The 272,263-nt window shown below is 44.2% G+C and overlaps 1 protein-coding gene across 1 annotated transcript; it reads right to left on the reverse strand.

The window, feature by feature from the left end:
- Nucleotides 1-43,543: 43,543 nt before the first annotated feature.
- Nucleotides 43,544-225,118, reverse strand: PTPRC (protein tyrosine phosphatase receptor type C). Its single transcript, XM_075002512.1, has 34 exons — nt 225,088-225,118; nt 224,886-225,003; nt 161,970-161,996; nt 154,839-154,976; nt 152,692-152,832; nt 144,313-144,450; nt 138,700-138,828; nt 135,543-135,575; nt 131,660-131,887; nt 125,846-125,956; nt 119,667-119,810; nt 114,980-115,093; nt 103,942-104,043; nt 95,672-95,818; nt 80,895-81,088; nt 75,483-75,543; nt 70,623-70,731; nt 69,484-69,518; nt 67,889-67,998; nt 66,944-67,034; nt 66,748-66,824; nt 66,434-66,470; nt 65,525-65,622; nt 64,092-64,217; nt 59,702-59,859; nt 59,142-59,277; nt 57,188-57,337; nt 55,295-55,385; nt 50,425-50,558; nt 49,305-49,439; nt 48,399-48,521; nt 47,355-47,533; nt 45,928-46,063; nt 43,544-45,107 (listed from the first exon to the last, which is right to left on the reverse strand). The coding sequence occupies exons 2-34, from the start codon at nt 224,956-224,958 to the stop codon at nt 44,826-44,828; spliced, it is 3,987 nt and encodes a 1,328-aa protein (XP_074858613.1). The 5' UTR covers nt 224,959-225,003; nt 225,088-225,118; the 3' UTR covers nt 43,544-44,825.
- Nucleotides 225,119-272,263: the final 47,145 nt, after the last annotated feature.

A 272,263-nucleotide genomic window follows, 5' to 3' on the forward strand; every position in this document is an offset into this window, starting at 1 on the left:
CTCTTCTTTCACCCCCTCCTTCAGTCCTATGTACTTAATTTGTCAGTTTTTGTTTGGACCTCTCTACTTAAAGATGTCAGTCTGTATTGCAAATGAGATTGATCTTACGCAGTGGGTCTGTCCCATGAAAGCTCATCATCGAATAAATCATTTTGTCAAAGTGCTACATTTCTGCTGGCCAACACGGTGCGGGGCACAAAAGAAGCTGTTGCCCCAAAGCATGATGGTTCGAAAGGAACCAGGACTCCCAGCCACCACCAGGTTGCAGTGGGGGTGGCCACAGAGGAGCTGCACAGTTTACTCTAAGTGGTGCTGATGGTTGGCTGCACCAACCGCAACCCTTCTGCAAGTGCTAAGTGTGCCCCTCCCTCACCTTAACCAGTGGTCCTCCAAGTCTGTTGGCCCCACTGGTAATCAGAAGTTTTGATAGAAGTGCTTCAAATACCTGTGTACAGGAAGATTTAGTAGATGTTGGTTTTCTGAATGTACAGTTCCTCTGAGTTACTCTCCAGGTGCACCAATCTTCTCTTTGTTAGAAGAGAATCTTTTATGGGACCCACAAGCTTGTGTGCAATATTTATTCTGCTCACCTAACTGAAGTTACTACTATGCACCTACAGTTAATGGTTAGGTCCCCAATGTTACCACAGATCATATAAAGGGATGTGAAATCTAGTCCTGCTGAGAAAGGCTGCTGTCATCAACTCTTCTGAACATTGTTTACTGAAGTACGGCTTTGCTTTATCACAAAAGCAAGTTCCCTTTTAAGACAACCTAAAACATCATTAATTTTGAATATTTCCATCTATTGCAATTTCGGGGATCACTATAGGATTGGGCCATTGACTTGCACATTACCCTAAAATACAATTGTGAAAGTTGTATTATGGGACAGTGAACAGTAACAGGGTTTTTGTTGTTTTTTAAAATCTATACTAGAGATTAAATTCTACAGTTTGATCCAGAGAGGTTTCAAACATTTGGCTCTGTATAGGCCGAGTAGCCAGACCACTTCCTTCATTTGCTTTCCCTGCCCCTATTCCTAAGTTTTGGGAGTTTTGGTACCTTGTAACTTTTTGTTGAGAAAGTGAGACGTTATAGGGTTAAAATGTCTTTTCACACCTATATAGATGTCAACTTCAAGTCAAAGTTAGAAAGTCAAGGTCTTGTGGGTAAGATATGGACTGAGAAACTTGGTTTCTGTTCCTGCTATGACAGACAGCAGAGAGACTTTAAACAGTGGTCATAAGTTTTGGACACCAAAGTCGCCATCTATAACATGGAAATCATAATACATTCCTGACTCACACGGGTAACTAGTGTTTACACATGGAGTGGAATTACAGCCATGTAGGCAGTAGAAAAGCATCTAAAACAAACAGAAGATAGCCTCGGTAAAAGGGAAGAAGAGGTTGGTGCATTGTCTATGTAGCAGGTATAAGGAATAGAGCTATTTAAAGACACTTGTTTAAAGGCACTCATCCAGCAAATAATCCACCCTAACCTCTGCTCCACTCAGAGTACAAGGGATTAAGTCAAGTCCGTCAAGCCCAGCAAACAAGTAGCCTCATTCAAGAGGCCCATGAATGCATCAAGCCCCTGTAACCTAAGTGAACACCCTAAGTAGTCAGAGAGTGAGTGAGTGAGTGAGTGATTGTGTGAGAGATGTGTTTTTAATACACTTGTCTACTGTATACAGGCTTCCCACCATGCAATCAGCTCCTGTAGGATCAGTCTCAGATTGATCAATAAAGATAAAACTAAGCCAATTTTAAAGATACCCATGTGGAAAAATCTTTCCTTTTTACGGAAAACTTTGTCCCTACTGAAAATCTTTGTAAAGCATCACTGGAGAGAAAAAAAATGCTAAAAGCAACTAAAAAGCATTCTGTATATTCCAGAATTTAAAGGTATTTCACTGATTGTTATGAGAAAGGCAAAAAGGAGCAATAAGGGGAAGGAGGTGATCACTGCAAACTTTGTACAATCTTAAAAAAAATGGAGGTGACCCGAGACTGGCCATAGTGAGAGACATGGAGAAGGCATGCTGCCTGAGCAGCAAGAGGCCAAACCTGGAGAAGGAGCTCATGAGTTTGTACAGCAGAAATCTGCATGGCCAGGGGATTTTGCACACAGAAACATTCTATTGGGAATGGATGATGGGGGCTGAAGAAGAGCCTGGAGTACAGAGAATGAGGAAAGGGATGAGTGGCTGATCATGGACAACATCTGAATCTAAGTCATGAAAGAGTTGACCAAGAGTAGGAAGAGTTGAAGGGGGCAGACAGATGAACATGATGGAGGTGGCATGATCAGGGAGAGGGTATTCAGTAAAAACAGGAAGGAGGCAGTGTTTAATGAAGACAAATATCAAGTGAACTGTAGTTTTGCAGGGCAGGAAAACCAAACTAGAAATCAAGTTCCAAAGGTAAAGGTGCAGAAGCAAAAAAGAGGTTGAGGAGGAAATGGGACACATGGGGCATTGAACCCCACGAAGGAACAAAGATGTAGACTGATCTTTGAAGATCTCTTTTCCTGCTCACTATAGAATGGGAGATAAGAGGAAATTGCTCAGTTGAAGCTGACCTCATTCATGGGACACAAGAGATGTAATCCTCTCTCTGGCTACGTCTACACGTGAACCCTACATCGAAATAGCTTATTTCGATGTAGCAACATCAAAATAGTCTATTTCGATGAATAGCGTCTACACGTCCTCCAGGGCTGGCAACGTCGATGTTCAACTTCGACGTTGTGCAGCACCACATCGAAATAGGCGCTGCAAGGGAACGTCTACACGCCAAAGTAGCACATGTCGAAATAGGGATGCTAGGCACAGCTGCAGACAGGGTCACAGGGCAAACTAGTGCTTCCGGGCCAACAGCTAGCTGCTCCCTTAAAGGGCCCCTCCCAGACACTCAGCCTGTACAGCACACAGTCTGAGGAGCCATAGGCACACAGACCCCAGGCAACACAGGCATGGACCCCCAGCAGCAGCAGCATGCAGAGGTCCACCCAGCCCTCCCGGCAGGAGCAGGGCTCGCCCTGATCCATGCCATGCGGGAGGCAGCTGAGCACCGCCTTGCTACACCGGAGGAGGAGCTGCCCCCAGGGCAGCAGGGCTCAACCCCCAACCCTGCAGCACCCCACCCCCCCCCGCCTCGCACGCCGGCGGCTGTGGAGCTACCCCACCAGCACCGACTGGTGGGAGCGGCTGGTGCTTGAGGAGTGGGACAACGACCGCTGACTCAGGAACTTCAGGATGAGCCGGCAGACATTTATGGAGCTGTGCCAGTGGCTCACCCCTGCACTCAGGCACCAGGACACTGCCATGCAGCGTGCCCTCCCTGTGGAGAAATGGGTCGGCATCGCTGTCTGGAAGCTGGCCACTCCAGATAGCTACTGATCCGTGGGACAGCAGTTTGGTGTCGGCAAGGCCACCGTTGGGGCTGTCCTCATGGAGGTAAGAGGACCCACGGGGGGAGGGCAGGGCAGGGGAGGGCAGGGCCATGCACACCCTGCTCACCCCTCATTGGTGCTCTCATGTGCTTTCCCTGCAGGTTGTGCGTGCCATCAACGCCATGTTCCTGCACAGGCTCATGAGGCAGGGGGACCCAGATGCCACCATCACGGGCTTTGCCACCCTGGGCTTCCCCAATTGCTTCGGGGCTCTGGATGGGACTCTCATCCCCATCCGTGCCCCGCATCACAGTGGAGGACACTACATCAATCACAAGGGCTACCATTCTGTGGTCCTCCAGGCCTTGGTGGACAGCTGGGGCCATTTCCAGGACATTTACATGGGCTGGCCTGGCAGCACCCACAACGCCCGAGTTTTCCGGAACTCGGGCCTGTGCCACCGGCTGGAGGTGGGGACCTACATCCCCCAGCAGGAGATCCCTCTGGGGAACACCACCATGCCCCTCTGCGTCATCGCAGATGCAGCATACCCCCTCCAGCCCTGGCTCATGCACCTGTACACAGGCCCTCTCTCCACTAGCCAGGAGCGCTTCAACCAGCACCTGAACCACGCGCGCCAGGTGGTGGAGCACTCATTTGGCCGCCTGAAGGGATGCTGGAGATGTCTCCTGACCTGCCTGGATGCGGACCCCAACAACATCCCCCTGATTGTGGGTGCCTGCTGCGCCCTGCACAATTTGGTGGAGAGCAAGGGGGAGGCCTTTTTTCAGGGCTGGGCTGTGGAGGCCAGCAGGGCCGACCTGCAGCCACCTGCTGCCCCCAGTTGCCAGGTGGACCCCGAAGGGACCCAGGTCTGGGATGCCCTGCGGGCCCACTTCGATGATGAGGCCGCGGGGTGAACTCTGCCAGGCCCCCCACTGCCCACCCCTTCCTCCACAACACTCCCTGCCCCAAAGCCCACACCATGGAGCACCCAACCACACCCCTCCCCTCCCCCCCACTTTTCCTGGACAAATGAAAGCACGCACTTGTGGCTGAACTTAAACTGGTTTTTCTTTGAGAACTTTCTTTTTTTGGAACTAGAATTAAAACAAGAACAAACTATATACAAGATGTAACAAAAGTAATGTGTACAAAGAACAATAGTAATAAAAAAGTTTGTTCACTAAAAAGAAAACCAGGGATGATAAAGGGGAGAACATTTACATGGGGGGGACGGGGCAAAGGGGGGCACACAAAAAAAACGAAAACTACTACAACTGTCCATCATAGTCCTTTTTTAAACAAACATCAACTATATACACAAGTGGGGGGGGCCACGTCCCGGGCCCCACGCCCCTAAAGTCCAGCACTGGGGGGGTGGGCGGTCAGGAGCCCCGCCGCGGCCACAGCCCTGTCCGGAGCTGGCTGGGGGCGGGGCAGACTGGAAGATATGCCTGGCGAGTCTCAGCTGGCTCCAGAGGTCCCTCAGCAGTCCGGCCCTTGCTGGTGGATGGCAGGGCGATGGTGGACGGGACGGCGACGAGCGGAGCAGCAGGTGGTGCGGCGGGTGGAGCAGTCAGGGCAGGCACTGCGGCAGCCGGCGTGGCATGGGGGGCCAGGTAGTCCACAAGGCGGTTGAAAGTGTCCATGTAGGCCCCCCATGCCTCTTGGCACTAGGCCAGCACCTGCTCCTGCAGTTCGAGGCAGCATTGCTCCACCCGCAGGCGCTGCTCCACCACCTCCAGCTGCCCACAGTGGATGGCCAGCAGCTGGGGGTCCATCGCCGTCGGCTGGTGGTGGTGCAGGGTCCGCCATCTAGCCCACCGTGGGGCCGGTCGGTCCTCAGCCGAGGGGCTTGCCTGGAGCGATGGCCCCGGAGGGGTCTCCGGGACCACTGATGCCTTGCCGGCGCTCTTATGGCCCTTCTGATGGTGCAGCTGCGGGACACGGGGCCGGGGGAGGGGGGGGGCGGGAAGAAGAATGGAGACAGGTGTTAGTGTGGGCCCTGAGCCGTGGCCTTTGTCCCGCCCAGCCCTGTGCTGCAGGTTCCCCATCCCCGTCCCTGGGAGATGCTGCTGTGATGGATGGGGTTCAGGGGTCCCCCTGCACTGCACCCCATCCCCTGGTGGGAGCGACTCACTTCACTCCGCAGGGAGTGACAGGAGAGGTTTCTTAGGCCACAGATGCCTGGTTTCTCCCAGGAGTGACAGCACCAGCTGTCAGAAGAGACAGTCCTTCCAACCCTTCCTGGGGAGAAGGCCCGAAGGGGTGCCCCTCTGGGATGTAGCTTTCCCCCTCCTCAGGCTGGCTGCCTTCCAGCTCTCCCTTCCCCTATCCTCTACTTGCGGCCCCCGCCTGCCCCGCCTCCCCCCCCCCCAGATTCAAAGCCAGCTCGGCTCCTCCCTCCTCTTTGTTCAGGGCAGAGGTGTCACCTGCCAGCTGTAGCCCCAGGATCATCCTTTGCCCCGGGAGCTATTCGGCTCTTGTTGCTCATATCTAGCCTGAGTCTCCCTTTTGCACTCCCCCCACTCCATCACATGCTGCTGCGGGGTGTCCCACCCCCTCCTCCCGGGGGCCCCTCGAGGTTCCGCTCCCCCCTGCCCCGGGGATGGGGCATGGCACTGTCATGCGGGGTGTGGGGGGGCAGGGGCTGATGCACTGCTGTGAGGGCCATGGCCCTGCTGTCCTTGGGGCCATGGCCATGTGAGCATGTGGGGGGCCCTGGACACATATCTATTACCCCCGCTCCTCAAGCCCAGGGGTGTACACCAGAGGGGGGTACATACCTGTCGGTCCACTCCCACGGTCCGGAGATCCCCGGGGGGCGGAGGCCCGGCTGCTGCTCCAGGATGGCAGGAGGAGGATCTGCAGCCCGGATTCTGTGGAGGAGGAGCCCCCCTACTCCTCCTCCTGCGATGGCCCAGGGGTGGGCTCCGGGGGGGGGCCCCCCCAGGGTGCGGGGCTTACCTCCGGCTGAAGGGCCTGCTGGGGCTTGTCGGCCGAAGTATCAAGGGTGGCCAGAGGGGAGGAGGTGTGCCGGGGGCCCAGGATGTCCCTGAGCTCCCTGTAAAAGGGGCAAGTGACGGGGGCGGCGCCAGATCGTCCGGCCACATCCCGGGCCCGGGCGTAACCCTGCCGCAGCTCCTTCACCTTACTCCTGACGTGATCAGGAGTGCAGGCAGGGTGACCCCGGGCGGCCAGGCCCTCGGCCAGCTGAGCGAACACATCCGCGTTCCGCCTCTTGCTCCCCATTACCTGGAGCACCTCCTCCTCGCTCCAGAGCCCCAGCAGGTCCCGCAGCTCGGCCTCCATCCAGGAGGTGCCCTGCTGCCGCTTGCCAGCCCGGCTGCCCGCCTGGCTGGGCTTGCTGCCCTGGCTCCCCTGGGGGGGGGGTCCCCTGGGGGGGCTGCCGGGCAGCCATTGAGGGTCCTGTGGCTGCTGAGGGACATGCAGGCTGGCCACGTGTCTGAGCTGCTGCCTGCACGTTCCCTCAGCTTCCTGCACAGGAAGGGAGGGGGAGGGGACCTTTAAGGGGCCGCTCCACGCGGCCACCATTGAGCTGAGGGGCTGGAGAGAGTGTCTCTCAACCCCTCAGCTGATGGCCGCCATGGAGGACCCCGCAATTTCAACGTTGCGGGACACGCAACGACTACACGGTCCCTACTTCGACGTTAAACGAAGAAGTAGGGCACTATTCCTGTCTCCTGATGAGGATAGCGGCTTTGACGTCTCGCCGCCTAACGTCGCTGTTAACATCGAAATAGCGCCCGACACGTGTAGCCATGACGGGCACTATTTTGAAGTTAGTGCCGCTACTTCAAAGTAGCGTGCACATGTAGACACTGCTTCTGAAGCAGAAATCTTGCCTTCCTACTGTACTACTCAGATGGCACTGAGACCTCATCTGGGGTGAGTGAGGTCTCTGCTCTACAGCCTAGGTGAGAGCCAGCTGGCCTTTAGCTCATGTGGTAGAGTGCAGGACTTTAGACCCTATGCTTGCAGGTTCTATCCCTTGGGGCGGCAACCCAGGTCTGTCAGCGTCACACTACCAACTGAGCCTCCTGCGCAGAGATTAACAGGCCCTTTTAATAACCAGTCACTTCAATTGCTAAAACACTGACTGCTCTCTCAGTGGAACAATAGAATAACTATGCATTGACTGCTCATGACCTCCAGGCTCCATGTACATGCATGCAGCTGCAGAGGACCAGACACCACTTTCTCTAGACTCCCAGCCTGGAGTCCTCTGCAGCTGGAAATTAACAGGCAATCTCAGCTGTCTAACAGACGAGATAAGGGAGCAAAGGTACATCTAGGTAGCTCACAGATCTTTTAGGACATGAGTGCATCCACATGGGCTGTGTCACTTCCAGACAGTATCCTTAACATATGAAAAAAGCTTTAGCATGCAGCACAAAATTTCTTTGGGAAACAACTAAGCACAGTTTAGCAAGTCGGGAAGGAGGAATGAAAGACACCTAATTTATAAATCTTGCTCACACAAAAATGCTCTATTTTTATCTGGAGGGCACTTTGAAATTGAGGAAGTTACTTGGGTTGGAGAGAATTAATAGCCCTGAAGCACAGTTTTGATCCTAGCAAATATACAAGCATCCATTGTCTGTTCAAGGACAGGACCAAGCTCTTAACTTGAGTAATATTGTGTTCTGTTTTTCCAGGAGATAAAAGTTAGGGCCTTAATTCCATACATGCAGATAGACAAGTAAATCCAAACAGAGCCCAAGTGACTCAGCAGGACTCATCTCTGATAAGCAATCCACTCAGACACCTAAAGTTACAGGATAACATCTTCCGTTATTTTGTTACTATCTTCATTGCAGTTTATTAGGATTCTGTTTCTCTCATTTAGAAAAGCATAACTGTCTTGTATTTACAAACTGAATAATTGCAAAGTTTTACACAGATAAATCAAAGGAAAGAACAGTTATAGGAGAAGCCTTTTATTTATATAAGAGAAGGCTGCATTTAGCCAAGAAATGCACCCTGTGAGATCGTACTGGCTTCAGAGCACAAAAGTCACATCAGTAATTTGCCAAGTCCTTTTCACATCTTGAAATACCATTTTGAAATGATTGTTTCCGTGATACCACAAATATTTTAGAGGCGCCAGTTGTGGCTTTTTTTGGGTAAAAAAAAAGAGAATATGGAAATGTAGGGAAAACACACAAGTACAATGTTCTCACCATCAGTAAACAAAGTTTTCCCAAGAGAATTCTTTTCCGATTTCATTTTTCCCCCCCTCGCAAAGGAAAAAAATATTTTTCGGACGGTTGGAGTTCATAGAAAGATGTTGGGCTTCCAGCAAACGTGTTCTCTGTTTACCTAGAAAGGTACAAACATGCAGAGCAAAACCCACAGTGCTCACTGATGCAAGAAGACAGGACACTACCACCATTTCCAGATTTACAAAATTCAGTACTTTAACCACAGCAGCTGCCTTCTCAACCTGTGCACATCTTCAGCTATTATGTGCTAATATAGAGCAGTATTTCTCAACATTTTTAAATAAAGTACTCCTTTTTAAAAAAAATTAAGTATCCCCAGATTTCTCTTGTGTACTCCTATGGGTACACATACCACCAGTTGAGAAACATGGTCCTAAGGTAAACTGGGATCTTGAAACAAGTACCATTCAACCTTTCCAGATTACTAGACCCTTTTTAGGAATCAGATTTGTTCTGCATACAACCAAGTTACACCTCACTTTACTACTTACTTACAAGAATATCATAGAAGAGTACTGAAAACTTGCTGACTTTCTACCCATTTTATCATCAAATAAATGAGCAAAATAGAAATACTGTCCTTACATTTCAGGGCAAAGCATATGAAGCAGGAGAAACAAGTCATTGCCTGGATGAACTTTGATTGTACTGACTTTACTAGTGGTTTTATTTCACCTCTTGTAAAACTAAGCAAATATCTAGATGAGTTGGACCCTGAGAAGACCTTGGTGTACCCCCAAGGGTACACATAACCCTGGTTGAGAAACACTGATAGCACATCAGTTCTGTGCTTCCTTTAATAGATACCAGTTATAAAGCACACAAATATTTCTCTACTCCACATATAGTCAACCAGTACAACTCCTTGCCAGAGCATGTTGTGAAGACCAGAACTTTAATAGCTTTAAAAAGCTAGCTGTATGAATTCATGGAGGATAGATGCATCAATGGCTAATACACAGGATGTGTAGGAATGGTGTCCCAAGCCTCTGTCAGAAGCTGGGAATGGATGTCAGAAGAGGTATCACTTGATTACCAGTTCTGCTTGCTTCAGCAATGGCCACTGTTGAAAGACAGGATATTGGGCTAGATGGACCTTTGATCTGACTCAGTGTGGCCATTCTTATGTATGTGGAATCAAAGGTGCTCCTTTAACTGCAGAATGAATACTGACTGTCACCAAAAGGCTTCCCAGAATTAGAGTTATTTTTGTTGATGTGAGTGGTACAAGCACCTTTTTTCCTGTTAAAAATCCAAGTGAAGTGAAAATTCAATTATACCTGTTTTATGGGGAGGAAGGGAAGGAGGCTCAGGACTCATACCTGAGCTCTTGTATGAAGACTTTCATGATATATTGAGGTGGTTAACTGGGTTTCTTGGGGCGACAGTTGGAGAATAAATTTTGCAAGAGGAGATAGGAAGTGGCCAAGGATACCTCCCATAATAAACTCAAGCAACACTGCTTCCATCTCCAACAGATGTTTTCAGCTGCCCATTGCCCTCCTTCACATGCTCTTCTGCAAGTCTGTGTTTTGCCACCTTAAGAAGGTCCTAGCTGCTACTGGACCAGCACTGGGACTGTTACCCTCTTCCGCATCCTTTCTAAAGAAAAAGGAGAGGGTGCACAGCTGCTCATTGTTGTCTGGCACCACAGAAGATTGGGCTGGTTGATTTTACTCAGTTTGAGAAGGGAGGGATGGAGATCTTCCAACTGTGAAGAGTCCTGCTGCTCATGGCCAGTTCCTGTGTTTGCATGGAACTAATAGTTGGCTTATCTCCCAGGACAATGGGTTATGATAAGTTAGGATTCAACATAATGTTGATTGGAACTAGATGCCTAAAATCCCCATTTGGTTTCTGCAATGATTGCATTTGCACAGATAACACTGATTTTCACTGACTTTAAAACTTGTGCCATCATTTCAATCCAAAGCACCAACTATTTTCCTGCTACCAGAGGTATTACTGTGGGTTTTTGCAACTTGGCAACAGATTAGGTCCTGTACAAGGGGCCTGTGTTCACCAGCTGAGCTGTTCACATTTAGTTATAAAGACAATAAATTTTCTCCAAATTCACTCCAAAGCTGTTACCCTCACTCAAGAGCAGAAAATGAAATTGGGTCAGTAGGCATTCCTTCCCTACTACTTGTGGAAAAGGGATGGGTTGTGCTGAATCGTATTCAGCTTTATGTTCCTTAGAAAGGATTTCTTAATATGTAAAAAACCCCAGATGTATGACCTGGAAGAATACTGAGAAGAGAAACCTGAGTGGTAGATCCATTTGCATGACCAAGTGGATATTGAAACCAAGAGGCACAACTGTCACAGGCAATTGGTTTCCCTTACCTAACAAAAGGCTGAAAATATCATGGTATTACCAAGGCAAAAAAAAGTCCCATGAAATTTTAATGTAGTCCACAAGGACTAAAACAGAAGTAGCGTTACTTTTCACATCAGCTGAAAGCCAGGTGCACAGCAAGTGACAGAAGTGGCATTTAAAACCCATTGGGGTGAGGGCTTTCAACATGTCTCGAATAATGTGTGCATTTCTTACTTACATAGAATCTCATGGGTTCTCTGAAGCCACACAAAAACTTATACCAAAAGCTGGCCCTAAATCTTTGAAACAAAAAACAGATTTTTTTTGGCAGCAAAAATTGTGTTCTGTATAAGTGAGCATATCTACACTGGCTTCAATTGAGCTATATAAAAGTTTACACCAGCTGGACATCTGACCCTTAAACTAGATATTGCTGTAAGCCACAGAGTAAACACTTGGCATCTGGGGAAGCGTTGGTCTCAAGTTTTGCACAGGGGCCCCTCTTTCTCAAACTTAAACAACCTATTGAACTTGCAAGAAAAAAAAAAGTCATACACCACTGATGTCCCATCACAAAGGGTAACTTTAGAAAAGCATAGATTAATAGATACAGAACATTGCTAGAAAGTGACATCCTTTATTACACATCATTGCTTCTAGGTATGACAGAAGAGAGGTGTGTATTCACATAGCATTAAAGAACCCCAGGAGTGTGAGTCAGTAACATTACTCCTATTTGCACAGAATTTAGTTGGACAACTCAGACTACAACATAATATTGTGCCAGTATTTGATTTGGCATAGCCACAGGAAGTCTCCCAGCTCTAACTACAATTTCACAACAAACCTGAGTTACATATAAGACACGCCTGCATTGAAAATGAAGCAGACATGTTAAAAAGCAGCACTGTTCATTCAAAATTTAGTCAGTTTCCAAAGCTGAGCCATTGTTTCAGTTACTACACCTGCATCTGAGCCATCCCTGGCAGTCTGACTAAAGTTAATTTCTTTGAGCCCCACCCCTCCACAAAACGTTTCCCTGCCTGGTTGCTTTATGAAAGGCCAGATCAGGTAGACTTTACCCAGCGATGACTAAGGAAACCACCATCTTAAAAAAATGTGTCTTCAATCTGCCAGTTACAAGTAAACAACTAAAGTCACTAACATTAGAAAGTAAACAAAATTCAGATAAATCAGATTTAAGTTGACAATGTCCATTTAATAAGATTTGCTCAAAGCTCCCTAGAGTGCAGGAAATAAAACTACAGTGTTGGAGACTACCAAGACTAATAATCACTACTCCATGTTCCTCCTAAAATTACATTATGGCACTATAGCTTGTCTGTTTGCTTCATCATTTCCCTACCTGCCAAGGCAGTTTAGAAAAACTGATCCCACCAGGACATAGCTGGCAACAATGACCATATTCTATTTAGAATTATAGATTTCTAAAGGATATAGATAGGTCAGATTTTTTTTTTTTTTAAAACTAATTATGTCATCCAGCCCTAACATAGGCTTTAAGTAAGAATGCTAACATTTCATGAACTTGTGTCAGCCAGAAGTTTGTAACATTCCTTTAAATGTTTATTCAAAAAACCCACACCCCTCACAGTTTGCTCATACTTCAGGCATGCGAAATGATCGAGGAAGCACCAAGTAACTGAAATGCACAAGAGATATTACATTTGTATTATTTTGTTGAAAACTTTGGGGTTGTTAAGCAAAAGATGGGGGGTCCCATTTCCAAGTCAGTCTTCTCAATAACTTACAGATACAGCAACTGTTATTGCATATTACAAATTGGAAGCCCTCAAACCTCAAAGCACTCAACATTGCATTTCAAAAACTGGGATGGAAGTAATCAGTTCCCACCATGGGGCCTGCTTTTTTCCTGAAAACTACTTTAAATTATGAGATTTTTCAGAAAGTCTGACAACTGAAAACACACAACAAGCAGTCAGAATATTTGAAGTGGTCACCAATTCATGTATTTTTATGAATATTTGTTACAGCAGGAAATATTAGTCATGCATTCTACACTTCAAATTGTCTTTGGTTTCTTCTTCTAGATCCATGTAGTATATATTATCTGAAGAGGAATGTTACTAACAAGAATGTCTAAAAATTACTAGAGTTAGCTGCACTGCAAAGCTACCATTATCAACCTTAAGCCGCGTCTACATGTGCACGCTACTTCGAAGTAGCGGCGCCAACTTTGAAATAGCGCCCGTCACAGCTACACATGTTGGGCGCTATTTCAAAGTTAACTTCAACGTTAGGTGGCGAGACGTTGAAGTCCCTAACCCCATGAGGGGATGGGAATAGCGCCCTACTTAGATGTTCAACCTCAAAGTAGGTAACGTGTAGATGATCCGCGTCCCGCAACATCGAAATAGCGGGGTCCTCCATGGCGGCCATCAGCTGAGGGGTTGAGAGATGCTCTCTCTCCAGCCCCTGGGGGCTCTATGGTCACCCTGTGCAGCAGCCCTTAGCCCAGGGCTTCTGACTGCTGCTGCTGAAGCTGGGGATCCATGCTGCAGGCACAGGGTCTGCAACTAGTTGTTGGCTCCGTGGATCTTGTGCTGTTTAGTGCAAGTGTGTCTGGGAGGGGCCCTTTAAGGGAGCAGCTTGCTGTTGAGTCCACCCTGTGACCCTGTCTGCAGCTGTTCCTGGCACCCTTATTTCGATGTGTGCTACTTTGGTGTGTAGACGTTCCCTCGCAGCGCCTATTTCGATATGGTGCTGCCCAACGTCGACGTTGAACGTCGACGGCACCAGCCCTGGAGGATGTGTAAACGCTATTCATCGAAATAGCTTATTTCGATGTCGCTACATCGAAATAAGCTATTTCGATGTAACACTAAGGCTACGTCTACACGTGCACACTACATCTCCATCAGAAAAAAAAAACCACACATGAAACAGATTAGTGAGCCCACCTATAAATATCAGAACATGGAAAGCCTGGTATGAAAGTAAAACTAGTTGCTGTAACTGCATTTGTCGTCACACACCCTTGAAGCCATATTTAGTTGAGGAATATTCTTGTTTAGTTGCACTGAGTTAAACTGTCCATCTCTCCATGTCACAAGCTTCTAGTCAAACCAGCAAAATTCTGAGCTACTCTTCTTATTAAAAAACCAAATAAGAAGCAAAGATATCTTCATCCAGCTTAAGGGACTGACAAGATCACCCTGGAGAAACTTCTTAATTGTTTCATACATAGGCTATGTCTACACAAGAGAGACATCAACTGCAGATATGCAGTTTTAACTATGCCAATTGCATAGCTAAAATCTGATCCGTAATCAACTTCCATGTCTGTCCACATGGGGGAAGGTCAACAGGAGCATTCCTCCCTTCGACCTCCCTTATTCTTCAGCTCTCACAAGGAGTTCAGGGGTTGACTTTGACCCCCTGAGAACATCATTTTACACATGCCTGGAATTAAACCTTGGAAGAGTGACCCTGAGCAAATCCATCTTACACAGTAGTATAGAGGTAGCCTCAAATTATTGGCAATCAAGCTCAGCAACAGGCCTTTCATTCCTTATTTGTTTCTACTAAAGAGCCAAAAATTACAGTAGCATCTCATTTGTACTGTATGCTTAGATAAGCTGTAGGAAAATGCTAGTGGGCAGTCATAGGCAGAGACTGCAGATCCACAAACTAGACCTTTCTATTTCTTAGAGACTGCATTTAGGAGAGGTGCCACCCATTTCACCTGATATTGATTAGTCATCCTTTAAACAATCATATAAGCAAGCTAATCAGCACTGCTGGTGTTCATGAATTTTAAATTTTTTGGGATACTTCAAAGCAAGGGTGAGCAAACTGTTTTACATTGGGCCCCACATTTTGGCCCTGTAGTTCGCTGGATCCACCCAACCCCCACCCTGTAAGGAAGACCACAGGAAGCCATGCTTCCTGAGTGCACACCCCCCAAGCATCCCACTTGCAGAGAAGAGGGTTTGGGGGGGCGGGGTCTACAGGAGGTGCCCCAAAGTGGGAGGACTACTCAGAAGGATATGTGGGGGACTCCAGGAGACTCACAGCTGTGCCATGTTGAAGAGCAGCAGTGTCACCAGGCTGAAGACCACAACAGTAAAGGATTCAGCCCTCTCTCAAATAGGCTTTTTCTTATTGCCTTTTGTTTTATGTCTTCAGACAAGGAAAAGAGGGCATTAAAGATGGGCCATACAAGACTATTTTTAAAGTCCCTGTCCTGCAAAGACTTTTGCTTAAATGTATACACAACAAATATTCCCATTAATTTATTTTAACTCACACTTCAGTGTTTGCAGGTTAAGGACTCATACAATTTTTTTCCATGCATACGTAACTCTCCCTTTTTCTTCCTTGGCTACTTGGGAGCTAGCAACACTCAACTGTATGACTGGGTGCCTGAAATTCTTGATATTAAAAGGAGAACCTGAGCAACCCCATGGTGATGTTGGATAAATGGGCATCTTCTATCCACACCTCTACTGTAATCCTTATTTCTAAAGCAATTCAAAATTAGCAGTGCTTCCACCTGGCTGGCCCCCATATGCACTCAATGGTGTGCCTTGAAAGCCTCCAGGAATAAGCCCATTTTAATAATAATCCACGGCATGAATCTAACTTCAAAATAATAATGATAAATATATATCTAGGGTGCATCTACACTAGCATTCCTCTGTCTGAAGTCTCGGTCAAAGCGGTGATGTGTCGTGCAATTGGGGAAACTGAGGCACGACAATTTTGTAAAAATAAAATTTTTCAAATGGTACTGCTTCAGGGCACCCCATTATGGCCAATGAAGGTGTTAAGTGAGTGCCCCCAGAGTTTTACCCCACCACTCTGGCCGGTGTCTACAGTGGCCAATCGCAATGGGGTTTACAGTTGTGTGATCTGGTGCTGTGTAGCAGAGGTCTCCCCCGAAAGAAAAAAAGACTAAGGCTTTTTAAAGGTGAAACACAAAAGATTTATTGAAGTTGCACTAGGCAGTCAAACAGCTAATGAGCTGGCTGCTCTAAATTACTACAGACTAAGATATCTCCTTCACACTTCTAGCTTTAGCACAAGGTTTCTTATTTAAAAATTAGAGCCTTTAAGCTTGGAAAGATGCAACGAGCAGCAACACTGCAACCGGCACTATCTTAAACTAAACCCTTCTACTTACGGAGAACTCCCAGATTCTCATGGTATCTTCCTTGAATGCTCCTCTGTCCCGCTCTGTGTCCAGGTGCTGGGCCTGCAGGTCTCTTGGCACAGCAGCTAGGAAAGGATGGCCAGCACAGGCGCACTTTTATGGCACCGCGCAAGGCTTGACAGAAAGAGAAGACAGGAGGAAAAAAGGCCGACGTGGTACATAAAAAACCTCCTGTGGCAAAACGGCCTATTGTTCCCCTCACCGGCCACTGGCTATGGTCAATGAGGGGAAGGGCAGGACCGCTGCTGAGATTTGTCCCTGTGCAGGGCACGCGCTTGTGAGGTGGTGTCACCTGCCAGGACAAACCCTCCAGTAAAAAGCACCGGAGCCTTCAAGGCTGGTGACAAACAGGAGCTGTTCCGCGTGTCCTCTTCTGATCTTCGGCGTCCCACGACAGCTGGGGAGCAATGATTGACACGACGCTTGTCACCTTCTTTCTTCTGTCTTGTCTTCAGTGATTTCAGCTCTTCTTAGTCTGCTCCAGTCCGCTGCTCCGGCGCAACTGAACTGACCCAGGGGTCTGCTCTCAAATTTATAGAGCTAGTCCGGACCTGTTTGAAAACCTGTCAGCTCAGGTCCACATGTAACATTCTTTTACATATTTATGAAGCATCCTAAGTCTGCCAATCAGCTTATAGAATTTTAAACCCGAACTCATTAATATTAATGTCTCAAATATTCATATTAACTGACCTTTCAAATGGTCACACCTACATACTTTGTATTACCTATCCCTATACAGTGTTTTAAAACAAGTTTTTGAAGTACATTTTTATGAATCCTATTTAATTTTAGTGGGGTTTGATAGGGAATAAAGTCACCACTGGTAACAGTGTAGATTTTTATTTTAAATGCTTGGTTCCTAAGGCTATTTGGTTAAGATGCGGGGAGAGCCACACAGACACCGCAGCCCATGGCCAGGAACATATCACCTCAGGATGAGGATTTTTCAACATAAAATAGTATTCAACTGAGGCATAAATTTGCATATTTGGTATCTCTTTTGCATGTTCTAATTTGGAAAGAGCTTCTTTCAAAAGGAGAGCCACTGTAGACATTGCTCTTCTGAAAGTAAACCCCATCTTTGAAAGAATCCCTCTTCCCATTAAATAAAGGGTTAGGGCATCTGAAGAAGTGAGTTTACTCACGAAAGCTCATGCTCTAAACTTTTCTGTTAGTCTATAAGGTGCCACAGGACCCTTCGTTGCTCTACAGATCCAGACTAACACGGCTACCCCTCTGATACTTCTTTTGAAAGAAGCTCTTTCCAAATTAGAATATGCAAAAGATGCCAAATATGCAAATTTATACCTCATTTGCATACTTTTGAAAGAGGAATGCAAGTGTAGACACACCCCTAGTATATTTAGATTAGAGTCAACACCCCTTTACATAACTGAAGCACAGGGTTTAACAAAATAAAATGAAATATCACTCCTAAATTAAATCCAGCATATAGTTAAATCAAGGCAATCATGCAGAAGTTCCATCCCTTTCTATGTACTTAACTGGCATTTACACTGCCACCTTTATCCCACCCCAGAGTGCACACGCCTTTGGATTTCAAAGCTGCAGGTGCTTGTGCGCTTGAAGACTGGCAGCTAGAGTGGAGATAGCATGGTGCAAGTTTTGGGTGTCTGTCAAGCCAAGGCAGCAAGCTGCAAGACCCCTCACACTGGAGCTGGCCCCACCAAATGCCAACAGCTCAGAGTCCTGGTTCACTGAACAGATGGCTCTGCCTCTCCTCAGGCTCAGACCCTCTGCAGTGCTTCTTCCCTTGCAAGCACTTTCCTATACAGCAGTCACACTTACTCCTGCCCTTCAGGCCCTTCTTGGTCAGCTCCAGGCACAGCACGAGTTTCTCCCTTCAGGGAAGAGTCACCAACAGCCTGTGATGCCCCCTAGCAAAGCCCCAGTAGAGCTTATCTTCCAGCAGCCACTCCTGGTCTGGAAATAGCACCACAGCCACAATCTGGTTCCTCTCTCCAAAATGGAGCGCACCACCTGCTCTCTCTGCCCAGGGCACTCTGGCAAAGCAGCATTTGCCCCCAGACGTAAGTGGGCTTATAGTCTGATAGAGATTGCCTCAGCCTCAAGGCAAACCACATGATTATTATTGTGCCTATGAATACTTTGCAAGCAAATGCACAGCAGTATTTAAAACATGATTTTCTAGTTAAAGGGAAACTTGTATTGTAGATTAGACTTAAGAGGCCACTTCTGGAAATGCCCTATCTCCAGAGCAAGGCTTCTGCTTGCGCATACCCCATCACACAAATGCATACATTTCCAATTAGACTGTCTCCTCTCCTTTTTCCATAGTCTTGTTTACTGTTTCTACTGTGCTGCTGTCTGCAGCTTTCCCCAAGTAGAAAGCAAAACCCACTGTTTTTGCGTTCAACTCAACCTACAACATTTAAGTGTTTCAAATTGATCATACCTAGTAGATTATCAACAGCTGAGGCACGCATCAAGTTCTAATTAAAACAAGAACACCCCCCCAAGGCTAAACACTGACATGAGAGCAGTTTGGGTTTGATACATCCTAAAATAGGAGCTATTAATACAAACCACTTAGTTTTATTTGTTCTTTTCAAACATATGTAGAATTTGTTGGCAAACAATGCATGTCTGCAACAGGCAGAATTCAAAATCAGGTTTTCTCCAGGCTTAGATGCCTCATGTATTGTTTCTACCCCACCCCCATAATCAGTTATACAAGCATCTTTTTGTTCTCAGATACCTCTGTTACTAGTACTATAGTTGCTGGGAAACAGTGAGACAGCAATGCTAGCACATGGCTGAGAATTCATTTCCTAACCCCCACTTCTCCTATCTGAGGCACAAGATAGGATCAAAACATAGGTGGAAGTTTTAGTTGGGATGGAACAACTATCAGAAGTGAGGACATTGATACTGCTATGAAAGATCCAGTTGTTTCTATACTACTATGACTTAGGGAATCAGATGGTTAGAGTTTTGCAAAACCTTTGGCTATATTCAGCTTATTGGGGCTTGCAGCAATGAGTAAGAGTTTATTAAGACATCCAGTGGAAAAAGGCTACTTTACATAATTAAACTGATTCCTTCTGAGGCCTTAGCACTCCCTCTGCTTCCCCTCTAGAGACAGAGCTCATCCACTGAAGAATGCATTTTTCCATCCCTACATGCACTCCCCATTAAAACCATCTGATTTCAGAAGCACTTCTTGTATTGGAAGGTCTCCCTTTTCCAAGCTTATACCTTCAGTAAGAACAGATATTACACACACACACACACACGTGCCAATAGGCTGTAAACCTAGAACACCACAACAAGGGCTCTCTTTTCAAAGCTCCCTATTACACATATTGCCATTAAGATAGTACTTCAGAAAAACTAAATCTAGCAGCTTTTGTTTTTTGCATACATTCCAGAGCTCCCAACTACAACAATCTGATATTTTTATTATTCAGCTAATACTAGTCACAGAATTAAGCTCTAACAATGTAAAGGTGAACATGGAAGATCTAGAAATTAGGACAAATGAAACCAGCATGTCACAGACTAATAGCTTTTATTATTAAAAAAACCTTTGATAAAGTTCATATTTATTTCAATCTTTTGAGATGATCCACAGCAATGATCACTTCAAGAAACTAGCCTGTCTTTTTACATAGCAAAGCAAAGATTGCCTCAGAATAGTACCAGATACTCTCCTTGTTAGGATAGCACATACACAACAAAATCTTCTAAAACAACAGGCTAATTACACAGAAAGCTTAAGCCTATACCTACCTGAACACAGGAGGCTTCTCTAAGTCTCTTCCCTTTCACAGCTTTGCCTGTATTATTTTCTTTCTGGAACAAAGACCAACCTTATATATCTTCTGATGAGGATAATGAAACCCACCTGTTCCAAGTAACTGGGTCAGAAACACAGCTGTCTTCCCGTTGCCCAAACAAGTTAGGAAGCAAAGAGCAGATGCCTTTTCATGACCACTGTCAGAATTCAGGACCTTTTCTGCAGCTACTTGTTTATTTCCTAGGGGATAATATAAGGACCCAGATAACTCTCCCAAAGGACTTGTAAACTCTCTCATTATCAGCTTCAGTAAATATATGTGAAACAAAACCATTTAACTATTATACTGAAGTCAAAGCTCGTATATCACATATATTATTTTTGCTGAATAGTAACAGAGAGGAAGCCGTACTAGTCTATACACTATCAAAACAAAAAGCAGTTAAGTAGCACTTTAAAGACTAGCAAAATGGTTTATTAGGTGAGCTTTCGTGGGACAGACCCACTTCTTCAGACCATAGACAGACCAGAACAGACTCAATATTTAAGGCACAGAGAACCAAAAACAGTAAGCAAGGAGGACAAATCAGAAAAAGATAATCAAGGTGAGCAAATCAGAGAGTGGAGGGGTGGGGGGAGGTCAAGAATTAGACTGAGCCAAGTATGCAGACAGGCCCCTATAGTGACTCAGAAAGTTCCCATCACGATTTAAACCATGTGTTAATGTGCCGAATTTGAATATAAAAGCCAGCTTGGCTGTTTCCCTTTCCAAAAAGGTGCGATAATTCCTTTTCAGTAACACAGATACCTTTAGGTCATTGACAGAATGCCCCATTCCATTAAAATGTTGACTAACTGGTTTGTGGATTTGGAGTGTTTTGATGTCTGTTTTGTGCCCGTTGACCCTTTGTCTAAGGGAGTTAGAAGTCTGTCCAATATACAAAGCATCTGGGCATTGTTGGCACATGATGGCATATATGATGTTAGTAGAGGAGCATGAGAAAGTGCCCGTGATTCTGTGAGTAACCTGGTTAGGTTCAGTGATGGTATTTCCGGAGAAGATATGTGGACAAAGCTGGCAGCGGGCTTTGTTGCAGGGAAAGGTTCCAGGACTGGTATTCCTGGGGTATAGACTGTGGCTGTTAGTGAGGATCCTCATGAGGTTGGGAGGTTGTCTGTAAGAGAGAACAGGCATGTCACCCAGGGCCTTCCGGAGTGTGGCATCCTGATTAAGGATAGGTTGTAGGTCTTTAATAATTCGTTGCAGTGATCTGAGTTGGGGGCTGTAGGTGATGACCAGTGGTGTTCTGTTCTTGGCTTTTTTGGGCCGATCTTGGAGTAGCTGGTCTCTGGGTATTCGTCTGGCCTTGTCGATTTGTTTTTTTACTTCTCCTGGTGGGTAATTCAGGTTTGTGAATATTTGGTAAAGTTCTTGTAGTTTTTGGTCTCTGTCAGTTGGATCAGAGCAAATGCGATTGTACCTAAGAGCTTGACTGTAAACAATGGATCTAGTCACGTGTGCAGGATGGAAACCAGAAGGGTGTAGATAAGTATAGCGATCAGTAGGTTTTCGGTACAGTGTGGTACTGATCAGGCCAGCCTTGATTAGTACTGTAGTGTCCAGGAAATGTATCTCTTGCATGTTGTAATCGAGGCATAAGTTGATGGTGGGGTGTAGATTGTTAAAGTCTCTGTGGAATTCCTCTAGAGCCTCTGTACCATGGGTCCAAATCACAAAGATGTCATCAATGTATCTTAAGTAGAGGAGTGGTAATAGGGTATGAGAGCTGAGGAATCGTTGTTCCAGGTCAGCCATAAATATATTAGCATATCGTGGGGCCATGCGGGTGCCCATAGCAGTTCCACTGATCTGGAGGTATAAATTGTCCCCAAAACAGAAATGATTGTGTGTGAGAACAAAGTTACAGAGGTCAGACACCAGATTGGCTGTGGTGGCATCAGGGATGGTATTCCTGATTGCTTGTAATTCATCTTTATGTGGAATATTAGGGTACAGAGCCTCTACATCCATTGTGGCAAGGATGGCGTTATCAGGAACTTTTCCAATGTTTTGTAATTTCCTCAGGAAGTCGGTGGTATCTCGGATATAGCTCAGAGCGTTGGTGGCATAGGGTTTGAGGAGGGAGTCCATGTAACTGGATAGTCTGGTGGTAAGGGTGCCAATACCTGAAATGACAGGGCATCCAGGGTTTCCAGGTTTGTGGATTTGGGGAAGTAAATAGAATAATCCAGGCTGCAGCTCAGATGGTGTGTCTGAGTTAATGAGGTCCCAAGTAGCAGCAGGGAGTTCCTTCAGTAGTTGTTGTAATTTCCTTTGGAATTCCAAAGTGGGATCAGCGGAGAGAGGTCTGTAAAATGTGGTGTTGGAGAGTTGTCTGGCTGCCTCCTGTTCATAGGCTGACCTGTTCAGGATGACAACAGCAACCCCTTTGTCAGCTGGTTTGATTATGATGTCTGGGTTATTTTTGAGACTCTGGACACCATGGCGTTCAGCATAGTTCAGATTATATCTCATTTGGCATTGTTTGTGTAGAATGTCAGCCTGAGCACGGTTGTGGAAGCACTGTACGTCGAAGTCCGGACTTTCACTACGACCCTCAGGAGGAGTCCACATAGAGTTCTTCTTCTTTTGTTGTTGGTGGGGGGTGTCGAGAGAGTCAGACTGTTGTTCATAGGTGTGCTGGAAAAATTCCTTTAGACGGAGGGTGCGAAAGAAGGCTTCAGGGTCACCACAGAATTGTATTAAGTTCGTGGAGGAGGTAGGGCAGAAGAAAAGACCCCAGGATAAGAGAGACTCCTCTGGTGGGCTGAGTTGGTAGTTTGAAAGGTTAACAATGTTGTTGGTCGAGCTACTGTTATTGTGGTTGAAGTATCCTGAGGAATGAAGTAATGAAGAAAATTTATTCTCTTTTCTTTTTTGTAGAAAGAGGGAGTGTGTTTTATAAATATCTTGTCTGCCACTGGTAAAGCCTCGTACTGTGGGGTCTTGCATGGATGCCTGTTAGTTGATGATAATTTCAAGTTCAGAGAGTTCATTTTTTATCATCTTTTGTTTATTGTAAAGGATTTTGATAAAGTGGTTCCTCAGTTTCTTAGAGAGCGTGTTGCATAGATGTTCACTGTAGTCAGTGTAGTATGTTGATTGTCATGGGTTTTTCTCGGTCAGTCCCTTGGGTACAATGTCCATTTACTTCAACGAATTATTAAAGACCTACAACCTATCCTTAATCAGGATGCCACACTCCGGAAGGCCCTGGGTGACATGCCTGTTCTCTCCTACAGACAACCTCCCAACCTCATGAGGATCCAGACTAACAGCCACAGTCTATACCCCAGGAATACCAGTCCTGGAACCTTTCCCTGCAACAAAGCCCGCTGCCAGCTTTGTCCACATATCTTCTCCGGAAATACCATCACTGGACCTAACCAGGTTACTCACAGAATCACAGGCACTTTCTCATGCTCCTCTACTAACATCATATATGCCATCATGTGCCAACAATGCCCAGATGCTTTGTATATTGGACAGACTTCTAACTCCCTTAGACAAAGGGTCAACGGGCACAAAACAGACATCAAAACACTCCAAATCCACAAACCAGTTAGTCAACATTTTAATGGAATGGGGCATTCTGTCAATGATCTAAAGGTATGTGTGTTACTGAAAAGGAATTATTGCACCTTTTTGGAAAGGGAAACAGCCGAGCTGGCTTTTATATTCAAATTCGGCACATTAACACATGGTTTAAATCATGATGGGAACTTTCTGAGTCACTACAGGGGCTTGTCTACATACTTGGCTCAGTCTAATTCTTGACCTACCCCCCACGCCTCCACTCTCTGATTTGCTCACCTTGATTATCTTTTTCTGATTTGTCCTCCTTGCTTACTGTTTTTGGTTCTCTGTGCCTTAAATATTGAGTCTGTTCTGGTCTGTCTATGGTCTGAAGAAGTGGGTCTGTCCCATGAAAGCTCACCCAATAAACCATTTTGCTAGTCTTTAAAGTGCTACTTGACTGCTTTTTGTTTTGAGGTAAATCAGTTATCAAAAGCAGTAATTGCCTTGACCTCCAGGGCACTAGTATGGCCTCCCCCAGTCTGCAAATTGAGTGATGGGAGTTTCTATGGCACAGTGGTGCTGGTGAAACACCGAGGGACAGACTCCAAACAACAAAATTTTCTGACACAACCTGGCTGACCATCTCACTACTGCAAGCCTGATATACATGCCATCAAACATGCCAAAGACCTCATTCTCTTGCAAACCACAGACACCGAAAGCATTACAACTATCTCAGAAAATTGATTTTGGGTCTTGTCTGTCTATAAATGTATGGTTCACCCTATTCCCAGCATATGTCAGCCTGGAGGCATAGATTGAAGGTTGGTTGGTTTGTTTAATAATTGTGGCATTTATTTTAAGAAGATACAAATAGAGCTGAGAACATAAGATATTATGGAGTTTACTGGGTCACTGAGCTTCTAGTTAGGGAAAGGTTAGACTGAGTCACCTTTTATGTGCAAATTCAGGAACAGACGCTCATCTCCTCCTATATCCCCTTTGCATCTCTGACTTAAAAAAATAGCTCCTGGGCTTTTACCTTTTGTAGTGGACTCAGAGTACTGTGGCATAGCCAGCCCTTACAATGGCTACTCCTGGCATACCCCTCTCTCTTCCACCTTCACAATAACGTGCCCCTTCACCACCAATGCACTGGAATGGGCTATAGTACAATGTAGTGTTGTGGTCCTCATCATTGTAGTGCTTCCTTGTGGCATCTTATCCAGTATCGTAACTTGGCCAACCCCAACCCATTTCACTAGTGGATCTAGCATTGCTGTGTATTGTACTGGTTGAGAAACACTAATACACATATCCCTAACTCTGTATGGACCAAAAATGGATTTCATAAAATCATGATGTATATTAGCAGGACTATCCTGAATTCAAGTGCTCAGCACAGACTAGGAGCTGAACAGAGAGGAAATCATTCTCCATCATGAAGAGTTCACAGTTTATGACCCTGATCCTGCATCAAGCCACACATGGGTACAGAGCTTTTCTTGTGCAGATCTCACTACAGGCTCAGGACTTAAACTACAGAAGAGATGGGAAGCAGTTGGACACTCCAAACAAAATGTTATGTGCTGTTAGATACCCTTCTTCCTATTTTCATGGGTTATAGTTACATACCTGATATGCACTGATGGATAAAGTAAACCTACATTCTGACTCATGTGTCCTTGCTGTCATGTGTTCCATACAATGGCCATCTTGCATGCCACACCAGAAATTTAAGATTGAGTGACACAGAAAGACACAAAGTTAAACCCTGAAGAGAAAGTTGCATATATTCAAAGGTGAGAGCAAGTCACTTCAGCAATCTCTGGCTAGTTAACCTTCCAGCAAATAGAAGCTTCCACCATTGAAATGCCGTGAGGCCTGAAAGAAGAGAATGACAGGAGTTGGCCACAGATTCTAGCTGCAGAGCTAGTCATAAGACTAGCCAGAACTTCAGCAGGACATCTGGCATGTGTACATGTGGGGCCTTGTGAGCGAGGGGAGAGAGCAGCAGAAGCCCAAAAGACTCCACAGAAGGTTCACAATAATAATAGCATATAAGATTCTGCATGTTTAGTACAGACAAAACTTGAGCGGCACAGCTCATCCAGACATGAATATATTCCAGACTATTGGGGTGTCACAAATTATGCCTCAAAGAATAAGTCAGTCTAAGTTATGTTATGGTTCTTGCAAACACACGTAGGGCTCCATTATTTCAGTGTCTGAGCCCATCACAATCTTTAATGGCTTTATCTTCACAGCAATACCCTAGCGGATGGGCTCTGGATTGCTCTGAAAGCAATACCAAATGGGCTCAGGGAGCATAAATGTCAGAATTTTTAAATATGTATTCTTAAATACGCAAAGCTGGGGGCTAACCAAACTAACTCTCTAGGTTTTGACAACACACTAATAGCTCAGTCTTGTACCACTAAACTTAATGGTGCAGCACCTATTACTTTTCTAAAGCACTTTAATATCTGTCTTATTTTAAAACATTTTGGGTATTGGGACTTAGGTTTCAGCTTGGTGCTTTTGACAATTTTATCTCTAATGGAGATTTGAAAATATAAAACAAGACAAAACAAGACTGGGTGCCTAACATGAGACTTTTCTTACCAATAGTTAAATTCAGCTAAACCCAGGAGGCCGGGAATTCACTAGTGTTTGCAGTAAGTTCTCCAGATTCAGAACAACTAAATGACTTGCTTTTATGGACACAGAAAAAAGATCTGTTTGTGTCACTAGTACAATGTTGTTAGTTTTAACTGGGGTGCAAATGTTGGTGACTATGAGCGCTCATAAAACTGAGAGATTACTCCTGTCTGGAGTGAGGAACAGCGCTGGCCAGCAGCTGTGTGTAAACTCCCACACACATCTCCATCCAGGCACTTCAGTTGCGAATAGCAGCAATATATGGCTGCAGTCCCAGTCTTGGCGCTGTCCCGAGCAAATGGTGCCAAGTGTGTTTAAATGTGCAATGGGGGTTTTGTGAGTATAACTAAGACCACCACCAAAACGGCACATTTAATTACTTTCCATTTCTTAACACTTGGGCTGCAGCAGGCATGAGTATAGCAGGGTAAGGACGCACATCATTGGCCGCATGGGAAGCCAATAAAAAGACAGAAGATGTTAAACATCAAACAATGGTCATTTTTGGTCAACTGGATTTGATTTCAATACGCTGGAAACCACTTCAAGGGACAATTCCCACCTCTCCTTCTTTAGCCCTTTTTCCAGAGAGACTGATGTAATTCTGCTTTGATGAGAGAGATTGGATTTGGGGGGACAAGTAGATGCAAAACTCCCAGATCTCTGAGAGCTGTACTACTGTAACCCATTCCCTGCTAGCTGAAGTATGCAACAATAACAGCTTATTGTTATTCCCATGATAGTCATGATGTCAGGGGTCCTGTCACTAAACTGTGTATTAGCAAAAGGGCTTGCTTTCAGACAACCTTCCAAATGCTGACCAGCGTAATAAAGATGTGCACACTCAGATAAGATTTCAGAAGGACTCTTTGTTTTGGTTTTAGACAAACTGAATAGGTATACATTAAAATACACACAACTCTAACTTACACCATTCTATTGTATGCAATATTTCTTGTGAAACAGAAGTAAGGTTACATTGTTTCATTGACTCACGGCAACACAAGAACAGATCTTGTACTGGTGACGTGTCTTTACAAAGTTAATTTTGTAGGCTGGGGAAAGAGTTCCTCGCTGGCTGGAAATGTCATCTGGCAGCATAAATGTTTGCAGTATTCCAAGTATTTCACTGACAATTGCTGCACACTGTTAAGGTGCAATGTACTGCACCATGCATTCAAGGAAACGACTCCTACTGACTTCAGTGGCATGAGATAGGCCTTGACTCCTAAGAGATGATTGATAGGCCTGGCATCATGAGAAATTTTTAAGAAACACTACAGAAGCAATTTGGGTGGACAACCTAATCCCTTAGGTTTAAAACATGTCCCATATATGGAAACCTTTTACAAGGAAATCACAGGGTAAGGTCACAAACACCACCACTGTGAGACACCATTGAAGCAGGAGCCAAGGGGAATTCTGTACAGGCGTTTGTTGAAAGAATAGGAGGGCAGTTCTTCAGCCTTCCATTCCTTTTTCAGTTATTGTGCTGTCAGGGAACCCACCCTGGGCAGCCAGTTGCATGTAATGGTTAGAATTCATCAAAAGACTGCAGTTGAAGCAGCATTACCTTCCTCTTTGAAAGCCCTCTGAACTGCCTGCCATCACCCATTGAATTCAGGGAGATGGAATGATGCAGCTTGCACCCAGTTCTCCTTTCCATTCAGGCACTTTTGGAGGATACTTCAATAAGACCATCTTCTCAGTACCCTCATGCCAATGGAAAGGTTCAGTCCTCCCTTTCTGACACACTTTACTCTCCTCGTGGCATCATTTTCTGAAGGTTCTGCACAGCCACAGCAACAATAGCCGTAAGACTTACATCTGCCCTTGGCACTTAGAATGTCTGGTGCAGCATGGATCAAATGGAGTGCCACCTTCTAGAGTACATGGACCTTCACACCACAAGGCACTGTGTTCCCAACAAATATATCAAAGAGCTAAAATAGCGTGCCTGCCCACCACACTCTCCTGTTGGTTTTGCATTCAAGATGATTCAGGAACTCTACATTTATCTACCTTTTTGCTAAAATGCTGCCATACAAACAAATGGCTATAACCGCTTTGCTGTTTAATCTGGCCCACGGATTTCCTATATACATGTCCAGCAGCAGAACACCTGCACACATTTCTTGTGTTAACCCATTTCACTAAACTGAAGACACATCCTGTTCTTGCATCTGTGCTGCATTACTCATGCTACGTTATGAGGGCCATGCATATGTGGTCTCTGCCTCCAAACCACTTGACAGGAGCCTCAGCTGCACATACTCTGGCTGTTTGGAGCAGCTGCCATCACATGGTTGTTCAGTCTGTTTGTTATGTCTCTGAGCCAAGACGTGTCAGACTGCCAGGTAAAGATACTCAGCCTGGACACCTAATGAAGGTTCAACGATTGCCAAAGACATTAGAATAAATGGTATAAAAATATTATTCCCCCTTCATATTTACCTTAGGTTGTGAAGTTACAGCTATTTAGTTTATCATACTTGATTTAATGTAATTATTTACTTTGGGCCCTTTTGTATTTGGTGACTTTTGAGCAAAGAAGCAGCTAATTCCAAACATCAGTTGAGAGGAGAAATAATTCAGCCCCAGGAATTAAAGTAGGCAGTTCTGAGTTTATTGTATTTTTAGCTAAATGCTAAAGCTTGAGGTTGAGCAGTTGAAATATGAGGTGCAATTTTTAAAAAATGGCAACATATAAAAGCAATCCAAAGCAAGAGAGAAAATTCTATAGCCATAGGGGAACGATGTACACACTGGACATTTTATTTCCTAAAACAATATTGATGAAATGCTCAGGAGCGTGCCAGGCCAAAAATCCTGAGAAGCTCTGTGTAGATATGCACACAATGGGGCAGTATACCTACAAGCTTTCTCCCCACCCTCACATGCCTTTCACAACAACTACCTTGTCCTGGTGAGACCACCTTCAGATTCAGATTCAGTTCGGTCTACGTGTCCATTCAGTCCTCCATCAAGAAGGATGACAACTGTGCTGTGGGCAGTGTTCAGAGCTCAATGTGTGTAAAGAGCAGCACTGAGAAAGTCAGTTGCATTATACAAGTTTTACTGGTTTTATAAATCCCAGGAACTAAGCAATGTGCACTTGAGCACCATCTAGTGGCATTTTGTCTTAATCATACGTGAATACCACTGTGTCATTAATTGATTGCTGATGTAACAGACTTCCCCATTAGGAACTGGACAGATGCCACCAAATTCCTTTCACAAAGATCAAAGAGTAATCAGATACTCATGCCTTTCCACTATTCTTAGGTTTGTATTGTAACTGGTGCTATGATATTGAGGGCTCTAAATCCCAGATACTTAAATAAATCACAGGAACATAAATATCACTTGCACATGTCCCTCGGAGGAGTAGCTGTTTTAGCTGAGGAAGTGGGTTAAGGAAATCTCCAGTTCCTGAGCTAGGTGAAAATGGGGAATAAAAGTAGTATAGGAAATCTCTCAGCTCCCACTCTTCTCAGCTGACCAACGAGCCCACCACACCACCACATACATAAGCATGTACATACACACACATTCCCTCCACTTCTGTTTCTTCACTAGCTGGTCTTCATTAGGTCTGACACCACCCAATGGGAGAGGACCTGTCCAAGCTGGTAAACTGCTGACTGATGCCCTTCCGTGGAAAGATATATATTTCCTCCGTGGCTGTAGGAGGCAGTGAGGGAAGGAGGAAGAATCTGGTGTCTCCAGTTATCCTATCTCCATGGAGAAAAAGGAGGCTCTCTGAACCCCAACTGTAATGCAGGGAAATCATGCTTCTCCTGTAAGTACTTTCTCCCTTCTTGCTTATTTATGGATGGATATGAAGGTGTTGAGAGGATAGAGAGATGGCTGCGGCAGGGCACAAAGGTATGCAGTTCCACTTTCTGTATCTCTACAAAAACGTGCACAACTTTTGATTTGCTATACACCTGTTTGGGGACAAAGACACCTTTAAAATATATTTATTTCCATGTCCCATCAAATAAGATATTGCAATGCTGCATCATAACATAAATCATAATAAAACATACATAACCACTGGAATTGGTGAGTTCCCCCTCTATTTTGATATACTTTAACCATTGCTGATGAAGTGAAGAGCCTCACTGTCACAGAAACACCGGAGCAGTGCTACACCTGCAGCTTGGGACAGTGTGTTGAAGGAACCCTGCTTGATGTTCTAGACCTACAAGGGGTTCCTTCAGGGTATGCCAGGCAGCCTCTCCACCCTTGAAAACGGGTCATGTGGGGCTTCTGAAGACCTTCACACCATATTCTCTATTCAGTGAGTTGCAGTGAAATTAACTCCTGGTGGAGATTTACTCTTCAGGCTTAAAACACCTCAACAAGTACGCACAGTGACACTCGGGCATTTTCTGAACATAGCAGGGATTAATAGTCAACTGGAACACAGCACTGGCAGCCCATTGCTCTGTGCTGAGGTCAGAATGTTAAGCTTAGTTCATTCTGATCAGCCCACAGCACCCGCCAAGGTGCAGTCAACCTCATTCTCAAACACTGTCTTTCTCAGACTTCCTTTCTTAGCTCCCGGGAGAGAAAGCACAGACTCCTTGGGGGAGCCAGCACTTCAGTTCCCTCACCTCACACCTGAAGGTCTTTTGTTCTGAAGTTGGAGTTTCTGATTAGCTTCCTTTCTGAGAAGCAGTGAACTCTATAAGTCTTTGGGACTTGCATTGTCTCTCTGCACCCCTCCCCCCTGCCCGTGTTAATCTGGGCTTGTTCCAAGTACTTCCTTAGCTACTCTTTGTTCCACCCAGACAGGATGCTCACACACACCCTGTGTCTCAGTTTGTCCTAAGAGCAAACAATCCTTCTCAGCCCCTGCTGCTCCACCCACTCGACAGTGATACAACCTACAGGGGAAGTTGGAGCATCCATAGAACTCAAATACCCCAGAGAAATCCCCATTTCATCACACTCACAGGATCTATACCTCAGCTTCAAGCTTGTAAACCTGAGCAGAGTCTGACCTCAGAAAAGTCTTTATCTAACAAACAGCAAACAAAATACAGGTCAGTGATACTACAGGTTTGTTTTCTTCTGAGACCAGAAAAGTGAAAAAGAAGAAATCAGGGAAAAACTGAGATGCTTCATTGGTGACAGTAACCTATAATTTACTTAAGGGAGGGGGGACAATTCTTGTAATCAGCTTGTGCTGGAGATGGTCAGAAAACAGAATTTCCATTTCATGGAAAAGTCCAGCATTCCATTTTTTCATTACAAAATTAAGTGGAAAAATTGAAATAAAAATGTTACAATTTTTAAGTGTTTCAGTCAAAATATTTCATTGTGGTCAGATAAAATGTTACAATACAGAATATAAAATATAAATACATTAAAACTAAAATATACATGAAATAAAATAAAGGTGATACTTTTTCTTCGGACATAAATCACTGATATCAAAATGAAATGAGAAATTTCTAATTTCGTCTTTCTCCCATCAAAATATCATGAAAATTGAAATGTTCCCATGACGCATTCCATTTTGACTAAATTGTATTTTTCCAGCAGAAAATGTTGGTAGCATTTTTCAACCATCTCTATGTTTATGTTGTTGGAGAGCTCAATAACTGAGTGTACTTGGGTTGGGGGATAGTTGATTAACAGCTGTGTACTGGGAAGTGGTGACGGTGTTGCTTTTTTGTGTGGGGGGAGTGAATATCTAAGTTGTGTGTGTGTGTGTGTGTGTGTTTACATACAGCAGCTCACTTGTAATTTTGCAGCAGATAAATTTACTTTAGAAGAAAAATACCAGGAAAGTTCATTCCCCATATAAGGCAATATTATGTTAACTGTCTAGGACTGATGGACAAAACACAGGTTAATAAACATTGCTGCTTTCATAAGTAGCTACCCAATAAACAAGGCTGTTCTACATCGACTGCAGCTAGATTAGGGTTCTATGGTGCTTCTATACACACTGAAGCAAAGCATATTCTTAGAAGCATACCCATACAGTGCAAAGGTCATGTGTGTTACCTTTGAAGAGTAGCACATTAGGGAAAGGCAATAAACTAATAAATCCAGAATTATCAATAGTATTTTAAAACCATTGTATTTAATGTTTCAGCACAGCCTGGTGGACAAACAATATCAATGCAATGAAACCAATACAAATAAATGTATACAACTTGCAGTATTAATGGTTATGCAATTTGGGTGCGGCCCTCAGAGTCCAAGAAAATTGGCAATGAGGTCTCTGGTGGAGGTGGTCTGAAATTTTGTGACTAAACACTTTCCCAGCAAAAGCAAAAACAAAACCCAACAAACAAACAAAAAACACCCCCAAACGTGTCTTTTCTCCCCAAACAGAATTTTCTTTCTACAATTTTTTTTAATATCCTTTCTTGCATTTTTTCCTGATTTAGGACTCTCTGCCATCCCCCTTCAAAAAAATCTAAATGTTTATGGGAGGGAAATTTTATTTTCTACTCAACTGTGGCCCATTGTGTCTCAAAGTTTGGGCTTAGAAGAACATTGACTGTTGAACTGGTCCTGGTTCTCATTTGAGTTTGAGTTCATCTTTCCAAATGTTTCTATCCCACATCCCTGCATCTCTGAGATCAATGTGTTCAGCACTGCAATTCCAGATCAAATCCACTTCATTTTTACCTGAGGTATCTGTACTTCTTAAATATTCCTCTTTTTGAAGACTGTCAATCATTTTACTCCCAACGTTACTATGGTCAACAAAAACTGTGATCTCTGCTCACTTTTATGGTGGAACTAAAGAACTATACTCCATTAAGTCAGTGCAAGAAATGAATATTTAAAGTTATGGCTCGATAATCTTAATGGCCATTGCTGGACAATATATAAAATGTCATTCAAATGTCATGTGTTGGGGTCCTATGAGACTCAAAACAAGTTTCATCTGCCTATTTCACACCCTATAGCACATGATGTGACGTGGACAGACTGGCCAATTTAGGTATGACCCATAAAAATTTAACAACAATTATTAAAATATAATCCAGACTATCTACTTGTAAAGTGAATTTCAAAGAGCTGTATTGGAGCAGAAATGGTTAACCTATTTATTTGTAGTAACAGAAATCCAGCGTAGAAGCCAAGTGTACTTGTCTGTTTTTACCTATACCTGGTTAAAAGTTTATTATATAACCAGATTAGTTCATAGATGCTAATTCCCTTTCATGTCTTAACTGTTATGTGAGCAGATGGTTTAGTTAACTTTTAAATCAAATATGGAAGATACTGTAGGAAACTAAAACATATATATTGCCTTCCACTTAATTATCTATACTATAACAAGGTACTGGCTAATTGCCTTATAGGAGTGAAGGCATCTAGTTTACCTGTATATGCATAGGAAATAGAAGATTAGCTTCAAAGCGACAATCTGCGCTGACTATTCTTCCTTGGCCAAGATGCTGCTGTGCCAAGAGGCTCCTTAAATCACTAGAGAATGACAAAGGAAGCTATAGGCCTGATCCTTTTTACCTCTAGTCTTCCTAAACTTTGAACAGAGAAAGTATAGGTTCAGAGACTGTTTTGTTACTGACTTGGTGATTCTTTCATATACTAAAGGGACAGTTTTGGGGATTGTCTCCCCTATTACCTGCAGTCTGCACTGACTATAGTGTTCTGGACCATTCACTTTCCTTTCCAAGCAACAGACCTTGGCCCCTATAACAGATTACTCTTCTGTATAGACCAATTATCTGACTCTCTCAGTGCTTTTTTTGGGCTGGTGCTTGCTGGTACTGAATATACCTCGCAGCCCCAGCCATGGGACTGGCTGAGGGTGAAGTACAGGGAGCCAGCTGAGTACCAGTCCTTTTTCGGTTTGTTTGTTTTTTTTTAAATATAATAAAAGCACTGGACTCACTCAAGCAACTGCTATTTCATTCCAAGGCTTGGTTGTGCTGTCCAAACTCAGCAATCCTGTCTTTTACTGATTTGTGTTTTATCTTAAAACTGTTTCCTATTTATACTTAGTTTTAATAATATTAGTAGTTAATGCTAGTTTTTATATACTTTAATATTAATTAAAACCCAAAGGATCAATTATCTTTCTGTGGCAAGAAAGAACACTACACGCAAAGTAGTTTACAGTAGAAACCAAGCAGATGCTTGAATGTAATTGCAGGTGTGAATTAGACAGGACTGTGAATATCTTTGCAGGACAGCCTGCTGTGCTCTTTCGCAATACATATATCAAAGCCCGAAAAGAACCACATCGCCCATAGAGAGCAGTTTAAGCAAGAAGTATTCTCCATTCTTTCCGGAATGTAAAGGGACAGGGGGTCTCAATTTTCAGATGTTGTAAATGAATGGAGATGTTCTGCTGTAAGTCAGTGTAACATTTGGCTGCAAAGCCCTGAGTCTCAAAAGGTGTTTTAGCTTTTGAAACCAATGCTAAGAGTGTAAATACCTGCTGAGAATCACACCCGAGCCAAATGTTCATCTCTGTTTTGTACATACATTCCTGGGCCCCAGGTCTTTGTTCAGTTGCCATTCCCACAGCCTGGGGCCTGCTTGTCCTCGTTGGGGTTTGGGCGTCAATCCCTGGATGTGAAGGTCAGTGGGTAGGAGCCCCTGGTTTGATCAGACCAAGTACCCAGCCCCTCCCACCATCAGCCTTCAGCTGAACCCTGCATTTACCAGAGGCAGGAAGCCCCATTCACTCCCCGTGGGAGCTGCCCACCTCCCCTGCTGTCTCTGATGTTGCCATACTTTGTCTTTGCCACACTCCAACTTTCTCTTTGAATCTCCTCACTCCTTTCCAGTGTCCACTCTCTCCCTGCCTCCCTCCTGGGTGAAGACTTTTAAAAGGCCCATAACAGCCTGGAGTGGGACTCGCTGGCTCTAACGGATTTATCGCAGCCTCTTACCCCACTGCTCCCACTCTGCCTGTTTGCCAGGGCTGTTTCTGCTTTTCGGAGGTGCTTTCCCCCTTGTAAGTTACTCCACTGGCCTCACCCTGTCACAATAACGTCATTATCGCTCTTGGGCTGTGTTGACACTAGCAAGTTCTTTTGAGAAAAAAATCTTTTTCAAAATACCCACAGAGCGTCTACACACAAAATGTGCTCTTTCAAAAGTAAATCAAAAGAACGTGGCACCTCTTTCAGACGCACCCTTCTGCTCCTGGATCAGGAGGAGCACCTTCTCGCACAGGAATTTTTCCAAAAAAAAAAAGCACATGTAGATGCTCTGGGGACCCTTCTTTCAAAAGAGAAGTCCTCCATGGCACTGGCCACCTGGAGCTCGATGGTGCCCTGGCCAGTGCCATTGGCACTCTATGCTCCCGTGCCCAGCTGTTTTTAAAACCGTAGGGATCCAGAAACCATGTGGCAGGAAGCTGAAAGTGGGGCTAGAGCAGGGACACAGGCTGCTGTCAGACACACCCTCACAGCAATCCCTGGAGTGGATATTTTCATTTATACGCCACTGTGGCCCACAGCGGGCAGGCCTGGGCCCCACAGGGAGCCCCCAGGGAACCAGCCAAGCAGTCAAAGGAGCCCACCTGGGCCGGCAGAAGGAGTGTCCCTTCGTGGACTGAGCAGGAGCTCTGTGTTTTCCTCAGGCTCTGGCACAATGAGGAGGTGTTCAGGAAGACAACAGGCAAGAGGCAGAATGCCCCCATCTTTGCCCAGCTGGCCTGTGCCTTGGCAGCCTGAAGATACCATACCCAGAGCCAGGAGCAGGTACACCCCAAAGTAAAGGAGCTCAGGCAGAGGTACGTCATCCAGGCCAGGGACACGGCCGGACAATCGGGGCAGGACCTGCCAGCAGTCCCTTTTACTGGGAGCTTGACAGCCTCCTTGGGGCCAAGGAGATCCTCCACCCCCCACCCCCCCAAGGTCCTGGATGGCACAGGAAACGAGCTGGAGCCCCAGGAATAAGTGGAGGAGCAGCCAGGAACCTCCACCCAGACCATCATCCTGGAACCAAAACTGGAGCTGTTCTCAGACAAGGAGGGATCCAGTGACAGGGCACTGGTGATCACTGTACCCTTGGGTTCTGCCAGCCAAGCACCCTTGAGCTGGGCCTCCCTGGACTTTCTTGAGGGACCTTCCAGTTGGTATCAGGCACATCACACACCCTGGGGTGGGGGCGCCAACCTCCACCACAGCTGGAAGTAGGCCAGTCACTTGGCCACCAGCCCCAGTCTGGACACACTCCAGTTGGCCGTGCCGTCCAGCCAGACAAATGGCTGTTGACTACACTCAACACCCACTCCCACAAACAGCACCATAAGCAGACTGCACCCCGCACATGCCCCACACATACAGAACCCCTCAGTGCTTGGGATCCCAGGGCCACTGGGCCATTGAACAAGGAGGCAAGGGCCTGCTGCCCATGCAGGGTGGGGGGCATGGCCCTCAGGGCTGGACTGTGGGACTGATATGATGTCTCGCTCTCTCCCCCGCACCTTACATCCTTACAGCTGTGCTGTCTGAGGGCCCTACAAGCCCTGTCCAGTTCCAGGAGCCAGGGAGTCCACCAGCTGCAGCAGAGGGCCTGGGGCACCCCAACAGTCATGCCCAGGCAGGCCTGTGGCTGAAGGGCATGTCACCGTGGGCAGAACGACAACGCTGCTGCCTACACGGCTGCCCCATGCTGGCAAAATGCCTTCTTTAAGGCATGGCCACAGGCTGACCTAGTCTGGTGGCAGTGATTTCACTGGCCGGCTGACCTATCCTCCTGCCCCTCCCACTGCCCCACCTGCTGCACCACCCACCCCCGCTCCTACCTGACCTCCTCCCTGCTGCCTTATGGGGACTTAGCCACTGACTCCAGGCCACGGAAGGCCCCACTGAGCCAGCCCCCCACCATCTCCCATTCTCCATGACCCCCACTGGACCCAAGCCTGTGCCTGTTGCACCCCTCCCATGCTCTACCTTTCTGTGGTCCCAAGCTCATCCCATCCCAACTGGGGGCCTGCCTGCAAGTTCTGGTGCCCTCACCCCTGTCCCAGGAGCACCCAGTGTATACAGTTCCCCCCTGTAAATAGTTGTAAGATTGGTTTTCTTGTTTTCCACAAGTTTTAGTTTCTTTGAGTAAATTGTTTATTTGTTCCACAGCTCCATGTCTCTTGTTATTGGTGGGGAAGGAATGAGTGGTGGATGGGCAGGAGGGATCAGGGTGCGGGAACTGTTGGGAGGGGCATGTGGGGAAAGTCTGGGGGAACATCACTGGGGCCCACAGGTGAAACTTTTGTGGAGGGCCTCTCTGATCCACACCACATCACAGTGGGCCTGGTGGCTCAGGGTGCAGCTGGCTGTTCATAGCTGGGGCCAGCCTGAGCCACCAACCCCTGGAGATATATCTACCTCATAGAACTGGAAGGGACCTTGAGAGGTCATTGAGTCCAGTCCCCTGCACTCACAGCAGGACCAAGCATCATCCCTGACATATCTTTTTATTTTTAAATATTTATCCCAGATACCTAAATGGCCCTCTCAAGGGCTGAACTCACAACCCTGGGTTTAGCAGGCTGATGCTCAAACCACTATGTCTCCTCGCCAAGGAAGGCCTCACCCTTTCTCTCCACAACATTTTGGAGGGCACAGCATGCCCCCATCCCCTGGAGGACATTATGCAGCCCAACCTCCACATTCATGAGAACGCACATGAAATGGCCCTTCAGAGACCTGAATGTGGACTCTCCTGATTAAGCCAGCTGTTAATCAGCTCCTGTGTGGGGTCTGGGTGGCTGGTGTAAGGCGCATGAGCCAGGGCTGCAGCAGGGAAGCTACATGCGCCACCAAGTGCAGGGACATGGTGATGTCCCCAACTGGGAGCTCCCACTAGGAGATGTAGGACTGCACCTCCATCATCTGTCAGAGGTTGGAGTTATGGAATAGCCACACATCATGGGCTGACAAGCAAGTGGGATTCAGGAAACACGGAAGTACCGTACAGCAGATATTGGCACTAAGATTGGTAGTAGAGAAAGCTCGATGACAGAACAAGAACATCGACAATTGCTTTGTTGATTTTCAGAAGAAATTTGACATTAGAGCTCAGAAGGTGACAGGGCAGTGTTGGAGTCATACAGAATGGATAGCAGACTGATGTGGTTGCTGAAGGATATCAACAACAATGTGGAGACAGTGGTCAGAATGTGCAGAGAGTTGGGAAGTTGGTTTAGAATGCGTCGAGGTACAAGGTAAGGATATCCAATATTGCTGATTATCTTCAATACACACCTAGAGAGAGTGATGGACAAGATCAAGGAAGGGGTAGAAGGGATATCTGTGCACCTACTGCAGAAGGTTATATAATGCAGGTTACAGCTATTTGGGTATATCTGCAGAATGAGCAATGAAAGAAAAATCAAGACCCTGGTATTTGGCATAATGGATGGTCTGAATAGGAGAGGTAGACCCCACAGTGAAAGTTGGAAATAGTGAGGGAGACATCAGACATGAGTGGGTGCTGAACCCATGGTTGTTGTCAAAGATGATGAATCTCCACTACATTGCATCTGATGAAGTGGGTCTTTGCCCACAAAAGCTAAGGCTCCAAAATATCTGTTAATCTGTAAGGTGCCGCAGGACTTCTCATTGTTTTTCCCTCATGGGATATTCACATTTTTCCCCCCAAAAAAGTCTCAAATTTTTGCCTCTGAAAGTACATAAGTAAGTTGCAGGTCTTCATCCCTCGACCTGTCCCCACATTTGCAATTCTGCAATGTTGCTCTCCTCAAAATACGCAAACAGGTTTGGTGTCCTAAGTCTTTTATTGATCTGGACCATGTTTTGCATAATCTCCCTGACTACAAGTGCTCTTGTCTCCTGAAAGGGTTCCTCAGCCAATCCAGATTTGGCTGAGAAGGAATTGCACGCAAGGGTGGTCCCATTGTTCAGGCATTCTTGCTGCTGTTTCCATGAAAGGAACTGCCGAGTAGGTGCTTATTTATCTAGGGAGAGAATGGATGAAACAGCTGATTTAGAAAAACTGGAAATTAAGTTAATCCATTTAAGCCATGCCTACACTAGACTGCCGTGTCGAACTAGCAGACACAACGCCAAAGTAGCACGTGTCGTGTCTACACATGCCGTGCACTACTTAGACATTGAAATCAACATTATGCACGTAGATGTCAAAAGCACTATCCCAATGAGAAAATGGGATTAGCACACTACTTCAATGTCTAACGGCAAAAAAGGACATGTGTAGATGCTCCATGCCTCACTACTTCAAAATAGTGGGTTCCACCATGGTGGCAATCAGCTGGAATGCAGAGCCTTGCTGTCCAGCCCCTGTGGGGTTCTATGGTCTGTGTGTGCAGCAGCTCTTAATGCCGCATGAACCAGGAAACCCTGAGGCAGGAAGCTGAGAGCATGCAGGCAGCAGTCCCAACACGTGCTGTCGCTGCATGCCTTGGCACAACCCCCCAGCACAGCTGAGAGCAGCATGGCCAGCACCCGGGCAGGTCAGGAACCCCAAAGCTCCCGCTCAGAGCTTGCCCAGAGCTCACAAGGTTCCAGCCAGGGTGGGGGAGAAGCGGGGCTCCTCCTGGACTGATGCTGAGCTCCATGACCTGCTGGGGCTCTGGGGCAAGAAGGAGGTGCGATGCATAATGTGGAGCAAGTGGCAGACCACAGCTGCATTTGCCCAGGTGGCCGAGGGCCTGACCGCTTGGGGTCACCCTGCCCACACTCCTGACCATGTCAGGAGTAACGTAAAGAAGTTGCAGCAGGGTTGCGCCTGGGCTCAAGGCTTGGCCAGCCGGTGAAGGGCTGCCCCATCACTTCCCCCTATTACCGGGAGCTGAGGGCCATCCTGGGTCCCTGGGACACCTCCTTCCCTCCAGCCATCCTCAACAACATGTCTAAGGAGCCCCAGCAGGTCACAGAGCTGGACTTAGGACCAGAGGCCAGCCTCACACTCCCATAGCCAGAGCTGGACCCAGGCACTGAGGCAGTGGGGTGGTCCAGGGAGGAGGGGGAGCTGGTCATCAACTGCCCCTCCTGCACCTCCAGCTGGGCATCTGCCCAATGGGCAGCCCCCAACCTCGGCAGTGGACCCTCAGGTATGTAACCCACAGGGCACATGCCCCTGGGTCAGGGTGTGGGGCATCATACACAACCGAGGGTCCCCAACACCCCTAGCAGACCCCAGCCCACCAGGACCCAACCGGACCACAGCCCTGACACAGTGGCACGGCTGCCAATGTCCATCAACACCCACTCTCATGGACAGCAGCGCAGCCCACCTCTGGGGGGTGGGGGGGGGCAAATGGGCCACTGAACCCATGGATGGGGGACAGGGGATGGGGACCCCACCACCCACAGGGGAATGGGGGGCGTGGGCCGTGGGGCAGGGGTTGGTAATCATCACCTTTTTCTTCCATCCCTCTGTTTCTGCAGCTGCACTATCTGAGGGCCAGGGGAGTCTTGATGTGTCCGTGGTCCCAGATAGCCCCCCGGAGGCATCAGAAAGTGGCCACCAGGAGGAACCACTAGAGCTGGGCTGGGCCTGCTCTCGGTGGAGCCAGCGGTGGCCATCCGAGGACTCCCATATCGCCGCCTCCATCTGGCGCCAGGTGGAAGTGGTGGAGCAGGACCTCCAATATGAGGAGGGGGAGGCCGCCTGGCACCAGGCAGCATGAGGGGACTTCATGGCCACCTTCTGTGACCTGGGAGCCTCATACTTGGAGCTGGTGGCCCACCTGCCCCTCCCTCCCCTCCTCCTGCTTCCCCTCCCACCATGGCCTCACCTGCCTGCCCCCTGGGAGAGGGGCCCACTGGGCCAGACCTCCGGGCCAAGGCCAATCCCTAGCTATATCTCCCTGTGATCGCTGCTGGGGACCCCGGAGAAAGGGGGGGCATGTGGGAGCCAGTGTGGGCAAGGGTTGCACCCCTCTATTCCTGCCCTGGAGTAACGGGCCAACAGCCAGGCCATCCAAGTGTCCCCTCTCCTGTAAATAGTTGATCCCACTCCTGTACATAGTTTTCTGTACTGTTGTTGGTTACAAGTATGTTTTATTCCAAGGTGCTCATGTTCACTTTATATATATATAGATATATAGATATATAGATATAGCGTGCAGGGAGTGGGGGATAGCATATGGGGGTTGGGAGAGAGTGTGCGGGGGGCCACTGGGGTGGCCAAGGAAACACTCACTGGGGCCCATGCTTGACGTACCACTGCAGGGCCTCCCAGATGTGGACCTCTGCCTGGTTGGCCTGGCAGCTAGGGGTGGCAAGTGGCTGGGGATAGCTCGTGTTGGCCTTGACCTCCCACCCCTGCACAAAGGCCTCCCCCATACTCTCCACACTGTTGTGGAGTGTGCAGCAGGAGCCCACAACCTGTGGGACATTGAGGATGCCCACATGCAGGATGGTGAGGAGGCAGCGCCACCGCCCCTTCAGATGGCCAAAGATGCGCTCAACCACATGGCAGGAATGGTTGAACTGGCCATTGAAGTGCTCCTGGCTGGTGGTGAGGTGGCCCATATACGACCAAATGACCCTGGGCTGAAGCAGGTATGCCGTGTCAGCCACCAGGCAAAAGGGCATGGTGGAGTCCCCCTCCTTGGGATCTCCCTCTGGGGGATGTAGGTTCCTGCCTCCAGCCAGCAGCACAGGCCCAAGTTGCAGAAGACCCGCACATTGTGGGTGCAGCTAGGCCAGCCCACATATATGTCCTGGAACCAGTCCTGGCTGTCCACCATGGCCTGCAGGACCACAGAAAGGTAGCCCTTCTGGTTGATGTACTGTCTCCTGCTGTGCTCTGGGGCACAGATGGGGATGTGGGTCCCATCGAGCACCCTGAAACAATTGTGAACTGCAGTGCAGCGAAGGCCATGATGGCTGCATCCAGGTCCCTGGTGCTGACGACAGTCTGCAGAAGCAGGGCATTCAGGGGGTGGACCGTCTGTGGGGAGGGGACACAGACACCCTGAAGGTGTGAGGCATGTGCCCGGCCTATCTCTGGTCCCCTCCCTGCCCCCCCAGTGGGTGTGTGCCCAGGCCTTCTTACCTCCATGACAACAACCCCAACTGTGGCCTTGTGCACACCAAATTGGTGTTCCATGGAGTGGCAGCTGTCTGGAGTGCCCAGCTTCCACAGAGCTGTCGCAACCCTCTTCTCAACAGGGAGGATGCACTGTATCTGGGTGTCCTGGTGTCTCCGGGTGGCTCCAGTAGCTCCAGGAAAGTCTGCCACCTCACCCAGAAATTCTGGAGCTAATGGTCGTTGTCCCACTCCCCGATGATGAGTCGCTTCCAACACTTGGAGCTGGTGGGGTGGCTCCAGAGCCAGCAGGGCACCCAGGGGGGTGGGGCAGGAGGATCTGATGGCCAGGGGAATCCTCTTTTGCCCCTGGCTGCCTGAAGGGGTGGTGGCACTGCCTCTCCGCCCACCTGGATGTGGGCTAGCAGAGTGCCTGCTCCGCGGTGGTGGCTAGCAGGAGATCGAGCTGCTCCTGCTGCTGCTCTGTGTCCATTCCTGCAGGCACTATGTCTGCAGGGCTTGTGGCAACTCCACAGGCCTCGTGCTATGCAAGCCGAGTGTGCTTGGGAGGGGCCCTTTAAGGGCACGGCTTGTTGTGGCCCTGGAAGGGCTTGTTTGCCCTGCCACCCCATCCACAGCCTTTCCTGGTTCCTTATTTTGAAAGGGGCCACCTGCATGTGTGGACGCTCCCTTTCCGCATCTGGGATGGCCTCTTTTGGTGTGCTGCATCACTATTTCAACATTGCACGTTGATGGCACCAGCCCTGGCTCATGTGTAGATGCTACGTGTCCAAGTAGTGACTTTTGATGTCCCTACTTCAAAAGATGCTACTTCAAAGTAGCACTCCAGGGTAGAAGTAGACAAACTTTCATTCTTTGGCTGTCAGGTGGATGAATCACTTTTTGGCAGCTTTCATATTCAATATTTTTAATCATGTGCACAGGTAGCCTATTGGTCTGACTCTGCAAAGGTGCTGGTAAGAATGTGTGGTCCGAATAATAGTGCCTTGGAGTGGAAGTTAGAAGTTCTAGCTCTTGTACCTGTTACATGACCTTGCACGAGTCATATCACTTCTGCATTATGTCCATGTTACATATAAGGAAACTAAGGCTTACCTCCCTTTGTAAAATATCTCAGCTTTTCAGATGATGTGATTGATATAAGAATTAAATACTACTATCGAGCCTGTGAAGATACAGCAAACAACAGAACCATGCACTGTGTGTAAAGAAAAACAAACTAATTTGCATAGTCTACAAACAGCACATGCATTTTAAGTCACTTAATTCCTTGACATATAAGTAACCTTACACAGTGTTTTATGTTTCAGAATAATTCCCAGTGTGCAATTTATTGAAAATCCTTTTTATTTTTCTTTAAAAGATTAGGCTAAAATCCAATAGGCACTAATAAAATAATCCAAACTGTAACACACAGACCATCATATTATGAAACTACTAATAAAATCTATAACGTTATAGAAGTAGCATGTACTATCAGTAATCTAAAATTTTGTAATACTGAATATGCATACGTATGACAGTTTTGCAGAAATATACTCTTTAAATTAGAAAAAAATTAACACAGAAGCATTTGTGGTAACACTTGGGGTTTCTGGACTTGTGAATCCTCAGATGCATTTGTGTGAAGCAACGAGGACATCTTGAGGCCAATTAGAAAAATGCAAAGCTTACATTCTTGATACATATGGATGTGTGGAACTAGTTACTCAGTTGATGTAAATCCCCATAGACTGCAATGGACCTGTAAGATATGGCCCAAATGGTTGCTTTGCAAAACAAGCACAACCCTAACTAAAGTCAATAGGAATTGAATAGCAGAAATTCAGGCCCATACTCCTTACCCACTAAGTCAATTTAAAGTTAGTAAAGTTACAAGAAAACTTATAGGTGACTGATGGTACCACTCAGGAGTTCCACTGTCCTCCCTGCCAAAAAAGTTTAATTGCTAAATGGGGTGTCCCCACATGCCCTCCCAATCCACCAACAAAGGTGGGGAAAGGGGCCAGTTACCCTGAGCTTCTTTGAAATGCCACAGCGGTAGTACTCTGTGCAACTGGGGGTTGGGAGGGCAACATTGACTGCCCTAGGTCCCACCCTCTCTGGGGACAAAGAGCCTGGTCCCCTTCCCACCTTGCCATAGGGCCCATGATGGCTGTTTACCCTGCTGCCCCTGCCTACCCCTCTGGGTGGCCCTCCGTGAACTCTCTCCTCCCACAGGCACCAGCTGCCCCTGAGAAAACTCTCATTTGCCATATTTCTAACTTTATATTTATGACTGTACATAATTAGAGATTTTGGTTCTGGCTACTTACTTTCTTACAACAAAAAATAAGGTTGATAAATGGTAACATGACTTTTTCTTTCTACTCTTCAATGCCACACTGTAATTAAAATAATCATTATACTATACAGATTTGTAAAAAGATCAAAAATAATTCACATAATTTGAAAGGAAAAGATTTTGAAATCTACACAAAATTTCAATTTTCACAGTGCATTATATTGTCAACAAATTTCAAGTATTTTTTCCATTCAGTACCTCTGAAAAATTAAGTCAAGATTAAATCTCTATTACTTATTCTGTTTAAGATTCCTTTATACATCCAAATATATACCGCATTTCATATATTTTTCTATGCACTCTCAGTTAAAACTGGAGTCTTGGGTCCATTTGTAGAACTTTCTGTTGCCTGAGAGTCATCTGCACATTTGGACTCTTCACACACTTCTATATTCTTACTGGCCTCTGACTCTAGTGAGTTGATATCAATAGTAACCAAATTAGCTTCCTGTTTTGTTTTTTCTACTTCATTGTCAATTTCAAACGTATCTTCCTGCTTGCTGTTCTTCTTTACTCCTCCATTCTGCGCAGGGTAGATGCTGGCAATAGTATCATACAGGAACTGGTATTGTTCCTAATACAAAAAAAAGAAGGAATTTGTGTAAATGAAAAGCCATGTAATTGAGATAGGATGGCTGATTATTTTTCTTTTATCTTAAGGGCTGACATTGCAGTGCTTTCTATCACACTGAAACATTCAGCGTAAGGCAATCTCCATAGCTCTTGGCCCACAGAAAGTCGAAGCACCTCCTTGCAATGCTCCGTTCTGAGTTCATGGTGACATGGCATTGAGGACATCCCATTCCCAAAGCCATGTCACAGAATCTAGGACTCTTGAGTCACATGGCAAACTGTCAAAAGTGTTTTTAAAGGGAAATCAAGCAGGGGAATGAAAAGTATAATCGTGACTGCTGCTTAGTATTCTAATGGACAACAGCAGAGTTAGCAAATCTAGATGATTTAGAAGATGGTGTCAGGGAGAAGAATGCGTATCGCATGCAAGCAGGAAGGCAGCTCCTTCGATGTACTCTTCAGAAAATAAGGAGGGCATTTTCTAACCTGTCGAAGGGAATTAGGCCTCTGACTACCATGGAATTCAATGGAAGATCTGCTCCAAACTCCCTTAGGTAGCTGCCGATGTCCACGCCTCAAAAATTAATGATTTACTATGTGTACCATTGACCTTTTTAGGTTCAAGAAAATGATTATTATGGCTGTGGACAGGTTGTAGACTAGTTCCTTGTCAACAATAGCTAATTGACAAGTGCTGATGGATAATTAAGGATGCGATCCCTATAATACATGTATATACATGCCAGTGGTTACGAGGACATTCAAGATTAAAGATAAGCAAATTTATTGCATTGTTTGTGTAACTCAGTGAATTTACTTACAAAAGAGGGGACCATTCCAGTCCTGGCACGTCGAAGAGCTTTCACCACTTGGAAGACATCGATCACATCTTCTGTTTCTGCACTTTCCAAGAGTGTCAGTAAGGCACAAAACATACCCGTTTGTTCAGATCCATCACTAGAAGGTACACATTAATGGAAATGAAAAATCAATACAATCTATCACTAGCAATCAGATTTACTTTAAAGATTATTGCATCGATAACAGTCACAAAGATTCCCACCTCTGAAATATTTCTAACTGGAAGGACATTCTATAAGCAAGAATACTATATGTTGTAAACAGGATATTGGATTTTACTGTGCTAAATTCTATCTAGCCCTTATATAGCCATTCAGGAAACGGGGAAACGAAGCCTCTTCTTCCTTTTTGTATGTCAGTATCAGTCAGATTTAGCTCCTACCCTTGGGAACTGCAGGGCTCCCACCATGATGTGACTCAGAAAGTTCCCATCAGTCGTCTGCATACTTGGCTCAATCTAATTCTTGACCTTCCCCCCACCCCTCCACTCTCTGATTTGCTCACCTTGATTATCTTTTTCTGATTTGTCCTCCTTGCTTACTGTTTTTGGTTCTCTGTGCCTTAAATATTGAGTCTGTTCTGGTCTGGCTATGGTCTGAAGAAGTGGGTCCGTCCCACGAAAGCTCACCTAATAAACTATTTTGCTAGTCTTTAAAGTGCTACTTGACTGCTTTTTGTTTTGATAGTGTCTAGACTAGCATGGCTTCCTCTCTGTTACTATACCCCATAATATGTTCTCTGTGGCCAGACCTTCAAATAGGTCTTACAAGATGGGTACACTGTCTCCAACTGCAACAAAGAGCCCCAAAGAGACATCGTGGCACATTATTGGTGCTTCACGTCATTCACAACTCAGAGTACATAAGAGGTGGACCATACTGATGTTAACAGCTAGCCATTGGAGAGGTATAAATGTCAGCAAAGAACCAAATCCATATCCACCTCCCTATTCTAGGTTTGGTGAAATTTACACCTCCCTGCACAAGGCTGGTCTTTCCAGCTGGTTGGTGCAGGCTTACAGTCCAACGTGAACTTTGTAAGGACCCCTGCTGATGGAATGCTGTAAGAATGTGATGAGCTGACTTTCCCCTGGCCATGCCTTTGCACTGGCCAGTGGCAGCTAGTTTTCAGATAGTCCTCATCTTCTCCCTTCACTCATGGCTCAGTGGAGGGAAGGTTGTGGCCATTGTGCAATGTTGTATGATACACAGGTGAACAATCCATCATGGAGCCCTCTACTGGAAGAACCTGGCATACAATGTAAAGTAAATTTAGTCCCCAGGCTTTTGGAAAGCTTTCAAGCAAAGCTAAGATTTATGAAACTGCTATTGTCAAGTATAACCAAACCCTAGAAGAGTGCTATAATATCTGCAGCATCCACACCTACCAACAGTGAATGACAATTGGATTGGTCTGTCTGAATCTGCTGTCCTCAGTGATAGTTTTAGCTGGAAGTTTTTGTTTGAGGTTCAGAATCATAGTGATTAAGTCTTTGGGGTTTTCAGGAAGGTCTAAACCATTCCACTTGTGGTACTGGTACTGATACACTTTTCGAGTTTCTTTCCTCTGCAAAACAGAGATAACCACGTGGTAGTAAAAAACAAGGAGTAACATAATGATCGACGCTGTGTTTATTCCACATGTATTTAAAACCAAAATCCCTACAATCACTTAGAACTAGACTGTGACTTGAACCCTGCCTGCGCAGGAGATAATGCTGTGGGTACTAAGACCCTGTGCACTCATTACTTTCCACTTAGCAGGTGGATTGGGCATGTTTGGAGACTTGCCTGAGGCCTGGTCTGCATTAGGAAACAAAGTCAATCCCAGATATGCAATTCTAGATGTGCCATTAGTGTAGCTAGAATCTACATATCAAATCGACTTTCTGCCCTAGTATATATCAGGGTTATTTGGGCTTGTGCTGATGTGCCTTACTCCAGGCAATAGCGTTGAGTACCAGGGTCAGTGGCCAAGCCCAAGAGATCAGTTTTGCTGCGCCTTCAGACCCAAAGCAAAACTAAACTCCGAAAGATTGATAGCAGCACATCGAATGCCTGGTAAGTACAGACATACCCTGAATTACCTTGAGGTGTGTAATAATTTGCTGTGGGACCAGGCCAGCAATAAATTACAGTCCACTAGTGTAAGAGAAGGGCAGCATGGGAGCTGTGCCATGAGGAGGCCTCTATCTTCATTTTACCTATGTCTGACTTTATAATTCAATGTGCAACTGTAAGTTACATTTTAATGACTATTAAAACATTTAAATATTTAAAGACAGGAACTAAGAAGACATCAGCTATCAAAACATAAACAGCTTTGTTCTTAACTTTTGGTAGTTCTTTATTTTGCTTGCTTTTACAAAAGGCTAAGTTTAAAACAGAAAAACAAATGTGAAATTCCCATCTGTCATTTTTTCATTTTTTACCTTAACATGTGTTACATCAAATGCACGGATGGTGTAGCTAGAAGACTGGTTGACATCTTTCATTTCAATTTCTATGCCTTCATATGTTTGTTTACCTTCTCCCCAATATTGTGCCCAGAGTTCCTGGAAGTGAAGTGAGTATAAATTACTTTAACATTTTCATCATTCCTTTTGCCTGTCTTTCCAAATCAATTTGTAGGCTGCATATATAATAAATACTCAATTTTATAGTACAGTACTCCCTCAAGTTACGTGAAGGTTGTGTTCCCACGCACCCTCACATAATGCAAATTTTGCGTAAGTCAGGGGTGCGGGGGCAGCTTTTTTCCCTGGAAGAACACACATTTTGCAGCTGGGGAAGCAGCAGGAGCACCTGGACCTCCTTTTGAAGGGTAAATCCTTGGGTTGGGGAGGGTCAGTTGGGGAGGGTTAAGCTTGGGGTGGATTAGGGCTGTGTGGGATGGGGGTGAGTCCAGGCTGTACAGCCCTTTAGGGGATTGAGCTAGAGTCAGACATGGGGGTGGGGATGAGCTGGAGCTGGGCAGGGTGGGGGTGAACCGGGGCAGGAGATGTTTGAACCAGGGCCACATGGTGAGGGGTGAGCTGAAGCCGCGCATATGGGGGGTTTGAACCAGGGCCAGGGGGTTGATCCAGGGCCAGGGGGAGCAGGATTTTGAGTTGCATTTCAAGGTTTTACTGTATTATAAAATAAATCACAATTTAAAATATAAAACAAACATATATCTTATTGTAAACAGAATAGTTGACAGGTTGAGGCACTTTCTTACAGATTCACATTTTGATTCAGAATTTAGAACGTGATTGCAATTTTGAGATTAGAATTCTGTTCTTTTCTCTTCAAAGAGTATCACATCATCCACTTTACATTGAAGATGATAGACTAACCTTGTCTCCTTCCTTGGGGTCTGTCAACATGACAATAAGTTTGACTTTTCTTTGAAAGACCATTTGCCAGAAGTCATTGATCGTATCTGGTAGTGGTGCTTGTGTTGCAATCATTTCCTTTGGACCCCAGTATCCCTAAAAAAGACCATTTGAATGTATAATTTATTTTTACTAATTTGTGAGAAAGGCAGGTGTCATATGTAAAGAAGTATTTGCCATCTAAAGGAAGTTTGGTAGTCTACATGAAATGAGTTAAAGGTTTTAGTATAGTTTCTAGGGGACAAGTATCCATTTTACAAAAAACATCAACACATCTGTCAATAGTTCACAATCTCACCTGAAAGCATGGATGTGCACATGACTGACCTTCCCTAACTAGTTGAGACACATTTGCACAGCCATTTGTGAAAACTTAAGACTAGCAATATCTGAGGCTACATGCGTTTGGGCGTTAAAGGAAGGCTCAGTCTCTACAGTAGACATTAGAAAATCACACTAAGTGAAATATGGTGCAAAATCACAGTATTGGTAAGCAATTCAATTGCTGCTGACACTATATCTATTCATAAACGTACATTTAAATTCAGTCAATACGCTAACTCTATTTTTGTCTCCAGAATCCAGACAAATCCAATTCACTGCATAATCTTGTCAACAGTTCTACCCATTGGTGTCCAGCAACTGCCCTCCAAAGATGGCATCTTTTAGATGTGCATGTAACATTAAACGCTTGCTTTTCAGTGCTGTTCTTGGTTTTCACTAAGTCAAATTTGTACCCACAAAAACTGCACAAAATTCACTTTAAGGACAGTTAATACATATAAAGTACCTGTGTGTGCCCAGAATTCATACATATGGGAGTCTCTTTATATATATACTGGAGAAAATATAGGCAGCACTGAAAAGCCTGGCTGAAAGTGTAAGGTAAGAGCTCTTTTTCTCCCATGGGACAGCAAATAGTACAAGAGTTTTGTGATTTAGTCTCTGAATGAGCATCCAATGAAACCAATAAAACCACCGGAGAGGGTAATCTGAGCAGAAATTGGAACATAACTATTGTAATGGGAATGTCAGTGGAAAGTACATTAGATACAAGTAGGTTTATCCTTTAAGTACATACAGTTATGAATGATGCATTGATGTATCTGCTTGCTTCCTCACAATCGCTGTCCTCATCAGATGATTCCTCTGAATCATGTTCACTATCTTTACTTTTCTCTTCTTCCTGTTTAACTGTTACTCTGTTAAAGTCATCTGGGGGGAAAAAAGTGTCCATTGTTACAATGGAAAGGGAAAGCAGAAAAAGTGCAGTTCTTTAGTTGTCATGCAATAGCATAGAGACTGCAGACGTAACACAATGGCAATTTGAAAAAAACAGTCAAGGACTCCTTACAGTTCATATTGTAACAAAACATTCACTCTTTACACTTTCCAAATTGGATTACTTAAACATAAATACTTATCAATATGGTAATTTACTGACCTGTAGTACCTATAGGGGTGTATGGGGTGTCCAGGGAGGGGTAGCACCTCTGGTGTGGGCACTTGTCATGTCTCTTCAGGGGCAGTTTGTGCGCCTTTGGTCCCCACCTGGCACCCAGCTCTCATATGTGGCTCCAAGAAGCTGTAGCATGCAGCAGCCACACCCTGATAAACTGCTTCAACAGGCAGGCTAAACCGGATGAGGGTAGCTGGCAGGTCTGAAACCTGTGGTGAGATAGGGAATTGCCTATCCCAGCATGCAAAGTCAGTCCTGGTGGATTGGACAGATGAGATCAACAGCCAGATCCAATGACCAGGAAGGCGGTTCTGCAACACTCTGTGGAGAGCATAGGTCATGACAAGGCAGCAAAAACGGCATGGCCATCCACTGCAGCCTAGGAAATCCCAGCTGTGGTGACTTTTTGTACCACTCAAACCAGGCTTCTGAGGTACAGAGAGTGGAACTGCCCCTGTGCAATGGCATTTCCACTTTAAACATTCTTCTGCACAGGTTCTTTGCACATTCTCATCACTTCTGTCTACCTCAAAGTCCTGCAGCAATGGTGGAGGGGCGAAGGGACAGGTGGAGGTAACCACTGGGAGTCATAGCTCCAAACCTGCACATAAGTGGCCTGTGGACTTTGGTTGCTCGACTCTGACCCTGGGACGACAGAGGAGTTCAGCATCATCCCAGGCAACTGAGCAGGCCTTTTTAGGAACAGCACTGCTCACCTTCAAAATGAGGGAGAAGACTAGAAAAGGTGTCCCAAAAATTGCTTGTCCCAATCAAAATGGCCAGCATGCTGCAGCCGGCAGTTTTACCTTCACAGCAGTCGAAAACAGTGAAAAGAAAGATGGTATTTGCAGCATGGAACATTTGCACCCTCTTTGACAGGGAGAATGCTATGAGGCCTGAGAGAAGAATGGCCCTCATAGCAAGAGAACTGGCACGTTATAAAATTGACATAGCCACCCTGAGCAAGTCAAGACTGGCAGAGGAAGGATCCATCTGTGAACCAAAAGGAGGTTACACCTCCTTCTGGAAAGGCAGGTCAGAAAATGAAGACAGAATCCACAGAGTGGGACTTGCCATAAGACATCACTTCTGCACCAGCTTCCTGACCTACCAACTTGCATCAGTGAGCATCTGATCAAGCTCTGCTTCCCCCTCAACACCTCTTGCCATGTTACAGTCATCAGCACTTATGCCCCCACACTGACTAGCAGCGACAAAGTAAACAAAGTTTCTGTGAGGAACTTGACTATCTTGTGAAAGCAACTCCTCCTAGTGACAAGCTTCTCCTGTTGGGTGACTTCAACACCAGGATTGGCAAGGACTGTAGGACTTGGAAAGGGGTGCTGGGGCATCATGGTGTTGGTAACATGAATGCCAATGGCCGCCTTCTGCTGAGCTTGTGTGCAGAAAACGACCTGACAATTACCAAAACTCTCTTCAGGCAAGCCAATAAATACAAGATCACATGGGTGCACCCGAGATCAAAATGTCATTAGTTGCAGGTGGGACATTCGAGATGTTAAGATCACCAGGGCCATATGGGGAGCTGAGTGCTGGACTGATCATAGACTCGTCAGATCAGTCCTTATGCTGCACATCACACCACTGAACTGCAAGAAGCTCAAGGTTGTCAGACCCTCCTTCAACTTCAGGAAGCTGCAACATACTGGTCATCATGAGAAATTCGCAGCCTGCCTTGATGAAGTGCTGACATCCCATGGACCTCTGGCTGGAGACCCAACACAAAAGTGGGACCAGTTCAAAACCCTGGTGACAGAGTCAGACATGTCAACACTAGGAATGAAAAAGATTGTTCCTCAAGACTGGTTTGATGAAAATGACTAGGCCATCATGAAGATCTTAGAGGAAAAACAGAACGCATTTCTGCTATGGCAAAACAATCAGTCCTCAATCTCCAAATATGATCATTTCAAACACCTTCAGAGCAAGGTGCAAACGGCACTTCGCAAAGTGCAAGATGACTGGTGGGAGAGTAAAGCTAATGAAGTCCAATACTACGCTGACACCAAGAACTCCAAGATGTTCTTCAGTGCTATCAGAGCTATATATGGACCTTCAAAGCCAAGTGCGACACCTCTCCTGTCTGCAGATGGCATGACCTTTCTGAGGGAGAAGAACAGCATCAACAATAGGTGGACAGAGCACTTCAGCAACCTTCTCAATGGACCCTCCATTGTTTCCCCGTGGCCCTAGACCAGATCCCTTAGAAACCCACAATAGATAGTCTTGACCTGCCCCCTACAATGGATGAGGTCAAAAAGGCAATCAGCCAGACCACCTCTGGCAAAGCCCCTGGAATGGACAGTATAGCCGCGTCTACACGTGCCGGCTACTTCGAAGTAGCCGTGCCAACTTCAAAATAGCGCCCGCCACGTCTACACGTGGCGAGTGGTATTTTGAAGTTGAAATCGACATAAGGCAGTGAGACGTCGAAGTCGCTATCCTCATGAGGAGAGGGGAATAGCGCCCTACTCCTCTGTTGAACGTCGAAGTAGGGCACGTGTAGACGATCCGCGTCCCGCAACATCGAAATAGTGGGGTCTGCCATGGCGGCCATCAGCAGAGGGGTTGAGAGACACTCTCTCCAGCCCCTGCAGGGCTCTATGGTCACCATGTGCAGCAGCCCTTAGCCCAGGGCTTCTGGCTGCTGCTGCTGCAGCTGGGGATCCATGCTGCATGCACAGGGTCTGCAACCAGTTGTCGGCTCTGTGGATCTTGTGCTGTTTAGTGCAAGTGTGTCTGGGAGGGGCCCTTTAAGGGAGCGGCTTGCTGTTGAGTCTGCCCTGTGACCCTGTCTGCAGCTGTTCCTGGCACCCTTATTTCGATGTGGGCCGCTTTGGTGTGTAGACGCTCCCCTGCAGCGCCTACTTCAATGTAGTGCTGCCCAACGTCGATGTTGAACGTCGACGGCACCAGCCCTGGAGGAAGTGTAGATGTTATTCATCGAAATAGCTTATTTCAATGTCGCTACATCGAAATAAGCTATTTTGATGTAGCATTCACGTGTAGACGTAGCTCATCCCTGCTGAAATTTTCAAAGCGGCAAGACCAGTGTCACTTGAAGCCTTTCACAACATCTTGATCAGCATCTTGGAAGAAGACATGGCTGCCTGAGAAGATTCGTTAATCTCATACGCCTGTTCCACGATGACGTGACTGGCTTTGTTCTTTCAAATGGCGAGTCCTCAGATCCATTTGAGATATCCAATGGCATGAAGCAAGGGTGCGTGCCGGCCCCAGTGTTATTCAACCTCTTTTTCACATGCATCCTCAGCCACACAGTTAGGGACCTGGACCATAGAGTCTACATAAAATACATACTCGATGGGTCACTTTTTGACTTTCATTGTCTGAATGCTAAACCAAGATGCTTGAGAGGCTCATTCTTGAAGCCCTGTTTGCTGACGACTGTGCACTTATGGCACACAAGGAATCTGATCTCCAGCTCATCGTCAACAAGTTTGCTGATGCTACTCGCCTCTTTGGTTTGACCCTCAGCCTAGGAAAGACTGAGGTACTGTTTCAACCTGCTCCAGGATCTGCTGTTCTCCCTGCTTCAATCTTTATTGAAGGAACAGAGTTAAAAACAGTAGAGGAGTTCAAGTACCTTGGCAGTGTGATAGCCAGTGATGGCTCCCTTGACAAAGAAATCAATGCCCGAATCTGCCAGGCCAGCCGGGCACTAGGACATCTGAGAGCGCAAGTGTTGAATCAGCACAATATCCGACAGTCCACTAAACTGAAAGTGTACAAGGCTGTAGTCCTGACCGGTCTCCTGTATGGCTGCGAATCCTGGATCTTGTACAGAAAACATATAAAACTGCTGGAGCGCTTCCACACATGCAGCCTGAGGTCAATACTGCACATTCAATGGGAGGACAGAGTTACGAACCTGGAAGTCCTGTACAGAGCGGGAACCACGAGCATTGAAGCCATGATTCTGAAAGCCCAGCTTCACTGGACAGGGCACGTCATGTAATGGAGGAATCAAGAATCCCTAAGCAACTCCTCTATGGTGAGCTCTCCCAGGGCAAAAGGAATCAAGGTAGGCCTCGCAAGAGATATAAAGACTGAGTGAAGGCCAACATTGCTCATGCTGGTTTAAAACCAGATCAGCTAGAGCAGCATGCAAAAGCCTGAACAGGCTGGCATGCTCTCGTACGACACGCATATGACAACTTTGAAGAGCAGAGATGTGTACACCTCATTGATGCTCATGACAGGAAGAAAGCAACAGCAGTAGCTGCACCAACAGAGCCAGGACAATTCCCTTGCCCCCACTGTGAACGCCTATGCCGTTCAAAGCTTGGTCTCCTTAGGCACATGCGAGTCCACAACTGATGAGCCCATGCAAGCTCAAGACATCATCGTCGGACACGACAGACTACCTACACACATGTATCTATAATTCCTTGAAAGAAGCTTCATACAAATAGAATAATTTGACTGCAGAATCAGTGCAAATACTTACATGGAATGATTTTGGAATTCCGGTTTTTACTTTTATTTTCCTGTCGATTGCCAGTGTTCTGTGTCCGCCACCCCCTGTAGGATGGTAGCCTCTAAGGAAAGAAAAATATACAAGGTCACACCATATACTCAACAATGGTTTGCTAGCTTAATAAATTAGTGGTACTCTGAGAGATGCATCGCCTCTCTTAATACTTCAGTACCCCATTTGCTTCATATCATTCTGTAGAAGTGTGGGGACCACAGTTTACAAACACTTGAACCTATCTAGTGCACTACCACAAAAATCATGTAGATGGAAACTATTTAAAAAGATTGTGCTGCTATTTTTAATAAATAATGTTAATATATAGTAGGGAATGGAATTGCTATTTTAATGATATTTCACAAATTTAAATATTTTTACATAAATACAAAACAGGTTTATTAGTTTGCTAAGCTAATTATGGTAGTGCCACAATATATATGTCACAGAAAATACATCTGTATAATGATCTACCAACTATGGTACCCATTCTTCATGGGCATCGTAAGCAAACCAATTGCTTTTCAATGGCATGAATTGCTAATAGTAATTTGCACCCTCAAATCCACATTGACACAAGGACATTATTGCTACAAATAAATTGACATGCCTAGGTTCAATTATTTTAAAACCTTTTACACCTTCCATAGGTCCTGATCTTACAAGCTATTCTACTCAGGTTTTGTCTACACTGACTATTGAGTGACAAAATTTTCTTTTTAAATAAGTCCTGTAGCATCTTATAGACTAAGTCCAGGTCTACACCAGACCTTAAAGTTGATTGTAGATACACAATTCCAGCTACAACAATTGTGAAGCTGGCATCGACGTATCCACAAGCAACTTATCTGGCCACCCTATATGAGGGAGACCTCATTATTCCTTGCAAGATTGAGGAGTACAGGGGTCGACTGTTGACTGCTGATCGTTTGATTTCATGCATCCCCACTGAATGAACTCAAACTCTGGAAGATCAGGTCTGACTGGGTGATCTCCCAGGTAGTGTAGATGTACAGATTTATTAGGGCATAAGCTTTTGTGGGTAAAACCAACTACATCAGAAGAACTGGGGAAGTGATGAACCAGAGGAGTGCCCAGAAGTCACCCACCTCAGGACAAGCCCAAAAAGGAAAATGAGCTTTTGTTATTCATGTGTACTTAAATGACCCCACTTCCTTCAGACCTCCCCTCTCCCCACAACCTCCAAGACATAAGCTTTATTCTGGCAAGTGCTATTGTAAATACTGCTTTGTCTACAGGCTTAATCTCCCTATTGTGAATAAAAGCTGTAGACAAAGACCTAGGCAGTTGCTTGTTCTGCATCCACAGGGAAAAGCTTGAAGGATCAGAGCCTAATTCTTTAATTTTATACACAGTCCTGGTTCGACCACATGCAATTATATATCTGTCCATTATATTTCATCTCTAGTTTCTTATAAGAAAAATTAAATAAAGCTATTGAAGAAATAAAAAAAAAACAAATCACATTTTTAGGATCATAAAAAAATTAAAAATACAAAATATCAATTTACAACTGGAAAAACTGGAAAAGATAAATCTCAGTATGAATGCTCCTAGGATCAGATTCCCATAAACTGGCCTAGCTCAGCTGAAGACATTGTAACTATGCTTGTTTATACAGATGCATATCTGGCCCTATCTCTCTTCTGCATCAACTAAATGAAGGATCTAATTTGAGCAGTTTCTTAGTCTGCTGATTTCATTTAAAATTCATAAAATATACCAGCTTACTTGAAAGAATGTGGCTCTGAATTATTGGTTTATTTAAATCCATATTACTACATGTCATTTTGTTTCTTACAATCAGAATACAGAGTGGCATAAACAAGAATGTACTGTTTTATTTACCTGGAATTCTGCTTCCAGAAGAGATGGATCACTGGGAGGATCTCTTTTCTTCAGAGTATTCAGGTAGGTGTGTAGTTCAGAGAGATTGACCTCTGTTTCACCAAACTGATTGTATTCCACCAAGGCTTGATGGATCAGGATGTATTGTGACTAGTGTTCCCCGATAGAAGGTTGAGGTGGATTTCCAAAAAATCGCAAGTAATAATTAAAAAGAAAAGTTTTTTTTAAAACTGCTCTTGCTATGCAAAACACACAATAGTATACACATATTCTTATTACTGTTGCTATTTGAAATGAGCAGTAGATGCACTATGCTAATTAAACAAAGTTAGCTGTGATAGTGCAATATTTCATACTTTTAATCAAAAGTCCTATATAAATAAAATATAGTGTAACTTTAAGTTATACAATAAAGAATTTGGGTTTGGATTTTCAAAGACACCCACATATGTGAGAATCACAGACTCATAGGGTTGGAAGACAACTCAGGAGGTCATCAAGTCCAACCTCCTGCTGAAACCAGGACTAGTCCAAACTAAATCATCCCAGCCAGGGCTTTGTCCAGCCAGGATTTAAAAATCTCTAGGGATGGAGATTCCACCATGTCTCTTGGTAATGCATTCCAGTGCTTCACCACTCTCAACAATTTTTCCAACCTAGATTTCTCCCTCCACAACTTGGGACCATTGCTCCTTGTTTTATCATCTGTCACCATTGAGAACAGCCTCACTCCACCCTCCTTGGAACTCCCCTTCAGGGAGTTGAAGGCTGATATCAAATCTCCCCCATCCCCCCTGTGTAGACTAACTGAACCAAATCCCTCAGTTTCTCCTCATAACACATGTTGTCCAGCCCCAACATCATTTTTGTCTTTCTCCACTGGACTCTGTCCTCCCCAGTGCCAAATAATGGGGAATAATCACCTCCTTAGATATGTTAGCAATGCTCCTACTAATGCATCCTAGCATCCCAGCATGCTATTAACTTTCTTAGCTAAAATGGTACATATTGACTCATATCCAGCTTCTCATCAGCTGTAATCTCCAGGTCCTTTTCTGCAGCACTGCTGCTTAGCCAGTTGTTCCATAGCCTATAGCAGTGCTTGGGATTTCTGTGTCCTGAGTTCAGGATTCTGAACTTCTCTTTGATGAACCTCATCAGATTTCTTTTGTCTCAATCCTCCAGTATGTCTAGGTCTCCCTGGACCTTCTCCCTATGCTCCAGCATATCAACTTCTCTCTCTAGTTGAATGTCACCTGCGAATATGCTCAGGGTGCTATCCATCCTCTCATTCAGTTCATTAATAAAGATGTGGAATAAAACTGGAACCAGAACTGGCCCTTTGGGTACTCCACTTGATACCAACTGGCAACCACAGAACCATTGATCACTATCTGTTGAGCCCAACCATCTAGCTAGCTTCCTATCCACCTTACAGTCCATTCATTCAAGCCATACTTCTTTAACTTGCTTGCAAAGATACTGTGGGAGACTGTATCAAAAGCTTTGCTGAATTCAAGGTATATTGAGTTAGGAACTCAAGTCCCATCAGTCTTTTTAAATGGAATTTGTGCTCCTAAGCACTTTTTTAAAATCCTCACTAAAGAACCGAAAAAGGTTATATTTTCAGGTTGCATATCCATAGTTAATCTGGCCCAAAAATGTACATACTTGGATATCAAATGATAGGCTCCTACATATTTTTGTCCCCTGCCCTTTTTTGTTGCAATACTAACTTTTTTAAAAAAGCTGAAATGTCAAAATATGGAAAATTCTGACCAATCTGACTTCACAGATGGTTTTCTTCCTCTGTTTTTTCATAATTTTATATTTCCTTGGACAGTTGCAACAGAAAATCATGATCAGCTTTACCTAGGGTTGAGCTAGCAGGACACAGCTTTCCCTGAGCGATATTAATAAATGAAAAACAAAGCAGTGAACTCTAGAAACATACCTCTACTTGAACCATGAGGCATCGCTGTCTCCGGAGCTTTACAATATAACCATAAACATCCACTCTGCCTTCTACCTCTAGCCCCTCCAGCATAGCATCAATCCCAATGTAGGTTCCTGTACGTCCAACACCAGCACTAAGTACAAAGCAATAGTTATTGAGAGGGGAAGGGAGCGATCAATGATATTCTCATAGGTGACACAAAGGGCAGGGTGTACAGTCCAAACAATGTGTCTGATTGCAAATTAATCCACAGTTCAGAAGTCTGGTAAATTTGCATTTTAAATATCTTTTAAATAAATAAGGACAATATTTTCAAACTAAGCAAGCAAGCATCATCCAGTGATCAGAGTGGGAGTTGTAGGCTTTTATTACCTTTGAAAATCAGACCTCTTTTTTAGGTTTGTAAACATAGAATTAGGTGCCTTACTTGAAAGCAATCAACTTTGCAAATTTTGACATAGCAGCTATTGCTAACCTTCCCTAACTTCCCTAATTTGCTTTTCTGCGTAGCTTGAGCGGGCATTGGTTTACTATCAGAGAATTGTTGTAATATTTACCTGCAATGAATCACAATTGGGCCACTAAAAAAGTTGCTTAAAGCATTAACTCTCCGGCGTAATTTGAGGAGAAGATGTGGATCTTCAGGTACTCCATGGTCTGGCCAGCTAGTAAACTGAATATGAGTCACGTCTCTCCCAGGTGTCTTCTCCTTTCTCTGGAGGAGGTGAGATTGTTTCATTATCATCATGCCAAAATCAAATGTAAATATGCAAAATATAGAATAAATCAGAAGAAAATAGATATAGTAGTCATGTAATATTGCAATAGCGGTTCCAGACACTACACAGTTACATGGTCTTTCCAAGGTTTCAGAAGCAGAATATTTTTCATATACGGTTTTAATAACAAAAGTGGTCAAAAATAAGAGCTATACATGTGGAATATGCCCTAACTTGAAGAAAGGATATAATGACAGTCCAGGAAGGTTAAGTCCAATAGGCCTATCATTACAAAACTGTTTTGTAATTATGTAGTACGTAGCATGTATTCTCCTCTGCACTTGCAAATAACTCAGGAAGACAGCATCCAGGCCTATATCCTGCCATGCATACTCATTGTTTATTTTACATACTTATAACTGCATGCTAACATCGCATAGGCCCACAGAGGAATGAAGAAAATTTAAAAACTGCAAATCAGAATAGACAGAAAGGGACAATCAAGTCTGTGACAATCACTGAGGAAGCTCATGATTTCTAGTCATTGTATTCAGTGTGCAAAGTATATCAGATCCCACAAGATCACAGACCATACTTTGGTATGTTGTTGACAGAATCCAGCATGGAGAGGGGAAAATACACATTTTGGTAGCTGGAGAACTATGACAGTGAGCCTAAATTAAAAACAAAAATGTTATAATCTGGTGCACTTCATCACTAACTACATGATGGAGTTGAGTTACAAAGACTAAACAACAATACATCTTGACTGTTTCCATTCTCTTGTTATGAGTGGAGAGTTGGGAATAGAGACTTAACAGGACAAAAACAATATAACACACACTATTTTCTCTCAGGAAACATTCCACAGTCCATGGACTATATTATCATAGTGGCAGTCTAAATGTACCATGGGAGATGTTCTCAGCTTGTGCTTGGTTAGAAGATAACCTCAAGCCATGCCTGGTTAGCATATGATATACTGAAATGGCATTATCTAACCCAGGCAGAATACTTGGATTGATAACTGTATGCTTATCTCACATTCAGGAAATACTCTGTACTCTCACTAACTGGAGCTGGAATTATATAATGATAATCTCTTTTTTCCACAGTAACTATTCAATAGGGCCGTGGCTACACTAGCCCCCTCCTTTCAGAAGGGCATTGTAATGAGTCACTTTGGCAGATGCTAATGAGGCGCTGCCATGAACATACAGCGCCTCATTAGCATAATGGTGGTTGTGCACATTTTGAAAGTGCTGCTTTCAAAATGCACACCACCTGTATAGACTTTCCAGAGGACCCCCTATTTCAAAAGCCCCTTCTTCCCATTTGGCTTTGGGAAGAAGGGGCTTTCAAAGTCCAGAGGATCCTTTTGAAAGGCCCCTGTCTACATGGGAGTTGTGCATTTCGAAAGCAGCACTTTTGAAAGGCATGAGGCTGCCTTTATGCTACTGAGGTGCTGCATATTCGTGGCAGAGCCTTATTAGCATCTGCCAAAGTGGCTCATTACAATGCCCCTTCCGAAAAGAGGGGGCTAGTGTAGCCACAACCTAGGTGAATTTACAAAAGACAACTGACCGAGAGTCCAGGATAGCCAATCCCTGCATATAATATGCAAAATTGTTGTATGGTTGCTCAATAACTAACTGCTAGTTTAAGAGCTTTAATAATGCGCGTCTGGAAGTTTCATAAGGGTGTGTGAGTTGTTGTTTTTTGCCCATTCTTACCAACATAAAAGTTAACTGATATTTTACAGTACTTTAAATGATAACCAGCTGTGGCAGCAGTCAGTATATATTTAACTTTATTTTTTGTTAATACAGCCAAGCAAGCAAGCTCCAAACAAAGTGTTACATATAAAAATCAATACACATTACTTCTGACCAGCACACACTTGAGATATTGTAATTTGGAGTCTCTCCTATGCATGATGCCACAGAGTTATATTAACACTTAAGGGGTTGGTATGGCCATGTTACTCACAGTAAGTGGTAATTTGGTCTATGTCTAGATTATACAGATTTGTTGACAGAAGTTTTTTGTCAGAAGATACCTTCTGACAAAACTTCTGTCAACAGATCGCGGCCAAACGACCAAGTGGATTACAAGAGTGATCCACTCTGTAAACAGAGAGAAGCCGGACTTCCCAACCATTCTCTTGGCAAAACAGCCAACCAGAAGCACAGCAGACAGGGCTGCCCAGTGTCCCAGAAGCCGTGTCTGTTGACAGAGGGCCCTCTAGAATGTCCTGACAGGCTTATTGTGCACACATCTTTGTTTTATCCTTGAAGATTTTTGATATTGTATCAAGTCCTTTTATTAGATATATATTGTATAAGTCCCTGTTATATAGAATTTTTCTATTTTTCATTTAGAATGTAAAAAAAATTGTATTGTCTTTTTATATAGAAATCTTGTATTTTTCCATTTAGAATGTAGAAACTCTGTATTAAGACTTTTCTTTGTGTGTGTCTTGTAGAATAGTACCTAGGAATAAGTAAGGCAAAGAAAATCTCTGTACCCTTTATTTTTGGATTGCTTAATTGATTGCCCTGTTGAGTGAATGATATGTGACTGGATAAGGTGTGGAAGACAAGCACCTCCAGGTACTTGCAAAGGTTGGAGAAGGGATGAAAGCTGGATCCAGGACCAATGAGAACCACGGAAACTGTGAAGTGGGCCCAGTGAAAGAAGACTGGACATATGGACAACTTGGGAGTCATTAGCAAGTGCCTACTTTCAGAAGCACCCTCCACTCTCTGATGGTGAAGAAAACACCACCCAGGAGAAGGTGCCACAGATGCCCAAATGCATATTCATAAGATTGCTCTCCCAGATTACGCATATGCATGAAACAGCTAACTGGTGGTAACCTGCATGAGAGAGATGACACTATAAATGGAAGGCAGACTGCACAGGGTCCCCAGGTTTTGTCTTGTCAGTACTGGAGCACCTATCTGGGTCAGCAGAAGCCTGGCTCCACCCCTTCCCCATCTAACTCATCTGGACAGTGCAGTTGTGCGGAGCAACTTTTGGTAACAGCAGCAAGATGGAGTGTATGTGTGTGTGTGTGTGTGTGTGTGTGTGTGCTTGTGTGCGTGTGTGTGTGTGAAAGAGAATATTATATAGATGCATATGATAAGTATTGATTATTATACCGTGTACCAATAAATGTGGCGTTTTGCCTTTTCCCCCTGAAAAGATCCTGTGCAGTACTTTTCAGTACAACATTATGCCTGACGGGGAGCAGGATACGGCTGTTGACAAAAGTGCTTCATTCTGTCAATTTACTGTCAACAGAACTCCTTGGGAATCTCGATGTTCCTTGGGTTTTGTTGACACAATGCCAGCTTTGTTGACAAAACCCTCTAGTGTAGTCATAGCCTAAGAGTTTTGTGGAACTAGTCACAACATACGCTTCTACTCAGCGTAAGGAAAAGTAGAATCAGGGTCTAACATTAGAGAAAAATGGATCTGGACTGGTGCTGTATTATTTATGTCTTATGTTGACCTGAACTTTCAGCACATTCACTCTTTAAATCTAATGCAACAAATTGTACTGGGGGGACAGGAAAAGGGCCAAAAGGGTTAATTCTGCAGTCAGTAACATTAACATCTAGTGGTGTTTCACTGGTGTAATTGAGATCAGTAATTGGTATTGAACACTGTCTGCTCAGAAACATAAGTTGATAAATAAAACAGAAGTTACAGGAAATTATTATTGTTCCTTCCCCACACAGTTAAGACAAAGACAGGCTCTACAGTTCTAAAAGCCATATTTTGAGTGAATTTACTAGGGGAAAATATTTAATGTGGTGGCCTCCGTGAGAATTTAAACATACATTTTCTACATTAATAAACCAGTAACAAGTTTTCTTAATTTACAAAGGGTAGTCTCTGATAAAACCACAATATATTGCATACAATTTATCCAGCCATGTCAACAGGCTTATAGCAGAGAAAGTTACTGGTGTTCATCTTGAGAATACAGGGCCCACAGTAATGAGAGATATCTTAGCATTGACATTAATTTCCACTTCATATTTACTCTATGAAATTACATGCCATCAACTCAGTGTTGTCTCAAGTTATATTTTACTTGGTAGAAACAAGGGAAAATACTAACTGCCACTATTGTCCTGGAAGAATCTCTAATAAGAGTCTCTCTATGTCAACTACACAGACCAACTCAAATTATTTTCCCATTAATAAGCCAACTCACATTTGCAATGTGCAATTTCTGTATAATGTAGTCAGGACACATTTTAATTTCATTGCTCTTCACAACAATGTCCCCAAAAGTTGCAGTGCTATCCTCCGTTGTTGGCCAGTATTGGGCACATTTGTTCTATGAAAATGCAAAGTATATTGATTAGCAACATGACGTCAAGGTGACAGTGAAATTAGGTTCTGAAGAAAGCTTGAAATAAAATAACATGAACATCCATTTAGTGGAGACATTCCCAAGACGTTAGGATAGGATGGGCAGGAGGGAAGTGTCAAATACAGAACATCCTCTCTTACACTGAGAGTTGGGATAAGTCCCCTAGGACGTGGGAGATGGAGACAGATTTTAGTGCAACTCAGCAAATTCTAACTCAGGGAGTTTGAGGATAAGTTATACCTTCTTACAGGTTTATCTGCAGAAAAGTGAAATGTACCTCTCTATTCCACAGAGCCATGTGTCAGATGGTATTACTGAGAATTCTGCTCATCAAATAGTCTAAAAGGCCATATAGGCTTGTTAGTATTATTCAATTTCTGGAATTCTATTACAAATACAGAGTGAAAGAAAGAAAGAATATGGATTCAGAACTAATATTTGAATGCAGAGAAAATATTTAAAGGAAAAAGAAAAGCATAATTCACCAGAGCAGGGCTACCATGTATATGTGAATTCAGAGCTGTTCTTACCCATATGCAGAATATGCAGCCATGTAGGGCACCTGAAGAACATACATTGGGTCTTAATGTCCACCCACCCACCTCTTCCTATCCTTGTTCTGTGGCTCTCCTTCCCCTGGAGAGGATCTAGTTAGTTTAAAAGTGAAAAATCCTACCATACCTATTACAATACCCATAGAAGAGCCATTCAAGTGGTAATGAAGCCACCTAACAGGCATCTTTAAAGTCCTGCCAACTTCTGAATTTTCTACAGGAACTTCCTTTAAAATTTGTTTTAAAATTATTCCTTAGCGTGTTCCTGAAGATTATAAAATCACATCTCTGAAAAATCATCATTGTACCTCTCCCACAGCTGCCATTGGGACTGGGGCACTTGTTTAACAGTTCTGCATAGGGCCCCATAAATCCTAAAAAATTGTGTGTTTTAGTGTTAGGCTACATCTACACTCACCCAGAAAGTTGACAGCTGATATGCAATTTTAGGTACACCAGTTGCGTACCAAAGATCGACTATTCAGCTGTCAACTTTTGTCCCTGTCCTTATGACAGAATGTTGACAATAGTGCTCCTCCCATCAACTTTCCTTAATTCTTTCACCTCATGAGGAGTTCTAGGATCAGAACGTTCCATTTCACACATGCTTGAGATGGCACCCCCCAAAAATTGACCTGGAGCATTTGATCCTCCATGGCCAGTATAGATGTAGCCTCAGAGAGAGACAGAGGGAGAGAGAATGTGATTGATCCTCACCCTATTGTTTTCTTCACAACGAGTCACCATAACAATAATTGTTGCCTTCTGTTCCCAGATCATTCTCCAGAAATCATCAGTGGTTTCATCCTTAGGGCCTAGCAGATAAGATATTTGATAAGACAGAGGTGACCAAACTTTTTACATCGGGCCCCACTTTTCATCCCTGCAGTTAGCAGTCCTCCCCACTCCATCTATCAAATGTAATTCAAACTGATGGAAATTTCAGTGACATTGATATAAAAAAATTCTTTTGTCGTGTATAAGAAAATAGCATATGTAGATGTAAAACCTTTACTAATGGGTATATAAATGTGAATACACATACATTAAAACAGTAACACATTTCAGCATTTTTAATGAGATGGAGGAGCTGAGACCCATCAGCCAATCGTGCTGAGTCCCCTTATGAAAGTTCACACCCCGAACAAGGGGGCCCACCCTCTACTTCATGCAACTCTGTGATAAGAGACACTTTGCAACAATTACGAAATAGAGAGGCTCAGAGCCATATTATGGCTCAGAAGCCATTGAAAAGTCATGCGATGTCAGCTATGGATTGTACAATTTCATTATGATTCTGTCATCTCAGTCTACATAATTCTAAAACTGTATATGTGTGTGACTGAGAAGGGCAAAAATTCTCTAATGTACAAATAAAGTAATTACTTGCAGCCAAAATTTACGGAGCCTGATTTGAAAAGAATTCCCTTCTGCACTCCTCAAATTCCTTTCTGTGGCTGGTCATAAGCCCACAAATCCAAAGTGTCTATCGATCCTTTATTGATTAAATTCCACACATGCTGGTCATCCAATTTTTTCTTCAAATATATTAATACTGTTTAACTCCAGCATTTTGATTAGAGAATAATTGGGTAAATAATTAAATAAAAATAAAAAAAACTGTACCTTGTGCAGCAATATACTTTCTTGGTTCTTTAAAACCCTGTTTTTAAAACATACACCATTACTAAGCATTTAAAGATAGCAGGGAAAATTCCAAAAGGATTTGTGTTTTCATATATTTATATATATAATACATGCATGATAATAAGGATACCAATCCAATAGTACCAAACAGAGCATAAAGATAGGAAGAACTACAAAAGTGGAAAAAATCAGTTCTAGAAGAGTCAATCAAATGCATGTGGTGCCCAAAATGAAACAAGTATAAACCATTTTTCATTTGTGCATCAAAACTTTCATCAAAAGAAGTCACTCACATCAATATGGCTTGCATTTATATAGTCTGATCCTGGGTCTCCATTTATCTCTGAGAGTACAACTCGGTTATAATCATCTGTTTAGATAATTTAAAACAAAGTAATGGAAATATTAACCAAGTTACTTCAATATACTGATATAGGCAAAAACAATGAGATATTTACACCATGTATTCAATTTCCGTTCAGTACTTACAAGGAAGAATATCAATGTAACGGTTTTTGTTTTGGTTGTAGGATTTACGTGCTTCCTTTATTGGGAACTTCGAGAAAACTCTGGGAATGCTCTGTAAATATAATGCTTCTGTTATTCATTTTAACACATTTTAAATCACTTCAACTCACAACAAAATTTGCATGGTTGTTAATCAGTTCTTAAGGACAGTTGGAAGATAACATTCTGTTATGCACACTATTATGATTCATGCTGTTTAGCTTTGCAAACAAGCATTAAATTAAATAAAAATTAATGTATTTTTCCATATAATCGAACCATTCCTCTTTCTCTATTAAAAGACTTATAAAGAACCTCTGTTTTGGATTCTAGTCAAAACAGAAATTAATAAATACTGCTGTGAAATCTAGGATGAAGTGTCCCTGCTACATGAAAGATGCTCCGGTAATTGGCCACAAAACAAGCAAACTAATAATAATAATAATAATAATAATAATAATAATACGCTTTTAACATCAACTCAGAAATTAAAATGTTTAAAAACTGAGGGGGCCTAAAGACCACAGCAGTTGTGATCCCCTTGGCTCAGCTTAAAATTGTGTTTATGCGTTGAGCTGGAGGTAAAATTTGAGCTTGAGGAAACATACCTGAACTAGTACTGGTCAAGCCTGTAGACTGAAAATACAATGTAGCCATGGCAGTAGAAGAGGATAGATGTCCTGAGCACATACCATATGAAATGCTAGGCACGTACTGGATCTGCCTGATTCACAGCAGGGTCTCTCAGATCTCAGGAAAATGCCTTATCTACCAGCCTATTGGCTATTCTGAGATTAAGGTGAGGGGATCTTACTCTGAGATGTGTGGTAACACAACATAAAAGAGGTTGGGTATTGATTTAATACAATGACATGTTCTGTAATATTTGGTTTGGGATCTGTGTTATGTTTCTGACTAGGCACAAACCTGAAATTCATCCAGGAAAAGTCTTCCTTCATCAGCAATCTTTCTCTTGTAGGTTTCCAACAACATTTCTGCAGGAATTGGCTCCACATTCATCAGTTGCTTTTCATCATCTTTAAATAGAGAAATATATTCTTATATTTATTGTATTGTTTTTCAAAAAATGTAAATAAAATCTGAATAAATACATGTACTGAACAGTAAGATAAACTAATCAGAAGAGGTACATTCACTCAGACTAAATTATTTATTTTTATCACACCAATTCCTACACTTTCATATGAGAATAAGCAGAGCCCCCAAAGCAAATGAATATATACAGTTAGAAAACAACGAGGAACAGGTCAAAAAAACAGGTCAAAAACTGTAAAAAAAACCCAGGTCAAAGAACCAGGTCAAAACTGTATCTGTTTCTGGGTACTGCACTTTAGGAAAGGTGTGGACAAACTGGATTTGGTGATTTCCTGATGATGGGGTGATAAGATGATTTCTCAAATTTTACTCCCTCCCAGACCTTTGTTTCTGCTATTCTGAGATGTCTCTGTGTGCAAAGAAGTAGCACACTGAGTGCACAGAGGTGACTTGGGTAGTTGGTGAGTGTGATCAGCAGGGCCAGAGCAACATCTGAGCCTAGAACATTACACTTCAACCCAAACAGACACAATAGCCATATTGTGTTGCCACTAACATTAGATTACCCATTAACCATTTATTAGCTGTAATAAAATATAGTAGTGTGTTGTGCACAGTACCGTTATAATACTGTGTTATGCACACTAACTCAGGGTGTTAGAGCTGAAGGAAACAGGAGGAGCCAGGAGTGTGAAAAATGGGCAGCCTTGTCAAGTTTCCCTTTGTACATTAAAAATAGAATTGAAACCAATAGTTCATGGTAGAAATTTCCCCAAATTCATCATAGATAATCCCAGTCAACACAGACAAACTACTTTTCACTATCTAACAAAAACAGCTTTGTATACTAAATGGAGCCATCTCCTGACATATCTGTTTTTAAATTCTTTCACCCAGGGACACAAACTATTTGTTTCCAGTGAATTAATTTGAGATCAGTTGGCACTGTCTGCCAAACCAATGACTGGTTTTTCCTTTCCCATTTTTGGGGGATCAGGAATGACCAGTAGTCTCAGGGTATACAAGGTAATAGGCATAGGTCATCTAGAAAGGCTTTTTATAATTAAGCATAGATTTGAGGCCCCTCTTGTTTATACTCAGTTCTTGGCTCATATGAAGACCTACTTGGGGTGAGTTCACTTCAGAGGAATTGCATGAGGTATTCTGAAGCCCCCGTCTATACTCACCCTGTTATAGCCGTTGTTTGAGACACTGGAATAGTTTTACTTACAAGATAATATAGATTTTTCAAGTTTTCTCAACATTTAATAAAGTAACAGTCATATAATTAATATAGAGAGGGTATTCACTGACCTCTACATTTGGCCTGGGCCGGGTTTGACTGTGTTAATATCTAATCTCTACTGTATGTAAATTATTTAGATTTTGACTCCTATGAGCTGGAATAAGACATTTAGCTAATAACTCATTTCCACTAATTAAACATATATAGAAAACGCACTTACCCCTCTTAATCAGTGAAAAATCTTCATCCACATTGCTGTAAAAAACATAAGCGTTTGTTAAGGCTTTCCTTGACTAACGTATCTATGACAATGAATTAAAGGCTATGATTAATTAAATAATGGGGGAGTCTTATAGGATTATGAGGACTGGGGAGGAGTACCAAGAGATCATCACACCAGGTTAAATTCAGTTTATGGCATTTTGTTGTTTAACAGACGCAGTCAGGGATCAGAGGTGGTAGAAGAGCAAATCATAACTACAATTCTCCTCCATCTTTAGCCAAGCTGAAACTGAGCTTGTAAACCACTACAGCCATTTCCTAACTGCAGTTCTGGCCAGTGCCCTTTGATTTTCCATTAAGTATCTGGTGTCACATTTCTGAAGGAGACCCCAGATCTTTCACAATGTTCTGAAATATTCTGTTTTAGCAGACACCTGGAAGATGTCTTCATAGCTCCTTGATTACTGTACACCTAAAGAAAGCCAGATACAACCTAATTTTCATAAATGAACAAAATATTAATGATGGATGTTAATTTCATATGGTTTGGTAATTATTCTCCTTGTAGAAAACCTTAATAGATTCATAGCTCTAAAGACCAGAAAACATCTTTAGATCATCTAGTCTGACCTCCAGTATAATGGGGCCTATAGAATTGAATCCAGTAATCCCTATAATAATGAGTCCAGTAACTTGTGTTTAGGGAATTCAGAGTTACTCATCTTCATTCATGAGCACTACTTACACAGAGTTAATGTGCTGGTCAGATGTGTTGACTATCTGATTCAGGGACAGAATGGAGCTGTTGATACCAGCTGTACAAACAGCAGAACTGGGGCTGCCATTGAACGTATTTATTTGTGAATTATCTGACTAGTTCTTTAGTAACTTGAATAAGATTAAATCATAGATATTCTGGTGTCATATTAAACGCTCACATTATGCTTGCTAACATGCAAAGCCATGTAAAAATATCCATACTTTCATTTGTCTTTTCTTAAAAGCAGAGGCATTTCTCTTTCAAATGTCAAATGAAATCACTAACTCTTATATTTAAAACATTACTTTCTTTGATAAAATCTTCAAAATGATTTTTCTACATTTGAAAAAAAGGAGATGAAGATGGGTAGAACTCACCTTAATTTCTCTTTGTGGAGATCATAGATTTTATACAGGACGACAAATAATGCAATTGATGTCACAATAATCAAGAATGCCAGGAATATAATCAGGGCTTGAGAATTGTCTAATCAGCAAAAGATCATGGAGTATGTACATTAATAAGGTTAAACAAACAATTAAAATATCAATTTTACTCATTTATATTATATTTATGTGTGTTTAGAAGCTCTGTATGGAATTTGGAATGTATTTGTGTGAAATATAACTTATTTTTTATTTTTAATTTTAAAAAATTGGCCATACAAGTTTCTGCTGGAAAGAGGAGAGAGAGCATGGGAAAGGACAGAGAAAAACATCTGAAAACAAAACACATTTCTCAAATAAAAGTTTTCACTCTGTTTTGAAATTTTCCTAAAAAAGAACATTGACCAAAATGAAAAAAAATCTTGGAAACATGTTCAACAAAATGAGAAATATTGCTACAAATTTTAAAAAATAAAAAGTGACCAGCGATTGTATTTGTGTGTCTGTCTGGCTACACTCCTTTTCCCTGGCCATATTTCCTATGACACCTTGAGGCTTCATACTCCCAGAACAGCACAAAGAACTTTTCCTCTAAAAATGATTAACCCCAGAAGTATGCCAGCACTCCCTTTTTGGGTACAAGTCCACCCCAATTAAATACGCAGTTTTTTATTTCTGAAAAGTATCTAATCTTTCACCTCATCCACTCATTCCCCATTGCTTTTCTTCCTTGGATGTCCCATTGCCAATGTAAGTCTCTGACAATTTTATTTGGATAACATATAACTTCATATTTCTATGGATTTTCTGATACTCTTATTGCTATGCACCTGACTGTCTCGTTCTTGTCAACTCTTGCCCATGCATTCTACTACTGAATGCTTCAAAGACAAAAAGCTAGTGAGTCTGCAAAATTCCATTTAATGTAGACTTTGCTTCAGCTTGAACATTTTCAGCCTGAATATTTTTATCACCAGAATGGATGGAGACTAGATTAAATGATTAGCCTAGAGTACCTGCTACTGTCTCAAAGTGCACAGGTGGCCTTCTCAAATCTTTCACAATACACTGTTTCCTAAAAGTATATCACAAACTGTGGCAAAGATTCTCATAGGACGTTGCAAGTTAAATGATTTATAACAGTGCTGGTGTGTACATAGGAAAAACCTGAAAGAGTTCTTAACATAATTCAGCTGAATTAGTGTGAACACACTGAACAATTAGTGCTTGAACCAGTCTCATACAACAGGATGCAATTAAATATGGTTTACTTACTTAGTGTAGACAAGACCACAATGTCTTGGCCACATTTCAACTTAAGTAGTTGCATTCTACCTAACTAAATTCCTACTCCAGTTTAATTTGTGTAAGCTACTTCTCAGTTACTTATTTAATAAAAGGGGTGACAGATCTGAAACAAAGCCCAAATTCAAACACACCTGAATGTTGTGGAATTTTGGATTCAGTACTAAATTTTCTACCTTGAACCTATCTCTAAATAAAACAGTAGTGTTATACTGAAGGTGAAGGAGTGTTACTGAATTCCATCACACCAGGGGCCACCATGATTCCACACCATACACATAAAATAAATAATTTTTCATTAGCTCATCTGAATTTCTCTGTGAAGGTTGATAAAGTACATATAAAAACACTTTGCACTGTTGTAAGACCAGAATATTTCACACTGTCATACTAGTAAACAGGATCAGATAATGGGAAGTTCTGGGAGGACGATCTCCAGGTGAAGGAGGAGAGATTATGTAACCCATGTAGTAAATTTGTGGTCTGTAATGTATTAATCTATATTTGTGGTGTGCTTGCTGCTCAACTGAAATAGACCTTGTGGCCTGTTTGTTTAGGGGGAATATGTGCTGAGCCTCATAGTCTGCTAGGCAAAGCTGAGCATTTCTTAATGAAGCTTTGAGCCCCAAGCTTTTTAGCACTCACCAACTCTTACCCAAGGGGCGGAGCTACTCAGGAAGACCAGGGCTATAAAAAGCCAACCCCTAAGCAACCTGAGAATCTAAGGAAGAAGAGCAGCTAAGGGGAGTTTTGTGATGGTGTTCTCCAGGTGAAGGAGGAGCCATTACATGACCTTTGAAGGAGTTTGTTGTCTGTAGCAGAGGTGGTGAGTTTATATAATTTGGTAGCTGCGAAGGCTGTAGGATGGGGCCAGGGGTGAGGGTTCATGGTGCAGGAAGAGGCTCAGGGTAGAGGAGAGTTTGGAATGCAGAGTTCTGAGCTCTAGGTGGGGGGTGAGAGGCTTGGAGTGTGGGAGGGACTCAGGGCCATAGGCAAGGGTTGAGAGCAGCAGGGTGAGGGTTCTGGGTGGGGATGCAGAGCCTGAGGCTGGAGATCAGGAGTTCAAACTTCTGGGTGCAGCAGACAGGATTCTCTGGGGCTGGGGTCAGAAAGGAGGACCCTTCACAACTGTCCTCCTGCTGGCTGAGGATGAGTGGCGTGGGAGGGGCTCAGGGCTGGCACAGAGGTTTGGGGTCTGGGAGCTGAGTGCTCCGGCTGGGTACATGAGCTCTGGGGCTACAGAGGAAGAGTTCAAATGCTGTGACACAGCAGACTAGCTGCTCCAGAGCTAGTGCTGGAGAGAAGAGTTCCCCAATCCCTTCTTCCCCCATCATCTCTCTCATTCCCAAAGCTCTCCCTCTCTTTTTCTCCCCCCGACCCCTGCACACATTCATCTGTCTGTCTCCCAGCATGCGTCTGGCGCTCACCCACACCAATATAACTTTCTTCCCATGGTGTGTAGTGGGAGGATGTTTGTTTGTGGTGTGCTTGCTGCATGACTGAAATATACCATGTGGTGTATTTAGGGGACTGTGCTGGGCCTAGCAGCCTCCTCTGCAAAGTGAGCTTCTTAATGAGGCTTTGAGCCTCAAGCATTTTAGCACTCTACAACCCTGAACTGAGGAGTGGAGCAGGAAGACAAAAGCTAAAAAAAGGCCTGTATGATTACCTGCCCAAAAGGCATGTGGCATATGTGTGCATTTAATTCAAGATGCTCCTGGCTCTCAGAGACTGTACAGTCTTTGTAGACAAAGTAGCTCATAGAAACAGAGAGGTACACAGACGAGAATTTCTGGTACACCGTAGAATGTAATTTCAGGAAGTGGAACTACACAAATGTGAGGAGGTTAGTTAGAAATTAAGAGATATAATGCCAAATCTGAAATGCTGAAATGCTTGAAAGCTGCATAGAAACTTTTTAAAGACACCATAATGGAAGCTCAGCTTAAACATATCCCCCAAATTAAAAAAAAAATTGCCTCTGTGGCTAAACAACCAAGTTAAAGAAGGTATGAGAGGCAAGGAGCCACCGTTTAGGAAGTGAAAGTTAAATCTTCGTGAGGTAAATAGAAATGATCATACACTCTGGCAAATTAAATGTAAAAAAATAATTAGGAAGACCAAAAAAGAATACAAGAAAACAACTAGCCAAAGACTTGAAATGTAAAACCAAAAAAAAAAAAAATTAAGTACATCAGGAACAGGATGCCTGCTACACAACCAGTGAGGCCTTCGGACTATCAAGAGGCTAAAGGAGCATTCAAGAACAATAAGGTAATTTTGCAGAAACTGATGCAAAGAATAGATTTTTAGTCTTCACAGCTGAGGATGTGAGGGAAATTCCCAAATTGAAGGCTTTTGTTTTAGATGACAAATCTGAGGAACTGTCCCAGACTGAGGTGTCATTAGGAAAGGTTTTGAAATAAATTGACAAATGAATGATTAATAAGTCACCAGGACCAGATGGTATTCATCCAAGATTTCTCAAGGAACTCAAATGTGCAAGAGCAGAACTATTAACTGTCATATGTCATTTAAATCAGCTTTGCAGCCAAATAACTGGAAGATAGCAAATCTGATGCCAAATTTTTAAAAAGGGCTCCAGAGGTGATCCTAGCAATTATAGGCCAGTTAGCCTGACTACAGTGTTAGGCAAATTGGTTGTAAGTATAATAAAGACCAATCTTGTCAGACATATAGATAAACATAATTTATTAGGGAAGAGTGAACATGGTTTTTGGGAAAGGAAGTCATGCCTCACCAAAATCTACTTTCCATCATGTGAACAAGGGGGATCCTGTGAACACAGTGTACTTAGATTTTCAGAAAGACTATGGCAAGGTTCCTCATAGGCTGTTTAGCAAAGTAAACTGACATGGGATAAGAGGGAAGGTCTTCTAAGGGACTGATAATAAGTTAAAAGATAGGAAAGAAAGGGTAGGTGTAAATGATCAGTTTCCAGAATACAGAGTTACATAGTGGTGTCTCCCAGAGGTCTGTTCTGAGCCCAATCCTTTTCAGCATATTCATAAAAGAACTGAAATAGGGGTAAACAATGAGATGGCAAAATTTACAGATGATACAAAACTAATCAAGATAGTTAAGTCCCTGGGAGACTGCAAAGAGCTACAAAAGGATTTCTTAAAATAGGGGCACTGAGCAACAAAATGATAGATTAAAATTAAATTTAAATTCGATAAATGAAAAGTTTATTTAGTGTAAAACCTAATTCCAAATGTATCATATATTTGAGGGCAAAAGAAGTTAGGAAAAGGTCTCTAGTGTATTAGTAATTTACACCAAGGTATGCTAAAGATAAGCAAAGTCTTGCATGCATTCAGTAATAAGTTAGACTAAGTGTTTTGCAAATACTTACTCACATGATTAGTTAATGCAACTTTTTAAATGACTAAGAACTAGTCGCATAAATCTTATACTTATGAGAATGCCAGAATTTGAAAGGCACAGTAGCATTGTGTGACATCTCAATTTCACTTAAACAAATCTGTAAATAATATTATTGATCCATTGAAAATATTTACTTACATGATGTTTTCATATGGCCTTCAACAGGATCTCCTATAAATTCTCCATTGTTCACGTAAATCTGAATGGTGGGAAATGAAGGTATTCATCAAATTAATTTATACTAAACAAAAGTGCATCCCACAAACTAATATAATGATTTCCACAAAGATATGCAGATTTATGCTAGCTAAGGGTATGTTTCCCAATCTTTTTCAGCTCTTAAATAAGGCTCAACCAAACCTAAGCAGTGCATTGCAATACAAACTATTATTTGAAAACTTTTTGTTTAGGTGTCAATAGTATTAGGCTACTAAATCTGTGAAAAAACAGATAAAAATAACCAGTCATAATAAGAGCACATTTTTATGGACACACACGTGTGTGTGTGCACGTGCAATGTATAATGGAATGGTATATCTTATTTAGTTATTCAGTAAATATGACAAATATATTTTATGAAATGAATCATCATCCAACAAAGAATATAAAATTTTAATTCAGTTTTATATACATAAAGTAATATTAAAAGCCATTTGGAAACTCTTCATGTGTTCTTACAGAAAATTCCAAAAATGCAACTTCCACATAGGATTCACGGTGAAAAATTTTCTGCATAGTCCCCAACTTACATGTGGGTTGTGTTCTAAAAATCCATTTAGAAGTTAGTTGTTTGGAACTTGGAATGCATTTTTATAAATGGGGTGTTAGGTTCCCAAGCTAGCCCACAAAAGCCTATTTAATCCGTAACGTAGTAAAAGTAGTATATACTTGCAATCATAAATAGTAGAAAATAATAGTTTTGAAATATAAACAGAAGAGGAAAAAATAAAATTTACTAAGAAATGAATTTTTTTTATTTAACATTGAATGCTGGTGCTTGTGGAAAGGCAGGTCTGATGAGAGGAAGACGAAGCAGTAGATGGAGATTCTGAGGGGGACTTCTAGGTGCCTGCAGCTATTAGAATTTGTTGGTCCCCCTAGGTTCTAGCATGGGGCCTAAAAGTGAGGGGTTCAGAGTGCTGGAGCCAGCTATGAGTTGAACCAGGGGGCTGCAGCCAGGTAGGGGTGATGGTACTAATTGGGGGTGTGGGGCTCTGGGTGGGGTTGAAGCATCTGGGGTTCAGGAGGCAACTCCTGGCTGGGACTCAGGGGTTTGGAGTGTGGGAGAGAGCTCAGGGAAGGAGGTGGGGTTAAAGTGTGGGGTCTGTGTGCAGGATGGCATGTGGGAAGGGGCTCAGAGCTGAGGCAGAGGTGTGGGGGATAGGGTACTTACCTGGGACGGCTCCCCTTTGGTGGCACAGGCCTGTGGGAGGGAGGGAGAGGCAGGTGGCTCTGCTTGCTGCCCTGCAATCACCTGCAGGCACTGCCCTCTGCAGCTCCCATTCTCCCTAATTCTTGGTCAATGGGAGGTGCACGGGCTGAACCTGCATGCGAGGGAAGTGGGGGAGCATCCTAGTCCTTGAAGCTCCATCCCCTTGAGGAAGGAGCAGTGGCAGAATGTGGAGCCAGGTCACCTCCCTGCTAAGTGGTTCTGGAAAACAGAGGCTTTAATGGATGTAGCCCAAGCTCCTGAGCTAAGTGGACCCTGCCAAAATCTGTGGTGGCCTAGAGAACTTCTTGAGCTCCCTTAGCCTAGGGCCCTGGGATACAACTCTAAAGCCCCATTCTGAATCCAGTACTCCCCAGCCAAGCCCCACTCTCCCATGGCTCCTACAGTCAGACCCATCTCATGGCAGCCTCCTCATCACTGGCTAGGGCAGCCCCATCCCCATCACTCCAGCAGTCTGCCCATCTATGGGCTCAGCACAGGCTCCAGCTACCTCCTGTCCGACACCCTGATAGCCCCTTGTGCCCCAACTGCAGGCTTAGCATGGGCTCCAGCTGCCTCCTCCATCCCTCCAGCAGCATCCCCTGCCCATGGGCTCAGTGCCAGCTTTGGTCATCCCCTTTCCCCAGCTGCCCCATCCCATACTTGTGGGCTCAGGACTTGCTCCAGCCCCTCTCAGTCCCATCACTCTGCCACCTGCAGGCACCATCGCAGAACTTTCATTGTCACAAGGGTTTGGTGCCCAGTCTCTGCTCACTGCAAGGTGGTGACGGTCATGATCATAGGCTGGAGGACTCCAGATAGAGGACAGCGGCATAGCCAGTGCATTTTCCCTTTCACTTTTGGAGCTCTCTGGCCCAGCTCACACTGCTTACCACCTCCTGATTAGCAGGGGCTGAGCCCACGCCAGGTGTGAGCCCACTGCGTAGGGTCTGCTCCCTAGGCGATGGGGATGGTGGCTGCTGGAGCCTGTACTATGCCTGGGGTGGGGCAGGGGCTGAGGTTTTGCTGGAGTCCATACTGAATTCACAGGCAGGGAAAAGTCAGCTGCAGTCCTTCAGACCTTGCTCATGCTGCTTACCACCATCTGCACTTCTGGCTTGTTCCCTTGCAGGTGAGCATTTGTACGTGCACAAAAGAGAAGTCTTGGGCACCTTATAAACAAACAGATTTATTGGAGCATAAGCATTTGTGGGCAAAGACCCTCTTCATCAGTTACATCTGATGAAGTGGGTCTTTGCCCATGAAAGCTTATGCTCCAATAAATCTGTTAGTCTATAAGGTGCCACAAGACCTTTCATTGTTTTTGCAGATACAGACTAACAGTGCAGATGTTCACCTCATAACTCAGTGAGTGCCTGTGCACAACTTCTCTCATATTTATACACTGAGTTAAAAAGCAATATGCACATCTAATTTTGAAATACTACATCTTTCAACATTTCCTGTTGCATTGTCTGATTTTAAGGCATTCTCATGCAACGTAATACAAAGCTTTAATTTTGCAAAATATAATTGGTTTACCTAAACCTGTAGCGTCTCCCATCACAGAAGCCCAAATCCGTTTATAAACATTATTCATTAATTTAGGCTCATGCTAGCTTTAGGAATTAAGCACTCAAACTCCTCAGAAACTAGTGACCTCAATGGGAGCTGAGTGTTCAGCACATTATAGGATGAGATCCTAAGTAAGCATTCTTCCCATTTTACAAATAGAAAAAGTGTGCGATAAGGAGATTTAGTAATTAGCCTGGAGCCATAAAAATCTGTGGCAGAGCCAGCAATTTCATTGGATAAGATCCTAATTGACACTGGTGGTTGCTGACAGTAAATGCCATCCTCTATGTGCCTTCATACCAGGCCCCAGCACAGAATTTTTCCTCTTGCAGGAAGTAGCACTTTTCATTCTTGTATGAGTATGCCTTGCGTGGATCAATAGGAGTGTTGTAAGCAAGACATGTGAAGTAATTCTTCCATGCTAATCAGCACTTATAAGGTTCAGCTGGAGTACAGTACTGCATCCCATTCTGGGCACCACATTTCAGGGAAGATGTGGACAAACTAGACAAAGCCCAGAGGAGAGCATCACAATTGATTAAAGATCTGCAAACCACGGCTTCTGAAGCAAGACTGATGTGTTTGCTTAGTCTGGAGAAGAGAAGACTGAGTGGGATAAGGTAAGTTTTCAAATATTCAGGTTGTTATAAAGCAGGGATGGGGATACTATGGCCCAAAGTCTAAATCGAGCCTGCATGGCCTGGGGCTCCCCACCCCCCACAAAGCAGCGTGAGCCAGCACTGGTGCTCCAGCCATGCACTTCCCACTGTAGAAGTGGGGAGCCCTGTGCTTCATGGGCCCAATCAAGCCAGGGCTGGATGCAGACTAAGGGCTGTACCTGGCCCTGGGGAGCAAGTGGCTCTGCGCAGTGCAGGGAAGCACCTCCCCTGCACAGAGCTGCACAAAACCACATGCACCCCACTGCGCCAGGTAGGCACCCAACTCCTTTGTCCTCTCTTAACTTCTCTCTCCCATCCCACTCCTGTACCCCCAACCCAGACCCTACAACTCCCTCCCTCTCAGATCTTGCATCCTACCTCCTGCCTGACTCTCTACACTCCTACCCCTCTCCTGTACCCCACTCCCTTCCAGACCCCCCCAGCACCCTCCTTCCCACCCTGACTCTGCACCCCAATCCCAGCCCACTCTTGCATCCCACCTCCCATACAGACCCCACACTCTCAATCCCTACTACTCCTACACTCTGCTTCTCACTCAGACCCCAGAGCCCAACCCACGCCTGCTCCTGCACTCCCCTCCCTTCCAGACCCTAACCCCAACCCCAGCCTGCTCCTTCACCCTACCTCCTTCCCAGACTCCCCATCCGTACCCCACATCTCCCCGGCAGCCCCCTTCATACACACTGAACTCCTCATTTTGGCCCTATCTCAGAGCCTGGGGGTTTCTCAGAAAAATCTTATTTTGGAATAACAACTCTGGAATAAACTATTCCAGAATAACTCTGTAGTATAGACATATTCTAAATTTGCTTCTCATTAGCAAGGCAAAAGGAAGCCAGGACAGGCGTAAAGAAAATAGACAAATCCTGGTTTCTGAAAAGAAGCCAAGCTCTAAGCATCTTACTAGGTATCTTCTTAGTTCAGGTGGGTCTGGAAATGCTCCAGAGAAGTGGCACACATACAGTACGTATTTAAGGAGAGTAACAAACGCTGCAAAGATAAAATGCCAGGATGGAATCTCCATCCTACCTATACTGGAAGGAAAGCATGTGATGGATGGAAGTGAAGAAGGGCATTCAGGAGAAAGAAAACTTCATCTGTAAGAGAGAGCTTGGAAAGATAATGGTTTCAACAGCAAGAAGAATGTTCCTCTGAAAGGTGAGGAGACTATGAAGAGGTGTGAAGAGTTTGTTCCTTGGTGTGGTGGGGCTAGAGTCTTATGTTCTGAGCGGACTTTAATCTCTGAGTCATATTAATCAACTCAAGAGTGAAACACATATCAGAATAGACCTTGGGTATCTCAACAATTCACAGTGAAAAATTAATATAGAATCTAAAAGCATGCGTTTGCTATCTATACAACCTAAATTCAGAGTTTAATTTATTCTGGGGCTTGCTGAGGCTCCACCCTTGCTCTTCGTTTCATGCTGCGCTGCAGGCTCAGAACCTTTTGTCAGTGGCATGCAAGACATAACCTTGCATGTGAGGGGCATGCAAGGTCAAGCTATATGAATAACACTTATGGGTTTTTTTGAGCCCAAGCATCTCCATTACAAATCAAGCACTGCCAAAGTTCTGACTCACACTTGCACTTTTCAGTCTCTCACAATTTTGATAATCATGAAACTTACGTTAGATGATACTCAGTCTAAAATGTAAAATAACCTGTGAAGTTCAGTTGCTAATTGTCGTCAGTAATCATTACATTTTAAAATATTTAAAACTATATAATATTAATTCTACTAAGAAAATAATGTACAACAGCAGAAAAAGATTGATAAGAGCATGAAAAATACAATAAAAATTGCAGCTACCAATACTTTTATGGTGAAATGAACTCTTTCTCCCTTTAAATATATAACTTACCTGAAAACTGTAGGTTTGCAGATAATTAAGATCTTCTTTTTCAAAGGCACATGTGTTTTTTTCAGTTTCATTCTTTCCCTCCCATTCCAGAAGGAATTTTTTGTCTGGGCCATTTACATCTGTCACGTCACACTGAATATGGATAGCATTATTGGATTTCAAACGTACTTGAGTAATTTTAACTTTGCCTGGTTCTGTTTATAGAAGAAATTATACAATGTTATAATATTTTGAAACCAAACATTTTAATCATTATAGTGTCCTGCATACTTTTCACTCATGACTACATCTCTGTCATTGACAGGTTTGGTTTATTTCACCATCTGGAAGACTTCCACTCCTGATTCAGCAGAGTCAATAATTAGAACCCCATAAATCTGCTGATATCTACTTTATATCCATGAGTATCTGCATCTGCTGACGTTGATGCAGATATCTCCTTTTTCGACATATGGGTGCAGGTGCAGGTGCAGATACAAATTTTGTATCTAGTACTATGCAAATTTGTGGGTATCTGCTTTATATCCATGGCCGCAGATGTCAATGCAGGTATCTGCGGCTCATTTTTGTAGACGTGGATATACATTTTGTACTTACACAGTACAGCTCTGTCAATAACACTTTAAGACTATGTCTAGACTGCAGACTTCTGTTGACAGGGGCTTTTATCAGAAGATACCTTCTGACAAAAACCTCTTTTGACAGAGTGCACCCAGACACCAAGGTGCATCAAAAGAGTAATCCACTCTCCTGACAGAGAGCAGCCAGACAGATGGGACGCTCTCTGTCAGCAAAACAGCCACCTGGAACCATTGCAGACAGGGTTGCAGGTCACCAGTTCAATACAAGAGATGGTGCTGTAGTCCTGTGGAGATGCGCTTAAAGGGACTTCTCCAGACAGCAGTTCCCTGCCCCTGCTATGGGCTTGTGTAGGGTGCGAGAAGACTTTGTAATGGTCGAGAGTGCAGTCCGACCCCTCTGTGAATCCTCAGGAGAATTCCAAACAGAACAGTCTGTGCAAGGTAAAAAGCTGCAAAACAACTAACCCTGGCCATGGCAACAACTGCAAGCAAAGCACGCTTGCCAAAACTTCAAGGCTACACTGGCAGTAGGCCACAAGAGATAGTGATAAGAAATGCATAGGCAATTTTAGGCAATCTTATGTTAATGAGTTGCACTCAGCTAGTGTTAGCAGGCCTGTTACAGAGCCTCTCCCCGAGCGAAGCTCTGACGTGTTGGGTTTTCCCCCACTGGTGACTGGTGTCTCCAGGGCTCCTGTCGCGGGTGTCACGCACTTTCAATAAACCGAATATAGCACTCGCCTTCTGGGTGCAGCCTTGTTTCTGGGGAACCCGAGCCTGGTTGGTTACAATTGGTGCAGTGAGCAGGGTTCTCCAGGTATGATGCCTTTTTGGTCGAAAGTAGGGGAGGCAGGGAAGCCGGCGCTGTCCCTGCAGTGCATACCAGGATGGCCCTCGACGGAGCGATGGGGGCCGGTAGCGCAGATGGTGGCCTGTTGGGCAGCCCCGGCAGACTGGCCGGAGTTGCAGGAGGTGGCAGGCGTGACGCCGGTACAGGTAGAAGGGGCATTGCATCGGCTGCGGCTGAGCCACCGGCCAGGGATGGAAAAAAGGGCAGTGGGAGAGGTAGCATGGTTTTTCCTAACTGCCCTCCGGGCCCTGGATGCTGAGCTTCTCCCCCTGCAGAAGGCGCTGGCGGGGAAGGAGCAGGAATGTCACAATATGGCGGATGCGCAGGCAATAGCGCAGGAGGTGGTTACCTCGCAGTCCGAAAGGACGCAAGAGTTAACCCATCGTTGTGAGATGTTGGCGGCGAGAGTTGCGAATCGGCGGCGCATGAAACTAGGGAAAGAACTGGTGTCAATGGCCCAAGTGCCTGCAGTCCTTGCGCTAGCCACTTGGGACCCTGAGACCTGGGATGGGAACATCTGGAGCTCTTTCTCATCTGAGGAGGAGGAGGAGGTGAATGGGGAGGCTGTGCAAACCGACCCGAGACAGGTGCGCCCCATTCGGGAGTTGAGGGCAACGGAGGTCGCTGCAATGAGGTCTGGCGGACATTTAAAACAAGTGAGTTGCAGGAGATGGTGAAGAGTTTTAAGCAGGAGCCAGGGGAAGGCCTGGTGGCCTGGATAGTGCGTGTATGGGACAACACAGGCAACACTGTGTTGCTGCTGCTTGCAGAACTCCACCAGATGGGTGTGTTGTCCCAGGATTCACAGGTCAGACAGGCGCTGCAGACTATGCAAGGTATTACTGATGCACAGGGAAACGCCATGGAAGTGCCATCCCTGTACCGCTGGTTGACCGTGGCGGTGGACCAGGTCTACCCCTCCCCGGGGGAACTGGAAGCACTGGTGAGGCCCTGGCTTACGATCCCAGAAGGGGTGAGTGCGCTGCAGCAGCTGGGCATGGCGTGGGCTGTGGCTTTCATTGACATGGGCCCGGACGATGTAGGGGTCCATAAATCCATCAAGGTCACTCTGTTACGCCTTGCCCCCCTCGAGCTGAAGGCCTCCCTTATGGCCATGGTCATGGCAGCGGGCGGGAGTGTAGGTGACATGGTTGGAATGTTGATGCACTTAGAAACTGTCGTAGGTGCGAAAGCGGTCTGCGCCACAAAAGGAAAAGGTGATCAGGCGGGAGCCCCTGGACAGGAGAAAGGGCATGCTCGGGTGACCCGGAGAACCATGTGGACGGACTTGCTGAAGGCAGGAGTCCCCCATGAGGAAATCAATGGTTTGCCAACACCAAACTTGTACAAGCATTGGTTACAACTGCCGCCTACCCAGCGGAGTGAGGATGTGGGTGCCTCCAAGACGGCAGGCAAGACCCAGACACCACAGAAAGGTACAGGAGCTGGGGGGAGGACAGAGCCCAGTGCCCCCGTCGACTTGACCCTTCCCCCTAGGAAGTGACGGGGAGGCAGGTCCCCTGTGGTATGGGGTGTGGCTGTGCGACAGGTAGCAGGGGACTGGCGCCCATTTGTCCCGGTAACCATCAAGTGGCCCCGGGGAGGGGAGCAGCATGTGTTAGCTCTGTTACACACTGGAGCCAAGGTGACCATTCTGCATTCTACCCAGACTGCAGGTCACGCGGTGGTTGTGCAGGGCCTCGGAGGAGCGGAGACCACCGCTTATTCGATGGAGGTCACCCTCACGCTGGGGAAAGCCCCTCCCTTTCGGGCAACTGTGCTGGCTGCACCTTTGGGTGAATACATCATTGGCATGGATGTCTTGCGTGGCTGGTGTGTGGATACACAGTATGGGCTGTTTGCCTTTGGGCACCCCCGATACATTCAGGCAATCAGAACTGTGAAGCCCCTACTGCGGGGGACATCCCAAATGGGACCCTGTGCGCCTGCCGGTCCCCCAGACCCCGGTGTCAGTCAAGCAGTACCTTATTCCTGGTGGAGAGCACGAGATCAGAGACACTATTGCTGCAGGCGGAGATTATTCACCCCACGCTGAGCACCTTCAACAGCCCCATCTGGCCAGTGAAGAAGCCGGATGGATCGTGGCTCATGACAGTGGACTATCGAGAACTCAATAAGGTAACCCTGGAGCTAACGGCCGTAGTTCCGGACATGGTTACCATCCTGGAGCGTACCACTGTGGCGGCCTTGCTGTGGCATGCCATCATAGACCTGGCCAATGCATTTTTCTCTATTGACATTCATCCCGAGAGTCAAGAGCAGTTTGCCTTCACGTGTCTAACAAAGCAGTACACGTTTACTGTGTTGCCACAGGGCTTTAAGCACTCCCTGACGATCTGCCATCAGCTAGTGCACGCCGATCTGGAACATCTGAACCTCCCTGACCAGACGCCCTGCTACCACTATGTCGATGACGTTATGATCTCGGGACCAGATGAACCGACTGTTCAAGCTGCCCTAGACACCGTTGTAACAGGTTTGCAGGAATGGGGGTGGTCTATTAACCCCAAGAAAGTGCAGGGGCCAGCCACCAGTATGGTCTGCTTGGGTGTACTGTGGATGGGTACAGACAAATGCATTCTGCTGAAAATGTGGCATACCATCCAGGCATTTCCCGACACCCTTGTCTAAACAGCAGTTGCAAACCTTTCTGGGCCTCCTCGGTTTCTGGCATGCTTTTATTCCACACCTTGCTTTTCTTATGCATCCTTTACAGGAGCTTGTGTGCAAAGCCACCCAGTGGAAGTGGACAGAGAAGCACCAACGAGCTTTCGACCTCTGCAAAGAGGCGGTGGTGGCACACGCCCGCCTCACTGCACTGCTGCAGGGCCAACCATTTGAACTGGAGGTAACAATCATCTGTGATGTGGCGTCCTGGGCTCTGTGGCAGCAGGAGCGAAAAGAACCCATCGGCTTCTGGTCACGAACCCTCCACAGAGCCGAAAGCGGGTATACCCCCCCCTGGAAAAGCAGATCCTAGCAGTGGTGTGGGCTTTGCAGGACACTGGGCGGGTCACAGGCATTGCCCCTGTTACTGTACAGACCCCAATCCCCTTAATGGGGTGGGTCACAGGTATCTCTGGACTGCTGTAGCAACGGCTTCAGAGTGGGACCCACGTAGCAGTGACAGCTCCAACATATGGGTAACGTTGGCACAAACTGCCATCAATGCCTCTGCCTTTTGTCTGCCCCACAGTATGGCCATGGGACAGCTCATGGACACACGCTTTATAGGTGTCAGTGCTACTCCTGCTCTCTTGCAAAACTATACCCTTTTGTGTAACTTTGCTTTCACTGCTCTCATATGCTGTTGTCAAGTCTGTTCCACAGGTGCATGCTGTGTTGCCAGAAGAGCATCAACCACCTCACTTGATTCCTACTAGCCTCGGAATTCACAAAGGGGTCTCAGGGAGGAGTGTAGGGTGCAAGAAGACATTGTAACTGTCAAGAGTGCAGTCTGGCCCCTCTGTGAATCCTCAGGAGAATTCCAAACAGACCAGTCTGTGCAAGGTAAAAAGCTGCAAAACAACTAACCCTGCCATGGCAACAACTACAAGCAAAGCACGCTTGCCAAAACTTCAAGGCTACACTGGCAGTAGGCCACAAGCGATAGTGATTAAGGAATGCATAGGCAATTTTAGGCAATCTTATCTTAATGAGTTGAGCTTTATCAGCTAGTGTTAGAAGGCGTTTTACGGAGCCTCTCCCCGAGCGAAGCTCCGACGCATCAGGTTTTCCCCTACTGGTGACTGTGGCGTCTCCGGGGCTCCCGCCGCAAGTGTCATGTGCTTTCAATAAACCAAATATAGCCCTCACCTTCTGTGTGCAGCCTTGTTTCTGGGGAACCCAAGCCTGGTTGGTTACAGCTTGCCTACACCTTCAAGGCACAGTATCTACTGTGCTTGCCCTGCATTTGTGGGTGACACAGATAGCCCCTGGGTGTCATACCACCCGAGCTCCCCCTGGGTTTGTGATGGCCTGACACAAATATGCTGTGACTTATGCTGCACTTTCTGGCAGCTGCCTTCCTGTTCCTCAGCAAGGTCAACCCCAAGATCATCTTTGGGACCATCATCCTGGAGGCAGGAGCTACACACTTGCAACTGCCCTCTTCCCCCGGCCCCCCACCAGGTCGACAGGCCATTCTGGAGGCACTACATGAGTTTGGACTGGTGGGACCAGCTGATCATGGAGTGGTGCGATGACCAGCAGTGGCTCCAGAACTTCCACATGCGGAAGGCCACCTCCCTGAAACTCCGTGCCTGACTCTCTCCTGCCCTCAGGAGATGCCAGGCAGCTGTGGCCCACCATCCCCCTTGAGAAGTGGGTTGCAATCACCCTCTGGAAGCTTGCCACCCCGATAGCTACAACTAGTTTGACCTGGGGAGGTCCACCATTAGGGACCTCCTCATGGAGGTAACACACTTTCATGCTTCAGTCCCTCCATGGGTGGGAGGGTGGACCTGCTAAAGGGGGACCCTCAGGCAGGGGGTTGGTGTGTATGAGGGGGTGGAGTGGGGGTCGGGGAGAAGCCCTGTTCATGCCATCCCACCCTCACTTGGCTCTGCTGCTTGGAGGGCAGCCTCACAGGGGACCGGGGAGGGGCTCCTGGAGAGGTCAGCAGGGAGGTGATGAGAGGCAGGCGGGAACCTTTCAAGGGCCCAGGTACTCCCTCCCTCAGTCCCTGTCACATAAATTAGTTTGTCTCCTTCTGCAAGTCATGAAGGTCATCAACTTGATCCTGTTGCAGAGCGTAATCCATCTGGGAGAGCTTCACCAGATTGTTGCCAGATTCACTGCCCAGGGGTTCCTGAACTGTGCCAGAGCCATTGATGGGATCCACATCTCAATCTGTGCCCTGGAGCATCACATGGCCAAGTTCATTAACAGGAAGGGCAACTTCTCCAGGGTGCTGCAGGCCCTGGTTGACCACTGTGGACAGTTCACTGGCATTTACATCAGGTGATTAGGCAGGGTGCATGCCTCCTGCATGTTCCACAATTCCAGCCTGTGCTGGAAGCTGGTGATGGATACATTCATCCTCTGCCATGAGCTGTAGGTTAGAGATGTGCAGATGCCAGTCTGTATCATGGGAGGTGTGGCCTACCCCCTCATGCTGTGGCTGATGAAGCAGTATACCAGACAGCTGAACCCCAGCAGGGAACAATTCAATGAGTGCCTAAACTGCACCAGGATGCAGGCTGAATGTGCCTTCAGCTGTGGCTTTAAGAGGGTCCAGAGGCAGAAACCTTAGAGTGCTGATCACTGTGAACAGGGTGTCCACTGGGACACCTGTTTGGCATCCCAGAGGCCTTTTCTGTTGACAGAAGGCCCTTCATTTATGTCCACACCCGCCTTTTGTCAACAAATCTCTTTTGACAGGGGAGTTCTTCCTCATGGCAAATGGACTATGGTGTCGACAAAACCTCTCCATTCCGTTGATTTACTGTTGACAGTATGTGCTTTGCAATCAGGCTGTGTCCTGGGTTTTGTTGACATAATGGCTGTTTTGTCGACAAAACCCTGCAGTCCAGATGTAGCCTAAGTTAAGCGTGTACTTATGTCCTTTTCCAAACTGCTAGATTTATAATCTGGAAAGGGACACTGTGTGATAGGAAAGCTCTACTTACTAGTTGTTAGCTGTTCCATAAAAGACTTCAACAAAGATAAAAGCAATGAGAATTGAGACACTCTAAAAAGGAGGGTCCTAATCCACAAAGTCTGACAACAGAGGTTTGTAGTTATTGGTCCTGCTGCTCATAAGTTCTCAGTCTATAAGATCCTTATCTATAAAGTCCTTAGTCAGTAAAAATCCTTCCTGGTGTATTCTCCATCCAGACTTCCAAAGCGTCAGGAGAATCAGAACTGGTGTGTACCACAGCCCAGTGGAGAAGTTTGCTTCTTGGAGAAAAAGTTAGTATATTTAGATTGCAGTGAGGGAAGCTACACCTGGCGAATTTGGAGTGGGGTGAGTGTAAATAATCTTCAAGGAAAAGACTGTCCAATTTTTCCCATTTTATCATGAAAATGAACGTACTTTGACCTGGAATATGTCTAGATATAAAATAAGACTAATTATATAGAGATTTTTAAGTTTTTGAAAATATTATTTTTTACAGAAAACATAGTGAGCTGAGTGTGACATCAGTCTCTCCTGGTTTTGAACCCTTTCTCCATTGGGGAAGTCAAGTGTCTAAACAGGTTATATATCAGTGGGGCTGCCACCTCAGCTTCCTTACCCCTCAAAGGCCAGGTTTTACTACTAGAATCAAAGAGTTTGCCTACACTGCATTAAAAGGCCTTTGCTGGCCTGTGCCAGCTGGCGTGAGTTCATGGGGCTCAGACTGCAGAGTTGTTTAACTGTGGTATAAACATTTTGGCTCAGGCTGCAGTCAAGGTCTTAGGACACTTGCAGGGTTCTAGAGTCTGGGCTTCAGTTCAAACCCAAATGCCCTCTGAGCTTGAGTCAATTATAAATGTTTTAGAATTGCAGTGTGGACATATCCAAAGTGTCAAGGCATTGGGCTATACTTTAAAATCTTTTTTCTGATCTCCATATGTTAATATTTAATGATTTTCTTGCCCAATACTGTCCCCATTTTATTCTGATTCTTTGTGGGAATGCCTGGATGCTCTTCAGTTCTAAACGGCTGGTTTAATTATTTGACAAGACTTCTAATGTTCAAATAGATCCTGCAACAAACGCAGTATCTGAAGAAGGAAACATTGAGGAAATTTTTGAACTTCACCCTTGCAAGTCTAGAGATGAGTTGTTTAGCTCTAGACACAAACTAAAGGCTTTACTAGATAAACTGAACACAATGCCTGGATAACAAAAAAGTGTGGGGCATGCAGAAGAATACTTTACCTGTATTTTATTGCCTAGTGGTGGTAATATTGATTGTATCATTACCCCATAAGTAACGGTCCTTCCACAGGGGCTTCTTTATATTTTCTTGCCCAGACAGCAACCACCAACCTTTCATCCCTTAGAAACAAGAGGAAGACCAAGGACAGGGTAGGGCCATTGCTCAGTGAGGAGGGAGAAACAGTAATGGGGAACTTGGAAATGGCAGAGATGCTTAATGACTTCTTTGTTTCGGTCTTCACAGAGAAGTCTGAAGGAATGCCTGACATAGAGAATGCTGGTGGAAAAGGGGTAGAGTTAGTTTTTGAAATAAAAAAAGAACAAGTTAAAAACCATTTGGAAAAATTAGATGTCTGCAAGTCACCAGGGCCTGATGAAATGCATCCTAGAATCCTCAAGGAGTTGATAGAAGAGGTAGCTGAGCCATTAGCTCTCATTTTTGGAAAGTCATGGGAGACAGGAGAGATTCCAGAAGACTGGAAGAGGGCAAATATAGTGCCCATCTATAAAAAGGAGAATAAGAACAACCCAGGAAATTACAGGCCAGTAAGCATTACTTCTGTGCCAGGAAAGATAATGGAGCAGGTAGTTAAGGAAGTCATCTGCAAGCACTTGGAAGGTAGTAAAGTGATAGGGAACAGCCAGCATGGTTTTGTAAAAAACAAATCATGTCAAACCAACCTGATAGCTTTTTTTGACACGATAACGAGACTCGTAGATAAGGGAGAAGCAGTGGATGTGGTATACCTAGACTTTAGTAAAGCATTTGATACAGTCTCGCATAATATTCTTATCGACAAACTAGGCAAGTTCAACTTAAATCGCGCTGCAATAAGGTGGGTGCATAACTGGCTGCATAATCGCACCCAGAGAGTAGTTGTTAATGGTGCTCAATCCAGCTGGAAAAGCATAACAAGTGGGGTTCCACAGGGGTCTGTTTTGGGACCAGTTCTGTTCAATATCTTCATTAATGATTTGGATATTGGCATAGAAAGTACGCTTATTAAGTTTGCAGATGATACCAAGCTGGGAGGGGTTGCAACTACCTTGGAGGATAGGGTCATAATTCAGAATGATCTAGATAAATTAGAGAAATGGTCTGAAGTAAACAGGATGAAGTTTAATAAAGATAAATGTAAGGTGCTGCACTTAGGAAGGAATAATCAGTGTCACACATACAGAATGGGAAAAGACTGTCTAGGAAGGAGTACAGCAGAAAGGGACCTAGGGGTTCTAGTAGATCACAAGTTAAATATGAGTCAACAGTGTGATGCTGTGTGTGCTGTTGCAAAAAAAGCAAACATGATTCTGGGATGCATTAGCAGGTGTGTTGTGAACAAGACACGAGAAATCATTCTACCGCTCTACTCTGTGCTGGTTAGACCTCAGCTGGAATATTGTGTCCAGTTCTGGGCACCCCAATTCAAGAAAGATGTGGAGAAATTAGAGAAGGTCCAGAGAAGAGCAACTAGAATGATAAAAGGTCTGGAGAACATGACTTATGAAGAAAGGCTGAAAGAATTGGGCTTGTTTAGCTTGGAAAAAAGAAGATTGAGGGGGGACATGATAGCGGTTTTCAGATATCTTAAAGGGTGTCATAAGGAGGAGGGAGAAAACTTGTTCTTCTTGGCCTCTGAGGAGACAACAAGAGGCAATGGACTTAAACTGCAGCAAGGGAAGTTTAGGTTGGACATTAGGAAAAAGTTCCTAACTGTCAGGGTGGTCAAATACTGGAATAAGTTGCCAAGGGAGGTTGTGGAATCTCCCTCACTGGAGATATTTAAGAACAGATTAGATAGATGTCTATCAGGGATGGTGTAGATAGTGGTCGGTCCTGCCGTCGGGGCAGGGGACTGGACTCGATGGCCTCTCGAGGCCCCTTCCGGTCCTAGTGTTCTATGATTCTATGATTGTGAATGATGTGCCCTTTTTAGAGAGAGTTATAATTCGGATGGCTTAGGATATTTTAATTATCCTTTAAGAACAGCATTATTATAAAAGGCTAAAATGGATATATTACAAGCTGAACTTCCCTGCTCCGGGACCTTCGGGGCTTGACCAGTTCCAAACCTTGGAATTTGCTGGATCAGTGGAGGGCACTGCCAATCCCTCTGCTGCTGGCGGCTGTGGGGCTCTGCTCTAGTGCAGGGGTGCAGCAAAAAGGGAGGTGTGAAATTTTGTAAGGGGAGCATAGTGTGATTGGGCTGCCCTCCCTGACAGCACAGCCTCCATTGCTTTCCCACTGCTGCTGTGCTGATCTCTGCTAGGAGCTGTCTCCTGCTTGCTTTTTTTTTTTTTTTCCTTTTCCTACCAGCAACAGCAGCTCACTCCAGGTGTCACTCTGTGGAGGAGGCTGTGGCCTTGCAACAGGAGAGTAGCTTCATTAATGAATCCATGACCCTCCAGCAGGGGAAGGAGTGAGGCTGAGTGTTCAGGGGAACTCAAGCCAACCATCCCACTGTGCACACACAGCCCACTTCACATAGTTGTATGAAAGGCTTTGCTTGCAGCTACCAGCACAAGAGGCTGGGGGACAGTGTGGTCAGCAAAGAAAGCAGGCTTCAGATAACTGCCTACAGGCAGGCCGGAACCTGGAACCTCTAAAGCTTAGTACAGATGCTGCTACAGCTTGAGCTAAGGCCAGCCAGCTCTCTCACCTTCGGCTGTAGAGTACTTTTTCTTTCTCTGTGATGTGGTCTTGCTACCACTACACGGGATAGTTAACCACACATAGGTGTGTGGGTTACACTCTATGAAGACTAGACAGCATGTTTCCCAGGCCAGACCAGATCAGCAACTCCCAGCTACTCACTCCCTGCTCCCACCAGTCAGGGCCCTCAAGAAAAGTAAATCTCCCTTCAACAGTGTGCTGAGATCTCCCGAACACTGGCTCTGGGCTCAAGGTCCACCAGTGGTATGCTTTACAAACACTAATTCTATTTTATAAGTCATGTTCAGACTTAATTCCTTCAGGCACCCTGGGCTGAGCTTGCTTTGAAGCTCTGAGAGTCTGTTACAAAGAGAGAGGAACACAATTTGTTTAAAATTGAATCTCTTGCAGTAAGAAGCAGTGTAAGTTACAACTCTAACACAATTACTGTCAATATTTCTGTTTAGTGCCAGGGTCAGAGGAATGATCCCACTGGTCCAATCAATAAAAAAGGAGATTTATAAAAATTTTTGCTGGTTTCTCTTCCTTGAATGAACAAAAAATGAAAGCCAAGTTTTTCAAAGAGAAAGTGGCATTCAGAAAGCTGATTTATCCACTGCTTCTCCCTCTCACTCCTGCAGCCTCTGACACCACCATTTATAAGGGAGCACAGCGTGTCACTTCCAGTAGACCACCACTCACTTCCAGGGCCATCAAGGGTGGCAGAGGGGTTCCTGCTAAACTACAGGGACGAAAAGTGAGGCCTGATGTCGGAAGTTTGCTCACCCCTGCTCCAGTGGCAGTGTAATCCGTATACCTAATAGGGAGATATCTCTTTCAGAGGCCCAGGGGGGAAGAGGGGACGTAGGAGTGAGTTATGTCTGGGTCATTGTTGCTAGGCAGATTTAGCACTCTATACTCCAAAGCTTCTGGAATAATTTGAGGTTAACTTCAACAGGCTCCCTCTTTGTTGTGAGGTCAGACACGAGGGCAAGTAGTCAAGGGCAAGCAGTCAAGGCAGCTGCTTTTCTAAGGGCTATGTGCCCTCTGTGATCTGGGAGAAGCTGACCCTCTCACTCTGAAGCCCTTGGGAGCAAGTTAGTGCTATTGCTAACCCTCTGACAGAGAAATATAGGCAATGTTAATTGTAGCAAGCAGAAATTGGGAGGGAATAATAACTTCTGTTTTAATTGTGTGCTTTGTCTGTTGTTTTGATTTTAGTTAAACTGTTCTAGTTAACTTTCTCAACTAGTGTGATTCACCAACCGTTTTTCAAACATTTATATTTTGTTATTTTCAGTTTATGTATTTTCTTGTAACTGGGTTACATTAAATCTATATGATGGTGAATTAAGTGAGTGCCCGGCTAATCACTTAGCTGACTGTCTAGCAGTGATCCAAAGCAGAGAAAGAATCTGCCTGGATTGCAACTGAAGATTCCTACAAGCAAGTGGAGGGCAGGTGTTTCAGAGCCAGCAAGTTGTGCGGATTTTTTATGATTAAAGACACTTACTGAGACTGAGGTGAACTAAAACTAAGCTTCTTCTTACTGTGTTCTGTGTGTTCTGACCTGTTCAAATTTTAACTATGTGTCTCTCTTTATGTTAATTGTAACTGTGAAGATGTCTGTGGGTTATAAATAGCTGCAATGCCGAAAAATTAGACTATTATTTGTCTCTTCATCATCATGTAGTACCCAGAGGTACTGAGACCTCATCTGAGGTGAGTGAAGTCTCTGCTCTACAGCCCCAACTGGCCCTTAGCTTATGTGGTAGAGTACAGGGCTTTAGCCTTCCTGCTTACGGGTTCTATTCCTGGGGCCAGTGACCTAGGTCTACCAGTGTTACAACTGGTGCATTGTCTGGAAAAAACTGCTGGAAGGTCTCAAAAGCTAGCTGTGCTACATGAAGGTACTGAGATCTGAGGAAAGTGAAGTTTCTGTTCTACAGTGTTAGTTGAAAGCTACCTGGCCTTTAGCTCAGGTGGTAGAATGCAGGGCTTTAGACCCTCTGCTTGCAGGTTCTATCCCTGGGGCTGGCAATAGGAGTTTGTCAGCATTACAATAAGATCATATTAAGATATTTAATTTAAATTAATTTCTTTAGTTTTTTCGGGACTTGAAGGTGTACAATATTTAATAACTGAACTCTGGGTTTCCAGCTACTTTTCTATGTAAGTTGGGGTTTTATTAAGGCCCTGGAGAACGGTAATGAAGTGAAACCTGGCCCACACAGGGTTACAGCAGCAGAGGGCTAGCACTGAGCAGGGACAAGGTGATTCTTGGTGGAAGAGGCAGGGCAGCTGCTGATCCCCATGACAAGGGGCCAAAGTTGTGGAGCTTAGTGGCTGCCAGCCATGGAGCTGTGCTCCTAACCCTCAGTTCCTGGCCATGCAGACTCCCCAGCTACCCTGCCTCTTCCCTGAGCACCCTCCATCTCTCCTCCTCCTGCTTCCTTCCCTGAGCTTGAATGCCACAGACCAGCTATTTTCAGTGTTCTGGAAGCTCTCGGAGGGCAGTTGCTAAGTTCAGGTGCCCCATGTTTTTCCCATGAGTCCAGGATGAAACACGTGTAAGGAGACTGTTAGCCCTTTACTAAAACTCAGGGGCGGTTTTTGGTTGGCTAGTTCCCAGTACTAAAAGGGGAGGAGTCCATGAGAAACTAGAGCCCTGAGACTGACAGTCCCTAGGGACAAGGGAAAGAGGCCAACACTCCAGGTCAGTCAGATTGACAGGTTGGACAGGCCAATGAGGGATTTAAGAGGCCAGATCCTGTCCTCCATGTAAGCTGGATTTTGGCTGGGTCTCTCTAAGAAGAGAGGGCGCTAAGAGGAGAAGTGAGGAATGCTGCTGTACTGAGAGGCGGAGCTGCTGTGATAGAGCCAGAGGCCCATGCAGCCAAAGAGCACTGATCCTGTGCTAAGAAGCAGACCTGCATGACCAGAGAGCCAAAGGGATCAGAGAAGCAATGCAAGGAGCTGGAGGCTGGCAAAGCAACATAGTCTGCAGCTGGGACCAGCAAGAGGGGAGAGGTTGGCGGGGGAGAGGCTTTGGGCAGGGAGACACCACAGCCAGGAGGCCTTGCAGGCCAGACCTGGGGAGGGATTGTAACTCCAATTGGGAGAAGGGCCCTGCCACTCAGAGCCTGAAGTCCTGAGATCACTGCCTGAGCAAGCATGTTCAACTTGCAGCCCCACCCCTGCAGCACAGACAGGGCCTGAGAGCAAGCCCTGGTACTTATGAGGAACAGACTACTGAACTGTGCTTACACTCAGCAGACTCCTGTTTGCGATGCCCCTGTGCCACTGAGCAGGGCTGTATGTTCTCTTTTAACCTTTCTCATTTTTCCTTATTCTTTTCCTTTTAATCAGTTGCTGTGTAATAAATTGTATTTGCTTTGAACAGTATAAGGAGATCAGTGGGTCAGGAAAACATCCAGTGTGAAGAGGGAGCACCCTAGGCCCTGCCCTAAGTGACCACGAGGTGTGGGGTTCAGCACCAGGAAACGTGGGGCCAACCTTTTTGGGATTTCAAGGATGCTGCTACTCAGGAGAGTGGAAGGGGAGCCCTCAGGGTCAGGGAGACCATTGGGTAAAGGAAGTGGGAGTGAGGACTCAGTTCCTTTCGCTGGCCCACTTCACAACGATAGTATAGAAGCCAGGAAGTTCCCCACGACAGCAGGACCACTGGCCTGCTTATATACTGTTGCCAGACTACAGCTGTTACCAGACAAGAAAAGTCTAGATTATAGACAGTCAACATGTAGTTCTTTTGAATTTTCATTAAGGTAAGTAAATACATAAACTTACTTGTTGCATTTGTTCTCCAATTTTTAGTTGCAGCCTCCCCAAAAAATCTGCTTTGTGAATGTTTGCTTTTTATATATGCCTGTACTGACACCGTATAGTTTTGGTAAACCTGTAATCCAGAGAAGTAAGCGGAGGCACAAGTGAAACCTGTAAAACAAACAAATAAACAAACTGGAAGTTTAAGTTAAGACTTCATAATAGTAATATGGGAATTGCTCTACTGGATCAGGAGAGAGATCCATCCTCATTAATTTCCCTATATCTAACAAAGGTCCAGTGTTAGATTAATGGTCATCACTTGCTCCGAACCATTGGTTTACATCATGCTAGTCTAGTAATTGGGTTGCATGAGTAACCCTTCTTCATCTTAGTGGGCCACAAGATTCTCAGAACCAAGACAGTCTCCCAAGATAAGATAGTTTTGATAACTGCACTTGTGTAGCATTTTTGTGGTGTGCTCATTGAACCTTAGCAGCACTTTGATTGGATGCTCCCGTAATCAGTGTTGTGTACAGTCAGCACTCACCACATTTCACGTGTCCTTGCTTTACGTGCACGTCACTTTTGTAATAGCAGCAGGAAAATATTTATGCAGGCAAAAACCAGAAGAATCTGGCATGGGCAATGGTAAGGTAAATGTCTCATGGACCACACGCATAAAACCCCAATATGCTGCATGTGTTTCTCGGTCTGCAGGTTGCCCACCACTGGCCTACATGCTTTATAGATGGTTTTATTTTGTGTAAGATAACTATGAATATTATTCAAAGTTTGCACCCAAATTTGGCCAAACTATAAACTTCTGAAAAATAAAATCTCAGTTTGCATATGCTCAGCAGTTCACTGGAGACTTTATTAGAGTGTATTAGCTAAATCTAAGTAAGATCCACACTGAGCCTGTTTCAGCCTCTCGTAGCTCCTATGTGTAGACTGCAGTGTACAATCCCCAGACAGTGATTGACCATATTCCCGCTCAGGGCTTCAGTGGTCAAGCAATTGCTGCTCCTGGCTGCTGGGCTCAGTAACTTAAGGCAGGGAACTTATCTCTACGCACGTACACACTGGGACCAGGCAAAGTAAAGGAAATAAGGAAGCTACCTGACTCCAGAACAAAAGGAAAAGAGCAGGGAGAGAGAGGGGATCTATGCATGGTACCAGGGACGGATGCAGGAACTCCAGAATAAGATGGAATAGGAGCCTGGGGGTGATGGGATAAAGGAGCAGGAGCCAGACAGGGGAAGAGGAAAAAAATTAAGGGGAGAAAGGGGCAGGAGCTATGGAGTAGAGATAGGGTGACCAGATTTTCCTATGATGAATACAGGACACCTGGTAAAATTGCTCAGATTCAGGCGAGTTCTATGATTCTGTAGTTCTGATTGATTGCAATTGAACACTAGAACTGGAAGGGACCTCGAGAGGTCATCAAGTCCAGTTCCCTGCCCTCTCAGCAGGACCAAAAGCCATCTAGACCATCCACAATAGGTATCTATCTAACCAGCTCTTAAAAATCAGTGATGGGAGATTCCACAACCTCCCTAGCTAATTTATTCCCATGTTTAACCACCCTTACAGTTAGGGAGTTTTTCCTAATGTCTAAACTAAACCTCCCTTGCTGCAGTTTAAGCCCTTTGCTCCTTGTTCTATCCTCAGAGGCCAAGGAGAACAATTTTTCTTCCTCCTCCTTGTAACTTTCTTTTAGGTACACTCATCCCTTGCTATACGAGCACAATTGGTTCCCAGCATTCCGCTCATAGGCGAAAACTCATAAGAGGGACATTAAATTACCATTAAAACACATGTAAAAGTGTCTGATTGGTTCTTAATGCTCCAAACTCAGCAAAGGAGTGGCAGCAGGTGGTTGGAAAGGTAAGTGAGCCTTGGGTTGTGGGGGGTTTGGAGAAGGTTAAAGGTGGGGGCAGTTTGCGGCCATGAGTGGAAGGGAGGGTTAAAACCTGTCGGTGGCTCTGGTGGAGGAGGTAGTGGTTTGTTCCTCCCAGCTGCAGCAGAGGTATGGGGGAAGGGGTGCAGCGGGCAGGGAGGTTCAGAAGGAGAATGGTTGGGTGTTGGAAGTGGACTCGGGGGGGACGGAAATGCATGGGGAGATGTGGGCTGGGAGAATGTTGGGACCAGGCGGGGTGGGGGGGAAGCATGGAGAGTTGTTTTAAGGGGAGTGTTGGGAGCAGGCTGGGCAGGGCTGAGGATCCCCTGGTGCCCCGGCCAGGGACCCCCACAGCCAGCTCAGCTCCAGCTGTGGGGCTGCAGGTCTCCCCGTGCCCCTGGCCAGGGACCCCGCAGTCGGCTCGGCTCTGGCTGCGGGTCAGCCTGCGCCCCGGGCCACAGACCCCGTGGCCGGCTTGCCTCCAGCCATGGGGCTGTGGGTCTCCCTACGCCCCGCAGCCAGCTCAGCTCCAGCCGCGGGGCTCCAGGTCAGCCCGTGCCCATGGCCAGCTCATATGAGAAGGGGAAGTTCACTCAGATAGCAAACAGTGGTAAGTAGCTGCATCTCTCGTTTTAGTGATTACTCATAAGTAAAGTACTCATTAAACAAGGGATGAGTGAACTTGAAAACCCCTATCACGTCCCCTCTAAGTCTTCCCTTTTCTAAATTAAACAAGCCTGATTTTTTTCAGTCTTCCCTCATAGCTCACGTTCTCTAGACCTTTAATCATTTTTGTTGCTTCTTTGGACCTTCTCCAATTTCTCCACATTTCTTGAAATGTGGTGCCCAGAACTGGTCACAGTACTCCAATTGAGGCCTAATCAGTGCAGAGTAGATCATAAGAAAGAATGACCTCTCATGTCTTCCTCATGATACTCCTGTTAATGCATCCCAGAATCTTGTTTGCTTTTTTTTTTTTTTTTTTTGCAACAGTATCACACAATCTGACTATGTGGTACCCTCCCCCAACTATGGCCAAAAGGTGACGGGGAGGTGAAGCGCCATTTGACCTTGACCTCAAGCTCAAAGGGGACCTCAGATTCAGACATTTCTTAATTCTTTTTAGAAAATGGATATACTAGAAAAACATTTATTAAATTAAAGAAGTATTCCAGGTTGGTCTCACTCTTTTTTTGGAACCTTATTTTGTTTTCGGGCCTTGTCTTTTTTCATTATTTGTATTATGATGAGGGCCATCAAAAGCTGGGAGTGTCCGGGGCCTCTCTGGACCTGTGAGAGGCCCTGCTCCCAACATGCTTTAAAGAGTCTGGGTCCAGGGCCACAAGGGTCTGGGCTGAGTGGGGGCGGGGGTGTCAGGTATAGGTGTAGTATGACTTCTGTTTTGGGGCAGGGCCCAGCAGGCTCAAGCCAGCTCCATATGGCAGGACCAGGAAGGCAGTGCCCCTCCATCCCATTCACACCAGCAGGCCACCCAGCCTGGCTTGGATGTGGTTGGGAGGATACTCAGCTCAAAAAGTTTGAAAAAGCTCAGGGGGAAGGGAGAGGTAGCTCAGGGTATGGAAAGAGGAGTGGCCCAGGGCTGTGTGTGGGCAGCAGCCAGCTAAGGGCTATGTGCAGGCAGTGCTGGGGGCAGGGAAGGATAGCTAGGGGCTGTGTGTGTATAGGCAGCTAGCTTGGGGTGCAGGCAGGAGATAGCTCAGGGGACAGACAGGGTAGCTTTTAGGGAGGGGGTCGTTAGAAGCAGTGTGTAGACAAGGGGTAGTTCATGATGCAGGGATGGGATAACTAGGGGCTGTGTGGGAGGCAGTGGGTAGCTCACGATGCAGAGGAGGGATAGTTGGAGCTGTTTGCAGGCAGTGGATAGCTCAAGGTGCAGGCAGGAGGCAGCTAGGGGTTGTGGGCAGGCAGGCATAGCTAAAAGTCATGTGAGGGCAGGGGATAGCTGTGGGGAAGGAAGGAGGTAATTAGAGCCTGTATGCCAGGAAGGCTCCCCTGAAGCCCTTCTCTCTGAGGGCTCTGCCAGCTAGGGAGCTGGGTCCCTACGCCCCCACAGCTGTTGCTGGCTATGAGAGAAAAGGGGGCGGTGATTTGGCCAGAGGCAGGGAGAGAGGGAGGAATGGAGGTCTGTCCCGGGCACTGCACTGCACTTTGACTTAAGTGCTTTTGTTTTGTTGTTTTTTGGGTGGGGGGAAAACACAGGGGTCACCAGAGCTCAGGAATTCAGTCCCACAACCCCTGGCTTCATTAGCAGGAGAGAGGGGGAACAAGAGGGATCAGGGCTTCAGCCTAAGGGGAGGAGCAGGCTGGGAACTGTGGGGTCTAGCCTGTGGGGTGAGGAGGAATGGTGCACTGGGGAGAAGGTCTTCAGCCTGTGGAGGCAAGCACAAAAAGATCAGGGCTTCAGCTCTCAGTTCCTGTCCTCAACCCTGTGGGGTCACCAGCTCGGTCCTTCAGCTCTGCAGCTTTCAGCTTCAATGGGGGGAAGGGATGCCAAGGACTGGGGCTTCAGCCCCACAGTCTGAAAAGGCTGACAGACTCCACCCCCCCTTGAGAAATGCTTTAGGGTGCACAGAGGGATGGGTGACACCCCACCCCACACCCTCACCCTCTGTCACACACAGGCTGCCTCTCCTCTGACTGGTTTGAAACAAAAAAGCAGTCAAGTAGCACTTTAGAGACTAACAAAATAATATATTAGGTGAGCTTTTGTTGGACAGACCCACTTCTTCAGACCATAGCCAAAAAGAGTAATCAAGGTGGACAAATCAGAAAAAAATTCACACCACTCTTAAAAGAGAGACTGCCGAACCATCTTTTATATTCAAATTCAACACATTAACACACGGTTTGAACTGGGATGGGAATTTTCTGAGTCACTATAGGGGCTCATTTGCATACTTGGCTTAATCTAATTCTTGACCCCGCCCCCTTCTACTCTCTGATTTGCTCACCTTGATCAATTTTTTCCTGATTTGTCCACCTTGATTACTGTTTTTGGTTCTCTGTGCCTTAAATATTGAGTCTGTTCTGGTATGGCTATGGTCTGAGGAAGTGGGTCTGTCCCTCGAAAGCTCATCACCTAATAAATTATTTTGTTAGTCTCTTAAGTGCCACTTGACTGCTTTTTTGTTTTGATGGTATATGGACTAGCAGGGATCCCGCTCTGTTCCTATCTGACTGGTTTGACAGTACCACCTGCTTGCCACTGTTTGCCGGCGTTCTGCTGCCAGCCACAAACAGGAGACTGCTGCAGGTGCACTGACTGCAGCTGCCCAGCAGGGGTAGAGCTGAAGCTGAAAATATGGGACGATTGAAAAAAAAAATCAGGACAATTGCCTTAAATACAGGAATGTCTTGGCGAGAACAGGAGGGATGGTCACCCGAAGTAAAGAGGAGGAGCAGGTAAGATGGGAGAACATGGGCAAGACTCGAAAGGGAGAGGAACAGTGGCTGGGAAGGGCAGTGACAAGGGTTGAGTACTCTTAGGGGGAATGGGAAAAGAGTTGCCCAAAGAGGGACAAGCACAAGTTGAGTGGTGGGTGGGACATCAGGAAAGAGGACTCATGGGCAGGACCTGGGTGGGAAGATAAAAATGAAAGGGGATAGGGCACAAGCATGGAGCACTCTCCATTCCAGAACCAGGAATCAAACCTCTTCTTATGGAATCTCAACATTTCTTGGCTGTCTAGCAAATAGCTGAAAAACCCACTGGAAAAAATAGCTGTAAAATGCACTGTCTTCGTCTCTAGCTAGGGTCTGTAGTTAAGATAGCTGCCTGATAATGCTGCTACAGTAAACCCTCAATTTTACGGACCCCAATTTAGCAGACTTGGTGAACAACGGACCCCATTGTTCCCAAAGTCCACTTAACTGGGGCCCATAAAATCCTAAATCATCCCCATTCCTCTCCTGCAAAAGTATGTCAGGGACGTAACACTTCCAGCTGCTGTGACCTGAAGGAGCTGCCGCCTTTTCTGCAGGAGCCACCACACATGCTTCCCGCCGGGGGGGAGGAGTGTACGTGGACAGATGGCACAAATGTACGCTCCCCACCCTGGTGGGAGGAGTGTGTAGCAGCTCTGGAGATGGCAGCGGCGGTGGCAGCTCTTCCAAGCCAAAGTGGGGCCCTTGCTGGCACATGTGGTGTAGCCCACAGCTGCAGCTAGTCCCTTGCCCTTTTTTACATCCTGCTCAGCCTATGGACTCAGCATTTTATGACAACAAACTCCATATGTCAATACTTAATTTATTTTAATTTATAAGTAAATTATCAATAATTCCAGCCCTGGGATTCTATGGCTATTGTCCAAAAAAATGTAAAAAACAAAGCTGGAAAAACTCCCTCTTTTTAGTGGCTTTAAATTACTTATCTTTCAACTTTATTTGCTTGTGTTGTATTTTGGAGGGGGAAGAAGAATGCCTGATTTATCTTCATTATCCATTATTTTGTATAACTATTATATCCTTTCTTATCTCCTCTTTTTGTTCTAACACGTTCATTCTTTCTTCACAATGAAATCTCTCCATGCCTCCAACTGTTTTCATTACTCAGCTAGGAAGCTATTCTGTGTCTTTTCGGAGATAGGATGATCAGAAATGAACACAGCATTTCAAATGAGCATGCCCTCTTAGTTTGTATAATGGCATTATATAGCTACCCTGGAAACCTAGAAGACAAGGAGCAGCTCTGACTCTGAGGCAGCCCACCCATAGCTACAGGCTCTGGGAACCTGAGCTGAGAAGGAGTCATGAGTCTGGCAGCTCTGGAGTCAAAATTTGTGAACTGGAAAATGGCAATATTCCAAATTCAGCTTTTCAAAAACTGAGTGCAGAAGTGTGTGATGGGAAGAGAGGAGGGAGGAAGGGAACCAAAGCAGCCATCAGAAATCTACCACAATGACACTCAGGGTTTCAGCATTGGCCTGCTAAATCTGGGGTTGAGAGTTCAATCCTGTAGGAGGCCATTTAGGAATGGGGGCAAAGAGATGCTAGGGATGGTGCTTGGTCCTGCCAAAAGGGCAGGGGACTGGACTAGATGACCTCCCAAGGTCCCTTCCAGTTCAAGAATGTGTGTGTGAGATTTGAAAGGTAAAGGGTGATGAGTGTGTTCACATGAATGTGTATTCAAAATGATCCATCCTACCTTTTTGCCCTCTTCCCCCAAATTCAGTAATTCTCCCATATGCCCATCACGTGATCCATGTGCCCCATGTTGGCTCAGAAGCCACATGGTTAACAAACTAACTGCCTGTTTGCCCAGCCATAGCTCATTTGTAACCCCACAGCAGCTCTGAGGACAACAAGGCTGCAAGCTAAGAGAGAGAAAACTGCAGACAAAGGATCCCTCAAGTGCACCAGTGTGATTCTGTCTGACAAACCAGCCAGCCAAAGACAGAGAAGCAGGGGAAGAAGCTGAACAAGGCTGCAGAGGTGGGATGCATCTCAGGGAATAGCATGCAGTTGAAGAGGACAAGTTCTGTTTGTGAAGAACATGACACCTGAGCTGGTACTCAACGGAGCAGGAAGAGCTGTGATCTGCCAGCCCAGCCAACAACTGATAGAGTAAAGGTCTGAAACTGAGGAGAACTCGGGCTGTGTAGCTACTCTTGGAATCATGGAACTTCTGCTTCCCCAGTATCCTAACTGTAACAGTCTACTGAAGATTCCACCAAGAGGGGCGAGTCCTTGAGAAGAGCTCAACAAATAGTTGAGTGTGACAGAGGATGGAGCCAGGTTGGCCAGGCTCACAGTTCTGCTGCAAAGGCATGCTACCAGATACAAAACCTATTACTCTTACTCCAGCATCAAGAATTCATTCCTGCACCTTTTAATGGTTGTCGTGCAACTCACTGCTAAATTACTTGTCTAAAATATGAAATGACTGATAATCTTAACCCAGAGAGTTAAAATATTAAAACCCTATAATAGAAAACCAAATAAATGACATGACTGCACAGAAGTAAACTTTGAAGAAAAAAACCTTAATACGGAAATGACTGCTGCTAAACTGTGTTACAAGATGAAAGTCTATGAATTGCATCTATACAACAGAATAGAAGAGTAAAGCAGAAAATGATTGAGAACTTGAAAACTGGATAGTAACAGACTGGGAAGCCCAGTGATGACTGAACCTGGTGATCTGGTACACAATAAAGAGCTCTCAACCATACTTGGAGATGTTTCCATTTCTTCCCATGTTTTAGAAGACATATAGGCTTCAGAGTGACACAGACAATCTTAGAATGACATATATTAGTTGTATTACAGTAATGCCAGTGATCCAGTGGGATCAAGTTTCCCTTGTGCTAACAATGCTACATAAATATGTACCAATCCATCTCAGAAGTTAATATATATTATAAACACTTACCTTCAATGGGAGCACAGTCACACATAAGATCTTTTTGTATACCATTTTGTGCACTCCTGTTAAAATATACATTCTTGTGTTCAATTTCCTGGCCTGATGGTCCTGTTTAGAAAATTGGGAGAGAAAAAGAGATAGAGAGGGAATAACCCTGTTTAATCAAGAAAAAATTATTTTTCAAGTGACAATTAGTCTTTAATTAAGGAAAAAATCTGCAATAAAATGCCTAATATACTTCTGTTTTTCAAAAGGAATCTGATTAGGATTTCATTGGTAATTGATATAAGAACCTATCTGGCGATACAATTGTAATTGTACTACACACTGTCAATCAAATTCTAACTCACTTTTCACAAATACTAATACAGTGAAAACAAAAAGTGTCAAAAGTGAATCGTTTCACGCACAACCTGTAAAGTCTACTGATGGGTAGGACTGGTAACACTGTCTATTACTGAGGCTGACTGACACCTCTCATCGTAAGACCCAGTTATCAGTTGCTTGCATCTTTGTCAGACTTTCACCTTTTGAGCAAAAATTTTCTATGCTGGGTTTCTGCCTCGTGCTAATTTTAAAAAAATGGTCAAAACAGTTTTGCCATTTCTGAGAATGAGGCTACAGAAAAAGATCTTATTCTGTCCATATTAAAAATTTCTGGTGATGTCTTCTTTGACCACCCCTACTGCCCTTTCCTTTGGAGAAAAGGCTTTCTGGATAATATCACTGTATATATCCCAGAGGAAATCAGTGGTGACATAGGGATTTTTGCCACAGAGGCATTGACTCCAGGGGTGCTCTGGGGGCTGGACCACCCCCAGGGAAACACTGGTGTGTGAAAAACAAACCCTCTGTCAGCTCCCTCCCTTCCTCTCCCCAGTGCCTCCAGCCCACCAGCAGGCCCCATGGATCAGCACTTCCTCCTCCGACCCTGCACCTCCCCGCCTGCCACAGTCAGCAGTTTCATGGTGATCAGAAAGGGAAGAGAGGATCAGAGTGAGGATTTGACATTTGCAGGGAGGGGGTGGAACTGGGTGAGAAGTTGGGGGTCAGGAAGAGACAGGGAAGGGACGGGGCCTTGAGGAAGGGGATGGAGAGGCGGAGGGTCTGGGACAGAACGGGTGGTTGAGCACACCCCCTGGCACTTTTTAAAATTGGCTCCTGTGTTTTGCCGTATTCTGTCACCAAAAAACAAGGAATTGGACTGTGAGGTTGCTGCTAGACTTAAAATCCAAACTCTTGCTTCAGGAGGGAGGACACTATCAGCCATGAGAGTGAGGGAAAAAACATAGGATCCCAGAGATGTTAAAAAGAAAGGAGACTTTTTTGGCCATCGGCTTCATCTGGTGAGGCCGTTGCTTCGCACTGTAGCATAAAGGGTTAAAACAGCCCTAGGAGAGGGCTCATCTCACGAGCCAATCAGGAGAGAGATTGAGGCAGCTAATCAGTGCTTGGCTAGGCCTTATTGAAAGGGATGCATGGTAGAGGGAATTCGGTTTCTCTTCAGGTTGGGTCCTACTAGAAAATAGTAATATTCCAAATGCAGTTTTTCAAGGACTGAGTGCAGAAGTGTGTGTTGGGAGAAGAGGAGGGAGGAAGAGATGCAAGCTGGGACAGATAGACTATGAGCAAGCCGCAGAAATCAGACTCAATGACAGAAATTGGAAAGGTAAAGGGTGATGAGTGCATTTGATGCATATCCAAAATGATCCATCCAATACTTTTGCTCTCTTCTCCAAATTGAGTAATTCTCCTGTGTGCCCATCATGTGGTCTGTGTGCCCCCTGTTGGCTTAGCAGCTGCATGGTTAATAAACTGCCTGTTTGCCCAGCCATAGCTCATTTCTAACTGCACAACATCTCGGAGGATAACAAGGTTGCAAGCTAAGAGAGGGGGAACTGCAGAGAGAGCATCCTTCAAGTGCACCAGTGTGATGCTGCCTGACAAATCAGCCCACCCAAAGAGGGAGAAGCAGGGGAAGAAGCTGACGAAGGCTGCAGAGGGGGGATGCAGCTCAGGGAATAGCATGCAGTTGAAGAGGACCAGTTCTGATCGTTCAAAACATGAGGCCTGAGCTGGTACTCAGTGGAGCAGGAAGAGCTGTGTTCTTCTACCCACCCAGCCAGCAACTGATAGAGAAGAGGTCTGAAACTGAGGAGAACTAGGGCTGTGTAGCTACTCTTGGAATCATGGAACTTCTGCTTCCCCAGTATCCTAAATGGGACAGTCTACTGAAGATTCCACCAAGAGGAGTGGGTCCTTGATAAGTACTCAACAAATAGTTGAGTGTGACAGAGGATGGAGCCAGGTTGGCCAGGCTCATAGTACTGCTGCACGGGCATGCTAACAGATACAAAAACCTATTACTTTTATCCCAGCATCAAGAACCCATTCCTTGACACTGCCAACATTATTTCTCTCTGACACACAGTTGGAATTGGGGATTAGACAGGCTTCCCAGTTTTCCATTCAATGTGTGGCATTGCCATTATATTTTGCAATTCACTTTGGGAAGAGATTGGTGGTGCAGAAACTCCCATATATCTGTCAGACTGTTGGGGTCAAGAAGAAGTTCCCAGCAGAAGATACTACATGAGAAAAGGCACCGCACATGCTTGTGGTAGCAGAGGAATGGAATACTAAACTGTATTATGCTGTTCAACAGCGTGCCATGAACCTCAGCCAAATCTGCAGAAGGGGGTATCATGTAGGATATCATCATGCATGTCCCCCTGGATTTCTGCAAGCAATGAGCTGCACTTGCAGAGATTGCTCTGCTCAGCCTGCTGGGGAGAAAGGCAAGGCTGCCATTCAGCCCTCTGCCCCCAACTTTCTACTATATCAGGACTCTGTCTCCTGCCTCCCCTTGTTAGCCTAGAGCAATAGGAATGCAGGAGCCTCTTACTTCTCCCTCCCTTGCTGCACCAGAGTGGAGGAATGCATGCTCACCAAACAGAACAGAAGGCCCAGGCCATTGAAACTCTTGCTCAGCTCCTGGCTGAAATCAGCCCCTTCCACAGTTGGGGAGGGTCCCCACTGGCAGGGCAGCATCCCCATTCCTGGTACATGGAAACATGAAGAAACTGGAGTGCTGCCCTGCCAGGCAGCAGTCCCATTCCCAGCACCTGGAGATGTGGAGCAGCCGGAAGCCTCAGCCACCCCCCACAGCCAGGGAGTGCCCCACCTCCCACTCATGCAGAGTGGCAGCCTCCACATGGCAGCCACTGCTGGAGCCAGGGAGCATCCCTGAAGCATTCCTAGAGACCAGCAGTATGGGGCAGCCAGAGAACCCTGCACTCTTTCTGCGGGGCACCTGTCCTGCCCCTGCAACTGGGGAGCCCTTCTCTGCCTTGGCAGCCCTGTTCTGATGCCCTGTAGCATGGGGCAGCCAGGGAGCTGCACTTGCTTGGCAGCCGCAGCTAGGGAGTTCCCCACCCCTACCTCGTAGTCCCATATTTGGTATAAGGAAATATGGTCACCCAACCTATCCCTGTTCTGTGGCTCTGCTTCTTCTGAAGAGGATTTACTTAGCTTAAAAGTGAAAAAAGACCGAGAACATATGATAGAGCAGTTATGAAGCCATTTAACAGGCATTTGCCAACCCCCCGTATATACTGTCCATATCTGAATTTACTGTGTTAGTCTACAGGACATTAGCTTAAAATTTGCTTTAAAATTACTTCATTTATGTCTTGCTGCAGGATTTGTGGTGCAAGAGGGGATACTGGGCTGAAACAGAGGGTTGGGGAACAGAGCCCCTCTGGTGCCTACCATAGATCCCAGGAAGCAACCACCAGATCTCCACAGCCTTTGGGTGCATAGGCAGCCAGGGAGGCTCCACACACTGCCCTCGGGCATTGCCCTCAAATCTCCCATTGCTTTTGATTCCTGGCCAGTCTGAGTTGCCAAGGTAGTACTTGAATGGGGGAAAATGCATGGAGCCTTCTTGCACCTAGGGGCCAAAAATACCTGGTGGATATTTCCAGGAGCAGTTCAGAGCTCAGGCAGGCAGGAAGCCTGCCTGCTACACTGCCGACTCAACTTCTAATAGCCTGGCATGTGGTGCCAAGTGGAGAGTCCAATGACCATTTTTGAGCAAGCATTCTGCTCACAAACTGGATCCATAGTGACCATAAGCCCTGTCTGTATCTAGTAGAGAAGAAAATGACAGGCAGCAGCAAATTTCAGGACAAACAATGGCAACAATGCAGAGCTGCAGCTGAGTTTTTGAGACTATGTGGCAATGAGGAATAACGGCCTTTTCTGGGCTCCTGCTGGCAATTTACAAGGAAGCCTCTCCACCTTCCTAGGCTGAATCCAGGATTAGGAGCACACCAGATAGCCAGCCAGCCAGTCAGAGAAGCTAGTTCACTGGGCGTGTGCCTAGTTGTGTGGTGGCCAAATACAAGCTTGGAGAGAATGAGAGGGTTGTCAAAGGAGTAGAGGAACACAATAACATTTGCCACTTTTGCTTCCAAAATCTGTAACCTCGTACAAGAGGAAAAAATTGTCAGTTCAGAGCTGGATTAAAGCATAGGGATGTTAGGCCCATGCCTAGGGTGTGACAGCTGAGGTAATACAATCACATCAGAATCTATTTCCATTTAAAAATAAATGTTTCTAGCTCTTGTGTTTATTGAAAATGTTTCTAGCTCTTGAAAACATGGTCCAAGTGTAACTGACACAGAAACATCTACCTGAGTGTGCAGACAGCTTGAACTAATACATCTGAGAGGAGTGAACTGCTCATTTGAGCTGCAGCTGTGGCAGAAAGAGGAGAGTACAGTTGGCCTGGCTCAGACATCCAAACACTTACATCCCAGCTACTGAGGTAAACCCTGAGGCCTCCTGCTGTGACTCCTGACTAAGAGAAGGAAGCCCCTTGCTGCTATTCCTTCCCTATGGGGTAAGGAAGTGAGAGGACTAAAACACTTGTCACTACCTGTTTCTCTTGAGGGTTGTCTTCTGTTCTCTGGACGGACAAAAGCGTCCATGACTACCTTGATTCGGGGCGGGCTGGAAAGCAGGACCATAACTGGAGGGGAGGTGTCTGTTACTGTCAACACCATCCTCCATAAAATCTGTTTTATTATGCAGGTTGGATTAAGAGAATAGCAAAGAGTTGTTAACAGTTTCCTGACTGTTCTCCCTTACTTTCCAATGAAATCTCTTTTTCGTAAGGGAAGAGTTCCTCTTCCCCCATTTTTTAAATTATATTTAAGATTCAGACAAGAACCACTAGAAATAAATCACTCGAGAGACTTAATTACTTGGCTCTCTAACACACTTTCTGATGGTGGAAGACACTCTGCTCATCCAGGAGACTGTTGCAAGTGCACTGACTACAGCTGCCCAGCCGAGGGAGAGCTGGAGCTGAAAATATGGGACGATTGTATTAAAAAAAAAAATCGGGACAATTGCCTTAAAGACAGGAATGTCTTGGTGAGAAAAGGAGGGATGGTCACCCGAAGTAAAGAGGAGGGGCAGGTAAGATGGGAGAACATTGGCGAGACTATAAAGGGAGAGGAACAATGGCTGGGAAAGGCAGTGTGCTTAACTGTTTGAATCTGTTTGAATTTGAACTGCCATTTTGATTTCAGGTGGGTCAGTTTCAGTTTCTGTGGCAGCTGGGACTGCCTGCCTGACCTTTGTTCACCCTGATTGGCCTTCCCCTGTGTGACTCACAGGGAGAGGATCTGACCCAGGTCAGGAGGCTTTAAAAGCCAGAGGCAAGGGCGACCAGGGGAGCGAAGCAGACAGGGAGCTGCAGACAGGGGAGTTTAAGAGGGAGTTTGACAGAGGGAGGCCTATGATGGTTAGGAAGACCTGCAACACCTGTGCCAGCACTACTGCTGTCTCCTCCACCAGTGCCTGTAGCCAGACAGACTGCCTGACCATGGATGCCTCTACCCAGATCCTGGCGTGGCTTTGCAGGGACTGTAGCTTGCAATTCCCACTCACTGATATCCAGGCTGGGGGGAACCATCCAGTGTGGAAGGTGCCTGCTGGTGGAATCTCTCAGGTGACAGGTGGAGGAGCTACAGGAGGAGGTGGCCAGGTTGAGGGGTATCTGACTCCATGAGCAGTTCCTGAATAGTATTCATGTAGAGACAGCTGAGGTAACTGTCCCAGTACACAGGACAGCTGATAAACCACTGGTGGAGGAGGAGATAGATCAGGGTGGACACTGGCAGCTTGTTACTTCTGGCAGCAGGCAGTGTTCCACCCATGCTGAGAACCCTCCCACTGTGGTGCTGGGAAACTGTTATGCTGTACTTGATACAGGAGACAAAGAATTGCCCCGTACAGCAGAGGAGAAGCCTTGTATCCCCAAGGCTGGGAAGTCTGCCTCCACCACTTTGAGGAGGAAACGTAGAGTAGTGGTGGTTGGGGACTCTTTTCTGAGGGGGACAGAGGCGCTCATCTGTCACCCTGACATTTCATCTCAGGAGGTATGCTACCTGCCTGGGGCCTGTATCCGAGACATTATGGAGGCATTGTCGAGGATCATCAGGCCCTCTGACTACTATCCCATGCTTCTCATCCATGTGGGTACTAATGATACTGTAAGGTATGATGCTGAGCAGGTCAAGAGTGACTTCAGGGCTCTGGGGGCACAGCTGAAGGAGTTTGGGGTGCAGGTGGTATTCTCCTCAATCCTGCCTGTCAGTGGTAGGGGCCCAGGCAGAGACAGGTGCATCCTAGAGGTGAATGCCTGGCTTTGAAGATGGTGTCGCCAGGAAGGCTTTGGCTTCCTTGACCATGGGATGCTATTGCAGGAAGGACTGATGGGCAGAGATGGTGTTCACCTTTCGAGGAGGGGAAAGACCGTATTTGGACACAGACTGGCTAACCTAGTGAGGAGGGCTTTAAACTAGGTTCGACGGGGGGCAGGGGAGCAAAGCCCACAGGTAATTGGAGAACATGGAAACCTGGGTGAAGGGTCAGAAATGGGAGGCAGCATGGGCAACAATGTCAGAGTAAAAAGAGGGTCAGGGCAAAATAGGGAGGCAAGATCAAATCAATACCTTAGATGCCTGTATACAAATGCAAGAAGTATGGGTAATAAGCAGGAAGAACTGGAAGTGCTAATAAATAAATATAACTATGACATTGTTGGTATCACAGAAACTTGGTGGGATAATACACATGATTGGAATGTTGGTATTGAAGGGTACAGCCTGCTTAGGAAGGATAGACAGGGAAGAAAGGGGGGAGGTGTTGCCTTATATATTAAAAATGTACACACTTGGACTGAGGTGGAGATGGACGTAGGAGATGGATGTGTTGAGTGTCTCTGGGTTAGACTAAGAGGGGTAAAAAACAAGGGTGATGTCCTGCTAGGTGTCTACTACAGGCCGCCTAGCCAGGTGGAAGAGGTGGATGAGGCTTTTTTTAAACAACTAACAAAGTCAAGCAGGGCCACAGATTTGGTGGCGATGGGGGACTTCAACTGTCCAGATATATGTTGGGAAACTAATACAGCAGGGCACAGACTATCCAGTAAGTTCTTGGATTGTATTGGAGACAATTTTTTATTCCAAAAGGTTGGAAAAGCTACCGGGGGGAAGCTGTTTTAGATTTGATTTTAACAAATAGGGAGGAATTGGTAGAGAACTTGAAGGTGGAAGGCAGCTTGGGTGAAAGTGATCATGAAATCATAGAGTTCACAATCCTAAGGAAGGGTAGAACAGAAAACAGCAAAATAGAGATAATGGATTTCAGGAGGGCAGATTTTGGTAAACTCAGAGAGCTGGTAGGTAAGGTCCCATGGGAGGCAAAACTGAGGGGAAAAACAGCTGAGGAGAGTTGGCAGTTTTTCAAAGGGACATTATTAAGGGCCCAAAAGCAAGCTATCCCGCTGTGTAGGATAGATAGAAAATACAGAAAAAGACCGCCTTGGCTTAACCAGGAGATCTGGCACGATCTCAAAATAAAAAAGGAATTGTATAAAAAATGGAAACAAGGAAAAGTTACAAAGGATGAATATAGGCAAACAACACAAGAATGCAGGAGAAAGATTAGAAAGGCTAAGTCACAAAATGAGCTTAAACTAGCTACAGGCATAAAGGGAAACAAGAAAGCTTTTTATAAATATATTAGAAACAAGAGGAAGACCAGGGACAGGGTAGGCCATTGCTCAGTGAGGAGGGAGAAACAGTAATAGGGAACTTGGAAGTGGCAGACATGCTTAATGTCTTCTTTGTTTCGGTCTTCACTGAGAAGTCTGATGAAGGAATGCTCAACGTAGTGAATGCTAGTGGGAAAGGGGGAGGGTTAGAAGTTGAAATAAAGAACAAGTTAAAAATCACTTAGGAAAATTAGATGTCTGCAAGTCACCAGGGCCTGATGAGATGCACCCTAGAATACTCAAGGAGCTGATAGAGGAGGTATCTGAGCCTTTATCTATCATCTTTGGAAAATTATGGGAGACAGGAGAGATTCCAGAAGACTAGAAAAGGGCAAATATAGTGCCCATCTATAAAAAGGGGAATAAGAATAATCCAGGAAACTACAGGCCAGTCAGCGCAACTTCAGTGCCAGGAAAGATAATGGAGCAGGTAAGTAAAGAAATCATCTGCAAGCATTGGAAGGTGGTAAGGTAATAGGAAACAGCCAGCATGGGTTCGTAAAGAATAAAGCTTGTCAAACTAATCTGATAGCTTCCTTTGATAGGATAATGAGCCTTGTGGATAGGGGAGAAGCGGTAGATGTGGTATACCTGGACTTTAGTAAAGCATTTGATACGGTCTCTCATGATATTCTTATGAAAAAACTAGACAAATACAATTTAGAAGAGGCTACTATAAGGTGGGTGCATAACTGGCTGCATAATCGTACCCAGAGAGTAGTTCTTAATGGTTCTCAATCCTGCTGGAAAAGTATAACAAGTGGGGTTCCACAGGAGTCTGTGTTAGGACCGGTTCTGTTCAATGTCTTCATCAATGATTTAGATATTGGCATAGAAAGTACACTTATTAAGTTTGCAGATGATACCAAGCTGGGAGGGGTTGCAACAGCTTTGGAGGATAGGGTCATAATTCAAAATGATCTGGATAAATTGGAGAAATGGTCTGACGTAAACAGGATAAAGTTTAATAAGGACAAATGCAAAGTGCTCCACTTGGGAAGGAACAATCAGTTTCACACATACAGAATGGGGAGAGACTGTCTAGGAACGACTACAGCAGAAAGGGATCTAGGGGTTATAGTGCACCACAAGCTAAATATGAGTCAACAGTGTGATGCTGTTGCAAAAAAAGCAAACATGATTCTGGGATGCATTAACAGGTGTGTTGTGAACAAGACATGAGAAGTCATTCTTCCGTTCTACTCTGCGTTGGTTAGGCCTCAGCTGGAGTATTGTGTCCAGTTCGGGGCACTGCAGTTCAAAAAAGATGTGGAGAAACTAGAGAGGGTCCAGAGAAGAGCAACAAGAATGATTAAAGGTCTAGAGAATGCAACCTATGAAAAAAGGTTGAAAGAATTGGGCTTGTTTAGTTTGGAAAAGAGAAGATTGAGAGGAGACATGATAGCGGTTTTCAGGTATCTAAAAGGGAGTCATAAGGAGGAAGGAGAAAACTTGTTCTTCTTGGCCTCTGAGGATAGAACAAGAGGCAATGGACTTAAACTGCAGCAAGGGAGGTTTAGGTTGGATATTAGGAAAAAGTTCCTAACTGTCAGGGTTGTCAAACAGTGGAATAAATTGCCAAGGGAGGTTGTGGAATCTCCATCGTTGGAGATATTTAAGAACAGGTTAGATAGATTTCTATCAGGGATTGTTTAGATAGTACTTGGTCCTGCCATTGGGGCAGGGGGCTGGACTCGATGGCCTCTCGAGGTCCCTTCCAGTCCTAGTGTTCTATGATTCTACCTGAGTGTGCAGACAGCTTGAACTAATACATCTGAGAGGAGTGAGCTGCTCATCTGAGCTGCAGCTGTTGCATGAAGAGGAGAGTACAGTTGGCTTGGCTCAGACATCCAAACACTTATATCCTAGCTACTGAGGTAAATCCTGAGACCTCCTGCTGTGACTCCTGACTAAGAGAAGGAAGCCACTTGCTCCTACTCCTTCCCTATGGCGTAAGGAAGTGAGAGGACTAAAACACTTGTCACCACCTGTTTCTCTTGAGGGTTGGCTTCTGTTCTCTGAACGGACAAAAGGGTCCATGACTACCTTGATTCGGGGCGGGCTGGAAAGCAGGACCATAACTGGAGGGGAGGTGCCTGTTACTGTCTTAACCCCATCCTCCATAAAATCTGTTTTATTATGCGGGCTGGATTAAGAGAATAGCAAAGAGTTGTTAACAATTTCCTAACTGTTCTCCCTTACCTTCCAATGAAATCTCTTTTTCATCAGGGAAGGGTTCCTCTTCCCCCATTTTTTTAAATTATATTTAAGATTCAGACAAGAACCACTGGAAAGAAATCACTCAAGACTTCATTACTTGGCTCTCTAATACATTTTCTGATGGTGGAAAACACTCTGCTCATCCAGGCTGTGCACCTATTAATGGAGATCTTGCATCTCACTACTAAATTAGTTGTTTAAAATATGAAATGACTGATAATCTTAACTCAGAGTTAAAATATTAAAACCCTATAATAGAAAACCAGATAAATGGCATGACTGCACAGAAGTAAACTTTCAGGGAAAAAAAATCTTAATAGTGAAATGACTGTTGCTAAACTACTGTGTTACGAGATGAAAGTCTATGAATTGCATCTATGCAACAAAATAGAAGAGTAAAGCAGAAAATGATTGAGAACTTGAAAACTGGACAGTAACAGACTGGGAAGCCAAGTGATGACTGAACCCGGTGATCTGATGCACAATAAAGAGCTCTCAACCTTGCTTGGAGATGTTTCAGTCTCTTTACATGTTTCAATAGATATGTAGGCTTCAGAGACAATCTTGAAATTACACAGATTATTGGTATTCTATAACACCAGTGACACAGTGGGATCAAGGTTCCTATGTGCTAACAATGCTACATAAACATGTACCAATCCATCTCTGAAGTTAATATATATTAACACTTACCTCGAATTTTAACCTCATAGCCAGTGATAGGCCCATTATCATTGCTTGTAGTCCAATTAAAACATATACGTGAGGAATCAATAAAGGAGAGTGATATGTTGGGTTTCTGTGGTACTGTTTAGAAAATTGGGAGAGAAAAAAGAGAGAGAGAGAGAGGGAATAACCCTGTTTAATGAAGAAAATGTTATTTTTCAAGTGATAATTAGTTCTTTAAGGAGAAAATATGTGATAAAAAGCCCAATATACTTCTGTTTTTCAAAAGGAATCTGATTAAGATTTCCTTGGAAACTGATATAAGAATCCCTCTGAAGATAAAATTATAATTGTACTACATTCTGGCCGCATCTACACGTGCATGCTACTTCGAAGTAGCGGCATCAACTTCGAAATTGCACCCGTCACGGCTACACGTGTTGGGCGCTATTTCGAAGTTGAAATCGACGTTAGGCGGCGAGATGTCGAAGTCGCTAACCCCATGAGGGGATGGAAATAGCGCCCTACTTCGAAGTTGAACATCGAAGTAGGGCACGTGTAGACGATCTGCGTCCCGCAACATCGAAATAGCGGGGTCCGCCATGGCGGCCATCAGCTGAGGGGTTGAGAGACGCTCTCTCTCCAGCCCCTGCAGGGCTCTATGGTCACCGTGTGCAGCAGCCCTTAACCCAGGGCTTCTGGCTGCTGCTGCTGCTGCAGCTGGGGATCCATGCTGCATGCACAGGGTCTGCAACCAGTTGTTGGCTCTGTGGATCTTGTGTTGTTTAGTGCAACTGTGTCTGGGAGGGGCCCTTTAAGGGAGCAGCTTGCTGTTGAGTCCGCCCTGTGACCCTGTCTGCAGCTGTTCCTGGCACCCTTATTTCGATGTGTGCTACTTTGGCGTGTAGACATTCCCTCGCAGCACCTATTTCGATGTGGTGCTGCCCAACGTCGAAGTTGAACGTCGACGTTGCCAGCCCTGGAGGACGTGTAGATGTTATTCATCGAAATAGACTATTTCGATGTCGCTACATCGAAATAAGCTATGTGGATGTAGCGTGCACGTGAAGACGTAGCCTCTGTTAATCAAATTCTAACTCACTTTTCACAAACACTCATAGTGAAACCAAAAAGTGTAGAAAGTGAATAGTTTAACACACAACCTGTAAAGGCTACTGATGGGTAGGACTGGTAACACCGTCTATTACTGAAGCTGACTGACACTTCTCCTTATAAGACCCAGGTATCAGTTACTTGCACTTTTGTCAGACTTTCACCTTCTGAGCAAAAATTTTCTATGCTGGGTTTCTGCCTCATGCTAATTTCAAACAAATGGTCAAATAGTTTCTGCCATTTCTGAGAATGAGGCTACAGATAAAGATCTTGTTCTGTCCATGTTAAAAAATTCTGGTGATGTTTTCTTTGACCAGCTCTACTGCCTTTTGCTTTGGAGAAAAAGCTTTCTGGGTAGTATTACTGTATGTATCCCAGAGGAAATCAGTGGTGCCATTGGGATTTTGCCACATAGGCATTGACTCCAGGGGTTCTCTGAGGGCTGGAGCACCCACAGGGAGACACTGGTTTGTGCAAAGAAGCCCCTCTATCAGCTCCCTCCTTCCTCTCCCCAGTGCCTCCAGCCCACCAGCAGGCCCCATGGATCAGCACTTCCTCCTCCGACCCTGCACCTCCACCTCCCACAGTCAGCAGTGTCCTGGTGATCAGGAAGGGAGGAGAGGATTAGAGTGAGGATTTGACATCTGCAGGGAGGGGGTGGAACTGGGTGAGAAGCAGAGGGTGTGGGGTCACAAAGAGGTGAGGCAGGGCAGGGGTGGGGCCTTGAGGAAGGGGAAGGAGAGGAGGCAGGGTCTGGGATAGGACTGGCGATTGAGCACACCCGCAGGCACTTTTCAAAGTTGACACCTGTGTTTTGCCATATTCTAAGAGCAAAAAACCAAGGAGTTTGATTGCTGGATGAGGCAACATGCCATGCAACAGTGTTGGACTTTGAGGCTGCTGCTAAACTTCAAATCCAAGCTCTCGCTTCAGGAGGGAGGACGCTATCAGCCATGACAGTGAAGAAACAACAAAGGATCCCAGAGATGTTAAAAAAGAAAGGAGCCCTTTTTGGCCACAGGTTTCATCTAGTTGGGCTGTTGCCTCGCACTGTAGCATAAAGGGTTAAAACAGCCCTAGGAGAGGGCGATCTCATAAACCAACCAGGAGAGGGATTGAGATTGCTAATCAGTGCTGGGTTAGGCCTTATTAAAAGGGCTGCACAGCAGAGGGAATTCAGTTTCTCTCCAGGTTGTGACAAGAGAAGAACCTGCTGCCTGTACAGATAGGGATACCTTGCACAGAGCAGTGCTGAGGAAGGGAAGGAGGAGCTGGGAAGCTGCAGGCTGGTGAATTCCCAGGCTTAGGCTAGATCTACATTAAGCTAGAAAGTTGATTTGAGATATGCAATTGTAGCTACACCATTATCCTAGCTAGAACTGATGCATCGGAATCGACTTTCTTACCTAGTATAGTCATGGCCTCTTTAGCCTCACGCCAACGTTCCTTATTACACGTGACAGCATGGAGTACAGGAGTCAATGGCTGAGCACAGAGGTAAATTTTGCCACCTCTATACCAGACACGCAAAATCGAACTCTAGATCAATCCTCCCTCATCTATCATCTGGTAATTATAGCTTCACCCTAAAGCTTTGTTGCAGTGCTAGAAAGGGGCGGCTGGCATAGGCAGCAGGTTTACGCCCCTTAGTAATAAGTGTGGCCACGTATGACTGTGGTTTGTCCTGACAGAAGTGGTTAGAGGAAGGTTGGCAGTTGGTCACTAAGGCAAATAGTGACCTTAGGAGTAATTGGGTTCCCTGAGAGGAAAGAACTCCAGAACATGGGTTCTACAGCAGAGCAGTACCTAAGGAAAGAGGCTGCCATGGCCTGATAGAGTTCTGTGGTGGAGATCAGGAGAGGTAGGTAATGGCATGTGAGACATTGCTTGGAGGAGGGCAGTCTAGAGCTGGAAGAGCTAATTCTTGGACTGACCAGCAGGAAGTGCCATGGCAGTGAGTGAAAGCATGTTACAGGTCAGCTGTGGTACCCAGGAAATCTGGAGGTAGAAAAACTGTTACATGATGACATAGTGAATGCAACAGCTATCCTGGGTCCACTGCACTGGGCTCTAGCCAGACATCTGTACACAGACAGCTGATATATCTTGAAATTTGGCAGCAGATGGGGAAGTATCTGCCTATAGGCTGTATCTGTGGGGACACCCAACTTTATCCCACATTCAGAATTAAGTTAGCCATGCCCTGATCTCCTAAAGATATTACTAGACATTTAGGCTGGGTCTATGCTATAGTTTTGTCAACAGCATTATCCCTCAAATTTGAGGCATAACAATCTCTGGACCGAGTACTGTCAACAAAAGTGCAGTGTAGACACTTCTATCAACAGAGAGGACTTCCGGCTGCTGGGCAGTCCTGTTTGCAGAGCTGCCATTCCGCTTTCTGTCACCACAGGCCAGTGCAGTCTGGCAGTTCTCTGTCGACAGAGCAAGTTGCGTGTAGCAGCAATCTGACAGAGGTTCTGTCGAGATTTCTCTGTCTAGTCTTTCCATGTCTACGTCTTTCTAGTGTAGACATAGCCTTGTTCTGGTGGTGGTAGGCTAGGATTCTTTGATGGAGGCAGCCTGGATGGGCTCAGAGGCAACTGCCAATATCTGGGCTAATATTCTGAGGTGTAGTAATGTGACAAAATCAAGTAAGATAGAGGAGATACCTGTCCCACTTTTCTTGGCACTGGTAAAGCCTCAGTTGGAATACCATGTCCAGTTTTGAGTTTTACACTTTAAGAAATATGTGGACAAACTGGAGAGTCCAGAGGAAAGCTACAAAATTATAAAAGGGTCATAAAACATGATTTATAAGGAAAGGTTGAAAACTGGGGTTGTTTAGTAATTAAACAAGATGTCTGAGAGGGAATCTGATGTCTTCAAATATATTAGATCTATTATAAGACAACGATGGTCAATTTAATTTCATGTCCATCAATATTATGGCAAAAAGAAATTATTTTAATTTATAGCAAGGTAGATTTAGGTTAACATATTAAGAAAAGTGTTTTAGCTCTAAGGGTAGCTAAGTATTAGAACAGGTTATCAAGGGAGGTTATGGTGTCCCCAGCATGAGAGATTTTCAAGAATAGGTTGGACAAACAAATGTAAAGTCCTTGGTCCTGCCACCATGCAGAGTGATTATACAGCTTCTTTATGACTCTTTCAATCCTATATTCCTATGACTCTAGACATTTATTTCTCTTACTTGGAACTCTCAAGCACATCTTTAACATTAACTAAATATAAATAGAGCATTCCCCACCCAGTTGTCAGTTACTTCTAAATATATAATTTTATATTCAAATCTGTTTCAAATTTTATGTTCAAACCTTCAACATCAATATCTTTGCTTTCTTCAACCCCTGCCTGTAAACATTTTGTCCTCTTCCACTACCACTTCCAACCTTTCAACACCATGCTCTCCACTTTCTTTTCTAATCTATGGGATTAAAGCCATGTGAATATCGTGGAATTTTAGTATCCTTCATATCTTCCCCACACATCCTTTCTGCATGCCAGGAAATACAATTGCTGTGAATAAGAAAGGATCTGTACCAGAAACTTTAGAAAACAAACAACAAATTATACTTACTTCCATAATCTGTTGATATATTGATGGTTTTCCGCACAACTTCATTCTCAAAATAAAATACATTCCCAGTGCATATGTAATTTGTATTGGGTTGTAAACCTGTCACTGAGGACTGATTTTTGTTAAAGTTTGATGCATTTATCCCTGTGTTAAAAATACAAAGTTTCATAAGCACATTTCATAGACCCAAAAATTCTAGTTATCATTTTAGGTGGAATTTTTAAAAGAGCACAAACTGACCTAATTTGACATTGAAGGGTGACTTCAGGAGTAATGCTATACTAATGCTAAATGCTTTTGAAAAGCTCACCATGGAAAATGTTAATGTCTCGCATTCATAATCTGTTCATTTTATCTTGGTAGATGAAAAACTTGTGATTGGTTTTCAAAAAGAGAGCTAACTATACAAATTGCACCATTTATCATACCGGACCTCTTTCGTTTAAGATTTGGCCCTCCAGTATAAAAAGGATGTGGATGTACTAAAGCAGGTTCAGCGGAGGGCAACAAAAGTGATTAAGGGGATGGAGCCCAAGACCTATGAGGATAGGCTGAGGGATTTGGGCTTGTTTAGTTTACAGAAGAGAAGATTTAGGGGTGATTTAATAGCAGCCTTCAACTTCCTGAAGGGAAGCTCTAAAGAGGAGGGTGAGAAACTGTTCTCATTGGTGTCAGTTGGCAGAACAAGGAGTAATGGTCTGAAGTTGAAGAAGGAGAGGTGTAGGTTAGATATTACGAAAAACTACTTCACCAGGAGGGTGGTGAAGCACTGGAATGTGTTGTCTAGACAGGTGGTGGATTCTCCATCCCTCGAGGTTATTAAGCCCTGGCTTGACAAGGTCCTGGCCGGGATGACTTAGTGGGGGTTGATCCTGCTTGAAGCAAGGGGCTGGACTAGATGACCTTCTGAGGTCCCTTCCAGTGCTATGATTCTATAAAGGCTCTTTCTAGGCTGTGGTGTTTTACGCGCTTACAATTTTCCATCATGCATCTCCCCTGACTCTGGTGGGGCATGTTCTTTTCAATGTAACTTGCTCAAAAATGATCAAGATACACAGCCACGTGTACACAAATTCCTTGGTAAAGAAAGTCTAGACATTATGAATGTGAACCAGGATTTCAAGTTCAACCAATTATCTTCAAATGTGACTTCCTAGGTTGTTTCTTGTTTCTTTAACTTAACATTGTAATTTAATTGACTAAAGTGATAAAATGTAATATAAATTGTACATGTAAAAATCGTTTTCTCAATTGTCTAAAAATTTTGTCCAAAGCTTGAACAACATACAATTATAAGTTCAAATTCTGGCTTTATTGACAACAGTAGGAGTTTTGCCATTGACCTCAATAGAAGTTGGATTACACCCATAGTGTTCCATTAAAATAAATGAAAACAATACAACAAAGATTCCCTTTAAAATTGTTTAGTTAATATCAAGTAAAATCAAAGTGAAATATACTATTCAAAGTTTGGAAGTGTAAACTTTACTAGAGGATTTTTCTCACTTCTTCTTTCCGTTTCAAGCATTATAATTTAATCTGCATAACAGCTTTATTTTAGAATCAGAGAGATGGGGGTTGGTAGAGACCTCAGGAGCTTATGCAGTCCAAACAATCTGCGCAAAACAGGACCAACCACAGCTAAATCTTTCCGGGCAGGGCTTTGTGAAGCCTAGCATTACAGACCTCTAAGGGTGGAGATTCTGCCAACTCATACCAGTGCTTCACCACCCTCCCCAGTGAACTAGTTTTTTCTTTCCCTAATATCCAGCCCTAGACCTCCCACACTACAACTTAGGACCACCACTTCTTGTTCTGTCATCTTTCAACACTGAGAATAGCCTGGCTCCATCCTTTTTGGAACACCCCTTCAGGTAGTTGAAGACTGCTGTCAGATTCTTACCCTGCCCCACCCACCATTCTTCTCTTTTGCAGATTAAATAAAACCAGTTCCCTCAGCTTTGCCTCATAAATCATATGCCCAAGGGCTTAATCATTTTTGTTGCTCTCCACTGAACCTTCTCCAATTGGTCCACATCATTTCTGTAGTGGTGGGCCCAAAACTGGATGCAGAACTTCAGAGCTGGGCTCACCAGTGCCAATAACAGAGCGAACTAATCACTAAACTTCTTGGCAACAAAGATACACTATTTACTCATATCCAGCGTCTTGTCTACTGTAATGCCCAAGTCCTTTTCTGCAGAACTGCCACTTAGCCAATTGGTCCCTAGCCTGTAGGGTTACAGCTACTTTACAGAGAATTCAAAATAACAGTCATTATTTTTAAATAACTTTGCTATCATCTAGACTACGCGTGCTATTTTGAAATAAAATGAAAATAGCGTATGTGTTATATCAAAATTGGTAACCTTCAATGCAGGAGGAATAATGCCTATTTTGAAATTGCTATTTCAAAACAGGCACTATTAAGACATGGAATAGCGCAGTTTCAAAATAAGCCATAGTGGCTCCAATGACACTATTTTTAAATAGCTCTATGTGTCTGGAAATGCTATTTCAACAGAGCTGGGCACTATTTAAAAATATATTATGGGTGCATCTACACTAAGAATGTCTTTTGAAATATCCCGTGAGGCATCTGCACACAATGCATTCTTTGGAAAGGAGTTATGAAAGAACGTGGCCTGCCTTTCAAAGCACTCTTCCATTCCAGTTGCAGGAAAAGTGCCCCCTTTCAAAAGATTCTTTCGAAATCAAATGTGTGTAGATGCTTAGCAGGCGACTCAGTCAAAAGAGCAGTCCTCTGCTTTATGATCTCTGCATCTGGCCATGTTTAAAGACATAGGGACCCAGAAACCCCATGGCAGGAAGCTGAGAGTATGCTAGCAGCAGGGAGGACACAAGCCTCCTGCAGCATGCCCTCCTGCTGATGCTCCAGTGCAGCCATCCACTGCACCACACTCATGGGTCACTACCATGCCCCCTGAAGAGTCGCCCTTCAAGTCTGCCCAGGGCTCCAAGGAGCCTCACCAGGGCCCGAAAAAAGAGAGCCCTATCATGGACCAGGGTGCAGCTGAAGGACCTCCTTGGACTCTGAGGGATGAGGAGGTCCTGCTCCAGACCCCCAGCTGGCACAGGAATGCTGCAGCTGTCAGCTGGCTGTCCATTGGCCTGAGCACATAGGAGCACCCCACCCGCACACTGGATCAAGTAAGATTCAAAGTTAAAGAACTGCAGCAAGTGTACTGCCACACCCAAGATGCAGGCAACTGTTTGGGAGCAGTACCCACAAGCCATCCCCAGGACTCTCAGGCATGACCATCCCCCAGCAGCTGAACCAGGAGACAGAACACCCCAGAGATGACAAGGGCTCCAGAGATGGCACCCATGCAGGTCATCCAGCCCCCTCAACCCAGGCCTCCCCAAGTTCCTCGAGAGACCCTCAGGTAGGTACTGGGCGTTCCAGATGCCCCAGCGCATGGGGAGAGGTCGTCCACCTCTGCCACTGCTGACAGTGGGCCACTCACACAGCCTCCAGCCCCAGTTCTGATGCACCCTGAACAACCACAGTCCTTTAAGGGAGCATCTGGCTGAGGGCCCCGGAAGGCTTGTCAGCCATCTGACCCCATATGCAGCATTTCCTGTCCCGTTCTTTTAAAAGAGCACCCAGAGCTGTGTGGACACTCTTTCAGAAGGGCAGACCACTCTTTTGAAAGAGCAGTTCAAGACCTTGGTTCACTTTTTCTGTGTAGACGCGCTTTTTTGAAAGGCGATCTTCCAGAAGGCACCTTCCGGAAGATTGCATTTTGAAATTACGCTGTAGTATAGATGCAGCCTGTGTGTGTAGTTGGCTACGTCTAAACTAGTCCACACCTTTCAAAAGGGGGATGCTAATGAGACACTTCAGCAGATGCTAATGAGGTGTTGCCATGAATGTGAAGTGCCTCATTTGCATAATGCCAGCCACGGTGATTCAAAACTGTTGTTTTTGAATTGCTTGCTGCCCATGTAGACAGGCCTTTTGAAAGGACCCCAGACTTCAAAAGCCCCTTATTCCTATTTGGTTCCAGGAATAAGGGGCTTTTGAAGACTGGGGGGTCCTTTTGAAAGGCTCCCGTCTACATGGGAGGCATGCAATTCGCAAGCGGCATTTTCAAATCGCTGCGGCTGATGTTATGCTATGTCACGGCGCGTCCCATTAGCATCTGCTGATCTGTCTCATTGGCATCCCCCTTTCGAAAGGTGGGGGCTAGTGCAGAAATACCCATTGTGTTGTTTCAAAATAAGATATTGTGAAATAGTTGTTTCGAAATATCTTATTTCAAAATAGGACTGTAGCTGTAACCTAACAGTGCATGGGATTCTTCCATCCTTAGTGCAGGACTCTGTACTAGTGCTTTTTGAATGTCATCAGATTTCTTTTGGTCCATTCCTCCAACTTGTCTAGGTCACTCTCAATGCTATCCCTAACTTTCAGTATATCTATCTCACCCCCAGCTTACCGTTATCTGCAAATTTGCTGAGGATGCAATCCATCCCATCTTCAACATGATCAGTAAAATGTTGAGCAAAACCAGTGCTAGTTCTGACCCTGAGTTAGTTCACTTGATACTGGCTACCTTGTAGACATCGAGCCATTGATCACTACTCATGGAGCCCAATGATCTAGCCAGCTTTTGATCCTCCTTACAGCCCAATCATTCTAGCCATGTTTCTTTAATTTGCTGGCAACAATATTGTGGGAGGCTGTATCAAAACCTTTGCTAAAGTCAAGGTATAGCAGTCCACTGCTCTCCCCACATCCACCAATATAGTTATCTCATCAGAGAAGTCAACCAGCTTGGTCAGGCATGACTTAACCTAGGTGAATCTATGTTGACAAACGCTATAAATGCTTCAAAATGGATTCCTTCAAGAGCTGCTCCATGATTTTTCCAGGGAAAAAGGTGATGCTGACCAGTCTACAGTTCCCTGGATCCTCTTCTTCCCTTTTTAAAGACGGGTATTGAATTTGCCTTTTTCTTTGTCTAGAAGTTACCCAGTCTCTCAAATAGTTTATCATTGAAGTCACAGCAAAAATTAATAGAACTGGTTGAGAAAATTTTGATAAAACATTTTTTCATCAGAATTTGTTGATGTCAAATATGTTGCTGATTCCAAGGAACTTCCAATGGATCTCCAGTAGGTTAGGAAACCAGCCCATTGGAAACCTGTCTGGTTTCCTGTCAGTTTTAATGCCTGTTGGGCTTCTGGGAAGCCTGAGCTACTATGGTCTGCCAGTCTGAGTCCTCCATGTAGACTTTTCCAGATGTGGGGATTCCAGGGCTGCCCATCACTGAGTAGCAGCTGTCAAGTTAACTAGAGTTTCACAAGAATCTGGACAAATTTCATGGCTTTCATTCAGTGGTGTGGTGCCACAAACCTGACAAGAATTATATTAAGTTCAGGCAGCAGGTATCAGGGGTGCAAAGACCTCTGCACTGCTGTAGCCTATCTGGCAGGTAGAGAGGCATCCTGAGAAGCATATTTCAGAATTGTCATAATTTTCATTGCTTCCAAAGTAGAAAAAATGTGGGATTTCTCTTACACCAAAAATTTCAAGGCTCTGGGTTTTGTCCCATTTGGCATTGGTTAACATTTTCAGGTAAGGTACAATAGTACATAAAATAGTTTTTTGTTTTTTTTTTTTTTAAGTTCTCATTCAGTATCTCCTGCAATCCACTGTTTCTCTTCTCATAATTCTGTCTATGGAGAAATGTTTTCATACCTGAATATTTTATAAATACAGTAAACCCTCAAAACACATAGATTGAAGTTGAACATAGCTAGCTTTAATGCATGTTAAGCACAACTTCTCTGAAGCTGTCACAGCCTGCCTTCCCCCATGCAGCTGGAGGAAGGCAGGGAGAAGCAGCCAGAAAACTGACCAGCCAAGGTGGGCTATTCAGTTAACCAAGTCCTGCAAGCAGCAGGGAGCTGGGAACCAAGAGGCAGCCTGGTTCCTAGCTCCCGACCCCGACTTGCATAAAAATTTGAATTTGTGTTCCTGCAGCTCCTGGGTAACTCGAGGTTTTACTGTTTGCATTTTAGGATTATGCTAGCATTTCACTTTATGATGATACTTAGGATAAAAGAGATACTCCTTACTTCAAAACTGTACATTCAACATCAAGACAAAAATAAAATTGCAAGTTATAAAATTACAAAAAATTTCATACCACCCCCACAATCAACAGTGTAGTTCACTATGCAGTTAGAGCTGGACTCCCAAGTGAGTGTTGCAGATGTATTTTTTACTTCCTTCTGTTTCAAGTCCCACTTAGCTCCATCTGTGAAGAAGGATTGATGTTTTATATTTTTATGACTTTTTGTGCAATATCACACAGTAATATATTAAGAATTTAACCAAAGATTAAAGGATTATCAAAGTATATCAAGGATTATAAAATACTGCATATGTAACTGAGTGAAGAAGCTGGCATTTAAAATTCTAAACCATAACTCCTGGAACACAAGTTTCCAAATTCTAAGTTTACGTTACACCATATTCAAAGATAATATGATTAGAAATGTTTACAATGGCAAATATTAATTTTTTTGAAATTCCATCTTAACTCACAAAAGCTTGAAAGTAAAAATGTTAAAACATAAAATCTCTCTAGATAAAGAACAGATATGGAACATTTCAGCCCTTTTTTTAGAAAAGTATAGACATTGAACAGACAGAGCCCCAAGAAACCTGGACAATAACTTTACAGTAGCTCACAGACTGAGTACCAACTTTATGTGGGTGCAAATATGGGAGAAAAAGTTGAAAGAAGTTTTTCCTGTCTCTGTAAGGGCTGGACTCATTCCACTTAAGGAAACTCCACACATGGGAATAGGACTGGCACAAAAGGAACAGCCAGTTGCACAGCTTCAAGGGTTTAACAGCAGGTGCAATCCCTTGAGGTAACAGCGAGGTTGAGAACAAATTCCTCCCCGCACTATTCAAGACAGAGCACCACGCACTTTGCCCCTTACTATGGATTGTATTTAATGCATGGATTAGTCCTAGTTAATTTGAAGGTGTGATAAATGCTTTACAGAGTGTGCTAGTGTTTCAGGGCGTTCTCCCACCCTCCAATATGTGCGCTGTAATGTGTTCCAATGGCAAAAATGATTTCTTATTATTAGCTGGGGATGAAAAGAATGTATCTTATCATTTTAGGATGATTCAATACTATCAACAGACAGGATGAATGTAACCAACAATAAAAAATCTTTCTACACATCCTCTATTATTTAAAAACTACTTTAATTGTAACACTAGTATTCACTTCTCTATTGAATAGCAGTTATCACTGTTACCTATGGTCATGTTGGTTTTATTCCTCTATTTTTCGCTGTTGAAACATGAAACCAGATCCCTTTTTGCCTAACAGTTCAGCAGGATGAGAAATAGAATGACAGATAAAAATGTAAGACAGATCCAAGGCCCAGATATTCTAATGATTTCCATGGAAGTTAGGAACCCAAGTAACTTAGGAGGCGATCTCATTTTCCAAAGTGGCTTTGGCACTTAGAAACTTAACTCTCATTGAAATTTCACAAGGTATAGATTTCCACATCTTGTATGTTCTTTTGATTTTTTTACCCTGGATTAAATATCCTCACTGCATAATTCCTGAGATCATATGGAGGATGAAGTCAATATTCTGGTTATATCACAAACCTGGTTATAAACATGTGAAAAATAGAGTTGTCTATAAAGGAAACTTTTTGAGAGGATGAATTGTAATGGCCTTTCTCCATCTCTGACTATTACAGAGAGCTGAGGGAAGAAGAGGGAGGATGCAAAATAGGATTATAGGGTCAGAGAAGGACAGCAGCAGATGAGGAATGAAAGTGTTACTCACCTTGGGCATTAACTGAGGTTCTTCGAGAGAGATGTCCCTGTGATGCTCCACTTAAGGTGTTTATAGTGCTTGTAGTCAGACACTTTTAGCAGCAGCACCCCAATGTAGCATGCACATATGGTATGCATCTCACGCGTCTGTGAGCATTACACACCGCACGCCATCTACCATCCCTCAGTTCCTTCGCTACCTTGGACAGGCACTGATCTGAAGCAGAGGGGAGGAGGGAGGGATGTGGAGCACACACAGGGATGCCCATCTTGAAGAACCTCAGCTACTGCCCAAGGTTTAAAAGTGCTATATGACTGTTTTTTTGTTTTGTACAAGGTAAGTAATCCTCTCCTCTTCTTCGAGGAGTTTCCCTGTGGGTGCTCCACTTAAGGTGACTTTGAAGCAGTAGAGTTTTTCTAGAGGCGGGGCTTCAGTGGAACATGGTAATGCTCAAAATGGTCTGGCTGAATCTAATGGCTTGTAACACATATTGGTATATAATGTAGTGCTTGGTAAATGTATGGACAGATAGCCAGGTAGACCCTTTACATGAACTCCACTATGATATTCTTAAGGAAAGCACATGATAGTGCTTGTGTTTTTGTGGACTTCTTGCAAACTAAGCTCAGGGTTGGCAATTTGTTCAAGTCATAGCAAAGTTTTATGCATTATGAGATCCATTTGGCTAACCTTTGTTTAGACACCATTTGCCCTTTTGATAGGGGAGACAAAGATACAAAGAGTATGGGAATCATCTGAAAGTCATTTCCTTTGCAGACAGGGCTCTATGGACATCAAGGATGTGAAGCGCTATCTGTCTGGAGTCTAAGGCTATATCTAGAGCAGACGGTTTTGTCTCTACTCTTGTCTCAGCTGTTTTGATGACAACACCCACAGAGCACCCAGATTCCCAAGGGCATTCTGTCAACAGTAAGACAACAGAATGCAGCACTTTTGTCAACAGATGTACCCCACTTGCCATGAGGAAGAACACCTCTATCAACAGAGATCTGTTGACAAAAAGCTGGTCTGGAGGGCCCTTCTGTTGACAGAAAGGGCTTCCAGGACACCCTATCTGCTGTGCTTCTGGTTGTCCATTTTCCCAATGAAGCAACTGGGCATGCTGGCCACTCTCTGTCAACAAAGGAGATCACACTTTCAATCTGCCATCTAGTCTGGTTGCGATTTGTCCACAGAATTTTTGTCGGAAGGTATCTTCCAACAAACACTTCTGTTGACAAATCCCTTTAATCTAGACATATCCTGAGAGTGGTTTCTGGTAGAAAACAAGTAAATAGATTGGTTGAGATGGAAAGAAAAGATTGCCTTTCATAAGAATTTGGGATGCGGCCTCCTTGTCTTTTTGGAAAATAGTAAATGGTGGATCTGCCATGAGAGTCACTACTTCTCCTACTCTTCTCGCTGATGCAATAGCCATGAAGAAGCACATGTTAAGGGACAGGGGCAACAGTGAACATGTGGCCAGCAGTTCAAATGGTTTTCTTGTGAGTGTATGCAGTACCTCAGTTAGGTTCCACATCAGTGTGGGTTGCTGTACAGGTGGGTATTATTTCACCATCTGATATTTATTTCCATGACAGCGTGAGCAAACACTGAATGTCCCTCTTTTACATTGTGCTTGGCTGAAATTGATGCTAAGTGTACCCTTATGGACGTGTTCTTGAGGCCCTTATGTTTAAGGTGCACTATGTAATCAAGAAGTTCTGGTAATAGTGCTGAGTGTGGCAATAGTGCATGATTTGTATACCACATATGAAATCCATGCCATTTTTGGTCATATGTCTTTCTGGTGCTTGGGTTGTAGCTATTCATGAGGATTGATTGTACTTCTTTTGAACGTTGTAGTTCTACAGTTGTCAACCCTGAAGAAGCCACACCTGGAGGTACAGGATCTTGATGTGTGGGTGAAGTGTCTTTTCTCCCCCTGTCCTGAGTTAAGAGGTGAAAAGTCCGTGGGAGACTGAGGAACAGAACTGGGGATATCTGTTTCAGATATGGGTATCAGGATTGTCTGGGCCATGCCAGAGATATAAGGATAACCCTTATCATGCCCTATTTTGCATACCACTCTCTACATTATGGGAATTAGGGGTAAAGCATATGTGTTCTGTGTGATTGCAAACATGTTCCCCAGGGAGATCTTCCCCAGGGCCTGTTTGAGAGCAGTGTTTGAGGCATTTTGTGTTGCTGTCCATACCAAATAAATCTATAGTGGGGATCCCTGGTTTGAAATAATGTTATTTGCTATCTGCAGCTCTAATTTCCGGTTGTTGCTGTGATGGAAATGCCTGCTGAGCTTGTCAGCAATCATATTCTGTTTGCCTTGGAGAAAGGTAGCCAAGTTACATGTACTGTTTGCTATGCACGAGTCCCAGAGACGGATAGCTTCTGTGCATAATTGGTATGCATGTGCTCTGTCTGACACTTTATGTAATGCATGGCAGTTGTATTGTCCATTAATATTTTGACTGACTTATTGCCGATGAATAGGAGGAAGTGTCCATATGCCTTCCTGAGCAACCTTAGTTCTGGGACATTCATATGTAGGATTGCCTCCCTTGGGGACCAGCATCTTTGTATTGTCCATTGTCCTGTGTGGAATCCCCAGCCCTGTAGCAGTGCGTCTGTTGTGACTGTTAACGTAGGACTAACTTACTTTACTAAACTAATTATTCTTAGAGGAAAATAGACAGATACTGGAGTTCTGACCTTAGCCAAGGGCGGTAGAGAAGGAACTGAGGGACAGTTGCTGGCAAGTGGCAGGTAACGGTTTGCAGATCCGGAAGATGCATACCATGTGTGCCACACCAGGACACTGCTGCAAAAACTTACAGCTGCAAGCACAAAGTGCTGTAAGTGGAGCACTCACCAGGACGCTCCTTGAAGAAGCTTCCATTCCTTGCTTCCACTTCAGGTAACTCTGTACCATTGGAACTGATTTAAAAGTGTTTTATAAGTTGTGGGCGCAAGTCTGGAAGTCATCTTTTCAAACTCATGTCTATTAAGTATTGTAAATCTGAAGAGTGTGTCACCACATCTTCCCCCCACCATATCTTGTCACTAAACAATGTTTCATCTTCCTGCATTATGAGCCTAGAGAGAAATGGGTATCATTTGGCAAGCTATATAATGGAATATAGAATATTACATTAAAAAATACATGCCACTCGCATCACTTCCTCTGTAAAACACCAGTCTGGAAAACAAATTTTATTCAGGTGGAAAGAATTTAAGTAAGAAAAAGTTAAATACACATTTGTCCCTGAAAATATAATTACAGAGTCCAATTTCTTGATCATCTGTCTCCATGTCATATATCTTATGCAAAAAATATTTAAAACCTGTGTAATTTTTAAAATAAGATAATATTTAAAGTGTTGGAGTCAATTTTTCAAACTTCATATATAATATAATATTCATTCTCTGAGCATGTATGTTGTAACACTATTATAATTTTCATTAAATGGATATAGAAAGATCAAAACATTAGTAATACTAAAATCTAGACACAGAAGTCTAAGGCTATGATTACACTGCAGTGATCTGTAGACAACAGTCAATGTCGGAAGAGATTTCCTGACAAAACTTCTATTGACAGAGTGCGACCCGACTCAAAAGCCGATCAGGAGACCTCTCACCTCTGAGGACAAAGAAGCTGAACTGCCTGCCGGCTCTCTCGACAAAGCAGGCACCTGAAAGCATAGCAGATAGGGCTGCCCATTGTTGTGGATGCCCTATCTGTTGAGAGAAGGCTTCCCCCACAGAATGGCCACACAGCCTTTTTGTCATCAGAATCTGTCGACAGCAGCATTATGCCTCAAAGCTTTGAGGCAAACCGCTGCCGGCAAAAGTGCTGTGTCTTGTCCAGATATTGTCAAGAAAGTGCATTTTATTTGTGCATTCTCCTCGAGTTTGGTTGACAAAACCAGGGTTTTGCCGGCAAAACTCACTAGTGTAACCATAGTCTCAGGGTATAAGAGAGAGGAATTTGTAGCCCCAAATAACACGTGGAATCCACCCTGTCAATCAACAGATTTGTGAAGCTGTACAGCAAGAACAACGAAACACATTATACAATGTTTGCTAAACAAAATCTCATATTGAACAAAATATTGTACTTACCCGGTGGGACATGAATTACTTTTTGAAATGGGAGGCACTCATGACATTTAATTGTAATGCTGTAGTTCTTACATTCCATAAGGTTTTTAAGAGATTGGTTTTCTATTTTCACTTCAGATGTCCCATTGCAGGCAGTATTAGGTGTGCCATCTTTCCCATAAAAGTTCATCTGTGCAGTCACTCCTGTATTGCTGTAGTTATATGTTGTATTAAAATGAACATCTTCTTCTAAAAGGAGAGAAAATCGGAAAAATGGATTTACAAAAATATTTCTTACTTTTTCTTATCCTTCAGGTAGAGGGTTACTGATCCAACACTGTACCACACTCCACAGCATATCCTGTGCTTTAAAGACTCCAAAATGAATATTAAAACCTGGTTGAATTTTTTTTAAACAAAAAGTTTTCCTGTCAGAAAATGTCGTTTTGTCAAAATAGAAAATGTCCATGGAAAAATGTAACGATTTTGTTTTCAATTTTCCAGTTGGAAGAATCAAAATTTCTTTTGAATTCACATTTTGCAACACTAATTCAAATTTGAAACACCACTGACTAATTTTGTTTGAATCAAAGCAATTCGTATTTTTCTTTTCTCAATGCTTGATTTAAAATGTTTTGTAGCTTTTCATTCTGAAAAAGTTTCAATATTTTAACTTTTCATTCCCAATCTGAAAGAAACATAGTGTTAAAATGTTGAAATTCCCTGCTGAAAGATTTTCGTTTTTTGATCTAGCCCTGTTTTGTCCTGTCCTGATCTGTTTTGGAGTATGGAACTTAGGCTGCCTCTGTGCTACGAGATAAATTGGAATTTAATTCAGTTAGCTCGATAGTACCACATGACTGTCTTCACTGTAAAGACCATTAGCTCGATTTAGAGTGCACTAATCTCGAGATTACAAAATTGCAGTTACCTGAGGGATATAGCATCAAGCTTGAATTCAGAAGTTTAATAAAAGGCAAGTATGGAAGTACCACATTTTAATAACAAATTTATTATCCTCCAGAGATCTCCCGTACATAACCCATAATGCCCCTCTCAGTGCTCTGCTCTGGCTGTAGCTCTCCAGTAACAGGAAGAGCATGAATTTCCAAGTGGGAGCAGTGAGCCTTTAGCTGTGGGCTCGTGTTAGTATGACAGCCTGAGAAATGTCTATCTGTCTTTCTTTGCTATTAGCTCTGTGAGTGCATCTACTCATTCAAATAGCCTCGGCAGGGAGCGTGTGGCTCTGTCTCTGTACTTAATTTTTTCTGCACTACCTTGTGCCAACCACTGCTCCACCATGTCAAGTGTCAACAAGGCTTGCTGGGAGTCGTGTTTGCATAACATGCCAAGAAACTTCTCAGCAGTTTACATTTGTGTGCGAACCTCCTTCCCTCCTGCACAGGTGCTACACAGTCTGGGTCTTTCCCATGCTCAGCCAGATCACATGGGTGGCCCCAACTCAACCCAACCCATTAAAAGGATATGTCTGCCATTTGGTGCTGATAAGGCTGCCAATCACACGTTTAGTGCTCCAAGGATGGGAAAGCTCTATTATGAGCTTTGCTGCTGCCATGGGGAAGTCTCCCCCTGGCGGTTAAGATACTGGGGGCTTTGCTGTGGCTTGGGGAAGCACCACTTCAGCTGGCCCCCCTACTGAACCCCTCTACCCCAGCCCATACTAGGGCTTGCTGCCATGGAGGAAAAGTCTCCCCCAGCAGCTAAAAGGCTTGCCACTGCCAGGGAAGGACCATCTCAATTGACTCCCTGCTCAACCCCCTACCCTTTGGCCCATATCTTGGCTTACTGCTCCTGGGGAAAAGTCTCCCCTGCTGGCTAAAGGGCTTGGTGCTGCCTCCAGGGAAATGTCTTCCCCATGGCAGCTAAACGGCTTGTTGCTGCCACTGGGGAAATTCTCTCCTGGCAGCTAAGGGGCTTGCTGACACTGGGGAAAAAGTCTCCCCCAGCGGCTAAGAAATTCAGGGTTTGGCTGCTGCCATGGGGAAGGATCACTTCAACTGGCCCCCCACTGCATCCCACCCCCCTTCACCATTACTGGGGCTTGCTGTTGCTGGGGGGAAACCAAAAATTCATTTTTCCTCACTTTTCTATCCTCTTTCTTCTCACTTTAAAAACAGTCTTGGAAACTGCATTATTTTCAGGGATCACATGCATGCAATGATGGGAGATGGTATGCTCAGCAGATGGCTAATTGAAAACATAGTTGGTTGCACTCTTGTGGGCAATGTAATGGGATGGGAAACCAAAAATTCTTTTTTCCTAGACTTTTCTATCCTCCTCCTTCTCACTTTACAAAACATTTCAGGCCCCTGCATTATTATCAGGGATCATATGCACTGATGAGAGCTGGGATATTCAGTGGATGGCCAGTTGAGAACACAGTTGTTGCATGGAAGCCTTTCCAATACCAACATATTGAATGGTGGAAACCAAAAATTCTTTCTTCCTACACTTCTCTATCCTCTTTCTTCTCATTTTCAAACACAGTCTGGGCCCTTTATTATTTTCAGGGATCATATGCATGAAATGATGGGAAGTGGAACACTAAGTGGATGGTCAGTTGAGAATGCAGTTGTTGCACCCGTGTGGGCAATATAATGTGTCAGCAAACCAAAAATTCTTTTTTGCTAGACTGTTCTATCCTCCTTCTCACTTTAAAAACAGTCCAGGCCCCTGCATTATTTTCAGGGATCCCATGCATGCACCGATGGGATGTGGGACCAGTGGATGGCCAGTGGAGAACACAGTTGTTGCATGGAAACCTTATAGTGCACTGGAAAGCCAAAGACCCTTTCCAACACCAATGTAGTGAAGGGGGAAACCAAACATTCTTTTTCCCTATACTTTCTTATCCTTTTTCTTCTCACTTTAAGAAACAGTCTGGGCCCCTGCATTATCTTCAGGGATCACATGCATGCAATAATGGGACATGGGGCAAGCGGATGGCCAGTTGAGAATATAGTCACTGCACCCATGTATGTAATGTAATGTGGGGGGAAAGCAACAATTCTTTTTTCCTACTCTTTCCTATCCTCTAATACTCAGGGTCCTTGCATTATTCTCAGGGATCAGGAAGGGAATGAGGAAAATGCAATATAGAAAGATGAAGTGAGCATACCCAGAATGCTACAGGGATGAGGGAACTGTGGGACAGCTTCCCAAAATGCACTACTGCCATATTTGTTGTTAGTCAATTTGTGTGTGGCAGCAGTGACTCCACTTTGTGGGGAGCACATGGGAAGTGAGGATGGTCAAATTCAAACTTATAAATTCCAGAATTCCAGATAAATTCGAATTTATCTCATAGTGTAGATGCAGCCTTAGAAATGTATATTTCTACTACCCTGGTATATGAAGAAAGAAACAAACACAGTCTTTTGAAAATGTACTGTTACAAACCAATTAATAACTTCAAAAATACTATACATTCCAAACTTTCTACCAAGTAATTAGATTTTGACCCCCACCTATGAATTGTGGGGAATTGTCTAGATTCAGTTAGCGATTAGCCACTAAAAATTGCATTTATTTTCTTTCACTTTTTGTGTAAAAAGAGATTATTATAGAAAAAAAGAACCTTAGAGTCTCTTGGTATTGTATAAAACCAGACATTTTTCTCCTTTAGACAAACTCTATAACAGTAGTGGTGTATGATTAATATCAGCAGCTTGGTAGGATGCCCCAGCAGAGTAGGAAATGGACAGCAGAAAGAAACTTTGAAGAAGTTTAAAACAGCTATTCTAAAATAGTAAGGAAATTTAAAAAAAAAAACCAGCAAGACAGGAGATGATTTGGTTTATCTGAACATTTAGCTGATCCAAGTGAAGAACAGAGTGCTTCTCATTTAAAAAGTTTAATTTCACTTTTATTAAACATAACTTACCACAACTTTTGAGAAGTGTCGTGGTAGCATTTTCTGTAAAAGAAAAGGAGAAAAATAAATGAATATCATACACAGCTTCATACATTCAGTTACAGAGGACAGTGATTGATAACGTGCAAAAATCTGGAACAGTCTATGCAGATATTTGTATTTAGTAGATCTTCAGGAATATCAGAGAAACAGAGAAGAAAATCCGTTGCAATTTCTGCAATAATTCCCACAATTTTAACCAATTCCATTAGATATTATAAATTTTATAATAAATACATTACAAATCATACTACTCATTACAGATGGCTCAACTTTATTTCTACAACAGGCATATACAGACCCCAGGTTGAAAATCACCGAATTAGACTATGGTGGTGTCTACACTAGCTCCCAACTTTGAAATGAACATGGTAAGTAGAGTGTCATGGTAAGTAGGGAAGTTTTTTTCAGAAGATCTCTTCTTTCGAAGGATTGCTGTAATATAGACACAGCCACAAGCATACACATTTTTCCACTAGCCCATCCCAGAACAGCCACTGTTACTAAGTCATTCTCAATCTCTCCCACTGAAGCAGTTCCACTTTCTATATATAATAAAATAATCTGGGAGACAGGCTCATGGGGTTGTCTTGGCTAATGATTAGGGCACTTCCCTAGAAGGTGAGCAAGCCAGGTCTGAGACTGCTCAGCATGATTTGGGCCAGAGATTTAAACATGTATAGTGCATTCCCTTGGCAACCACCCTAACCACCTCCCTAATAGTCACCCTGAGTACAGTATCTCTCTTCCCCTCCCATCCACCAAAATTTCAGCTTGCACTTGAGAAATCTTCCTAACAATTTTTAAACCTATACAGCTAGATAACAATTTTGACAAGATGGTATATTTGAAATGAAAAAAAAAAAGGTTAGTCAAAATTGTCTCCACAAGCTCTACTTGAAAACTAGAACATGGGGTTGCACCTCTTAGGTATTTGATCATTTTAGTTTTTGCCATCAGCAGACCTATTCTCCATAAACTTATTCATTCTTTTTCAACCATTCTGGCCTTCTCAACATCCCTGGCAATGAGTACCACAGGCTGATTGTGTTTTGTATGAAAAGTACTTCCTTACATTTGTTTTAAACTTCCTGGCTATTAATGTCATTTGGTGGCCCCATGGTTCCTGTGTTATGTGAATGACTAAATATTACTTCTTTATTCACTTTCTTCTCACTAGTTAAAATTTTATAGACCTCTTTTGTATTCCTCCTTAGTCATCTATGTTCTCATCTGACCAGTCCCAGTCTTTTTAATCTCTCCTTGTATGGAAGCTGTCCCGCACCCCTAACCAGGGCTTTTTTTCGTGCCAGTACATGCCAGTACAGAGTACTGGCACATTGGCAGCCCCAGCCATGGGATCTCCAGCCGGGTGGTACCCCACCAGCCCTGCAGCTGAGAGTCAGCCAGGGCAAGGAGCCCAGCCAGCAGCTACAGCCCTGGAAGACCAGAAGCCCCAGGGCTGGGAGCCAGACAGGGCATGGAACCCTGCCAGCAGCCCCAACCTTGGGAACCCAGCTAGGGGTGGGGGAGCTCTGGGGCAGGGAGCAAGCCAGGGCACAGAGCCCCACTGGCAGCTGCAGCCCGGGGGACCTGGCTGAGGCATAGGAGTCCCTAACGGTCCTGCAGTGGAGTGCCAGGTGGGGCACAGAGCCCTATCAGCAGCCCCAGCCACAGGAACTGCAGAGGGTCTGACTGGGGGGGTGGGGTGGGGAGCCAGCTGAGCATCAGCTCCTCTTTCTCTTCTTACAAAAAAAGCATTGCCCCAACCAACATGCTCAGTTATTTTCTAAAATGACGCAAAGTCTTTCTCTGATTCATTGATTTCCAGAATAGAGTCTCCCATTCTTCTAACTACAGCATATATTCTACCCCCTCTCCCTATTCTAATACAGCCTTGTATTTGCATATTATTCCATTGGTACAAACCAATCTAAACTGCTTGCATTGATGAGCTGTTCTTGTGCTTATTCACTACCCCACAAATCTTTAGTTAAATTTAAACTTTATCAGCAAGGTTTACACATTTCTTTCAGATCTGTGATAAAAAGGCTACCTTTCACAGGAGACAGAATTGACCCTTGCTAGACCCAATTATAAATGCCCTCTCTAGCTGATAATTCCCCACTAACAATAATGTTTGCTGAGCTACCATTTAATCAGCTTTTAAATCATTTAACATCTTCTTTACTGATTTTATATAGTGATAAAGCTTTTTTAAGCAGAGTGTTGATCAGTACTAACTCAAACATTTTAAAACATCCAACTGTTTTTTATCAGAACAATTGCTTTATCTGCCTAACTTGTAATCCTGGCAAATAACTATTAAGTTAACAGGACTTACCTTCTTTGAAATCATTGTGATTGGCATTATTTAGATCTCTATATTTGAACTTTTTATTAATTTAAACCTGTATTCCAATAACTTGCTGGGGATTGATGTCAAGTTAGGTAGCTTGTTTTTACCTAGGGTTATCCCATTTACCTTTCTCACAGTACTGACTTTCTTCAACTGTACTGAAACTTTCCCAATATACAAGGCTCCTTAAAAATTAATGTAAATGATATGAAGAACTCCCCAGACAACTCTGTTCAAATTCTTGTATGCAATTTATCCAAGAACATTAATAATTTATATGATTAGTTCAACTGACTATAATGCTACTCCTTATCTGAATCGTTACTTACATGCCTAAATTCCAAGAGATTAGTTATTTAGTGAAACAACATGTATGTCATCTAAAATCAGAAAACAAACCCACAGATCTGATCCTGCACTCCTTCTTTAGGTTGGGCAAAGCTTCTATGGATGTCCATGGGAGATTTGTGTACATGAGAAGTTCATGGTTTAACCTTAATCTATATTACTGCTTAGAAAACATGGTTCATTTTTCATTTGCTGACAGGAAGTGAATCTGGCTTCATTAACATAAATTAACTTTTGCACTAGCAGTAATCAGCGTCCTAAGATATTTTAGTTTAATGCAATTTCCTGCTGTTGCATCTGTAGAATAAATCAATTGTTAGGTTTAAAAATAATACTTAAAGCCACTTCAGTGCCCACATTGTAATACATTTCCCATGCATGCAGTGTTAGCATTGCCAGAATTGTGTGCAGGTTTGTCACCTGTTGTGAGAGTGGAAGTAGTCGAAGTGGTGTTTGAGGAAGGCTGAGAAATGTCTGTTTGAGTGCTGTTTGAAGCATGGCTCACAGATGGTGAGGTGGTGGCGTGCAAGGGTGTCGTACTGGAAGCATCTGCAAGAATAGAACAAATTAGTGTTAGATGGTAAGTTCATTGTTTCATACAGACATATAATAAATGTCTTGGACTATGTGCTTTCTTCCTGTGATTTTCTTAACAAAAGTTTGAACAAAGCCACAAGTAAGACTATGCTAGTATTTCCATTAAGGAATAAAACAAAAATCTTGAACTAGAATTAACAATATTGGGACTTTTTCATATGTCAATCAGATCACAAATATTTGTGCCAATGTCTGTGAATATTATTTAGGCATAATGAAGTCAAAAGAAGCTCTGCCTGAATAAGGACTGCAGGCTTTGTCTGATTCTGTGAACACAGCTCTTCTCTTAGTAACCATTAAGCTCAGTTCTACAAACCTTAGGAAACATAGGTAATGTCTACACTACATGATACCTTTGAATTTAAGGCAGTTAGCTCAATTTTACAACGTCACTGTCTTCGCTGTAAATACCATTAGGTTGATTTTAGGGAGCGCTAAAGCTGATATAGTAACAACGTGACAAGCAACTCGATGTAGTGTCATTTTCAAATTTAAAAGTTCGAATTAAGGTTAGTGTGGAAACACCATGTCTTTTAATCGACTTTATTAGCCTCCAGAGGTGTCCCATATGTATCCCACATTGCTCCATGCTTGTCCACTTTTGCCACTTCCATTTCCACTGCTCTCCAGATGTGCAGTAAGTTGGTAACAAGAAGTCCACAAATTTCAATTCATCACCAGTAAGCCTGAGTTTCTTTTAGACATTGCTCTGGTAGCCATCACATCGCATTGGTAGCCATCACATTGCAATGAATTGCATCGGTAGTCATCGCATCACACCACATTGCATCAGTGACCGTCTCTTTACATCATGAGCACTCAGGTTCATGATCTGAGTTCTCAGGGTCACAAGAGAGCATCAGCGTGGACACATCAGGAGATTATGGACCTTCTTGCTGTCTGGGGAGAAGAGTCAGTGGTGAGCAGACTTTGAGTGTCTAAGTGAAATGTGAACATATATAAAAAGATTTTGCATGGGACGATTGACAGAGGTTACTCCAGGGAGTCTCAGCAATGTCAGTTGAAGGTGAAACAATTCCGGCATGCCTATCACAAAGTTTGGGAAGCCAATGGGCAGTCCTGGTCATCTCCAAAGATGTGTTGGTGTTATGAACAGCTGGACATGATTCTTGGGAAGGATCCAACAATGTTGACCAATCTTAATTGAGACTCTTCAGAAGGCCCTGTTTGACAGTCGGGGGTGAGCTGAGAGGAGCTGAGCCTGGTGGGGGGGCAGGAGGAAGAGACCAATGGAGAGGAGGACAGAGGCAACCAGCAAGGGTCCAGGGAAGCTGTTCCCAACAGCCTGGAGTTCTTCATCTTCAACCTCAAGTCAGCCCCTCTACACCAGTTCCCTCTCTGCAGATCCCTGGACCGTTGGGGCGCAGCTGTTCTGGTGACTATTTTTTTCTGAATGCTAAAGCAGGCTGTGGCTGGGTATAGGTATGGGTATAGATTTTCTATGGATCTATACCCCTCAGAACAGCATGTTAATATTTCTGGGATGGAGCACTTATCCTCTTTGGAGATCTCCAGGAAGGCCTCATCCAGGTACTCTTGTATTTTTTGCAGGAGGTTTTTGGGCAGACCTGACTTATTGCAGCTTCCACGGTAGCACACCTTGCCATGCCAGGCAACAAGATAGCGATCTGGTATCATGGTGTCACGCAGCATTTTGGCAAATTTTCCAGGCTTGTGCTCACACAGGATGAGCATTTCTTCTTTTTCGCTATCTGTTATTCTTAGGAGGGGTGATGTCGTCTTTGACAACCTAAAGAAGCACGAGAATTTGGATTGGATTTTTTTGCAATGCTCCCTGCTCTTTTACGTTTCCCTAGACCACATTGCTATATCATATGGCTAGTGGGCACTCTGTCTTCCTCCCCTTCCATGTGGCTGGCAGGCTCCCCTTGTCCTTCTCCCCTCCCACCATGCTGCTGGCTTGAACATGTTTGGGTCCTGACATGCAGCTGGAAAACTTCCCCATGCATTTCTTTGCACCTACAGGCATCCCTCCCCACCCACTTGTATATGCAACTGGAATTGAACCCTTCCCCCTTGCCACATGGCTGCTGGGCTCTGCAAACTCTGCTCCAACACACTGGCATGTCCAGCACAGGTGGGTTTTCCTTGCGGAGGATTGCTCCAGTGAATGGCTGAAGAAACTTTTTCTCCTGCTCCTGGAGACCAGCTGGCTTCCCCTGCTTTGCACCCCCTACTCCCATCCCCAACACTAGCAAAGTGGACAATAGCTTACCAAGTCCACAATGAAATGGTCTGGATAAGTGATGGCTTGTGCAATGCAGAGTTTGAATCCTTGTCATCCTTAAGAAGCCGAAAGAGGCTTGAAAGAAGAAACTTTCACTGATTGTAAAGACAGAGACCCATTCGTTCTAGGGGTAAGTGTTTTGTCTGAATTGTATCTCAATTTTGACCTTCAATGTCCATCAGGCATCCACGGTGTGGGAGACAGGGTAAGGAAGTGCAAAAGGTGCAAGCAGGATCTTACCCTGCAGCACCTGGAGCAGGATGAAACAGCAACTGCTGCCAGCAACAGGAACACAGTACAGTGGTGGCTGACTGTCCTGGAGTTCAGGAGAGAGCAATCGGTGCACCTGAGAGAGGACGCAGCAAGCCTCATAACAGCTGTGATGGACCAAACTGAGGTCCTGTGCTCTATGCTGGAGCTGCAGAGGGACTCTCTACACAGCACCATGGGCTCTGCTCCCTGCTGCCTGGACTCCCCTGAATCCAGGTCACCTGCCCCACATCATTGCGGTCCCCAAAGGTGGGAAAGGAGGGCAAAGACAGTTTCCTACTCCACCCTCAAGATCCACTGCAAAAAGTTATTCCACCTCCCTAGACACCTCTTCTTTTCCCTGCTGCTTAACCACCTCCCCTTCCTCCCGCCAAATAAACATATTCTTTTGATGACAACCATAGTGTGATTTATTGGTACCCATATGTGGTGGGGTGCACAAATCATTGCAGAGACTCATGGGGGTGTTCAGGGCTGATAGCACAGCTGCCCCTGGCTATGCCAAAATCTGCAGAAAACTCACAGCAGAGGGACCTGGGCAGTGGTGGAGAGGGCTAATAGCACATCTGCCTGCTGCTATGCCAGGGTCTGCAGAGAACTCATGGCAGAGGGACCTAGGTAGAAGTGGTGATTGCAAAAGTTGATGGTGCTGATGAGACTCCACAGGCAATGCCCAGAGGGCCAAGCCAGTCTTATTTCATGCTTGCGTTCACCTCAGTGAAAAAAAAATTACCCTTTCCACCCGCCAAAATATAAACATTCTTTTTGTGAAAATAACTCTCCCTTTATGTCCGTTATTTTTCCTGCATCTTAACTCTCCCCCCGCCCAAAAGAATAAAGAGGAAAGAATAAAAGTATTCTTTCTGTGAAAGCCATGGTCTGATTTATTGGTTTACATTTAGTGAGGTACATAAATCATTTTGGGGAGTGAGGGTGGTATTACAACAGTGCAATGATATGGCTGGCAGATCATTCATGAAACTAACTTTCAATGCCTCCCTGATTGCTGCTGCCTCCATATTGGTATTGGAGAATGCCCTTGTAGGCAGCTGCGAATAAGCCCTGCTCATGGCATCAGCCTCTGCACTCCAAGCACTTGTGAAGTTCTCCCGCCTGGATTCAGAACACTTATGCAAAATATAGCACACTGCAACCATGGTGAGTACATTATTTTCTCAACGGTCTAAACAGGTCAATAGGCACCTGAGCCTCACTTTTAAATGTCCAAAGGTGCATTCTGCCGCCACTCTGCACTTGCTGAGTCTGAAATTGAACTGTTCCTTGCTGCGGTCCAGGAAGCCTGTGTACGGCTTCATGAGGCAAGAAAGCAGAGAGTAAGCAGGGTCACCCACTATTACTATAGGCATCTACAGGTCACCATTCTTGATTTTCCAGTCTGGGAAAAAAGTCCCATCCAGGAGCTTTTTGTAGAGTCAAAATTTCTGAAGAGGTGCACATTGTGAGCCTTCCCCAACCTCCCATGTTGATGTTGCAGAAACGACCTTTGTTATCTACCAACTCCTGCAACACCATCAAAAAGGATCCCTTTCTGTTTATATACTCAAGGCCCAGTGGTCTGGAGCTGTGATGGGGATGTAGGGGCCATCTATTGCCCCACTGCAGTTAGGAAGCCCCATGGCAGCAAATCCATCCGCTATGACCTGTACATCTCCCAGGGTCATGGTCTTCCTCAGGCAATGCTGACAGATTGCACTGGCTACCTGAACCACCGTGGAACCCACTGCAGATCTGCCCACCTGCAATTGATTTGCCACTGACTGGTAACTGTTGGGAGTTGCAAACTTCCATAGAGTGATTTTCACTTGCTTGTGAACCGTTAAAGCTGGTCTCATTCTTGTATTGCTGCACTTCAATGTGTGGGCCACCAAATCACAAAGTTCCATAAAAGTGGACTTTGTGCATATGAAAATTCTGCACCCACTGTTGGTCATTCCAGGACTACAAAATAATGTGGTCCCACCAGTGTGTGCTAGTTTCATGAGTCCATCCACGGTGACCAGCAATTCTGAGTTCTTGGCCCACAGTTGAGTGATTTCCTCTTCAACATCCTCATCGTCACCCTCCGCCGTCATCTCAGCCCAGTGCCTTTTTAACTGAAAGAAAAACTGCCTGACATTTCGCGAAGTTGCCATAATGGTCTGTGCAATGACTAGAAGCATTAGAGGATCCACACATGTGTGAGCGCTGTTTAGGAGAAAATGGTGCAATTTCCAATTTGTTTTTTGTGCAGTCAGTGGCTGCTCTGAATTATGGGAGAATGTTTTGCATTCAGGGATACTGACATCAAACACCCACAAGCAACTGTGGCAATTTTTTTCCCCACAGTCCAGTTGTACAAACCCCCCCACCCCCAGAATGGAACAGGGCTAAGGCACTGTGGGATAAATCCCCACAAAGCACTGCTCGTGTAGTCGAGCTTGGATCAGGCACTGGAGATGCAGTAAATCGACACAGAGAAAAGATAAGTTGATTCCTGGAACATTTGTAGACAATTAACTATGAGATAATAAGATCAAGGTTACGAAGTCAAATGTATTAAAATTTGATTTAATTTCGTAGTGTAGACACAGCCTATGTTTACAACCATGATTAGCATGACGGTGTAAGCACAGGTCTCTGTGGAATGTGTTTGCTAGTTCACACTTGCTATTATCCAGTGCCTGAATAATGAGTATAGGACCTGACCATCAGAGTTCATATTCTGGAAATAAAACACAGAACACTTTGTGGTCTTTCATCAGCTGTGAAGCTTAGGGACATTATTAGTTTGTTGAGCAGAAAGGGTGATAAACCGCCAAACTACACAATTTTCCCCATGTATAGTTCAAGCAGTTGTATCATTGATAACCTGGGGAATCTAAAGGAATAAAGCAAACCTGATGATTCATTTGTGGTGGTGGCAGGAGTGAGTGAAGTAAGGGCAGCAGTGCTGCTGTGTGACTGATTGCTGGATCCAAGCAAGGATTCTGAGTCTGCGTGAGTGGTGAGGTTTGTGCTGCTTGTTGGAATGGTGCCTGTAGTAGGGAAGTACAATAGCTTTGTTAGTGCTTCCTAACATATCAAGCACTGGCAATAGCAACGAACTTGCATGTAAACACCTGAAAAGATAATGGTAAAAGAAGTGAAACTGAGACAATCCATTTTCTAGTCAAACTGTCCTTCGGTTTATAATTACACAGTTCCACAATTTCATTTGGTTTCTTATATCTAATATCTTATATCTAATGCCAAAAGGAAAAGTAGCAAAATACAGTCATAAGAGAAGAAACCAGCAGTGCAAAGCATTGACGACCTGAGAACCTGATGTGTTCAGTACCTCAGTTCTTAGGGGTCTGTCACTGCTACAGCTGAAGCCAAAGGTGAGGCTTTCATTGGCTTCAAGATAAATAAAGCTGGTTGATTTAGGAGATAGCTGAGATAACTATAAATTTAGTTTTGTGTTTGGTGAAATTGTCATCAGTGTGCAGAGAAAGAGAAGTGAATTTTAGTAAATGCTTCAAAACAATCATATTAATGTCACAATTAATCTCCAGTATTTTCTTACAGGTAAAACCAAAGTAAAAAGGAATGAGTCTATTGTCCCAACTCAGTTAGGATCATATTCTATTGGTAAATACTTCTATAGATATTGTATTGGTGGGCACAGGGTGCTATTTCCATGTCAATGGCAAGCCAAGGAAGAGAATTTAGGAATCCTTACTCTCCGTCCCCTGATCTAACCACCACATAATACTCTCAGAGAAAATGTCACATAAAAAATCTCCAGGATTCTCAATTGATTCAAATTCTTTAGAATTATCTGGTGGGATCTTGAAGTTTCAGATGAACATCCAGTATGCCTTGTATATTTTGATCCATCTCATGATAGGAAAAAAATAATGTATGTGGATGAATGAGGCCTTTCTAGAATTGTGGATTGGAGGGAGATAGTTGTGTGCAAGCAAACAGATCTTCTTTCATTTCAGAATGGGATCTTAGTAATCTTTCAGTGAACACATGATAAAATAAGAGGATGAAGAGGGACAAAAAGATAAAACTCTAGGGCATCAATCTATGTCAAGGTACCCTTAAGGACTTTTAAGGTATTTAATGTGGAATAAATAGCTCTGACATTAGCATAAAAACAGACTGTTCAATGATTTTTACATTACTCTGAAAGAAGCTATAAATAAATGTATGTCCCAAAATGGCATATAATCAGGATTCATTACTTTTTCTCCTTGATTAGGGAAATGGAAGCTAAAATTCACGTCTTGAAATACTTGTATGTAACATACACCATATATACCTAAAGTACAATTGGATGTCATTATTGTCTCACAGAAAAGAAAAACAGATAAACCACATTTAAGCTAACAATAAACCATACCTTCTAACCTGACTGCTATTATTTTTTTAAAATTCTAGTGATTTGGCACATTGGTTCCACTTTTATCCAACAATATTATCTATTTTGCATCTTTTGCATTCCCGAAAGCACACTGTTACCTCTTGTTGCTCTAGCCTAAGATTTTAGTCTCCCTATAGTGTTTCTCTTGCTTCAACCATAGTGTTACTGCCTTCTTCTTTGAGTGCTTTCTCATATCTCTTCAAGTTAAGTGTACATGTGCTATGTGCATGACTGTTGTAAAGCTTTACCCAAGCTGCTACCCATCAGGTCAGCTGTGGAGCCCACTGGGGAGGCACTGGTGCAGAGCCCTATATATGACCCTGCTGACCTGTCCACACCTCAGTTGCTTCTTACCACCAGTGTAGGCTGTTGGCTGGGTGGCTGTATCCTTTTTGCTAGTCCTTTATTATGTAAATGCTTATAAGCAGTTCTTTTAGCATAGCTCTTGTTCTTACAACACAAAAAAGCAGTCATGTAACACCTTAAAGACTAACAATATAAATTATGTGATGAGCTTTCTTGAGACAGACCTACTTCTCTGAGACTATTGTTCTTTAGTTAACAGGTGTCATGCCAGTCAGATTGACAAGTGCTGAATTTGCAAGACTTTTAAGCCCCAGACTTGCAAGGAGCATGACTTCCATCTCTGTCAGCTAGTCCTGCAGTTGGCATTTCAAGCTCTCACCCTGGGTGCTTTGGTGTGAGGCCCATCATCTTTGATCCCAGGCAGCACTGAAAGAAGACTTTTCTTGGCACCTTGGTCCCCGAAGCCTCTGGCATAATCCCATGCCTTTTGTCCAGCACAGGCCTCAAAGGCTTTCAAGTGGTGGGTGCTGGCTCCATCAGCCTCATTCCCCTCAATGCAGGCAACATTTGAAAGTTCCAAGGCCCATGACTCTTGATGCCTTGGCATCTTGTGCACTAAGCCCAAAACTCCTTAAATCACGTAGGGGAGAACCAGTGCCCGTCAGCCCTTTGGCCATGCCAGACGTGTACAAGACAGCACAGGGACCTATAAGAATGATGTACTCTGTGGCATACACTGAGGCCTCTGTCCCTCAATGCTTCTCCAGGGGCAAGCTTGCCTTAATGGGTTTGCCTGTCCCAGTATAGAAGCCTAGCTGCTCAGAGTCCCGGTACTGCTTGGAGTCCCAGCTTGGATATTCTCAGGATCATTGGTCTGACTTGCAGCACTGGTCTCCATCATGTTCCACTCAAGGCTGCTGCCATTCAAAGGCCCCCATGGCAGGGGGCTCCAGCTGTGAATCTCCAACATGATCTGCCTACCATGCTGACACTTGGCACTGTCTCTCTTCAGGACAGTGTCCTTCCTGGCACCACTCCAGTTTGGGCTCTCCCACTTGCCATTCCAATTCTGGTGATCAGCAGTCTCAGCCCCATTCCACAGAGAGTGTGGGCACTCCATAGCACCAGTCACACTTGGTGTCCAAGTCCCATTCTGCTCACAGGTCTAGCTAGGCACCCAGGTCTTGTTTGGTGGATTGGTCCTGATCATGGAGCCCATCTCCTGTGACACACCAGTCTCTTTCTTGGCACAGATCCCATACATAGCACCAGTCTCGCTTGGAATACCAATGCCGCCATGGATATTGTTCTTGATGCTTGTCCCATTCTCGACTCCAGTCCCAGTCTCAACGCTGGTCTCCTTCTCCACATCAGTCTCTCTTCACTCACCTCATCAGTCCTGACCTCCTTCATAGTTTCGTTAGTACTCAAGGCCATGGCTTGGCACAACTAGCCACCCTCCTTCCACAGCCCCTGCTGGGTCATCCCTGCCATGGTTTTTCCACTCAGTTTTGCATCCCTCCTTCCACAGCTCCTGCTGGGTTGGCCCTGCCATGGCTTTCCCAATCAGTTTTGCCTCCATCCTTCCAAGAGGCCTCGTTCCTTCCCAACCATTCGATCCCAGTGAACCCCCACTTGCCAAAAGACATGGCAGATCCTCCGTGCCCCCCATGACAGTTTTGGAAGCCTTCAGTGCACCACAAAGTGCAGGGCACTCTATGTCCTCCTCAGCCTCAGCCCTCGGCCACCCACCAGGCCCCTGAGGCTCCCACTTCCATAACCTGAAAGACTCCCCAGATATCATGATGTCCTTGGGCATGCACACCCTGGCTATGCAGTACAAGCCCTTTAAGCTGCAGCCCCAGTCCAAGCCTTTATAACCTGTGGGCACCCTGAATTTTTTCTGTGGCAACCCTGCTGTTCCTGCTACAAGCCCTCTCATCCACAGGCTGGGGCCAATCAGGGCCAGCCCAAGCCCTCACACAGGGCTAAGCGCTCATTTTGTTAGTGTACATGAGACTACAGTACGAGTACCACCAGATCCTTCCCTTCTGTTTCTCAACAGTATCTACCCATTCTTTACGGCCTGGTCAGCCATCACGTCAGACCAATGGGTCTTCTGAATGGTTTCACTGGGCTATACCATTCCCTTCTGTCCTCCTCCACCTTCCCATCCACCCTCTTGCCTATTCCTTTTGAGGGACCCCTCTCCCAAGCAGATCCTCTTCCAGGAGGTTCAGTCATTCCTGGACCTGGGAGCGGTGGAAGAGGTCCCCTCTCGTTAGGGGGGATGGGGATTCTACTCCCATTATTTCCTAGTCCCAAAGGCAAAAGGGGGTCTTCAGCATATCCTGAACCTTGGGGAACCGAACAATTTTTTTGTTTCCATAAGGTTCCATATGGTTGCCATAGGCACTGGTACCCCCCACTCCTGATTTAAAGGATGCATATTTTCATGTAACTATCCAGCCTTCCCATCAACATTACATCTGCTTTACTGTGGGCCACCTGTACTTTCAGTTTATGGCCCTCACCTTTGTGCTGTCCACCGCCCCCAGAGTGTTCACCAAATGTATGGTGGTGGCCTTTCTTTGATGCAACAGTGTTCAAGTCTACCTGTACCTGGACACTGGGCTCCTGCAAGGCCACTCATTCCGCCAGATAGAGGCCCAAGTAACCTTCATGAGGGAAACTCTTGACAAGCTGGTGCTCGTGTTCATTCTGGCAAAGTCCTCGTTGATCCCAACTCAATGCATAGACTTATCAGGGCAGTACTCAGTCCCACCCAGGCAATGGTGTTCCTTCCTGATCATCAGTTCCAGACTTCTATCCACCTTCTACATTCCATGTCCAAGTGTCCTGTCACCACAGCTAAGACATGCCTCCTCCTGCTGGTTTATATTGTGGCATTAAAGCACATGATTCCATTTCCCAGGCTGTGCATTTGCTCCCTTCAGGTATGGCTTGCATCAGTATATTGGCCCAGCCAAGACAGCATAGATATGGACATCACAATGCCGCATCATGTCTCTGATGCTCTTCTCTGGTGGCTAGATCACTGAAACGTGCTGGTCAGTGTCCACTTTCACACACCCCAACCTACTATGTCTCTGGTAACAGAGGCATGTGCTTTGGGCTGGGAGGCCCACCTGGAGCACCTCACCACTCAGGTGAAGTGGTCTGTGGAGGAGTTATCTCTCCCCATTAACATGTGCAAACTTTGGGCTATTTGCCTTACTTGTCTTTCCTTCCTACCTCACCACTGCAGATGCTGTGCCGTGGTTCTAACAGAACAATATAATAGCCATGTATTTTGTCAACTGTCAGGGGGGTGACCATTCCACCCCAGTCTTCTTGGAAGCTCTGGACCTATGGGAGCCATGCCTAGCCCACTTTATCCAACTGTGAGTGTCCTCTTCCCTGTGGGTTCAGAACCAGTTGATGGACTGCCTCAGTTGCTGTTTTCTCGCTTACGAATGGTCACTTCACGTGGAGGACCTCCACTTTGTCTTCCAAAAGTGGGGCCTTCCTCAGATGGGCTTCTTCATGCTGGAGCAACCACAAGTGTCCTCAGTTTTCCTCCTTTTGGGACCTCATTCCCAGCTTTTTAGTGGACACATTCATCATACTGTTGAACTTGGTGCTGTTCTACACCTTCATCCCATTTACCTTCATGCACAAGATGCTCCACAAGATTCACAGGGACTGGGCAGACATTCTCCTGATAGTCCCAGTTTGGGTTCATCGGGACTGGTACCCCATTGTGATGGAGCTCTCAGTGTTTCCTCCCATTCTGCTTCTGGACTTCATCTTGGAGGACCACACTCATCAACACCAGGACCTTCACTCTCTTCATCTCACAGCGTGGCAGCTTCACTGATTAAACCCCATTGAATGGTCATGCTCAGAACAAGTGCAGCTGCTCCTTAGCAGCTACAGGCCATCCATGCACAGCTTGTACTTGGTTAAGTGGACTCACTTCTGATTGTCAGCATAATCTCATACATGTATCTACACCTGTCCTGCAGATATTGGATTACCTTCTTTCCCAGAAGCATCAGGGTCTCACTTTTTTCTTCCCTCAAGGTCCACCTTGTGGCCACCTTGGCCTTCTGTCTACTGGAGGGCAGGTGTTCTAGTTTCACAAACCCCAAGTTTGGGCACTTTCTCCAGGGCATGAACTGCCTTCACCCACTGGCCTGCCAGCTGATTCTGGTCTGATACTGTAATCTAGTACTCCAAATGCTTATGGGCTCCCCTTTGAAACTTTGGCCATGTGTTCCCACCTTTTCCTCTCCTGGAAAGTGACCTTCCTTGTGGCTATCACTTCTGCCACAAGGGTCTCTGAGCCCTGGGCCCTCATGTCAGAGTCCCTGTACACTGTTCCATAAGGAAAAGGTTCCACTCCTTCTTCACCCATCTTTCCTTCTCAAAGTGGTCTCTGGCTGTCATACTTTCCAGGACATTTTCCTTCCTGAGTTCTATCATAAACCACACAGGTCCCTGCAGAAACAGCAGCTTCTTTCCCTGGATGTGAAGCAGGAACTTGCCTTCTTCGTTGAAAGGACCAAACCTTCTCACGAGACCTCGCAGCTTTTTATGGCTATTGCTGATCTTATGAAAGGGCTCCTAATTTCATTGCAGCACTTCTCTTCCTGGATCATGCCCTGTATATGAATATACCATCACATCGCTAAGGATACCCTTTTGCTTATTACAGCATATTCTACGCAAGCTCATGCCTCTTCAACTACTGTTCTGGCTCATGTGCCTCTCCCAGTAAATCTGTTGAGATGCAACATGGTCCTCTGTACATCATTTTACATCACATTAGGCTGCAGTCCAGCAGTCCAGATGGGATATGATCTTTGGGGCCACCATCCTTGAGTGAGCCATGTGTTGACTCTGACCCCTAATCCTGGGTATTACCTAATTTGTGAATCACCTAATTTGAAAAGACATGCGCAAGCACTCACAAATGAAAAAATGGTTACTCACCTTTGTAACTGTTGTTCTTTGAGATGTGTTGCTCATATCTATTGGATATCCACCCTCCTTCCCCACAGAGTAGCCAGCAAGAAAGAACTGAGGGACTCTCAGGTCAGCAGGGTCATATGTAGGTCTCCATACAGGTACCTTTCCAGGGGGCTCCACAGCCAACCTGATGAGTAGCAGCTAGGATAAAATGTTCTGGCAGACATACACATGACGTGAATGCACCTAACTTGCATAGACATGAGCAACATATCTCAAAGAACAACAGTTATAAACGTGAGTAACCACTTCTTCTCTCTCATTCTCAGCTGTGACTTCTTAACACTTTATTTGCAGATAAAGAAAAGATGGTTGTGCAAATATGTGGTAAAGTGCTACTGTGGGATGAAGAAGCTGAATTCTCTTACTGTGTTATATTCACGTTCCTGTTTTAATTGTACAGATCAGATCCCAAGTCAGTGAATTCAATGGAAATATTTCAGCTGACTTCAATAGGATTTGGATTCTTCTTTTCATTCTATTGTGATTTTGTACAATATTCTTAAAAGTTTAACTTTTCTGGTAGGCCAGATAAATATGAAAATGCTCTCTGGAAGTAACAAAATGAAAAAGTTACACACTCATTTTCTGTTTAAACTAGTGTGCAGAATTCAGAACCTACCATACTCTATTATTAGAGTATATTTATATATACTCTATTTATTATTATTATTATTATTATTATTTTATATATTCACGCCCAAAAGCCACAATCTCATTGTGCTAGGCACCATCCCAATATATAATAAAAACAACATCCATGCCTGGAGCAGCTTTAACTCAAGTGAATGTGCTAAATAAGCAAGATATGTTCAGTAAAATACATGTAAACCACAAATTCACATAGAAGCACATTCATTCATGTAGTGCCTCTTTTTAAACACTGAGGCTACATCTACACTAGCATTCCTCTTTTGAAAGAGGCATGCAAATGAAAGAAATCAAAAATGCAGATGAGGCACAGATTTACTTGTCTGGCACCTCATTTGAATATTCTTCTTTCGAAAGAGCTTCTTTCAAAAGAAGAAAAGAAGTGTAGATGTGGCTCTTTTGAAAGTACAATTCTTCCTCTTTTCTTTTTTTAGGAAGATGGGTTCTTTCGAGGATGGGGTTTAGTTTTGGAGGAATTACATCCACACTGCTTTTCTTCTTTCAAAAGAAGAATATGCAAATGAGGTGCAAAATATGCATTTTGGATTTCCTTCATTTGAATGCCTCTTTCGAAAGAGTCATGCTGGTGTAGACATAGCCTGAGTGTTTGTTTTCTCAGTTCTGCATTGGGCCAATTCCTGCAGTTCATGCTATGGCAAAATTCCTATTGACTGCAGGAGCAATTTTGCCGAAAAAATGAGAGTTAGAGCTGATCACAGAACACGGTGGGCTTTCATCAGCTGTGAAGGTTAGGGACATTATTAGTTTGTTGAGCAGAAAGGGTGATAAACAATCAAACTATGGAATTTCCCCATGTATATTTCAAGAAATTGTATCATTGACAACCTGGGGAATCTAAAGGAATAAAGCAAACCTGATGATTCATTTGTGGTGGTGGCAGGAGTGAGTGAAGTAAGGGCAGCAGTGCTGCTGTGTGACTGATTGCTGGATCCAAGCAAGGATTCTGAGTCTGCGTGAGTGGTGAGTTTTATGCTGCTTGTTGGAATGGTGGTGCCTGTAGTAGGGAAGTACAATAGTTTTGTTAGTGCTTCCTAACATATCAAGCACTGACAACAGCAACAAACTTGCATGTAAACACCTGAAAAGATAATGGTAAAAGAAGTGAAACTGAGACAATCCATTTTCTAGTCAAACTGTCCTGTTTATACTTAGACAGTTACACAATTTATCTTGTTTCTTATATTTTATATCTTACATCTGAGGTTAAAAGGAAAAATAGCAAAATACATTCATAAGAAAAGAAACCAGTGATGTAAAGCATCAATGAGCTGAGAACCTGATGCATTCAATACCTCAGTTCTTAGGGGTCTGTCACGGCTGCAGCTGAAGCCAAAGGTGAGACTTTTATTGGCTTGAAGATAAATAAAGCTTGTAGATTCAGAAGGTAGCTAAGATGCCTATCAATTTAATTTTGTGTTTGGAGACCGGGTTATAATTGTGTAGGGACAGAGATAAGTGAACTTTAAAATGCTTCAAAACAATCATATTAATGTCACAATTGGTCTCTAATATTTTCTGACATGTAAAACCAAAGCAAAAATTAATCAGTCTGCCTATTGTCCCAACTAACTTCAATAACTCAGTAAGGATCATATTCTACTCGTAAATACTTCTATAGACATTGCATAAGTGGGCACAGGGTCCTATTTCCATGTCAATGGCAAAGCCAAGGAAGAGAATTTAGGAATCCTTACTTTCTGTCCCCTGATCTAACCACCATACAATACTCTCAGAGGAAATGATACTTAAATCCTCTCCAGGATTCTCAATTGATTCAAATTCTTTAGAATTAGTTAGTGGAATCTTGAAGTTTCAGCTGAACATCCAGTATACCTTGTATCTTTTCATCCATCTCATGATAGGAAAAAAAATAATACATGCAGATAACTGAGGCCTCCCTAGACTTGTGGATTGGAGAGAGACAGTGGTGTGCAAGCAAATAGCTCTTCCTTCATTTCATCATCAGATCTTAGTAATCTTTCAGTGAACACATGATAAAATAAGAGTATGAAGAGGGACAAAAAGACAAAGCTCTAGGACATCAATTTATGTCAAGTTACCCTTAAGGACTGGAAAGGCATTTAATGTGGAATAAATAGCTCTGACATCAGCATTGTAGCAGACCGTTCAATGATTTTTACATTACTTTGAAAGAAGCTATAAATAAATGTATGTCCCAAAACGGCATATAATCAGGATTCATTACTTTTTCTCCTTGAAGAGGCAAACAAAATAGGAAGAAGGGATCTTTCAAAGATGAGGTTTATTTTCAAAAGAGCCCCATCTACACTGTTTCTTTTTCTTTTCTTTCTCCTGAAAAGAGATTATGCAAATGAACCATGAGATATGCAAACCAGTACCTCATTTGCATTTTTAATTTCCCTCATTTGCATTCCTCTTCAGAAAGAGGAATGCAAGTGTAGACACAGCCTCAGGGTGCATCTGCAAAAAGAACTAACTTTGAAGTTAACTTGGAAGTTAGGGTCTACTTCAAAATAACCTGCAGAGCATCTATACCCATTTTCCCCTACTACAAAGTTAACTTCAAAGCAAGGGAGCCCAACTTCTAAGTCCTTGCTCCATTCCAAGTAATGGAGCAGTGCCCTGCTTCAAAGTTTAGCTTTGAAGAGGGCTATGTGTAAATGCTCAACTTCGAAGACCATTACTTCAAAGTTGTATTTTGAAGTAAGCAACTTCAAAGTTATTTTGTAGACTAGACAGGGCCTCAGTGTTTGTTTTCTCAGTTCTTCACTACGCCAATTCCTGCAGTTCATACTACGGCAAAATTCGTATTGACTGCAGGAGGAATTTTGCCTGAAAAATGAGTGGAAGAGCTGATCACAGAACACTGTGGTCTTGCATCAGCTGTGAAGCTTAGGGACGTTATTAGTTTGTTGAGCACTAAGGGTGATAAACTGTCAAACTATGCAATTTTCCCCATGAATAGTTCAAGCACCTGTATTATTGACATCCTGGGCTATCTAAAGGAATAAAGCAAACCTGATGGTTTATATGTGGTGGTGGCAGCAGTGAGTGAAGTAAGGGCAGCAGTGCTGCTGTGTGACTGATTGCTGGATCCAAAGGAAGAGTGAGAGTCTGCAGAAGTGGTGAGGTTTGTGGTGCTTGTTGGAATGGTGCCTGTAGTAAGGAAGTACAATAGTTTTGTTAGTGCTTCCTAAAGTATCATGAACTGACAATTACAACAAACTCACACGTACATACCTGAATAGATAAGAGTAAAAGAAGTGAAACTGACATGATCCATTTTGTAATCTAACTAGCCTTCCATTTGTACTTACACAGTTACACAATTTCATCTTGTTTCTTATATCTGAGGCCAAAAGGAAAAGTAGCAAAATACATTCATAAGAAAAGAACCCAGTGTTGCAAAGCATTGACAAGCTGAGAACCTGATGCGTTCAATACCTCAGTTCTTAAGGGCCTGTCACTGCTGCAGCTGAAGCCAAAGGTGAGACTTTTATTGGCTTGAAGATAAATAAAGCTTGTAGATTCAGAAGGTAGCTAAGACGCCTATCAATTTAATTTTGTGTTTGGAGACATAGTTATAATTGTGTAGGGACACAGATAAGTGAATTTTAATAAATGCTTCAAAACAATCATATTAATGTCACAATTAGCCTCTAACATTTTCTTATATGTAAAACCAAAGTGAAAATTAATCAGTTTGTCTATTGTCCCAACTCACCTGAATAACTCTGATTCTACTGGTAACCACTTCTACACACATTGTACAGGTGGGCACAAGATTGTATATTTAAGTCAATGTTATAATCAACGAACAGACATTAGGAATTATTACTCTCTGTCCCCTAGCTGTCCCTTGTTCTTTACGCTAGCTAGTGTCCAGCAGCCAGCAGGTGGAGAGGGGTCTCCCTTCTCTCTAGGTGTCCCCTCCATGGGTTGGGACATGACAAAGTTCCAGGGCTTCACACAGTGTAGCTCCTGCTTGAAGTCTACACCGACAAGTGATCCCCCCCCAATGACTCTTGCCTTCATTGCAGCTCATCAGGCTGATAAGTCCATGGCTGAATTTGCCAGGATTTTATGCTCCAGACTCACAAGGAGTGTGACTTTCTTCTCCATCAGCTCCTCACGGAGTCAGCACTTCAGCCTCCCACACTGGGTTCCTTGGTGCAGACCACTCCATCTTTGATCTCAGGCAGTGTTGAAGTAAGATTCTTCTCAGCACCGTGATCCCGGAAATCTCCAGGATGACACTCTCATTCTTTGGCAAGGGCCTTGAGGGCTTTCAGATGGCCAGCACTGGCACCGTCAACCTCAACCCCCTCAATGCAGGCAACACCAAAAAGATCCAGGGCCTGTGACTCTTGATGCCTTGGCATCCTGTAAACTAAGTCCAATACTCCTCAAATCACCTAGGAGAGAACCAGTGCTGGTCGGCTCTTTGGCCAAGTGCAAGGCAGTGTGGGGACTTACCAAATTGATGTGCTCCCTGGAGCAAACTGAGGCTTCTGTTTCTCAATGCATCTCCAGGGGCAAGCTTGCCTTATTGGGTCCATCTGGCCCAGCTCAAATGCCAGGCTGCTTGGAATCCTGGTACCACTCAAAGTCCTAGCTTAGTCATTTGCTGTATCGTTGATCTGACTCTCAGCACCAGTCTCATTCAAAGGCCTCAATGGTAAATGACTCCTGCTCTGGATCTCTCACACATTTTGCCCACTGCACTGATGCTCAGGACTATCTCTGTTTGGGACAGTGTCCCTCCTGGCGCCACTCCAGTATGGACTTTTCCATCTGTCATCCTGATCTTGGTGGTTAGTAGCCTCAGCCCCATTCCTCAGTATGTCTGGACGTGCCTTGGCATGGTTCTTGCTTGGTGTGCTTGTCTGGCTCCCCTCGCTGATCTTCCTCAGCACTCAGGTGTCATTTGACCCATCAGTCCTGATCTCAGTGCTGTTCTTATTCAGAGCATTGGTCCTAATCTCAGCACCTATATCCTGTGGCACCTTGTCTCATTCTTGGCTGCAGTCCCACTGCCAGCACCAGTCTCACTCGGCATGCCAATACTGCTGTTCTCATTTCTGGCACTGATCTTGCTCTTGAAGCTGGTCCCATTCTTGACACCATTCCCAGTCTCAACACTGCTGTTGTGCTCCACGCCAGTCTCTTTTTCCACTCTGGTCTTGCTCACCTCATGAATCCCACTCTTCTCACCAGTTTTGTCAGTGCTCATAGTCCTGACTTGGCACAGCTTACCACCCTCTTTCCACACCTCCTGCTAGATAGGCACTGCCATGGCTTTCCCATTTGGTTTCACCTTCCTCCTTCTGAGAGGCCTCGGTCCTCTCCAACCATTCAAGTCCAGTGGACCACTGCCTGCACAAGAACATGGGAGGACCTCAATGGCCTTCTCCCCAGGGGCAGTTTTGGATGTCTTGGGCACACCACAAGGTGCAGGGCACTCTGTGCCCTCCTCTGTCTCAGCCCTCAGACACCCCTCAAGCACCTGAGGCTAAGGGTAATTGCCCACTGCTGGACCCTCAACCTACCTCTCTTTCTGAGGAAGTTCCTCACACCCCACTGCCTGAACAACTGAGGGATGCAGCAAAGATGGTGCCCCCATTGGCCTCATCCAGCTACTCTCCAGACAAGGCAGTGGCAGGCACCTCAGTCTAAGGTCCTCTCCCTACAGACTTCTGAGCTGTTCAGCACCTCTTCCACTGGATAGCTACCAGTCTGAGCTTCCCCATGGAAGAAGTCACTGAATTGGATGACCCCACAGTGGACATTCTCATTTCAGAGGGCCCGTCGCATATGGCCAAGTCATTCAATAAAACTATATTGTCTTCTGCCATCACCATCTGGCATATTCCCACTTCCATTCCACCCACCACTTGGGGCATGGACAAGTGTACCTGTCAAGTGATATGAGTACCTCTATGCTCCCCCTCCCCCTTGCTCCCTGGTGGTGTAGGCAGTTAGTGAAAAGAAGGGAGAGAGCCAAAAGTCTCCAGCCCCTAAATTTAAGGATGCTAAGCATCTCGACTTATTCGGAAGAAAGACGTATTCCACCAGGGGCCTGTTGCTTAGATTAACTAACAAACTGGTTATCATGAGATGCTATAATTACAGCTCCTGGGCCTCCCTCCTTAAATTTAAGGACTCGATGCCCAAGGAGTTCTGCACCATCCTGCAGGAAGGTAAGGTGGTGTCCTGTATGGGCCTCTAAACCTCCCTGGATCTGGGGGATGCTGCTGTCAGGCTCATTGCTTTCAGCATTTGCAGGTGCCAGGAGGTCTGGCTACATGATCTTCCACATGAGGTCCAGCAAAATATCCAGAACCTCCCTTTTGATGGATCTGGGGTGTTTGTGGAGCAGACCAATGACTGTATCTATTGCCTTAAGGACTCCCAAAATGCCATGAGGTAATTTGGCATGCACAAACCAGCTATGCAGAGGAGGTCTTTCAAACTGCAGGCCCAGACAAGGCTCTTTCAAACCTCTTTCTGAATTTGATTTCTGGCGGCCCCACTGCTCCTGCTATAAGCCCTCTCATCCACAGTCTGGGGCCAACCAGGGCCAGTCCAAGCCCTCTCACAGGGCTTAGCACACATTTTGATGGTGCATGTGAGACCAGAGCATGAGTACCACTGGATCCTTTCCCTTTTGTTCCTCAACATTCTCTGCCCATTCCTCCTGACCTAGTCAGCCATCACATTGGACCAATGGGTCCTCCAAATAATTCCACTGGGCTATGCCATTCCCTTCTGTTCTCTTCCACCTTCCCATTGACCCTCCTACCTATTCCTCTTCAGAGACCCCTCTCAGGATCAGCTCCTCCTTCAGGGGTTTTGACCACTCCTGGTCCTGGGAGCAATGAAAGAGGTGCCCTTTCATGGAGATGGGGGTTCTACTCTTCTTATTTTCTAGTCCCAAAGGAAAAGGCAGCTTTCAGCCTAACCTAGACCTCAGGGAACTCAACAAGTTTATTGTTTCCCAAAAGTTCCATATGGTTTCTCTAGGCACCCTGCTGGCTCCAGGAGACTGGTATCCTGCTCTTGATTTAAAGGATGCCACATTTCCCCAAAAACAACTAGACGTCCAGTGACACCTTATAGATTATGAGATTTTTTGGAGCATGAGTAAAGTATTCATGGGCAAAGACCTGCTTCATCAGATGCATGTTTCCATGTCATGATCCAGCTTTCCTATTGACACTACCTCTGCTTTACTGAGAGCCATCTGCACCTTCACCTTTAGGCTCTCCACAGCCCAGTGTATGGTGGTGGCCTTTCTTTGATTCGATGGCATTCAGGTTTATTCCTGCCTGGATGACTGACTCCTGCAGAGTCACTTGTTCTGCCAGGGGGAGGCTCAAGTGGCTTTCACCAGAGAAACTCTGGACAAGCTGGGGCTCATGCTTAATCTGGCAAAGCCCTCGTTCATCCTGACTCATAGAGTTCATCAAGGCAGTGCTCAATGCCATGAAGGAGAGAGTGTTCATTCCTGATTATTTCTTCCAGGTTTTCATCTGGCTTCTACGCTCCCTGTCTGAGATTCGGGTCACCATGGTGAGTATCTACCTCTGCCTACTGGGTTATATGGTGGCATACACATATAAGCTGTGTCTACACGTGCATGCTACTTCGAAGTAGCGGCACTAACTTTGAAATAGCGCCCGTCACGGCTACATGCGTCAGGCGCTATTTCGAAGTTAACTTCGACGTTAGGCGGCGAGACGTCGAAGTCGCTAACCTCCTGAGGGGATCGGAATAGCGCCCTACTTCGACGTTCAACCTCGAAGTAGGGACCGTGTAGACGATCCGCGTCCCGCAACGTCGAAATTGTGGGGTCCTCCATGGCAGCCATCAGCTGGGGGGTTGAGAGACGCTGTCTCTCCAGCCCCTGCAGGGCTCTATGGTCACTGTGGGCAGCAGCCATTAGCCCAGGGCTTCTGGCTGCTGCTGCTGCAGCGGGGGATTCATGCTGCATGCACAGGGTCTGCAACTCGTTGTCGGCTCTGTGTATCTTGTGCTGTTTAGTGCAAGTGTGTCTGGGAGGGGCCCTTTAAGGGAGCAGCTGGCTGTTGAGTCCACCCTGTGACCCTGTCTGCAGCTGTGCCTGGCACCCTTATTTCGATGTGTGCTACTGTGGCGTGTAGACGTTCCCTCGCAGCGCCTATTTCGATGTGGTGCTGCGCAACGTCGATGTTGAACATCAACGTTGCCAGCCCTGGAGGACGTGTAGACGTTATTCGTCGCCACATCGAAATAGGCTACTTCGATGTAGGCTTCACGTGTAGACGTAGCCATACAGCCCTGTTTGCCAGGCTGTGCTTTTGCCCTCTCCAGGCATAGTTGGCATGGGCATATCACCCCAGACAAGACGGCATGGACATGGTCATCATGGTGCTGTGGCTTATCTGTTATGCTCTTCTCTGGTGGCTCGATCCCCAAAACATGCCAGTTTCTCTGCTCATGCCTGTAGCCAGACAGCCAGCCCCCTCTCAGACCAGCATTGCTGGGAAAACAAGGGAGCCAAAACAACAGGGCACTTAACGTAAATTCCAGCACAGCCTTTGAAGCTGGAGAAAGCACAGGTGTGCTGCTACAATGTGCCTCTGGGAACATATACAACGATTAGGCTCACAGCAGGCAGAGGAGCTGTGACAGACATGGCTCTTAGCCCCTACTGATGAGATGATGCACACACACTTACATTCCAGACGGGAAAGATATTTACCCTAATAAAAGTAATGTCCAGTAATCGAAACTTATTGTTTCTCTCCCTTGCAAGTGTAAACTACTCTTGCGAGAGCTGGCGTCACCCAGACAGACCAGCCCCAATTTGGCATAAGAAAGGAGAAAGAGAATAAAGGAGTACAGAGGTATAAGTATGGGACCTACAGCACCATGATTTTTGAGTGCTTTTCACTATCTATCTGCTGGTCAGATAAGCGACAGCCTCCCAAGGCTTCTGAAGCTAAAAGGGTCCCTAAGCCTTGTCCCTTATTCGTCTTTCCGCGGAATTGAGTGACCGATCCTGGCTTGGCACTGCTGGAATCGAGAGATGCAAGGAGGGTAAGAAGCACCCACACCTGATCTCCTATCTTTAGTGTACACATATTTTGAAATAGAGCTCTATACTTTGTTTTCTTTCTTTGGGATCGTGGCTTCAGTTTTGTAACTTGTTTGTGTGTGTAACATCTATACATTTAAATAAGTAGGCACTAGCAATTTTGTAACCACATGATTAGAATCTAGTTTAATAAATTTTGGTAACCGTTTGTGCATAAGCCTGACTGGTTTCTCTAGGTTACTGTAAAGCAGCCAACACAATTAAAGAACCTCAGCCATTTTGGCTATAAAGCCTGGCCATTAGGTGAGAGTACTAACAGCCTAGCGTTGAGTTGTGCCGCCTCCACGGGGCAAACTCTTGGGGCGCCTGTCAGTCAATCCTGACTGCCCGCCGCGAAGGGACAGTGAGTCCTAGCGGTTAAAGTCACGGGTGTGGAAAGGCTCTTAGTGCTGCCATTGGGGCACCTGTCAGTCAGTGTTGACTGCCCACTGCGAAGGGGCTCTGAGCTCTAGCAGTTAAAGTCACGGGTGTTTAGGACCTTGGGGCATCCGTCAGCCTGGCCTGGGCTGCCTGCCGCGAAGGGACAGTGAGTCCTAGCGGTTAAAGTCACAGATGGTATAAAACGGGCATAGCTGGCACCTCACCAAACATCCTTGGCCATAGGCTAACAATGCCTCCTGCAACCTACCATGTCTCTGGTAACAGATGCCTGTGCTTTCAGCTGGGAGGCCCATTGGGGCACCTCACCATGCAGGGAATATGGTCTGTGGAGGTGCTCTCTCTTTGACTTTTACCACAAATGAACTTACTAAATGAACAAGATATATTAAGTAAAATACATGTAAACTACAAATTCAGACAAAAGCAAGTCGATTCCTTTGGAACCTCCTTTTTAAACCAATCTGTATTTTATCTGTATTTATCAATTATGCTAAAGGCATTAAATGCTCTGAAAGATAATATCAGTACCTACAAACGTTTTGTCTTAGTAGATATTTACAAAACCACAATATAAGCAAATTGTATAGCTAAGTGATACAATTCTGTACGGAAAGTAAAACAGCTCTTACCAGATTCAGCAGGGGTCACTGTTTGCCCTACAAGGAATAAAAAAAAGGAATAAATACAGTGTATCACAAAATGATTGTATACATTTGTGTCTGTACATTAAGGCTCCAGTTCTGCAGCCACGTTCATCCTTGGTCTGTGCAGAAGGGCTAAGGGACCTGACTCATGAAGGTATATGAGCACATGCCTGACTTTAAGCACAAGTAATCCTGGAGAAGGCAATGAATTAAACTGCAGAATACAAAATGCACTTGCACTCTAGGCTCTTAAGTTCCTGCCATTTACTTGGAGGGAGCTGATACACCTGAATCATACTGATTTCTCTCTATGCCAAAAGTGTGCCACTATTAAACACCACTGAAAACAGAACTGGAAGCATATAGGTCAGGAAAGCAGAATGATAAAATCTATACTTATATTGGCTTTATTATGTTACCTATCACTTTGCAACTTAATTTCTATATATTTTTGTTTACACTAAATTTTAAAAACAATCATATTTGATTTTTATTTAGACAATAAAAACTAAGCAATGTCTCCAGATTGTTAACATGAGTCTGATCCTCCGCTAGTGTAAATCAATGCATCTCCATTGAACTAATTGGAGCGGACTAGATTTCTACCACCTGAAGATCTGTCACAATACTACTGAGTGAAACTAACTGGTTCTAAACCAAAAACAGGCTTTCAGCTGTCCATGGGAGAGAAGAACCATTCATTTAGGTATCTAAAAGCGTGTCATAAGGAGGAGGGAGAAAACATGTTCTTCTTGGTCTCTGAGGACAGAACAAGAAGCGATGGGCTTAAACTGCAGCAAGAGAAGTCTAGGTTGGACGTCAGGAAAAAGTTCCTTACTGTCAGGGTGGTCAAACATTGGAATAAATTGCTTAGGGAGGTTGTGGAATCTCCATCTCTGGAGATATTTAAGAACAGGTTGGATAAATGTCTGTCAGGGATGGTCTAGACAGTACTTGGTCCTGCCATGAGGGCAGGGGGCTGGACTCAATGACCTCTCAAGGTCCATTCTAGTCCTAGCATTCTATGATTCTATGATTTCTTCCCTTCTTCACATTGACTGGGCCTGGGCTCCCCTTAGAGTCTAAAAAGATTTTAATCTTGTAGGTTACTCAACCTGTTGTGATAAATCCCCCAAATAAATCTTAACCTGTAGCTCTACGTTGGCAGTCTCCATTTCATTTGAAATGATCACAGGATGGAGATTTCCTCAAGGTATTTGAAACTAGAGGTGAAATGGTGCTCTAAGGTCAGGTATAGAAAATGTAAAAACTTTAAGTACCAGTCCATATAACCCTCTAAGACATGGTGATATGGCATAAATAGCAATTGTTTTTTATGCTGCAGTTCTTTCTTTAATCCAGAATGAGATTTCAAGGCCTGAGACACTGAATCCATTCTTTCATCCAGGCGCCTCATTATCTGTCATGCAGTACACTATCTACTGTACAACAACATGTACTATAAAGAAACAAGTTAAAACTAGATCTCGTTTAATAGTCTTGTCCTGCAGCATAATGGGAAATATTATCAATTGAATAATAAAGGAAAAATAAAATTTAAATAGCAACATGTCAACTAACATTAGTTTTCCATCTAGGACCATATTTCTTCTTACAGCATTGATGATAGTGGGATAATTTCATGATGCTCACTTACAGTATATATATGCAACATGAAAGCAGAGGGGACAAATGCCTATTTTACTTCAGGTACATTAAAAAGGCACATTGTGACCAAATACTTCACATCATTAATGTTTACAAGGGACATACAGCAAGAAAGCTGAAATAGGGAAAGAACTGTATAGAGAATATTTAAATAAATTGGCTGTATTCAAGTAAGCAACACTCTGTTAAAATTCATCCTCAGATACCTCAGGAACTTAGCAGAAGCACTCTTGAATTTGGCAGTGATTATCTTTGAGAGCTAATAAGGATGAGTGACATCCCAGAGAACTGCGGGACAGCAAATATAGTACCTGTCTTTAGTAAGTGTGGGGAGGGGGTTGGACCTGGAGAATTATAGACTAGTCAGCCTAATTTTGATACCTGGAAAGATACGAGAACTATCAATTTGTGAGCACCTAGTGGATACTGGAATTTTAGGTAATAGACAACATGGGTTAGTCAAGAACAAATCTTGCCAAACCAATTTAATTTTCTTCTTTTACGTTCCTGGACTAGTGCATGGGAAGATGCTGTAAAGGGGATGTATGTTGATTTTAGTGAGGTTTTTGACACTTTCTCATTACATTCTCATAAGCAAACTTGGAAAATGAGGTCTAGATGAGCTTACTCTAAGGTGGGTGCGTAACTTACTGAAAGAATAATTATGAATGGTTCAGTGTGAAAATGTGTCTAGTGGGGGTCCTGTTGAGGTCTCTCCTGGATTTGTTACTAGTCAATATTTTCATTAACAACTTGGGTAACTGCAGTGCTTTTTTTCTAGGAAAAAAGGTGCTGGAACTGTGCCGCTCCTCGGGCTTAAACTCCCCTTCCCCAGCTCCAACCCACAGCAGCCTTAACTCCCACACCCCCTGTGGCACCAACCCACCTGCAGGCTTTTAGCCCAGGTCCCTCCACTGCCAGACTTAACCTCATGCCCTCCACAGCCCCAACCCACTGCTAGCCTTTAACCCTCCCTGCCATGGCCCCAGACTAGCCCACAGACTTTCACACCCCTAGCCAACTGACCTCCCCAAACCCAAGATGCACTTACATTTCAAAGGAGCACCACATGCTGCTGCTTCTTTGCCAGCTGCCATATTCCCTTCCACATGACTGTGCTGCTCCCCCAAGCCCTCTGGCTCCCCCTGACATAAAGTGCAGCAGGGGCAGCTCCCTGACCTGCCACTCTGAAAGAACAGGGCTTAATTTAATTGGCTTTAATGGCTGGCGCAGGCTGTTAAACCTATTAAATTGAGTCCTGCCCTTTCATTGGCAAGCAGAGAGCTGGAGTGGAGCAGCAACAGTGGCATGCACCACAAGTGGCTGCTTAAACAGCCACATGAGGCTCAGAGCTTCCCAGCCACCTTGTAAAAATGGCAGCCCCAGAAGAAAAAAGTGGCAGAACACAGTTTTGCTATGTTCATCCAGAAAAAAAGCCCTGGATAACTGAATGGGGAGCGTTCTATAACAGGTATGCATGACACCGAGATGGAAGGAATTGCAAATACTTTGAAGGGCACAATTAGAATTTAAAATGACATTAAAAATGAGAGGAGTGGTCAGAACACAACAGATGAGGGTTAATAAACATGAAAGTGAAGTATTACACTTATTAAATTCAAATACACTACTAGAAAATGGGGAAAACCTGGTTAGGTGGTAATACCTCTGAGAAAGCAGTGGCAGCCAGCATACAGGACTTTTAAATTGCTGTCAGAGCCCTGTGCAGTGTGGTCCATACAATGCTGAGGGCTGGCTGCTTCTAGCCCCACCCATTCCACCTAAGGCCCTGCCTCTTCTGGGTATTCTGGAGCTGAGACCCTCTCCTCCATTTACCTAGGCCTCGGTGAAGTCTGTCACAAGCCCTAACACCTCAGTACCAATTCCACCTCTCTACTGTACTCAAGTCTTCTTTGAATCTTCTTTTTGACAAGAGAAACTAATTGAATTCATTATGTTTCTCACTGTAAGGCATTTTTCCAATCCTTAATATTTTTTATGTCTCTTTTCTACCCTCTGCCAATTTTCTCAACTTTTTTTAAAAGCTGGACACAAAAACTGGAGCCAGGATCGAAGGACAGGTATCACCAATGGCTCGAGTGCCTTACACTGTTACGCAGGTTACTAGAGGCCAGGGTGTGCAATAAAAATCTGGTGGTTTCCTCTTCCCAGGTGATTACCAGAGTCAGCTAGGAGCTGGGGAGGACTGCTTACCTAATCCAGGCACACCAGGGGCCCCTGTCCCAGCCCTCTTCAGACGTCTAAACTGTGGCTAGAGCACATGGGGCCCATACTGCAGTACCTGGATTACCTGCAGGACTGTGACTAGAACAATGGGCTTGGGCCCAGAAGTGAGACTGACTCTGTCGCACTCTCATTCTTAATGGAAGTCCCAAGAGAAATCCTCAAAGAACCCCTGATGTCTTGTAGCATCTCTGGTACCAGTATGGGTAGCATCTTTGGTTTTAGTATCTCATGTCATATGTCTAGTACATAGCAAGACTCCACATGCTCAATATTTCTCTGCTGCTAGCATTCTCAGCTAGTGCTTCTTCCTTGTATCCCCTCTCTGATACTTTGCTGGCTGCTTTCAGTGTTTCTCCACTAGCACCTTAAACAGTTTATCTCTTCTTTACTTCACCTTCCCCACATGATGTTTCACACCTGTGGTGTCTCTGAATACAGCCTCCTGTTAACTCTCTAAAACAAAGCCTGTGACTTACCCATCACAACAGAAACAGAGTACAAGGATAACATAAGGTATATGCATGCTTTCGACCTGTTGACCTGCCTGGGTCAAAACTTGGTCTCTTGTTTCCTAGTGTAGTACCCAGAGGAACTGAGACCTCATACAAGGGGGAGTGAAAATGTCTGCTCTACAGCCTCAGCTAAGAGCCATCTGAAAGTCTCTGTTATACAGCCTCAGCTGAGAGCCAGCTGGCTCATGTGGTAGAATGCAGGGCTTTAGACCCCCTACTTGCAGGTTCTGTCCCTGCTGCCAGCAATCCAGGTCTGTCAGTGTTACACTGGCACAGAAGTTCATCATAGACAGACCTCCAGGGACTTGAAATGATCTTTCCTCATCAACCAGAGAAGCTACCTTATAATAATCCCACTACTCAAAAGATGCCACAAGTTATACAATCCATCTGGGCCATTTAAAAAATGATAGCTATAAAATTTAAATGCTCAGTAGTTAAAATACTGATAAAAATTGAAAAAAATGCACATAAAAAATGAAGGTTGAAACAGAGGTAGAAAGAAACCAGAGGTGAAATCCTTACCCTCAGTAAAATCAAAGATAAAAACTACCATCAATTTCTCTTCAGTTAAGCTTTCACTCTAGGTCTCTTTGTGCTAACAATATTTGTAAAAAGCCAATATCTTACATTTATTAGCTACAACGAATATAAAACTAGTATAAAGATAATGCTGAAACAGCCATCCAGGTATAATACATAGAGCTTTTTTTCTAGTGGGTTCATTCCTATTATCCACCATACAGCACCACCACAGATACTCCAAAACTATCTCCAGTTCTCACTGCTATCAAGTCAGTAATTCTTGAACCTCACCAAGCTCAGAGGTCAGGTACAGAGAGGTATTCAGAAATATGGATGCACATCTGAGCTATCCAAATCTCCTAAGCATCCATATCTACTATGTATATACAGGCACCTCCCTTATTAGCATTTGTGTACATGCAAATGCATAAACAAAATTGGAAATTTTATAAGACAGCAAAATTAGGCCTGTAGGTTGGCCACGAACACTTCACTTGGTCACTTAAGTTCCATGGTATTATTCTGCTTTCAATCAGATTACTTACATTTCATAAATTATTCCCACTGATTGCCAAATCTAATTTTGTCTCAATGGTTTAAATTGGTCTTGGCCTTGAGCCCAAAATTCACATTCTTTGAACTTTCATTGAAAAGATAAAACTCATCTGAATGCACGTTTACAGAACTTGAATAAGGAGTTGCAAACCAGGTCAAGATAATGGAAGTTACTGAAACCAGGTCAAGATAATGGAAGGTAATGAAACGTTCATGATGAGTTCATCTCTTTATTCATTCATCACCAGCACAAATGATGAAGTTCTGGTCAGACATGCTAAGATATAATGCTTCAAGGGAAGCGTCATCTGTTGGTCTGAGCACACAGCAGAAGCAGAAATCACCGAGTTCTAAATGTCTCCATGAAACTGACTCCTTTTGTGACTTCGGACAGATCCCTTCACTTCTCTACAGTTCTGAAAAATGGGGGGGAAATGGTATTAACTTAACTGCCATGAATGACTGTTTGAAGGGTTCATTAATTGTACATCTCTTTAAAACAAAAAGCAGTCAAGTAGCACTTTAAAGACTAGCAAAATGCTAGTGCTACTTGACTGCTTTTTGTTTTGATAGTGTATAGACTAGCACAGCTTCCTCTGTGTTACTATTCTACATCTGTTTAAGGATGACTACTAAATATTATTGTTAAATAGCTTTACTAAAGATGATGGTAATAGTGTTTTCTTTCCTTTTCTTCTATTGTTCTCCAACCAGGCTTTTCTTCAATTTTATGCCATAAAATTTCTGTATGCCTTATATTTTCTTTTTAATTTATTACAGAAGCAGAACAAGATGGAGTTAGTACTAACTCAGTAGGTGGCACCATAACACCAAAAAACTCTCAGACATTGTGCAGTTATATTTCCTATTATAAATCTGTTGCGAGATATCACATAAATTGAAAAGCAGCTTTTAAAAAACATAAAAATGGAGATCATAGCGCACTTGGTCTTAGAAAAAATCATATTATTTCAATACCTATACACGTATTGTTTCCAGGAACTTTCTTTTCCTAATGTGTCCCATTACAATTCAAAATATCGCAGTGAATGTATTAGCAAAGCCGCTCTTCAAGTCACAACTGTCTGTTTCTGATCATATCAATCAGCAAGAGTGTTTCTAAAATTTGTAGCTGGAATGGAATTCAAGACTATTCATCTCCAAAGGCCTACATGGAAGTAGCCCTGGGTACAAAAGTACAGTATGTTATAGGAAAGTCTGACAATCACTGAGACTTTTAGGGATGCGCAAACCAGTCTCCATGAAATGGGGAGCATCCCAAACTTTTACTGAATCAAACCTTAAATATTTGTGATGACTTGGATTGACTCACAGAGTTTTGTCTAGCTAAGACATGTATGGACTTTGCCCTCTTGGCCCACCTGATAGATTTGTAGCCTATTAACCATAAAGGTCTAGATTGTGCCCTTATTCAGGCAATTTGCAGAAAGCGCATTCATAGCAAGGCTAGGCACCAGATGGGAGACTTGGCTAGTTGCTGTGGTTTACTCCACCATCTGGTCACTAATTGGTGGGTACAACTGCAAGTTGCTTCTTGGAAAAGGCTTTAGATGGGAAAGGCATGCTCCCAGCATTATAAACCCAAAACAGCCAGGCTGACAGTTCTTTCTCTTGGAAGCTGTCAGACAGCCAGGCCCAAAGAGGGAAAAGCAGGACAACAGTATTTTCAAGAGATCTTTTAGGTGTTAAAAAAGGGAAGCAAATTCAAGCATTGCTGTGAAGAAACTAGGCTGAAAAATGTTGTGTTTGAAACCCCAAGAACTTCAAGCTGTACTAGCTACATCCAGAAACAGTAGCAACTGCTTTGTTCCTGGAAGCACGACTGTGGCTTTTTTATACTGAGCAAAAGTCACACAAAGAACTCACTTGTGATCCTGTCCATTCAGAAAAGAGAATGTAAAACTCTTTGCATCAGGCTAATTTGACTGGATAATAGGACAATTCAACCCAAGAAAGCTTGAAAATATTCAGAATGATCTCTTCAACATGTTAGGGATTACTTGTGCCCAGTACAAGTGTGGGGTATTGTGTATGCTCAAGAGAAATCTCATAAGCAGGATGGATATGCAATTCTGCATTTAAATGGAAAACAATGCTGCTGAGCCATTAGGTTTCTACTGACTACTGCAGCCCATGTCCCTTAAGACATACACATTTTCCACACCCTTTCTTACTTTACAGGTACACAGGAGTGCACTGAGATTTACTATGGCTCTATGCAAACAACTGCCCAGTGCTCAAGGTTACTGGCATCCAGCCCTGGATTATCTCCTTGGCACATGCTGACCCTGAATTGCATTCCTTGCTTCACACAAGCACAAAGGTCCTGGGGAGATGGATTTTAGACACTTTAATCCAGCTCCTCAAGTCATGAAGCCCAAGGGTCTGGACCATGCCCTGTGATTCCTGGGTGTAGGCAGAGAGCAGAGGAAGTTATCCTTCCCTATAGGCTTTGGAGCCCCTCAGTGTAAATGCTACAGTAAACTGGCAGATAGCTTGATTTCCCCCTCCATGGGGGGAAATGGTCAATGATTCTGCATAGTTGCATATCCCCACCTCTGCTCTTCCTAAGCACCCCTCAAATCTCTAGGACATTTGAGCTCAGGAGCTTCCCCCCCCAAGGAGAGCTCTGGAATGAGTTCATATTGCAGGAAGTAGGCTGCATTAGTCCTTCAAGGGCAGGGACTTTCACATCCACAGAGGAAGCAGCAGGATGTGAACTACTCAAAGGAATGAGTGAAGCTCTTTGAGCAAGACTAGGAAAACAGAACACATCTCAATATAGTCAGCTCGGCCAGGAGTGAATTTCATCTGAGAGGAACAAATGGTGGGAGGAAGACACGAAGTAAGGCAAGGAAGCTGAGATGAATTATTTTAAAACCTCAAGTGGGATGCAATGTAATTTACACCCACACTAAGGCCCCTTTACACTGCTAGCCTGATGCAAAGTGCCTTAAGGTAAGTGGGAGTGGGACCCTGAGACTTTAGTAAAAACAATGAAAACAGACCAACACAACTCCCCTCTGAAACTGACCAACACAACTACCCCTCTGAAACTTGAGACTTAGTGTTTCTTTGTGAAGGAAATTAAGAAATTGGTGCTATAGTAAACTCTTTCATATCCAGCAGTCCCAGGACTGGGAGGTTGCCAGATATTCAAATATTCTGGATAACAGACAGCCATACCTAACAATGCTTAAAACTAAAGAAAAACAAGACTAGATGTTAAGAAACAAACAAAAAATATATGCACAGTACTTTGTTTACCAACAAGCTGAGTATTGTACACTGTAAACTTATACTGTACTTGATGTATTTATACTTACTTGCACTATACTGTACTTATGGAAAACATAACTAAAATTTACTTATGGTTAAAATGCCAGTTATTTGCGAGTTCTGGTTGATAAAATGCCTGATATGAAAGAGTTTACTGTACTTTACAAATAAACACAGGTCCTGATCCTGTGAACACAGATGAGTAAGTTTATATGATGAGAAATCTCTTCAAACTCAATTAAACTAATCATGTGTGTAAAGTTGCTTGCATGCAAATTGTTAGCAGGTTCTGCAATATCATTAGATTTTATTCTTTATCATGAATTGTTTTGAAAATTATTTTCCATTTTGTTCCAAGCCATTCTGTGCCTAGACCTGTTGCCAATTGCTGGTGGAAATCAGCATAGATCCATTCAAGCCAATGGAACAACTGCAGTTTATATCAGCTGAGAATTAGAGTTGACATAAATTCTGACATTTCAGCATTTGTTCACATCCCGAAGTGGGACAAAAATCTGAAATTTTGAAAGTCATGAAGTCATTTTTTTTATTTTTGAATGAATCTAAAAATTTTTTCATTTAAATATTGAAATGTTTCCTGATGGTTTATTAACAGTCCAAAAGCACTTCATTTCAAATCAGTTCAATATAAACTGCATTTACCCTTAGTGGTGTGTTACCTTGTGCAAATTATATATCAGAAGCCTCCAGGAACTAGAGGTATGACCTGCTGCTCTGAGCACAATGTAGCTAGAATAGATCTCCCATAAGGTATCCAGCATCATGTGACTCACATGAGGAACTGCACAACTTGGATCCACACTGCATTATGGGGGATGTAGTCTTCCATAGATCCTGCCCCATGGCAGATAATGAGGACCAAAATTACACGTGTCATCTGGCAATGTTACATAAAGGAAATGCTAAACTAAAGTTCTGTTGAACTGATTGGAAATTAAACATTTCAGATAAGTTCAAAAAGTTCTGGTTCCAACTGGGACAATAAAAGAAATATTTCACTTAGATTTTGCAGGTGCAAAAATCAATTTTTTTCAACAATCAAAATTTTCCCTTAAAAAACTTCAGTTTTGCAGAGACTATGTATTTGACAGAAAATCCCTCCACTAGTGAATTCCCCGTCAGCTCTCCCGAGAATCTTTCCCAAGCCCCTAAAGAAATACGAAAACTAAATGCAACATTCAAAATTTGTTTTGCTTCACACTCATAATTATGCTAAACTAGAATGATAATTACTTTAGAAGCCCACCTATTATCAGATATATATGAACAGCAAGTCCAGCAGTTATATTATACTTTGAACTTAATGTCATCTATCATCTACCCAGGCTTAGTACAAGCATAGAAACCTCTGTGTATAACAAGAGCTAACAATTCCTTTGCTGCTCTGTGGTTTCTCTTTTTCTGTTTACTTCTGTTTTTCTTCTTCAGAACCCTTCTAAAAAGGAAGAAGGTGCAGCCTACTGTGGTTTAGAGCTTCAGCTCTTCCAAATGGTGAAATTGGGTTACTATAGCACCCGCATGCTCAAGTAATCAGCCCTATCTCGGTGCTAAGCCACAACTTCTCTAGGGCAGTCATGTAGTTTCCTGATTAGCTTCTGTTCACCAAATTTACATTTCTATTTATTTTTAGTTGTACAGGCCCACTTAAATGATAGAAAGTAGGGTTTCCAACATGAAGCTATTAGGAAACTCGTGAAATATACCTGCAGGAGGAGAGCAGTTCTAATTTTGGCCTAATATTTATTATAACTGTGAAATTCTTGTTTTTTCTCCACAGTCATCAACATCCTGTCTATGTGAGGAATGTAATAAAAAATGAAAGACTTAGCTAGCAAGACTGTATGGCTACGTCTTGGTAATGAGCGAGTTGGGAAGATGCTAATGAGACACTGCCATGAATATGCAGCACCTCATTAGCATAACGGCAGCCATGCGCTATTTGAAAGTGCTACTTTTGAATTGTGCACTGCCTGTGTAGAGGGTAGCCTTTCAAAAGGACCCCCCGGACTTCAAAAGCCCCTCTTTCTATTTGGTTTTAGGAAGAAGGGTCTTTCGAAGTCTGGAGAGTCCTTTTGAAAGGCCCCTATCTACATGGGTGGTGTGCAATTATGCTAATGAGACACTGTATATTCATAGCAGCGCCTCATTAGCATCTTCCCAACTCACTCATTACCATGCCCCTTCCAAAAGGAAGGGGCTAGTGTAGATGTGGCCTAGACATATAGGCCAGCATATGAAACAATTACAGTAGTATTTATTGACACTGTGATGTTTCCTTGGCAGTTTTATCACAGAAGCAAAAGAAAAGTTTTTTTTTTTTTCATTTTCCTTTTGCATATTCCCAGTATTAATGAAAGTGAGATGCTGAGTGCTATGCTTACACAGATCTGATGTTAAACATTTGTTTTGCAAGTTCTACTACCAACTTTAGCCAGCAATTTTCAGGAACTGCAGTACTCAATCTTCCTTTCTAGAATGGACTATGAGCAGACTAGTGTTTCTACCAATATGGTGGTTTTGTGGACTGAGCCACCATGGAACCTGGAATAAAACTGCTAAATGCCTATGGCTTGTGATAAATGGAGGGTCACTCTCCCCACCAGTATTCTCACTGCCACTTTTCTCAGCACCAGTGGGATGGAGATTGGATAGGTGAATGCTGCAACCAAGACTGGCTTTTAATGGATCACTATTAGAGTCTGAAGTGGGGCTCTACATGTCAGGCTATGCCAGAGAATTGTTGGGAGTTTGGATCTCAGATTTCTTTTCAAACTATATTCCACTAAATTCCATTACAGTTTCACAGCTGTGGGTGACCTGGAAAATGTTGGGGGAAACTATATATGCCTGCAAGCCACATTCCAATGCTTCTGGGTCTGACCAGTCTACGTGGTCTTCTTTGTTTTAATGCCATTTTCCAATTTTTTTTTTGTTATCTTGTAGGAACATTTTTTTTCAAAACTCTTTTGTGTGCTTTTTAATTTTTACCAAAAATGTTTTCAGACTCATCAACCTTTTCTCTGTATTAAATAGCGCAGGAAATTTTCCAAAAGACAGAAAATGGGTCCGTTTTCTAACAAACCAAAACAGCTTTGAAAAGTTTCACAAAATCATTCTTTCAAGCAGGTCCACTGCTGAACCATGAACAGCTGAATAATGAAAGCAGTTACAATATTTTAGCCAGCTGGAACTTGATCCAAGTCAAAGAGCATCCTTTACCTTTAGGGCCATATCCTTGAACCGAACATGAGGACTTTAGAAATTGTCCCTTAAAAGGATGTTATCACCTTAAAATCCCATCAATTTTAAAATGAATTAAAAGCAATTTCAGGAAAATATACCTCTTCCTCCAGTTATTGAATCAATACAATCACATTTTCTTTTTCTTTTCTTTTCTCCTCTGTTGTTATGTGAAAGACCCAAGCAAACAAAGGAGGAAACTGACAAACTAGCCTTCTCAGGTCAGGGAGGAAGAGTAATCGAGACAAGAGATAAAGACTCTCATTGGCTACATCTACACGTGAAGCCTACATCGAAGTAGCTTATTTCGATGTAGCGACATCGAAATAGGCTATTTCGATGAATAACGTCTACAATTCCTCCAGGGCTGGCAACGTCGACATTCAACATCGACGTTGCGCAGCACCACATCGAAATAGGCGCTGCGAGGGAACGTCTACACGCCAAAGTAGCACACATCGAAATAAGGGTGCCAGGAACAGCTGCAGACAGGGTCACAGGGCGGACTCAACAGCAAGCCGCTCCCTTAAAGGGCCCCTCCCAGACACAGTTGCACTAAACAACACAAGATCCACAGAGCCAACAACTGGTTGCAGACCCTGTGCATGCAGCATGGATCCCCAGCTGCAGCAGCAGCAGCCAGAAGCCCTGGGCTAAGGGCTGCTGCACACGGTGACCACAGAGCCCTGCTGGGGCTGGAGAGAGAGCGTCTCTCAACCCCTCAGCTGATGGCCGCCATGGCGGACCCCGCTATTTCGATGTTGCGGGATGCGGATCGGCTACACGTGCCCTACTTCGATGTTCAACTTCGAAGTAGGGCGCTATTTCCATCCCCTCATGGGGTTAGCGACTTCGACATCTCGCCGCTTAACGTCAATGTTAACATCGAAATAGCGCCCAACACGTGTAGCCATGACGGGCGCTATTTCGAAGTTAGCGCCGCTACTTCGAAGTAGCGTGCACGTGTAGACACAGCTATTTTCAGATGCCTTAACACCCACAATTCCCACTAACTTCAGCTGAACTTGGGAAGACTCATGTCTTCTTAAGTCAGGCTCCGTTTGTGGTAAAATGCACATAGTGAACATGCAGGAAAAGGACGAGAAAAAATAATGTTTTCTCTAATCTCACTCTCGTGATATTAGGTGTTATTTGAAACAAGAGTAGGTAAAAGTTTGAAATGCAAGTGTAACTCTTTAGGAGATGATATTCTACTCTTCTGAAACTTTATTTTGTTTCTGTTACAGTAGTGCCTGGAAGCCACAACTGAAATCACTAAGCTAAGGGAAGAGGTAGATATGCAGGAGGGTAGGTATAGGTTCCAGAGTGAACAGAAGAAATTGGAAGACTGGGCCAAAAGAAATCTAAGGAGCTTTAACAAGGACTTACAACATAAGAATCCCAAACTATGCTACAGGTTGGTCACTGACTGACTAAGCAGCAGTTCTGCAGAAAAGGAGCTGGGGATTACAGTGGATGAGAAGCTGGATATGGGTCAACAGTTAACCCTTGTAGCCAAGAAGGCTAATGGCATGTTGGGCAGCAGACCTAGGGAAGTGATCATTCCCCTTTATTCAGCACTGGTGAGGCCACTATCTGGAACAGTGTGTCCAGTGCTGGAGCTACCCTTACCAAAAGGATGTGGACACATTGGAAATAGTCCAGCAGAGGTCAACAAAAATGATTAGGGGTCTGGAGCACATGACATAGGAGAGGCTGAGTATAAAAAAGTGTTTCTTTTTTTTAAATTAAGTGAGTAAAATATACGCATGCATACTGTGAACAGTACTTTCATCGAGTCAGGTAGGTCATCAAATCAACAGAGTCATTCTGACAGACTAGTTTCACTATTCACCTCTTAGCCCTTCCTCCACAAAAAGATGAAATGATGAGTAATTCGACAAGGCTATAAAAAGTTCACATTTCATTGTGGCACTATACATGCAGTTACCAACCTGTGCAAGTAATTATTGCATTTCTCACTGTAACTGTAAAATCAAACTCTTGGCATTTGTACTCCAGAAGCAATAGATTATGACTATGGACCAGATCTTGATCAAGAGTATTTCAGCATAGCTCCATTGACTTCAAAGGACTACAGTGTTTTATACCAGCTAAAGAGCCGCCCCTCATTGTTCCTATTGTAAAATTGCAGCTTCTAACTTACATTTCATTGACTTCAACAGTTTGGACAGGACTTCAGAGCAAAAATTGACTCCAGGGGGTCTTTTGAAATAAATGGGGCTTGATGGGATGCAAATTAGCACAGCCTATCCCCACATATGTACACACAGGACTTAGTTAATAGAGATGAAGAAGTTGGATACACCATTCAATAGCAATTTGAGACTTGCAGTGATATTTAAGGTGACCAGATAGCAAGTGTGAAAAACTGGGAGTATACTTGCCTATATAACACAAAGACCCTAAGACTGGGACATCTGGTCTAACTTAAGTCCTGGGCTTGATTCTTCCCCATTGATGTCAATGGGAGTTTTGCCATTGACTTTAATGGGAGCAAAATTAGGGTCTTAGAGAAGATAACTTGAATTTTATCTAAGTCAGGCAAGGATCAAACTGTACCTGACTGTTTAGATGACAACGCACACCTGTATAATTATTCTTCAAGTTCTTTCTCATATCTATTCAAGGTAGGTGTGTGTGCATCGTATGCATGACTGTTGGAAAGTTTTGCCCTAGCTGTTACCTGTCAGGTCAGCTGTGGAGCCCCCTGGAGTGGTGCTGTTGTAAAGCCTGCTGACGTGACCACACCTCAGTTCCTTCTTACCTTTTATGTGGGTTCTTGGAGCTGTGGCTGAGTACTTGTTGCTACATCACTTCTCCCTCACTCGTTCTTGTGTAAATAGTTGTAAATAGTTCTTTGGCATAGACATTATTTTCTAGTTAGTTAGTGTTAGGCAGTCAATAGGTGGCAGAGGGTCTCCTTTCTTTCTCCATGTCCCCTCTGGGGACTGGGGCATTAAAAGTCCTGGGGCTTTAAGCAGTGTAGCTGCTGCTCGAAGTCCATGTGAACAAGCAACTCCCATGATTCCTGTCTTCATTGTTTGGTGAAGCTCATCAGACTGATAAGTGCTGAATCTGCAGGGGTTTCACTGCAAGCCCTAGGAGCATGGAAGGAGCATGGAGCATGACTTTGGTCTCTTCTGCTCCTCAAGTAGTCAGCAATTCAACTCTATGGCAAGTCTGCACAACCGGATCTCTGGTGCACTCTATGCTTCCTTCCAACCTGGACCTGGTGCCAGTAAAAGGCCTCCTGGCACCGGTGTTGCCCAAAGCCTTTGGTGCAGCACTGCTCCCACTCCCCAGGGCGCACCTCCAAGACAACCAAGTTACCAGCACCGGCTCTGTCAACCTTGATGTCTATGGTGCAGGCAACACCCAACATCTCTAGGGCCAACGACTCTAATGTCTCAGCATCACACTCAGAGTCTGATCCTCTTTGATTCACCAAGAGGAAAACCAGTGCTGGATGGCCCTTCGTTGACACCTAACATACCAGGCAGTGCAGGGATTTCTCAAGAAGACACAACCCCTAATGTAGACTGAGGCCTCTGCCCCTCAGCCTGTCTTCAGGGGCAAGCTTTCGTGCATGGATGATCCAGTTCTGGAGTGAGTGAGTGACCCCTTGGAGTCCCAGTACCACTCTGAGTCCCAACTTGACTGCTCACAGCACCATTAGTCTGACTTGTGGCAACAGTCTCCATCCTGCACCATGCACAGCTGCTCTCGTTGGAGGGTCTCCATGGTGGACGACTCCAATTCTGGTTCTTTGACACAGTGCCCACTGCAGTGACTCTTGGCACCATCCGTCTCAGCATCCACATCTGTCTCTACTCCGTCCTAGTTCAGGCTCCTCCACCAACTGTCTCTGCCCCATCCAGTGGCAGGTGTGGGTGTGCACCTGGGCACTGTTCCTTCTCAGTGAATAGGCCCTGACTGACCACACTGGTTCAGTTTGACAGGCCAGTCCCCCTGCAGATTCAGCTCACTGTGCCCATCTTCCACAGTGTGCCAGGTTTCCATCTTGATGTTGATCACATTGAGCCATTCGTCTCACACTTTCCTCTCCCCTCTGTTCAGAGGCTCTGAGAAGTCTGCATAGCCCACTCTATCCACCTGGAGGCATCTCATCTACTGGGGGTCCTGAGCCAGATGGTAGACCACCTCAGCCACCAGTTCCTCCCTCTCAAAGTGTTGATTCACATGGACATCCTCTACTCTGTCTTCCAAAAGTGGGGCTTTTCCCGGCTGGATCTTTTCATGTTCCAGAGCAACCACAAGTGTCCTCAGCTCTGCTCCACATAGGGCCTGAGCCCTGGCTCTTTAGCGGATGTGTTTCTGATACCATGGAACTCAAAGCTGCTCCACACCTTCTTCCTACTCCCCTTCATACACAAGTTTCTCGTCAAGGTTTGCAGGGACGGGGCAGACATAATCCTTATAGCCTCAGCTTAGGCTCATCATCACTGGTACACCACACTGATGGACCTCTCAGTGTTTCTGCCTGTTTAGCTTCTCCTGGTTCTGGACCTCACTACACAGAACCATGGTTGCCTCCACCACCTGCGTTCTCCAGTCCCTTCACTTCATGCTGTAGTGGCTTCGTGGTTGACTCCTGTCAAGCAGGCTTGCTCAGGGCCAGTGCAGCAGGCTCTTCTCAGCAGCTGCAAGCCATCTACATGATGGTCCTACCTGGCCAAACGGATGTGCTTCTCCTGCTGGTGCAGGCAGTGCAATATTATACCTGTGTCTAACTCTGTCCCACAGGTTCTAGACTACCTTGTTTCCCTTAAGCATCAAGGCCTTGCTTTTTCATCTAGAAAGGTTCATCAGGTTGCCTGGGGAGGGTGAGCATTCTGTTTTTGTGGACCCCATGGTGGGGCACTTCCTCAAAGGCATGGACCAATTTCACGCACTGGTTAGCTAGCCTGTCCTGGCTTGGGAGCTTAACCTGGTCCTCTAGGTGGTAATGGGCCCTCCCGTTGAACCACTGACCACCTGGAAAGTGGCCTTCCTGGTGGCTATCACCTCTGCTAGAAGGGTATCTGAACTCCAGGCCCTCATGTCGGAGCCCCTGTATATGGTATTCCAAAAAGACAAGGTCCAACTTCACCCTCACCTGGAGTTCCTGCCTAAAGTGGTCTCTGGGTCCATTATCCTGCCTGTATTCTACCCTAAACCTCGCAACTCCCTGCAGGAGCAGTACCTGCACTCTCTTGATGTGAGACAGATACTTGCTTTCTATTTCAAATGGACCAAGCCCTTCTTCAAACCGCACAGCTTTTTGAGGCTGTATCTGATTGTATGAAGGGATTTCTGGCCTTCCTGAAGTACTTCTTTTCCTGGATCACGTTCTGCATGTTATGTCCTTGTGAAAATTTCTCCATCTCCTGTGATGGTACACTCCACACAAGTTTCAGCCTCTTCATCTGCCTTCCTGTTGCATGTGCCTCTCCAGGAAATATGTCATGCTGTTACATGGTCCTCTATACAGTTCTTCACATCTTACTATGTCATGTGTAGCAATCCAGACAATACACAGCCTTTGGGATTGCAGTCCTAGAATCAGCCAAATGTTGACTCAGACCCCATTTCTTGGGTTTAGCTTGGGAATCATCTAATTCAAGTAGACATGAGCAAGCACTCAAAGAAAAAAAATGGTTACTCACCGTCATAACTTGTACTTGCTCATATCCATTTGAAATCCACCTCCTGCACCACTATCAGTGGATAGCAAGAAGAAAATGAGGGGTTGCTGGGTTGGCTGGGTCATGTACAGGCTTCACATAGGCACTACTGTGCTTCCCAGCCAACCCGGCTAATTACAACCAGGGAAAACTTTCTAACAGCTATGCAAGTGTGCACATGCACAGCTATGTCAAATAGATATGAGCAACACATCTCAAAGAACAATAGTTACAACACTGAGCAACTGTAGTTTACTCACCATTGTAACTGTTTTTCTTTGAGAGGTGTTGCTCATATCTACGCAAAACCTACATTCCTTCCCCACTGTCAGAGCAGCTGGCAAAAGGAATTAAAGGGTGGTCAGGTCAGGAGGATCGTATGTAGGGCTCCACAGCAGCTCCTCTGCACAGGGCTCCACAGCCAACCCAAAAGGTTGCAGCTAGGGTAAAACTTTCAGACAATTGTGCACGCAGTGTGTACACATCTAAGTTGAATAGATATGTGCAATACATCTCAGAGAACAACAGTTAGAACTGCGAGTTAGCTGTTTTTTCCATTAGAGCTGTGCTTTTCAAGCTTGGGGAAAAATAATCAGGCCAAGTACAGCAGTCTTTTTTCAGATAGGAATAATCACCATGCCATTGCACTACACCTGTAAACTGCAGTATTGTTTTTATTATAATGCTACGTTGCCTGCTGTAGCCCTAGGAGAGCTTTCAAGGATCCTTAACAACAACACAATAAAGATATTATTACATCAAATCTTCTAAAAGAACTCTATTTTCCAGTGAATTGTCACTTATGCTTCTGCAACTTCTTGCTCCGAGCCTCATAGAGCCTTCAGTAGTTGTGTTTCTGAATCCCTCACATCAATAAGAAACTGTGTTCTCAACTGAATTGCTAGTGTCGTTCAGCTGCCACAACCCAGATTCCTTCCAATGTTAAGAAATGTATCAAACCAGGCATTGGCTAATTGAGATACAGCATCTATTTCCTAAAACGTAAAGACATTTGAAAAAACTCATCTGGCTGTGCAGAAAAATCTTTACCTCATTTCACCTTCATACCTGATGCTAAGGTTCCTGCTCCTCCTGAGATTAGCAGCTGTAGCAGACTCTAGTTCTTTTATTCTTGAAGAATATATTTGTAGTATGTTAGCATCGTTATATACACGCACTTGTGTTCATGCCGTTTGATAGGCTGGCCCATTGTAAAGTTTGCTGAATACAATTAATCAGGTCCATTGATTAACTTTTGTGGCTATTCATCAAATAATTTGTTGAGAAATATTATTTCATGAATTTTAGGAGTGGTTAAATAATGCCAAAACATTTGACAAGTAAATTATTCTGTTAAACTTATTAATATTATAGAAACAAATATTTTACAAAAGATATTTTTCTGGTTTGCTACCAGCTGTATTTCAATAGATAAACTAATGCAGACACACACCACAGTTCTTGCAAAAGAAATGCCTCTCAACCATAACACTCCACCCCACAAAACAAATCTTCCTATATATATCCTCTGTTCTTATGTTCATTGAAATTGTCCTCTCTCTCAAGTACAGAGAGGAAGGAAGTTCCTGAGGTAGGGTGCTGTCCTCAGACCAATTTGGTGCTTCTCCACAGATTTATGGGAATGTGGGCAAGTCACTTAGCTGCTGTGTGCTTCCCTTCTCCTGTCTGCTACACAGTTACAGTAGTACTACCCTGCCTAAGAAGGTTGGTATGAAGAATTAAAGAACATGAGGTGTGCTGAGATAATATGGGCCATACAAGTATCAGAGAGAGAAAAGACTGTATGGAGTTGCTTATACATCTGGTTCTAGCAGACCTGAGGCGTAGTAGTACCTTACTTTCCCAAGTTCTCCTCTCTCATTCATAATCAGCCATCTTACTGTTCTGTTGTAATACCTTGCTCCACAAAAACTGTTGTTGAAGAAAATGGAACAATTCACAGTGTATGATACTATTTAATGTGAACAAAAGTAGAAGTATCTTAAGAATGGAACTACTCACTGGGTCATCTACACTAGCCCCATCCTTCAAAGGGGGCATATAAGTGATCCCGATTGGAGACAAACAATGAGGTGCTGCTCTGCATATGCAGTGCCTCATTAACATAATTCCAACCACGCAAACCTTCAAAGTGGCAGCAAACAGTCTAGTCGTGGGCATGTTGAAGTACCCACACTACTTCAAAATTCCCTTACATTCCCAAAACATTTTGAGAGAAAGGGAACTTGGAAGTTGCATAGGTACTTCAAAGTGCCCATGGCTATGCTGCTTGCCGGCACTTGGAAGTCAGCAACTTTGAAGTCTGCACAGTGGGAATTATGCTAATGAGGTGCTGCATATGCAGACTGCACCTCATTGATATTCACCAACTGATCTCGTTTACATGCCTCCTTCGAAGAGCCCGTGCTGTAGCTAGTGTAGGCGAGCCCGTGGCGTACCAGTTTTTAAGAGTAGGGGTGCTGAAATCCATGGACCAAAACTGTAAACCCAGCATATGTTGGAAACACTTCAAGCTGCAAGGTGCTGTCCCTCCAACTAGTCCCAGCACCCAATGACAGAATCTGGTCTTGATACAGATTAAGCTCAGTTCCATATAGTATCAACATATTACTATAGGTGAAGTAAATTGTGATATAAAAATGTTGCCTCAAAAGTTGTCTAGCCTACAGTCAGATAAAAGAGGGGCAAATTATTATAATAGAAATATAAGTGAAAAAGATTAGGTGCATGAAACACCAAATGGAAGTGTCTGGGATGTTCCACCAGTTTCTAATTTAGTCACTATTCTTAAAAGAGTCAGGCATGAAAAAAAATTGTATTTTCTCTCTGCTCGTTCATACAACCTCTTGGCAGAACTATCCTGCAGATCCAAATTCATTTTTCAACCTTTCCTTGTGCAAAATTAACATAAAATTTATGTGTGACAAGATGTAAGGGGTATCAGAGGGGTAGCCGTGTTAGTCTGGATCTGTAGCAGCAATGAAGGGTCCTGTGGCACCTTATAGACTAACAGAAAAGTTTAGAGCATGAGCTTTCGTGAGTTAACTCACTTCTTCAGATGCTGGTCCTGGAAATCTGCAAGGCCAGGTATAAATAGGCCAGAGCAAGGCTGGGGATAACGAGGTTAGCTCAGTCAGGCAGGCTGAGTTGTATTGTCATCAGTAGATCTGGAGGTGTGAACTCCAAGAGAGGGGAAGCTGCTTTTGTATTTAGCCAGCCATTCACAGTCTTTGTTTAATCCTGAGCTGAGGGTATTGAATTTGCAGATTAATTGTAGCTCAGCAATTTCTCTTTGGAGTCTGTTCTTGAAATTTCTTTGCTGCAGGATAGCTACTTTTAAATCTGCTACTGTGTGTCCTGGGAGATTGAAGTGCTCTCCTATGGGTTTTTGTATATTGCCATTTCTGATGTCTGATTTGTGTGCATTTATTCTTTTACGTAGGGACCTGTTCAGTTTGTCCGATGTATATGGCAGAGGGGCATTGCTGGCACATGATGGCATAAATTACATTGGTAGATGTGCAGCTGAATGAGCCCACGATGGTGTGGCTGATCCGGTTAGGTCCTGTAATGATGTTGCTGGTGTGTATATGTGGGCAGAGCTGGCAACGAGGTTTGTTGCATGGATGGGTCCCTGAGATAGAGTGACTGTGGTGCGGTGTATAGTTGCTTGTTAGGATTTGTTTTAGGTTGGCAGGTTGTCTGTGAGCAATGATAGGTCTGCCTCCCAAGGCCTGTGAAAGTGTGGGATCATTGTCCAGGATGGGTTGTAGATCCCTGATGATGCGCTGTAGAGGTTTTAGCTGAGGACTGTAGATGTAAGGGGCTGATTCAGGGCTCACAGATGTCAATGAGTCTTTGTAATGACTTCAGCGGGCCTTGGAACAGGCCTTATGTGACTAATTTGACAGAAGCACCTCTAGTGGATATTTTTGATTCTGTTTATTCATCTTGTTAGGGATACTTACCTGTTATTTTAAACAGATCTAGTTTTAACCTTTCTTTGTAATCTCCCACTTGCTGTATTCTTCTATACCTCACTTAGTTCCCATTTTTCCATACCCTGCAGAACATAGTGGTGCTCAGTGTCTAGACTAAACTAATTGCAATCCTACCACAAAACCTCGGCAATTTCAGCACTGTCCTGTCTAATTTCAGCAGTATTCATCCTTCAGAGGTCTGGAAGCTTCCTTCCGAGTCCTCACTTCACTGCAAGGGCAGCCAGTGCACTTGCTTTGTAACTCTGGGGCTCTGCTACAGAACAGCCTTATCCACATCCATCCTCCCACTCCCTGGGAAGGGATTACTCCTGTGAGGAAGCACTTAGCAGTAGAAATGTAATATCCATAATTGCGGCCTAAAGTTTTGTTAAAATGTACGTGTAAAAAAAGAAACAGCCGGAACCTTTGTCCAAAACTCAACTCAACCCTATATTTTAGTGTATTAAATAAGCTTAATTCCCCTCCATCCCTGTTTTTAAAAATGTCTTGCTGTTTCTGTACTCAGAGTGGACCTTCCAGTATCAGACTTAAAGGAAAAGGATAAAAGGGTCCTCTCACAGAGATTGGTTCTGCATGCAGATGTTGTAGGTGTATAATAACTTTGGTTTGTGTGTGGTTACTACATGGGAACAACCCTAAAGGGGGTGCAGTTATATCAGTATAAAAGTATACCAATATACTTTATTTCCTTGATACTGGTATGATTGCTTCCCTGCCAGAGGACAAGACCTCAGCTTATATGATCTGGAATGTACTTCTAGCATATATATTAAGTAACAATGAGTAGTTCTGAAACAAAATAAGAAGCTTAAGTAAAATACTAAAATGTCTAGTCATAAATGCAGGGAGCATGGGAAACAGGCAGGAATAATACACAGTGATATTCAATGACAGAGTTAGCATATTAGATCTTTTAATGACTCTCATAAGTAAATATATAGAAGCACAGATGTAGAAGAAGAATGGAAGAAAGAGGTGAAAGAATGGCTCAGTACAGCATGTCAAAATGCTTATGACAAAAGGGAGCTACAGCCACTGATGAATGCAATAAAGGAAACCCTAGAAAAATGTTGTTGGAGGAGAAAAATGAGAGGAAACAAAGGAACAAGAATGGTGGGGCACCTTCTTCAGGCAACCAGCACAGAAAGATACAATACAAATAATAAAACCAGAAAACATCACCAACCAACAGACCTACTCTCATATTGTACTAACGTATGGTCCTATACTTATGAGTGATGGTAACTATTCAGATAACCGCTGGATTACAAAAAATTGTCAAACATGCATCCAAGAGTTTTAGAAGATGTTATAATTAAAAAAGCAACAAATTCAACTAATAGAGAAGCCATTCTGTTTCCACCTCTGATCTTTAGTTAATGAGCTGGGAATGGGTAGTAGTTCTAAGAACTGCAGGCAAGCTAAGGCAGCATGAACATGAACTACCTGATTTCAGCGGTGTACTGAGTACCCACAACTACTACTTAAGTTAGAAACAATTATGAGTACTCTTCCTCTCTGAGGCTATGTCTAGATTACAGGGATGTGTCAACAGAAGTTTTTGTCAGAAGATATCATCTGACAAAACTTCTGTCAACAGGTCGTGGCCAAACCACCAAGCAGATTGCAAGAGCTATCTGCCCTGTTGTCAGAGAGTGGCTGGACTGCCCAGCCTCGTTATCGGCAAAAAGGCTAACCAGAAGCACAGCAGAGAGGGCTGCCTGGTGTCCCAGAAGCCCTGTGTTTTGACAGAGGGCCCCCCGGCACATCTAGACTGGCCTTCTGTTGACAGAGGCATTATTTCTCATGGGGAGTGGGGTTCAGCTGTCAACAAAAGCACTGCATTCTGTCGACTTACTGTCAACAGAAATCCTTGGGAATCTGAATGCCCTGCAGGTTGTGTCAGCAAAACAGCTGTTTTGCTGACAAAACCCTCCTGTGTAGGAGTAGCAAATAAATGGAAAGAAAGGATGATCTGATTTTATTTTAACATCTAGCAGGAACAATTCTGTCCAAAAGGAAATTTTTGGAGAAAGCTATAAAAGAATGACAATTGGGCTTCTGAATAGGAGAGCTCTATCAATCTGTGCTTATGGAGACCACCTTTGTTCCTTAACCTTACCAAAGTAATTATATGTGCAAAACTCAGATTTCTCATGATCTGTAGTGAGAACATTTCATTTAATGTTTAAAACTTTTTAAATTGTAACAGAGAGGTAGCCGTGTTAGTCTATATTCTAACAAAACAAACAAGCAGTTATGTAGCACTAACTCTTTAAATAGACAATTATTTCTTCTTTTGAATGTAACAAGTATATTTTGAAATTTTTTTGTGTAAAACTTTTGAACTTCAGTTTTAATGCACAGCATAGGAATCTTAAGCAACAAAACTGGCCAAGAAAAGCAAAAGCAAAAATATCAGGCATACAGTGTGACAAAGTGATTTATTTTATAAAAGTATGTTATATGCCTAGACTAAACTAATTGCACTCCTACCACAGGACCTCAGCAATTTCAGCACTGTCATTCCTAATCTCAGGAGTACTAATCATAACAGAATTGGAACCCTCCCTCTGAGTCCTACAGGGACCCAGGTAAAGCCTTCGTGCTGTGGCTCTGGAAGGACATCTGATTTCATGCTGCACTCACCCTCAAACTTTTTCTTTTTCACAAGTACAGCAGTCAGATTCACAAACCAGGGAATGTAACAGACCTGTAAACATTTCCCTGACCTCCACAGCAAGGCAATTTCTGAAGCACGAAGTGGCATTTCAGGCATTACCAGCAAGAATTCACACTCGTGAGCACAGTCTTACAAATAGAAGGACATCAAATATGTTTATTTTATCAACACAAGAACCCTTGATTTGCAGCACAAAAATAAAGATGTTTATGAACAGAAGGTGTAATGCCACCTGTAGGATTGTGAGGACAGATGGAAAAGCTGACTTAACAAAGGCTCAGCACAGTAAAAGGTGGTAAGATTTCACTATTTCAAAGCCTAAACTCCATAAAAATCTATTCAAAATTAATATGGCTGAATATGAGAGAGAGAGTGAAAGAAAGAATAAGCTTTTCAATCCATTCATGAAAGCTGTCTATAAATAAATGGGGTTGAGAGCTTTTTAACGAATAGTGAGATATATGTGCACACTGCTGTTCATACACTGTATCACATATGTGTAACTGGGAAAACATGGAGAAACAAGGAGTTCTAAGGCTAGCGCTCCAGCATTCATTTTAATCACTGACTTCAATGGGACTCAAGTACCTTCTCGAAAAGTGATGCTGTCCTGAGAAGAACCTCTGCGAACATTTCTGCAGCAGAAACCTGCAGACCTGACTCTAATCCTAGGATCACCCTAGCTTGTTATCTGGGATCTAATACAGGGTTTAGTCAATTTTCATCCATGCTGGCTGGTGAATACTGTACATGTGTACCACTATCCTGCCTACTAATGGATGCAAATAGACTGGCTGCAATATGTGTAGCTGTTGGGGTGACTCCTGTTATGGTTGCTTAAGTCAAGGTGGCTCTGATCAACATCACATGTAATGTGCAGCAACCTAGGCCTGAATCTTGCATCACATTCTTTGGAGTCAGTAGCCCCCCACTCCCAGTGTGGCAGACTGGGAATTCCAATGTAAGCTCATTGAAATTTAAAACTGAGGAAGCTGAATGGTACAGAATGCCCCATTTAGAGGCAGCACATAGGAGGTGGAGCCCTGCAGACAGATTGCAGGGCAAACACATTTGCAATTGAATGTTTCTGCTAAAGTGTTGACATTTAAAAAGCTATCTGTAGCTTTCAACATTAACAACCTTTTATACTGAATCAGAAAGTTCCTGCCTCTGAGCGTGACAGTTTCAGGATGTCTGCAGACACAAGCAGAAGAGCTAGAAACATGAGTTACAAAGTGACACTCTAGATTTTGGATAGTAACAGAGAGGGAGCTGTGCTAGTCTATACACTATCAAAACAAAAAGCAGTCAAGTAGCACTTTAAAGACTAGCAAAACAGTTTATTAGGTGAGCTTTCATGGGACAGACCCACTTTTGGAGCATGGTTCTGCTTCAAAAGGTGGATTCCAAGGGCAGTTCCATGGCGACAGTGTAGATAAGGCCCTTCTTGTGCTTGTTGCAAATTCAGGTACAGACTTCATTACAAGTGCAGTACTATACTGAAGCAGCGTATAAGGGAATTGAGTTAGTCCTGAGGGCACAGCAAGTTCGGTCAAATTCAGGACCTTTTTCTGGGTTGCCCTGGAATGCTACAACAAAAGGAGGACAAGAAGCCCCCAGGCTTCACAGATTGACAGGACCAGAAGACATGAATCATCATGAACAGGACAGTAACAGATCAGTAATAGACCACGAAAATATCTTATCTTATAATGGGGTTATTCAGGGTCAAAAAGCTACATTTTTGTCAGATATTAGGGAGGGAAATACTAACTATCTGGGAATCTAGCTAGGGATAAGGATGAGGTAGTTAATTGCTGATGATGATCTGTGGCTGGTGCAAGTATTTATTCTGTAAGTTCTCTGATAAACTAGAAAGGGAAGTGGCTTTAGGAAAGGCATCCCCTAACGAATCTGAGGAACAGTTTTGGGGCTCCTATCAGTGAAGAGAGAACCCCTTGCCTCATCCCCTTAAATCTCAGACAAAGAGAGAGTACTGAGATACCAACTCTGGATTGGATACTAGCTGTGGAGGGATTCAAGGTTGACAGAAACCCTCCATGAATTGGAAACAACTGAGGGAATCATGATCTGTCTTATACCAGTTACTGCTGGTACAGATGAATTTAATTAATAGACCTCAGACCTAATTAAATCACATCCCTGGCATGTTGTCCTTCTTCCCAGGTGTCCAGAAAAATACATGAGGCCTTGCCTATGCTGTAGTGTCTGCTGCAGAATTAATGCATTGCAACAAAGACTGTAGCCTCTATTACTGATGTGAGCACTTAATGCAAGCATCAAACAGCTGGTTTTTCTTTTAATGACAAAGGCTGTTACAGAAGTAGAGGAGATGTGTGTTGTTGGAATGATTGGTAATGATGAAATCTATTTCATATATTGCAGGTATGTTATATATGCTGTTCTTGGCCTCTGTATGTAGACTATGTGGCTATCTTTACAGTTAGCCTGTTACATAAATAAAGTTCAACTTCCGCCAAAGTCAACCTAAGTACAAATCCTAGAGGCCTAACAATAGGAGCATTTTCTTTTATCCGGTGCAGCTTCTGTTTGTGGGCCATATGTGTTGCAGTGGCATATGACTATTGGTTGGCCGTTAAGTCATGCTCCAACTTTGTGGTGTGATGGCTAGCGATAGTAACCAGGGCTGTGATGTTACACATACAATCTGTGTAACCCAGAACCTGTGCAAGTGGGGTTGATCACCTAAAAAAGTGTTTGTTAAATGTATTTCATAAGTCATGGCACACTTTGTCAGACAGTTCATTCACTGCACAATAGTCAGTCATCTGTACTTTCCTCTCACAGCTTTTACTTCTTTTGCTACCTAGACTGATGGCATTTTATGTTTCTGATTACTAAAAAAGAAACACTGAAAAAAGTTATGTCCTGGTAACTTTCAGTCCTGGAATGCTTCACACTAGACTTCTACAGTATGCTCTATAGTGTGCATCAGAATGATAGTACAAAGGATGTATTTAGTTATTTTCTATATTTTTCTGAGCTGATTGCACCTTCCAGAATCTCTGCCTGGTCTCTTATCCTGGAGCAGTTTTGAACAGAATGGTGAGTTGCTTTGATGTGTACTAGCTGGTAATGGTCCTCATGGGACCATCTGCCACCTGAGCATAGCACATGCTGATCATGTCTCTTTTCCATCTCCTCCCACCCTGCATCACTTTCTACTCTGAAGCAACCAGTCAGAAGAATGGTCTAGGAGTCCATTGTTCCCTCCACCTTGATACATACTCTCCTACAAGAATATGTCCAGTATTCACTCTCTTTGTGCCACAGGGGCTACGTCTACACATGCACACTACATCGAAATAGCTTATTTCGATGTAGCGACATCAAAATAGTCTATTTCGATGAATAACGTCTACACGTCCTCCAGGGCTGGCAATGTCGACGTTCAACTTCGACATTGGGCAGCACCACATTGAAATAGGCGCTGCGAGGGAACGTCTACACGCCAAAGTAGCACACATCGAAATAAGGGTGCCAGGCACAGCTGCAGACAGGGTCACAGGGCGGACTCAACAGCAAGCCGCTCCCTTAAAGGGCCCCTCCCAGACACAGTTGCACTAAACAACACAAGATCCACAGAGCCGACAACTGGTTGCAGACCCTGTGCACGCAGCATGGATCCCCAGCTGCCGCAGCAGCAGCCAGAAGCCCTGGGCTAATGGCTGCTGCACATGGTGACCATAGAGCCCCGCAGGGGCTGGAGAGAGAGCGTCTCTCAACCCCTCAGCTGATGGCTGCCATGGCGGACCCCACTATTTTGATGTTGTGGGACGCGGATCGTCTACACGTGCCCTACTTCAACATTCAGCTTCAAAGTAGGGCGCTATTCCCATCCCCTCATGGGGTTAGCAACTTCGACGTCTCGCCGCCTAACGTCGATTTCAACTTCGAAATAGCGCCCAACACGTGTAGCCGTGACAGGCGCTATTTCAAAGTTGGCGCCGCTACTTCGAAGTAGCGTGCACGTGTAGACGCAGCCTTAGAGTAGAAAAAGGCAGAGACTATGCCTTGAAGCATCAAACACTGATCTTACTCTCTTCAACAACACTAAGATACACGGTAATGTTTAGAACCATTAGCTCAGTTTGTGGGTTCTTGGACGTTCAGACTATTTGTTATGTCCCAGCAACGTTGTTTATGCCCCCCTCTAATTAAAATGCTAATGCTACAGAAGTTAAGTTGAGACCCTGTGTTCAGAAACTTTACTGTTCAGAAGTAATCAGACTGAGGATTTTATTTCAGCTTCTTATAAAGACACAAGTGATGGGGTTCCAGCCCATTTTAATCCCCAACTCTGATCAGCATTCAGTTCCAAGAAAACATTTTTATTGTTTGAACCCAAAACAGAAGAGATGTCAAGAGAGTTTGGTTCCCTTACAGAGAATAGCCTGAGCTTCAGAGGCATTTCAGAAATGGTCTCTTGATACAGATTATGTTCACCTGCAGTTTACTCAGCTCTGCCACACTCCCACCCATCACAAACATAAATGGTCAGTTTGAATGCTTAAGTAAAAATGGATTCCTAAAGGTCTGCCCACACAGTATTCTATCTATTCAGAGCATACCACATTTGCAAACTTGTTCTTGCCTATCAGAAGGAAGTGCTGATCCTGACCACAAAGTAACTAAAACTTCGATTTTCATATATTCCAAAGAGAGAATATTTGCCTCCTATAGTTGTTCTCTAATAATAGGGGTGTTGTACATTTTGCTTTCTCGTAAGCATTCGTAAGACTACATTCAGTAACTAATCTAGGTTACCCAACCCAAGACAGAGAGAGTTACCAAACCCAAGCAGTCCTGTAGCACTTTTTTTTTCTTTTGTGATGCTACAGACTAACATGTCTCTGAGACAACTGAGGGAGTTTGTCTGTCTGTGAATCTGTCTGACTCTTTGTTCAAGAACTCCTCCACTGCTACTAAATGGTAAGAGCTAGGAGCACCAAATTCAGCATATAGCTTCCCTTATCTTAACTTAAAACTGGGTAAATGGGATGTACCTGGAATGGGATTGCATCTCATAAACCCATACAGAAAAGAGAAAGAAAGATGAGGTAGGTGAAAGAGGGCTATCTGGGTGTGCCCACCCATCAGGACTGCTCAAGCCTGCACCTGAAGCCCTTTAGATAGGGTGGCGTGGGGGAGGCTGAAGCTCCCTCTGCCCAGATTCACATGGGAACATTGCTGGATGTTCTCTTTTGTCAGGGAGTGAGGTGAAACTGCACAGTTTTCTGCATTGCTCACTCTGGCTGGGGAGGGCAGGGAGCAGGAGAGCTGGCCACTTTGCTCTGACTCCTTGCTGGGGACAGAAAGCAGCTTCAGCCACCCTGCCCTCCCTGCACACAAACAAACTCACCCACACATCAATACCTTGTCCTGTGTCCCCCACACCCTTCGCCCCCTGCCCTGACTTTTGCATCCCTCCACAACCTCACTCCCTACCCTGAGCTCCTCCTCACCCCAACCCTGAATCCTGCACCCCCACGCACCAACCCCCTGCCAGAGCTCCTCCTCAGCCCCCAACCTTAACTCCTGCACTCCTCGCACACCCAGCCCCCATCCAGAACCCCTCTTCACCCCCAAACCCTGACCTCTGCATCTCCAACTCCAGCCCATGCCCTGAGCCCCCCCCCACACACCCCAACACTCCCCTCTTGCATCCCTCACAATCCATCCCACACTCAAATTTCTTACAGGTACTGTTGTATCATAACATCCTCCCCTCAAACTCCTGCTCTGAGGGCCCTCCTGAGGTGAGCTGGGATATGACAGTTCCTGTAAGCAATTAAGTTACTTTCACCCCTGCACTGAACTAAGATGAGCCAGAAAAACAGGAAGAACATGCAATGGGCTTTTCAGTAAACCTTATGAAAAAGAGATAAAACAGAGAAATTTGGAGTACGCTGTTATGGCCCAGCTAAATCAATGCTTAAGGTTTGAAAACTCCTAAAACATCAGAGCTAGGACCAGTTTGGCATACTGCTTCCTCTTATTACTTAAAGCAAGGTAATGTTTGATTGTACCAAGAAAACAGGATGTGACTGGAATGGTGTTGCTTCTTAGAAAAGCAGATTGAAAAGAGCCAGACTCATCAGGCAGGTGAAAGGGCCTGGTTCCCATGCCCAAGGCACCCTTTTTGGGAAGACAGAGTTGGGGTTGCAGCCCTCGCCCCCTCCCCCCACACACATACATACAACGTGTACAGGGACACTGTTTGCACTTTTCTTATTCACTGGGAAGGAGCAAGAGGAAAACACAAAGTTTGCTTCGATCCTCACTCTGGCTGGGGAGGGCAAGAGGCAGGCAAGCTGGGCACTTTGCTCTTACTCCCTGACAGGGACAGCAAGCAGCTGCTGCCACTCTGACCTCCGTGCACACCACACCTACACACACACACACACACAATACCCTGCCCTGAGGCCCCCACACCCCTAGCTTCCTGCCTCACTCTTGCACCCCCTCCATATCCTCACCACTAACCTTGAATCCTGCAAACCCCACAAACACCTGCCCGCTGCCCTGAACCCCTCTTCACCCTAACCCTGACTCCTGCACCCTCTACACACCAGCCCTCTGTCCTGAGCACTTCGTCACCACTCCCAACCCTGCTTCCCGCATCCCCCACATCTGTATTGCATGTCCTGAGCCCTCTCACACCCTAACACTCCCTAACCCTAACCACCTGTCTTAGGCCTCCCACAATCCACTCCACACTTAAGTTCCTTAAGGCACTATTGTATCAGAACTCTCCTCCCAGCATCCTGCCCTGAGGGCCTAGGGCTGGGGGGAGGCTGGAGGAGGGGAGGGGGTTGCAATATGTCAGTACCTGTAAGAAATTCTCATAAAACCAAAAGGTAAAGAAACAGAGTCAGTCAATCAAGTACAGTCCTCAAAGCTGACATAACTGAGTGAATTTTGAAAGAGACTGAATCAAGATGGGCCAGAAAAATAGGAGGAACCTGGAATAGGATTGCATCTCAATAAACTGTACAGAGGAAAAAAAAACATAAAATGGAGAAATCCGAAGCAGTGCTCTGTCTTGGCACAGCAAAATCAACACTTAAGTTTTGAGAACTAGAAGAAAATGTTACTGGAAATCAAATTAACTATTGCCCCTGTTTTGCTAAAACATAGAGAATGATGAGTTTATAACAATGAAGAAAAAAATACACTTGATGGAATTCCCATTTAAAAATGTTACTGAAATACATGGAAAAACTCTAAGAATCCCTTTTTAAGAAATCTGAACTAAAAATTATTTTCATAAAATTAACACTGCATTTTTAAAAATACAATCATGTAAATGAAGGATGTACATTTTACTTTTTTTTCCCCCTTTAAAAAATTAATTAAGTTAAGGACATGAGCAACTCCAGGTAAGTCTGCTAGTAATAAATAGTGTTTTAGGATACTTTAAAAACAGAACATAAAAAGAATGTTAATGTACACAAACAAAGTTAATAAAGGCAAAGGACAACCTGACACAAATTGTCAGAGCTCCACTGACATAACAGAACTATTCTGATGTTCACCAAATGAGGATCAGGGTGAAGTATGGGTTCTTGTCTGCTGATTGCGTTTTCATAGTTAGTAGTGGCTAAAACTAATGGATTTAATTGCTATTTGCAGATACGGGACAGCCTGCTAAAACCATTTAAGGTCACCGGATGTGGGTGCCTTAATTTTATTGCCATTTTGCAGAGTGCTCATTTTAGTTCAGCAAGCAGCTAGCAACTTGTCTTGCAGTCTATAGCCAGCATCTACTCGTTCCCATGGTCAGAGCTGCTTATAAACCCACAAGCAAGTAAACTTCCTCACTGAGGTAAAGTGAATTGCAGCAATGTACAAATATATTAACACTTCAGCCTACGTGGTTTGAAATGTAGACTTTTGCAAAAGTAAAACTCCAGAGAGCGTGATTAGCCAATGACTCATCTTCCCTTTTTAACATGTTTTCACAGCTATAGAGTTATATTTAACTGGCTTTTGAACTGACAGAAGTCTCACAGAAGATTCTAGTCTAGTATGTAAAGTATTTTACTCCACAATAATGTACATTCACATGGTTTAAACTCTCAGGCACATTAAATTAACTTTAAATAAAAAGAAAGTTTAGTGAATTAAGAGTACTTGGCACGAAATTATTATGAATTTAGGAGAAGTACTAGTTTCCTCACACAGGCAGTGGAAGTACAAGTTTTCCCACAAAGCCCTGCCAATATTCTTCAAACTTGACCTGAAGAAGCTGCCTGCAGGTTCAGACTTTATTGCTTTTCTTGGCCTCTTAGATAACAATGACAAATACTGCAAAGATGTGGAAAAGACATATAATATGGACACCTGTCCAAAAGGAACTTGATGGAGAACTCCAGATCAGTACCGAAGGCTATTGAACTGCTGTCCAAGGATAAAAGAGAAGACACGGTGTAGTACGGTGTATCAAGATTGAAATTTTCAAAACTGCCTCAGAGTAATGAGAAATGAGCATTCAAATCCCTTACAGGACAATCTCAGTCCCAAAGTATAGTAAACAGGAGATTTGGGCATTTACACATAGACCTTTTATTTTAGTTTTATTTCCAACTACCATACTGTTCTAAAATATTATGAGACACAATGTATGTCATGATCGTGCGGGTTAGCCAGCAGCCTGGGTGTAAAAGGGTTAACTTCCTTAGCCAGGTGGGGTTGGCCTGTAGGAATGTAGGTAAGAATTGAATTTTGGCTCCTCCCTCTTCTGTTCTCTGTCTTTTTTTCTTCTTTCCAGCCATGAGGGAGAGAGAGACAGAATATTTCCCTCCAAGAACAGGCCCTCCAATCTTCTGTAAGTAGGGTAAAGTTTAGATAGATACATTAGGCTTTATTGTTTTATGGTTTGGGAAGTGAGGCCTGATGTCTGTGCACTTTTTAGAAATGTTCTTTTACTCTCCTTGTAACTAAGTTCTAGGCCCATGGTGAAGACTCCCCATGTGTTTTGCTTTGTGAATCTTCCATCTAGTCATGAGGCTTGCAACACGAATATTGTTGTAACAATAAAAGTTCTTTCTTTTTCTTTTTATTAACTTGGTATTGGTTAATGTTTGTGTCCTGGTTTTTACTTTTGGGGCTGAGATTTCCCAACTTGTCTCTCCCTGGTTTCCTTATTACTACTTGGGTGGTGGCAGCGAATTTTATCCCCAAAATCTAAGGTTTTTAGGATTTTTGGGGGGAAGTTTATACCAAAACCTGGTAGATAAGGTTTTGGAGGTACTTTTGCTGGCCCCCACTTCTGCATTTATCTTGCTAGAGTGGGGAAGGAGCCATGACAACATATATTGTGGAATTTTTGCAAGCAACTCTACTTATGAATAATGGCAGATATAGAATCATAGAATCACAGAACAATAGAGCTGGAAGAGACCTGAAAAAAGCCATCGAGTCCAGCCCCCTGCTCTAAGTAGGACCAAACCCATCAGATCAGCCCCGCCAGGACTTTGTCGAGGCGAGACTTAAACACCTGCAGGGATGGAGACTCCACTACTTCCCTGGGTAGACCATTCCAATGCTTCACCACCCTCCTAGTGAAATTTTTTTTCCTAATGTTCAGCCTGGACCTTTCCAACCACAACTTGAGACCATTGTTCCGTGTTCTGCCATCCGTGACCACTGTGAACAGCCTCTCTCCATCCTCTTTGCAGCCTCCATTCAGTAAGTTGAAAGCTGTTATCAAGTCCCCTCTCAGTCTTCTCTTCTGCAGACTAAACAGTCCCAATTCCCTCAACCTTTCTTCTGAAGTCATATGCTCCAGACCCCTAATTATTTTGGTCACACTCTGCTGGACCATCTCCAGTGTATCCACATCCTTCCTATAAATGGGGGCCCAGAACTGGACACAGTACTTCAGATGCAGCCTCACCAAAGCCGTATAAAGAGGAATAATCTCTTCTCTGGATCTACCGGCAACACTCCTCTTGATACAATCTAGTATGCCATTTGCTTTCTTGGCTACAATGGCACACTGTTGACTCATGTCCAGCTTCTCGTCGATGACAACTCCCAGATCCTTTTCTGCAAAACTACTACCGAGCCAGTTGGATCCCAGCCTGTAACAATGCTTTGCATTCTTCCGGCCTAAGTACAGGACTCTGCACTTGCCCTTATTGAACCTCATCAGATTTCTTGCAGCCCAGTCTTCCAATTTGTCTAAGTCAGTCTGGACCCTGTCCCTACCCTCCAGCATATCTACCTCTCCCCCTAGCTTAGTGTCATCCACAAACTTGCTGAGGGTGCAATCCAACCCCTCATCCAGGTCATTGATAAATATGTTGAACAGAGCAGGACCCAGAACCGAAGCTTGGGGCATTCCACTAGAAACCGACTGCCATCCCGACATCGAGCTGTTGATCACTATCCTTTGGGCCCGACCTTCTAGCCAGCTTTCTATCCATCTTACCATCCATTTATCCAATCCACATTCCTTTAACTTGCCAACAAGAATATTGTGGGAGACCGTATCAAAAGCTTTGCTAAAGTCAAGATAAATCACATCTATTGATTTTCCCCTATCCACAGCACCAGTTATCTCATCGTAGAAACTAATCAGATTGGTCAGGCATGACTTGCCCTTCATGAATCCATGCTACTATTCCTGATCACACTCCCCTCCTCCAAGTGCCGCAAAATGACTTCCTTGAGGAGCCCCTCCAGGATTTTTCCAGGGACTGATGTAAGACTGACCGGCCTATAGTTCCCTGGATCATCCTTCTTCCCTTTTTTAAAGATGGGCACTACATTTGCCTTTTTCCAATCATCTGGGATCTCTCCCAATCTCCACGACTTTTCAAAGATAACGGCCAAGGGCTCGTCAACAACTTACGCCAACTCCCTCAGAACCCTAGGATGAATTAGGTCTGGGCCCATAGTTTTATGTACACTTAGCTTTTTTAGATAGCTCCTAACCTGTTCCCCACCAAAGGCTGTCCACCTTCATCCCACAATGCATCAGTTATCGCATTAGTCTGGGAGCTGTCTTTGTCCGTGAAGACAGAGGCAAAGAAAGCATTAAGTACTTCAGCTTTCCCTACATCATCTGTCACTGCATTACCTCCCTCATCCAGTAAGGGCCTCACACCCTCTCTGATCACCTTCTTCCTGTTAACATGCTTGTAGAAACTTTTCTTGTTATCCTTCACATTCCTTGCGAGTCACAATTCCAGTTGCACTTTTGCCTTTCTGATAACTGCCCTACATTCTCCAGCTATACGTTTATACCCCTCCCAAGACTTCTGTCCCAGTTTCCAGGTTTTGTAAGCTCCCATTTTGTGCCTAAGTTTTCCAAGGATTTCCCCAAAAAGCCAGTCTGGTCTCCTATCATATTTACTTCTCTTGCTGTGCATCGGGACAGTTTCTTTCTGTGCCTTCAACAGAGCTTCCTTAAAATACTGCCAGTTTTCGTGGACTCCTTTTCCCTTCGTGGTAGCATCCCAGGGGATTCTGCCCATCAGGTTCCTGAAAGAGTCAAAGTCTGCTTTTCTGAAGTCCAAGGTGTGTAATTTGCTCCTCTCTTTCCTTCCTTTGGTCAGAATCCTGAAGTCTACCATCTCATGATCACTGCTTCCCAGGTTGTCCCCCACCTCTACCTTCCCTATTAGTTCCTCCCTGTTTGTAAGCAGCAGGTCGAACCGCGCATGACGTCTGCTTGGGTCCTTCAGCACATGTACAAAGAAGTGATCCCCAACATTCTCCAGAAATTTCCTGGACTGCTTGTGTACCGCTGTATTGGTCTCCCAACAGATGTCAGGGTAATTGAAGTCCCCCACGATAACGAGAGCCCGCGATCCGGAAACTTCTCTCAGTTGTCCAAAAAAAACCTCATCTACCTCATCATCCTGATTTGGCGGCATGTAGCAGACACCAACCACCACATCTCCAGTGCTGCCTATACCACTAAGCTTGACCCATAGATTCTCAACAGGCTTTTCTCCCTCTATGTACTGGAGTTCCAAGCAATCATAGTGCTCTCTTACATACGTGCAACTCCTCCTCCTCTTCTCCCTTGCTTGTTCTTCCTGAACAGTTTATACCCTTTCATGGCAGTGCTCCAGTCATGCAAGTCATCCCACCAAATCTCTGTTATTCCAATCAAGTCATAGTTCTTGGACTGAGCCAGGGCTTCTAATTCCTCCTGCTTGTTACCCAGGCTTCTGGCATTGGTGTACAAACACCTTAGATAACCAGTTGATCTCCCCGCCCTCACTACTCGAACCAAGCGTCCACTTTTGCTGTACATTCCTCTTTGCATTTCTTCCCAGCCTCCAAGTTCCTTTCTACCCACAGGGTTTCAGTCACCGTCCCCCAGCGAACCTAGCTTAAAGCTCTCCTCACTAAGTTTGCAAGCCTACTTGCGAAAATGCTCCTTCCTCTCTTGGTTAGGTGGACCCCATCTCTTCCCAATAATCTTTGTGCCTGGAACAGCGTCCCATGATCAAAGAATCCAAAGCCCTCTCTCCAACACCACCTGTGTAACCATACATTTACTTCCTCAATTCGATGGTCCCTACCTAGCCCTTTCTTTTCTACAGGAAGGATGGACAAGAACACCACTTGCACTCCAAATTCTTTGACCCTTCTTCCCAGTGCCACATAAGCCTCAGTAACCCGCTCAAGGTCATTCTTGGCCATATCATTAGTTCCCATATGCAAAAGTAGGAACGAGTAGTATTCCAAAGGCTTGAGCAGTTTTGTAAGGTTCTCAGTCACGTCCTGAATTCGAGCTCCTGGTAAACAGCACACCTCACGAGATTGCAGGTCCGGTCAGCAGATGGATGGTTCAGTCCCTCTTAGGAGGCAGTCCCCTACCACCACCACCCGTCTTTTTCTTCTGGGGGTGGTGGTCATTGAGCCCCTACCCCTTGGACTACACATCCTCTGTCCTGCAGTAGAAGCAGTTCTCTTGCGATTTTCTTCCTGTGAGGCTCCTTCCAAAGCATTCACCACCACATAACCAGTGGAGAGTGCCTGAAAGTGATTACTTATCTCTATAACAATGGGGGACTTGTGTACTGGCCTTCTTTTTCTTCTAGAAGTTACATGCTGCCAGTTCTCCGCTTCATCCCTTACCACCCTCCCCGGTTCTTCCGCCTGCTGTGCTTGCAAGGGTAAACGCTCCCTTCTGTCAAGGAAATCTTCATCCTCCCTGATTGGGCATAGGGTCATCACTTGAGCTACCAGTCCTCTAATTTTTTCTTCTAAAATGGAGACCAGCTTGCACTTAGTGCAGATGAAATCCCTTCTTTCCTCAGGGAGGAAGACAAACACGGTGCATCCCGAGCAGGTAACAGTAGAAGACCTGTCACTATCCATGCCTGCCATCCATCTGCATTCATCGTCCCTATCTGAGAAGGAGGGCACACTGCTTCGGCCCAGAGAAATGAATAGCCCATGAAAACGGGGACCTTATTTGACTTGCAACCACTGTTGCTAGTTGGAAAGCTCTGCTTACAAACCCGGGTGTCCCAACCCACATCTAGGTAGGCCACAAGCAGAGGCACTGCCAAACCAGATGCTCATCTCACAACAGCGTCTCCTCTGCTTCCAGCTGGACAGATCTTGCTCCTCATCAGTAGCGCTTGTGGTCCTGCTGTTCTCCGCCCCCAGCTGACTGACTAATCTTAACCAGTTTCTTGGAAGGCAGAAAGTTAAGGGCTGCTCATCTTTGCTTAGAAGGATATCAAGGCTGATTGGACCCACTTGTATCAGATTCTCCTCTGGCTAGGGCTGGGGATAATTGCTTTTCAAGCATAGACAAGACGGCAGCACTTTGCAAACAACAGCTTCCAGAAGGAGCTGCTCGCCAGTTGAGATTGCTTCCAAGTACAGCACATTTATTTAGGAAGACAGATTTTTATGATTTAACCTGAAATTTTATTGTTCTTCTTCATAATCTGCATTTTGATCCAGTGGAATTTCTTTCTAATAATGTAAGAATGGCTAAAGTAGGTCAGACCAGGGGTCCATCTAGCCCGTGACTCTGTCTTCTGGACAGTGGCCAGTGTCAGGAAGCCCAATGAGAATGAACAGGTAATCTTCAACTAATCCATGCCCCATTGTCCTTTCCCAGTTTCTAGTAAACAGAGGCCATGGACGCCATCCCTGCCCATCCTAGCTAATAGCCATTGATGGACGTATTGTCCATGAACTTATCTAGTAGTTTTTTGAACCATGTTATAGTCTTGACCTTTACAACATCCTCTGACAAGGAGTCCCACAGATGGACTGTTTATTGTGTGAAAAAATACTTTCTTTTGTTTGTTTTAAACTTTCTGACTATGCATTTCCTTTGCTGACCCCTAGTTCTTGTGTTAGGTGAAAGAGTAAATAACACTCCCTTATTTACTTTCTTGTTAAAGGGTCTTACGAAAATGATCATTTTAATTTAAAATAAACTACGAAGGTGGAAAATCCATTCAATTTATTTTGTAAAGTTAAGAATATCACAGAATATTACTTAAGGTAAGTTTAATGTGTTTGTATATATTGTTTTCATAAGAAATACTATGACACTTTAATTCTGAAACTGAAGTTTTAAATAAGATTGCATTGTTGAGCTGACCTTACATAAAATACCCATGAAGAGCTGCATTCTTCCGTGGGATATAAATCAGTGAGATTTAAGTTTAATGAAAATTATCTTAAAATACAACAGCCCAATTTGACTCAGACTGAAATCTCCTGATTCTGTGCACTCAGGACACAATCTCTGTCATGAGAATTGGATTTGAACATGGTAAATTTGTGGCACAGCTAGTCAAGACAGTAGAGGAAAGGCACATGTTCACCCAAGACAAGTGTACTTTTCAGACATCCCAGAGATCCTTAGGATTTGGAGATCTGTGGAATTTGAGGACTGAGCTCCCTGCTTGTTCTTTGGAGAGTTGGAAACTCCTATGTCAGGGATGGCTCACAAACCGCTTTGCATTGCCAGAGCTAGTGTCCAGAGCTGAAGGTGAAGCTCAGGCCCTATTGCCTGGGGACAGAGGCAAAGCCAGAGGCATCAGACCTGAGTAGCAGGGATCAGGTTACAGGCATTCCCACCTTTGCATGGAAAACTTTGCAAAGAAATCTTTCTTGAGCTTCCCTCCTTGTGAAAACGTCAGCTAAGATGGTATTTCCCAGCTATTTTTATCAATAAAATGCACCAGAAACAGTATCAAAGTATGGCAAAGATTCTAAAAAGGGCATTGTTAATCACTGAGGTGCTAACAGTAAATATATAATAACTGGCAAAAAAAACTTTTAAAGTGGTCAAATGCAAAAAAAAAAAAGTTACAGATTTCTCATCAACAATCCCCAGATGCATGTGCAACATAGTGAGGGTCAGTACTCTGCAAAACCAAACTATAATCAGTTTCCAGTCATATTGCCATCTGCCTTAACAACTGCTCACTGACACTTCTGGGCAAAATTTATGTACCAGAAAACCAAGATGTAGTACTTCAAATAATCATTCTACATCATTCATTCCCAATAGTCTTCATCACAAAAATAATATTCCCTATATCAGCATGCAGAAAAGTCTTTTGGGGGGAGGTGGGACGGAGTTGTTTATAAACCGAAAACATTGGAGCATTTTTTTTGTTCTGAAATGTGACAGTACAGCGAATTGTGTGACAGATCAATGACAGTCCTTCCTGTAGCAAAACAGCATGAATACTGGTTCCAGACACACTCTAGCTAACCTTCAGTATCCAATGGAAATGCTATTTTACATATTTAGGTTTGATAGAGCATTATAATTAGAAATTAAAGATGTGCTCTGTTATTTTGTTGGCATTAGCAAAACAAAAAGCCATCAAGTAGCACTTTAAAGACCGGCAAAATAATGTATTAGGTGAGCTTTTGTGGGACAGATCCACTTCTTCAGATCAGAGCCTTACCAGAACAGACTCAATATTTAAGGCACAGAGAACCAAAAACAGTAAGCAAGGAGGACAAATCAGAAAAAAATGATCAAGGTGAGCAAATCAGAGAGTGGAGGGGTGGTGGGGGGAGGTCAAGAATTAGATTAAGCCAAGTTTGGAGGTGAGCCCCTATAGTGACTCAGAAAATTCCCATCCCGGTTCAAACCACGTGTTAATGTGCCAAATTTGAATATAAAAGACAGCTCGGCTGTTTCCCTTTGAATAGCGGTGCGAAAATTTTTTTCCAGTAACATTCATACTCTTAAGGCATTAATAGAATGGCCTATTCCATCAAATGTTGACTAACTGGTTTGTGGATCTGGAGTGTTTTGATGTCTGTTTTGTGCCCATTAACCATTTGTCTAAGGGAGTTAGAAGTCTGTCCAATATACAAAGCATCTGGGCATTGTTGGCACATGATGGCATATATGATGTTAGTAGAGGAGCATGAGAAAGTGCCTGTGATTCTGTGAATGACCTGGTTAAGTCCAGTGATCATTTTTCCAGAGAAGATATGTGGACAAAGCTGGCAGCGGGTTTTGTTGCAAGGAAAGGTTCCAGGACTGGTATTCCTGGGGTATAGACTGTGGCTGTTCATGAGGTTGGGAGGTTGTCTGTAGGAGAGAACAGGCATGTCACACTCCAGAAGGCCCTAGGTGACATGCCTGTTCTCTCCTACAGACAACCTCTCAACCTTATGAGGATCCTCGCGAATAGCCACAGTCTATTCACCTAATAAATTATTTTGCTAGTCTTTAAAGTGCTACTTGACTGCTTTTTGTTTTGATAGTATATAGACTAGCATGACTCTCTCTTTGTTGGCATTGTTTATGATACAGGACTATATTTCAGCAGCAACATGCAACAGAAGTCTGAGAACTAAACTACCTACATCATGTTTAACAGATCTTTATAAAACATTGCAAACTATCGCATTATCCAGATCTTCAGGTCTTTACTAATATTTTGCACATGGCAAAACTTGTTTTGCCTTTAAAAGGCATTTGGCCTCAGTGGGTATGTCTACACTGCTATTAAGCCCCACAACGGTTAGTCAGCTGACTTGGACCAACCACAGTTGTTTAATTGTAGAGTAGGCATACCCAGTAAGGGACAAATGATCTTCATAGCCTTGTTAATGCTTATCATTTCATCTGCTCTAGCAGATGCTTTGTTTCCAAACCACAGACGCTGTGTCTACACAAACACAAATCTTCGAAATAGCCATTTCGAAGATATTAATGAGACCCTGAATTGAATATTCAGCGCCTTATCAGCACTAGGATACTTCCAGCCGCAGCACTTCGAAAGTGCCACTTTTGAACGCCTGTGGCTCAACGCAGCTACATGGGGGTCCTTTTCGAAAGGACCCTGCACATTTCGAAATCCCCTTATTCCATTCGCCTTGTGTTGTACCCTTGTAATGGGATGGATTCCTTTTGTAACCAAAGAAGCAAAAAATGAACAGGCCATTCTGTCTAAAAGTTGATGGTATACTATGCCCCTACCTTTATATCATGTTATTTTTTCAGCCCTACATTTTCCCAAACAACTTTAAAGCCTGAAAATAAAATATTTTCTGCCTGTAGCTCTCCAACCAGCATAGCCAACTTCATGACTATGCTTCAGGTTAATATGGTAATATAACATGTTCATTAGTAACAGAGAGGAAGCCATGCTAGTCTATACACTATCAAAACAAAAAGCAGTCAAGTAGCACTTTAAAGACTAGCAAAATGGTTTATTAGGTGAGCTTTTGTGGGACAGACCCACTTCTGTCCCACGAAAGCTCACCTAATAAACCATTTTGCTAGTCTTTAAAGTGCTACTTGACTGCTTTTTGTTTTAACATGTTCATGTTTTTCTTGGGAGGAAACTGCTGCCATTTTTTATGCTAGTTCTCTAGAAGATTAAAATGACGTTATCTTTCAGATTATATCTAACTCTCTACCACAGTGTATGTCCTCATTACTACTAGAGACTAGGTTCTTTCCTGAATGCAGAAATCTAGCTAGGATAAAACCCACTAACTTACATGAAGTTTTCTATAGTTTGTGCTTGTGCACATAAGACTTGGATGCGAAGAGAATGCTAATAACCCTATTATCTTTACACTAATCATGAAATGTAATATTACATGTAATTATGTAATAGAGTAAATTTTCTGAGCTGGAATTTTAATATATCATGTATGTTTTGTCCTATTACTAAATATTTAGACTCTGAAGCTACAAATGCCCATGCTTAGATTTACTCATGTAATTTATCTCTCTGAAATCAGTTTTTAAAGTTAAGCAAGTGCATAGAATCATAGAATTCTAGGGCTGGAAGGGACCTCAGGTGGTTATGAGGTCCAGCCCCCTACCCAAAGCAGGATCCACCCTCACTAAATCATCCCAGACAGGACTCTGTCAAGCCAGGACTTAAATACCTCTAGGGAAGGAGATTCTACTTCCTCTCTAGGTAACACTTTCCAGTGCTTTGCCACCGTCCTGGCAAAATAGATTTTCCTAATATCCAAACTAGACTTCCCCCTCTGTAACTTGAGATCATTGCTCCTTGTTCTGCTGTCTGTCACTACTGAGAACAGCCTCTCTCCATCCTGTTTAGAACCCTCCTTCAGAAAGTTTAAGTCTGCTATCAAATCACCTCTGACACTTGTCTTCCACAAACTAAATAAACCCAAATCCCTCAGCCTCTCTTCGTAGACCTTGTGCTCCAGCCTCTTAATCATTTCTGTTGTCCTCTGCTGGACCCTCTCCGATGCATCCACATCCTTTCTATACTGGGACGGAGGCCCAGAACTGAACACAGTATTCCAGATGCGGCTTCACCAGTGCGGAATAGTGGGGAATAATAACTTCTCTAGATCTCCTGGAAATGCTCCTCCTAATGCACTCCGATATGTCATTAGACTTCTTGTCCACAAGGGCACTCTGTTGACTCATATCCATGCTCTCATCCGATGTAATCCAAATGTTCTTTTCTTCGGCACTGCTAATTAGCCAGTTGGTCCCCAGCCCGTAACAATGTTTGGGATTCTTCTGTACCAAGTGAGGACTCTGAACCTGCTCTTGTCCTTCTTGCATCTCATCAGATTTCTTTTGGCCCAATCCTCCAATTTATCTATGTCATGCTGGATCCTATCCCTACCCTGCCGTATATCTACCTGTACCCTTAGCTTAGTGTCGTCCTCAAATTTGCTGAGGGTGCATCCATCCACTCATCCAGGTCATTAATAAAGATGTTGAACAAATGTGCATACATGTTTGCAGGCTCAGGGACATAGACTGTAAACCACCATAAACACTAATCTCTAATATCTTAGAAAACGATCAGGAGACCCGCTTTGTCATCTTTTCTTAGCGTATATTTATGCTATGGAGAGTATATTAATATAGTGAACTTGCCATAGAAATACCAGCATAACCCTGAAGAGTATCTGCAGTCTGTAGCAGTGTCAGATAGTTTCCATCTGTGTAGGACTACCCAGAAATATTTTGACAGAATCATTCATCAGTTGATACATCAGTATCGGCACTGAGAGGCTGAGCAGCATAGCTCCATCAGCCAGAGCTGTAGATCCCAGACTGATGTAATTATCTATATCTAACTGTTAAGTATAAACCAGGTGCTAGGCAAACATCCCACCCTTATAAAAGGGAGGTCAGTCAGCATAAAGCCTGCAGCCTGTTTTCTGAATAAATGCCTTATAGCGATAATCACTATTGAGATATGAATAAAATATATCAGTGAGAAATAATTTTATTTTCTTTGTAAGGTTACTGCTTTTAAGTAAAAATACATACATTGTGATTATTAAACTTTAACACAGTTATTCATGAATGCAAATTCTCTGAAGCCAGAAAAGAGATCCAGGGTACTTCTCTTAGCTACTCTATTGAGAGATTTTGCAATGTGTCTAAAATAATTGCCTAGTCATTTTTCTAATTATTATTGCTATTGTTAACAATGTAGGAATGGTAGCATTCGCACTATACAGCCTGAAACCAGATATAGGCTAGTGGTATCTGCCATTATCAACACATCCATCAAATGTCAGGTAATTTTCCATACTCATTTAGAAACAAAGTTGCCACCTATTTTAGTAAAACTGCTCCAAGTTTTCAGTGTTTGCGGCTCAGACATGAAGCAGATGTAATCAGTGAAAAAATGATGGCTGTTATTTCCATGACATCATTAACACAGAGGTGACTGTTTATTCAGCCCTGTGCTCAGAATTGGAACTTTATCCTGTCAGAAGCTATCAGAACCCTCTGAGCCAAATGTTCAGACAAATGTTCTTTACAAGATGATCCCCTTTCCATGGGTTCCATGAAGGGATTTCCACAGGCCCAGGATGAATGTGTGGAAAGTAAGAACAGAGAGGTCTGAGCATGGAATTAGGGGCTATAATACAACAACCTATCTGACCACAAGTGATACACATAACAGAAGAATCAAAGTTTACTGGATTGGATTAACTCTTCCCCAACATTCCACACTCCTATGCTGTAGGAAATAACCTGGGAAAGATGTTCATGGGCATTTGATGGAAAGGAAAAAGCCTGGCACTGATGCCACATTCAAAGCCACTTTGGAGGCATACAGACGCATCCTCCAGATCTAGTGGAAGATCTAAACAGATCTGAAGAGGCCTATGGAAGTTAGGGACAGAACTCCTTATTTGCTCATTAGTGGAATGATTCTGGAGACTTTCCAAAAGGGGAACATCTCTCACCGACTCAGTCTCAGGAAAGAATTATCAAGTTCTCAATGTTTACTCAGTCCTCAATTAGACAAACGTTCCGGTCACTTGTAACAAGTATCAATTCTTTATTTATACACAAAGACTCCAGTTATCATAATGAAATCCCTGATAATCAGATTTCATTTCAAAAGCGCCTAATGTAACTTTGGAATGTAGGTCCCATTTTCAAAAGTAACAGACATTTCGGATCCTTAGGGCCAAAACGTACAGCTACATTGCACATACAGGCTGTAGAGTACATACAATACATAACCCCTAACGTGGGTATAAAAAGCAATGTAGTCAGTGAACCACTTGTAAGGAGAATAAAGAGATTCCAGATCCCAGCTATCTACCTTTCTGGTCTTTCTATACATGCAAGCAGTTTACACTGCTCTTTTTCTCAGCATAGTGGCCCACAGCCTCTCCCCTGCTGGAGACTTCACCTGTGGCACAGATTGGTCCTGGCTGCAGGGAAAGACTCCAGCCACCTCAGGAATTTGCTCGAACGTTTTCCTGCTGCAGGAAAAGGCAGCTGTGTTTCAGGGAAAGACACCAGAAGTGGGAAAAGACTGCAGTGGGGGGACAGAGAAAGGAAAGGCTCCAGCAGCTACCTGGTGCTGAGATGTTTGTCTCATGCCACCCCACTGCCAGCGCCTTTCACTGGCAAGTACAGTTAAACACTACAGTATGGACACAGCTCACTTTTCATTCCTGCAGGTAACTATATGTGACACATCAAGTGTAGACATAGCCTATCTAGTTTTAAAATGGAATTTAAGTTCATAAGTTCACAAGTCACGGTAGATTCTCTTGAAAATTTTGCCCTACGTGCCTAGTCAGTGGTGCTAACAGCTGCCATGGGTGCTGGGGCAAGAGGGGGGCCTGTCTCCATACCCCAGAAGGGGCAGAGCCAAAAGTGGAAGGGGTGCGGCCTAGGGCATTCAGCTCTCAGTGCCACTGCCACCCCGCCACTCTCTCATGGCTGCCACAACACATCAAAAGGGCCTGGATATCCAGATGCCGCCACTGCCAAAGTTGCAGTGGTAGGAGCCAGATCTTTGTCTGTCTTTAAAATGTCAGTCCCAGGGGCAAATGTCCCCTTTGATCCCTCTCCTCCCCCAACGGTGGGCCTGTGCCTAGTAGTAAACCTCCTAAACGAGTGCACTGTGTCTACCCCAAGTACTAGCCTATTTCAAGAACAGAAGGCCCAATGGTGGGGTAAATTTTACTGATATAACTCCAGAGTAATTCCACTGAAGGTGCTTTTTACATCAGTGTAGCTGAGATCAAAACTTAACCCAGGGCAACTGAAATATATTTAACTATTTAAGACAAACTTGTGCCATTAAAAGTGGTATAAAGTACACTAGATGGTTTCTGAATAGCTCTTAAATATTCTGAATTATTGACATAAATCTTCATTTTCCATTTTTCTAGAGGTTGAACCTTTCTCATCCACTACTCTCAGGACCTGACTGGTGCTGGACAAGAGACTTAGCCGGCTGATGGGAGGGCAGCATTTTCTAGCACACTACCAACACTTCCACTGCTTACTGAGCTCTTAGAAGACATTTAGGGGAAAATTACAGCAAAATAACATCACAGAACACTGAGAGCCAGGACTTGTAGCTGTAAATAAACTTTATAGGACCACAGGAAACTTTGCTATGCCCGTTATAAGTGGACATCCAATTTACTAAAATCATACTGGATTATGAAGTTTGCCAAATGAGAGTGTTCTGGATTAGGGAAATTCAACCTGTAGTTACACCGGAACAGATTTACAATCTGATGTTTCATATTTAGTTGTCCTGACAGTGTACACTTTGCAATTGTGGGTGGTGCATTAGGACTGAAATATTTTTTACATAAAAAGATCTTTCTCCAAAAAATGGATCAGGTAAGGGGAATTATTTGATCATAAAATACTAATTTTTAAGCTTAGTAGCCTTCCATTTGATTGTAATGCTCTATCAAACAGGTATTATATTGTCCTTAATCCAATTCAAAATGCACACATCAAAATCCTATGTTCTTTGGCAATGTAATTACCTAGTAATGTATTCTAAAAAATTAAAATATTGTATTAGATCTATTTTTAAATATGGCAAATATTTCTGTTTTCTGTGAGCAAGATATCTCAGAAAACACCATTAAATTATATATAAGTATATATAACAGCAGCAAATGTAATAACTAGTTTGACAATCCATAACACAAGTCCTATGAAACCAGTGGAAATGCAACATTGATTTGCTGCAAGGCACCTGAGTAATTCACAGGAACACTAACTGGTAATCTGGCTAGTTTATATCATTAGTACAGTTATTGCAAAGTCTTTATATCAAGCAAGGTTCTCGAAAGAGTACGAAACATCTGTTCTCTGTCAGAGTTATTTACTGACACCAAGCCAACAAACAGACATTTCACATCAGGAGAGTTTAGCAGAGTCTCCTCAGGCTAGGATAAGACACTGAAGGAAGCTTCTGTAAAAAAGCAGCAGGGGCAAAAGGATGACTCTTTTGAATTAAGGAATATCACCACAAAAGAAAAAGGATAATTAGGAGGTCTGGAATCAGAACAATGTACCAAACTATATTGTTCTACATTTTAATAGGAAACAAGCAAATTTTGGATTTGGGAGCTCTAGTTCACTCTAAAAGTTCAAGTAAGCCACAACATAAAATGCTGAGATTTGCTCTTTTGGTTCATATCATTATCAGAGCCCTGTGACACAATTGTACCTAGTAAACCATAGTTATCTGCTATTTTTTCAGTATATAATTATTATTTTACAATGTAACACACAAGTAACATTACAAGCATCTCATACGGAAAGGAAAATGTCAGAAGGACTGCTCTTTATTCTTTGATTTTGTTTTTGATGACTTTAGACAATAGTCCCTGCTTCAGCAAAGCACGTAAGCACATTCATAGCTTTAAGCATTTAAGTGGTCCTTCTACAGTTAAATCATCTTCTGAAGAAATACACATCCAAATGATATTGGGAACATTTTGAAAATACCATAAAAAGATTTTTCTGAATTCACCACAGAATGAAAATGTCTCAGATGCAAATTAGGTAATGTACCACCCTTTCACTCACTGCAGTAACTATCAAAGTCTACAATGAAGATATTAAATTACTTCAAAATGGACTGTGTGGCTCCGCCCACTTCCTAATATGACAATTACGATGAAGACAAGCTGTGGGACAATTATCTGACAAGCTAAACTGATTGAGTATTCTCAGAGAGCAAATGTTTATTTCTATATACATGTGAACAAATAAGTAATCCTATTTTATTCTGGGTCCAAATTTGGTTTATTTCAAAATGAAAGAAATTGACATTTTTAAATTTTTTCAACAAAACAAGGACAAACCAAAATGAATTTTTGGCTGTTTATTTCAGTGAGATAGTTTAGGGCAGAGGTTCCCAAACTTTCAGCATCACGGCCCCTTTTGATCTTTTGAGAAACCGTCACACCCACCATGTCTTCTTTACCACCATACAACCCCCCATTTAACAAAACATTCCATTTGGTCCCCAACATGTCAAAAGGCAATAAATAAATAAATAAATAAAATCACATTTTGCTGTTTGAAATTTGAAATTTAAAAAAAATTTTACAGCAGTGCTCTCCAATCTTTTTACACCCAAGATCATTTCTTAAATGTCAGAGAAGCTCAACACCTTACCCTTTCTTGAGGCCCCATTCTCTCCATTTCCCTCTTCTCCATCATTTGCTGTCCCCAGCTTTTACGCATTATCACTGGGTTTAGACTGGAGGTATGGGCTCTGGGATGAGAATGAGGGATTTGGGTTTGGGAAGGGGTGAAATGGGCAAGCTCTAGGAGGGAATTTGGGTGCAGGAAGAGGTGGAGAAGGGGCTGCTGGCTCAGGGCCGGGGCTCCAGGCTGGAGAGTGTTGGGGTGCTGAGCAAACCACAAGCTTGTGGATGTGAAGGTGCAGGAGTTCAGGCTGGGGCATATGAGGGGCTCAGGGCAGGGGGGTTGGGAGTATGACGGTCTCAGGACACAGATTTGCAGTGTGTGGATTGTGCAGTAGTGTTGTGGCAGAAGACAGGGATGTGAGGGGCTCAAGACAGTGGGTTCCAGTGTATGATAGGCTGAGAATTGAGGTGTGGGGGGGCAGGCAGGGGTATTATTATGCTGTGGCCAGGTGGGGGCTTGTTGGCCAGGCTTCATTTTTACATAAAATACGTCCAACACAAACATTTCAGCACTGGCTTTATTTATGGGAGGGGTCACTGACCCACCGAAAAATAAGTCAGGGACCACACAAGTGAGATAAAAAAAAATCCAACCCTCTCCTCCCCCCACCACTCATGCAGCCCCAAATGAGCCACCTCCCTTCCCTGGCACTCCAGGCCCTTGGGGTGAGGGTAGGTAGGACTGGGGTTCAAGGCCTCATGCCAGATTAATTTTTTCTGGGGTTCCAGGGTTAGTGGGATTTGTAGGCACCCCTATACTCTGAGATGGGACCAAAATGAGGGATCCAGTATGTGAGACAGGGCTGCCAGTGAGTGGGTACCAGCTCCAACTGCTCAGGCAGCATGTAGATGCTGTGGGGTGCGAGGAGCAGTTGGTGCAGACCAGGGGATCCTCTCACCCCCAACCCTCACACAGGAAGGCAGCAGGTGGAAGGAAGTCGCCAGTGGGCAACAGACCCAGCTTTTCAGGAAACACACTGGCTGTCTGGGGAGGGGAAGCAGTGCACACACTTCCTGAGGCACTGCCTCTAGCATGCAGCTGCAGGATTTCCCTCCCCGCCCCACCACAAGAAGTTGGCACTACCTCCATTTTTGCAGGAGGTAACAACAGCGTGGGCTCTTTCATGGGGTGGAGGCGATTGACAGAGGACAGCTGGGTTGCATTGCACCCCTCTGGAGTTTCTTCACACACCCCCGAGGGGTATACCTCCCCCTCCGGTTTGGGAACCTATGGTTTAGGTGGCATTTTTCACCATTTTCTTGTGACTTTTTATTTAAAGCAGCCAAATTTCAAAACAGGACATTTTGGAAAAAAAGCTAAAAGAAACGTTGGGCAATGGTCCAAATGAAACATTTTGAAACTAGAAAGTTGACCTGAAATGTGCAGATATGGTCAATCTATTTTTTTTTACATTTTCAAAATAAAGTAGCCAAAATTATTCAACAAATTTGACCAAAATATACAAATATTTTCAGAAGACCTCCCAAAATGCATTTTTCAGTGACAATACAATTTACTGAAAAGATTTCATTAGCCATTTTAACATACCATATGGCTGTTTCAATATTTCAAGACTTTGTCATAATACTTTTCAGTGAGCAACATATAACTCACTAATCATCTCAGCCACTCAAATGTCTCTGCATTTTGAAAGTGAAACATTTCCAAAACACACAGGCAGCGGCATGCAACCTGACTTTCAAAAGTGCTAAGCATGGTAATTCCATTTATTTAGTTCAGTAAATATCTCCTTCTAACACTGAATATTGCAGAGTAGACCTGGACTTTACTTTCATTCACTGAAGACAGTTTCCAAAAGTGTCTTTGGCTCAACTTTATCTGTAACATATACTTCATTAAATACGTCAAACCCTTGCACTCTAGCCTTTAAACTCTCATACAAATATTTTGTGCATTCTTCTGTTTACCAAAATGCGAATTGCATGTCAAAAGCATAAAAAAATTAGATTTTCAAACTCACTGCTGCCACTTATTTACCACAAACATGGGCATGCCTATGTTATATACAACACACAGTTGTGCAGGCTGCATTAAAATACATTTATTTACATGATTGCACCTAGTTACTCTACTGCTGCAAGCGTGAACACACAGTGGGTTTAAACTAGTGGGCTCAGTAAGATTAGTAAGTGGGCTGTATAAGTCGGCCTCCATCTCAGTGGACCAAAATGGTCTCCATGGATCCAGTAATTTTGCTGACTGTACTTGCTTACCTAGAATTTGCTGGGTGTGCCAAATGAAGTACAGCAGCACTTTGACTGGAAGCAGAAGGAACACACGATTGTTCTCACTAACAGTCAATGATGTACACAATCAGCACACAGCTCACTTCATATGCCCTGGCTTCATGAGCATGTCACTTTAGTAATGCCAATAGGAAAAAACCCTATGTAGATGACAACCAGCAGAATCTGGCAACCTTGTGCAAGGGCCACCGTAAACAAATTGGCTTGTGGGCCACACAGAATCCCAATGGGCTGCACGCAGGAAGGTTGCCGACCATTGGTTTAAACACTGGAGCCCAAGACATAATGTAACTGTATATTTCATTCACATAAGAGAGAATAAAAATAATTTTCACAGGGGTGTGTAAAACTTGTTTTCAGCAGGATTGTATTTTAAAATGGCCTTTGCTGAGTCATGCACAGAATCATCTGCTGCTGTGTAAAAGCAATATGGGCTCAGTGACCAGTGGGAGAATAATAGTTCCTCGGCCTATGTGTGAGAGCTGATTTTGGGTGCAGGGAATGAGTCATTATTCAAAGGTGGTGCTACTTTGAATAAAGCAATACCAGGTCAGTTCCTCAGCAGAAGAAATGAATTGCGTATAGAAACAGTATGTCTGCATCTATTACTCATCCCAATCCTCACCCCCTCATTTCTTCCTTTTAAAACCATCATCATCAATAACCATGGGCTCAGTGCCCTTTGGTGTCTGATGCTTCTCTCACTATTTCCTTCCATCTTTCCCTATCCAGTGCAGCGTGGCTTAGTTTCTGTAGACTAGCTCCGCACCAATCTACTACATCATCTATCCATTCTCTGTGGGATCTGCCTCTCCTATTCGAGCTATCCATTATTTATTTTGTCTTCATTAGACCGTGAGCTCTTTGGGACAGGTATTGTCTTTCACTCTGCCAAGCACAATGAAGTTCTCCTGCTCTTAATTGCAGTCACTCAGTTCAACTGTAGTCATAAAGAACAATAATATAATCTTCATGGCAGGATACACAAGACAGTAATGGCTACAGTGTCAAAAGAGCTCATGGCCTGATCTTCCTTGTGCTCGGTACCTGCTCTCCTCTCTCACTTCAGCACCTAAATGAAGGCCACATTTTCAAGAGTTCAACATCTACCCTGCTGAACTTTCTTTTGAAAATCAGGAGACTTATTTCAATGTCTAAATCATCACCAAGCTGCCTTGAGCATATTACCCCATTTGCACGTGCTGACCCTGAATTCCCCTGTATTAGCAATGAAATGCTGAAGCAAACCTACAGCATTTAAAGAGCCCAAAACTTTTATTGTGAATATAGCCCAATAGCATGGACACTATTTTTCTATTATAAGATAATGCCAAGAACATTCAACAAACTACTGCAATAAGAGAAAGAAAATAGAAAAAAACACAAAGACAAAATAATAAGTTTGAATGCCTCATGCTGCTGCTTTTGTGGAGTTTCCATTGACATCACTGTGGAAGTGAGGCTTACGTGAATAAGACTTTGAGTGGGGAGAGAAATCAAGAGATTTAATGAGAGAGGAAATGGCTGCCAATAGTGTCATATAGCACTTCCCAGTCCTGATCCCTGGCCCCCTCCCCAACCTGCCTGGCTGGGGACTACCTGGAACAGGGGACAGGTGGTGGATGGCAGCTGCAGCCACAGGTGATTGACTCCCCATGGCCTCCCTCCCCCACTAAAGGTGAGCGTTGGGAGGAGGAGGCGATCCCCTGCAGCTGCTGCTGCAGCCACCTGTGCCCGCCATCCACACCCTGCCCCAGATAATCCTCTCCTGTCCACTTCCCACTCCCAGCCCCCTGTCTTGCCTCATGTACCCCCACCCCAACACCCTGCCCTGAGCCACTCATGAACCCTCTTACCTTGTTCTGGGCCCCCCACATGCCCAACCCTTACTCCTGAACCCCCAACATCCCCAGCACGTATGCATTTGGTGTGCTCGCTAGCTTGAGGTGTTAGAAAGGATGACAATACAGGGACTCAGAGTAGCATTCATTTTCTTTTTATTTGATTTCATCTTAAACAAACGTTGGAAGAATTGCTCCTTAATTAGCCCTTGTTTTAATATATTTTCTTCCGCCCCATGGACTGTTTCCTATGTATTTACATTTAGGTTTTTTGTTCATACTGGTAGTGTACAGGTACACACTACCACAGTAGCGGTGTTGCACATGAGAAATTTTAACTCATAAGAAAATTCAGCCCATCCCTACCCTGCCCTGCATGCCATCAGGAAGCTAGGGGAGCTAGGAGAGCCCTGAGTGAATGGCAGGCAGGATCTCAATGAGTAGGACAGGTAGGACCGGGGAGGCAATAGGGCAACAGGAGCCCAGGTGCACGCAGGCATGGCCTCTGGCAGCAGGGATGCTGAGGAAGAGAGGTAGGGCTGGGCTGTCTGAAAGGGGGAGGACAGGGCAAGCTGGAGGTTGAGGGGGAGAAAAGGGGAAGTTCCTCTGTTGTGGGGGGGTTGCACACATTTACAACAAAAGCACTACTCCCAGAAATTCCAGTCAATGGACCTTACGGGAGGGAGTCTGAGTGCAGGAGGGGTGCTAGATGCTGGTTCTGGGAGGGAGTTTTGGTGTGGTGTCAAGGCTCTAGGTTGGGGCAGGCTTTGGGGTGCAGAAGCTACTGTGTGGTGCAGGCTCTGGGAGGGACTTTGAGTGCGTGTGAAATGTAGAGCATTTGCTGTAGGCTGGGGCAGGTGTTGGGGTAAATGCAAGCTCTGAAAGGGAGTTTGGGGGGTGCAGGATACAGGTTCTGGGAGGAAATTTGGCTGGGGCGGGGGCTCTAGGCTGAGCCTAGGGCAAGTGCTGGAGTTATGAGCTCTGCCAGGGACTTTGGGTGCAGACTCTAGCTGGGGCTGCGGGAGGGAGTTTGGGTGCAGACTCTAGCTGGGGCTGCGGGAGGGAGTTTGGGTGCGGACTCTAGCTGGGGCTGCGGGAGGAAGTTTGGGTGCGGACTCTAGCTGGGGCTGCGGGAGGGAGTTTGGGTACAGACTCTAGCTGGGGCTGCGGGAGGGAGTTTGGGTGCGAACTCTAGCTGGGGCTGCGGGAGGAAGTTTGGGTGCAGACTCGAGCTGGGGCTGTGGGAGGGAGTTTGGGTGTGGACACTAGGCTGAAGCAGGCTTGGAAGAAGACGTGGGGTGCAAGCTCTGAAAGGGAATTTGGGTAGAGGTGGAGATGTGGGCTGGGGCTCTGGAAGGGAGTTTGCCTGAGGGGTATGTGCTCTAGGCTGGGGCAGGAGGCTGAGGTGCAGGAGGAGGTGTGCGGTGAAGGCAGGAAGGGCTGGGGGTGAGTTGTGGCCTGAGCCTGGGGCAGAGGTATGGGTAACAGGCTCTAGGAGGGTATGTGAGTGGAGGTTCCAGACTGGGGCAGGAGGCTGTGGGGACAGGAAGTGTTAAGGGGGCTGGCGCTTACCTCATGCAGCTCCAAAAAGCAACCAGCACACCTCTCTGGCAAGAGCTCCTAGGCCGGGGGACCAGAGGTTTCCTGTGCACTGTTGCTCACAGGCACTAACCCTGCAGCTCCCACTGGCTGCAGTTCCCACAATTTAAATGACCCAGGTCACAGGGCAATTACTTCCTCCCCAGTCCACCTCACCTCAATAGGCCTGATTCTTCAGGTCTGGGAAAGGTGCTCAGACAAACACTTGTCTCTTTCATCAACAGCAGTTGGCCCAATAAGATATTATCTCACTGCCTTGTCTCTCTAATACACTGGAGTCGATGTGACCACAACTCCACAGTATACTACATGACTGGGACAGAGCTGAGAACAGAATCCACACTGCATGACACCCAGATCTTTGCTCTAGCCACTTGGCCAGCTCTATCATTTATTGTCTCCCTTTACCTTATTCACTTCATTCCTTCTTAACTCCTACCCTCCAGAAACAGTCCAGCAACTCACTACTGCCTAAGTGAACCTGTTCACAGTTTCAAGAGGGTGAGTGCTTTTTCATTATCTACTTAATTATCTGAAAGTGTCTTAATAGCCATATGCCCATAAACAAACCCAGCTGACACCAAGAATGTTGCAATCCTTCTGTATTGCCTTATGTTTTCCTGATGATAGAGCCTTGCAAGCACCAGGAAATAGCTAATGTATTTAATGATCTGCTAATTTCTATATGTAGTATAGAAATATTCTTCGATTTGACCTCTTCCTCCCTGTCCTGCCCCTCCAGCATGTTGTAGCACTATTAGGGTGCATCTACACAAGGAACTAACTTCAAAGTTAACTTCGATGTTAGGCATTACATCCAAGTAGCCAGCAGAGAGTCAAGACACATTTTCAAAGTCCTTACTCTGTTCCCGGGAATGGAGCAGTGCCCTACTTTGAAGTTTAACTTTGAAGGAGGGTGTGTGTAGATGCTCTACTTTGAAGTCGCTTACTTTGAAGTTGCAACTTTGACGTTATGTTTGTAGCGTAGACACAGCCTTAGTCCTATTTGTGTGTGTATTTTTGTTTCAACATGTCAGAGAAGACTATTTCAAAGGCAATTTCAGAAAATGCTCTACCTACTTGGGGCAAAAAAGTCACAAAACCGTATGAAATACACTGTTAGAGCTGATAACTCCCCATAGAGTGGTGAGGCTATGAATGGGTTGCAAAACAAGTCTTTACATTTAAAAAACAGGAACTCAAAAAAGATACCAGTTGAAGATGTATTGACACAGGGGGAATAATTAGGAACACAGTACTGAGAAAAAAAAAAGAGGAAATATGTTCTGTAGCTATACAACATTATGAAGACTGTCAGCTAGCACTGAAATGCTCACAACATTTTTAAAACCCGGAAACCAAAGTCCTCAATCTTTTTTTCTCAGAAAAAGCCTGGAAATTGATAAAATTAATATGCCAGTGAACATGATGTGTCTGCAAATGCACAAATAACCTGGAAATATATCTAGAGACACAATGCAGCACTCTGAGTCTCCATTTCAACTGCAAAAATAATGCACACTATGTTGTTTTTGTTACTGTTTAATCTCCATATTTATAGGAAGAAACCAGTGTTTTACCATTTCAGGGTTTTACACCATTATGTTGCATCAATCTGATTCCAGCTGACTCAGGGCCTGATGTCCCTGTCTAAGATAATAAACATTTGGTGAAAAACTTCCTGCTAGCTCACAGTGGTTTTCCCAACTGAAATTACATGAACTAGTTGAAATCAAGCATCCTCTTGATTGTTTGATTTCAACTAGTTAATGATCGGAAGAGTGTACGGCAATGTGCAACATTTGACACCTGAGGTCATGGAAAAGGCAAAAGGCTATCTGAGGTGACATGCTTCTAAGCTGTACTACCATTTCCTGGATGACCCTACCAACTCAATCCACATTAAACAGCTCCACTGAGAAAATAAATAAAGCTCTTGGCACTGGTGAGTGGAGACGTAAGAGGTAACAGCCATTTAGGCAAAGGGAAGTAGCAGTGGCAGAACTGAAGAAAACTGAGAAATTGATGTAATAATATCCAACCAGACCATGAACACCAAGAGACAACACAGTGGATTCAAACACTTTGTAGTCCAACTCTCAGCATGGCACAGAATGTAGTTCCATGCAGCACCTCAGGAGATGAAACACCTATTAAATATACTTCGGTGACAATGTATTACTGATTGGCCATGGCCCCACTTCCCCTACCTTTCGGAAGGGGCATGTAAATTATGGCTATTCACAAAATGCAAATGATGCTGTGAATATTCATATCAGCACCTTATTTGCATTTTCAAACGGCCATGATTCACATGCCTCTCCTGAAAGGGTGGGTTAGTGTAGCCACGGCCACTGCGTGTAAAGACCTCAAGGTTATTCAACATATATGGGTAATGTCGGTGGCACAGCAGGATATAGTAGATAGCGCAGGCGACACAGAGTCCAAAGACCAGGGTACTGTTCTGAAAACTAACTTTGAACTCTTCTAATACTTTTGGAAAACAACTTCACCTCCATTTTTCCCTTCGCCTGCCCCTTTTTCTGTCTTGCCCAGGTAGGGACTGTGTCTTACTACCTACTTGTATAGTTCCTAATACACTATGCCCCATGCTAAACTGGGCCTTTGGAATACAAACAAACATAATAGCATTGGAGAAAAAAATCATCAGTAAAGGGAGTGACTGTGGTGTGACGTGTTCCAAAAAGGCCTCTCTCTCTAATCAGTCTCTGAACAGCAGCTACGTGATTGGAGAAGTATACGGGCAGTGCCTTCCAAATGTGCTTGGCTGCATTTTGGTTTGTTAAAGATAAATGTAGTAATGACGAAAGCTAATGAATTACATGGTTGGAATCACATGGGGGGGCCTTGTGCAGTGTGAAAAAAGTAAGTGGCCTTGAACTCACATCCATTTCTTTATAGTCTATAGATAACAGACACAACAATAACCCTATCAGCTCTTCACTCCCCGCTTACACACTACTCCTCCCTCTTGTGCTTTTCGTGCATCTATCACCATATTTTGACATATCAGAAGTGAGCAAAGCTCTGACAAGTGAGTGGTTTGTCACAAACGAGGCCCCCGCCCCAGAAAAGGTGCTGTGTATGTGCACTATTGAAACCAACACAGTGAGGTGCCAGACACAACTCCAAGAAACAGGCGGCTATTACAACTGAAAAGTGTCATTGAAGAGACAGGAATTCAGAACACTCTCTGTTCCCCTAGTCCTCTTGTAAGATCTTTCTCATGGTTATGCAGTTCTGCTTTTCTCAAAACCCCTCCTCCTCCAGTATTACCATGGCTTTCAGCCATTACAATTTAAAACTACAACAGGGCTCCAACAGACCTTTCCAAAAAGGTAACCCGAGCTGCACTCTAGCACAGTCCTTCTAGCTTTAACTGACATGCAGGAATCCAATAACATAAAGTGAGCTCTGCTGAAGGTTGTGGCTAAAGTAAGGAAGAAAAGTTGTTCTAATAGAACTCAGTACAGGTTAGACCTTCCTGGGACCTGACCAGGCCCAAACAAGGGAATTTTCTGGAGATCCCTTGCCTCTGGTCCCATAGCCCTCTACCCCTCCCTGCCACCACCTCCAGTTCTGCTCCGGCCACCCTGATGCCTCCAGCCTCACATACCTCCAGGCCCAACTGGGGCCCTACTGCCAGGCCCCAGCCCCAGCCACTAGCCCCAGCCCTGCTGCCACCAGGCCTGGATGCTGTCCTTGATGCTGATGAGTCTGACCCCAACCTTGGCCCTGACCCCCACCACGTGGACACCATCCTGGCCCCCACCATGTGGATGCCAGCCCCTTCCACTTTGATGCCAGCCCCTCTGGGTTCCCAGAGTGGTGGGGTCACAAGCCCATTTGCCCCGGGCTCCCAGTCCAATAAGGCTGTCTTTCACCAGCCCTCCTGCTACTACAACCTGTTCTAGATCATGCTATACTCCAGAAGGCCATAGCTGACAGGCTTGTCCTTTCCTATAGACAACCTCCTAACCTAAGAAAGATTCTCACCAGCAATCACAGGCTACACCACAGTAATACTAATCCTGGAACCTTTCCTTGCAGCAAACCTCACTGCCAACTTTGTCCACTTGTGTACTTCCAGCAAAATTATATATGCCATTATGTGCCAACAATGCCCTGCCACTATGTACATTGGATAGACTGGGCAAAACCTTCGCCAAAGAATAAATAGACATGGAGCAGACATCAAGAAACTCAATACACATACGCCAGTCAGTGAACACTTCAATAGAGTGGGACAGTCTGCTGAAGACCTGAGAATTTGTGTCCTAGAGCACAGAGAATTTAAAAACAGATTACACAGAGAAATTTGTGAATTGGAATTCATATTCAAATTTGACACATTAATACATGGTATGAACAGGGACATCAATCACCTCACGCATTACAAGGGCTGCTTCCCTTCTTTGATGCTTGTAATTATCTCAGGCAGGACACAACATCCCCTCCCACCTCCATTCCCCTCCTTCAATCCTATGTACTTGATTTGTCAGTCTTTATTGCTTTTTTTTTTTTTGGCTTCTGTACTTATAAATGTCAGTCTGTATTGGAAATGAGATTGATCTGAAGAAGTGGGTCTGTCTCACAAAAGCTCATCACTGAATAAATCATTTTGTTAAAGTGCTACATTTGTGCTGTTTTGTTGGCGAACAGAATAAGATGGCTGCCTCTCTATTACTATTCCTCCTGCTACTAGACTTCCAGCTCTGTGGCTCTCTAGTTCAAGGACATCCATGGCCTTGCAGGACCACAGATGTTGCCAGAGCAGTAAGTCCAGGTTTAGGGGGGTACAACCTATAGCTGATAATGGTGGAAGTTTCTTATGCAGTGATTTGTTTGGGGCTGCAGAAGCCTTTTAACTAAGAAGAAGAAGAAAGTCAAACCCAAACTATTAGGTGGAACTTGGAGTTTGTTGTGAAAAGGAAGTGGCTCAGTGGTGGGTAAAGGGTTTGTGAAAACTGCTGTGCCAATTCTTCAGGGAGGAAAAGGAGGGTCTGACGCAGAGGGAAGAAGGGATGCTCAGTCATCATGTGTGTAAAAATACCCAAGAACAATTGCAGCATTTCACAGAGATATGCCTTAGTATGCATTGCAGATAGACTCCAAAAAGACAGGATTTGCATTTTGATTGTGTTAGAAGCTCTATAGCAAATGCCAGACAGCATTAGGCCCCAGTATTACAAGCTGTTCTGTGGAAATGGCTACAAGAGAGACAGACCTCTTTTTGAAAGAAAGACCTCAGTGGGATTCTTTATGGCTGCAAATGCCTCTGTGCAGACTGAGTTGCAGGAATGGATCCTAAGACAGTACATTGGCATCTTGCAGATGTTTCACTTCTATATCAATGTGGAAGTCTTCAGTGTTCATGAGAAAAGAGATACTGAATGGCTATAAATAATATGGCTTCAATATTTATTATTGACAAGCTCCAGATTGCCATTTATATTTCATTTATTGACTTTTCTAACAATATAGATAAAAGGCACCTTTCCTAAGCTTAAGCTATCTTTGACATTCTTTAAAAGCTTGATTCAAGATTCTCAAATGCGGCCAGATGCCTTAGCATTGGGATGTCCAATCGGAGATGCTTTACAGGGATCTGGAGGGCAGAGTGCTCAACAATTTGAGAGAATCAGGATGTTTTCAAACATCTCAGGTTGGGCCCCACAAACTGAGATTACCCCCCAAACCAAAATCTCGAGGTGTGTTTGGATCTTGGTCATGAATCATAATGTAAAGACACACCCAGCAACAAACTCACCAGTGACTAACAATAACCAGCAAACTACCCCTTGAAGCAGATTAAAGACCTTCTCCCTCCCTTCCCAGTACAACACCATAGACAATAAACCAGCCCAAATATGACCTATCATCTACTTCACCCTACCAGGCATAGGTAACCAACACAGGAAAGAGCAAGTTCATCAACACACCTGTTCTGGCAGAAATATCCAGCCCAACAAATCCTTACTTTCCCAATAACAGGGGAAACAGATAGGCATTGAAAGTGTTTTGAAAGTCAAATTTAAGATATTTCACACAACATAGGGAAAGGGCAGGAAACTTAAGAAGACTGATCAAAATTATGACAGTAAGCCTTGGAGGCAGATACCTCTCAAATAAGCAGGTGCCAAATTATACAGAAAAAAGCAACACTTAAATCCCATCTGGCAACCAAGAGGAAGAGAGTGCAGATTCCAGACCCCTAGTGTTCTGAGCTCCATCTGAGATACCCTTCACTTTAGCAGCAATAGAACCTTCAGTTCCTATATTGCTGGATATTCAAGATAGTGGATACAATAAATTAATATGTTATGGCTAAACACAACCAATAATAACTAGCTCTTATGCAGGTCTTTTCATCTGTAGATTTCAACATGGTTTGCAAAGATTGTAAACTACTTTATCCCCCTTTAATGAAAAAGGGGATACAATGACACCAAGTGGTGAATGACTTGCCAAGAATCACAGTGAGAAAAGTGAAGGAAAAGAGTTCCTTGCAAGAAATGGAGACAGAGCAAAGCTATTATAAGCCAAATATTTTCTCCTTCATAATTATCTCATACCTTAATGCCATTTCAGTATTTGAACTTCTACTGCCTTTATTCTGCCTTGCTGCCTGCTGGGGCTTCTATAACAGTTGTGTTATCAATTCATAGGGAAGAACTGGCCCAAGCCAGATCAGTCTATGTCAAAAAGAAGATAAAATCTGTCTTTTGAGGAGAAATAATGCTGCCCTCTCCCCCTCACCCCCTTTTCCTACCCCCTCTGTTAACCATTTCACTGACCCACAACAGAGGTAGGATTTGGAGGCAGGCATTGACCTGCCCTTCCTGAAGAAAAGGCAACAGCAGGAAACTGTAGATATCAGTTATAAAAATGAAAAAGGAGAGCTTTTCTAAAAAGAAAATTCTGTTCTTCAACTTCATAGTGCAGGGTTCATTTGTTTCCATATATTATTCAACAGCTACTAACCAGATCTGCTTAGTGCCCACACTCTACAAGCTCACAAGGATGACAGAACAAGTACCCATCCTTCAAACCAGCTAAAAACATGTCAGAAACTAAGAGTCTCAGTCTTCTCTCACTTATACCTGAGTAAATCAGGAGTAACTCCACTGAAATAAAGTAATAATAAACTATTAATAATATGCCCATGTAAAACTGCTGTAGTTCAGAGGAGAATCAGCCCATGCCATTTGCTACTATCTGGAATATGTACAATAAGGGCCATTTTTAGGATGAATATTGCATAACAAACTGCTGCCACAGCTAAGATGAATGTGTTGACATCCTCAATTATTGGGAAGTGGGGGGCAGTCAAGCAGCAACACTGAGATTGTTTTATTGAAAACTGTATCATCATAGGATTCCAATTTTATAAATGCTGCCCTCCATTTGTAATACTTACTATTCTGTGTACTGCCATTGACTTAATTGACTACTCTGGGTAGCAAGCACTATACCTAGTCCTCAGCGTTACAGGATCAGACCCTTACACTGTACCATTCTTTCACGTCTGACAAGGGAAAGACTGATCCAACTTTACTTATAATGGAAAATGGCTCCAGACCATTCTAACTTCTAAGTCACTCTAATTAATTTTCACTAACTACAAAGCAGATGTACCAATGAAATTATTTTTTAAAAACAGTCAGTAGTAATTACACAAATTCTACAATACCCCATTACCTCAGTCAGTTTATGGGTTTCTTTCTAGATTCTCTATTATATAAATCTAAATTTGAGCATCTGCATGCCAAAACTGCATTAAATACAAAGAGATTTTTTTAAAGATTACTTTGCTGATATTTGTAATACTTCTAGCAGTTATGTATAAAGTGTTGATGCATAAAAATTAACCAGGAGCGTACTGAATTGAAATTTATGAGCGCTTCAGATCAATAATTTTTCCATATTATTTTAATAAAAGATCATTAAAATATAGAAAGCAAAGTTTTCTTTAAAACAGTTTATATAATGTTCACTGGTGGCTACACATGAAACATTTCTTCTCTTGCACATTCTAAGCCATGTCTTCCTGTTCTACTGTAGCCTTTGCCACATTATGGCTGCGGCACCAATATATTATAGTTTCTGGACAAAGCTGCCACTTCTCTTTGCAAAGCTTCAAAATTCTGTGTTGCTAAAAGAACTGGATGCTAAAAGGTACCCGATTTAAAGAATGAAATATCAGTTGCTACCCACCTTTGACAAAAACTTCCTTATCCAGAATGGCAAAGCCAAATGCCAAGAGTTTAAGCCACAAAAACATGGTCATATCTGGAAATCAGGCGTATCCTTATGAAACAGCATGTGCGTCTTTCTGAAAAGAAAAATAATTATTATCTTTCTGTAAAAATGTTTCTCCCAAAAACTTGAACCAAAAGTGGAGTAACTGTGCACATACATTGCAGTGCCTGCTTATCAGTCAGAAAGCAGTTTCCTCTGTCACCCAAAGACTAACCACTTGCAATCGCGCTATATAGCTAAGTGATGTCAGAGACAATCTTACCTACTTCTTTAAAATGCCACTTTTTTTTTCAGTTTCCAGGAAGTCAAGAGGGTTTTTCTTAAGTTGCTGCACTAGTGTTTAACTTCCTTAATGTAACTAAACAGATCATTTTTAACCATTTCTACAAAAGAACTGAAGAAGAGTTTAAAAGTGCTTCATGTTTCAAAAAATAGGACAGTAAGTCAAGACCTTAGTTCTTCTAATATTGCTTTTCAGTAACTTAGCTCTATTTCAGTGTCTGGTCATTTGTCGATCAAGTATTCTTTCAAGCTATACCAGGCAAGAAAAAATATTTTTCTGGGGAAATAATGAATGAATATATTCAACTAGCAATGCAGCCATTATTAAAATACTGGTTCTGATTTAAATGATTATTGAGTAAATGAATAACATTTGAATATTGATCTAAAAAGTACTTTTATTAGAGTGCAAAAATGCAATTCCTAAAATGGCAGTCCTCAATACAAAATGACGATAAATGGCCTATATTCTGTTTCCTGTGTTATTCTGTTCCTAAGCAGTCAACATGCTTTAGCTTGCTAAGGCTTTCATACAACCCATACAATTATGCTGAACTTCAATTTTGGCACAAGCAGTTCCAGAAAAACTTGACACATCCCTATGACGGAATATTTAGTTTGTTTCTAATGTTTATCAGGAGTCAGTGCAGTCCTGGACGACTTTGATCTCTTCTGCTGAATTAGCAAAGGACTTCAGCTGTCTTTCCTTATTGCAGACACTTGACGGGGACCAAATGGCTAACTCGGATCCAGCTGGATGGTGAAGAGCAGAAAAGAGGTTAAAGAGGCAGAAGCACTGAGAGCTTTGTGAAGAGGGGAGTGCCTCTTTCAATGCGGGTTTGAACCAACTACTATTAGTTTTAGTGGTCAGCTTCAAGATTGCTAACATTTACCAGCAGGACGATGAGCATGGAGGATTGCTAAAAAAAAGGGAAAAAAAGCTTCATTTATTTATGGATATTACTTACGTATAATAAATTCTGTCCAACAATATATTACAGATGGGCATTTATAATAATGTGAATATATAATATCTGCACGATCACAGATCTTTCCATAATAGAGGAAAATAAGGTATTTTCTCAGACTGGGGGGTGAGAGTGCTCTACTATGTCCCAGAAAGCCTTGGCTATGGACCTGCTTCCCTTAGCTCTTTCAGTTCAGCCACAGTGATCTCAAGACCCTGCTATTGATCTCTGTCAGAAGGGGTAGCCATGTTAGTCTGTATCTGCAGAAACGACAAGATGCCCTGTGGCACCTTATAGACTTAAAGACTTTTTCGAGCATAAGCTTTCGTGGGCAAAGACCCACTTCATCAGATGCATGTCTCTGAAGATCATGAGTTACTTCAACTGAATGCGAACACATGCCATCTGTCCACAGGGCAAGCAATGATACATGCTACATTCAGTGCAATATATTGGGTAGTCCATGCTTTATTGACAGGTTTCTCGCTAGTTATTTTTTATTCTTCAGACAACTGTCATCTGGTGTTTTTGGGAGGTTGAAGGGAGACAGGCAGTCAGTGGCCTTGTTTTAAAGAATGTTTATTAGGTAAATCTGGCTCTCTCATATCTCCTCTAGACTTCCTGGCAAAACTCTCCAGTTCTCTAATTCCTTTGGTCACTTCTGAGCTGGCTGTTCTTCCAGCATTAGCCTTGCTCCCTTGTCAAGGACTATTAAAGGGATCAAACAATGGCAGGCCACAGCCTCATTAGGAAACTCTCTAAAGGGCCTGGAAGCTGCTAGGCTCAGTTCACAGCCCCTTAGCTGACCACACTGTAAATTTCAATGAAACAAGCACATGGAAAGCAAAGAAATGCACAACAGACAATCAAATGTATCCCAAAGGTCACACAGTCACTCTTTTTTTAGAAAAACAAAACCAAACAAAAAAACTGAACACCACATGGGTCAGAGCCTTAGTGGGTTTCAAACCGAGTTAGTTTCATGGGAGTCAATGGAGTTCCATTTACATCAGATGAAGATAGGGCCTTATCACCTCTAACTTTACAAATATGCATCTGTATCTATCACACACAATTCAATCAGATAGAGAAATCTTTACTCAGAAACAACGAATGTGATTTTTGAATCTACACATAAATCCATCGCAGTTAACACTGGCCTTTAAATCACTTAATGAGACTTGAGGTTGGCTCTCATTGTAAGCTTCCACTTAAAATTTTTAGTATCCACCTTCTGTACTGTTCCACCTTTGAAGATTTAAACCTCAGAACTTCAGGGTGTTGTCATAAAACTTGACATGATTTGAACCTCTTTGGAGTCTAAATTCCTCTTTGTAGATGCTAGACACATTGGAACAGAAATGATGTCTTCTTTTGCATTGGGCACAGGTCTCGGCACACTGTTGGCATAGGTCAGGAGTCTGCAACTGAAATAATGAAGAGAGCCATTTTCTTCCAATTCGATTACAAAATCAACACTTCAAGAGCCACAATGCATGCGACTACAAGACAGTCAATAAAAAACATTCAACCATAATTTCTGTCTCCCCTATTTTAAGAACAGTGCATACGCATCAGAGAGGTAGACAAGTTAGTCTGTATCTTCAAAACAACAAGATGTCCTGCCCATGAAAGCTTATGCTCCAAAATATCTGTTAGTCTATCAGATGCCATGGGACTTCTTGTTGTTTTAGTGCACACACAATGATTTGTCCCAGTTAGAAAGTTGTTACTCCCATCTGCAGGCTCTACCTGCCTCAAGCCCCAAATCCACCCACCTACCCCCAAGCTTTACCACCCATCCCACAAACCTGCCCCCTGTGCCCAGGTTTAGCCCCTCTCAGCCCCAACCCCAGTCTCCAACACCCAGTTTAACCCCTTCAGCCCCAGGATTTACCTGTCTCAACTGACGAGCTCCATGTGCTTCCATGGCTCCTCCATGGCCCCCCACCTTCCCTCTTATGCTCCCCACTGCCTCCTCCTTCTGTGAGGCTGCACAGCTCCGGCAGAGCAGGCGCAGCCGCCCCTCCCTACAGCTTTCCTGCAGGCTGACTTCCCCCATGTGGAGCTCTGCTGGCTTCCCCACCGCCACAGCTGACTACTCACAGCTCCAGAGGCTGCGTCTGCTAAAACAAAAATCCTAACTTCTGTTTCAATGGTGACAACCTTCAGAGCCACAAGAGGAGTCAGCAGCTATAGTGCTCAGAGCCGCCAGTGACTCCAGAGCTGCAAGTGGCTCCAGAGCCACAGGTTGCCTACCTCGGCCTAGGTTGATGTTTCTGGACTTTTAACAATCAAAGTCAGATTCTATAATGGAAAAGTGATAAAAAATGCTGTCTAATAAAAAATAAGAATTGAAAGGTGTAATGACACCCAAGGTTATCTAAGTTAAGCAGTCAACTGCTAGTTACCACATTAGCTTTCCCTTGGAGGTTCAATGTGAGGACACAGAAAGAACCAGTAGCACTGTGGCTCCCTAGGGAGTTAAACTGTTTAGGCACTGGGGAGTCAGTGAACATCCCAGGGGTCTGCCTTTCCACTGGCTGTAAATTGAACACAAAACAGAACGCTACCGCCAGCAGAGAGGACAGGAGAACTTTTATATCGTAGCATTTTACACTTCGCTGAGGTGGAAAAGCAGAACTAGGTTTACAATGGCACTGGGGACTCACTCTCAGAAGGGTCCCCGGCAATGTTCCCTCTAATCTTTTCCCTTCATAGAACAAATATTTTATGTGTATTAAAGCATGTGTGAATGTGCACCACCTGTAGAAAAAGAAAGAAAGAAACTCAAATACAATTCTGTCTCTGGAATGACTAAATTCAAAACACACTTTAAACTCAAAATCACTACACTTAAAATACCCAGACACAAGTTTGGGGACAGTGAGGGAGGGGGTAACTTTCTGAATTAAAAAAACAAGTTAAAATTCTCTTCAATGACTAGTTGAGAGCACTGAATAGAGCATCTGGAAACTAGATCAGGGATGAGAACAGGTGAGAATATCTTGCTGATCCTTACATGGTTCAATTAGTGGCCACAAGTAGAATGCTGGATGTATGAAACTATGTCAAGTGAACATAGAAAGAGTGCAGTTTTAGAGTTTATGTTTTGGCCACTAGCCTGTTTTGGGACAATGAATGGAGCAAGCAAGTAAATGGCCTTCTGGGACGCACAGGCCTTATTGGAGGGTTCAGCATGCAGCTTGAGATTGGTTGCCATGCCATGCCATGCCATGCTAAGCCACAGGCCCCCAGGTCTCCTCCATTCCTATAAACTCTTGCAGGAGCTGGACACAAGCTGGCCTTAATTGAGAATTACTTTAAATTTTTCAAAACACCATTTGTTTCATCTGAAAGCAAATGTTAGTACTTGTGAAAGCTATGGAGAAGGAAACCTGATTATCCACAGCACAAATATAAACAAGCCTGGCCGCTGCAGAGTTATCCTCCCACTTTCCAACCATTGGCCAACAAACGTGCCTCCTCCCTCTCCAGCAGGTACCAAAGCTGATAGATGTAACATATTTTCAAAATGAAGAGCCAGAACATATTTGTCACAACAAAATGCTGAAGTGCTCTTCTGTTTGACTCCTTTCTTCTATCTGCTCTTCAGGAAAGCTTCACCAGGACCATCAGGGCAGATCAAAGAGAGGCAGAGCTCTACCTCTTTTACCTGTGCCACTCCCTGCCTCATCTCTGCATGTCAGGTGTACATAGACAGGAGAGCAAATGGGACAGATCTGCTGTCAGATACTTTTCTCCCAGAATAGGACTCCAATTAGACTAGAGCAGGACATCAGTTAATTGTGGTCTGTTGCAATATTGTACTGTGATGCATTATAGCAAGGTTTGGCCTTGATCAGTGATTGGTACAAAACACACTTGCAATGTGATGAGAGTGAAATAGAGATGTATGTGAAATTTTATATGACTATTGCAAGACTGAAGTGAAGCTGTTGACTCCTTACTAGAAACTGTTTTTAACACCCTCATGAAACGTTCATTTAATGGAGCACTCCTTCATCCCGCCAGCAAAGGAAGGGCAAGAACGTGTCCGGGTCAGGCTGGGGCCAGGCTCTGGAGGTGGCAGGCTAAGAGCAGGTTGAAGACAGAAGAGCCAATATCTTAGAAGGTGAAACCAAAAAGATGAGAACTAGACTGTGGAGCAGCCTATTTCTGGCCAGGCTATCAGTGGTAGCTATGAAGGATGGATAATGCAAGAGTCCTCCAGAGAAAAAAGACTAGACAGACAGGTCCAAAGAAGAGAGAGATGAGAAGACTTGACTTTGGCTGTGGGATATGTAGGCCAGTGCATTATTGTCTTCAGGACAGGGAGGGCTGGAGCAACATATACCAGCCGCTATTCAAGATAATCAAGACAAAGGCAGACTGTGAAGAACTTCAAAAAGATCTCATCAAACTGAGTGATTGGGCAACAAAATGGCAAATGAAATTTAATGTGGATAAGTGTAAGGTAATGAACATTGGAAAAAATAACCCCAACTCCACCTACAATATGATGGGGGCTAATTTAGCTATAACTAACCAGGAAAGAGATCTTGGAGTTATCATGGATAGTTCCTTGAAAACATCCGCACAGTGTGCAGAGGCAGTCAAAAAGGCGAATAGGATGTTAGGTATTATTAAAAAAGGGACAGAAAATAAGACAAAGAGTCTCTTACTGCCCCTATATAAATCTATGGTACTCCCACATCTTGAATACTGTGTACAGATGTGGTCGCCTCACCTAAAAAAAGATATCCTGGCACTGGAAAAGGTTCAGAAAAGGGCAACTAAAATGATTAGGGGCTTGGAATGGGTCCTGTATGAAGAGAGGCTAAAAAGATTGGGACTTTTCAGTTTAGAAAAGAGGAGACTGGCGGGGGGCATGATAGAGGTATATAAAATTATGACAGGTGTGGAGCGGGTGAGTAAGGAGAAATTATTTACTTGTGCCCATAATAGAAGAACTAGAGGACACCAAAAGAAATTCATGGGTAGCAGGTTTAAAACCAATAAAAGAAAGTTCTTCTTCACTCAGAGCACAGTTAACCTGTGGAACTCCTTGCCAGAGGAAACTAGGACTATAGGACTAGGGAAGAAGGCTAGGACTATAACAGAATTAAAGAACGAGCTACATAAATTCATGAAGGTTAGGTCCATGAAAGGCTATTAGTCAAGGGTAGGAATGGTGTCCCTGGCCTCTGATTGTCAGAGGCTGGAGATGGATGGCAGGAGACAAATCACTTGATCATTGTCTTCAGTCCACCCCCTCTGGGACACCTGGCACTGGTTACTGTCAGCTGACAGGCTACTGGGCTGGATGGACTTTTGGTCTGACCCAGTATGGCTATTCTTATGTTCTTATTTGCTAGGCCCAAGGACTCACCTTTAAGGACAAGTTAGGAATGGTTGGTTCACCTTTCCTTCCAGCTTAAAGTCATTATGCCAAGGGAAGAGCAAAGTTCATTTCTGGCCACAATAGTAAAGAAACCCTTTCTTTTTCACCATACCCTTGTTAGCTCACATTATTGTCAAGCCAAACATGCAAGCACACGCACACAGGAGTGCATGCATATACACACATAAACACACACACAGAGTCTTCAAAGTACTATTTTTCTGGCTCTTTCTCTAGCAATATTGTTGTTCTGATAGCTGACAACTTCATTTCATGTGTTGTCTGCACAAACTAGGTATTAAAGTTGATCAGGACAGAGACCTTATTTTGGTATCTCTAAAGCACCATGCAGACCCTAGTTAACAATAATTATGGGCTGGACCATGAGACCACCTCTCTCAACTCTCATTCAGTATCAGAAGGTTAACTTCCAGTTGCAGCTGGCTCGTGATACCAGCCTCTGCCTTCCACTTGTTTGATTTTCAAAATAAGCATGTTCATGCTTTCCCTTAGAATCACAGAAGCCTAGGGTTGGAAGAGACCTCAGGAGGTCATTGAGTGCAGCCCCTGTGACAAGGTAAGGCTGGGAGGGGGTAAGAACAAGAGGAAAAAGCAGGGCAGGAAAACAAGCAGAGTGTGACCAGCTGCGGAGGAAGATGCCCTGGGCCAGTTGGGGCCAGCTGGTCCCACTTTAGCCTGCTTTTAAAAGAACCCTTGCCCAGTAGGCGGGGCGGGGCAGGGCGGGGCAAGTCGAGTCGAGTCGAGTTTTCTAGAGGCACCAAAAAAAGAAGAGGAGTGCTCAGCCACAAGGAGCTAAAGCCCCTGCCCAGGAGGCCTGAGATTTGGAGTAAGGCCAAGCAGGCTGAACACACAGGAGGAGCCAAACCAGGAGGGGGAACAGGCTGCTGCTGCTGCCGCCACTGCCACGACGGGGAAGAGGTACGGCGGGGTGGGAGGAGGAATTGTCTGGGGAAGCGGCCCAGGGAAGAGCTGTGGTGTTCATAACTAGGAGAACCCTCCCCCACCACAAGCAGCCATACAGTGTCCCTGAGCCGAAACCTGGAATGAGTGGGTGAGGCCTGGGTTCCCCCCAGACCACCATCTCTCCCCTTCCCCCTCCTCATGAAGGGCAACGGTGTCCGGGCTGTGGGAGAGTGGACTAAATAGAGGCCTCTAGTCCAGGAGCCTGGCCAGCCTTGCCACACGCCCTACCTAAGGAGGATCAACCCTAACTAAATCGTCCCTGCCAGGACTTTGTCAAGCTGGGACTTAAAAACCTCTAGGGATGGAGCTTCTACCACCTATCTAGGTAACTCATTTCAGTGCTTCACCACCCTCCTAGTGAAGTAGTTTTTCCTAATATCCAACCTAGACCTCCCCCACTACCTTGAGACCACTGCTCTTCATTCTGCATCTGTCACTACTGAGAACAGCTTCTCTCCATCCTCTTTGGCGCCTCCCTTCAGCTAGTTAAAGGCTGCTATCAAATCACCCCTTACTCTTCTCTTCTGCAGACTAAACAAGTCCAAATCCCTCAGCCTCTCCTCATAGGTCATGTGCTCCAGCTCCCTAATCTTCTTCTTTGGCCTCTGCTGAACCCTCTCCATTGGGTCCATGTCACACAAAATGCATTTTGTCAACAGAAAAAGCCGTGTAGACAGTCCGGGGGCCCTTTTGTTGACAGAGCAGATCACAGGATCGATCACTTTTATGATCTGCTGATAGAAGTTTTGTCAGAACATCTCTTCTGACAGTAACTTCTGTAGACAGATGCTTCTAGTGTAGAAATAGCCATTGTGCCTTCTGCCTTTCATGCCTCCACTGCTTTCCAAGTATATCCCACACAATAGCTGCATTTTGGGCTACTTTCCTTCACTGTAATAATTAGTATATTCCTAAGTTGAATCTGTTTCATTTTCTGCTTCTTTATCATACCCTCCTCATTTCCTTAGTCATTTTGTGGTCCTGTCTGATATTATTTTGGCAAATATTGAATACTTCTATTAATTTAAATTAATACAGATACCTTGGTCTGTCTCCTCCCTTGTTTGCTTCCTCTCCAGATGCATTTTCATACAGTGTGTCTACAGGACTCACTGCATGAAATTTAGTGACAACAGGAAAGTATAATGGAAAGCAAGGACAAGGTAGACAATGTGAGAAAATATTGGATAGTATCAGTTCATGGTTGCATGGCCATAGTACTGTGAAGATGTTCCAGAATACTTGTAACAGACGGGGGTGGAGGGCCATGATCGCCTATGCTAATCAGCATGGCACGAATGAATGAATGAGTCTGCAGAACCTTTAGACTTTTTAAACTGCCATACAATTCTTCTTATATCCAAGCCTATTTGCATTCATTTTGCAAGTAAGATTTCATGAGGCTTTATCATCAAATGCTTTACTAACATTCATGCTGTGATGGTAAAACTGTATTCCCGGAGCAGCCTGTTAACAGAGTACTTACAAACAGGTACTGAAATCCAGAAGGCTGATTTGCTTGCAGTGGTGTTATTGGCTAGACTCTGACAGTCATTCTCTGTATGTTGACAGGGTATTTTCTCTAGGATGATGACACTCTGAGTTAGACACATGTCACCAAAGATTGGTATGTTCCTTGGCATTACTTCTTCCTCAGCCGTCTCTCAATGGAACACTGTTACAGAAGTGCACAAGGTGCAGAAGAAGTCTGAAAAAGTGCCATTCTCAACTTAGGATTTGTCTCTGCAAACTTGAATCAATGAGGCTGCAGCAAAGACTTGCAATGGAGAAAAAAATTGCAGTCTATAGACTTAGACTGTATATAAGAAGATCTATAGGGCTGATAATTCACTTAACCTCAGTGTCCTCATCTGTAAAACAGAGATAATATGGCTTATGCCACAGGGCTTCCTGAGACCTAATTGGCCCAATGTTTGTTAAGTGCTTTGAAATCTTCAGATGGAAGGCTATAAAATTGTAAACATGTTTCAGGGATGATAATACTAGTCAATCAGCGATGTTTGCATTATTTCACTGGAAAATTGCATAAGTGACAATGGGTAGAGAGCTGCTGTGCTCTGATTGTTACTTTCCACACTAACCATAGATGTCTGTGCTGCAACTTTGTGCTCCTCTGCAAAGGGGACAGAAAAGAATACTCTTGGCTTACACTCAGAATTCCTACATACAGGGACTGTCCTCTGTGTGTGTGTGTGTGTGTGTGTGTGGCCATGCATGCATGCATGCATCAGGCCCACCAACAGAGGGGGGGCCCAATGGATTTAAGGGGGCCTGGGTCTGCTGCTGCCACCACTGCTGCTGTAGCCCCGCCAAGGTCCCAGGCCCTTTTAAATAGCGCTGCTATAGCAATGTGATAGGACTGTGGGGAGCCTCTAGAGCTGGGATCCCTGGAGCTGCAGGGTAGAAGTGGGGCCCAGAGGTTGCAGCCATGTGAGTGAGCAGGGAGAGGAGAACCTGGCTGGAAATGGGAGGGTGAGGCGCTGACTCTGAAGAAAAGGAGGGACCTGAGGTCTGAGGTAGAGCTGGGCATGAGACCGTGGGGAGCAGAGGAGCCAAACTGGGAAGGGAAAAGAGCAAAAAGGTGAGGGCAGAGGTAGGCAGGGACGGCTGGGAGAAAGAAGCTGAGCAGGAAAGGGGACAAGTGTGCTGGGGGCCAAAGAAGGGAGAGAAAGGGGAAGGGCTGAGTTTGGCACAGGACCACTGGCCAGGCAGAACTGGGAAAGGGCTTTTTGGGGGAGGGGTTGGGGGCAGAGATGGGAAGTAGTCAGGCTGGGCACAGGACTGCTGGGAGGCAGATCTGTGATAGGGTTGGGCAGAGAGGGGAAGGGCTGAGCTGTGCACAGGACCACTGAGGGGCATCGGTGTGACGGGGTGGCAGAGAGTGGAGGTAGTCAGGGCACCTCTGGGCAGGTGGGTGGGGGCTGTGACCAACTAGGGGGTCGTCTGACAGAATGGTGCTTGGGGTTTCCCAAGGGAGAAGGACAGGGGACCTATGTAAACGGAGTTTGATATATCTTAAGTTTGCTCAGGTATTAAGGGCGCCGTCTAATGGTCAAAATCCCAATCAACTAAAAGCAATGCAATATATTTCAGATATAATTAATATTGGCTTCTGTACCACCACGGATCCTTTTCCAGTTTACAGGTTAAAGTGTCTTCCTTGTTCGCTTGTTCCATCAGTGTAAAACTTAGTTTCATAAAACTATCTCCTTCTTTGGCTGTCTCAAATGGTTTAGTTCATCTCTGATCCAAAACAGTTTTATACAGCAGGTGAAGAACAGGGGATGGTGGCGTGGAGGGAGGAGGAAACAAGTCAGTAGAGCAGCAGAGCAGTTATTTCCTGTCCCTACTAGATGTGCTTCATCAATCTCTGTATTTGGTTTAGTTGATTCTTGGCAACAATAGTGAAATGTAGACTCCAGAGGCTACTAACACTGCCCACTCTTCTCCGCTCCCCCCACAGTAGCTTGACCACTGTCCCTCTTCCTCCAAGGTTTCCAACGTGCCACCTCTAACTCCCATAACAAAAGGTTATTACAAAATTCCAATGCCTTCCATGTTCATGGAACACTTAGGCTGTATTTTGACTAAGCAAATGCTTTGAGATGTCAAATACTTGCACAAGGTTTCCATGTATATACAACATACAGGTGTGACTGAGTCCTTCCCGCAATTCATCCTGGATGAGCCCTGACTAGTAAGGCTGGGGGACTTGGGTTCTGCACAGAAGGGAATGAACCTGAGCCCTTAGACTGTAGGGTAGAGAGTTCACTCTCCTTTGTCAGAGGTCACAGTGCCTGTGGAGTTACACTTAGATTACTGGTTAACCGCGTCACCAAAGTACTTCAAACTGTGATCCTGGTGTGGTGTGAGTGCTGGGTAAAGTGCTCAAGTCACTTCTTAGTGAGGGTGTGTTTACACCAGGGTTTTTGAGTCTTTTTGTTTCAGGAGCCCAAAAGGCTATTAAAAATGCCAGCCTCAGCAGAGCCTCAGGGCAGGGGACCTGGGCATAGGTGTAGTTTCATTCCTATTAGGGCTGTGTAGGGGCCAGCAGGGCTTGTGCCAGATCTGTACAATGGGGCCTGGGGAGGGAATACCAGATCTAACCCCTGACTCACCTCAGGAGGCCACCCAGTCTGTGGCAGGAGGCAATGTTACCTGTAACTGTGGAAAACACTTAGAGTGCAGGGAGCAGGTGGCTAGGGGCTGTGTGCAGACAGGGAATGGCTGTGGGTGAGGGGAAGGGGGTGGCTAGGGGCTGTGTGCAGACAGGGAATGGCTGTGGGTGAGGGGAAGGGGGTGGCTAGGGGCTGTGTGCAGACAGGGAATGGCTGTGGGTGAGGGGAAGGGGGTGGCTAGGGGCTGTGTGCGGACAGGGAATGGCTGTGGGTGAGGGGAAGGGGGTGGCTAGGGGCTGTGTGCGGACAGGGAATGGCTGTGGGTGAGGGGAATGGGGTGGCTAGGGGCTGTGTGCAGACAGGGAATGGCTGTGGGTGAGGGGAATGGGGTGGCTAGGGGCTGTGTGCAGACAGGGAATGGCTGTGGGTGAGGGGAAGGGCTGTGTGTCAGTAGGGTTAGCTCAGTGTTCAGGGAAGGGCTAACGCATGGGGAGAGAGAGTAGAGGCTGCGTTTTGGGAAGGTGCCTCTGTTCCCAAAGCGGTCTGGTCTCCTTGGCTGGCAGTCTCCCCACCCAGGTAGCTCTTGCCAGCTGCCTTTCAGGGAACAAAAGGGGTTGGGAGCTGCAAGCAGAGCACCAGCAGAAGATGAGGGAACAGCACTGCTGTTGCTTGCTCCATCACACAAGATAGAGCAGCAGCTGCCTGCACTGCCTGGCTCCACGCTCCTGCCTCCAGCCTGGCCCGAGGAGGGGACAGTAGCCAGGGGAGTGGTGAAGCTGCCCCTGAGGCTGCCTCACTCTCTTGCATTTCAGTTTGGGCAGGGAGCGATGTCCATGGTCTCAGGGCTTCTGCCCCGCACGTCCCAGGGCTCTGAAAATCAGCTGTGCACCTCCTGGCATCTGCTCTGCAGACAGGGATATTGAGGACTGGGGCTTCAGCCCTGCACCCCCCAAATTCACCCCACAGGTGAGAATATCAACCAACCTACCAGGCTCAGAGCGCAACATTTTTTACCACACTTAGCAATGCAGCTAGGTCAATCTAATTATTAATTTTAGACCAGTTCTTAATCTGAATTTCTTCACCTATTGTTCCTAATAAAGAATAATAATTACAGCCAAATGATAATTCTGTCAGCCAAAGGGGAAGTTTCAGATTAAAATTAGAATAAAGTACAAGGAGCAAAAGTGTTTAAAAAATAGATGCTTGTGGGACATGTAGATTATGGCAGAAAGCCAAGAAACTAAAATGTGATTTAAAGAGATGTGTAAGAAGAAAGACAGACCAGAACCTGGGAAATGAAACACTTGGAAATGGAAGGGTTAGCTTCACAAACGTCTTTGTTTTATGTCTTGCTTCTGCTTCATTTTGTAATAAATCCTCAAAGTACTCTGGCACACATTAGTTGATTTCATTTTACTTGTGTCAGAAAATACTCAAGAAACACAAACCTTTGGCTCTTAGGAGCATACAGCTCCTGAATGGGAAAAATAAAAGCGAAAAGGATAGAACGAACAAACAAAAACTCAGAACATTTATGTACAAACTGTTCAGATATTACTGTGCTCAGAACAATGCCTTATAATGCCCATAAAGAGCTACTGAAATTGTACAACACAGTGAACTTCCTTATTGTGTGTGAGATGCATATACACAGGAAGTTTGCATAATGCAGAAAATCTAGTCTCTACACAGAGAAAGCCCAGCCTAGAGTTTAGTCAATTTTTTTCTATTTGTTAAAAAAAAATCAATTGTTTTTTAGTAATTTCATGTGTGATAAAATAAAAACAAATCTTTCCTATCTTCAGCTGATCATGCTCAGACCAAACCAACCAGCAGACAAATTGTGATTTGCAGACGTTTGAGCTATCGTATACTCCCAGAGCTCAGTGTGATATTTGCATATCCTTTTTTGGCTTCTGACAACACTTCCTGCTTCACCTAGTCACTGAAAAATACTGCACTAAGTGAAGCCCTGCACAATGATTATTTAACAAGAGGTTTTACCTCTGTAGTAACAAGGTCCAGCATTGTACTTTATGAAAGGCTGTTCAGTCACAAACATGGCATTATAAAATATCTTATAGAGAGGGGGACAGAAAACCTGTTGCCTTGGCAGTCCATGAATCAAAGCAGTGTCTTCCCATTTCACTATCATCAGGCTTGCTATTAAATTCTGTTCTCTTGACGTAGGCAAAGACACAGTGAAGTCAGACAGGTAACAGCATTAGTTCCCAGTTTGTTCCCCAGACTTTGTGGAGCCAAATTGCTCTCCACCAATCAGTAATGAGCAACGACGGGTAGAGGCTGTGTGGTTTTTTTTCATACATTTTAGCGGGTGGGTTGGAATGCCCCAAGCTGAGTGTAACTGAAGGGAATATTACTTCATAAATAAGGTCTGGTTTAAAAAAAAGGTCAAATCTACTCTAATGTATTTTAAGGATGTATGAATGTGTTGCAATAAATAAAAACATCCTCCCACTTCACCTATACCACCCCACAGGGTACGTTTATGCTACAATAAAACACTTGCAGCTGGCCCAGGGCAGCTGACTTGAGCTCATGCTGCAGATCTATAAGGCTACAGTGCTGACATTTGGGCTCTGGCTGCAGCCCAGGCTCCCAGCAGGATCCTAGAACACAGGCTTGGGCTTGAGTTGGAACATCTAGGCTACGTCTACATGTGAAGCCTACATCGAAGTAGCCTATTTCGATGTAGCGACATCGAAATAGGCTATATCGATGAATAACGTCTACACGTCCTCCAGGGCTGGCAACGTCGGTGTTCAACATTGACGTTGCGCAGCACCACATCAAAATAGGCGCTGCGAGGGAACGTCTACGCGCCAAAGTAGCACACATCGAAATAAGGGTGCCAGGCACAGCTGCAGACAGGGTCACAGGGTGGACTCAACAGCAAGACGCTCCCTTAAAGGGCCCCTCCCAGACACAGTTGCACTAAACAACACAAGATCCACAGAGCCAACAACTGGTTGCAGACCCTGTGCATGCAGCATGGATCCCCAGCTGCAGCAGCAGCAGCCAGAAGCCCTGGGCTAAGGGCTGCTGCACACGGTGACCATAGAGCCCCGCAGGGGCTGGAGAGAGAGCATCTCTCAACCCCTCAGCTGATGGCCGCCATGGCGGACCCCGCTATTTCGAAGTTGCGGGACGCGCAACGACTACACAGTCCCTACTTCGACGTTGAACGTCGAAGTAGGGCTCTATTCCCATCCCCTCATGGGGTTAGCGGCTTCGACGTCTAGCCGCCTAACGTCAATGTTAACATCGAAATAGCGCCCAACACGTGTAGCCGTGATGGGCGCTTTTTCGAAGTTAGTGCCGCTACTTCGAAGTAGCATGCATGTGTAGACACGGCTCAGGGCTGGCAACGTTGACGTTCAACTTCGACGTTGGGCAGCACCACATCGAAATAGGCGCTGCGAGGGAATGTCTACACGCCAATGTAGCACACATCGAAATAAGGGTGCCAGGCACAGCTGCAGACAGGGTCACAGGGTGGACTCAACAGCAAGACGCTCCCTTAAAGGGCCCCTCCCAGACACAGTTGCACTAAACAACACAAGATCCACAGAGCTGACAACTGGTTGCAGACCCTGTGCATGCAGCATGGATCCCCAGCTGCAGCAGCAGCAGCCAGAAGCCCTGGGCTAAGGGCTGCTGCACACGATGACCGTAGAGCCCCGCAGGGGCTGGAGAGAGAGCGTCTCTCAACCCCTCAGCTGATGGCTGCCATGGCGGACCCCACAATTTCGATGTTGCGGGACGCGGATCGTCTACATGTGCCCTACTTGACGTTCAACTTTGAAGTAGGGCGCTATTCCCATCCCCTCATGGGGTTAGCGACTTCGATGTCTTACCACCTAACGTCGATTTCAACTTCGAAGTAGCGCCCAACACGTGTAGCCGTGACGGGCGCTATTTCGAAGTTGGCGCCGCTACTTCGAAGTAGCGTGCACATGTAGACGCAGCCCTACACAGGCTTCTGGTCCTGCAGTCTGAGTCCCATGAGCCTAAGCCAACCCAGCCAGCTGTCGGTGTTTTACTGCAATCACACCACACATATATACATGCTTTTTCTTTCACGCCATCCTTGAATTCTTCATTGAATTGACCTATAGAATGTTAACAGCCCCCATTTCAAATCCCATGCAAGCCTGAAAGAAATGTACAACTACAGTGAAAAGGTAGAAAGGCAGATGGGTAAACATGAAAACTTGCAATAAATGTTTCAGTCCCTACCTTTTGTAGATCCCTCACTCTCACAGGCCTTGGGTGATGGGCCAGTCCTCTCCTACAAACAGTCACACAACCTCAAGAAAATATTCACCAGTAGCTACACACCATACCATCGAAACACTAACTCAGGAACCTGTCCCTGCAACAAACCCCATTTCCAGCTCTGTCCATTTAGGTATACTGGTGACACCAACACTGGACCTAACCACATCATCAAGGGCTCATACACCTGCACATCCACTAATGTGATATATGCATCTGGTGCAAGCAATGCCCCTCTGCCATGTACATAGGTCACACTGGACAGTCTCTGCACCAAAGGATAAATGGACATAACTCACACATCAGAAACTGGAAGACTCATAAACCTAATGGGGAACACTCTAACCTCCCTGGACATTCCATAACAGATTAAAAAGTAGCCTTTCTTCTATAAAGGATATTACCACAAAGTTACAGAGGGAGGCCTCTGAACTGGAATTCATTTGCAAAGTTGACATTTTTAAATCTGGCCTTAACCGGGATCTCAATTAACTTACAGTTTACAAGGGCAATTTCCTCACCTTTGATAGTCACCAGAATGGCACACATCCCACTTAATATGCTTCTTCTACTGGTCCTATTAGTGACAGATAATCCCACTTTTTTTCCCCTCCTTCTTCCCTCACTCCCCGCATATAAACCCTGGATTCTAATTATCTATTTCAAATCTGAGGAAGTGGGTCTTACCCTTGAAAGCTCATTACCTAATAAATATATCAAAACAAAAAGCAGTCAATGATCAAGTTGAGCATTTTTTTTCTGATTTGTCCTCGATTACTGTTTTTGGTTCTCTGTGCCTTAAATATTGAGTCTGTTCTGGTCTGGCTATGGTCTGAAGAAGTAGGTCTGTCCCACGAAAGCTCACCTAATAAATTATTTTGCTAGTCTTTAAAGTGCTACTTGACTGCTTTTTGTTTTGATAGTATATAGACTAGCACAGCTCCCTCTCTGTTACTATAAATAAATGTGTTAGTTTTTAAGGTGCTACAGGGCTACATGTTATTTGTGAAGCTACAGACTAACACCTCCGAGTCTTTTATTTGTTGTTTGTCTTCTCAGATCATAATCTCTTAGGTGTAGAAATTGTTTTTTTCTTATATATGAGCACACACCACTTTCATCTGCTGTGCTACTGCATCACAAATATGCAAATAATAATGGCAAAATATAACAAACCTCAGTGAAACAGAGCCCAAATCAAACTTTCTTTGATACTCCAAAATGGCCAGTTCACTTTTGTTTGCATGTGCAAGAGAAAGGGATGGAAGTGCCAACTTAAGAAAAGCTGTTCTTTGCTGCTTTCCAAAGTAGACTGTTGTTTGTGACCTGAATGCAACAGGAAGTAGTAGAAGCATTTCATGAAAGCCTGTTTCAAAAAGATGTTCAAACAAAGTGCTGCAAACCCCAGGAGGTTCTAATTGTTAATATGCTTTGGATAAGCATCCAAACACATGGAATATCTGAGCTGTTTGAAGCACACCCACAATTAACATCTTTCTTCTATAATTGTAGATACGTATTACAAATCAAGCTAATTATTAAAAGAACACAAATTTTATTTCACCTACCATCACCAATCGCAGAATGTTCAAATCCCGCTTTTAATATTTCTGATGCCTCTGCTCAAAAATGTCTGGTTATCAACAGGTAATACACCAAAAATATAAAGAAAACACCTAGGTAGCCTTATTTAATGTGAATCTAGTGAACACACATCCTAGTGGACTATTAAAACTGCAGACAGACTTTTATTAAATCTATAGACAGCAAAGGCCTGTGCATAAAAAAGAATTTTCTATCATTCAGTTAAGAGCTATGTTTTGTATTTTTACTGTTAGCTGCTACTCACACAAGGCACATGGCACATTTTCAAGGCTCAGAGTACATGCTTATTTAAAGAGACACCGTGAGATTTAAAAAATAAAACACAACATTTAAAAGAAAATTTCCTTACCTATGATAGTCAATGAATATATATAAAAATGTTATCTTCATAGTTACTACTACTTACTTCTGCATGCTACTGAATCAGGACAGTGAAAGCATGCTAGTCATACCATTGCTGGTTCCTGTACATCAATTTGCAAAATAATACAATATTTTGTAGAAGGTATGCAAAAGATTAAACTAAGGGTGAGGTATATTTCTCACATTCCAGGGGTATTTCCAGGGCTAAACACTGTCCCTATTGAAGTCAATGCAGATTTGCCATTGACTTCAGTGCAGCTACACTTTCTCTTCCAGTGTTTCCATAAGGTCATTCCCTTGAGCAGGTAGCCTTCTACCCATTCCTCAGAATAGGCATGAGATTTGGACCAAAACAATAATTAATCTCCTGGCATGCGTTGGAAATTAATGACATTGCTGTCCTGTCTTTTTCTCGGGATAACAGATTTAATGACTGGGAATCAGCCACTGAGTCATATCATTTGGAGATGTCTGTATGTCTTTGGAGTGGTCTGATGGAAAAATGGAGGACCTAATGGACCAGTTTCTCAATTTTTTTTTTTTTTTTACATTTACAGATCACAGAACTGGTTGCCATCCAATTGACTCAATACCTGAGAGCCAAGTGGCTCAATCTGCAGCATGAGGAGTAAGTACATATTACAGTTTTAATAATTAGTATCTCTCCCTGTATGGCTGCTTTTCCTACATCTCCTTGTGGAATGTCATAATACACAAGTTGCCAGAGAGAGGAACAAGGGTAACTGCCAAGAGGAAAGATAAGAATAGCCAATTTCTTCCCAAATCCTCTGGGCCCTGATCTTTGTGGGTTGCAATGGATGGGCTCAGAGAAACTTTTTCAATAACTTGCCTCCGGTTCAGACGATCTTGTTAAGACACTTCTGACCAGTTCCTGGTTTGCCCTGTATTGAAGGGTGCATGGCACTAACCCTGCAGTTGTCTAAACCTACTAAAACTGCTCTGGGGTGTGATGAGGCTGAAAGTATTTGGAGAAGTCTGGAGTTGTGTAGAAAGTGCTACAAGCATATCTGTGCCTCTGACCATCTGACCCTAGGCTGCTGTTCCAACATGTAGAGGTCTCCAAGCTGATGAGATAGATGTTGAACAACATATTTCTTTTCACAAGGGATGGTGTCTTTGATTTATTGCTCCCAAACAATCATGTTAGAAAGGCGGGGATGAAATTTGAGCCAGGAAAGCATTATGTTAACATTTATTCGGATTTAATCAACCTGTAACCCTACTGCTTTACATCAAAGCTGTGTATGTTTCTCTCCGTTTCCCACACCGTACATTGCGACTGAATAAAAATCCTGGTTTCATTAAAATATTTTTAAATCAGGAAATTCTTTCTAGGTCTATTCAACTTTATAAAACCATTGTATCCCCCTAAACTTCAGGCCTAAAGGTGGATAAAAATAAATTTTAGTATTTCCAGTATATCAAATTGTTATGTAAGAAGATGTCAAAAATACCATTAAATATCAGTAGCATGAACTTCAGTAGCTGAATAGTTAACAATTTAGGGCTCAGCCTCTCATGAGATCCATGCAGGTGGACCCACCACTTGCATGGAGGAAGGATAGCTCAATGGTTTGAGCATTGATCCACTAAACCCAGGGTTGTGAGCTCAATCCTTGAGTAATCTATTTTGGGGTCTTAGGCAAATATATTTAAAAAAAGAAATTCTGTCAGGGATGGTACTTGGTCCTACCAAGAGGGCAAGGGGATTGGACTCGATCACAGAATCACAGGGCTGGAAGGGACTTCAGGAGGTCATGTAGTCCAGCCCCCTTGCTTCAAGCAGGATCAACCCCCACTAAGTCATCCCAGCCAGGACCTTGTCCAGCCAGGACTTAAAAACCTCAAGGGATGGAGAATCCACCACCTCTCTAGGCAATGCATTTCAATGCTTCACCACCTGCCTGGTGAAGTAGTTTTTCCTAATATCTAACCTACACCTTTCCCTCTTCAACTTCAGACCATTATTCCTTGTTCTGCCATCTGACACCACTGAGAACAGTTTCTCACCCTCCTTTTTAGAGCTCCCCTTCAGGAAGTTGAAGGCTGCTATTAAATCACCTCTAAGTCTTCTCTTCTGTAAACTAAACAAGCCCAAATCCCTCAGCCTATGCTCACAGGTCTTGTGTTCCAGACCCTTAATCATTTTTGTTGCCCTTCACTGAACCTGCTCCAGCAAATCCACATTCTTTTTATACTGGGGGGCCCAAAACTGGACACAATATTCCAGATGTGGCCTCACCAGTGCCAAATAAAGAGGAATAATTACTTCTCTAGATCTGCTCGAAATGCTACTCCTAATGAACCCCAGTATACCATTAGCTTTCTTGGCTACAAGGGCACACTGTTTCCTCATATCCAGCCTTTCATCCACCATAACCCCTAGGTCCCTTTCCATAACCTCCCGACATCCCTTCCATCTCTATAAAATGTGTATCTCCACATTTATTTATATATATATATATATATATATATATATATATATATATGTATATATATATATATATATATATATAAACTATTGAAGGCAACAGAGGTTCCCCTAAATGGTTCTCAGTGCAGGACTGAAGCCTTAAATATTAGGGTTCATTGCCAGTGACACAATACTTAGAAATATTTTTTTCAGTTTTGGCATCAGTACATTTCCCCACTTTATGACCTGCCTACTTTATACATAGGTACGTTCTTAGTTGTTCGTGACCGAGGGGTCTGGATTGGTTGTTGATCTGATTAAGTATAGCAATTCCTACTGAAGTAGACCCCTAACTTCTGCAGAGGTTGCATTCTTGCACAGCCCTGCATAAGTCAAATTTTGCATACCTTGGGGGAGCCAGGACACTGACCAGCAGCAGCACTAGTCAGTTTCCTGTCTCCTGTGAATGGTTGGCAGTCTGGAATGCCCATTGCTCACAGGAGAGGGGAAGCTGACCAGCACTGCTGCACTAGTCAGTTTCCCAGCTCCTGGCAGAGGCAGCAGCCAGGAGTCAGGCTGATGCCCCTGACAGGAGCTGTGAAACCGCTCCTGGCAGGGGCAGAAGCCTGACTCTTGCCGCCCCTGACAAGAGTGGTTACTGTCTGGGATTGTGAGAGTCAGGCTGCCACTCCTGATTGAAGCAGTTTCCCTGTGCAGTAGCAGTAGCACTGGTCAGTTTCCCCACTCCTGTGAGTGGCAGAGGTCAGGCGCCTGGATCCTGGCTTTCCACCACTCAGGGGAGCCAGGAAACTGACTGGTGCTGCTCCACTGGTCAGTTTCCTGGCTCCCCTGAGTGACGGGCAGCCCAGAGCCAGGCACCAGCTCCCCACCATTCAGAGTCACTTTAACCTGAGATTCACACAACTTGAGTGCCTGTATGTTGGGATTCTATTGTACCTTGAAGTTGCACAATATCTGTCAACAAATATTGCATGAATCTGAATCACAAGACTTTCACTTTTCATTCAATGAATGTATACCAATGTACAGTTCAGCTTAAGCGTATGCCCGTTTTTTTTCTTAGTAATTTTCAGAGAAGGCCAAAAATGTAGACATTTATTTTTTAACTGAAGATACTAAAAAAAAAAACCTTACCTCAAATCATAGTGTTGAACCTTTCTTTTCTGATATTATGCAGCATCAACTGATATGGAAAAAAATGTCCTGTAGTATTAGACTTACTTATTTAGTCTTTCCACCCATCCTTCCATTTAATCATACATGTTGTTCTTTGAGATTGTATTTCATTCTCTTTACTCTGATTCTTCTATAATACGTTTTCTTTCACTGGAATCACCTCATGAATAAGGTACTCTTCCAATGAAATTCCTAATAAGGGAGATTTGTGACAGGGAATCCACAAATAATACTTTTCAAAGGACAGTGCTTTATTTAAAAATACATGTAATTCTTCAGAAGAATCCCTCCTTTGTAAAGCCCCACCCAATAGATGTGAGAATTTTTTGAGAAGTTAACACATTTTACAAGTTTGTCCATTTTTCTGAGGTAATTACCTTAAACTCTGAAGAATTGAACACATCATCCCAGTTTTCTCCTTTTTTCAAACTAATGCCATATATTTCTTACATAAATTAAAACCATAAGTCCCAGTCCTTCAGTCTTTACTCAGACAAAGACTCATTTCCCAGGAGGATTGTGGAATAAAGCCCATTATGGTCAGGTTGTGGTGGGCTTCTGCACAGATATTTCAGAAGAAAAATGCAGTAAAACCTTGGCCCCTGCCTCCCACCCATGCAAGTAATCCGAGGTGCCCAGCAAAATAAGAGAGTGAACACTGCATCTGCTGCAGGTGTGTGGCAGTGAGTGCACTCCCCTCACAGTGGTTGGAGGCACAATGGTTTCCTAGTATTCACAATCAAGTGGTGTAGTCACCTATTCCCCACCCAACTCTTCCATTTACAGCTCTAGTTAAATGCCATAAGGCAGTTGTGTGATTATTAGATGATATTAATATGCAGAAGAATTCACTTGGTGTCTCAAATCCTACACAATGGGTCATCTTATCTCACCTAAGCCCTGGACCTCTGCAAAGGGGAGAATACACCCATTGGGAGGCGTTTACAAGATAGACCAGCCATCTCTAAATAGAAGGAAGATTATACTAGAAACTTGGGAGGAATGAAAAATAAAAACATTTCAAACTGTATTTGGAATGCTTTGAATTTCTTACATGATATTGCTACAGAGGTCTGGGGGATTATTTTTAATGAACAATTTTTCAAGTGTGACTCTCCAGAATAAAAAGCCCAACCTTTTTTATTTTAATGATAACCCTTCAGTCCACCACATCCTTTGGTATCGTTAGCAGATAGCTCTCTGATTTAGCTCTGTGTGGTCTCTTACTTTCAGATGCTCCGTGATATGGTTGTGAACACTTTGAAAATAGTACTTCAGAAAGAGAAATAAGCAAGAGTAAAAGGATGTCAATGAACTGCAGTTTCTGGTGTTACCATTCACAGAGCTTAATATTTCATTTGTTTTTATAAAAGCAACCAAGAACATTTTTCTCCTGTTTATACATAAATACTGTTTTATTTTGTATCCAGTATTTTATGCTTCTCATTTTCCATGGGCATAGCCCAAGGGCATACCAGGAGGAGAGAGGGAGGGAGGGAGGGAAGAAAGAAAGACTTTTGAAGTTATTATCTTATTATTCTAGGAATCTTTAGGACTCATAGAACAGTTTCAGCAAGCCCAACAGCCAGAAGCATATGCATGTGTGCATGCGCGCGCGCGCTCTCACACACACACACACACACACACACACACACACACACACACACACACACACACACACACACACAGAGTATGCTTTTTCCACAGGGGCCTCTTCCCTGATGTATATCTGTCACTTAGGGATGAATAAAGAATATCTTCCTGAAACACGTCAGAACAAACACATCATATTTCGACATAATAGATACAGTTTCTCCATGTTTCCCTAAGAAAGTCTCTTGCCACTACTGAGAGCACAAGTATTGTTCATTTTCATTCTCAAAAGAAAAAAAAAAGCTTGATGTATATGCAGGAATATTTTCCACTCTTTGTTGAGTAAAATGTTTTTATTATCTGTGATTGCCATTAATACCCATACCAATTATGCTTATCAAATCAGATAAGGTCTCCTTATTGTGACTGCCTATGCTTGCATTCCTCTTTCAAAAGAGGCATGCAAATGAAGGAAAATGAAAATGAAAATGAGATGCAGATTTGCATATCTACAGCCTCATTTGCATATTCTTCTCTCAAAAGAAGAAAAGCAGTGCAGACACAGCTCTTTCAAAAGTAAACCCCATCTTTGAATGAACCCTTCATCCCCCCCGAAAAAAAAATGGAAAAAAGGGTTCTTTTGAAGATGGTGTTTAGTTGCAAAAGAGCCACATCTATGCTGCTTTTCTTCTTTCAAAAGAAGCTCTTTCAAACGAATATGCAAATGAGGCACCAGATATGTAAATCTGCATCTCATTTGCATTTTCTATTTCCCACATTCGCATGACTCTTTTGAAAGAGGAATGCAAGTGTAGACACAGCCTGTGTCAAGCAGTTACTTCCTTTAAGTTATCTTCCTTTAATATTATCAGTAATTTATCCTAGGAGCCCCAGTCACGGTCCAAGACCCCATTGTTCCAGACCCTGTACACTCAGAGAACAAAAAGACCACCCAGTAAAATGTATGAAAAACAAACCCACAGCCTCTACCCTTCATTGCTCATTACTGATTGGTGGAGAGCAATTTGGCTCCACAAAGTCTGGGGAACAAACTGGGAACTAATGCTGTTACCTGTCTGACTTCACTGTGTCTTTGTTTGCCTACGTCAAGAGAACAGAATTTAATAGCAAGCCTCATGATAGTGAAATGGGAAGGCACTGCTTTGATTCATGGACTGCCAAGGCAACAGGTTTTCTGTCCCCCTCTCTATAAGATATTTTATAATGCCATGTTTGTGACTGAACAGCCTTTCATAAAGTACAATGCTGGACCTTGTTACTACAGAGGTTAAAACCTCTTGTTAAATAATCATTGTGCAGGGCTTCACTTAATGCAGTATTTTTCAGTGACTAGGTGAAGCAGGAAGTGTTGTCAGAAGCCAAAAGAGGATATGTAAATATCACACTGAGCTCTGGGAGTATACGATAGCTCAAACATCTGAAAATTGCAATTTGTCTGCTGGTTGGTTTGGTCTGATCATCAGACCACTCCAGATGAGATCAGTGGGAACTGCTGAATGCTCTATACTTCTGAAAACCAAGCTATCTATGTGGGCACCTAAGGTTGAAGAACCTAAATTTTAATCATCCATTTTTGATCATTATACCCAGCACGTTGACTGCCAAGTTTCCCTAAATGGCAAATATTTAGTTAACTAAAACAACTGGCCACTTGCACAGAAACCTAAGGATGCCTTTTATCTGCAGGGCATTAATTATTCACATTCCAAAAGCTTAGAGAGATTCTCTAATATAGTTTTTAACTGAAGTCAGGGGAAGTTGAAATATCCTTATCTATGGTGGTCCCATGGATGATGAGCTCTAAAAATAGTAAATCAATTACTGAAATCAGTTTATAGTTGGTAAACAGAGCCGGTGGATTTGCATAAAGAACACCACCTGCAAAGGCTCCACACTTAATACAAAATATGCAAAGAGTTGCATGTGATGTTAAAGTTGTTTGGGGGACCATCACACTACATTTCAAGACTTTCAGGGATTTTTAAAAAGCAACCTGTAACAAGGGTAGCCCACTCCAGAGTGCCCTGTGCCAGCATGCCACAGCATAAATTTCTCCTTTAGGGTCTCCAGAAATAATCCAGTCATTCTTAGTACAAATGGCCCCAGTGGGATTAATGTCATATAAAAGAAAGTGCCATGCACATACTGTAAATCATAACAAGAGTCCCACAATCACGATCTAAATTCCCAAGTACAATCCAAATAGTCCATGACCCAGGCCCAAGCCTGCCACCCCTTCCAATACTTCAGTCCTACATCAGCCTTCTCCTGACATTTTATCAAGACAACCTTCCCAGCTAGAGTACAACCCCACTCCTCCAACATTTCTGTTGGAAGTATCCCTCACTCCTCCAGCTCTCTCACAGTTCCTACTTCCAGCTCTCCAGGCCAGACTGCTGGTGTGGCCGGCCTGACCCTCAATTAATCAAAAGGGAGCACCTGCTCTGACACTTGACTGCTGTCTTCATTCACATGGACATGCACTCTGTGATAGGATTCATTTTGAATGCCATGGCTTTGTTATTTTTTTCCAAACAGCTTTCTATTCAGATTTTTTTTTCAAAAGTTACTGAAATATATTCATAACCTTAACTGCAGCTTAATGGTATTTTGGTTTTGGAATTAAAGTATATTCAGTGCTAAATACCAAAGTGCACACACTGACTGTATTGCTGCTATTTCTCTTTCAGTAGCATCTAAAGGCCACAGGCAGGGCTTCACTGAGCTCATACACTGTATACAAAACACATAGCCCCTGTCCCAGCATAAATCAACATTGGTGTACAATAAAGAAACAGGAGGGAGAGGAGAGGACAAAGTTATAGTGACAAGAACACAGCAAGGACAAAATTCAGCCCCACGGAAGTTAATGGGAGCTTGCCCCAAGTACCTAGCCCACTCCAAGTGTTTTGCAGGCATCATGGCAGAGCGGATTTATGAATGAGAACACTAAGAATATACTTAAGGCTTCTAACGCTCAAAGTTTATTATCTTTTAGTTTTCAGAATTCATTTTTATCAATGTTTGGCAATGTCCAAAAATCAGGGGAATGCAGGGAGGATCTGATCTGTCTCTTTGCATATGCTCTAGTGAGTACTCCCTTCGTAATGCTCCTTAGGGTGCATTACCAGAATAGTGTTTCAAATGACAGTATGTTAAAGCACACTAGGGAACTGTTAGCATACACCAGCAGGGTCCACAAGGACCAATTCATGCACTACTCATTAGTGCACTTCAGAAATCACACCTCCGTCATCTGCATTACTGTTCCGTGTAGACAATCCCTGGAACACAAGTAACCATTTCTAGTGTTTATTGGAGAAACACCTCTTTTAAAAAAATCAGGGGTGTTTTATTGGTGTTTATGAGCTAAAGCCTAAAATCAAAAGCCCTAAATATACTCTACAAGTACCAGGTGTCTATTAAAACAAACTATTAAGGCACATAGGTCTTCCAATTGATGTTACAAGCAGAACTACTTGCTCTTCAACCTTCCCTTTGTATTTAGAGTGTTTCTGTGGCAGGGACTGTGATTTAATATGATCATGTGGCATCACTGGCCAGGAAAACACTAGCTAGCCTCTAAATGATACGTGTGGGGAGTACATGATTTAACATTTTTGCATGGATGTTCTTGCAATCTGAAGGAGAGACCGTGGCCAGTGGTTTGCATGTTGTGCAAAGGGGTGGGCCGGCAGGAATACAAGAAACTCTCTTTTTGTGCATCCGAAGCAGCCACTGGCTATAAATGCAGTTGCACTCATCTGACCACAATGCTTCTGCCCACTTGCAACCAACACCTACTGGCCAATATGAAAGCCAAAATAGAAGACATGGCTCAGTAACCCCACCCCCCTCCGAACCAGCCAGCAGAAGTGGCTGTCCATGAACAGAACCCATTTCAGAGGGCTGAATTGCATGCATCCCACTGTGTGGACAGGAGCTACAGGAGGTATCATGGAAAAGTGCCTTCCTGCGCTCCCACTGGTGTAGTGTAACTGTGCCTTTCCAGCACAACTGCCCTGTTAGCAGGTAAAGACTACAGAGGTAAGGGACAGCGTGGGATGCACTCATGGCATGGCCTCATAAATGGGTTTTGAGGGGAACTCCAAAAGAAAGGCAGTGTGGTACTCTCAAAACAGGGAGGCTCAATTCCGGGGTAGGTTGTTCATTATTTCAAGAGTCAGTCTACTGAAAAAGAAAACTCATTCCCTCATCAAATAACCTATAGGAAATTATTAAGATCTGTAAGCATGAGAGTGGCTTAGAATTTCTAGCCCATTGCACTACAGGTCTTAGATGTGTTTCAGGTGGGACTTCTGGTTGTGGCTAGCCAGGCTCTCAGAAACCGCCTGGGGAAGAGGAAGCTCACACGGTTCAGACATCAATTCTGTGTGCGGGGCTCTTCAAAACAGTCAAAAGGCATATAAAGGAAGTCAGAATTACTGTAAGTGTTAGGCTTCTGTACCTCTTACCGCCAGCTCCCCTCCCGCCCTTTCATTCACATGCCTACCAACACAGTCTTCTGTGCTTTTATTCCGGAGAGCAATACCACGCTCGTTAGTTCCTCAATAACATCATAGTTCTGAAGAACCAGTATTTCCTATGCTGTAGCAGAATGGACTAGAATATAACTGTGATAGCATCAGAGGAAATGCTGTTTTTTTGACAACATTACAATAAAAAAGTGGCAGTGCATCACTGCAGAAGGGAGGTAGTGCCCTGTCTCCTTGTGAGGATATTCCAGCACCCCCCAAAAATACAAGGCTGGATCTACATCCTGGATCTTTGTGGGGCTACAGAAAATATACACAGGAAAGGCATACTAACCCATTGCATCACAGCTAGCTTGATTAAATGTGCTGTGGACATGGTTTGCCATTTTAATACAATTAGTACTTTCTTGGTATCCCACAATAAACAAAAAATTGTTCCTTTTTCTCACTCTCCAACAAATGCACCCGGCACACACAGGACAGGTCATTAGGAATCTAGCCTTCCACCTTGGGACTGGACTGGATTCCAGTAGTGCCCTGTGGAGTCATAAAAAATACAACTGAGATAATGGGTTTGTATGCAGTGTTGTTGCAGCTGTGTTGGTCGCAGGATATCAGAGAGACAGAGTGGATGAGGCCATATCTTTCATACCTTCAGTGTCTGCTGGTGAGAGATACAAACTTTCAAACTACACGGAGCCCTTCCTCTGGACAGGAAAAAGTATTCAGAGCATCACACCTACATTCATGGTTGAACAAACAGTTTATCATAAGTTGTTAATGCAGATCTAAGGGGCTAGTCAAGAGGAAGTGTCCCATTAACACTTCATAGTACAAAAAAGGGGGTTAGTAGGTTACAGATTGTAATAAACCATGAATCCAGTGTCTTTATTATGACCTTGATTTTTAGTGTCTAACAAAGTTATGACATTAAGCTCCAAGCTCAGCTTCTGAAAATCTTGTGCAGGTTTCCCTTGAGGAGAACTGCTAAGTCAGACGTAGAGTGATTGTTTTCTGAAAACTGTACACACACACACACACACACACACACTATAGGATGTTTCTGTCTTCTTTCACCTTCCTTTGTGAATTCATTTAAAACCATAGTGATTGTCTGATTTCACCCACATCACCATTATTGGAGCATTTAGTATTCTAGATGAGGTACACCACAGGTTATGATAATGTGTAAAACACATAGATCTTGAAAGCAGTGCTGTGGAGGACATCAGTCAGTCACTGTAGCAGTGGCAATATGCTGGCAGGTTTTGCCTTGGTTATTCTGGCAGGATCTGGTGCTGTTTTAAGTTATTGTGTCCTGGCCTGTGGAGAGCTTGCTTGACCACAGACCAGGATAGTGGGAGGAACAGTTGTGGATGCAATGGTCAAGAAGTCATATTAAATGGTAGGCTCTTGACTTCAGGGATCAAAGAGAGAGCCCCTGCCACATAGTGAAGGTTCCAGTGTCTGTGGTATTAGAGACATGTTCTGTTTGAATGCAAAGCCATGGTGAATCTTTGAACTGTTAAAGCCAAGTTCTCCTTGTTTTAATTAGAAGAATGAACAATACTGACAATGGACAGAGCTACTACACATGTAGATAGAAATTTTGTTTCTGGAAATATAAATATTTTGATGCAAAATCTCCAGTCTTGCCCAGTAAACAAAAACAAGTGAAATGCATAATTAAACCAGTTCCAGTTGGCTATAACATTATGAATTCTTGGATGAATGTCTATAATAGCTGGTATCAGCTATAGAGACTAGGAAGAAGAGGAGGAGCATCTCAATGAGGCTTGGAAGAAAAGACCCAGTGGGGCAAAGTGACACAATAAAAAGCTGTTACATTTGGGCCTTTACAGAGGAAGTATTTCAATAGATTTAATTTCTTTTCAAGAGCATTTCAAGAGCCAGCATTGTGTAGCCTTTTATCAAGGGTTACCTTATCATAAGCATAAAGCTTCCTTTTTTAATATATCCTTTGAGCTTTTTCAAAGCGACCAATTTCCTTTGGAAAGGCTTCCACTACAGCACATGCCATGCCCTGTAAGAAAGGGTTTCATCCAGCTGCTGCTGCAGCTGCTACCCATAGTGTCAGGAAAAGAGCAATACAAATATTCATCATATTCTAAAAGAGGAGCTACAGTGGAGAGAATGGCTTGCTGGTTGCATAGTAACCATCGGAACCTAACTGCATGTGCGTGCGCACACAAACACAGAGAGAGAGAGAGAGAGAGAGAGAGAGAGAGAGAGAGAGAGAGAGAACCTTTTAATAATTTTTGGTCTCCTATTTCAAAGACCAGATAGGCAGCATTTCATAACTGCCTGCATAGTACTATTAATTAGTTACTTTTATCAGTTCCTTTAAGGTATCTTAGGTCAGTTTGTGTTTTTATTAACCAGGACCCTTTTCCGTACTATTCACCACGTGAATGGAGTTCAGTTTAACATTAAAGGGCTAGTTTGCCCACCTTTGTCTTTGCTTTGGCCTTAGAATGCCATGCATCGATCATATGAAGGTCCTTCATTAAAAAATAATCAACATTTCCAATGGAAATTACATCATTCATGCAGAGTCAGATTGTACCCCTATATGTAGGATGAAAGATACCCCAAGAGCACTTTCCTCATCTTTTGGGTTTGGCCCCTACAGAAGAAAGCAAAGACCTGGGCCACAAATCTCTGTGCAATGTCCCTGTGCCTTCACAACGTCAGATCCAGCTCCCAGTCATGAAGCTAAGTTGGAACTACTCAACCTTGGACTTCCTTGACCACAGCTGCTGAAGACCACATTGAAAAGATGGATCTCCACCTCAGAGGGGAAGCAAAGTGGACCTCTGAATGTATTACATTTTGAGAGCATTTCTACACATTGCACATCACCTTGGCTCCATCTCTGACCCACCCCTCTTCTCTTGAGCTGTCTGCTGCAGTTTCCCAGCCCATTTGGATCCCTATACCTAAAACTCCTTCTTTGGGGTCCAACTGAATAAGGAGATTCTGTTTTTTTATACTTGGTGGATGAAACATACACAAATGGGACCCTCTGCCTGTGGATCATGAAAGGAGCCTTTGGAGCACATTTATTTCTATCCTAAACAGAAGAGAAGGCTGTGGCAGTCTCAGATACCCCTGAACAGTGACCATTAGTTTATGCTAACTTTCTAATTGCAGCTGCTGTGCCAGTTGCAGGGCAGGAGGCTGACCTATTTTTTTCATCTGGAGTGTGATGCTCCTGAAGCGGTGCTTCCAAAAACAATATACTTGTTTTAGCAAGACTGATTGGCTGGTGCTATTGTGATGTCAGTTACTTCCATACTACTTGCCAGAGGTAGAATTGAGACAAGCATTAGACCAGAGGGTTTTGTGCCAGCATGCATGACAACACAAGGGCATCCACCCAGCAGGTCCCTGGCAAACATGTATGCCTTGTGCCATTAGTAAAATTCTTCACTGTGCCAGTCTAAAATAGCAGAACAGATTTCCAGATTTATGGCATTTCTCACAGGCTTAGATCTTTTTGGAGACATGGCCCTAACCATATTATGTTTTAAAACATGATACTAGAGGCCACTGCATGCTCACTTTGAGGTAGCTTACTGTACCTATGTAGAGTTTAGCTAAGCTCTGCAATGATTTCTTGTAATTGGAGGTAAGTGAAGCAATTTGCAAGGAAAGTGAAACTGATGATTAATTTGGGCTCCTTGCCAGATGTATAGAAGCTTTCACCAATGAAACTAAATCAACCAAATAAAAACAAACCCCTACAAGTTACTGAAGGACAGAAGGCAATGTACATTTGCAGCAGAAAACCCCACTGAGACAGGAACTGTCCACTATAAGAGAAGCTTGACTTCATGTGTGAACCAAAAGAAACAGAACAGAAACACCAAGGATACAATGAGGAAGAGACTACAATTAACTAGCATGCTTACTTGTTCTGCAGTGTGTTTATGTTCTTTTTCTTGCCTTGTTGAAGAGCCAGCATTGCACTGGGTGGTTACCACAGAGTAGAGCAGGGCAGCTCTTGTAAATCTAGCACTCCCTCCCCACACCACTCTGTTTCTGGTTTTGGGGCCATCTACACCAAAAGCCAACAGGAGGTCCAGTAAAGAGGAGACAAAGCAAGCATCACCTAAACCTCAGAACCTTGTTTTCTTTGGGTCAGTTCGACTAACCATTGATCTGCAGACAGCATTTTGGGAGGTACCAAAAGGGAAGACTTACAGTGCAGAAAACCATAAGAGGAGCTGTCTCAGCTGAGATAACACTGCTTTCCACAGTTCTTTGAGAGCTTGCACGGCAGCATCCTTATCCTCCTGCTGCAAAATGAGAGCACATGCCTGAATTTGGAGGGGCAAAATTCAAGATGCGGCCATGCCATGGATTTATATAGAGGCAGTAAGATATTCTCCGTCTTATTCTCCATCCCTTTTTAAATGATTCTTAATAATCTGTTCACTTTTTTGACTGCTGCTGCACATTGAGTGGATGGTTTCAGAGAACTATCCACAATGTCTCCAAGATCTCCCTCTCTTGCATGGTTATAGCTAAATTAGTCCCCATCATTTTGTGTATATAAATATATATATATCTTGTAAACAGTCCCTAGGTGTGGAAGAAAATATATCAAAATAAGGGCTAATTACCAAGAAGCAATGCATACAATGTTTATTTAATATGAAATCAAATAAAAAGACAATGAACACTGCTATCCTTTCTTTCTAACAGCTCAAACTAGTGAACAGACCAAAATGCATATTATCCGTACATTGCTCAGCTTTAAAATGCTGAACAAATTTATGAGTCAATCAGAAATACTGCAAAAATTATGGCATGGAGTGTGGGAGGCTCAGGGTAGTGGGCTGGCAGTGTGGGGGTGCAGGAGTCAGGACTGAGGTATCTGAGGTGCTCAGGGCATAGGACTGGAGTGTGTAGGGGGTGCAGAAGTTAGGGAAGGGGCCTGGGAATGTGGAGGTGCACGAATCAGGGTTGGGGCTCATGGCACAGGGTTGCATTGGGGGAGGGGTGCAGAGGTTAGATAAGTGCTGGTGGTGTCAGGGGATTAAGAGTAAGAGTTGAGACACATGACTGGTCCAGAGCAAGGCAAAATGGCTAATGAGGGGTACAGGAGACAGGGCACAGGGATGGAAGTGGAAGGTAAAGTATAGTGTGTGGAGAGAGGGGGAGATATCCTGAGGTTGGGTTACCTTAGCTGGCTGCTGATTTTAGATCGGGGTGGCCTTTTGAAGAATTTATTTTAAAAGCTGTCTGAAGAGCCACGCATTTCAGGCTAAAGCTAAATACTCAGATTCTGCACCTAAGAGCTGTATGGAAGGACTTTTCAGAGGTGTGATTTTAGAAGCTTCAGCCACAAACTAATGAAATATTTAAAGCACACTGGAAACTAAGGTCCTGTGGACATAATACACAAATGTTTGTCAGTAAATTCACAGTTGGCACACTCCTGTTAAAGCATTTAAATTACCACTGAATGTCTCTTTCACGGGTTCTACGTTATCTTAATAGGTCTGACAAGCTAGAAGGGTTTTCACTTTCAAGTTAACAGAGCCACTTTCAAGGGAGGAGTCATTAGTCTGCAAGCTGGGGGTCTTTACCCATGAAAGCTTATGCTCCAAAATATCTGTTAGTCTATAAGGTGCCACAGGACTTCTTGTTGTCCTCGAAGATGCCGACTAACACGGCCACCTCTCTGATACAAGCTGCTATTGTGCGAGTCTTCAGGAACGGTCAGAATATGGATAGGAAGAAGGGAGCTGTGGAGCATTAAGACCCGGGGAGGTATTGCCTCTCATTATCTGCGTCTACACGAGCCAGCTACTTCGAAGTAGTTGCGCCAACTTCGAAATAGCGCCCGCCACGTCCACACATGGTGAGCGCTATTTCGAAGTTGAAATCGACATAAGGCGGCAAGACGTCGACGTCGCTATCTCCATCAGGAGTTGGGAATAGCGCCCTACTTCGACGTTGAACGTCAAAGTAGGGCACGTGTAGACAATCCGCATCCCTCAACATCGAAATAGTGGGGTCTGCCATGGCGGCCATCAGCTGAGGGGTTAAGAGATGCTCTCTCCAGCCCCTGAGCTCTATGGTCACCACATGCAGCAGCCCCTTAAAACTCCCCACCCCCTGCATTCCTGTGCAGAAAGCTGAGAGTGCGTGCAGGCAGCAGCGTTGCCACATGGTGAGCCTGCACGTCCCTCAGCAGCCCCAACCCACCACCCTGCACTGATGGCCGCTAGCCAGCCCCCCAAGCACCCCCAGGGCACCCCCCACAATGGGATCCAGGGCTCCCAGGCTGGCAGCCAGCCAGGGAAGAGGCAGCGGGGCCCCTCCTGGATGGAGGCTGAGATCTTGGACCTGATGGGGCTCTGGGGTGAGGAGGAGGTGCTCCAGGTAATGGGGAGCAAGAGGCGGAACGCGGATGCGTTTGCTTAGCTGGCCGAGGGCCTGGCTGCCTGGGGTCACCCTGCCCACACTCCTGACCACGTCAGGAGTAAGGTTAAGGAGCTGCGTCAGAGTTACGCCCGGGCCCGGGACGCAGCCAGCCGATCTGGGGCCAACCCTGCCGCTTGCCCCTTTTACAGGGAGCTCAGAGCCACTTTGGCATCTCGGCCGACGAGCCCCAGCAGGCCCTGGAGGCAAGCCCTGCACCCCAGGGGTCCCCCCAGGAGCCCACCCCTGGGAAGCCAGAGCATGAGGTGGGGGACTCCTCCAGCGACGGGGGGCTCTGGATCACCCTCCCGTCCCAGAGTTCCAGCATGGCATCCGCCCAGTGGGTGTCCCCCAACGGTGGGAGCGGACCGTATGTACCCCCCCCCCCCGGTGCACACCCCAGGGGTTAAGGGGCGGGGACAAGAGACATGACCAGGGCCCTCCACATGCCCAGATGACCATGGCCCCAAGGACAGCAGTGGCATGTCCCTCAGAAGAGTGCATCAGCCCCTGCCCCCCAGCAGGACAGTGCCATGCCCCATCCCTGGGGATGGGGGGAGCGGAACCTAGGGTCTCCCGGTGGGGTGGGGGTGGGACACCCATCATCAGCAGCAGCATCTCCCGGGGACGGGGAACCAGCAGCAGAGGGGTGGGGGACAAGGGCCACGGATCAGGGCCCACACTAACTGCTGTCTCCACTCTTCTTCCCCCCCGTGTTCCACAGCTGCACCATCGGAGGGCCTGGAGAGTGCCGGCGAGGTGTTCGTGGTCCCGGAGAACCCACCGGGCCATCCCAGCAGGCCAGCCCCTCGGCGGAGCACTGACCAGCCCCAGGACGGGGCCGACGGTGGACCCACCCGAGGACAGCCATGGACCCCCAGTTGCTCGCGACCCTCCAGTGTCAGCTGGAGGTGTCGGAGCGGCGCCTGCAGGTGGAGGAGTGGCGGCTGGAGCTCCAAGAGCGAGTGCTGGCCTGGCACCAGGAGGCTTGAGGGGGCCTTCATGCAGACCTCCAAGTGCATAGCGGAACACCTGGCCCCCCATGCTGCGCCGCCCGCCACTCCACCCACCACTCTGACCGCCATCCCTCCACCTTCCACCACCCTGGGACCTGCCACCAAGGGGGACCTGGGGCCTGTGGACACCGGCCGGCCGTATTTGCTGGTTTGCCCGGCCCCCACCCAGCCTCGGCCAGGGCTCCAGCCAAGGCGAGAGTCGCGCGCTCCAACCCCGGGTGCCGGACATTAGGGGTGCAGGGCCAAGGACATGCCCCCCCTCCTTTGTACATATCCCCCATTTGTATATAGTTTGTGTTGGACCCCTGTTCTGTTCTGCTAACTGCCCCCCCCCATGTAAACAGTTCCCCCCTTTTTTTCTATATATTATTAATAAGAGATTGCACTGTTTGGTTTCAAACAACATGTCCATTTATTTGCAAGAAAAGTGAGGGGGGTGCTCTTGGGTGCTCTGTGGTGTGGGCGTGGGGGCAGGGAGTGTTGTGGAGGATGGGGGGTGCAGTGGGTGGCCTGCCAGCGTTCACCCCACAGCCTGGTCAAAATGGGCCTGCAGGGCCTCCCAGACCCGGATCCCCTCAGGGTCAACCTGGCAACTGGGGGCAGCGGGTGGCTGCATGTCGGCCCTGGCAGCCTCCACAGCCCAGCCCTGGAAGAAGGCCTCTCCCTTGCTCTCCACCAGGTTGTGGAGTGTGCTGCACGCGCCCACAACCTGGGGGGTGTTGGTGAGGCCTGCATCCAGGCGGGTGAGGAGACACCTCCAGCACCCTTTGAGGCGGCCAAAAGTGCGCTCGACCACCTGGCGCGCACAGTTCAACCGCGTGTTGAACCGCTCCTGGCTGGCTGTGAGATGGCCCGTGTAAGGGTGCATGAGCCAGGGCCGGAGGGGGTACGCCGTGTCTGTGATGACGCAGAGGAGCATGGTGGTGTTCCCCACAGGGATCTCCTGCTGGGGGATGTAGGTCCCCGCCTCCAGCCGGCGGCACAGGCCCGAATTTCTGAATACCCGGGCGTCATGGGTGCTGCCAGGCCAGACAACATAAATGTCCAGGAAGCAGCCCCGGCTGTCCACCAAGGCCTGGAGGACCACCGAATGGTATCCCTTCCTATTGAGGAAGCGTCTTCCGCTGTGCTCCGGGGCACGGATGGGGATATGGGTCCCATCCAGAGCCCCAAAGCAATTTGGGAAGCCCAGGCTGGCAAACCCTGCGATGGCAGCATCCAGGTCTCCAAGCCACACGAGCCTGTGGAGGAGCAGGGCATTGACTGCGCGGACGACCTGCAGGGGAAGGACATGAGAGAGCACCGGTGAGGGGTGTGCAGGGTGTGTCTGGCCCTCCACCCCAGGGCTCACCACCCCCCAGCGCTCCTCCCCCTCCCTGGGTCTTCTTACCTCCATGAGGACAGCCCCGACGGTGGCCTTGCCCATGCCAAACAGCTGCCCTATGGATCGGTAGCTGTCTGGAGTGGCCAGCTTCCAGACAGCGAGGCCGACCCGTTTCTCAACAGTGAGGCCACGCCGCATGGAGGTGTCCTGGTGCCGTAAGGCAGGGGTGAGCCACTGGCAGAGCTCCAGGAATGTCTGCCGGCTCATACGGAAATTCTGGAGCCAGCGCTCGTTGTCCCACTTGCCGAGCACCAGCCGCTCCCACCAGTCCATGCTCATGGGGTAGCTCCAAAGCTGGCGGCGTGTGTGGCAGGGGGAGGACGGAGGGCAGCAAGATCTGGGGCTGCTTCCTCATCACCTGGGGGCAGCTCCTCTTCCACGAATAAAAGGTGATCAGCTGCCTCCTGCATAGCACTGAGCAGGGCAAGCACTGCTCCTGCAGGGGCGGGTGTGTGGACCTCTGGCGGCTGCTGCTGCTGCTGCTGCTGCTGCTGGGGGTCCATACTGCTTCCATGGGGTGTGCGTGCCTGTGGCTCTGCAGACCGCGTGCTGTGCAGGCTGAGTGTGTCTGGGAGGGGCCCTTTAAGGGACCGGCTTGCTGTTGCCCCGGAAGTGCTAGTCCACCCTGTGACCCTGTCTGCAGCTGTTCCTGGCACCCTTATTTCGATGTGGGCCGCTTTGGCGTATAGACGCTCCCCTGCAGCGCCTACTTCAATGTAGTGCTGCCCATCATCAACGTTGAACGTCGACGGCACCAGCCCTGGTGTAGATGCTATTCATCAAAATAGCTTATTTCGATTTCGCTACATCTAAATAAGCTATTTCGATGTAGCATACCTGTGTAGACGTAGCTATTGACTCATACCTGCCACCCTTTGTGTGGGTCTGTACTGTAAATTCAGAAACTTACACCATGCATTGCCATGTAAATATAAGCTGTAATTCATAGGACAGAAAAAACTTAAAATTCTTGAACTCTATAAAGTTCACATGTTAAATGATCTACTGAACAAAGCTATAAATAATGAAGAACAACAATATGACAAAATTTTGTTATTTACTTGTGGATGGATTTCCCAACGGGAAAAAATTGAAATAAAAGGTACCAAATACATTAGTTACTGTGAAATGTTCTGTCATCGTTAACAGCTCATGCTGTTGGATCACTTTTAAATCACTGAAAACATAAGGGAAAGCCCCAAGAATTGTACGTAAAATGTAGAGAGAGAAAATGACCCATATTTCTGCCTAAGTCTATGGCACCATATGGTAGTTTAGAGTTGGAGCAGGCTTTGTAACATTCCTTTTGAGTGTAGACATTTGCTCATGCAAAATCATTTGCCCAGAATTAATCTTTGATTTAAAAGAGCAACTTGACAACTCCCTCATGTTGTCTAATCAAAAAGTCTTATTTTCATATTTTCAGAAAAGCTTTAATTTACCCGTAGTCGCTAATAAACTCAGAAGAGTGGGTACCCAGTCAGTGCCCACCTCAAAGTTTTTTTTCTTCAGCCCTCTCAATATTTTTTGCTTTGCGAGAACTATGCCAATTTCCCCCTTCTTCCTTTCTGCAGCACAGAATGCCCACCTCTCCCCCAACAACTTTATTCCCTTTCTCTTTGAATACTAGGAAAAGATAGACAGGTGACACTTCTCATCACCTACTGTCAATTTTCTGTTGTCTTACAGATGAGTGCAGCTCCAGATTTGCAAAATTTAATGAAATTCATGAACCGCAAGCAAAGCTTTAGTCGAAGGGTGGGAAATTAATTAGCTGTCTTTTGAGCCCCTGGAAAGAAGCACATAAACAGCAGGAAAGAGTTCAGCTAGGCTGCAAACACAATGCTGGATTATTTTCTCTGTTTTATCATTGTTGCTTTCAGAAGAGCTATTTATAGCATCTACTGAAACTTCCTTGAACACTGGATTTTGCAAAAGAATATGGGGTGGGGGAAAAGTCTTACAGTCAACACAGAGTGATCTTCAATTCAGCATGAATATTACATTAGAGAAGTATTTTACTAGGCAGATGAATGAAGCAAAGCCAGGCACTTAGGAGATGTGTCAGACGGAGGTGTTTATGGGGAACGTGTGTACAGACTAATTTTCACTGTATGTCATGATCTTGTAGTCTCCACCTATTTGTTCCACCAGCTAGAGGTGCAATTCAGTCTTTGGCTACACTAGGAAATACAGTCAATTTCAGATATTCAATTACAGCTACACCATTAGTATAGCTAGAATTGATGTATCCAAATTAACTTTCTTCCCTAGTGTAGGCCGAGGCTTGGAAGTCTTGCAATGGCACGGAGTACAGGGGTTGACAGCCAAGCCCAGAGAGGTTGATTTTGCCGAGTCTGTTAAGACACGGCAAAATCAAACTGCAGAAGATCAACCACAGCACATCGATCTTCTCATAAGTATAGATGTGGCCTGAGAGAGAGACTGCAGACATAGCATGAAATGTGTATGTTTCTGTTGCACAGAATCATAGAATCACAGGGTTGGACAGGACCTCAGGAGGTCATCTTGTCCAGCCCCTTCTGCCCCCTGCCCAGCTTCAAGCAGGATCAACCCCCACTAAGTTGTCCCAGCCAGGACCTTGTCAAGCTGGGATGTAAAAACCTTGAGGGATGGAGAATCCACCACCTGTCTAGGCAACACATTCCAATGCTTCACCACCCTCCTGGTGAAGTAGTTTTTTTCCCTAATATCTAACCTACACCTCTCTCCCTTCAGCTTCAGACCATTACTCCTTGATCTGCCATCTGACACCACCGAGAACAGCTCCTCACCCTCCTATTTAGAGCTCCCCTTAAGGAAGTTGAAGGCTGCTATTAAATCACCCCTAAGTCTTTTCTTCTGTAAACTAAGCAAGCCCAGATCCCTCAGCCTATCCTCATAGGTCTCACAATAGGACAGAGATTCTCACACTGTAGATTGTGCTTTGCTGTTCATACAGCACTTCTGGTAAGTCTGCAGAGAACAAATGGGTCTCATGCTTTTGGCGTGTCTCCACTTGCCTAGCCAAATTTTTAAAATTGCTAAATTATATTAAATAATTTATGAATATTACTTTCCATGCTAGTAATTATTGTAGCTGTCACAGGGCTGTCATGAGAGTGTGAACGGCAGCAGTAAAGGGTCCACTGCACCAGAAAAAAGGGGAGAGAAGGTCCACAGGTCCACCCCCATGTGAAGATTGGAGAACCTGAACAATAAGGGCCTGATTAAGTCAATAGTGTCTTTCTATTAGCTCAAATAAGAACTGTATCAGGCCCTCACTGACGAGCAACAATTCAATTAGAGAGTAAAAGAATTCTTTAGAGCTATGTGTAATAATTGTACTATCAGTTCCAAGGTCACTGAAGTACCTATTGACATTAGTCCCATGTTTACAAGTAGAAACAAACAAAATCCAGTGTATACTTTCTTCCAAGAAATGTAAATTTACTGCAGGGATGTGAACTAGTGGGCAACCTACATAGTTTAAAGGCTGCTTTATGGTATTTTTTTCATCCCTGAGTAAAATGTTCATTTAGCATGAGATGTAAAAGTTAAGTGATGAGGTTAAGCCTTCTTATTGCAAGGAAAGACTGTTAAGAAATAAAGAAAATAATACTCTCAGTGTCAAACAGGATGTGGTAGGAGTCAGAAAAAAAGGATAGGCATGCTATTGGTGGAAAGGGTGGGAAATAAGATGGAAGAGAAGGACTGCATTAGTCAAAGAAGAAGTATTAGTAAAAATGAAACTTCAAGAATAGGAAACCATTAAAAATAATTACTTAGTTAAATAAGGCAAAATTTATACTGTACAACTCCCAATAACAAGCATTTCACTAATCTGATTGACTCAATGACTCCTGAAAAACACAAGCTTTCTTCATTGTTCATCTAGTTGGACAATTCAAATGATGTTGAGGAAGACTTTCAATGACCCTAATAAGAAACAGGCAACTATGCTTTAGATTTTCAGAAATCTCCTTATTGTCTTTATTTTGCAGTATAAACTCATATAAAACATGGCCAAAATGACAGTATATATGATTACATATAGAAATCAGTGGCTCGTAATGGATCAAGTAACATTTTCTTTAGATATGCAGAAGACATATAAAAGATATTTAAAAAGCTAAACTGCAGTAATCTGCTTATGATAAAGTATCCATTATCTTCCCTTACCTGTTCATTTTTGAACATGAAAACTCTATGGATAAAATTCTGACCCCACTTTCATTGACTTCAAAGGGCTTGGATTTCACCCTTAGGGGGTTTTTAACTGCTGTTCTCTAGACATAACACAGTTTTTTTTCTCTATTAATACAAGTTAACCCAACTTATTATGAGAGAAAATTAAAATAATGTTTTTGCTAAAAGTATCAATGCTGAAAATATGTTTTAAAGTTATGTGAAGCCTCCCGCCCCCTCCAGCGATGCTAACTTCTGATAGAAGCAGTCTAATCTTGCAGCACCCCTTCTCAATATAATAGATCTTAACCCATTTGAAGTATCTCCGTTTTTGTCAGAACAATAGTCCTGGTGGCCTCGTTGTGGTATAACGAGGCATACAGGTGTGCAGGGCACTTTGTCTGGCTTAGACCTTTTTAAACAACTAAACAAAAAGTGCACACACATGACATAAATTCATCCCAGCTGTCCTCTTTGACATGCTGCTGATTTTAGTGCTTCCTCATTGTCTCAAGGCTGGTGCTTTGAAGCTAAAGCATGAACAAAGTGTGCCACTTGGTAGCCATGGTAGCTGAGTTTTTTTTCTTTCAAATATGCTTTGTCAAAATAATATAAAAAGGTGATTTTTTTAAGATGTGTGCACTCAGGGAAACAGTCAGTGCAGACAGTACGTCAGCGACCGTCAGCCAAAACACACAATAGCAGAAGCTTTGCCTGCCACCCTCTTACATGGTGCATTCTTGGACCATATAAAGGAGTGGCCTTGTCCTAGGGGCCCCCTTACAGCAGTCCTACATGGGATCACCCCCCCAAACTCAGTTCCCCTTTTGAGTTCCTGCTATCTCTTTATGAGTTAATCCTCCATTACTCCATAGTTGTTTAACAAAAAAACATAGGATAAAAGCCCCAAAACATAGTCCTTGTGCCCAACCCCCCATGCCCCATGTTGCCTTGGTGTGTCAGTTGTCCTGAGTCCCCCTGCCCACCCTACCCACTGCAGCACAGCCCTGCTCATCCCAGCAGGAACTCCCACAGCGTCTCTGCTGAAAGCACCCTTACCAGGGGAGCTACCCCCGCCCTCTCACCATTCTTCTGAGAGCCGGCTCGCCAGTAAAGAGACATCAGTGGGTAAACTTCTCTGCTGCTCACCCTTTAGTAAACCCACTCTGGCCCTGGGCTCAGCCTTGCTGGCTTAGAGCCAAATCAGATCTCCTGCTGCTGTCACTGCTTCCTTCAGCCCTGGCTCTCTGGCTTGGAGATATCCGCCAACAATTCTCTTTTGCTGCTCTCTTGAAACTACTTTCCTCCTCTGGGAGCACCCATCTCCTGCTCCTCCTGACTGAGCCAGTCTGCTTTGTCATGGTGGGGGGGCCGGTTCTTTTTTACCATGTGCCCCAGAGGCCCCCACAGGCAGCCCACTTTCCTAACTGGCCCAGACAAGGCGCACCAGACTGATACAGAAGTGCTGAGCCTAATGACATTCAGTGGGTCAGTTACTCTGTTACAGACCATTAGAAAAGGATGCTACAGCCCTGTCTGTACTGCTCAGGGAGCTTACACTGCTGCCAGACTGCAAGGTTGTCATTTTCACATTTGGAAAGCTCAGTAGGAGGTATAAACCAAATAATTGTTAGCTATATAGAATAAGGTACATGGTGACCTCCAAGGTGTATATACTGCCAAACCCAGCATCAGCACAGCCTGTGTTCTACACTGGCAACGTCTCATTTAATGTGTATTGCTTCTGGTTAACCTGAACATGAGCAGGACATCCTCTGCAAGGTCTTACATCACTCACTTAACCCTTAATAACTGAGCCCACACCCTAGGTTTGAAGGAGAGGAAATGCTAGAACTGGATCCAGTTACCTTCCTTGCCATTAGGGACAGCCACGCATAAATGCAAGAAGTCATGGGGGCCAAGAGAGATGGATAAAAAGGGGGATAAAAACCATATGGAGAGTTTTAAAATTAAACAGGCCCCTCACCACAAATAACCCTCTTAATCCTGACAGCAGCTTCTTTTTCTCAGCTCCAATCACAGGACAGAAGCTGGTGCCTTTCTGAGTCAAAATGAGCAACTATAGGTGCAACACAAAAAAGTTTCTCATGGGATCTACTCATTACATATTTTGTTACTCGAGTTAAACATGCTTTATTGTAGTGAAATTTCAGTGAAATGGAGTGCACAGAAGCACCCACTCAAAACAGTCTGAATTTGTCCTCACCTTCAGGTAATCTTTGTTGGCTGTTCGGAAGCTCACATGTTCAGTAGGCTTTACACACAACCGAAGTGTAAAGCCATTATTGGTCTTCCCATTGAGTTTTACAAAATGTGAAGAGGATCTGTGCAAAAGACTTATGAATATATTACTGTTGCAGGCCCATACACAGGAATTTCTGGGTGGGGTGCCCCCACTCCAGCTGGCCTGTTCCCCCCCCACACTCCCACAAGGCAGCCTGGCCCTGGCCCTGCCCCTCTCCCCCCAGCATCCCTGGTGCCTGTGGCCACACCTGTGCACAGAGGGTATCCTGTTGCCCTATCCTCCTAGCTACCCCCAGCCCCAGGCATACACCAGGGATCTCCTGATGCCATGAGGTGGGGGGCAACAGTGTTCCCTCTGAGAGTTTCCATTCTTGGACAGGTTGAATTTTCTTTTGGGTTGGCTAAAATTTCTTAATGTGCAACACTAATACAGAGATATTGCATGGATGTGCACCACCAATACGGACAAAAAACCTAGATAAGAGCATAAGACCAGTCATACTGAGTCAAATCAAAGGTCCGTCGAGCCCAGTATCCTGTCTTCCAACAGTGGCCAATGCGAGATGCCACAGAGGGAACGAGCAGAACAGGTAATCTTCAAGTGATCCCTCTCCTGGCATCCATTTCCAGCCTCTGACAAACAGACGCCAGGGGCACCATTCCTACCAAGCCTGGCCAATAGCTACTGATGGACCTAAACTCCATGAAGTCATCTAGTTCTTTACTGAATCCTGTTAAAGTCCTGGTCTTCACAACATCCTCTGGCAAGGAGTTTCACAGGCCTCCCGTGTGTTACATGAAGAAAAAAAGTCCTTTTGTTAGTTTTAAACCTGCTACCCATAAATTTCATTTTGTGACCCCTTGTTCTTATGGAAACACATTTTCTTTATTCGCTTTTTCCATACCTGTCATGATCTTATATACCTTTTTATGTATCCCTTACTCTCCTCTTTTCTAAGCTGAAATGTTGCAGTCTTTTAATCTTTCTTCATATGATACCTGTTCCAAACCCCGAATCATAGTCATTGCCCTTTTCTGAACCTTTTCTAGTGCGAATATATCTTTTTTGAGATGAGGCAACCACATCTGTAAGCAATATTCAAGATGTGGCCATACCATGGATTTATATAGAGGCAGTAAGATATTCTCCGTCTTATTCTCCATCCCTTTTTAAATGATTCTTAATAATCTGTTCACTTTTTTGACTGCTGCTGCACATTGAGTGGATGGTTTCAGAGAACTATCCACAATGTCTCCAAGATCTCCCTCTCTTGCATGGTTATAGCTAAATTAGTCCCCATCATTTTGTGTATATAAATATATATATATATATTGTAAACAGTCCCTAGGTGTGGAAGAAAATATATCAAAATAAGGGCTAATTACCAAGAAGCAATGCATACAATGTTTATTTAATATGAAATCAAATAAAAAGACAATGAACACTGCTATCCTTTCTTTCTAACAGCTCAAACTAGTGAACAGACCAAAATGCATATTATCCGTACATTGCTCAGCTTCAAAATGCTGAACAAATTTATGAGTCAATCAGAAATACTGCAAAAATTATGGCATGGAGTGTGGGAGGCTCAGGGTAGTGGGCTGGCAGTGTGGGGGCGCAGGAGTCAGGACTGAGGTACCTGAGGTGTTCAGGGCATGGGACTGGAGTGTGTAGGGGGTGCAGAAGTTAGGGAAGGGGCCTGGGAATGTGGAGGTGCACGAATCAGGGTTGGGGCTCATGGCACAGGGTTGCATTGGGGGAGGGGTGCAGAGGTTAGATAAGTGCTGGTGGTGTCAGGGGATTAAGAGTAAGAGTTGAGACACATGACTGGTCCAGAGCAAGGCAAAATGGCTAATGAGGGGTACAGGAGACAGGGCACAGGGATGGAAGTGGAAGGTAGAGTATAGTGTGTGGAGAGAGGGGGAGATATCCTGAGGTTGGGTTACCTTAGCTGGCTGCTGATTTTAGATCGGGGTGGCCTTTTGAAGAATTTATTTTAAAAGCTGTCTGAAGAGCCACGCATTTCAGGCTAAAGCTAAATACTCAGATTCTGCACCTAACAGCTGTATGGAAGGACTTTTCAGAGATGTGATTTTAGAAGCTTCAGCCACAAACTAATGAAATATTTAAAGCACACTGGAAACTAAGGTCCTGTGGACATAATACACAAATGTTTGTCAGTAAATTCACAGTTGGCACACTCCTGTTAAAGCATTTAAATTACCACTGAATGTCTCTTTCACGGGTTCTACGTTATCTTAATAGGTCTGACAAGCTAGAAGGGTTTTCACTTTCAAGTTAACAGAGCCACTTTCAAGGGAGGAGTCATTAGTCTGCAAGCTGGGGGTCTTTACCCATGAAAGCTTATGCTCCAAAATATCTGTTAGTCTATAAGGTGCCACAGGACTTCTTGTTGTCCTCGAAGATGCAGACTAACACGGCCACCTCTCTGATACAAGCTGCTATTGTGCGAGTCTTCAGGAATGGTCAGAATATGGATAAGGAGAAGGGAGAGGCTGAGCATGAAGACCTGGGGAGGCATTGCCTCCCATTGACTCATACCTGCCACCCTTTGTGTGGGTCTGTACTGTAAATTCAGAAGCTTACACCATGCATTACCACGTAAACGTAAATTGTAATTCATAGGACAGAAAAAACTTAAAATTCTTGAACTCTATGAAGTTCACATGTTAAATGATCTACTGAACAAAGCTATAAAAAAGGATGAACAACAATATGACAAAATTTTGTTATTTGCTTGTGGATGGATTTCCCAATGGGAAAAAATTGAAATAAAATGTACAAAATACATTAGTTACTGTGAAATGTTCTGTCATTGCTAACAGCTCATGCTGTTGGATCATTTTTAAATCACTGAAAACATAAGGGAAAGCCCCAAGAATTGTATTTAAAATGTAGAGAGAAAATGACCGATATTTCTGCCTGAGTCTACGTTACCATATGGCACTTTAGACTTGGAGCAGACTTTGTAACATTCCTTATGAGTGTAGACATTTGCTCATGCAAAAACATTTGCTCAGAATTAATCTTTGATTTAGAAGAGCAACTTGACAACACTCCCTCATGTTGTCTAATCGAAAAGTCATATTTTCATATTTTCAGAAAAGCTTTAATTTATTTTAATTTAATTTATCCGTAGAGGCTAACACCTTTTTACCTTCTGGTTCTCTCTCTAGAGAGAACATTTAGGGCATGACTAGTGTAAGAGCATACCTTGTGTGAACCTCAAACGGGCATACTCTTCGTCCCGTTGATCACCACTTTTTTTTTTCTTTTTTTTTTTTTTTTACCAGAACAAGATACAGGAAACTCTAAAAATAAGCAGTTAAGTCCTCCACAAATAGCCTGATGAGTATTATCGTGAACAGGTATAACAGGCTGATGATTTCAACTACTGGGATGGGAAACAGCTCACATGGTGCCTGGGAGAGGGAGCTGCAATATATATTTCCCCTGGTTAAGATTCAGTGTCCAGATGCACTCTGCACTATTGAAGTGACAATAGGAAACAACCTCCTCTTCCCTCTCCCCGAGGCTCCTGCCATTTGTAGCCCAATTGAAGAGAGAAATGGGCCAAGAGCTTTCTCTTTTTCCATTCTCCTTCAAGCATGCAGCTGCATGGAAAAGAATGCTTCATAGCAACAATAGGCTGGTTCTCGCAAGGGCCAGATAACAGCCTTGCAGCATGCAAGCAGTACAGAGCAGCTCCCCTGGTGAGCTCCAGAGAAGAAAGGGCCTTGGAGCAACCACCAACAACAGAAAGACCGAGACACATTAATTCAGCTCAATAAACTAAATGAATAACAATGACAAATGATCCATAGCCCTTACACAGATGACTCGAGGGAGCATGGAAGGATTCGTTACTCAAATATCTTTTCAAATACTTTTCTGTGCTTGAGCTCTGTTGCTTGTTTGTGATTGGTTAAATGGGGAACAGAAACAATGGTGTATGATCTAAGCTGATCAGTGCATGTGCATGACTGACACTCATGGTTCTGGCTTTCGTTTTGCTTGTTAACTGGAATCAAACCCAACACCATCAAAATTATGAATATAAGCCTCTGGCTCAAGCTACAGGGCTAAATTTCCACAGTGCCAGCTGTAGCTAGCTCACTGTTGATGTACGGTGGATTACACATGCTTCTTTAAACTGTAATTTTAGCAAGTTCTTGTGCTTTGAACTTTGAAATTCATTTTTAAAATAAAACTCA

This window comes from Carettochelys insculpta, chromosome 9, assembly GCF_033958435.1.
Source record: "Carettochelys insculpta isolate YL-2023 chromosome 9, ASM3395843v1, whole genome shotgun sequence".
NCBI classification, from domain to species: domain Eukaryota; kingdom Metazoa; phylum Chordata; order Testudines; family Carettochelyidae; genus Carettochelys; species Carettochelys insculpta.

Bases quoted from the DNA above. Each gene is read 5' to 3' on its own strand.
- PTPRC (XM_075002512.1), bottom strand. From the start codon at position 224,958: ATGACCATGTTTTTGTGGCTTAAACTCTTGGCATTTGGCTTTGCCATT. The intron at 75,544-80,894 runs GTAAGTTATATA...CCCACCATTCAG, and splicing joins TGCAAACCTACAGTTTTCAG to ATTTACGTGAACAATGGAGA. The intron at 66,471-66,747 runs GTGAGTGACTTC...TTTTAAAAACAG, and splicing joins TAAATGCAAGCCATATTGAT to GGTTTTAAAGAACCAAGAAA.